Here is a 222,811-nt window from a genome sequence, read left to right as displayed (position 1 = left end):
ATGTAATCAGTTTTTTCAGGGCTGGCACTGTGGTGTAAAGGTTAAGCTGCTGCCTGAGATGCTGGCATCCTGGCTGCTCCACTTCTGATCCAGCTCCCTGCTAATGTGCCAGGGAAAGCAGCAGAAGATGGCCCACGTGCTTGGGCCCATGCACCATGTGGGAGACTGGGATAAAGCTCTTGGCTCCCAGCTTTAGCCTGGCCCAGCCCCAGTCATTGTGGCCCTTTGATGAGTGAACCAGTGGAGGGAAGAGATCTCTCTCTCTCTCTCACTCAGCCTTTCAAATCAAAAATAAATAAATCTTAAAGAATTTTTTTTCTCTATACCTTTTATTGATTAACCTGTCCTTCAGATTTTTAGCTATTTAGCAAATTTTAATGAAACGTCCATTTGGAGACTTTCTTTCCTATTTCCTTTAAAAAAAAAAGAGAGAGAGAGAGAGAGAGATAGGTCTTCGTTCTCTGATTCATTCCCCAAATGTTTCAATGGCCAGGGCTGGGCCAGGCCAAAGCCAAGAGCCTGGAACTCCATCTAGATCTTCTGCATTGGTAGCAGGGGCCCAGGCACTTGGACCATCTTCTGCTGCTCTTCCAGGTGCGTTAGCAGGAAGCTGGGTCAGAAGTAGAGCAGCTGGGGGACCAGTGTTGTGGCATGCAGGTTAAGCCACTGCCTGCAGTGCTAGCATGCCATATGGTGCCAGTTCAAATCCTGGCTGCCCCATCAAATCCAGCTCCCTGCTAATGTACCTTGGAAAGCAGTGGAGGATGGACCAGGTGCTTGGCCCCTGCACCCATGTGGGAGACCTGGAAGAAGCTCCTGGGTTCAGCCTGACCCAGCCCTGGCCACTGCAGCTATTTGGGGAGTGAACCAGCAGATAAAAGATCTTTGTCTCCCTCTTTCTAGTTCTGCCTTTCAAATAAATATCTAAAAAAAAAAGCAGCTGGGTCTCAAACTGGTACTCATATGGGATGCTGGTGTTCCGTGGCAGCTTACCCTGCTGGGTCACAATTCCGGCCCCTCTTTCCTGTTCATTGGTCAGTTTGCCTAACCAAGGGCCCATTTCACATTAGTTGGTATAACTTGATTATATGCCTTGAAGTGTGTCTGCTAGAGTAATTGTCTCCCTTTTTATTTTTCTTGAGTGTTCTTGGCCTTTTGCGTCTTTATTAAATATGAGAAATCCATTTATCGGATTTTCTTGGGAACGAAAAGGAAACAGCTTCAGGAGAGTTTTTTCTTAAATAGACACATTTAATATGTAAATTACTGAGGGGTATTGACAGCTCTGCAGTACTGAATCTCTGGTTTTGTTGCCTTTTATCAGGACAAGACAGTACTAATTTGCTGAGTTTTTGTAAGCTTAATTTTATGAAACACTTCCCCTGCTTCATCTCTTGGGGTAAATATAGTTTTTCTACTTTAATCTGGTGATATGGTTTGGATATTTGAGTGAACAACCCTTACACTCTTGGAATACAGCCAACATGTATTAAGCATTTATAAAAATATAACACTATGTGCTGCTAATGCTTTGGTTTTGTACTTTTGCATCTGCTCATGCGTGAGAATGGGCTGGTTTGCTTTTTTTTTTTTTTAAATCTTAGAGTGTCCTTGTCTGTTTTTATAGTTTTAGTAGCCTCATGGAATGAATTATGGAGTTTTCTCTGAAGATGTTAACATAAAAAATAGTAAATTTCTTGAACATTAGATCTGGTTTGTAAATCTTTTGGACCTATAGTTTTCTTTTGAGGAAAATGTTTTAAATATCAATTCAATATCTCTTTGGTTTACTTAGGACTTTTGTTTTCTTTGGTAAGTGTTTTTGTTTTTTAAAGAATTTCTTTAAGAAGCAAAGTGATAGGGAGAGAGGGATGTTTCATCTGCTAGTTAACTCCCCAAATGGCTGTAACAGTGCTGAGCCAGGAGCCAGGAACCAGAAAACTCCACCTGAGTCTTCCCCATGGGGTGTGGGAAACCAAGTATGTGGGCCGTCATGTGCTCCCTCCCAAGTGTGTTAGCAGGAAGCTGGATCTCAGAGCAGAGCAGCCGGGACTCTGACTTAGGGTGTGGGGATCCCAAGCGATAGCTTAACCGACTATGCTATCATGCCCGTCAATGGTGGGATTTATTTTTAAAAATACCATTGTTGTGTGGATTTCTCAAGTTTTATGTGTAGTATTTTCATTAATGGTCACTTATACATTTTTTTTTTTAAATTTATTTATTTGAAAGGCAGAGTTACAGAGAGGCAAAGGGAGACAGAAGTCTTCCACCTGTTGGTTTAGTCCCCAAATGGCCGCAATGGCTGGAGCTGAGCAGATCTGGAGCTAGGAGCTTCTTCCAGATCTCTCCACAAGTGTGCAGGGGCCCAAGCACTTGGGCAGTCTTTCACTGCCTTCCCAGGCCCTAGCAGGGAGCTGGACCGGAACTGGAGCCAGGACTTGAACCAGCATTGGATTTTGTGTCTTCTTTGCTTGACTGCTTTTGGGGGGTTGGTGGCAGACTAAGGGAATTTTGAAATTTTTCCAGTACCACCAGTGTCAATCTTAGAACCCTTGTCTTTCCTTTTAATGAAGGTGTTTTTATTGTATTTATTTTATTTTTATTTTCTGCTACTTTCTATTTTTCAGTGGTTGACCTCGGACATGTCAATGCTTATTTAACAATGCAAAGTTAATTAGCATGTGAGTGCCTGCCTTAGTCTTAACCTCAAAACATCTCAGTCACTTTTCATCCATTATTTCAACTGTGTCTAGCCCATATTTAAATATTAAATGTCCTCATTTTACTGTCATTCTTGGTAGTTCTGCTAGGTGTGCAATTCTAGTTAATAGTTTTTGCTCAGTATTTTGAAGTTACTGTCCCACTTTTGTGTCATGTGGTTCTTTGATCCTTGTCGGTTGCTTTCTAATTGTCTTTCCTTCAGACAGGATCTTCTTTTTTCCCAATGCTGCTTTTAGGGTATTATTTTAGTCTGCTCTGATCTGTGCTTGGACTATAATGTGACTGGATGTGGCTTCTTTGTATTTGCCCTGCTGGTATACATTGTGATTCTTAGATCTGTGATATCTACCTTTCTCTGAAAGTTCAGTCATCCATGTTTTTGAATATTAGTTCTATTTCCTTTATCCCAAGACTTTGAACTTTCTGTTGCCTAATTTTCACCTCAGCTCTGTGTAATCTGCTAGTGACCACAGGGCTTTACATTTTAGTTTCATTCAGAAATTTCATTCTTAGATGTGCTTGATCATTATCAGGGGATTCTTACTGCTTAATTCTTTTTCTTTGATTTCCTTGGGCATTTCATACATTTTAATATTCTTATCCAGTATTCCCAATATCAGTTCTTTTTGAGTCTCACTGCTGAACTTTGGTGTGGCATTTTTCCTTGCATGTTGCTGAGTTTTGTCAGCACATATAGTTGAATCTGTGAGAACCCAGAGATTCTCAACTGAGAATGTTTTACAGGGAGGGTCAAGGCTGGGAGCTAAGCTGATGGGGATTTTAGCTCCCTTCTGGTTCCTCTTGCTGTGGCCCAGGCTTAGTTTCCCAGTCCCAGTGCTGAAACTGGCATTAGTCTGGCGGCCATCCTTGGCTCTCCTGTTTCCTCACCACTTTTGTTCAGGTTCCTTTGCAGTGTTGGCCTTGGCAAGTTTACCTGCTTTCCTAAGAGCTCAGTCAAGCAGTTAAAAGCATGCTGTTTCCATTTTATCTTGGAACTAATAGAAGTGGGAGAGCTTTTCAGATTTTCTTTCATAACCCCACATGCAGAACACTGCCATTGCAGTTTTCTACTGGTTGAACAAAGTGGCATAGTTTTAATTTAATTAATACTAACATACCTTTACCATGTATCACTGGATTTCTCTGTGAAATTCAGTTTTCCCCTTTAATATTATTTATTTGTAAGCCAGAGTTAGAGACCACGAGGAATCGTCCATCCTCTGGTTCACTCTTCAAATGGCCACAATGGCCAGGGCTGGGCCAGGTTGAAGCCAGGAGCTTCAGCCAGGTATCCCACATGGGTGGCACCTCTATGAAATTTACTTATTGAATACTTAAACCTTAACAGAATGAGCTGTTTTATATATATGTATATACATACATACATATAGAAAAGCAGAGTGAGTGATAAAGAGGAGGGATCTTCCATCTGCTGGTTCACTCCCCAAGTGGTTGCAACTGCCAGGGCTGGTCTAGGCCAAAGCCAGGAGCCTGGGGCTCCATCTTAGTTTCCTGTATGAGTGGCAGGGGCCCAAGTATTTGAGCCATCTACTGCTGCTTTCCTAGGCACATTAGCAGGGAGCTGGATTGGAAGTGGAGCAGCTGGGACTTGAACTGCTGCTCTGATAAAGGATGTGGACGCCGCGGTGTGTGCAGCTTAGCTTGCTGTGCCACAATGCCGGCTCCAAGAATGGGCTTTTTTTATCTCATCTATTTATTATCATACCTTAAGTTTCTTAGGTAAATTTATTTTTTAAGTAAATTTAAAGTTAAGGGTTTATAAAAGGCAATTCCAGGGCTGGCACTGTGGCACAGCAGGTTACGCCACTGCTGCCTGCGATGCCGGCCTCCCATATGGGCACCTGTTCATGTCCTGGCTGCTCTGCTTCCCAGCCAGCTCCCTGCTAACGCACCTGGAAAGCAGAAGACGGCCCCTGCCTCAAGAATCTCCTGTCTCTTGGCTTCTGCCTGGCCCAGCCCTGACCGTTGTGGCCATTTGGGGAGTGAACCAGGAGATGAAGGCTCTGTCTCCGTCTCTGTGACTCTACCTTTCAAGTAAATAAAACAAATCTTAAAACAGGATAATTCAAAGAATGTAAGATGATTTGGAATCAATATGACTGTCACTTCCAATTTTGTTCTGGATGTCTGGAATATCTGAAAGTTTCTTTGTATCTGGAAATTTAAAAAGCTCTCTTAAAGACTTTAGTGTACTTAAAAGTTATTTTGGATACATCACTCACATAGCACACTGATGTCGTAGAAATCCCTTCATAAATATGACTCCAAAGTGCTGATGTAGATTCAGAAAATAATTGCATTCTGCTTAAACTTTACAGCCTTTCTTTTTTAAACAAATATTTCTATTTATTGTAAGAAATGTAATGGCCTTTGGCCAAAAGCAATAAAACTGTTACCCAACCATAAATTCCCGGTCCCCCCCCCCCCCATCCATTTGAAAACAGTGATCTGTTTTCCTCTGGAATCAGCGCTTAGTACTGAAGGACACAATAGCTATTTGTATTACATTCTAATACACTTCATTTCCCAGGACCTATTTTAATGTAATCCTTAATCAGTATGTTTTTAATCAGCTTTATTGAAGTACGATTTCTATGAGAGTCAGTCTCTGTAAGTATATAATTCACTGATAAGTTAAAGAGCTGTGCTGACATCATCACGATCTGTCATCCCCTGCCCGCACATTCTCTCGTGGGCCCTTTCGCAAGGCAGTTCCCTCTGTTCCTTTTCCCCCCCTTTCACCGTGGATGCTGACTGCTTTATTTGTAAATGTGCCCTTAGCACTTCACATGCATTGAATCATATATTGTCTTGCATCTGGCCTCTTTCACTTAGAATACCATTTTTGAGGTTCACCCCATCCATATTATTGGTATTGCTGACTAGTGTTCTGTTGTATGCATACACTGAATTTTGTTTTTTTCCGTTCACCAGTGGTGTCATTTGGATTGTTTCCAATTTTGAGCTATTTTGTAAAATGCCATAAATGTTCACAGACATGTCTTACTCTGGAACATGTGCTTTCAGTTACCTTGGGTCAGTTCATACAAGTAGAATTGCTGGGTTTTATGGTAACTGGATTTTAAGAAACTTCAAGACCATCCTCTGCAGTGGCTGTAACATCGTCCCACCAGCAAAGTACAAAGTTCCAGTTTCTTTTCAGTCTCTCCCACACTTGGTATTATCTTTGACTACAGCTGTTCTATGGGGTGTGAAGTGGTGTCCTTGCAAACAGCCGTTTGTTTTTTTTTTTTTCCTAAAGGAAACTGTTGTCCTCTAGTGGCCGCTTCCACACATTACTGTTAGGAAAAAGCAGTGAGAAGTCAGGCTTATGCTGCGCCTGCAGGATTTCGCATAGTGAGTTTCAGGATGTCATTACCATTATTAATAATCCTCGGTAGCTGGGCTGGTTGGCCATGGCCTTTACTTAATCCCAGGAGGGGCGGTGTACTCAAAACTTGCAGTTTTGATGTTTCATGTCACATCTAGTTTACGCACTCAGATGTTCTGGTGTAAGGGTGCACCTCATGCGCAGTGGCTAACTCATTGAGGAGGCAGTGGCGGCGGCGGCCAGAGATGGTTTTGTTGACTCAAACCCACCATATGCTTCCAAACCACAGCCAGAGTAGTAAATGATTTTTACTAGTGCAGTGAATAGAAATTCCTTCTAATGAATTGCCCTTCTGATGGAGTGTCTGGTGGCTCCTTGGTATTTTCAGGTAACACTTTGTAAATATGCCTGTGGAGAGTTGTAAAATTTTAGGACAATGGGTCTCAGCTGGCCCCAGGCTTCTATGGCTCAGCTGAATTGAGACTATGCACATAAAAACACTTGAGCTAAATAAGGAACCTAGCCTTGCATTTACTTATTTAGAGAATGTGCATTAGATAAGTAAACAGAGATCTGGCTTAAGGAAATGGGTAGCAAAATCAGCCATTAGTAGTTTAGGGTAAGAATCTATAAATCTTTGCTTTAAAGGATATTATGTAAGTGATATATTTCAGAAAGTGGAGAAAATGTATATAAGTAAATTTTCCTTAAAGCTCTTAAACTTTAGATTTCTAAATTATCTAACTGCATTTTATTGTCTTGGCATATAACTATAAAATCAGGTGTATACGTGTGTTTTATAGTCTCCGTCCTGAACACAGTGCCTGATGGATGGCTTGTCCATGGTTACTTCCTTACCATGGTCAAGTGCAGGGGAGGAGAAGAGGGGCCAAGCCAACTGTGTATTTTGCTACACAGTGATTCTATTCCATGTAAAATAAGTAGCCCAATGAGGCATAACGGTTAGGATAGGAGAAAGTTTAACTTCATGGTAAGCATTGGATATGAGGAGGGAAAATTGAAATAGTTTGGGGTTAATTGTGTGTCAGAACCTGTGAGATAGAATGAATAGTGCTTTTCAAGAATTAATGTGGGAATCTGAACTTAACAGCATCACTGCCAAAACTAGCTGGGTAAGCATTGAAATTAGTTAATAAGGACAGATTTTTATCTGTTGCATTTTTTTAAAGGTTTATTTATTTGAAAAGCAGAACAAGAGATGGAGATAGAGAGAGGTCTTCCATGCAGATGGCTGCAACGGGCCAGAGCTGGGTCAGGCTGAAACCAGGAGCTTCTTCCAGGTCTCCCATGTGGGTGCAGGGGCCCAAGGATTTGGGCCATCTTCTGCTTTCCCAGGCGCATTAGCAGAGAGCTGCCAAGACTCAAACCTGCAGAAGGCTTAACCTGTACCACAGTGCCGGCCCTTATCCACTGATTTTTGAAAATAGGTTTCAGGGCCGGCGCCGTGGCTCAATAGGCTAATCCTCCACCTAGCGGTGCCGGCACACCAGGTTCTAGTCCCAGTTGGGGCACTGGATTCTGTCCCGGTTGCCCCTCTTCCAGGCCAGCTCTCTGCTGTGGCCAATGGCCCAAGTCTTTGGGCCCTGCACCCCATGGGAGACCAGGAGAAGCACCTGGCTCCTGGCTTCAGATCAGCACAATGCACCGGCCGCGGCGGCCATTGGAGGGTGAACCAACGGCAAAGGAAGACCTTCTCTCTGTCTCTCTCTATCCACTCTGCCTGTCAAAAATTTAAAAAAAAAGAAAATAGGTTTCAGAACCAAGTCTGAATTCTTTTTCTCAGAGAAACTACCACAAGCTAAACAGGGTGTACCTCTGCTTCTCCATCTAGCTCCGAAGGCAATTTAAGTTCTTAAATTGCACAAGGCTGAGGATGGTTAGTCTGTGCCCATGGACACTGTATGCTGAGGTGGCCAAGGCATTTAGTTTCCAGGGTTACGGATTTCCACTCACATTTGCAAACTGGCGGTGGGGAGGCGGGAGGGGTCTATACTGTTGCCTGTTTCAGTTACTACTTCCTATGTAGTATTTTTTTTTAAATTGCTAAGCATACTAGCAAAGTTGAATAAAGAAGAGTATACTGCAATGCCCGCCTGGTCTGTCAGGTAAAGAAATGAGAGCTATTTGCTGGAATTTTAACCTTGGAAGCTTTTACATTGTTCATTTTAAAAAATCTATTGTATTATTTTTAAAAGACTTATTTTTATCTGAAAGTCAGAAGTACACAGAAAGGAGAGACAGAAGAGATCTTCCATCCTCTGGCTCACTCCCCAGATGGCCAGGCCAAAGCCAGGAGCTGCTTTGGGGGTCTCATGTGGGTGGCAGGGAGCCAGGCACTCGGGGGCCATTCTCTGCTGCTTTTCGCAGGTCATCAGTAAGGAGCTGCTTCAGAAGTGGAGCAGTCGGGACTCGAACTGGTGCCTGTATGGGATGCTGGAGCCACTGGCTGTGGCTTTACCCGCTATGTCACAATGCTGGCCCCTACTTTTGTATTTTGTTAGAATTTACGGGGTCAGTGCTGTGGTGTAGTAGGTTGAGTCTCCAGCATCCCATATGGGCACAGGTTCGAGTCCCGGCTGCTCCACTTCAGACCTAGCTCCTTGTTGATGGCCCAAATGCTTAGGTCCCTGCTACCCACAGAGGAGACCCTGAAGCAGCTTTGGCCTGGCCCAGGCCTGGCTGTTGCAGCCATCTGAGGAGTGAACTAGTGTATGAGAGATCTCTTTCCCCTTCCCCCCAACTCTTTTTCAAATAAATCTTTAAAAAAAAAATGTTTTAGGGGGCCGGTGCTGTGGCATAGCAGGTAAAGCTGCTGCCTGCAGTGCCAGCGTCCCATATGGATGCCAGTTCCAGTCCAGCTCTCTGCTATGGCCTGGGAAAGCAGTAGAGACCTGGAAGAAGCACCTGGCTCCTGGCTTTGGATTGGCGCAGCTCTGGCCATTGTGGCCATCTGGGGAGTGAACCAGCGGTGAACCTCTCTCTCTGCCTCTCATTTAAATATTTAAAAGAAATTTTTTTTCTAAGTTGTAGATGTGCTCGTGTCTTCAGTAAAACTGGTAAAGGGCAACGTGTAAAGCGGCGTCAGACAGGCTGTGCCAGGCACTAAAGAGGTCCCTGTCAGATCTGCAGGGCTCCTTTGTCAAGCACAGCCTATCTGATGTCTACCAAATCCACTTTTAATCGTTTCAGTCTTACCAGTATTCTTTTGGTGTAATCCCAAAATGGTGAAATGTTAACCATTTGGATACTGGCTACAGATGATGTGAAAACAGCTGATGAAACATTTCCGGAAGTTCGAGAAACCTGCATTGTACTAAAACCTCACTGATTCGCAGACGGGAATCTCGTCGGGAAAGCACAATAATGACTCATTTCACACTAGGCATGGGAACGCACACACGCCCGTTCCTTGTGCCTCCTCCAGCCGCATCTTCACAGAGCAGTGTTGTGCTGTGGGGATGTGATCACAGATGTAGTAAATGGAAGGGCAGGGGACGGGTGGCTCTGTTTCGTTTCTGCTTTATCCATTTTTTCCAGAATATAAGTCATTGACTTGACCACGTAGTAAGCTTAAGACGAGTGGAACTTCAGATGCTAAAGACCCTGAGAGGCAGAGGAGCACGTGGAGTCTCACTTGGGTTGTGCTGCGACCCCACAGCACATGGGAAAGAGACGGAGTGGGAACTGCAGTAAGAGCTTACAGGCAATACCTACTTGCAGGTGCAGGCAGAGGAGCTGACTGAGCCATGCACTGGGTTACATTCAGCCAGCATCCGCCAGGCTTCATTATCTGCAAAACTAGAAGCAGATGGCCAGTAAATTCGTCACAAAGTAGTCAACAGCATGTGTCAGGAAACACAAATTGTAGTGTAAGATTTTTATATTGTACCCACAGGTGCCAAGAACAAAACCTGGAGGGGTGCGTAAAAAGCTCCAGCAGTCATGTCTCCACAGAGACCAGTTTGAAGAGCTATGCACACCCCATTGTGAGAGCAGAGAGGCCATGGGGCCTGGTTTTAATATAAGGAAAGATGCACAGAAGGAAAGAATTTGTTACCCACCCCCTTTCTCAGCGAGGACAGCAAGGACAGGCATGCCTGGCTTCTTGCTTGTGGAAGGAGGATGGAATTAAATGTACAGACCTTCACATTGAAACCGCGGTTCCATGCCTGCCACAGAGTGCCCTTAGACCTCTCTCATGCTAGGTGCCGAGAGACTGCCTCCACCGCCCTGCCCCCAGCCTTGGGCAGTTAGCAAGGAGCAGGACTCCAGCCACTGGGCAGTGGGGCACTAAAGCGCATCATGGCACTCGGTGGCAGGCTGGTAAAACTCAGCACTGGGCGGGTCCGAACGGCTTGCATCGCAGACCAGTGCCTGTGGAGCGAGCCTCTGGGACCTTCCCTGGTGCCAGAGTCCTGTGGCCCCCGCTGATGGATCTTACATCCCAGGCAGCCTCACCATGGCCGCTAGCAGCAGCCTCAAGTCCAAAGTCCACCTCAGCAGCAGGGTTCTGGGAATGATCTAGCATTGTGGTGTTGGTAGTCACGGCACCGTCTCCAGGCCTACCCCAGCCCCAGGCAGAGGTTTGCGGGGATGGACTGCCCCTTTGATACCCAGTTCACACACACAGTGGTGGGCTTGGGACACATCTGAGCTTGAGGCATTCTCTAGTGCTGAACTGAAAATGAACCAACAGTGACTTTAGCAGATAAACCGATGTAGGCTCCCTTTAGCGCGGAAGCAGCCACACGCTCAGAGAAAATGTAATGCTTGAATTTCAGCCTTAGAAAAGAGCAGACTACCAAGACTGGAAAAAATGGCTAATCATCAAATGCACGGATGATGTCCTGTGCCCACAAGTGTCAGGGGCCAGCATTGGGCACGGCAGGTTAAGCTGGTATCCCATTTGAGTGCTGGTTCAAGTCCTGGCTGCTCCACTTTGGATCCAGCTCCCTGCAAATGTGGCTGGGAAAGCAGAAGATAGCCTGAGTCCCTGGGCCCTTGTACCCAGGAGGGAGACCTGGATAAATTCCTGGCTCCTGGCTTCAGCCTGGCCCAGCTCTAGATGTTGTGGCCATTTGGGAACTGGACCAGTGGATGCAAGAACTTTCTCTTTTTCTCCTTCTTTCTGTAACTCTGCTTTTCAAATATGTTTTAAGGCAGATACATAAAATTAGAGATAAAAGGGAGATGTTACAATTGACATTATAGAAATTCAAAGAATTATTAGATGTTCTTATGAACATCTGTCAGCTGATTTGATAATCTAGAAGACATGGACAAATTTGTAGTTCGTGGACGCATACCCCTTACCAGGATTGAATCAAGAATAGTATACCTACGCAGACCAGTGTTGAGCAGCAAGATTGAATCGGTAAGTCTCCCGTGGAAGATAAGTCTAGGACAACATGATTTCACCACAGCATTCTACCAAACATTTCTAGGAATAAACAATTCTTAAAATTATTCCAAGAAAACAGAAGAGGGAATTCTTCCAGACTCATTCTACGAGGCCAGCATTACCTTGAAATTAAACCAACAATTGGCCGGCGCCATGGCTTAACAGGCTAATTCTCTGCCTTGCGGCGCTGGCACACTGGGTTCTAGTCCCGGTTGGGGCGCCGGATTCTATCCCGGTTGCCCCTCTTCCAGGCCAGCTCTCTGCTATGGCCCGGGAAGGCAGTGGAGGATGGCCCAAGTCCTTGGGCCCTGCACCCCATGGGAGACCAGGAGAAGCTCCTGGCTTCGGATCAGCACGATGCGCCGGCTGCGGCGGCCATTGGAGGGTGAACCAACAGCAAAAAGGAAGATATTTCTCTCTGTCTCTCTCTCTCTCTCACTATCCACTCTGCCTGTCCAAAAAAAAAAATTATAAAAAAAAAATTAAACCAACAAGACATCTACAGGCCAATATCCTTATAAACATAGATGGAAAATTCCAACACAATACAAACATAATACTCAAAAGCACATGAAAGATTCACCATGATTAAGTGGGATTCATCCCGGGGATGCAAGAATGGTTCAGCATACACAAACCGTTAAGTGTCATATAGCACACAAACACACCGAAGGACAACAATGGGATTGTCTCAAAAATGCAGAAAAGGCATTTGATAAAGTCCATCCCTTCATGAGAAAACCGAACAAATTAGTTACAGAAGGATCATCCCTCAACACAGTAAACCATATACAACAACCCAGTAGTTAGCAATGAATGAAGAAAAGCTAAGGCTTCCTGACATCTGGAGTAGGATGAAGATGTCCACTTTCAACCACTTTTATTCCAGGTAATACTGGATGTCCTAGCTACAGCAACCAGGCAAGAAAAAATAAAAAGGGCATCCTGATTGAACAGGAGGAAGTCATTGGGGGTTGGTGCTGTGGCACAAGGGGTTAAGCCACTGCCTGCAGCGCTGGCATCCCATATGGGTGGTGATTTGAGTCCTGCCTGCTCCACTTCTGATTCAGCTCTCTGCTGATGGGCCTTGAAAAGTAATGGAAGGTGCCCCAAGTGCCTGGGCCCCTGCGCCCGCATGGGAGACCTGCGAGAAGCTCCAGGCTCCTGGCTTCAACGTGGCCTGGCCCAGCCCTGTCTGTTGCAGCTACTTGGGGTGTGAACCAGCAGATGGAAGATCTCTTCTCTGCCTCTCCGATAAATAAAATCTTTCTTTACAAATTGTCAGTCTATGGCTTCATATGGAAAACTTCACCAAAACACTGGTAGAACTCCTATAAATGAGTTCTGCAGGACCCAAGATGATGTGCAAAATTCAATACTGCTATAAACGCCAATAGTCAATTATCTGAAAAAGTGATCAAGAAAGCAATCCCATTTCTAAAAGATACAAAAATAAAATCCCTAGGATAAACCAAAGAGGTGAAAGATCTTTACAATGAAAACTATAAAACACTGAAGCAGGGAATTGAAGAGGAACACAAGAAAATAAAAGACATCCTGTGTTTCTGAAGTGAATTAATCAATCAAATGCTTTGTTATCCAAAGTGATTTACAGACTTGCTAGAATTTATCAACATGCCGATGGCATTTTTCATAGAACTAGAAGTTCTGAATAAACCGTGAGTAGCCAAAGCAATCCTGAGCAAAACCCGAATGCATTCCACTGCTTTTCTTACAAGATGCACTACAGGGGCCAGCACTGCGGTGCAGTGGGTAAGCCACGGTCTGCAGGGCCAGCATTTCATAAGGGTGCTGGTTCAAATCCCCGCTCCTCCACTTTCGATCCGGCTCCCTGCTGATGCACCTGGGAAAGCAGCAGAAGATGGCCTAAGTCCTTGGGTCCCTGCACCCACGTAGGTGACCTGGGAGAACTTCCTGGCTCATGACTTTGGCCTAGTCCAGCCCAGTCGTTGCAGCCATTTAGGAAGTGAACCAGTGGATGGAAGACCTCTCTGTTCCTCCTTATCTAACTATGCCTTTCAAATAAATAAATAAAAATTTTAAAAAGATATATTACAAAGCTGTAATAATTAAAACAGCATGGTGCTGGTATAAAACCAGAGAGTCAGTGGGACAGATGCCTACGTGCATCTATAGCAAACTGAACTTTGACAAAGGTGTTAAGAGCACACAATGGAAAAACACTTTTTGATAAATGGTGCCAAAAAAATTGGATATTTATATGCAAAAGAGGGGCCGGCACTGTGGTGCAGTGGGTTAACACCCTGGCCTGAAGTGCAGCATCCCATATGGGCGCCGGTTCAAGACCCATTTGCTCCATTTCTGATCCAGCTCTCTGCTATGGCCTGGGAAAGCAGTGCAAGATGGCCCAAGTCCTTGGGCTCCTGCACCCGTGTGGGAGACCTTGTGGGAGACCTGGAGGAAGCTCCTGGCTCCTGGCTCCGTATCGGGGTAGCTCCAGCTGTTGCGGCCATCTGGGGAGTGAACCAGTGGATGGAAGACCTCCCTCCCTCCCTCCCTCTCTCTGCCCCTCCTTTCTGTGTAACTCTGACTTTCAAATAAATAAATAAATCTTTAAAAGATTTAAAAGAATTAGAATAGACTCTCACTTCTCACTGTGTACATAAATCAACTCCAAGTGAATTAAGACTTAAAGCTACCAGGAGAAAACTCTTTAGGATACTGGAATGGGCAAGGACTTTTTGGATAAGACCTCAACAGCACAGGAAACAAAAGCAAAAATAGACAAGTGGGCTTTCATAAAATTACCTTCTGAGCAGCAAAAGAAAAGACAAACAATGGAGTGAAGAAACACTGTATAGAATGGAGGAAAATATTTGCAAGTCCTAAATCAGACAAGGGATTTTAAAAAAGGTGGAACTCAACTCACTGGTAAAACCGCCAATGATCCAGTTTAAAAATGGGTAAATATTAGTAAAGACATTGTGGACAGGGTGGAGGTTTCTCAAAAATCAACAACAAAAAAACTAAAAATAGAACTTCCATATGATCCGGGAAGCCCCACACTGGGGACCTCGCCTGGGGAAATGAAATCGCTCAGGGAAACACCTGCACTCCCGTCTCCCCTGCAGCGCTGTGAACAGCGGCCGAGACGTGGGAGGGACACACAGTGCACAAGGACGACGTCCAGCGTGAAGAGGGAAGCGCTCTCATGATACAGCAACATGGGCGGGACTGGAGATCGTTACATACCAAGGGAGTCAGGCCCAGAAAGACAAGGACTGCACAGGCTCTCCCATATGTGGCATCAAAAAGTGTAGTTAGATAAGTTTTGGTGCTCTTCTGCACAGTAGAGTAACTGTAATAACAACATATTGTTATTTTTCTTTGGATGCATCCTAATCATAAATAACCATCTTAAACAATGAAAGCTCATCCACTCCTGATGGGAAAGACAGCTTGAGAACACCACAACTTTTACATTTAGTTATGCTTTGGCCCAGACATTCCTTTTTTAGGAATTTATCCTACAGGATATTTTAAGACTACACACATATGTGTGTGCCAAGATCCCCTTTAATATGGCATTACTTTTTGTGTTAAATAATTATTTTATTTATTTGAAAGTCAAAGTTACACAAAGAAGGGGAGAGAGAGAGAGAGAGAGAGAGGTCTGTCATCCGGTGGTTCACTCCCCAGTTGGATGCAACAGCCGGAGCTGTGCCAATCCGAAGCCAGGAGCTTCTTCCGGATCTCCCACACAGGTGCAGGGGCCCAAGGACTTGGGCCATCTTCTACTGCTATCCCAGGCCATCGCAGAGAGCAAGATAGGAAGTGGAGCAGCCGGGACTCGAACTGGTGCCCATATGGGATGCCGGTACTGCAGGCAGCAGTGTTACCCACTATGCCACAGTGCTGGCCCCTATATGGCATTACTTTTAATAGCAGAATACTAGGGTGGGGTGGGGGGGACACTTGTGTCCATGATGGGAGAATTTTTTAAAAAATTAATTTGGAAGTCATAGTTAGAGAGAGAGAGAGAGAGAGAGAGGTCTTGCATCCGCTGGTTCACTCCCCAGATGGCCACAACAGCCAGAGCTGCACTGATCCGAAGCCAGGAGCTTCCTCCAGGTCTCCCACACGGGTGCAGGAGCCCAAGGACTTAGGCCATCTTCTACTGCTTTCCCAGGCCATAGCAGAGAGTTGGATCAGAAGTGGAGCAGCCGGAACTGAACCGGCGCCCATATGGGATGCCGGCACTGCAGGCAGTGGCTTTACCTGCTACTTCACAGCACCAGCCCCAATTATTTAAATGGTGTTATAATATCCTTATTACATAATATTTTATAACCAAAATATGACTGACGTAGAGGTGGACATACAAGTTTTAGGAGATGTACCGAATTTAATGGCTGTTAACTCTGGGTAGGACGGAATGAAGTAGCATCGCTGTTCCACTTTTTGCTTTATAGGCTTTCGCAGTCCCCCCAATTCTGTTTATAATTCAGTTTAAATGTCGGTGCCATGGCTCAATAGGCTAATCCTCTGCCTGTGGCGCTGGCACACCGGGTTCTAGTCCCGATCGCTCCTCTTCCAGTCCAGCTCTCTAGTGTGGCCCGGGAGTGCAGTGGAGGATGGTCCAGATCCTTGGGCCCTGCACCCACAAGGGAGACCAGGAGAAGCACCTGGCTCCTGGCTTTGGATCAGTGTGGTACGCCGGCTGCAGCGCACTGGCCACAGCAGCCATTGGAGGGTGAACCAACGGAAAAAGGAAGACTTCTCTCTCTCTCACTGTCCACTGTCAAAAAAAAAAAAAAAAAATTTTCAGTTTAAAAGCAATTTTTAAAAATTACCAAGGTAAGGGGTTAGCATTGTGGCACTGCTACCACCTGTGCCACTAGCATCTCATACGGCTGCTCTACTTTATTTATTTGAAAGGTGGGGTTATAGAGAGGCAGAGGCAGAGGCAGAGGCAGGGTGGCAGGGGAGGTCTTCCATCCGCTGGTTCACTCCCCAGATGGCCGCAAAGACTGGAGCTGTGCTGATCCGAAGCCAGGAGCCAGGAGCTTCTTCCAGGTCTCCCACATGAGTGCAGGGGCCCAAGGACTTGGACCATCTTCTACTGCTTTCCTAGTTGCATTAGCATGGAGCTGGATCAAAAGTGGAGCAGCCGGGACTGGAATCGGCGCCTATATGGGATGCCAGCACCGCAGGCAGTGGCTTTACCTGCTACATCACAGCTCCGGCCCCTGGCTGCTCCATTTTCAATCTAGCTCCTCGCTGATACGCCTGGGAAAAGCAGCAGCATATGGCCTAAGTGCTGGGGTCCCTGCCACTAACGTGGGAGACTTGAATGCAGCTCTTGGCTTCAGGCTGGCCCGTGCTGGCCACTGTGGCCATCTGGAGAGTGAACCAGTGGACGGAAGATATCTCTGTCTCTCCCTCTCTTTCAAAATAACTCTTTAAAGAAATAATAAATACCAAGGCAGCTCTCACAAGCCTGTGGGCTCGGGACCTTGTGTGAAACACTGCAGTGGTCACATGCTTCCTCCCTTGAGGTTCTTTTGAAGTCCTCATTTGCAATCCTGGGTACAAGTTCAACTACAAAAGGAGTGTCATCAAAGATGGAGGTCTGGGCTGGCGCTGTGGTGTAGCGGGTAAAGCCGCTGCCTGCAGTGCCAGCATCCCTTATGGGTGCCGGTTCGAGTTCCAGCTGCTCCACTTTCGGTCCCGCTCTCTCTTCCCTGGCCTGGGAAAGCAGTGGAAGATGGCCCAAGTCCTTGGGCCGCTGCACCCACATGGGAGACCCAGAAGAAGCTCCTGGTTTAGAATCAGTGCAGCTCTGGCTCTTGTGGCCAATTGGGGAGTGAACCAGTGAATGGAAGGCCTCTCTCTCGCTCTCCCCCCGACCCCCATCTCTGCCTCTTCTTCTTTCTCTGTGTAACTCTGACCTTCAAATAAGTAAATTAAAAAAAAAAAAAAAAAAAGATGGGAAAGTTGGGAGGAGAAGTCAACTAAAGGCACCTTTCTATAGGCACTTCAGGTGAGCGCCAGTTGGTTTTCCACATCTAACAGTACAGATGCCCACAGAGAGATACATACACACAAACGAGATTCTCCTTTAAGAATTTGAAAGGCAGAGTTAGCGAGAGGGAGAAACAGAGGTCTTCCATCTGCTGGTTCCCTCCCTGAGTGGCTGCAACAGCAGGAGCTTCTTCTGGGTCTCCTACGTGGATGCAGGGGCCCAAGGACTTTGACCATCTTCTGCTGCTTTTCCAGGTGCATTAGCAGAGAGCTGGACTGGAAGTGGAACAGCCAGGACTCGAACCGGCGCTGGTCAATCCTCTGGGCCACAACAACAGCACTTTTTGTTGTTGTTGTTGTTGGAATGTAGGTGTATGTTGTGGCTCAGAGAATGATTCGCAGGAATACTTAGAAGTCAACAGATGTAAAGCCCCTGGCAGTTTCATCCTCCTACACATTAAATAAGGCGGATGAGATGTTAGCCCTGGGCTCCAGTTCGACAGGGTCATGGAAAGCCCCTGTCCAGAGCAGGCACACAGCCTTTCCAAGCCAAATAGAACTGCTGCTTGGAAAGCACTTCCAGGCCCTCCCTGCAGCCTGTGAGAAGGGCAGGGACCTCTATGATCAGAGCCTTGGTGTCTCACCGAAGTGTTGCTTCCAGCGGAGTGTGGTCTACCAGGAGCCCACGGGTGCTGAGTCTCTCCTGTTCCTAGGACGAAACAGACTAGACAGTACAGCTATCTAATCAGGACGCAAGGAAAGCAGACAAGCCTTGGATTGTACTCTGGTAATGACCCACTGGCCTTTAAAGTGGTGTAAAGTAGACTTGAAGGCTCTAAGTACTACATAAATGACTTAATTAAAAGTGGCGAGGGGCGGGCGCTGGTGTCGTGGCGTAGCTGGTGAAATCATTCCTGTGATGCCGGCCTCCCATGAGGGTCCCAGTTCGGGCCCCGGCTGCTCCACTTCTGATCCAGCTCCCTGCTGATGCACCTGGGAAAGCAGCAGAAGATGGCCCAAGTGCTTGGGCCCCTGCACCTGTGTGGGAGACCCAGAAGAAGCCTGGCTTTGGCCTGGTCCAGCACTGGCTGTTGCGGCCATCTGAGGAATGAACCCACGGATGGAAGATCTCTCTTGTCCCTCCCTCCCTTTCAAATAAACAAGTCTTTAAAAAAAAAAAAAAAAAAAAGAGCAGCCTGGGTTGTGATACATTACATTCTCAATCCTGGTGAAGAACAAATACTGAGTCCAGGAATGCTGGCTCCGAAGGTGCGGGCTAACAGAAGGACTGGTAAGTGTGTAGCACAGAGAGACGGTCATTGACCTCTCAGAGTGGTGGGCACTGCCCTGTGGCAATGACAGTCGCAAACTGTATTTACTCACCGCTGAAGAATTGAGAGTAGAAACTCCAAGGTCTTTGGTAGGTAGATGTCTGCCTACTTGAAACTAAAAGCATAATAAAAGCTGAAAAGCAAAAGACAGAGAGAGGTTTGTGATGTAATAAATCGCTGGTATCTTGAACAGATAAATCAGAAGGGCAGAGCCGCCTTTTGTAACCAGAATGGATCTGCCCTTTTCACTGCTTAGCGGCTCCCTCCATCTTCATCAACAGAACCCTTCCTAGCAGGGAAGTCATCTCACCCGACCCAGGAGAAAACAAGCTTCCGCTGAGACTGGTACTTGAACACGCTCGAGTACTGGTCACAAAACCCCCGCACTGCAGTGGCAACTTCAGCTGGGAGAGGAAAATATTCATGGGATTAAGAAGAAACGCACACATCGGGAAGCCACCTCTCGCTCATCAAATGGGAGGAATTATTTTTTTACTTTCCGTGCTCCAAACACAATACTCAGGGGTGGTGAAGGAGACTCTATCCTTGATTTAACTTTTCTCTGGGCAATCTGACAATAACAAAGGCCTGTGAAACACACTCCAATTCCTCAGCTCCCAGGAGGTAACTGATTTGAACCAGGCTCATCACCAGGGGGTGAAATCCACGCACAGGGAACAAGGGAAAGCCTGCTGTTACGAAGAATTCTGGTGACCCCATCTTAAGCAAAGACTCAGATTTGACCTAGCTTCCAGTTGATGGCAAATATAGGAGAGGAGTGAATTCATGGACGCTTAAACTCAATTAAATCAATGCTTCAAAAGGAAACTGTAAAACAGTTTGATGACAACTGCAGAAATTTGAACATGTGTTGGATTGAGACAATGAGACATTTTCCTAGATGTTATAATGGGGATTGTGGCTACACTGGGAAGTGTCTGAGAGACGCACCCAGAAAACCAGCCCTACATCTGCAACTCACTACTCAGCACAGATACACACATTTATAGAAAGAAAACATGGTAAAGTGTCACTGGTGAAACAAGTGGTAGGCATATATGAAAACATTGTACTATTTGTTCTGTTTTTCTATACTTTTGTTTGCAATGTACCTTTTACCCTATAATCCACTATTGGGAATTTATAATAGTTTGAATTTGCCCAAATATTTGTTTCAGGGATAGTCATGGAAGCATTCTTTGTAGATAGCTGGATAAAATCAATTGGTACAACCATACCTGAATGTATACCACTGACATTTAAAGTGACATAAGACATGACATGGAGAGTTCTTATAGGAAAGTTTAAGGACTTGGAAGAGATTGGATGATTTTCAAATCCTGTTACCTATGAGGTGTCTTCTCTGTAGTTTCTCACTCAGAACACACACACTTTCCCCACTCTTGCAATGATGCCTTGTATGGCAGGTACTGCTGAGTGGTCAACTTCACCACAAAGCTGTTGGTTCATTAGGACCAGCACAAGTGAAAACCGACAGGACAGAACGATGGGTAAATAGTTAAGGATGATAGGGGTGGGCAGAGAGTTTCCTATCAGTGTTCAGGCAGGGATAGAGAGTTGGCAATTGGCATATTATGGTGCGGGGAGAGGAAGAAATAAAACAGCCACCAGGTTTGGCTGATAACTCTATGCCAGGGACTAAGCAAGGCATCCGCAGCACATGCGATGTGATCCTTGCCATCTTACCGAGTAGACACCATAGCAACACAGTTCGCAAGTGAGTACATGGACAGAGAGAAAACAGGGGCAAGATCAAACTGGAGAGCTTGCCTTCAAATCCCCAACCCACAGGTGAGTAGCGAGGTCCTTTCTGATGTCCTGAAATCACTGAGGTAGAGCAGCATTTCAACAACATACACAGATCATGAATAAGAACACATCATTCTGTGTGAAACACTCCTTGGAAATTTCAGATGGTGAATTTTAAGTGTTACTTGATTCAAACAAAGTGAAAGTACAGATTCAACACCAATGATTTCTCTAAACCTTTATTATTTTTTTATGCAGCTCGATCCTTTTGTGGAAAGGGAGAATTCCAAGATGAACAAGTGAATTCTTTGTTTAAACAGCATTTAATCCTCATTACAGAGAACAACAAACCAAAGATTGTGGCACATCATCTTTGGAAAGATCTTTTGCAAATTTTTCTTCTACAAAAAGCTGTAATTTTCTCACAGATCGTGTATGTCTCTTTCAAAGGACTACACAAGGCAGCTAAGTTTTATTCACAAAAGCCCCAAGTTGCAGTTTCATTGCTGAAGTAGATAAAATGCAGGGAGTCCCCCCCCATTAATTTGCCTCGCACATCTTCCTGTTGAGAGCATTACTGCTTCCCTATCCTACGTACAAAATCATTGTGTTGACGATAGCTGGCACAGTACTCCACAGTCATTAAAGAAAACTCATTAAAGATATACCAGTGACTTTCATTTAGCAACTGGACAATTTATTCCTTTTTTAAACAATTTTATTAATATGAAGATTTAACTTTCCTCTAATGTTATAAGAAAGCAAAAATATATAATATAATATAATATATAATGGTAATAAATAAAAAAAGGCAACCCTGCTCAGGTATCATCCAAAACATGATCACATTCAGAAAAAAAAAAAAAAAAAAAGGGAAAAAAGACACACCAAGATTTGGGAGACACACGTACACATACACACACGCCCCAGCACAAACAGTGTATACTTGGTATCTGAGGGAGGATGGACAGAAATTTTAACAACACACGCTGATGGCCGGAACAAAAAGCAACGTTAATACTGCCTGTGCTGAGCATCACTTCAGCATCTACTCTATGCAAAGCGAGTTCTCGGGCTTAGGTCAGCCACGGCCTGCAGTGCAGGGCAGCTTGGCCAGCCTGTCAGGGGTCTTCTCCCCTTGTTCTCCCAGGCCAGCGTCTCAACAGACATTGACGAGCTACAGGGTTTTCTTCCTGCCCTCTTGGGCTCCCTCTTAGGCAGAGAAGTATGAGCGCTTCTCTACCCATACCGGTACCTACTGATGTCTGATGTGCAATGTGGCTTCCCGGAAAACAAGGAGAAACTGACAGCCGCCTAAAGGATAGTGGTAGATGGTGTTTGTCAGCTCATCATAAATCAGAACTAAAAAACATGCTCAGTGTTCACAATTCATGAAGAGATGGGTATTCTGTTGCCAAGAAACAAACACATCTGGACTGCATACTTGAGATTCACACCACAGAAATACCACCTGCCATGTTGGAAAGATACTCTCCAACATCACTGTGTTCGGCCATCGCACCTCCCCGCAGCAAGATGAGCCAAAAAGAAAACAAAACAAGACAGACAGGGGAAAATACCTCCCATCCACTCACTTTAAATGGGACTAAAAGCAAGAGAGGCAACTGCCAGAGAAAGGAAGACAAAGCATAAGTCCTGTGTTCCGGATCCCGGCCTCCCCTACAGCTGCAATGGGAACGAACGTCCGTCCCCACACTCAAATCTGTAACTCTGTGTTCCCTCAAAGAAGTCCAAATATTCATTCAAGAATTAAATACTGCTAGTTACTGGTAAAGAGTGTGACAGATGAAGTGGCAATGTTTTTCAAAGATGTTTTGTAGTGTCTGAGAAAATCACTAAGAAAAAAGGAGCGAGAATCTGTGGTAGGAGGCAGGGAGATATTTTTAAGTACATTAAAAAAAAAAAGTCCAACCTCAAACCTTATTTCATTTACCACGAGATGCACAAATGTACTGAGAACTTCATAAAACAGAAGAGAAGGTGTAAAGGCCCACGTCATACCTACTGAAGCCATGGCAAAACACACATGGACAATTTTAAAACTGGGTTTGCTTAACAAAGGTGTGAAGAATAGACCCAATTCGATCTCTAGATGCATGTGTGTGTGTGTGTGTGTGTATACTTATATATCTGAAACAAATTTTGTTCATTGCGGAGGACAAAATGGTTTTTTTCTTTCCAAAAGTTACTTAACAAGAATAATAATAAAAATAGTAAGCTCCTGACCTTACTATGGTTAATATATAAGATACCAATTTAAGGCAAGCTTGTGCCAGAAAGGGGTAGAGTTTGTTAGCATCTAAACATCCTGAGATCTGGCGTTAAACAATACAGAACAAGGGAACGAGGTGTGGTCCAATTTGTCTAGGAGAAATATCTATACATTTTGGCTAAAAGAATCCATAAACTTTTTGCTTAAAAAAAAAAAAATCATTTGCTTGCTTTGCCCACTTGGTCTTATGATCCAGTCATCATACCAGGAGGTCAAGCTCTGCTGTGCCGATTCACTCCTGCCAGCTGCATCCTGGGCCCCCGACTGCACCAACACATGGCCTGGTCTGTAGCCTCTTCACCCAGGGTCGTGCGGTGAGCCTATAACTTAGCAGGGCTCTTACATTCACACATTCACATTTTAAAAATCTTCAGAAAGGATAGAAGAGAGTCAAGCGGCATTCTTCCATCTCCTCTTGAGGACACACACACACACACACACACTGCTGTAGTGCTAGTGGGGAGATGTACACCGTGTTTATTCCTTGAGATGTTTTGTGTTTTGTCTCACTCTGAAATGTGCACTGTTACTACTGTGACAAGATGTTCATGTGTTCCAAGGTTTCATTTTATTTTCTAATCCTTTCAAATCGTCTACCTCAGTACAAACTGTGCCTTTGGAACTTGTAAGCGTGAAGTGGAAAAATGCAAATGATTTAAAAAGTCCTTACGAATTCTATACACAAGTGTAGCAGGGGGAAAAGACCCATGAACGAAAAGGACTCATCAGCCACAACCTCTTGCAGACGCACTTTACAGGTAGCCACTGGGGAACTTGTTCTTAGGTAAAGTGTGGCAGTAAGAGTAAGAAACGTCCAATGACCAGAAGAGTACAAACTGATGCTCTATGTAAATGTTAAGAGTGTAAAGGGACAAAAATTGAATACAGAGTTCAGAAAAAGGCCACTGGAAAAGCAATTTGTTCTTTTAGAACTGGCTAAGAAATCTACTTGAAGATAGCTTCGGCGGGTGGCACTGTGGCTGCTGGAACGTGGCTCTGGCGTGATCTGCAGAGATGAGGACCTAAGGAAGCCACCTAAGCCGTCACAGCTGACAGGTGCTTGTTTCCAGGAGTGGCAGAGGTCACAGGGGAGGGGACAGCCCAGGAGGAGGAGGAGGAAAGAAAGATGTTAGAATCATCACATACACCCGATTCTGGTGCCTGTCCCCTACATGTAGAGGTGACTGCACAACGCTATAAGCACGTAACCTGCCAGGCAACTATTGTTCTTTGGACAACAGATTGTCTGTTTAAACCAATACACTGAAAAGGAACATGGCTGTGCTTTACAGCATCAGTAAATGAAATGAGCCAGTCAGGGTCACATAGCGAGGTCTTGCCTCAGCTACCACGTCAGCAAAGACAGGCCGGAGAAGAGACCGAAGGAAGAGCTCCATCCACACCAGCAGTTCACACTGTGACAGACACACACTGCCCCGTCCTCTGCATGTCCCTTTGTGCAGTCACCAAACTACCACAAACTACCAATCAAGTTCTTACATTCACCACAGGAACCTTCGGAGTCTTCAGTATAAATGCAAACGGTTCTCCCTTCTTCACAATAAATAAATACCCAAGTGTGAGACATGCTTGGTAGGAAACAACATGAAGAGAGTCAGAATGGGGTGGAGAGTTAACCAGTTACATAACACACACTCCTCAGTTTTAATACATGTGCAAATTCTACCTCTTTCTAGAAGGGATAAAAAGATTTGGCTTTCAGATAAATGCACTCAAAATAACAACCTTCAAAGTTTCAATGAAAAAGAAAACCTGTGCTTATGGGCATGAGGAAATTCTAGTTGTGTTCTTTCAGCCCATGCCATTCAGAATGAACTAGGTTTAACACACATAGTATGACAATAGCTTCTGGGAAGGCCACAGTTCCTCTTGAACATAATCAAATTGAGTTCACCAAGAACACTGGAGTGAAGGCATGTGGTGACAATTTTTTAAAAGTCCAATTAATCCCCAAATCTCCATATCCTCTCAGGGAGTTAATTTTCCTAGACAGTAAAGGGATTGGAAGGTCTGGTTTTGCTATAAATATAAAATAATTTGTAGCAGAAAAATATAGCCTCTCTAAGAAGTAGATTTCATTTTTCTTTGTTCACTAACAAAACTCTGAGTTGGTTAGACACATTAGAGTTACCACATTTACTGCAGACCACACACAGCACCTAATTCCAGCTCTATTTAAACACAAAAGCACTTCCGCCATCTGGTCGGATATCGGTGTTGATTCCCTTCTTTGCCAAGGTTGGAAATTCAGAGGAAGGCCAATGCCAACCGCCTTGCTAGCCAGCCCCTTGCACCGGAGGGAGGGGGGCAGGGCCAGGTCCTCCACAGTCTTTGTCGATCCTGTGATGGCTCCCCCTCCACAGCAGTGACCTCAGCTGACAAGCAGCACAACTGGTGGTGAACGTGCGGGACTAAAGGCCATGGGGCGGGGGGCCGCCTTCAGTTTTATAAATTAGGACAATACTTGGTATTATCAAAACCACCGTTCATTGGCAGAAAGAGGGGCAGAGTGGAGTCCTTCACAACATTATGGTTTACAGATGGCAATTAGAATGTATTAAACAAATATTTCCCCAAAAACGTTTAAAAAAAAATCATCCACAAAGCCCTTCACCAAAATTCATTGTTTAAAAAAAAATTTCCTTCTGGGAATGGACTAGTGAGGCTACTGAGATGACGGGATTTGCTTTCAGAGTTGAAACTGCTTCTCCTCGATTCACTTGCAACTTGCATCCTGCTGGTTTTTTAAAAAACACACACACACACAGAAATGTCTCCAGACCATTCCTACGCCCAATCGGCTACATTGCACGTCTGTCCTTCAGTTAGGAAAGGCAATATCATCTCTGTGGCCGACAGCCCTCCTCTCTCTGCTTCTGCAGAACCACTGTGTCCCACTAATGATCACACAGGTCTTGAGAGGTTACGTGGACAAATGTCCCGGCCATGTCACGGTGCTTTAAGTTCGGCGTCCTGATGAGCCAGATGTCCAGACTGGATGTGAGGCTTCCACTGTGCAAATAAGTTTCCGAGGCGTTGAGTCAACTTGGGCCTCCATTAAGGTGTTCTGGTTAATTGTTTGAGCCGCTGAAAACCCTGTCTTGTATAGTGCACCAAATCCACCAAACTGCTGTTGAGGGCCAAGGTGCCCACATTTGTGCTGAGCTGAGCAAAAAATTCTACAAATAAAACCAAACCAAAACTAAGTAAATAAGTTTGCACACACACAGATAAAAATGGAAACACAACAATTCCAGCTCTCAGAAACTATCCCCCCAAATTACATACTTCAACTAACAGCAAAAAACTGTAACCGCCTGCCAGGTCCTCACACGGCTCCGGGAGATTAGAAGGGCAGGACCCAGGCTGGCTTGCCCGTTGGATCCATAGTGCCCAGCACAATGGCTAGCACTTAGAAAATACTCCACATATACTTATGGCCCAATGGATGTGTGAATAAAAAATAAAAACCTGTAAAAGCCAGTGTTAGTTTGCTGAGAAAGACGAAGCTCTAAGAGGCTCTGGAGAAATTAAGTGACTGCAGCCGCCTGGCTGCCGCCTTCCTGACAACCAGGAGCAACTGCACAGTGGCCTGCGAGGCCGGCATCCACATGCGACAGCATTCACTTAGTGGTCACGGACAGGTGCCCTCCTGCACGCTCTGCCGCTCCTAAAGCTTGGAACTTCCAAGGGCCTCTTCCTCAAAATACGACTCACAAATCACTAAACTCAGTATTTGAGTGAGGTTCTTTCACATCTCAAATGTGTTGAGCCTAAGAACAGCCAGTGTCTTTCCCTATGTTGGCCTTGTCCTTAGCCAGCCTTTTGGCTCAGGCTGAAATAAGGGCACCAGGGCTGTGAAGGGGCTAGAGGCTAAAGCTGCCTCTCATTTGGCTTTGCTAAGATCCAGCCACCGAAGTCCAGCTCCATGCCAATGAGCTCAAGGAAGAACTGCAATTAGGTTATGAGGCAGAATTGAAAAAACTCAAGAGGTACACATTTCCTTTCCAAACCAATGGTGTTATTCTCTCCAGCCCCAGGCCCCTGTGACTACCACCATACAGCCCCATTTACCTTTATTCCTCCTTGCCAGGGCCTCAGCCTGTTCCCAAAGATCAAAGGCGGTGAGAATGTGGGATGTGATACTGACATAGGACGATGTCATGTTCTGGATGGTGACTGGGGTGCTGACGGTGGCAGTCATCCCACTGCTCCCCACACTGCCAGCACCTGACTGGGACCCGAGACAGCTAGCAGGAGAAGGCATTGGGGAAAGAGGGGATGGTGTGCCCGTGCTTCTGCAAAGTGGAAGAGGAGAGAGAACTGGTCAATCACCTAGACCCCCAGATCACACATTTTAGTCTCTGGAACTGACTTTAGTCCAAGTCAGAAAGGCTCAGTATACAACCCCCCAAATGCCAGTCATTGCTGAAGTCATTCCTACAAGGTCACAGAAACACCCTAATGGGTTTATCTGTACCCAAACACACTGTTGGGCCATTTGCAGGCTACTTCCTCTCTTTGGACTCCCCCCCTCTTCCCATAGCCAATTCCAACTTATCCCAGTAAGAGAGTTCTCGCCACATTGTGTTCAAGATTTCACCCATTTAGGGTTGCCTGGTGAACACTGGCTCAGGCCCTGGCACTCTTCAGGACACTGTGCATGTATGACAGCTTCCTTCCTGCCACCACTTGAATGTCTCTCTCTTCTTGCATGTATCTTCTATTCCTTTTTCTGGGTCACAACACCATGGAGGCAGAGACCAAGCCTTATTAACCCTGGTTTCATGGGCACTTAGCACATTACGGTAGGCTCTTGATTAAAACAACCAACCAAACCACTGAATCAATGAATGACCTGGGCAGGCAAGTACCATGTATCCGAGACTCAACCTCATCTGTGCTCTCAGCTCAGTATCTCAACATGCAAAATAACACGTGTCTCCACATGGACTGGATGAGAAACACAAATGAAGCCACTTAGCCATTAAAAGCAAACAAAAAAGGACAGGAGATGGAGGGATGGATCGTCAGGAGCAGCAGCGGCGGCCTCGTGATGCACCATTGGCCCCGGGCCGCATGCCCAGCGGAACACGCACCGTGAAGGACTCGGGAGGAAACACCACAGGGCAGCAATTCTTGTCTACACTGTTTACTGCCACATCCCCAGGAGCCACCACAGGGCTGGCAGGAGGAAGGTGCTCCGTGTGTGCACACAGGCTGGACAAGGGTCGAACGTGACTAATACCCTATGAGCTTCAAGCGGCCTCAGAAGCGGGAGCCGGGACAACGTTCACGGTGAGACGCCACTTCCCGGTCGGGACATTCTGTTTTTAAGAGAGGCCCTCTGGGAGTCTTGTCTTCCGAGTGTGCTAGAAACGGGGCAGTCAAAGTCTTGTGAAAGTCTTCAGACAGCAAAACCTATCTGAGCTGGGGACTTCACAAGGAGTATGAGCAAACTAAAGAAAACACTCGGCGGGCACTACAGGGAAGAAATTCCATCTTCATTTTAAACACACTTGGGCAAGGATTAGGTTTTTCAACATCCTGCATTATAACGAGTGAACAACTTCAGCTCTCAAAGTGCGGACAACAATTTTGCTACAGATAATTTACTCTGCGCATGACTGGCACGGACTCTGGAGATGGAAGGTACGCAGTTATGGAAAGCTCTTGTTTACTGAAATGCCAAGAAGACCTGTCACATGAGGGGCAAAGGACGTTGGCTCTGGAGCTGTGGACTTGGCCTCTGGCTGTTTTGTGACCTTAGGCATTATCTAAAGACCCCCAAAGCTCTCAAAGTGAACTTTTATTCTTTGCAGTTACCTCCAGGGATATGATAAAATCCAGTGAACAAAAACTTTGATTTATAGCTCTTTCTCAAAAAGATGCTAATGATTAAGTCTAAAGAGCAAATAAGCACATACATAAACGAAGCACATAATTTTTGAGAAGTCAAAGTCACATACATATACAAGGGATATTCAAAAAGTTCATGGAAAATGCATACTACAATACATGGATGATTACGGACCCAATGCATGTTGTTTGCGTCAAATAAAGTTTTTGTTTGTTTGTTTTAGAAAAAAGATTTATCTATCTGAAAAGTAAAATAAGAGAGAAAGAGATCTATCAATCTTCCATCCACTAGTTCATTTCCCAAATGCCTGTAACAGTGAGGATCTAGGCCAGGCTGAAGCCAGGAGCCAGGAACTCTATTCAGGAATCCAACATGGGTGGCAGGGAACCCTAGGAATTGGGCCTCCTTTAGCTACCTCCTAGGCCCATGAGCAGGAAGCTGGCTAGGCAGCACGGAGCACCCAGGCTTGAACCAGGCGCTCCTAGGTGGGATGTGGGCATCTCGCAGCAGCTTTAGCTGCTGTGCCACAACGCCCACCACAAATACATCTTTTATTCTCATTTTCCAAGAACTTTTTGAAGTGCCCTCACATCTATAAGTGATTGTGAAAGCAAGAAATAAGGAACTGACTCAATTTTGGAAATTATTTAAATGAGACTTGATTACCTTGCGATGCAGGGAGAAGGTGCCTGGGCAACTTTGGAGGAACCGATGCAAAAGTGTTCGCTGAGAGTACGGGAATACTTTATTGCTGTGTCTTTTTTACACCGGAACATTGCCATATTCAAAATGGACTGGCAACGCATGCTGTGAGCAAAAACAGAAGTTAAAGTCCTTATTACCCATGGTCACCTAACCTCTTACAGCCTAATAAATACACCGGATTTTCCTCATCTGCATGAGGAAGTATATCTCAAGAATCTTTACCACGCTGCTCAGACACATAAACTGGAGGAAAACAGGAATACATAGACATCGTTTCAATAACAAGAGCAAGGGACTTACTTATCCAGCCATCAGTGAATGGCAGCAGAGACTACATAATCATTAACTCTCAGCGGCACTCAGCCCTTGAGCAAACTACGAGTTTGCCTCCCAAAACTTCCACGTCATGAAAACAAATTTCAGATACTTTTGTTTCATCAAAAGACACAAAAACACTGAGACATTGTTAATTAGGTAGAGCAAAAATACGCACCACAAAACAGCAAATATTTTTTCTTGGGTTGTGGCACTTGAAAAGGATTTTAATGACATTATGGACCTACAGGAAAACATGAAAGTACATGTGGTTAGATGAAAATCCTAGGCACAGATACATCTAGCTAAGCTTGTCTCAGTTATCTACGCTGGTTTTTCCTGAAGACGTGAAGCCAGGAGAGTGAGACACAAAAAGCCAAGGCCTCGGAACAACGGCGAAGGCCTTTGGGGGAAGGCGAGGAGGGCAGCCCTCGAAGAGTGTGGAGCTGGGGCCCCCCCGAGTTCCTGCTGAAACGCACATGAATGAAGACGCGGCTTCCACTGAGCCCGCAGAGCGTCTGTGGGCAAAGCAGCCTCCCCGAGGTGGAAGGGCTGTCCTGAGCTAGCTCCTCTTCCAGGACACGATTTTAGGCAGCAGCAGCTTCGAGTGACTGAGCTGTCCTCACACTAAACAGGTCGCAGCGAGGAAGGTGAGGGGAGAGGTGCGGGAGACGCACTCACTTGAGGAGCTCTGCGGTGTCGGAGTAGACGGCATAGGCGGCCTTGCACGCCGGGCTCTCCGACTCCATGGCTATCCCACACTCAATGAAGGACAAGACCGCTTCCAGGTACTTGAAAGCTTTCCCAACCTTGTCAGTCTGCAGAAGAACACGGGCACTGTCAGGCCCCAGGCTCTCCTCCGCTCTCCCCCCATTCTTCACCACAACCTCCCTCAACGCGCTCGGTTCAACAGAGGCGAGAGACAGTGTGAGAATGAGAAACAGCCACGGCCGTCAGCTCTGTCTTACCCACACACGCCCCTTAGCAAAAACTCACTAGGAAAAGGACAATAATCCTGTATGAAGACTACTCTCTCAAAGCCTTACAGAGGGGCCGGCCTTGTGGCATAGCAGGGGAAGCCGCCACCTGTTCACCCCCCGGCTGCTCCTCTTCCGATCCAGCTCCCTACTAATGGCCTGAGAGAGCAGTGGGATATGGCCAAAATGCTTGGGCCCCTGCACCCATGAGGGAGACTTGGATGAAGGCCCCCCCCCCTTTTTTTGACAGGCAGAATTAGACAGTGAGAGAGAAAGAGACAGAGAGAAAGGTCTTCCTTTTCCATTGCTTCATTCCTCAAATGGCCGCTACAGCCGGCGCGCTGCACCAATCCGAAGCCAGGAACCAGGTGTTTCCTCCTGGTCTCCTACGCGGATGCAGGACCTAAGCACTTGGGCCATCCTCCACTGCCTTGCCCGGCCACACCAGAGAGCTGGCCTGGAAGAGGAGCAACCAGGACAGAATCCGGCGCCCCAACCAGGACTAGAACCCTGGGTGCCGGCGCCACAGGCGGAGGATTAGCCTGTTGAGCTGCGGCGCCGATCAGCCCTTTGCTCTTGACTTTGGATTGGCCAGCTCTGGCCCTTGCAGCCATTTGGGGAGTGAACCTGTGGATAGAAGACCTTTCTCTGTGTCTCCCTCTCTGTAGCTCTAACCTCTCAAATAGGTAAATAAAAATCTAAAAAAAAAAAAACACCAAAAAACAAAAACCTACCAAATAAACAAGATACCTTATGGAAGTAAAGCATTAATAATCACAACAGTCCCCCAGATAGCACCACGCATTCACATATTACATAACTTTCTTGAGAAAGAGATTGTGCTACACATCTAGAGCAGTATGTTTTCTGAGCAGCTCAGATAAGAGACCTAACAGCCACCTTTTAGTGCATTTGAGACCTCACACATTAATCTCCTTTGGTGTCTAAGTTTAGTCAAGGCTATCCCCTCGGGGCCAACAGGGATACAGTTTCCGTGAAATCAGATACTGTGGTCACCTTAAACTGGAATACACATTTCAACCCTTAATATGCTTCTCACTGAAGACAAATGACTAGTGCAATGAATGAGATCGGCTATAATGTGCAACTCACTTTTCTCTATATGTGAGAGCAACTGATGAACACAAAACACACAGCCTGTATTTTCTGCTGGTGCTGTCAATTTGCTATGTTCAAAAAGCATGAAAACAGTAAAGATGTTAAGTAGACTATAAGGAGATGGTGACAGGTCAGCCAAGAAGAGACGGTTGAGGCTGCAAGTTAATTTACAGTTCACAGGAGAGAAGCAGAGAGAATTCTTCCCTTAGGCAAGCTGACAATAATTACTGGCATGCATCTTGCTCTGTGCTTTAAGGGAATGGGGTGAATGGGGTTGCTGAATACACACCCCTAACATGGGATCTTCAAACGTTCATGGAAATGTGTATTTGAAAAGCTGTGCATGCATTTCAAATATTTTAAAATATAAAAAATAGCCCGAGAGGCCAAGAGATAGAGAGAGAGATCTCTCATTGAATGGCTCACTCCCCAAATGACCAGGAGTGGGACCTGAATCCAGAGCAGACAGCTACGAATGGAGCCAGGATTCAAACCCAAGCACTCTGATATGAGATGCAGTTGTACCAACTGCTATCTTACCTGTAGTGCTACACTCCAGCCCCTAAACAACTTAATTTAAAAAAAAAAATTTTTTTTAAGAGAACTCAAGCTCCGAAGATTAATGACAGAAAGAATAAAAATCAAATCAACATGCCCCAATTAATCAGCAGTATAGGGCACAATTGGATTGCCTCACTAATGGGAATCCAATCCTTCAAATTTGCTTATCTAAGACCATCTTTCGTAGAATTTTCAAAATAAATATTAGCCTTAAGGCAGAAACCAAAGAAACTACAATATACTATGGCAATTTGACTATCTGCACTTTCTAGAGATGTAAGTATTTTATAAAGCTACCAATGATAATAATCTTGTGACACAATCTTGTGTATATCTCCTGAAACAGTGCCAAAATAGTGGAGTTCTAATGTCTCTACTCAACAACGAACATAACCTGGAAATACATTCTTCTGTTCTTGGTAGTGTGCCATCTGAAATGCAAAATGTACCTCTTTGGAGACACTATACAATTAAGGGGACTACTATGGAAAAGGCGGGCCACAGGGTTATTACCCAAACTGGCACGTTTTAAGAGCACAGAGGGGTATATGAGGAGTCTTAATGGAAAATTATGTATTAGGAAAAAACTAAGCATGGCTTTCAAAAAAATTTACACCAAAACAAAAAACTTTGATTCCACCTTCCATTAACTTTTAAAAGCAATTTGATAATTTCTTATTAAAATGGGATGCTGCCAGCTTGAAACCAGGGCCATTCTGGTACACTGGTTTGTATAGCTTCTTTGGGCAAGGAAGAAAATACGCATATGTATAAGTTAAAAACAAAAGAAAGTTCCCTGGAGCTAATCTTACATGTTTGTGAACAATGAAGGTATCTACTGCTGAAAGTCCGATGACAAAATCTTAGATAACTGACTTACAGCGCTCAATATATACTCATTTCCAACAACTTATACAGTTCCAAAGACGATCTTGCACTGCTGGAAGGGGTGGAGTTAAGTGTGCCATTGCTTGGAGCAGTCTTAATCTGACGCAGGTCATCCAGGTACAGGGTAGCTTTCAGAAGAGGCCTAGAGTGGATTATCTTCTATACCCCTTTATAGCATCCAGCATGGCAGGCTATCAGTAAGCCTTCTGCTCGATGAAGGCGGACCTGAAGGGTCTCAGTTCACCCCTCCTAAGCCTGTCTGAAAACAGGTGCAACACTGCAGATCGCTGAAGCGTCCCAGGCCAGGATCTCCACAGAGCACCACAGGGAGTGACATTTGGGGACCGGAGAGGGGGAGCACTCCAGAACACCCGGCTAGGTTGGCATGTGGGAGAAAAAAGGGAATCAGTGCCTCTCTCCCATGGGACCAAAGTCCCACACACGGCTTTCCAGGAAGTATGGCACATTTGCAGGGGATTAGGTTTGGGGGAAGACATCCAATAAATAAAAGCCCCAGAGTTGTAGATATGCATATTAATTATGTTTACAATTAACAAGAAAATCACCACCTTCCAGAAAGTTCAAAAGCATGTTTACCAACAGTGCAATCATCAGCTTCAACTTCAAATTTCAACTAACAAAGGCCTTCAGGTTAGTCTCTCAAGTTGTGAAGAGAATTTTAGGATGCAAACAGATTTCCTTGATTGGTGAAATGTTTCAGGTTGAACACAAATTGATTCAACAGGCAGAACTCACTACCAGGTCTGATAAAATGCACTCAGATATAAAATCACCAGGTGGATTACTTCCGCGTGTTTAGATACAAAAGTTGTGACAAGACACTTGGCATAACTGCCCACGGTCAGACAATCAATGGAGCCTAAGAAAAGAACTCCACGACAGACCTCTTACTGCTTGGTCACCAAGATCCCAAATGTCCTCCTTACGCTGTAGGCCCCCACGCCCCATATTTAATCAGAGAGCATTCTACCCGAGGGGTAAAGAGCCACGACTGACCATTGTCTCTGCTTTGTCCTTCAACTTTTTGGCTTCCTTCATGTGAAAATCAGCTTGTTGTCTGAAAAAGGAAAAATGAAGGGTGGGTCTGAAATTACTAGGTGCAGGCAGATAGCAAAAGATGCCAAGGGGACCGGGGCGGGGGGCGCGGAGAGGGTCAGTGAAGACGGAAGGGCGCGGGTGGGGCGGGGAGCAGGTGATGGGAGAGAGAGGCCGGGGGAAGCACCCGCAGTGGTACCTGTTGCGCTTCACTTGAGGCCTCCCTGGTTTAGAGTTACCATTTGGCAAAGAAGGCACGGGGAAAGGATTTGCAGCATCCCCAGAAGTTCCCTGTGAAAAACCATTCCTCAGATTACACTCTGACCTATGAGATCACTGTCCTCAAAGTGCCATCCCCGTGAGGGGGCCCAACGCAGGATTTCAGAGAGGAGCGCATTAGGCGCTGCCCGGTGCAGTGCGGCCAAACGCTCGCCCAGCCAGGCCAACGGCAGCCACGCTCTCATCTTACTGTGGACTCGGACAGACATGAAGTCAAGAATGTCCCTGAGAGGAGGGGACGCTTCTCGGGCGACACCCCACCGCCAATTAACAAAAGGGGTTACTGGTTTCCACTGTGACTGCTAACCCAAGACTCCGAGATCATTAAAGCAGGCACAACACCTGACAGGTCAGTACAAAAATCTAGTCCGCCTTTTTACCGCTAAGTCCATTTAGGAAATGACCTCCATTTTTTAAGTCATATTAACTACATTTGCCCTCCCCTCCAAAAAGTAAAACTTTTAAACACAGACAAGGCAGTCCTGCCTTATTCAAAGGGGTGCACAGCTCTGCTGGGCCCTCATCAGGAACCAATCTTTTTGAGAACTCGACGAACAGACGAGCCAGGCTGCCCCGTTCCCGCTCAGCGCGCGCCCCGCTCACCTTGTGCTCCGCAGAGCTTCCACAGCCCTTCCCCGGTACTTTTCTGTGCGTGACGACGGAAGAGTCTTTATGGCTGCTCTTGGTACTACTGGCACTTTTGTGAGGGTCTGAGCCACAGCTGTCTGCTTCCTGCCTGGACCTCTTGTGTGCAGGCTTCGTTGGCTTCTGGGAGGAGGAGGAGGAGGAGGAGGAGGAGGACGAGGACACAGGTGGAGGGGGAGGCATCTCCTTCTTTGAGGGCTCTGAGGAGGGCCTGGGTATCCTGGAGCAAAGCATTGCACAAAGGTAAGTTGAGGCAGAACACAAATCACACAGCTCAGTGCTCTAGTTATAAAAGGACAAGATGGCTGCTGGCACGAAAGGTTGCAAGGTCACACAGCAGGAAAGCGTGCTCTAAGAAGGTCCCATTTCAGGACTTCTGGTGCCTCTGACAGATGTAGCCCTATTCACTAGCAAAACCAAGCTGCCTGATTTCTCAGGAAGCTCGCAGACTCTGCCAGTAGTGCTAACTGGCCCCAAGTCTGGCCTCAGCTGCCCCGCACCTTGGAGCTTTGTCTGTCCTGACAAGCAGGCAGGCTCAGCGACATCTCTGCGTCGAACACTCTGCTCTCTCTCTCTCCCCCCCTCTCATCTCTGCTGGCTTCTACACGGTAACACTATGCACTTGTTTTTGCCAGATCATCTTGGGAAGCAATTTTCCAAACAAATACCAGAGTAAATGACAGCTACCCCTCAGCTCGCAGCAGACACTGAGTGTCCTGTAAAGTCTTAACTCTGAAAGAGCAAGCACTGGACTCGGACTCCTGGAGTCCGATCTCGGCTTCAGCACTCAGAGAGAACCTGCAACCTTGGACGAGACATTTTCTTTCTCCGTGCCTCTGTTTCCAAGTCTTCAAAGAAAGCATAATGATGTGTTTATTTTTAAATTTTCCTTCAGAAAAAAGATCCCAGATGTTTAGGAACTTTTTCATAGTGAAAATGCTTATAAGATACCTAAATCTGATGCCAAATGAATTAATTCCCATAAGGTCCTCATGGATGAAAACAACATGAGGGGGCTGGCACTGTGGCGCAGCAGGTTAAAGCCCTGGCCTGAAGCCCGGCATCCCATATGGGCACCAGTTCAAGACCCGGCTGCTCCACTTCCCATCCAGCTCTCTGCTATGGCCTGGGATAGCAGTAGAAAATGGCCCAAGTCCTTGGGCCCCTGAACGCACTTTGGAGACCCGGAAGAAGCTCCTGGCTTCGGATCAGCACAATGCCAGCCATTGCAGCCAACTGGGGAGTGAACCAGTGGATGGAAGACCTCTCTCCCTCTCTTTTCTCTGTGTAACTCTGACTTTCAAGTAAAATAAATAAATATTAAAAAAAAAAACAAAACCATGAAACACACTTAGCCCGTCACCAAAATGGGCCAGAATGAATTTATTAAACTATCGACTTTACTGCAGAAGACAAACTTCCCCGTGTCAGAACCTGAGAAGATTATAGCCTTGTGGGGCTGCCCCTCACCTAGATACTCACTTTGTTTTAGAAGATTCTTTGTGGGAGGATGAGGATGAAGAGGACTGGGATTTGACTTCTTTCTCCAGTCTGATTCTCTTGTTATCATAGTCTTTTTCTGCTTCGCCCTATTATTACGGTATAATAAGCAAAGAGTGTTACAAGCGTAACTGCATAGGCAAAATAGCAAACTGAAAAGGCGAAGACAGTCCTTTTGGCTTTTGGAGATGTCCACGTACACGCAGCAACCTTCTTATCAGTACTCAGCGGGAGTGTGGGATTAGGGGTGGGACGGACAGTCCGTGTGGAGAGACTTGCCTGGGCCCAGGCCGGTGGGCGTCAAAAACAACAGCTGCCAAGAAAGCAGACGCTGTCACATCACTGATGGCTTTCCACGTGTGAGGGAATCAACAGAACACCGAGATGCTTTTCAAGTAACACGCATCACACCCGAGGTCACCCCTGCCCTGCTTCTTTCAAGAGCCATGCACTTACGCCCACCAACTTATTGCTTGTATCATGTCAAAGTGGACTGCCGAAAGCTCACTTTTCACTAGAAGTAAGCATATTCCTGGAAAGGAGGCTACAAAATCCTCTGGACATCTTACAGAAAAGCCTGCAAAGACACACCAGATAAGACGCTTCTCTGGGATTCTTCCTCCTCCCCCTCCACCCGGCCCCATATCATTTTCACATGTCTCTCAACATATACACAGATATAAAGTTTTATTTTTCAAACTACTGGATAAACAAAGGGCTATAAATATGATTTTAAAGGGAAGAAGAAGAGGAAAGCAATCTGTAGCAACAGGACTTAAGTACCTAAAAAACATCTACTTATACCAACGACAGCCCTAAATAAATGCACTTAATAATAAAAAGAACAATGAGTTCCTCATGGCCAAAGTCTTTTTCACCACATATGTCAACGTTACAAGAAATCTAACAGACCCCACGCTGGCTCCTTGCACTGGTCTGGGTTCTGGAAGGAAGAGCCCACCTTCTCTCTGGCTGGTGGCAGTGAAGGGGCAGGAGGCAGGCCTTCAATTAGCTCTCATGCACATTTAGAATGCGACTCCAGAGCTAGAAAGTGGGACGCCGCCAGTCCATCTAGGACTCACCCCTAGATCCCTAAGAAATCTAAAGTCCTCTCTTACGCTATAAAGGCGAACTCAGTCTTCAAATTCACTGACGGTGAGAGGCCTCAGTTTTTACCACGTCCTCCTCTCTGAGCTCTGCATTTCTCCAAGGAAATGGAATAAGTTAAGATGTATAGGCTTGGGGAAAGACTGGTGCAGCACTTGGGACAATTGTACCCCAAACCGGAGTGCCTGGATTTGAGCCTCTGCACCACCCTCCATTCCAGCTCTGCTAATGTGCACCCTGGAAAGACACAGATGGTTCAAGTCCTTTGGCCTGTCACCCACAGGTTGAGTACCTGCCTCCTAGCTTGGGTGCCAGACCCCAGTTGAGTATCCGGCTCCTAGCTTTGGATTGGCCCAGCCCTGCCTATTGTAGGCATTTGAAGATTGAACCAGTTGACAGGAGATCTCTCTCACTCTCTTTCTCCTTCAATTAAGATGAAAATAAATAAAAAAGAGAGAGCACTCGATGGCTCACTCTGCAAATGTTCACAACAGTTGGGGTTGGGCCAGAACCAGGAACTCAGTCTCAGTCTCCTATGTGGATGGCAGGAATCCAATTCTACATAATCACTTAGGCCAAAAGTCCAACCCCAATATTTATTCTGATTAAATGTTGAAGTGATGTTTTTCATTTGCTATTCATGTATTTATTTTTTCTATCTATCTGACAGAGAGACACAGATAGAGACAAGATCGTCCATCACTCCTCAAATGCCCACCACCAGCTTGGTCTGGGCCAGGTGGAAACCAGAACTCAATCTGGGTCCCCCATGTGGATGGCAGGGACCCAAGCACCACCTACTGCCTCCTGGGGTTTGGATTAGCAGGAGGTTGGAATGATAGGCAGAACCAGGTCTTGAAACCAGGCACTCTTAGGCCCGCCCCGTGGCTCAGCAGGCTAATCCTCTGCCTTGCGGCGCTGGCAACCGGGTTCCAGTCCCGGTTGGGGCACCGGATTCTGTCCCGGTTGCCCCTCTTCCAGGCCAGCTCTCTGCTGTGGCCAGGGAGTGCAGTGGAGGATGGCCCAACTCCGTGGGCCCTGCACCCTCATGGGAGACCAGGAGAAGCACCTGGCTCCTGCCTTTGGATCAGCACGTGCGCCGACCGCAGCACACCAGCCATGGCAGCCATTGGAGGGTGACCCAATGGCAAAGGAAGACCTTCCTCTCTGTTTCTCATTGTCCACTCTGCCTGTCAAACAAAAAAAAAAAAAAAAAAGAAAAAGAAAAAAGAAAGAAACCAGGCACTCTTAATGAAGAGATATTTTAGATACTAAGTAAAATTACTTCTGAAATTATTACTAGTAGTTTTCATCTCCCAGAAAACATTCAAAATTACAGATGTGGCTCACATTGTATTTCTATTGAACAACTCTGTTCTCCACAACTTAAGCTGATCTGCAAATTGGGCTCTGAACTTCCACTAACCCAACGCAAAGATGGAATAATTCATATATAAGTGGATAATATAAAAAATCAGTTACTCAGAAACATAACCACTCATTATAGGAAACGAGGGAAAACGTATCTTGAGGAATCTAATAAGGAGGTAACATGTGAGGTAAGTAAGCATGTTCTAAACCCACAACTAAAATACAACAGGAAATTGCACACAGCTGTTTCTCCAGGTGTACAATTGAGACGTGAAAGGTGCGGGGACATGCTGGGAGAAGCCTTCAGGGCCACTGTGACGGGCTCTGCCTGGCACACAGCCCTCTGCTCCCCAACTCATGGGTCCCACACTGGAGAGGAACGGTGAGGGAGAGAACACAAATCACATGAAAATGATGGGGTTCAACAGGAACCTTACTACTGCACGGTTATCCCCTTGCCAAGTAAGCACATAACCATGCCTGGTGTACCCCGGCACTCAAGGGCCCAGTGAACTAAGTTTTTGATAAAAGGCTGGACACCTAGCCTGGCAAACAAACTATGCTGGAAGATAGGACATCTGACTTTCAGAAAAGTCAGAGTTAGCTAAAATACCCACACGGCTGTGAGCTTGTACCTGAGGCAGTAAAACAGGCTTTCACTAGGAGGAGTTTGCCGGCAGTTTCACGACACACAGTGGGCCCCGAGGCAAAACTAAGAATACACCATCCACAAGGTCATTTTGCAAAGAAAACCACCAAGTCCACAGGCAGAATGAGAGTTAATTTTTGTTTGTGTATTTCATGTTGCTTAGGACATACTCCTTACGGCTATAAACCCAAGTGGCAGACCTTGTAAACCGCACATGCAAATAAGGTGCACAGTGAGTCAGCCCTCACAAACCGGTTATGACTGGCTTGTGCCAATCCAGCGACCTGAGAGAACAGCCAGCAACAGACAAGAAACCACCAGACCCTGCCTGCCACCCTGGCTTTAATGAGAGGGTTGGCACTTACCGGAAGAATGTGCTTTCTGCTGATACCTAACAACGTGGGAGCAGATAATGTTCTAGAAGCTAGTAGAAAGGAAGCCATCGTATTCAATCAAGCCAACAAGCCCTTGTGCCGATTACGCATCACCCTGGGAGGCAGCCCTGCGGGCTCGAGTGCAGGATTTGTTTTGCGCACTGTGCAGCTGGAACCCTGTCATCGCCTGTCTGGAACAGACACTGAGGCTTCCCCAGGGCAGGCACTTGGGCTTTGTCCGTTGGCACAGAAATTAATCTTAGCAGCTGAGGGCCCTGGAAGCAGGGCCGCACTGCAGCTTTCAGTGGAAGGTCTTAGGACAGGGCCGTAAAAGTGAAAGCCACACACTACTGGGTGACAGGAAAGACAGATCTGAATTCTAAGAACAAGACCCCTGAAAAATAAGAGGCATAGTGGTCTGAAGCCATGGGAAAACCTTATGAGAGCCATGCACTCTTTCCTCATGAGGAAAAAGATGTCCCTTTGCTTTGTGGCTTATCCCCAGGTCACCCCCATCTCAGGGAATCCGGTCTAAAGCCTGGGTTTCAGAAATTCTTTATGCATAAGGATAAGCCTCAGTGATACCTGCACCAACCACAAAACGAGGCTGCCGGCTGCTGATCTGGGCCTAACTGACTTGTTTGCTCTTCTTAACCTGTTGGGTCAGGCAGCCACGGACCATCTGCCAAATGCTGCTCCACCTACAGAGCCCAGCAAAAGGGCAGGAACAAAGACCATAAAAGGAAGAGAGGGGCCCCTTCCAGGCCTAGCTGGCCTGTAGGGAGATGCCTCCAAGGCAGCCTGAGACCCACCCCAGCACGGGTTCAACCCCAAACAGCTGCTTATAGGTAGCAGCGGAAAATGAAGGTGGCTTCTTCCACATCTGATACTTACTTTGGGCCACAGACTTTTCTAACTGAATGGAAGGTATTGTCCACAGGACCTTTGTGATAGGGGTGGGATTGCTGGGAGGGAGGACAAGGCGGGAGCGTCTGAAAGGGAAATGAAAGTAGAGGAGGACTGTGCGGGGGCAGGCTGGAGGCAAGGGAGAAACCGAGCCCGGAAGGACACAACTGCCCGTCAGAACCCAGTCTTGAACTCTGACCTTCTGCCTTGCATGCGGAACACACGGGAAAGCTCGCTGGGCTGGGAGAAGGCACGCTTGGACCTTCTGGATCTCATCTATAAAAGGCAGTGGCTGAACCACTGACAGCTAAGATTCTTTTAACATGCACAGTCTATTGTCTTCCCCAGAGAGAAACTAATGAGCTTGAGAGCATCTGAGAGTAAGACAACCAGAAAATCAGCCTTCTGGGAAATTCGGGTACATCCCTGAGCTGTGCCAGCGAAGGAGCTTCAGTAAGGAACACACACGTGGGACAGCCGGTCCAAGCATGCACCAAGAGCAGGGGCAGGGATTCCTGGAAGGCAGCACGTGTTCACGGAAAGGGAAGGCCAGTGAGTGTTTCTCCTCCTCAGTGAGGGAACACTCAGGGATCAGGATGCGGCCCGCACGTAGCCACGATGCCCTTCCCAGGGGAGCCAACAGGCCTGACGACGCTGGATCTAAGTGGCTTTAGGAAATGACAAGGGACTCACTCTCAGGCCCTAGTGTTTTGAAGGGTAATGACGGGGGCTATTGATTTGGAGAAACCATCCCTAAAGAGACAGCGGGGTCTTGGATGGAAGGAAAGACAGAAGCGAGTGCCCCCAGCAGGCAGGAGAAGCATTTTCCCACTCGAGCACAGGCAGAAGCGAGGGCACTGAAGTTTGCTCTTCAAAATGTTAAAGTGTCTTGGTCAGTATAACAAGTAATTTAGAAAAATGAGAGACTGGAATGTACGCTTTTGTTATTTATCTAAGCGGTTTTCAAGACAGACTATGCATTTATTTGAAATGTATATTATATGCAACAGTGCCTGGAAGGCCACACACCTCCCACATACAGCTTGGGGCATGCCAGGGTCATTTTAGAACACTCACAAGTGGCACCAGCCTGACTGTGTACTATATTGTGATCCTCAATGTCAACATTTCTTTCAAATTTGGAAATTTAAGAATTACATAAATAGGGGCCAGCGCGGTGGCGTGGTGGGTTAAGTTAACACCCTGGCCTGAAGTGCCAGCATCCCATATGGGCGCCGGTTCTAGTCCCAGCTGCTCCTCTTCTGATCCAGCTCTCGGCTGTGGCCTGGGAAAGCAGTGGAGGATGGCCCAAGTCCTTGGGCCCCTGTACCCACGTGGGAGACCTGGAGGAGGCTCCTGCCTCCTGGCTTCAGACTGGCGCAGCTCCGGCCTTGCAGCCAATTGGGGAGTGAACCATCGGATGGAAGACCCACCCCCCATATAACTCTGACTTTCAAATAAATAAAAATAAATTAAAAAAAAAAGAATAACATAAATAAAGTTGGAATTATAAATTCCAATCAGATCAGTACAATTTGGTGTTTTACATAAGGAGCACTATGCAAGTTTAAGACTATATACTGGGGTCAGCACTGTGGTGCAGTGGGTTAAAGCCCCAGTCTGCAGTGCTGGCATCCCATATGGGCATCAGTTCTAGTCCCAGCTGCTCCTCTTCTGATCCAGCTCTCTGATAATGGCCTGGGAAAGCAGAAGATGGCCCAAGTCCTTGGGCCCCTGCACCCACATGGGAGACTCGGAAGAAGCTCCCGGCTCCCGGCTTCGGATTGGCACAGCTCCGGCCGTTGCAGTCATTTGGGGAGTAAACCAGGGAATGGAAGACCTCTCTCTCTGACTCTACCTCTCTCTGTAACTCTGTCTTTCAAATAAATAAAATAATTCTTAAAAAAAAAAAAAAAAAAAAAAAAGACTATACACCATTGCAATTTTCACCACATGCTTTTCAGTCAAAATGACTCCAAGGCTATTTAGACCCTTTAAAAATATCTGTTAAGTTTTGTACCAGGAGAGGGACAAGACTACAAGGTCTTTAAATGAAAACACTAAGTTTCATTCATGTGAAGAATCCAGCACACTCCTGAAAGTCTTCCTGTATCCTGAGAGAATTTTGTTTACACACTCAAAATGAAGTGAAAGAAATCCTCACTACCAAACGTCGGGGAAAGCACCCAAGCTTTAAAAAGATCAGAGCTCTGCCTGCGCCACGGAGGGCCACGACCCCTGCGAGGCTGCCCACTGGAGACATCACACTTGTCGGAGGGCTGGGGCCCGGGAGCCCTGAACAAGCAACAGGGCTACTGATGAGGAAAGGCACACAGGGAAGGGCTCAGAATCAGTGCGTTCACTGTTCCCCGCCTGGAATCCAGCAGGAAGAGGAAGAACGAAAAAATAATAATAAAAGAACACGTGAGTCGCTGCTCGTGAAATTAGCATGCAGCTGACTGGTTCTCATATTCATTTGGAAGCTTCTAAGAAATGTCTTTACTGAAGGACAATTCAGTCAAGGAATTCCTGGTTGCCTGGATACATGACTGCAGCACACCTGAGGAATTGTGGACCCCACCCTGTAAAGAACGCTTCTTGCATGATCCGGCCCTGTAATGAGGTTCCACTGCAGGGCTTCCCAGCCCTGCTAGGCCTTAGGACCGCCTAGAGAATTTCAGAAATACCAAGGCGGGTGGGAAGGGCATGCCTCTATTTTGCCATCAGTGCCTAGGCTCTCCAGGTGACCATAATACAGCAGATGTTTGGAACCAAAAGCCAGAGACTCCAAGTCCATTGGTCCCATGTCCTCAGACTGTGTCCTGGGCCAGATCGCCCAGCTGCTTGCGCAGAGAGGAAACAAGCATTATTTCTCCCTGCTGTAAACACAAAGATAAATACCTGCCCTGGCAGAGCTCAGCCGAAACCTGGGGATGGCTTGTAAAGGGCCCGGTTCTTACAGACAACAGGGAGAGCTAAGAGTTTCCCTTTCTAGAGCCATAAGCAACACTTGGATAGTTGCACGGGGTGGGGAGAGGGGGAGGGCCTGGGCTCAGTAACTCTCCAGGACATCTTCCAATTTCTAAACATTTCTACTTGGTAAGTAAGCATTTCAGAAGTCAGTACTTCGCAGCAATTTCAGGAAGCTAGCCCTGGAGACCATGTCGACTGCGGCAGCTGGGAGGCGCAGGCAGTGAGCGAGTGTTCGGGTCTGTTTGACATTTCTTCGCGCACGTTAGACACAGGTTAGGTTGTCCTCACCAGGCCCATCACGGTTTTATCCATAAAGTTTTATACTCTACACAGAAACTCACTCACTCACTCACACGCCTCCTCCTACCTCACCCAGTAGCGTGTGACCCCACTCCTTGGCGCGCCTGCTGAAGAGGTGTGCATAGCACACCCTCATGTCTCCTGCAACAAGGCTCGCGCGAACACGGTCACCCTCCACTCCCTTCTCAGAGGTGGCGGACTTAGGATCGCTTTCCCTTCGTTACTCCGAGTTTAGACTTCCACAGCTGCCTAAGAAGCTTTTCATAGACTTATAAGAGTGTTAAAAATTGTATTCCTTCTCAGGCCGGCACCGTGGCTCACTAGGCTAATCCTCCGCCTTGCGGCGCTGGCACACTGGGTTCTAGTCCCGGTTGGGTCGCCGGATTCTATCCCGGTTGCCCCTCTTCCAGGCCAGCTCTCTGCTATGGCCCGGGAAGGCAGTGGAGGATGGCCCAAGTGCTTGGGCCCTGCACCCCATGGGAGACCAGAAGCACCTGGCTCCTGGCTTCAGATCAGCGAGATGCGCTGGCCGCGGCGGCCATTGGAGGGTGAACCAACGGCAAAAGGAAGATATTTCTCTCTGTCTCTCTCTCTCACTATCCACACTCTGCCTGTCCAAAAAAAAAAAAAAATTGTATTCCTTCTTGGCAGCAGAGAATTGGCCCATCTGCTCTGAATAACGGGCAGGCTGGCTTGGGAAAGCCACTGGGGAGCAACTCACTAATCCTCCATATGAAGAAGCAAATACAGATCAAGAGCTCAATGCTTCCGATAAAGGGGAGGAAGCAGAATGTCCAAACAGAGCTACATCCATGTGCTAGAAGGTTTAAATACTGCAGGACATTTTTTCTTTACTATGTCCACTCCTTCAGTGAAACTTCCAAAAATTGTAACAAATGACAGATGTCCCATGTTTTGCAATGGACCATGCCGGCCTGTATTATTTCATAACATACACTAACATACATTTTCTAGCTCTAATGAGGTGCTTCATGGCCATGAGATAAAATACAGATGCAATATTAGTACTTAAAAAGATGATACTAGAGGAGTAAAACTTGTATATAACAGTTTTTTAAGTTATTCAGATTAATACTTCAATTCATGTAAGGTCTTCATTTTTAGGGCAAAACCTAATGGGCTAATGGGTAAATACCAATGTTTCCGGCATTCACAAAACTGTACCCAGAACAGTGACAGTGTCCCTGGAGAAGCTGCCCTTCCCAATGACTGCCTCGCGGAATCCAACCTAGCAGACAGCTGAGGGACCTAGCACCTTGCTCACCTGCATCTGCAGGATGGCGAGCACCCAGGACCACACAGTCACCAGGGGAGAAGGTGCACACTCCGCCATCTCACAGAAACAAAGATTTCCAGGTTCTTCAAAGACAGCTCTGAGCCAGGCTTAAATCAAGCACCAAGCACAGACAGCGCAAAGCCCACACAGGGCCTTCGGCTCTGGGCGGGAGGCCGGGCTCCCCACACTCACCTTCCTCTTTTTGGCCAACTTGCAAGAGGGGTCAGAGCTTTTCTTCTCCGAGTCTTGCTTCCTCCCAGCGGGCAGCTGTTTGTCCTCGGGTTTCTTTTGGCGGCTGCCCTTGCCAGGCGGGTGGGGTATACGTGTAAGAAGGTCCAAGGTGATCTTCACCATCAGGCTTTGTGGGGGAGGAGGGTCCCTGAGCGGCGAGAGCAACTTGGTGTCTCTCAAAGGCACCGGGAGTTTGTCTCTGCGGCCGTCCTCCTGGACGACCACCGCCTGCCGGCAGCCACTAGTCCTGGCACCGCTGCCGCTGGGGGGCACACCTTGGCTCTGTGCCAAGGGAACAAGAGCCAAGGGTTCGGGGCTCCGGGCCTCTGCGTGTTCCTTTGTGGGTTCCCGGCCCGCAGGCGCCTTGCAGGGGGCCGGTGGCGGGGGGCTCTTGTGTTTTTTCCGCTCACCGGGGGTGGGAACAGCAGGCTTGGACTCTCGGCCAGTCCCAGAGCGTGGCCTTCCTTTCGTCTTCACTTTAGGCTTGTCCTTGGAGGCCTGCTGCACAGAGTCCAGGGCCCGTCCTGGCTCGCTTTCCACCTGCAGGCCAGCCTGCGAGTGGGCCTGGCCAGCAACTTTGGCGGGCTTTTTGGGTTGTTTGGTTCCAAGGGTTTGCCGCAGCAAAGGTTCCTGGGGTGCAGGTGACTTCTGGCAGCTTCTCTTTCCAGAGTGGGAGCCTTCGGGAGGGATCCGGGGGGCTTTGCTGGAGTTTTTGGGGGTTGGATCTTTGGGGTCAGCATGCTCCTGCCCTGTTGTGCTGCTGTCACTGCTGCCCTTGCCCTCCTGGTGTCGGCGCACAGGCTCCGAGCGCCCGAGGCCTTCAGGGAGCGCTGCTGGCTGGCTCACTTTGGTCAACCAGTTGTCCAACTGCCATTTGTTGGTTGTTGGAGGCTCTGGCTAAAAAACAAGGAAACACAGAGAAGACCAATGATGAGAAACTCTTCTTTTTTGTGAGTCATTTGGTTATACAGAATTGTCCTGGGGAGAGGAATAATTTCAATCCTAAGAATTTAGGTTCATGGGGCCCGCGCTGTGGCGCAGTGGGTTAAAGCCCTGGCCTGAAGTCCTGGCATGCCATATGGGCGCTGGTTCTAGTCCCAGCTGCTCTTCTTCCCGTTCAGCTTTCTGCTATGGCCTGGGATAGCAGTAGAAGATGGCCCAAGTCCTTGGGCCCCTGCACCCATGTGGGAGACCTGGAGGAAGCTCCTGGCTTTGGATCAGCACAGCTCCGGCCATCGTGGCCACCTGGGGAGTGAACCAGCGGAAGGAAGTCCTTTCTCTCTGTCTCTACCTCTCTCTGTAACTCTGTCTTTCAAATAAATAAAATAAATCTCAAAAAAAAAAAAAAGAAATAAAAAAAAGGTTCTGGGGCCAGTTTTGTGGCCAGGAAGTAAGCCACAGCCTGCAAGGACAGGGGCATCCCAAAAGATCATTGGTTCCAGCACCGGCTGCTCCACTACCAATCCAGCTCCCTGCTAATGGGTGTGGGAATACAGATCATGGCCCATGCGCTTGGGTCCCTGACACCACAGTGGGAGACCATGATGGAGCTCTTGGCTTTGGCTTGGTCCAGCCTTCACTTCTGGACCACCAGAGGAGTGAACCAGAGGATAGAAGATTTCTCTGTGTCACCCCCACCCCCGCATTGTTAACTCTCCTGTTCAAAGGATGAAATAAATGTTTAAAAAAATTTTTTAGGTTCTATTAACCCTCCTCCAATCACAGGTCAGATTCTGCAATAATCAACTCTTCATTTTGGGGGGGGGGGGTGTTATTTGGGAATTCTGTTGTAGTAGATATTGACTAATAGCCATAGACAACTACTGAGAATGTTGGTAGTATGAACATTTTGTTCCAATGGTACAGTATGAACATGAACCGAGTTGACATATTTTAGCCAACTGTTCTAGTAGTTGGCAAAACAGTGCTGGTAAAATGCTCTATTACAGAGAATAATAAGGGAAATGAATAACAGAAACTCTTATCAAGGACTCTGAGAAGGTGGCTAGTAAATACACTACGTTTCAGTGATTAGCAACAGATGCCATATTTTGTCTCTTATTTTGACATCCTTTTCAACTGAAAATGACTTTTTCAAGGATTTCATTTCTCTTATGTACTTAAAAATGTCACATTTGTGACATGGCTTTATCAGTGTATCATTGATAAGTAATGATTTTCAAATTTTACACCTTGATTTTTTAAAAAAAGATGTCAAGTGAGGCCACATTAGCCAAATACCAGCTCCACGTACAGTCTTTAAAAGCCAGACATTGAGTGTCTTGTTGCAGGTAACCTGGTCTGAAACTGCACCTGTGTTTCTACAACAGAAATAGACTTTCCAGAGCACATGCTGACCACAATGAGGTTACACCGATTACCAGAACAACTGATTCCACAAATAAACAGAAGTGCCTAACTCCCGCTCTTGTTATTTAAGCCATTGATGCTAAATTAACTACTGATGCATCCCATCATTCTCCCACGAGGATCTCAGATCTTAACAGAACAGAGACCTCTACATCTCCAAGATCCACCGCTGTGTCTTACTCTCAGTGCTATACGAGATACCTGAGCATTCCTGTGGGTGCACTGCCATATATATGAATTGTATCTCACAGAGAAGAATATTAGTGGCCAACAGAGTAAATGATGACTATACTTTTAAGGGCTACGTCGCTGGCTTATTGCTTATGTTCCATTCTGACAGGTGGTTTGTATGAATGACTAAAACCTATACACAATGCACTAAGAAGATTGCTGGAAGACTTCACATGGGATTTAACTGATTGTAGATAAGGAAACCACTCCATAGATGGGGACTTTTAAGAGTAAGATTACCGACCCATTTCCCAAGTAGTATAATCCAATATTTTGACTCTTCAACACATGCAACTCTAATAATACAAAAATAAGAGAACAGCATGTAAAGGCTTTCTGGTCAGGAATAAAATGATCAAGTGGGTTCTTTGGGCTTAGTGTGACTATAACACAACAGAGCTAGGAAGATCTTTAAGAAATCTTCCGGGGGCCAGCGCCGTGGCTCACTTGGCTAATCCTCCGCCTGCAGCACCGGCATCCCAAATTGGCGCCAGGTTCTAGTCCCGGTTGCTCCTCTTCCAGGCCAGCTCTCTGCTGTGGCCCGGGAGGGCAGTGGAGGATGGCCCAAGTGCTTGGGCCCCTGCACCCTCATGGGAGACCAGGAGGAAGCACCTGGCTCCTGGCTTCGGATCAGTGCAGGTCTGGCCGTAGTGGCCATTTGCAGAGTGAATCAACGGAAGGAAGACCTTTGCCTCTCTCTCTCTCTCTCTTTCACTAACTCTGCCTGTCAAAAAGAAAAAGAAAAAAGAAAAGAAATCTTCGGACAGAAAGGCGGCTGTGTAATTCCTTCTTACCCCTTCTTTTACCTTACTGTTGCTTATGACAATGTCTCTCCTTTCCAGCTTCCTACAATTGAACCAACTCTACACCCAAGCTCTCACTGAATTCCAGAACAGGAAGAGAGGGAAGAAGGAAACCACTATTATGTGCCAGGCACTTTGTCACATGTGATCCAAATCTGCATTCAATATTCTAACAGGGCAATATGATAGCTAAGGGTAGAGAAAAGATTAGCAAACAATGTACACTTGTCAAACATGATTTCCTTCAAGGACAGGAGGGTGTGGTGGACCGGTGATAGGCCACAGGACAAGGCAGTAAGATGCAGCACAGGCCAGTCGTGCTAGCAACTCAACCCCTCCCACCCTTCCGCAGGAAAGGTTAGGCTGCACCCCAACCACTGGCTTGTTCTTTAAAAGAGCACTTCTGAGTGGGCCAAAAAAGGAAGACATTCCCAGTGTAGGTAACCCCACACACAGGGCAGTATTGTGGTACTTGTAGTAGTCCCTAGAGGAATGTCCTGGTTACAGAAATAAAACGTTTACTTCTGTGGTCCTAAAAATGATCAGAAGAGAGGCCCATGGCCCAATTTCAGGGCAAAATGAAGTTGGTGAGCCCAGACAAGGGGAGAGGGTAGGGCACTCCTTTCTGTGTATCCAGTGAAATCTGCAGAGTGGTTAACATCCTGTAAGGTCAGGTATGACTCAGACCTGCTGCATGTGGGTCTAAGTAAGAATAGACTTTAAAATGAATGTTAAGTAGATAAGCACCACATAGGATTCAGGGGTCTGACCCTTCTGCCTTCCTCATTCCCTTCTATCTTCCCAGGACTGGTGGAACCCTTATCCAAAGGTGGTATGAATATTTCACTTTTTTGAAAAAATATTCTAGAATATTCACATATACATAATGAGATATTTAAAAGATAAACAGGCTGGTGCCATGGCTCAATAGGCTAATCCTCCACCTGTGGCGCCGGCACACCAGGTTCTAGTCCCGGTCGGGGTGCCAGATTCTATCCCGGTTGCCCCTCTTCCAGGCCAGCTCTCTGCTGTGGCCCGGGAGTGCAGTGGAGGATGGCCCAAGTCCTTGGGCCCTGCACCCCATGGGAGACCAGGAGAAGCACCTGGCTCCTGGCTTCGGATCAGTGCAGTGCACAGGCCGCAGCGGCCATTGTGGGGTGAACCAACGGCAAAAGGAAGACCTTTCTCTCTCACTGTTCACTCTGCCTGTCAAAAAAAAAGGGGGGGGGGTACACAAAAATCTAAACACCAAGTTCATTTTACATTCATGTTGCATATGAACCTTGCACACAGAGCCTGAGAGTAACTTTACACAATGCCTATACAGAGCCTACATTTTGACTACAACCCATCACATGAATCAGGTGTGCCATCATGCAGGTGCTCAAAAAGTTTCAGATTTTAGAACATTCTGGATTTGGGAATTAGGGATGCTCAACCTCCATTGAAAATTCAAAGTAGAAAAAAATTATAATCATTTTTGTTAATTTTTTTTAAAAAATATTATTTATTTATTTGAAAGGCAGAGTTACTGAGAGGCAGAGAGGGAGAGAGGAAGAGAGGGAGAGAAAGAAGTCATCCATCCACTGGTTCACTCCCCAAATGGCCACAACGGCCAGAGCTGAACTGATCTGAAGCCAGGAGTTACGAGCTTCTTCTGGGTCTCTCATGCAGGAGGCAGGGGCCCAAGGACTTGCACCACCTTCCACTGCTTTCCCAGGCCATAGCAGAGAGCTGGATCAAAAGAGGAGCAGCTGGGATCCAAACTGGTGCCCATATGGGATGCCGGCATTGCAGGCGGCAGTTTTACTCACTATGCCACAGGCCGGCTCCTGTTAATTGTTTTAATACATGTTTATACATATGTTTCTTTATTTCTCCAAATCTCTGAAACTGGCAAAAGTTAGTGTATTTTAGAATAAAGTATGGCTCTGAATAAGAACTTACGAGCTATGTACAATATATAGCTATGTTTTCAGTAAAACCTCATAGTTTCCTTGTTAACATGCCTGGAAAAGCAGTGGAATATTCCCAAAGTCCCTGACCCTGCCAAAGACAAGGAGGAGTTCCGGGCTCCTTGCTTTGGCCTGATCTAGTTTTGGCTGTTGTGGCCGTTTGCAGACCCCTCCTTCCCTACCTCCCTGCCTCCCCACCCCTCTGTAACTTTTTGCCTTTCAAATAAATAAATCTTAAAAAATATTTTTTAAACACAAAGCATTAAAAATAAATGAAATAAAGAGTGAGGAAGATAAAGATGGTTTCTATGGCTGATTAAGGAATTCATGTTACTCACAACTGACATAAATGCAGATACAGTCAGCAGGGGGGGCAAAGCTTAATTAGAAACAAAACAATAACAGAAAAATAGCTTCCAGGAGCCATCCTGTGGCGTAGCCAGTAAAGCTGCTGCCTGTAGTGCCGGCATCCCATATGGCACCAGCTCAAGTCCCAGTTGCTCCACTCCTGATCCAGCTCCCTGCTAATGCACCTGGGAAAGGAGCAGAAGATGGTGCAAGTCCTTGGGTCCCTGCACCTGCATGGGAGACCCAGAAGAAGCTCCTGGCTCTTGGCTTTGGTTCAGCCCAGCTCTGGCTGTTGTGGCCATTTGGGGAGTGAACCAATGGATGGAAGACCTCTCTCCCTTTCTCTCTCTACTATTTCTTCTCTGTAACTCTGCCTTTCAAATAAATAAAACTGGAAAAAAAAAAAGTGTATGAGAAGTGCATATTAGTTCTCAAAAAAAAAGAAAGAAAGAAAGAAAAAAGCTCCCAGAGTTAAATGGTTCAACGTTTCAATTTTAGAACTGCTACTTCGTTAGAGGCAAAAGAAAGCTATTAATCTTGCAGAGTTGTTTGGAAATAAGTCAAATAATTTACAACAGAGCTCTAAGAACCGACTAGGCGAACAGTACAAGCTAGTTTACTATCAAATGCCTGAACAATCAATAGCTGAGAAAACTAAGCAGATTCCTAAATAACCAAGAATAGAATAATGTTTTCCAGACTTCACTTTTCCAAAGAGGAAGAAAAGTAGTTAAACACCTAATAAAAGTATAAAATCTAAGTAAAAACAAAATATTCCTGGTAAGATGAGTCTCAGTGCATACAACCATCTCAGAGCCTAGATTTGCAACTCACTACGGCAGTACAAATATCAGCTGTTTTTAGTGAAGTGATTTTTAAAAATAAAGATGGGAGTGGCTGGCGCCGCGGCTCAATAGGCTAATCCTCCGCCTGCGGTGGCTGCACACTGGGTTCTAGTCCCGGTCAGGGTGCCGGATTCTGTCCCGGTTGCCCCTCTTCCAGTCCAGCTCTCTGCTGTGGCCCGGGAGTGCAGTGGAGGATGGCCCAAGTGCTTGGGCCCTGCACCCACATGGGAGACCAGGAGAAGCACCTGGCTCCTGGCTTCGGATCAGCGCGATGTGCTGGCCACAGCGCGCCAGCTGTGGCGGCCATTAGAGGGTGAACCAACGGCAAAAAGGAAGACCTTTCTCTCTCTCTCTCTCTCTCTCTCTCTCACTGTCCACTCTGCCTGTCAAAAAAAAAATTTTTTTTTTTTAAATAAAGATGGGAGCATTATTTTACACTGAAGAGGTTTTGATCCAGTAACTCGTAGAGCAGTACAACGTAACTACATCTAATAATTACAAACACCAAGATTAACATTTTATTGTAACTTTCAACTATTCAGTCAAAACTACCATTTCCATTTTACTGGAGTTGAATTTTACTAAATAACTGAACTGGCCTTCAGAGATCAGTGACCTATCAAGTCTAGAGATTTTTCTTACTGAATAAGTGAACATCACACAATCTGTGTGCACTGCATAGTCACCATCCTTGTCCTGCAGGCATAGAAAAAATATTTCAACTGCAATTAGCTTCATACAATGAAACAAAGAGCCCTAGGAACAGAGTGGTTTCTAAAACGCAGAAGGCACTTCAACTGCACTTAATGTGAAGCCATTTCCACTCATTCCAAAAAATACCGGCACCCTCACTGTGCCAGACGTAGATACACATCAAGCAAAAAATGACACCCATTTCATGCACTCCAGGCGCTCACGTCTCACCACGTGAATCACCAGAGCAGTCAGGTAAGACTCTGGTGGGACTGCTGTGTTCTCAACAGCAGGGGCAGAGAAAAATCTGATGCTTTTAAGGCAGAAAGCCTCGATTTCCTGGCATTCTCTTCTTCAATATGCAGAATAATTTCCTCTATGCAGGCTGCTCTCCTTCACAGAAAGGAAATGAGAATGCCTTCCCTTTTCAGTGGCACTTTTACCCCATGTAATTTTTACACGGATATCCACATTTTGAGGCTATCTGGTAACCTTGTTACTTGTTACTAACAATGTTCTGTGCTCAACAATCCAGTAAATAGAATAAATTCTGTGGACAAATTTAGGGTATGAGAGGTTCAGTGTCACGGGTTTGCTCCTATTCACAGAATCTCCTTGGCATGGGTGACAGGAAACACAGATCTCCCTGTTCCACTTGGGGCCCTGGCAAAATCACTTTGCCGTCAATTTAATGCATGGCTTTTAGTGATTCAAAAATAGAATTCCTGATGACTTATTTTGAGTTCATGCTCCTGTCCTTTGCTAAATCAAGCGCAACCCTTTTGCTTTAATTCATGCATCCTGAATTTCATCCCCCCCAAAAAACCTCATTAATATTAAAATGCTAGCCTACTGAAAACAGGATTTCTTTCTCAAAAGACAGGAAGAGAAAATGATGTGCAGACATTCTCAATGCGTTTTCTTGCAGAGAAGCAGCTATCATTTCGAACAGGAGAGAGCAGACACCGCTCCCGGACTTCCACGACCAAGGGCTTGTCAGAATTAAGCACAGAGACAGGTCTCTTTGCACAGCAGAGCTGGGCAGGAAAGCACTGCGCCGGGGCAAGAACTGCTCAGTCCCGGGGAAGTCCTGGCCACGGCACAGACTCCGGCCCAGAAGACAGAATGCTGCCACCTCGGATGGCCTCCTCCGGGGGGCACGGTACCTCTGGAGCCGGGGTTTCCCGGGGCTCATTCTCTTCGCTGTCACTGGAACTGCTCTCACTCTCCGAGTCTGAGGAGCTGTCTGAGTCACTGGTGCTCTCTGACTCGGCACTACTGGAATGTGCTGATGCCACTGGCTGTGGAAGCGACTGGGGAGCACTGCAAAGCAACCAGAAGATAAAATTAGACACCCTGCAAGGTGGACTTCTCCCCACTTTGCCATCCCCTGCTCGTTTTCTTGCTACTGGAAAGGAACGGGTCAGTATGACCTAACACAACTAAACTGGCCTATCAGCTACATGAGAGGCCTACAGTGTTTTAAAAAACAGCAATAAGGCTGGCGCCGCGGCTCACTAGGCTAATCCTCCGCCTAGTGGCGCCGGCACACCGGGTTCTAGTCCCGGTCGGGGCACCGATCCTGTCCCGGTTGCCCCTCTTCCAGGCCAGCTCTCTGCTGTGGCCCGGGAGTGCAGTGGAGGATGGCCCAAGTGCTTGGGTCCTGCACCCCATGGGAGACCAGGAGAAGCACCTGGCTCCTGCCATCGGATCAGCGCAGTGCGCCGGCCGCAGCGCGCTACCGCGGCGGCCATTGGAGGGTGAACCAACGGCAAAAGGAAGACCTTTCTCTCTGTCTCTCTCTCACTGTCCACTCTGCCTGTCAAAAAAAAAAAAAAAAAAAAAAAAAAAAACAGCGATAAAACAAAACAAAACAACACTTTTTAAAACAGTTCACCAGGTAACTACATAAAAAAGAAACGTGTGGAATGTTACCCTGAAGGACAAACCGAGTGTAATGTAAGGCAGAAGTGTAAGGTACACAGTTAAGGTAGATGCTGGGTGCTTTATGTTGCAGGTTGGTGAGCCAGGGCCTGGGGTGGCTGGGCTGTCTTTCTAAGTAGAGTTTTATTAGAACACACCTACACCCATCCTCCTCTCATATATAGTCTATGCCTGTTTTTGTAAGTTACAAAAGCTGAGTAGGGGAGCTGCAACTTAATGACCCATGAGTTTATACAGTACTTGCAACTTAGAACTTTAAGTTTGCTGACCCACACTATAGATAACCTATAGAAATTAAGTTACAAAAGGAACGCCACAAAATTACAATCTCGGACCGGCACTGTGGCATAGCAGGTAGGACAGCCTCCTGCAGTGCCAGCATCCCATATGGGTGCCAGTTCGAGTCCCAGAACTCTACTTCCGATCCAGCTCTCTCCTGGGGCCTGGGAAAGCAGTGGAGGGTGTTCCAAGTCCTTGGGCCCCTGCACCCAAGTGGGAGACCCAGAGGAGGCTCTTGGCTCCTGGCTTTGGATCAATCCTGCTCTGGCCATTGCGGCCATCTGGGAAGTGGAACAGCAGATGGAAGACTTTCTCTCTCTCTGCTTCTCTGTAACTCTACCTTTCAAATAAATAAATAAATCTTTCAAAAAATTATAATTTCCCTAGATTCTCTATATGAGAGAATTAACCACATGGTAAACAAGGATTGCTGAATATAAACGGTGATCCTTTGGAAGGTCAAATATCAGCAAAGTAGAGATAACTACTCCAAGCTGTAAGAACAAGGCAATCAAGATACTGTGGCAAAAGATGTTCCACATGAAGGATCTCTGAGATCCCAGCAGAAAGAAGTGGCCATCCAAGAAGGATGGACTTTTCTCTAAAGGGAGGAGAGAACGTCCACTTTGCTTAGGGCCTTGTCTAAATACTGAGGGAGTTTGTGGATTCAAAAGGCTTCCACAGCCTAGGCAGCTCAAGTCAAGAAACTTGTGTGGTCACTGACATCATTCATAGGAGTGTGGAGTGTTAAATTAGCAACAGGAGTCACTGGGCATTAACTCCTCATGCAGGACCTCTGTCCTCAATGACTTACAAGAGTTAACTGTAAAACTAGTCTCAGTTTTCTTGTGTGTGCAAACTGTTGAAATCTTTACTTAGTACAGAGTTGGTCTTCTGTGTACAAAGTTAAATGAAAATGAATCTTAATGAAAATGGGACTGGGAAGGGGAGACGGAGGAGGAGGAGGGTTGGAAGTGTGGTTGGGAGGGCGGGTATGGTAGGAAGAATAACTATATTCCTAAAGTTGTATTTATGAAATTTGTATTCCTTACAAAAAAAAAAAAAAAAAAAAAACAGGGAATGACTTCAGGTCAGTGAGAAAATATATGCTGCTCACACTGCTAGACATATGTGGGCTCCCAAAGCATTATTATTAAAAATCTTGCCTCAAATGGTATTAACTAAAGCAGTTTACCAACACTATAGTAACATATTTCCTAAAAGATGGCTGGCTTGTTTACAAATTAAAACAGTACCATTTTCCATCACACAAAAACAACTTGCAGGTTTAAAAGCAGCTGAAATAATTTAAAAAGTCCTGTAACTCTTAAAAAAACAAGGTACAATGAAAAACAAGTTCTAGAAATGATTCAGCTATTCAATTTTTAAAACATAGTAAATCGTGGCACAAAAGGTTAGGCCGTAGCCTTTGATGTCAGCATCCCATATGAGCTCTGGTTCAAGCCCCAGCTGCTCTGCTTCCAATCCAGGGCCCTGCTAATGCACCAAAAAAGCAGAAGACAGCCCAAGTACTTGGCCACTGCCACCTACGTGGAAGACCTGGATGGAGTTCCAGGCTCCTGGTTTCAACCTGGCCCAGCCCTTGCTATTGTGGTCACTTGGGGAGTGAACCAGCAGATGGAAGATCTCGCTCTCTCTCATCCTGCCTTTAAAATTTAAATAAAGAAATCTTAAAAAATAATAATAATAATAGCAAGCTGTGGGTGACTCAGATGGAGTTCCCGGCTTCTGGCTTTGGTCTGGCCTCAAGTTCTGGTTGTTGCAAGCTTATGGGGAATGAACCAGCAAATGGAAGATCTTTCTTTCTCTCTCTCTCTCTCTCTCTCTCTCTCTCTCTCTCTCTCTCTCTTTCGGTCACTCTGCCCTTCAAATAAATCTTTAAAACTCACAGCAAACTTGTCAACTTGTTTAAAACATAGGGCTCTTCAGTCTAACTATTCAAATACTGGTTACACAAAACTGATAATAAATTGTGCTTTAAGTTCATTTTTAAACTCTCAAAATTTTTTTAACATTCAAACTGGTAATAGATCATGATCATTGGCATAGATCATGTCATGTTTTTAGCGTTAACACCTACTCTCTAGTTAATTTAAGCTTCCAAAATATTAAACTGTACTTTCCTTTAACTGTGGTCCTCTATCTCCTTCCCCATGAAGAAACGAAGAGTGCTAAGGTTTTGTTTTTTCTCCACATCTGGTTGGCACAACAACGCAAATGTTCCGTACAACTTGAGGGAAACTGGCACACGTACCTTGGAGGTGCGGCTGAGGAAGGCGGCTTCTCTGGGGTCTAGGTGTTCACGAAAAGGAAGAAGGACCAGAAAAAGAACAACAAACATATTAGGCTAAGCAGCTCAGATATACCAGATGGGTTTTAAAGGATTCCTGGAACGATGGGATGTGCGAAGCTTACTTGTTCACTGTCGCTGTCCTCACTGTCGCTGAGCTGAAGGTCATCTTCAAGCATGCTGGAATGGGCAGGGACAGACACAGTGTAAGACTTGAAATAATTTCCAGTAACTTTTCTAACTGCGTATGAATAGCATATGTTCACAGATCAAAAGAGGGACAGGGTGGGTGACTGCATCAAGTGTTGTACTTCTGTGGCAATGCCAGTTTCACAGTATGACAAAGGAGAAGTCCAGTTCAAAGGCCCATAGCAGCTCTGAACTCAGTCCTCCCCATGGTCTGAGCACTGAAGCAGAACTATCAACTAGGCAAACGTCTGCTGCCACCCCACTAGAGTCAGAGCCCTAACCATGAGGCCAGCGTCCACACACACACACAACACAATACGCTCAAACTATTTTTTTACGTAGTTTGTAGGTGAACTGGAGTAAATGATTAACCATTAAATGAGTGAATGATAAATGAGGACTATTCATTAAGCACATAGGACAGTGCCAGGCACATAAAAAGCACTATGCAAGAAATAAATACATAGTGAGATATAGGAACTGTAACAGAACAGTCAAATTATTAACGATATTTGGACAGTATTTTTCACAGGCAAAAATGTATTCTCTTTTCTAAGAACACTAATCAATGGGAAACACAGAAATACAAGTATACTTCAAAAAATTTATAGGAAATAGAATTAAAAGCTAATTTTCATGCAAAAAAAGTGAAAACCATGCATATGAGGGGCTTTCAAAAAGTTCACAGAGGGAGGGGACCTCTGGCAGCATTTAAGATACCCACACACCATATCTGAGTGCCTGGGTTCAAGTCCTGATAGCAGGTGATGGCTCAAGTACTCGGGTACCTGCCATGCACATGGGAGGTCCAAATTGTGTTCTAGGCTCCTAGTTTGACCTGGCCAGACTCTGGCTATTGCAGGTACTTTGTGGACCGAACCAGGGGACGGGAGATCTCTCTCTCTCTCTCTCTCTCTCTCTCTCTCTCTCTCTCTATATATATATATATATATATATATATATATATATATATCTGTCTGTCTTTCAAACAAATAAAAATTAATGTTTTCTAAAAATGTGGGGTAGATGTTATAGCATAGCAGGTAAAGTCGCTCTCTGTGTCATGGCTGTTTTACTTCTAACCAAGCTCCCTGCTAACACCCTGGGAAAGCAGTGGAAGATGGCCCAGGTGTTTGGGCTCCTGCCAACTATGTGGGAGACCTAAATGAAGCTCCTGGCATTAGCTTGGCCCAAAGCTGGCTGCTGTGGCCATCTCAGGGAGTGAACCAACAGATGGACCTCTCCTTCTGTGTCTCTCCCTCTCTGTAACTCTGACTTTCAAAATAAGTAAATCTTTTCAAAAATTAAGTAAATAAAAATGCTTGTGGAAAACATGTATTATGAAAAAACTATGCATGAAGTTCAAAACATTCTGTACCAAAATAAATTTATTGAGTAAATCCACTTTCCACGAAGTTTATGAAGTACTCTTATACAAAAGATAATGTTGTCTAGACAGCATGTGTACCATTCTGGTGGGGAAAAGCTCACTTCCTCAAACTTTCTGTGCATGTTTTCTTACACATTAACACCTGCCACCCTAACTTTCTATGGAGATGCTCAAATTTCAAAAGTAGAAATCAGTAACTACACTCTCCCATGGCCCGCAGATATCTTCAGCATGATTACTTGAGGAAACACTATAAATAAAACTGGAAAAAATAGCTGCTGCAGTATTACTGATACGCTAAACCTCTTTTATTGGAAGTTAAAACCCTTCAGAATTTCTAAAAATACCTCTGCAGTAGTCTGACCAACAATGTTCACAGCAAAGTCACCACCTAGCGCTGAAGTAAGCACGCATGTTTATTTTGGGAAATCTTGGTAAAAATCACTGTATTAGCTAATGAAAATAAATGATAAAAGTTGGCTCTTTCCTAAATGACCGCCTACATGCAATGTGCTAATTCTGCCAAGGAACTACTTTTACCAACAAATGTACTGAAATCATCCTTTGATAAGTTTCTAAATAAAATGAAAGCTGTTAGCTACTGTGTAAACGCAGGCCTTGCTCTGTGTTTATTTGACAGAAACTAAATTGTATTTCATCGAGGCTTGAAATCCACCTTCAGGCATAGGACCCAGCAGTTGATAAGCGTAATGGTGCACAAGAAAGCCATTCAATGGGCTTACTGCTAAATGGTGGTGTGGCTGTGTACACGCATCTTTGGAATTACCCTAAGGTACAACACAGCCCTCACACCGCCCCCAAAGAAATCTAGCAAAGTGTGTTCAATATTAGCAACCACCGACAAAACTATAGTAAATGGCTCTGTTTTCTTAGTCACTGCATTTGTTTTTTATAAGAGTGACATGCCTTAATTTCTGGTAACATCAATGATCATGTAACCCATGTTGCAAACAGAGGATTAAAACTCCCCACTCCTTTTCACTGAGCTTCTGAATGCCTTACTTCCATGACTACACTGTTCTAATTCTAGGCTTACTTACTCTTTGGGGATAACAGGTGCCATGAAAACGCTGTCTGAGATTCTGAAAATTTCCCATTCAGAGACTTATGCTGACAAAAACAAAATATGACTACAGGTACAAAAGCTATTCAGGACCTAAAGAGAGTGACCTCTGAAGGAAGAGTCGGGAACATATCTACAATTAGCACTCAAAAAGAATCCAGTAGGGTCAAACAAAATTTACTACTTGGGATATACGGGGACTTACACAGCAGACACAGGTATTTTGTCAGTGTTTGCTGACTCAGACAAGTAACAACAGAAACTTCTAGTGACTTAACATAAACCAGCATGGTATTAGGGGAAGAAGGAGGGCTTTTCATATCTAAGTTTTTGATATACAATGTTTTATAAGAGTTACTTAAAAATAATCATCAAGTTTTGCTAGTATAGAAAATTAATCATGGATGCCATTAATTTTTTAAAATTCTACCTACAGTTGAGAAAAATGAAGTTTGATGATATGTGAAGGCTTTTGAGAGATAAGGAAACATTTTTATGAAATTAGCTGCCGAAGTACACTGCAGGTCCCCCAGAAATTGCATCCGAGGTCAAGCACACACTGTATGTGAGGAACTGGTACTAAGATGTGAAGAATGAGGAGACAAACCACAGCATACCTGGTTGAGCACCTCTGCATCCCATAACAAAGAATCAAAATCTCTTCGATCCAGTCCCGTTGGGGTCACTAAAACCTACATCAAGGGAACAGAAGGCTGGACTGTGCCTCCTCCCCCTCAACCGTGAACTTTTGTGGGGCAGGATCAAGCCATTTCCACCTTCAAAGTCTTCCTCTAGAACTTGGCAGGAACCCTACAAAGCTGGCTAAATGAACAGCACTGTCTTTGCCAAGTAACCATATCCTAGAGCTGTGTTCACTATGTGATCCAAATGCCAAAGGCACTGCCTGTACTCACAGCCCCATGTGCTGCCCATGACTATGCCCTCACTAGAGTTGGTCCTCTGTATATACAATTAAACTAAAAATAAACCATAATGAAGAAGGGGATGGGAGAGGGTGTGGAGGTTGGATGGGAGTTGGGGTGAGAGGGTGGATATGGTGGAAGGAACCACTATATTCCTATGAAAAATGCACTCATTAAATAAAAGCTTTAAAAAAAGAAGAAGAAAATGGCCACTAACATGCTTAAGATCATGAAGGAGCCTGGATTCACAATCCATTCCATGTTCAAGGAGATGCCCTTGTTCTGGCCAATGTGAGACACAGTGGTGACAAAACTTAACAGATGCAATTAAATCTAAGTTCCAGAACCCACTAAGAGAAAGACCTGGATTTAAAACAAAACAACAGCTATCCTGCTGGGGGGGAAAAAAAAAAAAACAAAAACCACAAATATACTGTTTTACCTTACGAAAATAAACCACCTTTAAATCTTACATACTTTATGTGGTCAAGTAACTGATTTCATTTCAAAACTCCAAGGTAAAACAGTTATTTCAAAGCCTATGGCCACCTTTGGCACTGTTCAAAGAAGTCAAATTGCTCAGGTAAGGCAATTATTTGAACTATGATGTAGGTTTAACCACACGCTACATTATTGGTTAGGTAAACTTTTTCCCCAAAGGTTACACAATCCTCCAACCCTTTGTCCCAATGCATTCTTTAGGCAGCTGCTGTAGCTTAGAGAGCCAAGTGCAGGTTCTGGCAGGCATATTTCAGGGAGTCAGCACAACTGTTACTGTGTGAAGACACACAGACAAGTCTTCATTTCGTTTCATATCTAAGTATTGGATTTGACCAAAGCTTCCAGTGCCAATATTCTGCAACACCTCAATTCAGAGCCCCCAAATTGTTTAAATTATTTTTTGGCTTCACATTTTCATATGATCATTTTGAGAACAAGCAAGCAAAGGCAAGACCACACTAGTTATTAATAAGCCAAAAACATAGAATTAGGTGTGTTTAAAATGATAAGAAAAGCAATGTTTTTCAGAAGCCTCTAACAAGCCTGTGGAACATAATGCCACACACTTGAAATGAATATGTGGATAGAATGGGCAAAGGAGTTCAGGGGGTGTGTGCCAAAGGAGAGCCATTCAATTAGGCTTTGATTCCTTTTTTGATACATGGCAGAAATAAGGAGTGCAAATACTACATAAGAGATGAGGGGGAGTGGGCCAGAAAGTGGCATAGCAGGTAAAGCTGTCGCCTGCAGTGCCAGCATCCCAGATGGGCGCCAGTTCAAGTCTTGGTTGCTCCACTTCTGATCTGGCTCACTGCTATGGCCTGGGAAAGCAAAAAATGGCCTAAGACTTTGGGCCCCTGCACCCATGTGGGAGACCCAGAAGAAGCTCCTGAGGGCCCTGGCCTGGCCCAGTCCTGTTTTGGGGGAGTGATTCAGTGGCTGGAACAGTCGTCTCTCCCTCTCTAACTCATACCTTTCAAATAAAAAAGGATAGAGAGAAAGAGAGAGAGAATATAGGAGCTTCCAAATCATGAAGGGGACTTGCTATACAACAAAGGAAAAAGTAAAGGGGCTGGTGCTGTGGCACAGTACATTAACCCTCCGCCAGCAGCGCTCGCATCCCATATGGGCGTAGGTTCTTGTCCTGGCTGCTCCTCTTCCAATCCAGTTCTTTGCTGTGGCCTGGGAAAGCAGAAGATGGCCCAAGTCCTTGGGCCCTGCACCCACATGGAGACCGGGAAGAAGCAGCTGGCTCCTGGCTTCGGATCGGTGCAGCTCTGGCCATTGCGGCCATTTGGGGAGTGAACCAACGGACAGAAGACCTTTCTCTCTGTTTCTCCTCACTGTCTGTAACTCTACCTCTCAAATAAATAAATAAAAATCCTTAAAAAAAAAAAAAAAGAGAGAGAGAGAGAGAGAGAGAGAGAAAGTAAAGAAGCACCTCTTAAGCAGCTATAGCACAACATAAACTCTCCAGAGCTGAGAATAGTGAAATTCAGGGACAGACTGTCTATGGGAGACATGGCTAACAGAGAGGAAACTGAGTCTCTAACCTGCCTTATTTTAGTAAAAGAGGTAACTGGCTGATAAGGTAAAAACTGTTGCTACAGATATAAAAAAGTATTAAGCTCTACAGATGAAGCAAAGACTTTTTGAGGTCAAACGAGAAAAGTTTAAGAATATACCTGAGGAACAACCCGAAGTTAAATGAATAACGTTAAAATCAATTGGTATAGCAAGATACAAACACAAAGGTGACACTTCTTGAACCAGAAACAAAATCCAGAAAACTTACTACATAAAATCATGTCTATAAATAGAGCTTGTAGATGTTCAATCAAGTCTGTAAGATCTTTCCTTCTGCATTTATTTTAAGCACTTACTATATGCCAGGCACTGCTGTAGACCCCCCCATGGAATCAAGTTTGAGCAGAAAATAAAACATTCTAGCCTGTGATGCTTATATTCTAGAGGCAGGAGACACACTCTAACATTAACTTTCTCCATCGTACCCAAGTCCATGGCAGAATAAAGGGATGAAGGAGAAACAGGGCTGAGGGTTACGCAAGTGCCATGGGGAGTAACTTGGGTTTAGAAAACAGGGAGGCGACGGCCAAGTGGCCAGAAGGGAAAGTGGACCCATGTGGGTGTGGAACGCCGGCCAGGAAAGGGTTCCAGGTGGTCTAGGCAAGGCGGGGTGGGCAGGGGTGGTGCTGAGTGCAGGAGCACGAACGTTCTCGTGGGAGCAGACCACACCTTGTTAGTTTAATATTTCAACATCCCAGGGAGGATGAAATGAACAACCTGCCCTTAGGGCTAACAGATTCTTGGTGAATTAAAACATCTTATTCAATCATTCAGTCCATGTTTAAATTAGTCTAGAGTCACTTAACTGTAGTAAATTAGCATTTATGATTTTAAAAATGGAGCTTTAATAGACCCTTAGGAGCTCCACTAAAACCAGGTTTCACATATGCAAATGAACTCCTTCAAAGTAGCTGCCTCAGAGGAGTTACAAATGGCTGAATTCAGACCTGCTGCACACTACAAGTACCTGTAAAGGTGGCAAGGAGCCCTTGCCTTCTCATCACTCAGGTTCCAGGTCAAATGTTGTCTGCTCTGAGAGACCTCTCCTGACTGCACCTCCCCCAAAACTCTGGCCCCCAGTCCTATCACTATCCCATCACCTTGTTCCATATCATAAGCAACCTGCATTTAGATCCAAAACGTGCAAGACAAAGACATAACCTTATTGACTACCGCAAGTACCTAAAATACCACGAAGCCCCCAGCACATGTTCGACAGTGAGCTATGGAAGGGACAGATGGAGGCAACTATCTGCAATAGCCCCACGCTCCTAGAGCCAAACCCAGAGTATGTCTATCATTTGGGTTAGATGCATGTTCAAGGGCGATGGTAGTTTTTCTTTGGCAGATCATAAACCGAAACTCATTTCCCTTCAAAAAGGTGCTAGCATGAACTTCCATAAAATGTGAAGATAAACATTGCCCTGCAAGAGATCTCAGTGTAGAGTAGCCTTTTCCAACAATCCCAGGCTTTCAGCCTGAGAAGTATTATTAGGAATGTTCTGTGATGCTGAAGTTGTAATGTAGATCTGCAAATAAGTGTATCTTGTTTTCAGGAGAACTGTGAAGAAGGATGGGGACAGGATCTCAATGACAAACAATTTATAAGTGTTGCATATATAAGTTATTTCTTCCACATTCTTTATCAACAGATAGTACTTCAAGTGAACACTGCATTGAAATAAATGATTCCAGGCAAAACACCTTCAAATAGTCTAAGCTAACATTTAAAAATAACATAGGAGAAAAAAACTTCCTTAGGCAAAATACGATTGACTGGCACAAGTAAATCACTGCCCTTCTCTAGCCAGGCAGCCTCGTGAAAGTGACATTGTCTTTAAACCCCACGTGGCAATCCCTGACGCACCATCGTGATGCCCAGGGAAGAAAGGGCGACCTGGAAGTCCAACCACTTCCTTAACATCATCCAACTTCTGGATGATTATCCAAAATGCTTCACTGTGGGAGCAGACAACGTGGGCTCCAAGCAGAGCAGCAGACCTACATGTCACTCTGAGGGAAGGCCGCAGTGCTGATGGGCAAGAACACCATGATGTGCGAGGCCATCCGAGGCATCTGGAAAACAACCCTGCCCTGGAGAAGCTGCTGCCTCACATCCGGGGAAATGCGGGCTTTGTGTTCACCAAGGAGGAACTCACTGAGATCAGGGCTATGCTGCTGCCCGTGCCGGTGCCATTGCCCCCGTGAGGTCACTGTGCCAGCTCAGAACACTAGTCTGGGGCCCGAGAAGACCTCCCTGTCCAGGCTACGGGCATCACCACTAAAATCTCCAGGGGCACCGTTGAAATCCTAAGTGACCTGCAGCTGATACAGACTGGGACAAAGTGGGAGCCAGTGAAACCACACAGCTGAATCCGCTGAACGTCTGGGCTGATGATCCAGCAGGCGTTCGACAACGGCAGCATCTACAACCCTGAAGTGCTGGACATCACTGAGGGAGCCCTGCACTCGTGCTTCCTGGAAGGTGTCCGCAACGTTGCCAGCGTGCGTCTGCAGACCGGTTATCCGACTGCTGCATCAGTACCCCATTCTATCATCAACGTGTACAAGCACGCTCTGGCTTTATCTGTGGAGACCGAGGACCCCTTCCCACTTGCTGAAAAGGTCAAGGCCTTCCTGGCTGATCCATCTGCCCCTGTGGCCGCGGCCAGCACTGCTGCCCCTGCACCTGCTCCCGCAGCCCCAGCCACGGTGGAGGCCAAGGAAGAGTCCGAAGAGTCGGATGAAGATGTGGGGTCTGGTCTCTTCGACGAATCACTGCAAAGCAGCCAGCTTCATTTGTGAAACAAGGAAATAAAGGCTTCTCTTTCTTAAAAAAAATCATCTCCTCAGACTTCAATCTAGACCATTTCAACCAACACTTATGTCCTGATGTGATGATTCACATTACAATAAACTGACAGAACAGTCTTCCTTAGCACTTCATCAAAATACTTAAAAACTCCTTCATTCATTTCAAAAGCAACTTTGCAGGGCCGGTGTTCTGGCACAGTGGATTAGGCCCCTGCTACTGACACAGCATCCCATATTGGAGTGCTGCTGTAGTCCTGGCTGCTCCACTTCCAATCTAGCCCCCAGCTAATGTGCCTGGGAAAGCAGAAGATGGCCCAAGTGACTGGGTCACTGCCACCCACAGGGGAGACCTGGAAGAAGCTCCTGGCTCCTGGGTTTGGCCTGGCCTAGATCCAGCTGATGCTGCCATTTGGGGAGTAAACCAATGGATGGAAGATTTCTGTCTCTCTGCCTTTCAAATAAACAAATAAATCTTAAAAACATCAAAAACAAAGAAACCTTCCTCATAATTAATAACAATTTCAAATTTACTGTTAACAACTAATTTCTACCTTTAATTGTAAGTAAGTGCTAATGATTTCAGAGGCAAAAAAATAAGCAAATACAGGAGGCAACCTTTTTGTAAGAACTTGGCAATTTCAGGGTAAGGAAGAGAGAAGCAAGTTGGCTATGATAATACAAATATGCTGCATTATAACGTCTAAAATATTAACATGTCATCCCCTTTGAGAGGCTGACAAATGCGCTGACACCAATAAACAGAAGTGGCACAGAAAGAAGTATCCACAAGTATACAAAGGGACATAACAGCTGTACAAGGAAAGGAACTGCTTTACATTTCACCCTAAAAACTCCATGGAATAGAGAATTCTAAAGCCAGAAGCCTTTAAATGAATACATCCTCCCCTAGGATTAAGGGCACGGCGCTAACCTCCTAGCTAGCTAATCAGTTACCTGGCAGAGCTTTGAAGAAGGAACTCAGATATCTGAGCACTAGCCCAGCTTAAATGACACAGATGAAAACTGCATTGGCTTCTTCCACATCTACATTCTTCCACCTCAACCAGTCTCCCAACCCAAGGCTGACGGATGAAAAAAGCTACACAGACTCCTCACAGACACACTCCCGGGCCTTTCTCTTAGCCTTTCATAATGCCACTCTACTTTCCCAAGGATTCCAAACTCCCAGCAACTCTGAGAGATACAGTATCAAGACCTAAACTGATTTTTCAATCCAAAGTACAAATGACCCGTTAATTAACAATTTGCTCTGACATTCAAGTGTATTAGAATATATTCCTGGCACTCCATGTGCCACTCAAATATCTTAGCTTTATGTGAAAGAACCCTAACACTGGCACTAGATCAAATTAGCCTGCTAACACTAAGAGCTTTGTCATACTAAATCTGAATAATGATGGCACTTCACAAATTAATTGGGACTTTCCTCTAATCTCCATTAAAAATAAGTTCATAACAGCAATTCCCTTTTTCCAGACTTCCATTTCATGTTGGCACTTCCACCAGCCGCATCCCCACACAAGTGCAAAACCCCTCCACCAGCTCCAGTGTTACCTTCTGTCCTGATACTCTTCCTTCTCCTGACCTGTTAGGCACCCACTCACCCATTCGCTAAATGTATTATCAGTGCGAATACTGTTTTCTAGATAAATGTATATATACCACATTTCGATTTCATAAAGAACATTGTATGAGACACAAGGGGGCCTCAAAAAGTGTGCAGGAACATGGGATTAAAGGACTGTGAGCATTTTCAAAGGATTGTTCTTATTAAAGAGAAGCTTTTGAATGAGAGCTCTGCGTATTAAGACCCTCCCATTCTTCCTTCTTTTTTAACATTTATTTCAAAGGCAGAGTTACAGAGAAGGAGAGCCAGAAAGAGGTAGGAGGTAGGGGTGGGGGTACCACAGGGAGAATGAGAATCTGCCTTTCAAATAAATTTTTTTCTTTTTTTGGACAGGCAGAGTGGACAGTGAGAGAGAGAGAGAGAAAGGTCTTCCTTTACTGTTGGTTCAACCCCCAATGGCCACTGCGGCTGGTGCACTGCGGCCAGCGCACCACGCAAATCCGAAGCCAGGAGCCAGGTGCTTCTCCTGGTCTCCCATGGGGTGCAGGGCCCAAGCACTTGGGCCATCCTCCACTGCACTCCCGGGCCACAGCAGAGAGCTGGCGTGGAAGAGGGGCAACCGGGACAGGATCGGTGCCCCAACCGGGACTAGAACCCAGTGTGTTGGCGCCGCAGGTGGAGGATTAGCCTAGTGAGCCGTGGCGCCAGCCTTCAAATAAATGTTAAAAAAAGTCATTCCTCTTTTCTCCCAGTCTTGGCTGGAATCAGCTTTCTGGTCTGTTGGGTGTTCCCTAATAAACCCTTTCCCTTAAAAGAGGGAGGTGCCTTTCCCTGAAGGGAGGAGAGAACTTCCACTTTGACTATGACCTTGTCTAAATATGATCAGAGTCAGCGAACTCGGAAGGCTTCCATAGCCTTGGCAACTCATGACGGGAGCCTAGGGTGGTTACTGGTGCCATAAACTAGAGTGCCAATTTGTTGGGTTAACAACAGAAAAAAAAAAAAAAAAAAAAAAAAGAAGGAGGAAAACGTGACTGAAAAATATTCTAAAGTAAGTGGATTCAGATTATTAATGATTTTTCTTCCTTCTTTAGGGAAAGAAATGTCTAATTTCAGAGAAAGAGAGGAAAGGGAAAAGAGAGAGAGAGAGAGAGAGAGAGAGAGAGAGAGAAAGATATTATAAAGCATTTTAGCACTTGAGGACAAGAAATATTAATGGAATTTTTAAATGTTCAAGCCAAGAATTACAAAATGGGACACTAGTATCAACTGAGCTCCCCTCAATAGATGATTATTCTCTTTTTGTAGGTGAGGAAAGAGTAGAATAAACAACAGGAGTCACTGTGCACTTACTCCCCATGTGGGATCTCTGTCCTTAATGTGCTGTACATTGTGATTAATGCTATCACTAGTACTCAAACAGTACTTTACACTTTGTGTTTCTGTGTGGGTGCAAACTGTTGAAATCTTTACTTAGTATATACTAAATTGATCTTCTGTATAAAGATAATTGAAAATTAATCTCGATGTGAATGGGATAGGAGAGGGAGTGAGCAATGGGAGGGTTGCTGGTGGGAGGGAAGTTATGGGGGGGGGGGAAGCCGCTATAATCCAAAAGCTGTACTTTGGAAATTTATATTTATTAAATAAAAGTTAAAAAAAAAAAAAGTCATTCCTTGGGTCCCTACAGCCACGTGGGAGACTTGGAAGAAGCTCCTGGCTCCTGGCTTCGGCCTCGCCCAGCCCCGGAGGTTGTGGCCATTTGGGAGGTGAACCAGCAGATGAAAGACCCCTCTCTCTCTGTAACTCTGCCTTTCAAATAAATAAAATAAAAATCTTTTAAAAAATAATTTAAGAGCAGTAATAAGAGAAAAGGGGAGAGGCTGACATTGTGGCATAGTAGGTAAAGCTGGACCTGCGATGCCAGCCGCCAGTTTGAGTCCCAGAAGCTGCTCCACATCCAATACATCTCCCTGCTAATGAGCCTGGGAGGGCAGCAGTGATGGCCCAAATGCTTGGGCCCCTGTACCCACGTGGGAGACTTGGATGAAGCTCCTGGCTCCTGGCTTTTGCCTGGCCCAGAACTGGCTATTGAGGCCATCTGGGGAGTGGGTGAGCAGGTGGAAGATCTTTCTCTCACTATAATAAATAAATACATGCACAAATCTTTTAAAATTATTATTATTTTCTAAAATTCACTTATTTGAGACATAAGAGTTACAGAGAGAGACACACAGAAAGGTCTTTCAGCCCCTGGTTCACTCCCCCAAATGGCCACAACATCCAGAGCTGGGCCAATCCGAAGCCAGGAGCTTCTTCCAGGTTTTCAACACAGGTACAGGGGTCCAAGCATTTGGGCAATCTTACACTGCTTTCCCAGGCCATAAGCAGAGAGCTGGATCAGAAGAGGAACAGCCAGGACATGAATCAGCACACATATGGGACGCTGGCACCACAGGTGGAGGCTTAGCCTACTAGGCCACAGTGCCAGCCCCAAACAAATCTTTGAAAGAGGGCAAAAGCAAGAGAGAGAGAAAGGTGAAAGAAAAGTAGAGGGGAAAACTGTTCTAACTTTGCATGTTTTTGCCAATAAAGAATGTGAAAAACTGAAACTCCTCAAGTATCAGTTTCACAAATAAAATACATTAGGATCACAAAAAGCCATTCATTTCCCTCTCCTTTCGCTATGGGGAAATGAAAGTGAACTGCATCAAGGAGGTGGCCTCAGCGAACAATGCCTATAACGAGGTCACACATTCAGTCATGGCAAGAAGAGAAAATGACTGCTTCAGTCCAACTACACAGTTTTTACATAAAGCACGCAATCCAAGGAACAAACAATGTACCTAAAAAGAGAAGCAAGCCAAGCGCTGGCGTTATAGCATAGCGGGTAAAGCCGCCACCTGCAATGCCAGTGTCCTATCAGGGTGCCACCTCAAGTCCAGGCTGCTCCACATCTGATTCAGCTCCCTGCTAAGACGCCTGGGAAATCAGGTGAATATCACGCACCCACGTGGGAGACCCCGTGAAGCTCCTGGCTGCAGTCTGGCCCAACCCTGGCTGCTGCAGCCATCTGGGGAGTGAACCAGTGGATGGAAGATGTCCTGCTCTGTGTAACTCTGCCTTTCAAATAAACAAAACAACACCTTTAAGGGAGGGGAAAAAAAAAAAAGAGAGAGAAGCAAGCTGGAACTTGAACTCCAGAGCCAAGTCTCTAAGAGTAGCACCAGGCAGCACGGGTGAGCAATGAGATACTCCCAGAGAGAATGGCTCCCTGACTTAGCTCCTAACCACCACTACCACACCACTTCTACTTGTAAGAGGGTAAAGAAGCAACAGTTCAATGCCATCAAGAAATGACAAATTGGGTCAAAACGCTGATTCAAAAATCTTTAATATGCTGTCTAAAATTTTCCATACCTAAAATGTATCTGGACTTAATAAAGAATAGCTGAGCAATAGGACTTTCTCCTTTTTCATAAAACTAGGCCAAAAACGCGGCATAAAATCTTAAATTGTGCACATCCCCAAAAACTCCCTTAAGAAAAGCAAAGCTATTCAAGACTGTACATTTGCACAATTAATATGAAAACAATGCCTCAAAAGCCTTTCTTTTCAGAAAACACTTTAGCAAACTCTCCTAGGATGCACAAACCCTCAACGAGAGCTCAATCCAAACACATACAAATGTGGTTCAATTCCTCCCTTTATACTGCAGCAGCATTTTTATGAGTGTCATTACTTGAAAGTAGAAAAAAAAAAAAAAAAGGCAAGCAATGGATTTACACAGGAAACTGCAATGTCATGTTATGAGTTTTTAACAAACAAAAGAATTTTACTTACGACGTCCCCTGCTGAGAAGTAGGGTGGGTTTTTGAAGATGTCTCATATTGTTCTGTAGGGGAGGGAAACATTATCAGAGCCATACAATGACACATATTATGAGGCTGGCATTCAGAAGCTCCCTTTTACCTAAACACTTAGTATACACTCTGCCACACAGAGTGCTGTACACTAGCCCTGGTGCAGTCTCACCACTGCAAGACAACACTTAGGCTCCTTTTCGTCCATGGACCAAAACCACCTTCAAAAACAGGGCTTGCAGCATGCCTGGGAGACTTTGTTGTCCTTGGTGACAGCTGATGGCAGTTCACATGGAGCACCAATGACAGGGCTGCTCACAGCTCCAATCTGGTCAGACTCCTCACATTTATGGGGGATTTGCTGTGACTCTGTCCCTGGTTGACTGTGCTCTCCCACCTACTGCTAGTCCCATCACCCAATCCTTTGTACACGCAACACATTCCCTTATTCCCTTAAAACCTAGTAAGCAGACTGCCTAGTAGATACCAGTTTGTGGAAGTCTTTCAGGCTCTGTCCTCAATGAGGTCACAGCTGACTGACGGACATGAAAGAGACCCACAAGTATCTACTGCCTTAGGCAGTGTGAGATAAGTACACAAATCAATTGCATAAACTCACTATCCTGGGGATCAGCGAAAGGTCACTCAATGAGTTGGTAACGGCCAAAGATGACACATTAGAGAAAGAACAAAACTAACTGTCACAAAGGATGAGTGAAATCTGACAGATGGCTGCAGGGAAGTGGGGAAGGCCTGCAGGAAGGAGAGAAGTGTGAAGGCGGGAGGAATTCAACCGCTGATTTGGGAAGGGTAAGGCTGGGGGAAGAACCAGTGGTGGACAGCACTGAAAGGTGGGCAGAAACCAGACCGTAGAGATCTCGGCACGCCAGCATGGGAAGCTTGACTACTTGTTGGGCTATGACACTCTCAATGATCTAAGCAGGACATGACACAGTGATTCCTCAGAAAAATTAATCCAGCGGTGCTACGTGGTGCGACCTGGACGGAGCAGGAAACGTTAACTGTGGAGGCACAGTTGAAAAATCCAGTTTGGAGGCAGCTGTATTTGTCTAGACATGTGGTCATGGTGACCAAAACAGAACTGGAAATGAGAAAGGAAATGTGGGTGCCTTTTAGGCAGGGGTGACTGCTCTTTCCCACACACATTAAGCGGAGAGCCTTGTACATTTGCAATTAATGGCTTGATCCTCATGGTGGCAGTAGCTCTTACAGATCTCTTCAAACTGCCTATCCTTCAGACTAGAAAGCAAGAACCAGGACTACAAATTACTGAGAGTAAAGTCAGTGTTTTGACCATCCACAGGCCTCCCACATGGTCACCTTGCCTGAGTTCTAAGGTCTACAAGTTCTGGATATCTATAGGCAGCCATGTTTTGCAAAGGTGGACGTAAAGAGAGAAGCACACAAGTAAAATCCCTGCACTTCCCCCTAATTTGGCTTCCAAAACTGATGTGCCAGTACCATAGGACCAGAGCTCTCTCCATCCATACCCCCACAGCTCTCTTCATTCAACACATGGCTACACTTCCTGTAATCAGATCCCAAAATCACATTCTCACAAAGCTAAACAATTCACCAGAATACCAGGTGACAAAGTGGCAGCAACACAAAAGACTGCAGGGGCCGGCACCGTGGCTTAACAGGCTAATCCTCTGCCTTGTGGCACCGGCACCCTGGGTTCTAGTCCCGGTTGGGGCGCCGGATTCTATCCCGGTTGCCCCTCTTCCAGGCCAGCTCTCTGCTATGGCCCGGGAAGGCAGTGGAGGATGGCCCAAGTCCTTGGGCCCTGCACCCGCGTGGGAGACCAGGAAAAGCTCCTGGCTTCGGATCAGCGAGATATGCCGGCCGCAGCAGCCATTGGAGGGTGAACCAACAGCAAAAAGGAAGACCTTTCTCTCTCTCTCTCACTATCCACTCTGCCTGTCAGAAAAAAAAAAAAAAGACTGCAGGGTGGGGCACTGTTGCGCCACCACTCCAGGAGATCCACCAATGTGATCAGAATAATGAGAAAATAGGCCCCAGTGCCACACAGGCCAAGGGTACGCACCATCCCAGGCCAAGAACGACCTTAACCGTTCACTTTCGGTTACATTTTGCTAAAAAGGGGGGAAATCAAATGGTTTGATAGATCAAAGGCTCTTGGTAAACCAAGAGTTCACAATCAGGCAAGACATGAGTAACCCCACAGGTGGCATATAATCTGCATGACTGGCCGCTCTGGCAGCCAGAGGAAGGAGGGGAAGCAGGAGGCAAAGGGCCACAAAGCAACTCCTCTCAGCCCACTTGGCTTCCCCTTTAGACCTGCCTCACTCAACTGGACTTCTGTCCTTGGGTTGGCCGCCAAGATGTTGGGTAAAAAGATTTCACAATCTCGCTAAAGTGCCATCAATTTCAGTTCATTTTACCTTGTTATTTACACAATACTGTAGCAATGCAGTCACGGCTATTTCTCTCTGTTGGGGCATATACAGCTAGGAGTACTCTGCATGAACTTATTCAGGATCCCTAGAGCAGGGAACAGCAAACCTTTTCTGTAGAGGTCAGATAGTAAGTATCTCACGTTTTGTGTGCTACACCTTGCAGAATAAATGAATGGGCACAGCAAAGTCCTAGGAAAATGTTATGTACAAAATCAGGCTGCATGCCAGCGCTGACTCTCGGGCTCCCGTTTTTCTCTAGCTTAGCCACCCCAGCCCTGCTCTAGAGGAAGGGTGCTCTGCTTCTTCCTTTTTGAATCTTCTTTCTTCTCAAATTCTTCAGTTCAAACCACAAAATAAAAAGGGAAAAAAATGTAAGAGAGGGAGAGGAATGAGGTAAGGAGATGGGAGGAAGAGTCACCTCTAGGGAGTTACCTGTGCCCACGCCTCGCCCACCGTGCACAGCCATGTCATCATACTTCCTCACTTTGGCAGCTAATAACTCCTGCTGAGGGCTAGCTCTGTCTATGCAAGTGGCTTATTCCTGCTGCCATATTCTGATGAACTAAGTGACTGCAAACATCCTAGTCATTTTGTAAAACTTGACATGCCTTACCTGTATGGCAAGGACACAAAGAACTTATTGATCTAAAAGGTTATTGTTATTGAACAGAAAAGCTGGATTCTATTAGCTTTATCCATTTTCCCCTGAATTGAGGATTACACAATTCATAAAAAGATGTCAGAAATGATCACAAAGCAAATATATATACAAACACTGTAAGCTGTTGTGCTGTTTCTTATAGAAATTTAACGAAAACATACAAGAATCACACAAAACACTTCGATCTAATGTTGTATATAATTCCAGAGTCACAACACTCTGAGGTAATGACAAAGCAGTTTGCTTTGCTAAAACATCATCCATATATTCTCTGCAATTCCACTTAGCAGCTTTATGTTTGCCCTCCATTCCTGTTCTTTCAACAGAGGAACCCTATATCTCCAACCCGATAGATCTCTTTTTGCCTGATGCTTTTACTCTTCATAGAAAAACTTATGCTTCACATTCTGGATATTTACTTACTTTGGTTTTGGGTTGCAGAAGCAATGTGCTGAGAATCCTAGAAATAAAAATGAAAAAAGAAATTCTAGTTACAAAAATATTAAGGTTCACAAATCTAAAAAAAAAAAATTGTAGAGCTTAAAATACTGAAAGGTAATAAATTTTATAAAATTTTCAGACATATAGAAAAACCAAGTTGCTAGTAACAGAGACCACTGACGCTACCCACCACACAGATTCTAGAATTCACACTTCCCTACGTGCTCCTTACAGCTATCTCTCCCTCTGTTCAGTCTTCACTTAACTTTTGATGCACAGGTTGCAACACCAATTTATTTCGTCTTTACATAAAGTGGTTTTTGTTGTTTCTGTTCTTGCCTAAACTTTATTTTTCCCTTGGTGTTGAACAAAAACATTTTTACAAATTTAATGCTTTAATTAGAAACCAGTAACAACGATTCACCCTGGGGCCGGCTCTGTGGCATAGTGGGTGAAGCCACTGCCTGCATTGCCGGCATCCCATATGGGTGCTGGTTCAAATCCTGGCTGCTCCACTTCCAATCCAGCTCTCTGCTATGGCCTGGGAAAGCAGTGGAAGAAGGCCCAAGTCCTTGGGCTCCTGCATCCGCATGGGAGACCTGGAAGAGGCTCCTGGCTTCAGATCAGCATAGCTCCAGCTGTTGCGGCCCACTGGGGAGTCAACCAGCAGATGGAAGACCTCTCTGCCTCTCCTCTTTCTGTGTAACCCTGACTTTCAGATAAATAAAAAATCTTTTATTAAAAAAAAGAATCACCTGGCTGGCGCCGTGGCTTAACAGGCTAATCCTCCGCCTTGCGGCGCCGGCACACCGGGTTCTAGTCCCGGTTGGGGCACCAGATTCTATACTGGTTGCCCCTCTTCCAGGCCAGCTCTCTGCTATGGCCCGGGAAGGCAGTGGAGGAGGGCCCAAGTCCCTGGGCCCTGCACCCGCATGGGAGACCAGGAGAAGCACTTGGCTCCTAGCTTCAGATCAGCGAGATGCGCCGGCTGCAGCAGGCATTGGAGGGTGAACCAACGGCAAAAAGGAAGACCTTTCTCTCTCTCTCTCACTATCCACTCTGCCTGTCAAAAAAAAAAAAAAAAAAAAAAAAAAAAAAGAATCACCCTAAAATACACAATAGCTTTTATCAGAACACAGGTTAAAATATCTAACTTGTGGCAAATTTGGGGTTTTATGAAGAACACATTTTCTGAAAGTAGCAACATGGAAAGAAGTATCTATAAACACATGTGTGATGTGTACCTACATATATATGTATTTTTATATACAAAGCCATGTGCATGCATACCAGCCTGGAAAGAGCACAGATTTGAATGGGTTATTTCTATATTTTGAAGGTTACAAGAAAGTACAAATCAAAATTAGGGAAAATGACAGTGTTCAAATACACTGTTGATCAAAAAATATAAGGGACAAGAGTCAGCAGCTCCTTTGCTTGTTAAAAACCCAGCACTAATTAGTTGGTCATATTAAACTCTATGAACACTTAGGAAGCATGAGACATGAGATGTGTGTGTTTATCAGGCTCAATCTACTCCACCTAGTTCTTTGTACTTATGTTATCCATCTCTAAAGTAAGAATTCTCGGGGCCGGTCCTGTGGCGTAGCGAGTAAAGCCACCACTTGCAGTGCCAGCATCCCATATGAGCACAGGTTCAAGCCCTGGCTGCTCCACTTCCAATCCAGCTCTCTGCCATGAACTGGGAAAGCAGCAGAAGATGGCCCAAGTCCTTGGGGCCCTGTACCCACATGGGACACCTGGAAGAAGCTCCTGGCACTGGATCGGCCCAGCTCCACTACTGCGGCCATTTGGGAGTGAACCAGCAGGTAGGAGTCGCTCTCTCTCTCTCTCTCTCTCTGCCTCTCTATAACTCTTTCAGATAAATAAATCTTGAAAAAAAGCAAAAAATAAAGTAAGAACTCTCCAATGAAAGAATGTACTGGAAAGCCTTAAATGCTTTTATAAGCTATGAAGCACCGGAAAAATCTAAATGGTCCTACTCACATAAGTTGGAGAATAAAATGTTTCAAAGCATTGGTAGAAGCTAAATAAATTGTAATTTTAATCTAATCTCCAAAGACTTGAACAAGTAACACTTCATCCACCTGGCTCACAGCAATACCTCAGACTGTTCACTAACACGTGGGTGCAGTGCCTGCTACACTTTGAAGGAATTACCTTTGTGGGGAAAGGAAATTTGGATGGCTCAGCTGTACTAGGCGTATGTATTGCTGTCAAAGGAGGAGGCCATGAATGGGTCATTTCCTGGAAAGAGATTTGGAAACGGAAGAAAAAGCAAATTATAAAAAGAACATTCATTGCTACTTAAGTTAACTTTTTACACTTAATGTTAAATTGGATTGATGGAAAATGAGAAATGTATCTGTTTAAGAGGCTGTTTCATTGACTTTTTTTTTTTTTTTTTTTAATAAGACTCTGGCTTTAATGGGCTCTGTTCAAAAGCTGATGGTCTCCGATGTACAGAACTGGAAAGTATCAGGCTGAAGAAAGCAAGAGCAGTGTGTGAGTGGATTTCACATTGTAACGTTACAGAGCACATAAACTGTAGTCGGGATTGCCAGAGCTTATGTAACCACGAAGACTATAAACGACAAGTTGTGCTGGAAAAGCAATCTCGACTCAATGAATTCTTTCTCTCTCAGCTTCTTTATTGCATTTCCTGGAATTATTTAAGTTCAAAGGAAGAAGAACTTTCCTGTTTGACTTGAACAAACAAGTAATTCAGGTCACTTGTTGCACTTGGAAGAGTTTTAATGGATTTGACCCTTCTCCGATACACATTAGCAGTTGTGGAAAAGGGCCTTGAAGAACGGCCTTTCTGCGAATCAAGAGAAGTTTAATATTTACTATTTTCTTGGTTGAGGGCAGGATTTCTAAAACTTACAAATTAATAGACTCCTACTTATGTTAACCCTAGTTCTTTTCTCCCAAGTGCATTCATGAATTTTATTTTGGTTTGCAGAATACTTGTAGACAATGGATTGTCAGAGGGAAGGAGGGACAGTTGGGAAGTTTCATTATGCTCTTAAAACTATGTGAAATACACAAAATCCGTTCCCTTTATATAAATAAAAAAATTTTTAATGGCATTATGGCAGATAATAATCATTAATACATGCATGGACACCCATTTTTTAAAAGGGTTAAAATGGCATGGAAATTATTAGTTCCAGCCTGCCATAGTATTTTACAGATGAGAAAATTGAGGTCCCAAATGCCTGGGTCAAGGCCCTTAGGAAGCCAAAGGTTGATCAGAGCACAGGTTAGAAGCCTCTTTGCCCTCTTGGTCTAAGAAAAAAGTTGTTTCCCACATGTGTCAGACCTGGCTGGTCAACTGGTATAATGATTAACAGCAACTTTCTCCTAGTGAGCAGGTGCCCCCAAAGCATGTGGTATCGCCTCAACTGCACAACACACTGTGCAAGGTGCTAGCTAGCCTATCCACAGAAATGCCATCAGTCCTCGCAACAACTGGAGATGGGGCTCCAATAAGTATTATCATTTCTGACCTTGGTGCACTTGCCGTCCCTTACCGTCCCCACTGCTACTCTGTGGGTTAAAGTCCCAGCATAGGCAAGACTGATCTTGTACATTAACAAGCAACCTAACTGATGCTGGCTTTCTTGAGCAATTTTCACTTAAAAGTAAAATTAGGGGCAGACATTTGATTCAGTGATTGAGACTCCTACATCCCATATTAGAGAGGCTGGCTTGAGCCCTGGATCCTCTGCTTCTGATCCAGTTTCCTGCTGGTGCATGGCCAAGGTGGCAGCCAACAAATGGCTTGAGTGCTTGGGTCTCTGATGCTCATGGGAGACCTGGATTGAGTTTTGGGCACCTGGCTACAACCTGGCACAGCTGTGGGTGTTGCAGGAATTTGGGAAGTGAACTAGTAGATTCAAGATTTCTCTCTCTGCTAAAACTGTAAAACTAACTAAAGTAATTAATTCATTCAGTTTAATTTTTTTTTAAGATTTATTTTATTCATTTGAAGGGCAGAATGACAGAAAGAAACAGAGACACACAGAAAGGCATCTTCCATCTGCTAGTTCACTCCCCAGAAGGCCATAATGGTTAGGGCTGAGCCAGGCCAAAGCCACCATTCTGGAACTCCATCCCAGTCTCCCATGTGGGTGGCAAGAGCCCAGGTACTTCTACTCCTTCCCAGGTGCATTAGCAGGGAGCTGGATTGGGAGTGGAGCAGCTGGGACTTGATGCTAGGTCCCAAGCGGCAGCTGAACCTGCTGTATCCCAATGGCTGGCCACAAATAATGAATTCTTCAAAAAGTGAAATCATTTCCTTATCCACTGACAAGCCACTTGCTTTGTTTAGGACACAACAGGAATTATGTACTAAAACATACAAGAAAGAGTTAATAGCCCTGGAGTCAGACACACTGATTGGAATGTTAACAATGACCTTAAGTAGCAGTGTCAGCTTAAGTACACTGGCTGAATTCTGAGCCTCAATTCTCACTAAGAAGTAGACTAAGGGGCAGGCAGTTAAGATGCCCAAGTCCCATATCAAAGAGCCTTGGTTCTGTTCCTGGCACTGGCTCCTGACTTCAGCGTCAGCTAATGTGCACAATGGGAAGCAGCAGATGATGGCCCAAGTGGCTGTGTCCCTACCACCCATGTAGGAGACCTGGATTGAGTTCCCTGTTCCTGCACTGGCCTAGCCAAATAGAGTTCCAGACATCACGGCCATGTGGGAAGCAAACAAGCGAATGGGAGACCCCTTTCTTGATCTGTCTGCATTTTTTTCTGTCTCTCTGAAACCCAAAAAAAAATTTTTTTTTAAAAAAGAAGAGATTAAGACCACTTATTTTTCAAGGTTATCAAATAGGTAGTTTATGTAAAGTATTTGGATGCTTGGTTCACAGAAGGCAATTTAATACAAGCACTACAACTTTTTATTAAAATGTTAAAACAATTTCAAAACTTCACCAAAGAGAGCTCCTTGCTGTTGGACAATCCTTTAAGGTATGGAACCGTTAGAATGCAACAACATAAAAACATGTAACAATCAACTGAGAAAGCACTGGAAAGCGTCATCATCTACATTTTCCAATAATTTCTTTAGAATCTCACTGGTGTCTGTGGACTTTTAGCCACTAATCATTCCCAAACAACATCCATTGTATTCTCAATGCTTAAGGCTGTCCCAGCTATTAAATTAGGCAGTTAGAAAGCGCATAAAGTCTTTCAGTCCCTAAGTGGTTCACTAGTGGTCTAAAAGAATTTATATACTTCCCTAAATGCCTCATTTGCCAGAGAGACCTAGGCTTTAGGAGAATTGCAGCCATTGCTACACAGAAAATGCTGCTCACACAGAGTCCTGAGGCTGTAGTTTTGCTTCCTATCTTAACACTCACTTTTCAGATGGATGGAAGCAAAGCACCAGACATCTTCCTCAGCACTGCCATTCCAGGTCCCACTGTGGCTGTCTCCTCCCTTCCCTGTGCTCACAATAGCAAGTTTTTCTAAAACACCAATTTAATCCCACCTTGAGGCACTGTCACCAACACTGCCCCTGCCTACTCTGCTCAGTGTGCTGTTCCATTATTCACAGCTCCATATCAATACTCAAAGATTATAATAGGTATTCATTGTTCCCACTATAACCTTTGTGACACCAAGGACTCCATGTTCTTCACTATAGCATCCCAGGGCCTGGAACGAATCTGGAGGCTTACTAGATATTTGTTGGATAAATGAATGAGCAAAGCAGGGTGCTTCTACTCACTGTACTCACGTCACTGGAATGCTGCACAGAAGTGATGTCTCCTAGCATTGTGTTAGTTCCTCAAGAAGCTGTCAAGGTTACACCAGGACAAGCAGAAAATCTGAACTATTTCCATAAGCCCCCTGAGGCACACTGTCTTCTCTGGACCCTCATGCATGACCATTTCCTGGCTGCTAATAGTGTCTCTCTGCTATCTTCTAACCCCATCAGCCTATAGGAGTTATAAGCCACCACTTCCCCTTCCTTGAAACACTTTCATCCTAAATATTGCCCCCAAGAGAATCAATATCTTCTATGATCATTTTTTGCTCTGCTGTCTCTATCACCCATCAGAGAGAGTCTTGTTCGGATTCCTGGCAATCTTACTAAATTGCTGGAGAAAGATAAGACTGGGACTCACAAGGCAGGAGGAAGTTTCAGGACGAGCACCAGACAGGGAAAACTGGAATGGGCCCTAAAGATCATCTACAGCCCTGGGCCTTTACTTAAAATGAGAAAACCAAAGCCCAAGGCTAACATACGCCCTAGCAGTGGTCACAAACTGAGAAGAAAAGGGATAAACATTAAGTCTCAACTATATAAAGGTCCATGGGCTCTTCAGTCCCAAACATCCTTCTATTTGCTTTCCCAGTGTGTGACTTCCATGTGAAAGCACTTTTTTTTTTTTTTTTGCTTACTTATTCTCAAGCATTTCTAAGCAAGTAAAAATTCATTTAAGAGATGTTAAGTGAGGAGAGCAAGAAGAGATGAGTTGAGTTTATTAAATTAAAAAATGTTCATCTGGGGCAGGCATTTAGCATAGCTGTTAAGATGCTGGTTAAGATGCCCGTGTCCCCCATCGGAGTAAGTTGCTCAGAAAATTTCTCATTTTTGGCAGTTCAAGCCATGCTTCCTTAGAGGTCACTTTCTCAGAAAATCCTAACTATAAAAAAATTCCACATGTGAGAAGGTAACCAACACAGTAGCCACAATAATCCATTCCTGGTCTCAGCATCACCATCAATTAATACGTTACAACGAAAAGGAAAAAAAAGAGTCCTTGTATTTTCTGAGGGGAAAAATAAACAGAAGAGATTCCAATTAATAGGCACATGTGTCATCTCCCCTACTACTTTCAAGAAAAAATAAAAACAAATCAGAAACACACTAGGGCCGCTGTTGCGGCATAGCGAATAAAGCTGCCACCTGCAACAATGACATCCCACATGGGCGCCAGTTTGTGTCCTGGCTGCTCCACTTATAATCCAGCTCCTGGTACAGCCCTGGCCATTGCTGCCATCTAGGGAGTGAACCAGCAAATGGAAGCATTTACACATTTACTCTTCCCTCCCTTTCCCCTCTCCCCAGCTGGCTGCCAACTCTTAAAATAAACAAATATTTTAAAAAATAAATGGCACAGTAAATATCATTAAACTTTGCATGGAAGCAAATTAAAACCAAAGAGGAAGAATATCAAATAAATACACAAAATCCTCCATTATTGCAATTACTGTATATGTGTCTTAAAATGAAGTTCTTGATTTCTTGGAAATAAAAGCCAAAATGGGAAACATGAAAAATTGTATAATTCTTTTCTGATAAAAAAGAAAGCTAGCTGAAGAGGAGAATTTACACATTTTTCCCCTCTGGATGAATTCTAGAACAAATTTGTCATTCTTGTTCTAGAAACACTGAACAAATGGGTAATATATTCAATGATATAGTTGAAGGAACGCAAATGTTCACGGCACAGTCTCAACATACAAAAACAAAAAATAACCTCTAAGGTATGTCTAGATGTCCTCCTACTTCCTACTCTTTTCATCCCTTTAAAAGCTTCATGGTTTCATTGGAGAAGAGGCCATCCATAGAAGGCAACATCTACAAAAACACCACCATGAATCAACCACGTATGTTTTAACCACTGGTGCTTCCCACGCAACATCAATAGAGGGGGTTTCCTCTCTGGGAAGTAGGCAACTCTCTTGGGGCTTCTGTACAGCCAGAAACACCTGGGGTGCCATAAAATTCTGGTCCAAATGCCTGGCAGCTTGTAGACTCCGCTGCAATCAATACATTCTGTTAGGAAATCGAATAACGCTTCGAGAGTCCCTTTGTTATTGTTTTGCTTTATTTTGCTCCTGGAGGTGTATGTGTGTGGGTGGGCAGTGGGATAGAGGTGATTATCTAAAGGGGTTTGGAAATGGCAAAACAAGTGTAAATGGATATATGGCTGCCTCACTAAACACTTCTTCAAATGAGAAACAGTAACAATGAACTCACCTTCAGAATCTCTTCAACACAATGGGCTTCATTGGAGTAGGTCTGCTAAGAGTGAAAAGAAGGAAAAGATTAGTTAAAAAATGCAAGGCAAAAGTCGGTAGATGCTGGAACTAACACAGCAACATTCTCATAGGTAGTCTCACCTTAGGGTCTGCCTTTACCAGCTAAGTGTAAGGAACTTTCCATTCTAGATAAAATAAGAGCAAAGGGATCAGACGGACAATCCTGGAAGGAAATAGCAGTGCTGCCAACAACAGCAGACTGTGACCTTCAGATCAAAAGTTTCCAAAGAAGACGTGTATGCACAAGAAAATTAGGTGTGGGTGTTTGGCACAGTGGTTAAGAAGCCACATAGAAGGCCTGCACCCCAGATTGGAGTGCCTAGATTACATTCCCACCTCTGCATACCACTCCAGCTTCCTGCTAATGAACATCCTGGGAGACAGCAACGAAGACTCATGACTTGGGTCCCTGCCACCCACGTAGAAGACAAGGACTGAGTTCCCAGCCCTTGTCTTCACCTGACACAGCTCCAGCTAGTGCAGGCTACTTGGGGAGTGACTCAGCAGATGGGAGCTCTCTCTTGCATTCTTTTCTAAAAAGATTTATTTGTCTATTTATCTGAAAAGGCAGAATTACAGAGAGGGAGGGAGAGACAGAGAAATAGAGCTCTTCCATCCACTGGTGTATTCCCCAAATGACTGCAATGGCCAGGTCTCCCAAGTAGGTGGCAGGGGCCCAAGTTTTGGGAGGTCCATCTTCTGCTGCTTTCCCAGGCTATTAGCAGGGAGCTGGATCAGAAGTGGAGCAGGTAGGTGAGACATGAACTGGTGCCCATATGGAATGCCAGCGTCATAGGTGGCAGCTTAACTCCCAACACTACAATGCTGGCCCCATCTCTCTGTCACTTTCTATCTTTCAAATAAATAAAAATTTAAGAAAATTGGTAAATCTAAGGAAATAAGATGTAGCAACAATGGAGGCAAGAAGAGATTAAGACAGGTGTTACAGTCAGCTACCTCATCACCAACGAGCCAAGTACAATGAACACTGAAGCAATGATCATCAACACAGACTGGGCCTAGAAAATGTCAGTTCACAGTTTACGTATTTTTAAGCTCAAACAATCAGAAAAGTTAAATCTAACACAATACCGAACTATATCCAGACTTCATGGTTTTCAATGGAAAAGCAACTTTTGCTTTGTGCCAGTGCATGAGCCAGGAGCCCTGGGCATAGCATAGCAAGCACTGTTCAACACATAGCCTTCTGTTGTTGCCATAGCTATGCACAAGTACTCCTCTTTCATTCAGTTGCATACATACAGTATCCACCTCAAAGCTAGAGAATAGATGAAAAGAGAGTCTTTCTCATGTTCTCCTGCTAACTGCAAAGCATAATTTAATATAGTATTGCCTACTAATTCACAACCTGGGGTTTATCAACCACCTTGTCTCTCATTCCAGTTTACTCTCAGGAAGAAGGATAGCAACGACCATACAACATTCACACTGTCCTATAATTGAATATAAAGGATATGGCAAAATTCAAATGCAATTTGATCTTCCTAGATCAATTTTTAAAATATGTAAATGCCCTGGAAATGATTTCATTGAAATGTTTGCAGTTTGTTATCAATGAACTGGGGCCACAATTTTTGGTCCAAAAATCCAAAGACAACCAAAGAGAAACAATGGTATCCTTTATATCTGCCCACTGGACTCAAAACTCACAAATTATGCATATAAAAAAATTGACCTGCTTTTTATTTTTCCAAACTGTTAAAGGATGCCTAAAAACCAGATCAAAAATTAGCAATATACTTTAACACAAATGTCAGACACAGAAATGAATGCCATTTTCACTTGAGAGTCAAATTTAATTTATGTCCTATGGTTTCTAATTCTTAAACACATCATTAGAAAAAATTACAATTAGAAGTTGAAAGTGAATCAAAACTGGACAAATGGTCCTCTTGTCCTGTCAGTTGTTGGAATAAAAGTAAGAATCCAGTCAAAACATATGGCAATGAATAAAAACACTAAAGCACATTAAACTGAGGCAAAAAGATCTGCTCATTGTTCCCAACAGAATGAGGTCAGAAAGCTGTGCCTTCTAGACACTTTCTGATCTTCATAACTACTCAAGCAATCAACACCTCAGCAAGATGTTTCTTGTCACCAAAAGATTAATTGCTTTAAAACAGTTTTATTACATGGGGTGATCCAAGACTGACTAAAAAAATTTTGGGGGGGCTTATTATAGATTAGTAAATACTAAACAGACATATTTAACCAATTTCAATAAGGTCTTAGTTGGTTAATTCACTGTGATATTCCTATAAGGTCCATTATGGAAGTGGGGTTGTTTCAAAGGGGGACAGGGATTCCATTCCAAATACATGAAGATATATTGGAAATGATCAGATGTCCAACAAGGGAAGTCTGGCTAAATATCTTAACAATGCATCCCTGTAACAATGTGTTATTTAGACTAAATAGGTACTTGGAAAAAAATCTGTGGGAAAATGTGATTAAAAGGTTTGGGTACAAAAAATTTTTAATCGCAAGCATAGCTACCTCATAAATATTTCTCATAACAGTTTTGAAGATCCTTAAGATGGATATGTGCCAAATTAAACTTTTCATTCCATTTTTCACATTGTGTTTACATGAAGAGGTTCAAGATACTTTTTAAACCTGTCTTTAGAAATAATTTCATACCTAGACACACACAAAAACTGTAAAAACAGTAAAAGAAATGTTCATAAACCTTGCACCCAAATTTCTCAAATGTTAACATTTCCCATATTTGCTTTTATTGTTCCTTTTCTACCCACCTACACAACACATACACTTCTAAATCTCAGAGAATCGGTTAGAAAGAGTTAATTCCTCTTTACTCCTAAGTGCCACTGTATGTACCAAGCCATAATTTTGTAGCTACATTTTCAAAATAGGAGGCTGTAAGATAGTATGAGCCCATTTTATGTTGCATCTCCCTGAGGTCCCTGTCTCTACTCTTCTCACTAGACAGGTTAGACAGCCTTGACGTCTCTACAGATAAAGATCTGTAAGGACAAGCTGACTTGTTTAATAAAGTACAACTTGGCACCTCCAACTCTGTCCCTGGAAGGAGACTTTCCAAAAGGGGAGTAGTAGCTAAAGAAACCATCCCGGGCTAATCATTTCCTTTAAACTCTATTCCCCATAAGTACCCACAGAGTACAGCTACTGCTACTGAGCACAGCCAGGCTCCTTCTAGAATAAACAGTCCTGGCCAGGCCTCTCTGAAGCACAGCTGAGGTAAGCAAGACCTCCAGAGACCAGCACTCCCCTACTGCCTAGATGTAGCCCTCTCACATACCTGGTTTTCTATACGCAGACTGACATCCCAGTAGAGACTTTACTTGCCCACTGGGATATGGCCTCAACACGGGAACCAGATCTACTCAATTAAAACAAATGACAGCAGCTACTTATTGAATGCATTTCACAGTTGACATTGCATTAAACGTTTGACATACTAATGTTTCCTCAACTTGACTTCATTGACTGCAAAATCAATCATTAGCTTGGGGTTGAGGTGGAAGCTACACTAAATGTATCTATCAACTATAAGATGCATCACTATTAAAAGAAACATAGAAATGGCACTCTAAGGGAATTCTGCAATTCTCACATTAAGGTGGATAGGTATCTTCCCTATTGGTAACACGAGATGGGATCCTAGAGAAATTTAAGTACTATGTCCAAGGTCACAATAAAGGTTACCAGTAGCTGAGCCATATTTGGAACACTGTCATACTGACATTCAAGAAACTTCAAAACTCATTCCAGGACAAATATATTAACATTTTAGGGGGGGGAATGCAATGCACTTCAGTTGCCCTACGTACCACCAAAATCATTTTGTAAAGAACAATATTTCCATTTTGTTTTTACAGAGAAACATTTTGGGATTCATATTTAAATGCCTTTTTCTACCACAAGGACTTCAGACCAGAAAAGGCAGCAATGCTGGCCGCAGCCCGATTTCTCACTTGCCTTGGAATGCCATTGTGTAATCATAAGGAAATGCACTGATACCAAAATAAAATGTTAGGAGATGTCTTCTAGGCATGACACAGTTTGTTTTAATAAGCTGAAAAGAACTGGATACCCCTCCCCCCATCAGAGACTGGATGGCTCTTGAAATACTGTTTTCAGTCTCTGGTGCTCTGATGCACAAAGCATCACAGGATTGTTATAAGAAAAAGATAATGCATATTGGAATTAAGGCCATAAAATGCATGCATTTATAAGAAGACAAATTATTTTTTAAAGATTTATTTATCTATTTATTTGAAAGAGTTACACAGAGAGGGGAGAGGCAGAGAGAGGTCTTCCATCCACTGGTTCACTCCCCAATTGGCTGCAACAGCCAGAGCTGCGCCGATCCTAAGCCAGGAGCCTCCGGGTCCCCCGCATGGGTCCAGGGGCCCAAGGACCTGAGCCATCCTCTACTGCTCTCCCAGGCCACAGAAGAGAGCTGGATTGGAAGTGGAGCAGCTGGGTATCAAACCAGCACCCACATGGGATGCCGGCACCGCAGGCAGCAGCTTTACCTGCTATGTCACAGCGCCAGCCCCAGCCTAATTATTTCTAAAAGGCCGATTAGGGGAGGAGATCAAAAAGTCTTCCTTACCAAGGTTTTGACATAAAATAAAATAAATTGTACTATGCAACTGCATGGTAAATTTCCTAAAGAGCTAAGCCTGTTCCAAGAATAGGCTCACTATGCCTGGATGTGCCTGCTTGGGCTGAAAAGGGTATAAAGGTGCGAGCAGCACCACTTGTTCAGAAGCACTGTGGCCTTTGGGCAACTAACTACATGTCTACCTCCACATCCAGAATTTTTGGATAAGAGTTTGTAAAAGCCCTGAATAGATTATATCCAAATCAAAACAAGAACAACAAAATAAGTTAGCAATTGCTGATGTGAAAGGAAGAACATGTTAGAAAGGAATTAGGCACCCTTAAGAATTTTCTTAAATATGAAGTAATAGTGTTATTATGTAAGATGATAAGCCAACTCTGTTAATTTTGCCCTGAAAAAAATCATCAATCACACTTCTCATGTTTTCCCAGATAGTTTCAATTGTTTTGGATGGCTTCTGAAAAGTGTAAGCTCCAACATATGACAAAGAATTACTCACATGTTTCATGAAAGTCTTTTTTTAAAGTCAAGCTTCCTGCCAGACATGAAGGCTAACTTAATTAATATTATGCTAATTGCATAAATCTTTATAGTTCTGCAAATAAAATTTTCAGGGAAAGGAAGAAACAGACTGATAAAACAAGATTTAAACTGACCAGGAATCTACATGTCAACAACAGGTATCTTCCAGCAAAAAAATTTGTTGTGGGGGCAGGTGTTTGGCCTAACAGTTAATTGAGAAGTTGGTGTCTGTCATCAGAGTACCTAGGTTCAACATCTGATTTTGCTCCTGACAGAAGCTTCTTCCCACTAATGTCAACCCCAGGAGACAGAAATGAGGCCTCAAGTAATTGGGTCCTGCCAGTGACATGGGAGACCTGGCCCGAGTTCCTGGCTCCTACCTGTCCATAGCTCCAGCTGTTGAAGATCTCCCTCTCATCCCTCACTACCCTCCCTTACTTCTTCAATAAATTAATTTTAAAAATGTTTTAGGGGCCAGTGCTGTGGTACAGCGGGTTAAAGCCCTGGCCTGCAGCACCAGCATCCCATATGGGTACCAATTTGAGCCCTAGCTGCTCCACTTCCAATCCAGCTCTCAGCTATGGCCTGGGAAAGCAGTAGAAGATGGCCCAAGTCCTTGTGTCCCTGTACCCATGTAGGAGACCCAGAAGAAGCTCCTCACTCTTGGCTTTGGATTAGCTCAGCTCTGGCTGTCGTGGCCATTTGGGGAGTGGACTAGCAGATGGAAGACTTTCTCTCTCTCTCTCTCTCTGGCTCTACCTCTATCAGTAACTTTGTCTTTCAAATAAATAAATTTTTAAAAAATGTTTCAAAAAATTTATTAGGAAAGACTAAGCAATTGAACTTAGTGGAGGAGAATCTAAAAAAAAGAGTTGGTATAGTATCACAGGGACAATGCAAAAACTGGCTACCTTTTTCTGTACATCTTCCCTCATCTCTAGCCATGGTCAGCTCTGATTTACAATCCTTAGTTTTCTCATCTATCGCCTCCAGGCTGGCTTACCTCAAGGCCTTAACATAATTCTAGACTAATATAGATGTGCAAGTGTGGTGTAGGGATGCAAATTTTTCAAATAACAGTTTTTGGGTGAGGGCGTGAGTATTTCGGGCAACATGTTTGGGTGGCGTTAAGGAAGAGTATGTGTCTCTGGGAGACAGAAGACCAAGAAATATTCCAGGAAAAACAGTGGAAAAGAACGTGGGAAGCCTGGAAGATGTGCCAGCACCCAATGCCTCTCACAAGTCAGAGTTTAATAGTTCTCATTTACGGGAGATATGTACCTTCATTTCCCTATTTTTATAATAAAGTTCGCCTTTAGGTAAACTGCCTTTTTATAGGCAGACAATATTACCTCCTTATTTGCCTTTCAGGCTAGAGATGAGGTGGAAACAAGCCCTCAAACATGAATGAATCTTACAAAACCTTAAGAAGGATTCTGAAATATCAGTTCTCTAAAGATCAATAGAATAATTAGAAAATTCATTGTTCTTTCCCAGTCATTTTGATTATATCATTAATTAGTGTCATAAATACAATTTATTTTATAAAGCATATAAGAATTTTATAGCACCCAATTTATACTAACTGAAGTACCTCAGACAGTCTGGAAATTCTGTTTTAAGTTCTGTTAAAAGAAAGTATACGTTAGTTATGAAACCTAGGATTCTAATAATTGAGACTGAGTTTAAATAATTGAAAATGAAAACTGTAGATGTTCTTCCTGTATATATAAATACTCAGTTTGTACAAACAGGCAAATAAATAATAAAACTGTTGCTTCATTCATTTTACTACTAAATATACTGAGATAATATATGATATGACTTTGTAATGTTTAGTATGTTTGCAAGGCTTCTGTCACATCAAAGTACTTAGTAAAGAAATACTATTTAGTGTTGATGCACTATATGCAGAAATGCTTTCAGGATATATTATTTATGATAGTATGTCAAGGAGCTTTCTCGGGGCAATTGTTAAGAAGATGGGATATATCTGGGATGGGCTTAAGATCATTTAAAAACAAAGTAAGTGGCTGAAAAACAAACACTGAAAACGTAGTGCTTGACAGCAAGTCAGTCTGCTGCAGTGAACCTCAGTTACTCACCAACTACCTAACTGCTGACTGTGAGCCATTATCATTCACGTGTATTAAGGGAAATCAGAAATTCTCAATGGCCTAAGACTCCAAAAACACTATGCCTTTGAGGAAAGATCACATGAGACCCCATAAAGCTCATTGTGGGCGCAGCAGCTATGAACGATTTAGTAAAAATGGCTAAAAAGGCATTGCTTTTTTAAAAATACGCCATAAAAAAGGAGTCTAGACACTGGTTCCACTGCAGTGATAATAAACTGACAAGTTCTTTCAAACTGTTTGATCCACTTCTTTTTCCACAACCAATTCTAGTTATTTAAACAATTTTCAGAGTATTTTTGGAGGAACTGAATTTTTCTCTTCTGAGAGGGAACATCAATTTGCAAAGCACCGTAGCCTTTCAACTAGAATACTGTCACTGTGGGGAAGGTGTGAGACTGCAGTGTGCCGACAGCACCAGCCTCTCAAAAATCATATTAACAAATGATTGTGAAACTAAAACACCACTTCTAAATTACCTTGTCAACCACGACAGGATTTACAGACCTGCAGTACTGCTCCCTCTTTAAGCACAGGCATCTATCAAATTCCAGTGGCACACATGCTCAAGAACCATGGCTAATTCTGTTTATTGGGGTGCCTGGACTTTTACTTATTTATTTTTTTAGCTGAGCATAGCTAAGATTGCAGAGGAATTAGGAAAAAAAAAATTTCCACCAGTTTGTGGATGAGGTTGAAAGACACTGAAATCATAGGAATAAGGTAAACCATTTAATCCATGCTTAGTCTGAAAGGCATAAAGATTTTATCCTGGGCTTATGCCAGCAGTAATCTCAACAGCCTCCTCTGGGCTAGGTGTTAGCTGATTGTCTCCTGGCATCGATTATTTTTAAAAACAAAAACCAGAATCTGGCAGGAGGAAGGGAGGCCGGGGAGAGGAAAAAATTACTGAAGTCGTGGTAGGCTAGAGGCATCTACACTCTGAGGAAACAACCCCGGGGATTTCAGATACTAACAAACACAAAAGAGAGAAGGCAAACAAAGGTGACCTTGCCCTTACATCCTTATTCTCAACAAGCAAATCCTTTTTTTTCCCCTTTCACTCTAATACTGGGAAACAAACACCTGGCATAATTGTTAGCATCCAGAAGTAAACCACTCAGGGAATGTAGGGTTCATTTACACTCAGAAGCGTTGATAACTTCACAGTGTTAATACTATCAAGGATACTAAAATTTAAGAGACTATTTTGCTTTTCTATAACCTATCAAAACCCAGATTCTGTTACAATTTGGGGGGGGGGGTTAGCAATCCTACTGAATCTTAGGTAGACTTAGCTCTTCCTGCACTATGTCTGTATATAAATTTGGCCTGATAATACAGACACATTGCATTAGACTTCAGCAAAATTCATTTGATGAGCAGACTTCACAGAGGGCCGGCTTGTAGTGCAGTGACTTAAGCTGCTGCCTGCAATGCAAGCATCTCATATGGGAGCACCAGTCCTGGCTGCTCCACTTCAGATCCAGCTCCCTGCTAATGGCCTGGGAAAGTAGTGGAAGATGGCCCAAGTCCTTGGGTCCCTGCACTCATTCAGGAGAGCTTAACAGAGTTCCGGGCTTCTGGCTTTGACATGGACTAGTCCCAGCCGTGGTGGCAATTCTGGAGAGGGAACCAACAGATGGAAGATATCTCTCTCATTCACTCTATCCATTAAATAAATTTTAAAAATGTTTTAAGGCACAATGCAACTCAACTACATTCATCATAACACTCAATTTTCTTGCATGTATGGTTTTTCCTGCTTCCTTGTTTTCCTTCTATACTTTTCTAGAAGTACCAGAGATAGCAGGAAATAGGCTCCCCTACACCAAGGGTAATGACAAAAGCAAAGCCTTTGAAAACTGTCCTGAAAAAACAGGAGGGTCAGACTAGCAGAAGTAAATTCTATCTCAGTTGTTCGATAATCCGATAATCCAACTGTGGCTCTCTTGACTATTGTATACACTTGACACACAGCCCACGGGGGGGGGGGGGGGGGGAGGCTCCTAGAGTCCACAGTACTCCTTCCTTAACTTCACAATCATGTTGTCAGCTTCGGGGATAGGTAGGGAACATGTGTCATTAAAAAAAATTTTTAAGGTCTCTTCAACTTGATATATACAAGTTATACAGCATATATATACATATATATATACATATATATACAAGATATACAGCAATATCATTCATTAAAAAATGAGCAATAGTACTTAGAGTCATAATAAGGCTTCCTACCGTATAGGGCACTGGCATGAACAATGAACTAAATGAACCTGAAAAGATTTAGATTGGCTTCTGAGCAGATGACTCTAATCTATTATCTCTTAGGTAAACCTAGAAGAGGCATCTCAATGTCAAATGATAGTTTCCTTAGCAATAATCTCCTAAAAGTTCGTTGCAGAGTGAAATATAGCAGTGTTTTCTAGAATCAAACTAGGTTCCTATCTTTGGGAAAAAAATTACTTGCAGGAGACTTAATCTCTGCTGAAAATACTCTCTGTTGCCTACTAGATCTATTGGTAAAAGGTCCTCTCATTTCCTGACATAACTCCTAGGAAAAGAAGCCAAAAAGCTATAACCTACAGGCAAATCAATTAAGGAAGTGCCTGTACTAATAACAGCTTGGAGGTGGTCCTTCTCATTTCTCTTTGCCAATTTATCAGCTCTCTTGTGGTTGACACAACTGGGCTCACCACAGCTGAAGCTCAAAGTAAGCAAACTGTATCTTGAGAGGGAAAAATGGAAACACTGTTATCTTTTCAGCACATACATTTACACTCTAGACAGATACAATCTATGTGATCACAAGCTATGCTGAATAAATTAACGAGAACCATAAAGCTGGATGCGCACTGACATTTCTCCATTACAATCTGCCTGCACTGAAGGAAGGTTATTTTGAACTTTTCCTAGGTAAGTGAGAATCAGTACTATTTATACGTTAAAACTTGGGTAGCAACCCAATCTTTTCAATGTGATAAATTATCAAAGTCTGCTGAATGACACACAGCAAAACAAAATGATAGTAAGTATAAGTGCGCAGGTACATGCCATACACACCTATCCATGCATATTCGCAAGTGCAAACACACACACACACACACACAGGCTTTTAAAATGCCAATATCTTCAATTTGCAGCTTCAACACAGGAAAGTAAATGAAGCCACCCAACAATTTCTAAGTGATCCAGAAATTTATGACCAGAGTTTGAAAGTTGAAAGAACAGGTTGAGTTGCAAGCATGGTTTTATTTATCATTTATGTTGTTTATGTCTTCAAAATGTATTGCCAAAAATACATCATGACTTTTTATAGATACAAAATGGTAACACTATAATTTCTCTGTTACTCCCATTATTTCATGAGGGAGGGAGAATTCATGATCCAAACCAACCATATAAATCTCAAGAGGCATTCCAAGTCTCTAGTGGTAACCACGAAAAAGCCACACCACACTGTTACCTATCAAGTATATAAAAAGGGAGGGGAAAGAGAAGGTGTGAGTATCTGTGGCTGCAAAGCTTATTCACCTTGTTTATGAGGTCAAGTGCACAGCAGCACTAAACCACAGAGATTACTCTGATACCTATCCTCCTTGATGCTAGACCCTGAGGGAGAGGGGGGAAAAAACGAGAGAGGAGAGGAGAGGAGAGGCAGATGCACAAATGTCCTGCTGAGGTTAGACCTTGCACTCTCTGGCCGTGTCTTGCTTCCCTTCCCTCCATCTTCCCCTCCTGACCTCAGGCTGAGTACTTACTGCGGGTGGCTGTGCACTGTGGGGCACTTACCTCCGTGAACATGGCTTACTGCCTTCCCACATGGCAAAAAAGCTTTCCTGTGCTCGCACATCCCCTTGCCAGCCTTCATCGGTGCCACTAGGTCACTGTCTTTCGTGCTGGTGGCTGCAAGGGCGGCCTTGACAGGAAAGAACTTTGCATCTCTTCCCTTGTACGGAGCCATAAGCAGCGAGTGCTCCCAGGCACAACTCCCCTGGCTCTGCTCCTAAAAAGGCTCTCTCAAGTACACCGTTGCTTAGCAATGTTTGCCTTCCCCCTGTATATTTCAAATTGGCAACATCTGTCCCCTTGGCAGTTTTGACTTGTGCAAAGCACTGGGGGCAGGGTTTAATAACATATAGCACTTTAAAAACGGGCAACCCCTCCACTCTTCCCACCTCCCAACAAATCCAGGGGTGCGAAGACCTTAAAGTGACTTGATCTTTGCTTTCAAGGCAAGTAGAAAAATCTATGGGATTTAAGGCCACTAACAGCACATAAGAAAATGTTTGTCACCAATAGCAACTCCTGTTAAACCCTACCTGGTAAGTAGTGTTTCTGCACAATTACACCTCAGGATTGGTTTGAAATAAAAATCCCATTTAGTTAGCAATGTTTTTCAGAATGAATTCCATCACATTGTTTTTTATATACATATATATAAATTATCTTTAATTATCACTAATGATATGTATACATCATTAGTATGATATATATGCCTCAGGAACAAACACATAAATGCACATACAACAGAGGCAAAAGAATTTAGAAAGTCTAGAGAAAAAAACAGTTAAGTAATTCTAGCATGGTTTTTGAAACAAATGATCCTGAGTTTCCTAAACTGGTTTATATAATGTATCTCCTAACATGTCATCTTGGTATTATCCTGAGGTTGCTTGTTAACACTTAAGTAGCTATTAACACTATAATTTTACACATAGGAAACAGAATGAAACTTTTTACCGGCAGTATTCTAGCTTGCATATCATGTTACTTTTTATCTACACAATGACCGAAACATAAAAATCAGAGTAATAAAGAACATAAAAGTCCGCTACGAACTGGACCATGCTCTATGTGTTCAAATTCTGGCACAGAAACTTTTTTTGTTCCTTCAAACAAATCAGGCTTTAATTTTCTTTTTAGTGTAAGCCAAACCAATTTTGACATATTGGAAACATATGTTTTCAAAGAAAGTCTACAGGAACTAAGTTAAAGCTACAAAGGGTAGGCTGACCTTTTTCTTCCCATCAAGTCTCTACCTGAACACTTAAAGAAGCAGAAAAGACCGGATGATATTTATTGCCACTAAAAATATATTCAGCAGGTCCTTGAGAATGTGTATGTAACAAAATCCCTGAAAGTCCATAACATGCATGAATTTGCAATCTTGCGCAGCTATAAATGTAAATTCACACCACAGAACCCACTTCTCATTTGACTCCACCACTCACTATGGACAGATGCAAACAGTAATTCTTATGAAATTGTTTTGTTGGTATAAGGGAGAAATGTGGGCAGATTTTGCAAATTGAGTTTGAATCTATGGCTGTATCAGGAACAACTAGTAAGTTCAATGCATAGAAACAGCTTAAGTTCAGTGCCTGTACACACAGTACATTTTCAATACAATATACATGATTTGTATCATTATACTATCTTACCATGCCACAAAAGCCTCTACTACATGTTCCCACTTCCCAATACTATCCTCCTGTGGCTAATTTAAACAGCCCCAGCCTCTTGAGCTAGGAACAGCCATCACCTATCTAACCCCTGTGTCTGCAACATGTCTGTAACAAATTCTGAATGAATGAATATGCAGCACACAAAATTTGTAGAATCTGGGATCTGGGCTCTGGGAAGAAGAGGGGTTAAAAGGAGCCAGGGCAGGAGCCGTGGCGCTGTCCACTAGGAAAGTGCTGATAAGCCTTGAGGAATGGGTTGAATGCTTTCAAGACACCCCTTAAGTCATTTTACTCACAAGGAGAACAAAGAAAGCAAGCTTCCTCTGTGAAGAGTGCCAGTGCTGGGAGGAAAAAGTAGGGACTAGCCATGTCAGTACTGCACTGTTCTCAGACTGTTCCTTTATAGTCTAACGGGCAATGAAGAACACTAGAAAGCCAAAGCACCATGGTTTACTGAATCAATGACTGGGGCACTGAAAGCTTCTCCACTCTGGGACTTTTGACATGAGAGCTGTTCTTTAGGATGAATAGCATGGTTCACCCAACAGTGCCGATCAATAAACAAAAAATTGTTACTTCTGCAGGTAGAGGCAATAAAACACAGGATATAATGCCCTCAAAATCAGCTGTATCTTTACTACTTATCCTACCTTATTCTGATGCCCTTAGGGAAACATATAATTGTCTTCACCTCTGAAAATGCTTAAATAAACTGCAGCCCCAAATCCTTTGGAATCCTATATACCTAACAGCCTTCAGGATAATCTGTTGGAATATTCAGAAATCAATGTAAAACCACTTTTATAATAAAAATCTTCTAAAAAATATCCTTCACTCTGGGGCCAGCACCGTAGCACAGTGGGTAAAGCCACTGCTGCAGTGCCAGCATCCCATATGAGCAATGGTTCTAGTCCCGGCTGCTCCACTTCCGATCCAGCCCTCTGCTCTAGCCTGGGAAAGCAATAGAAGATGGCCCAAATCCTGAAGCCCCTGCACCTGGCTCCTGACTTCGGCTTGGGACAGCTCTGGCCATTGCAGACATCTGGGGAGTGAACCAGGAAATGGAAGACCTCTCTCTGCCTCTCTGTAACTCCGCCTTTCAAATAAATAGATAAATCTTAAAAAAAAAAAAAAACTCATTTGAGAAAATTGTCTACAGTATGGAACAGTAGCAGCAGCTATTAATATTAAAAACAAATAAACTAAAACCAAAAGCACTCATTTCTTGGGGAGGGACTGCACAAAAGAAAGGGAGATGAAAATAATAAGGTGGGGTTAATGTTTTTGGCCTTAATGGTTAAACTTTCACCAGTTAAGACACCTATCTCTCACGTGGCAGGGCTGGGGTTCAATGCTCAACTCCTGGCTTCAACTTCCTACTGGTGCAAACCCTGGAAGCAGCAGTAATGGCTCAAGTACTTGGGTTCTGGCCACCTGCACAGGAAACTCGGATTGGGTTCCAGGCTCCACATTGTGGGTATTTGGGCAATCAGTGAAAGAAAGCACACGCCTCTCAAGCAAACACATAATAATCTTTTTAAAGAGGAGGCAAAATTTAATTCTGAGCTGTTAAGGTTCTCTAAGCATGAAGATGCCCTCCATAAGTAAAGCAAGAAAATGTTTTTAGTCACCTCTGAACCTCAAGCTTAGTTTTCTTTTACAATATTGTCCTATCTCTACCTGGATTCTATATACTTTTTCCTCTTATGACCCTCAAGGATAGTCCTAAAGAGTTCTGCTCAAACCTAAGTAATTTCCAGACTACTTTGATAATGATACTCCTGTAATATTTTCTTTATATCAGCTTATGAACAACTCACTTATTTACATGACTCCATTCTTTTTTTTTTTTTTTTTTTTTTTTCTGACAGGCAGAGTGGATAGTGAGAGAGAAAGACAGAGAGAAAGGTCTTCCTTTTTTGCCATTGGTTCACCCTCCAATGGCCGCTGCGGCCGGCGCATTGTGCCGATCCGATGGCAGGAGCCAGGTGCTTCTCCTGGTCTCCCATGCGGGTGCAGGGCCCAAACACTTGGGCCATCCTCCACTGCCTTCCTGGGCCATAGCAGAGAGCTGGCCTAAAAGAGGGGCAACTGGGATAGAATCCGGCACCCCAACCAGGACTAGAACCCGGTGTGCCGGCGCCGCAAGGCGGAGGATTAGCCTGTTAAGCCACGGCACCGGCCTACATGATTCCATTCTAACTAATGATATTTGTTAAGCCCTAGATATATTATGCTGATTTCCAAACTCAAATTAAGATATTTAAAGACTGGATCCCTCAAGTAAAATAAAGAAGTTCATGTACTCATTAGTACCACACAAACCCAAGGCTGAACAGGCATCCTGGGACATTCATTGATTTTTTATATTAAAGCCATGTATGGCCGGCGCCGTGGCTTAACAGGCTAATCCTCCGCCTTGCGGCGCCAGCACACTGGGTTCTAGTCCCGGTGGGGACACCGGGTTCTAGTCCCAGTTGGGGCGCCAGATTCTATCCCGGTTGCCCCTCTTCCAGGCCAGCTCTCTGCTATGGCCCGGGAAGGCAGTGGAGGATGGCCCAAGTGCTTGGGCCCTGCACACACATGGGAGACCAGGAGAAGCACCTGGCTCCTGGCTTCGGATCAGCGAGAAGCGCTGGCCGCAGCGGCCATTGGAAGGTGAACCAACGGCAAAAAGGAAGAAGACCTTTCTCTCTGTCTCTCTCTCTCACTATCCACTCTGCCTGTCAAAAAGAAAAAAAGAAAAAAGAAAAAAAAGCCATGTAACCACTGTACCTAGGAAAGTCAATTTACCCTATTAGCCTACACATACATTACCTACTATCTATACTGGATGCCAGAAATCTACAAAACTATATTTAAAAAATGCCTATATTAGGCCGGCGCTGCGGCTCACTAGGCTAGTCCTCCGCCTTGCGGCACCGGCACACCGGGTTCTAGTCCCGGTTGGGGCGCTGGATTCTGTCCCGGTTGCCCCTCTTCCAGGCCAGCTCTCTGCTGTGGCCAGGGAGTGCAGTGGAGGATGGCCCAAGTGCTTGGTTCCTGCACCCCATGGGAGATCAGGAGAAGCACCTGGCTCCTGCCAACGGATCAGCGCGGTGCGCCGGCTGCAGCGCGCCTGCCACGGCGGCCATTGGAGGGTGAACCAACGGCAAAGGGAAGACATTTCTCTCTGTCTCTCTCTCACTGTCCACTCTGCCTGTCAAAAAAAATAAATAAATAAATAAATTTTTTAAAAAATGCCTATATTAAACATACTTTCAATGAATTTGTGACCCAGGTTACAGAATTAATACTTTAAATCTGCAGGTCAGAAAAACTTTTTTCATGTGTGTTGTCATGTCCTAATATGATTGAAAGCCCTTCAATGCTAGAACTAGCCACATAAAATTCTCAAAACCATGAATGCAATCCCTGAAAATACAGCAGGTACACAATACTTTATCAATGGTATAAAGCATTTATTTAAGTGTCTTATTGAAAAAGCATATTTGAAAACTTGACTAAAATTAAATCTATGACACAGAATTTCATTACTTTACCAAAATAATTGAGACACAACACCAAACCAACCCCCAAAAACATTAGATACTACTTAGGATTCCGGCGATTTCCAAGCATCTATGTAAATTCAATAAAAACAATTTGAAGTTGGATAATTTACAATTTTCCCACAGTGTGTTTTTCCTTTAAAGGCATGTGACTGTATGACAGGAAAACACATCCCACTTAATTTACACAACAACACTGTAGCTCAAGCAGTGCTGCACCATTTAAATGTGAAGGATCTCTCTGACTCACCTTTCAAGTAAATAAGTTAAAAAAATTTTAACTCCCATCTAAACATTTTTGTAAAAGGTGAAGGAAAATGAACCTATATATGCTGACTCCACAGATCAATCCATTATAAATATTTCTTATTTACGTTTTGTTAAAGCCCTAACACTGAAAGTTATTAAAATTTCCAATTTCAGATTCTAAGGCAAAGAAGTCAATATTCTACTCTTACACATTTACACAATGTTAAAATAATTCTGATAATACTGATGCACATTCAGTAGCTATCAAAATACTTACTATACAGCAGACACTGACGTAAAGGTTTCACATACATTTTCTTCAATCACTTTATGAATATGATTCTATTGTTTCTATTTTAGAAATCAAAACAGATTTCAACAGATTAATTTGCCTGTACAAAGGTACTTCAAAAAGTTCAAAGAAACATGAAATTAAAAGATTCTTTTGATTTTTTTTTGATGCAAAAGAATTCTGGAATGCATGCATTTTTTTTTTTTAACACTATGCACTTCCCATGTACTTCTGAGGACTCCTTGTACATATCCTTTCAAAATTCATATGTTGGAACTTAAACTCCAAGGTGATGATATTCAGATGTGGGGCCACTGGGAAGTGATCAGGCCATGAGTGATCTGCACTCAAGGATTAGTATACTTCACGGGGCTTGTCAAGTCTGTCCTTTGCCCTGTCCATTTCTGCTGCCATGTGAGCACACAGAGCTCAGCCTCTTTGGCCCTTTCATCATCTAAGGAATCAGCCAGAGGCTCCATGTTGGAAACACAGAGCAGCCCTCACCAGACACCAAATCTGCCAGCACCTTGATTTTGGAATTTTCAAGATCTCTAGACCTTTGAGACATAAATTTCTATTATTTAAAATTAGCCAGTACAGCTTGAACAAAGATAACCACCCACTTCTTCATTACACATGCAAGAAAAAGAATTCTACTTGGTGATAAGTAGGATAAGACACCATGTTACATACTTTTGCTTTAAAAATCTAAAGAGGAAACAGTTAAACAGGCTAACATTTTTTAGTATTTAGCATTTTTCCTCTAATTAAAATATAAATAACTGCCTGAATCATATATATATAAATGCTTATAGAGAAACAACTCAGTATTTGGATACAGGGTCAAAAGAAGCAAAGTAGGTTGGCTTCACATAATTTCTTTCAAAATTTGAAGATTAATCATATTTTACTTTAATTAGATAACATTAAGGATATTTCATCGTCAACCTTTATGAAAATGTCTGTTCAATGTGCGTTCTCATTCCTTGAGTCTCCCCACGGTGAGAGACAATTACATGAAACACTAATTCACAGTTGAGACCACTAGCATTTACAGGGATCAAGCAGGAAAAAGGGGCCATCTAACTGCTCCTCTGCAAGACTGTTAACGCTTCCATTTATTAATGAGAGAAGGAAAACAAAACAGATTTCAATGTCAAGTCTACAAAGGGGTCACCAAACAAGTCGATGGAAAATGCAGTTTCTGTCTTTTCCCTAGTGCTCTCTCCCCTTCCCCCATCTTAGTCATTCTGTATTTTAAGCAAATATTTTAAAAAATTCTTTTGCACAAAAATAATCTTCATTCCCTTCCCCCTGCATTTTGTGAAGTTCCCTAGTACAAACTAAGTACACTGTTCAAGATGCTGCCCCTCTGTAGGACAACTCTACAAGGCTGATGTTAAAGCTTCCTTCTCTCACAAGTGGGGGGATGGGAAAACAAGACTGGGATATGTACTCATTTTTAAAAGAAGCTCTCTGTATGCTAAACACAGCAGCAGCTTTCTATAACACGTACATTACAGATAGCTTCAGTCCTCTCAGATTCCCGATATGCTCTCTGCCTTGGTAACGGTAGGGTGGTGTCAGGGGTTGGAGGGGAGACACAGTGTATGAGGTGACCTTGTCACTTTACGGCCAAGGTCTGCTCTGCTGCACAAGTTCCTGCCACGGCTTGCTTCAGCAGACTGGCATACACAGCCTGACGGATCACTGGAAACATGAACCAAGTAAGCAACACAGTGCAGTTATTTTACATGACTTGTGTGGAACAAATCTATGAACATACGTAATACACACAAAAAATATGTAGTGCATAATAAAAGTCAATTACATTCACAACAATACACCAGTGTTTTCTCTTGTCCTAGGAACTAGTTCACTGAAATCTTAGAGGAGAGATAAAGGACACTGGGCTCTGTTTTGACTTTTACTGCAAGATCGTTAATCTTATGAGAAAATTAAGCTCAGTCTGCTAGTCAGGCATTTTCAGGGTCAATAATTCTTAAGTTACTAGCATACCAGTTAACGATACCTCTGTAGTCCAAAATAGTAAATGCCCTACACAGCTTGATGGGCTCATTCCCAAAAAATTCATTCGATGGCAAAATATTTAAGAATGCTTTTTTCAGATTAACAGAAATTTTAATATAGGCATCACTTACATATAAAAAACACAAGAGGAAACCGGTGTCTTATTCAATACAAAGAAATGCACCTTTATGCACAACAGACACATAAAAATCATTACTTTCCAACTTTTATGGAACATAATATCATCTGATTAATCTACAAACTCAATACTGAAAAGTCTAGCAATTATGAAGCTGGAACTCAACTAAGAATTCCTTGTGAATGGATTAAGCTGCTTATTTTTCAAAATCCACATGTAGGAATGCCTAAAATGAATTAAGAAATACTTTGGCTCAAAACAGTAAAACAATTTCCTTAAAAACATGTTTAATATACAGTTGTTTCACAGCTAAGTGTCCTACACAGAAAATTCAGTCCTGTATCTTATTTTTCTCCCTTGGACTCAAACATTGAGATTATCTTTCAGACTCTAGATCAAAAGTGAAATAGGAACACAGGCTCAATCTTAGCACAGCATGACACAATTCCCCCTGTGCCTCATCTCTACTTGTGCTAAGCACAAAGGACCAACAGGCAAATGAGACACAAGTGGTTTCTATCCTCAAAACATTTATCACTTGAAGACAGACACCGACTGAGATCAGGGAGAAGTGTGAAGATGACAGGCCACAGCTGCAGGAGCATCAAGTGAGCTAGAAAGAGTTTATAGGGGGAGAGGGTAGTAGGATAGCAAACTGAGTTATGTAGGTTTGTATCCTAAAGGTTCTTAAAGGATAATGACTTGAACACATTTGCAATTAATAAATTCACTCTCATGTGAGAATAGCACAGCGCATAGTCTGTAGAAGCAGGAAGACGGGGCAGAAAGAAGTTGTAACAGTTCAAGAAAGATTCTAAACATTGGAACTAAAGATTGGGCAGTGAGGGACAGGGAAAAAGGGAAGCCTTCTGCACATATTTACTGAAGGCAAGGCCATGGAGAAAGCTAGAGAGCTCTTAATGCTTTAAATAAAAGTGCTATGCATATTCCCATTATTCCACAGAAACCATGTTTTGTAGCAGACAGCACTGGGACTTGGAGCTAGGTGCTTATCTCTGCCACTTACTAGTTTAACCATTAAACTTCTGGGAGACTCAGTTCCATGGCATGTGCAATGGGAATTCATGCCAACTGCCCAACCCAATTCACAAGGTTGCTATGACAATTACAAGTGAAACAAATCAACAAATGCACTGAAGATTATAGGGGGAGGGCATTAAAGTATTAAAAAATGCTTTCAGTTTTATAAACTGAAACACTGAGGGCAGGCACTGCCACCATGGGATGGCTGCTGTTGGAGAGTGAGCTTGCCTACCTCCCAAGCCAAGGCAAAGTGGGAAGGGCCTTGGACAACCAATTCTTAGCATCTTGATAACCCCTGGGAAAATGCTATTTTTCCATGCCTATGCTTTTCATTGCTAATGTTTAGTACTTCTTAAAACCTACTAAGTTATTTTTTATATGGGATACATTGTGGCATTTCAATACACGCATATAATGCATAATGATCAGATGAGGGTAACTGGCCTCACATGTTGACACACATCTTGCTTTGTGTTGGGAGCCTACAACATAACACTGTAACTGGGAATTTCTGGTCCCCTTCACTGGGTCCTGTCTACATTTCTACCAAATATACCAAACAGGTTAGTAATATACTCACTAGGTAAAGTATACTCACTAGTGAAGAACTTCAAAAACTGGCCCCAACATGCCAGACAGATTACATCTCCACTGCTCTGAACCCAACCTCCTGGAGCTGCAGGTCCAGATATCCCTACTGGACTTTTCAATAGATCTTACTCCCAATGCCTTCCTCTCCCGAAACCTACAGCCTGGAATAAGGTACACCATGATCCAAAGTGCTTCAAAAGTCAACTCTACACCAATGTTCAGCTTCCTCTTTTCAAAGACAACAGAACGTAGGTGCAATAGCTAAGATTTACTTGGGTCTGGATTCCAGTTGGACCACTTAAGTCCCCAGGAAGCCTGCACAAATTAATCTTTCTGTGCCTTTGTTAGTCTCTTGGTAAACTAGAAGACAATGGTGCCCACTGCAAGATCACTCTGAAGACTCATGAGTTAGCATGCACAAAGCATTTAGAAGAGCTTCCATGATAAAGTGAACAAGGGAAGAGTGCCAGCATTATATTAATAGTTCCAAATTATCTTTTCCATACTGATGATACTTTGCATTTCATGCTATGTCATAAGAAAGTGACAGCGTATGTCTTTTTCTGTTTAGTGTTTAAATTGTTGATTGAAAAGCAGAAATGTAGAATGGAAAAGGGGTATCTTTCTATGACTAAATTGGTCCTGAATGGTTTTTTTAAGAATATTTTTTAAAATGTCCAGACTATTTTAAAGTAGGGAAAACAACTTCTTACACAGTTCACATGTTCTGTAGCATCTAATAATTTTAAAATATAATAGCAAACAATTTGATTTGGGATATTTTAAAAATTGAGCCAGAAGGTAAAGGAAGCTCTATAAAGCTAAAGGTTGTAAGAACGACTTCAATATAAATAACATAGAATCCTTTCCTAATCCATGCAGTTTGAGTCTAAGCTCCAAATTCTTCTCCAATATGAATTATAAGAATCCTATTATTTGTAAAATGGAATAAAAAAAAAAAACCTAAGATGATTCATCTAAAGGAAAGATCTAGAAATAGGACCTCTAATTACTTAAATACTGAGGCCCCTGGATTAAAACATTAAACTGCAAAGCCCTTCAGCCAAAGGGATTAAGGAGTTTAGAGTGGACCTGACAAATTACCACGGGGTTAGGGAGAAAAAAATGCAGACATAAAGTAGGCCAAGCTTAAATAGAAAATGAAGTGCAAGAGAAAACTAACAGTAGGTGTGGACTCTGAGCCTCTGTGCAGGAAAAATCATCAATCTAGATATTTCAATAATTAAAGAATCAAGATCCATGTAAAAATAGCTACCTATAAAATCCCTGGAAAATGTGAGCATGCAGCAATGTTAACCTTGGAAATTAATAACTTTCAAATAGGTTTTGGCAACTGGAAATTCAAGGCCAAAAAATAAACTTGTTATGATAACATGAACCAGTATCTTCTCATAGGAGGAATTCTATTTAAATATCTCCTGAGTATTGGTCACCCCAGCAAAACAGCAAAAATCAAAACCACTAGCTCAGTCATCAACAGGACTCCCCTTGGAACATCTGGTTTTCTGTCCCTAAAGACTATCAGTTGACTCGAAATAAAACACAATTTAAAGAAGAGCTTAAAATGATTCAGGGTGGCTCTGTGAGAGCCTGGGAGAGTGCAAGGTCTGGGAAGACTCAAAAAGAGTTCAATGTCTACATCTTGGCAAAGTCACAACTTGAGAGACCCCAGGGGGGATCCAATAACCATCCACAAACATCTCAAGTGTGAAAACAACAAGCAGGAACAGGAATCTCTTATCCTGGTACCAAATGTACTTCTGGCACTTCAAGAAGGAATAGAAAAGAACACGTACACGAAAACAATTCCAACTAATACCACTCACAAAAATACTGAACTTTCAATTTTGTTTTCCTCTTAGGCTACTATCAACAATTCTATTCTTTGCACTAACTCCTTTCTCGCGATTTTAGAGCTTTCAAAAAATATTTTGCTTATATTATCTAAAATGTTTCCTTCAGAGTTTAAAGTAGTCCTTCAGAAGAATGCTAGGTTCCAGAAATCAAAGGTGGTAGTAGTTTCTGGTGAAACTGAAAATCTTTTTACCTGAATTTCCATTTGATAATTACTGGCTGGTGGGGGGGAGGGAGGAAGGGGAGAGAAGGAGAGGGTAAGAGAAACACAACTCACACTACACAGGAAAAACAAAGTAGCCTGCAGGGCTGACCCAGCCTTTGAGTAGGCTGTGGCTTCTGTCCTAAAATTTCTGCCAGTCACTGGCTACTATTTTTAGACTTCTATATTTAGCTATTTTCAGGTCTCAGAGTTAGCCACTCTCTAAGCAGATACAGGTTTACATTTCATTCTTTCCTGCACAAGCTTTGGCAAGCAGCAGCATCATGGAATTCTGTATACAGCCAGCCTTCTCTCACTCTGCGATCCAGTTTCTTAAGGCATATAGTTAGGTTATGTAGGTCTGCCCAAATTAACTGAGCTCAAGCTTATGGAATCAAATCTAAATTTGCTATCCATGTTGAGTACGCCTTACCCGAAAAGCTTAGAACCAGCAGTATTTTGGAATTTGGAATATTTTCACATACATAATGAGATATCTTAGGGATGGGACCTAAGCCTAAACATGAATTCATTTGTATCACATACTCCTTATACACATAGCTTGAAGGTAATTTTAAAGCATTATTAAAGAGGTAGATAAGTCAGGGGCCAGCGCTGTGGTGCAGTGGGTTAAAGCCCTGGCCTGAATCGCCAGTATCCCATATGGGCGCCGATTCTAGTCCCAGCTGCTCCACTTCTGATCCAGCTCTCTGCCATGGCCTGGGAAAGCAGTGGAAGATGGCCCAAGTCCTTGGGCCTCTGCACCTGCATGGGAGACCTGGAGGAAGCTCCTGGCTCCTGGCTTCGGATCGGCGCAGCTCTGGCTGCAGTGGCCATCTGGGGAGTGAACCATTGGACGGAAGACCTCGCTCTCTCTCTGCCTCTCCTCTGTGTAACTCTGACTTTCAAATAGATAAATCTTTAAAAAAAAAATTCTATTAAAAAAAAAAAAAAAGAGGTAGATAAGTCAAGGCTGCTGGTTCACTCTCCAGATGTCCACAACACTTGACTGCGAACAAAGCCAATTCAATGTTAGCCTCCTACCTAGGTACCAGGGGTCCAATTACTTGAGCCATCACCACTGCCTCCCAGGGTACACATTAGCAGAGACAGGCATCGAATCCATGCACTCCAATTTGGGATGCAAAGACTCTAATTGGCTTAACTGCTAGGCTAAATGCCTGGCTCCTGGAAGTATTTTTTACATGGTAGGTTTAGCGCACATACACTTTGATTGCAAACCATCAAAGTCAGGTATGGAATTTCCCACTTGTGGTATGTCTGTGTTCAAATGTTTAGGATTTTGGATTTTTTATTAGGGATGCTCAATCTGTAGTAGAGTTACTGTAATAAAAATATTTTTAGAGGGGATGGCACTATGGTGCAGGAGGTTAATCCACTACCTGAGATGCCTGCACCCTATACAATACATCCTACACCAACACGAGACCTGGTTGCTACACTTTTGTTCCAGCTCCCTGCTAATGCACCTGGGAAAACAGTGGAAGATGGTTCAAGTGCTTAGGACCCTGCCATTCACACACAGCAGAGACCTGCAGGTAGTTCCAGGTTCCTGGCTTCAGTCTGGCCATTGTGGCGAGTTGGAGAGCAAACCAGTAGAAGGAAACATGCTCTCCCTCTCTATAACTCTGCCTTTCAAAAAAAGAACTAATATTCTAAAAAATAAAAACAAAACATTTTTAGAAACAGAAAAATCTGAAAACTTATGGAAAACTGTATCAGAATATTCTACTTCACTTATAAGCTTAAAACTGCTGTTGGGGCATGTGGCAGGCATCTGGCCTAGCAATTAGGGTGCCAGCTGGGATGCCCACATCCCATGTAGGAATGTCTGGACTGGATTCCAAGCACTGCTCCCGATTTGCTTTGCTAAATGACTGGAGTTCCTTCCACCCATGTGGGAGACCTGGATTTCTTTCCTGGATCCCAGCTTTACCCTGGCCCAATCCAAGCCACTGCTGGCATTTGAGGAATGGGTAAGTGGATGGCAGTGTGTACTCTCCACCTCTCAAGATAAAACCAAAACAAAACTTTGTTTATATATATAATCAGAGGCAGAAGAGAAAACATGAGACAGACGAAAAGAGAATAGTCTTGGGTGCAATTCTTCCAAGGCTACTCAGCACTAAACCCCAACCACTCAGCAATATCTTTTTGCTTGAGACCCACATGAGTCCCTGGGAAGAAGGTCCCCGTGGTAGCAGATCTTCCAGAACAGTTAAGATTTATTTTCTTATTTATGTGAAAAGGAGAAGGTGAGAGTAAGAGGGAGGGAGGAAGGTATTACATTCTCTGGTTCACTCCCCAAATGGCCTCAAAAGCCAGGGCAGGGCCAGGCCAAACCCAGGACCCCCCAAGAACCAGGAACTCCATCCTGGTCTTCCAAATGGGTGGCAGACACTCAAGTACTTGAATAATTCTTTGCTTGCTTTTTAAAAAATATATATATTTATATTTATTTATTTATTTATTTACATATTTGAAAGGCAGAGGGGGAGAGAGGGAGGGAGGGAGAAGGAGAGAAGGAGAGAGGGGGAGGGGGGAGAGGGAGAGAGGGAGGGGAGGGGGAGGGGGAGAGGGAGAGAGGGAGAGAGGGAGAGAGGGAGAGAGGGAGAGAAAGTCTTCCATTCACTGGTTCACTCCTCAGATAGCAGAAACAGCCAGAGCTGTGTTGATTCAAAGCCAAGAGCCAGGAGCCTCTTCCCAGGTCTTGAGCCAACTTTTTTTTCTTTTTTTTTGACAGGCAGAGTTAGTGAGAGAGACAGAGAGAAAGGTCTTCCTTCCGTTGGTTCACCCCGCAAATGGGTGCACTGTGCTGATCCGAAGCCAGGAGCCAGGTGCTTCCTCCTGGTCTCCCATGCGGGTGCAGGGCCCAAGCACTTGGGCCATCCTCCACTGCCTTCCTGGGCCACAGCAGAGAGCTGGACTGGAAGAGGAGCAACCAGGATTAGTACCCAGCGCCCCAACTGGGACTAGAACCCGGGGTACCGGCACCGCAGGCAGAGGATTAGCCAAGTGAGCCGCGGTGCTGGCCTACATGGGCCATCTTGTACTGCCTTCCCAGGCCATAGCAGAGAGCTGGACTGGAAGTGGAGTAGCTGGGACTTGAATCTGTGCCCATATGGGATGCCAGCACTTCAGGCAGTGGCTTTACCCGCTATGCCACAATGCCGGCTCTGCTTGCCTTTTCCAAGAACATTAGCAAAGAGTTAGATAGCAGAGTAGCTGAGACTGATACCAGTGCTCCCAAAGGGGATGCAGGAGTCCCAAGCAGCAGGTTAGCCTGCTGCACCACAATACCCACTCCTGGAGCAGTTTCCATTTCCAGGTTATGGAACAAACTTCATGAGAATCTGACAGAGATTCCTTGACCCATTTTAGGTTAGGGACTGGGAATTTTTATTTTTTTAACAACCTGAATTTTTAACAGGATTCCCCAGGTGATTCTGATGTGTGGCCAAGTTTCAGAATGAGTAGAAAGTTTCCTTTGATCACGGTTCTGGCCCATAATCCAGGAGGACTTCTTGTTGACGGTCTCTGTACTCACCTTCAGATCTCACTCAAAGGCAATCTTCCTCAGATAATCTTTCCTTGAGCTCCTTAGTTCAAAGTCTCAACTGCCTTTTACTGATTTTATAATAGTTTCCCTTTCAGCACTTGTCAAAATTCGCAGACACTGATCTGAGTGGTTATTTGAATAATATCCATTTCTAACTGAGGACCACAAACATCTGGTTTCACAGGCTATTGTAACCCCAAGCTTGGTGCACAGCAGGCGCTCAAGACGCTTTGATTAAAGGTTGCTGGACTGAGACAGTGAGCTGTGAGTTACGCACATTCTGAGCAGTGCGTCGGCAGCGTAGGTGCCATCAGCACACCTGAAAGCAAACTGTCTAAAGGTTGCCATTTTGTAATAGGGAAGTCCCTCTTTTTGAGGTTGATGGTAACAAGGGAGCTAAATATGGAAGGAGGAAAGCAAGCCTGCACATGTGAATGCTAAGTGAGTCAGTATCACACAGTTTTCCACTGTGGACTACTCTGCACTACCGTTAGGCTGGCAGTTATTCAAAGTGGAGTGCTCCACTTCAGTGCTGCCATGAATCCAAGTAGTCCCAGAATGAACTCAGAGCCGCAGGCCACACTTGGGCCTTGGAAATTAGAAGGAAGCATTTGGTAACAACACGTCCCAACATGATGCCAGGAGAGATCACAAGGAAAAGATCCATTTCTTTTGGGAACTCAGTCACAACAGGACTAAAGCCAGGTTTCTCTGTAAGGGGAAAGAAGTGACACTATACAAAACTTCACAGATGCACCTGTCTGGTCCCAAAGCGTTAAATACATACTAAACACAAACAAATCTCAAATTTATTATCTCCAATCTTGATGCCTCCCAAAATGACCAGCCACTTCTACTGCCAGTCTGTCCTCTCCCCGTGCATATGTAACAGCACCTCACCATGTCATGGGATCCATCCCAGACTGTGTGCTTTCCAGTGTAGCTCCATCTCAGTAGCTGGTATCATCCCATCATCCTTACCTTTAAATTTATTAAAAACAAAACAAAACACATACCCTGTCTGCCTGCCTTGATGCTCTCCTGTTCCTCAGCTCAGGTGACTCCTATCTTCAATCAATCACAAAGCCTTATCAACTCTCCAGTATGTATATCCAGAATTTGTTGCTCAGTATTTATCTCCTAACTGATCTCTCTGCTTCCATCCCTAACCCTCCAATTCATTCTCCACCCAGGTGCCTAGACTATTTGTTTACAAAGTAGAAAGCAGATGTCAGTTCCGGGGGGGGGGGGGGGGGGGAGGATCCAGTGTTCTCCATTTGCACTCTCATAACATCCAAATGTTTTACCATAGCCTGCAAGGTCATGGGCTTACTGCTGTCATGTCTCCCATCTCATCGCACATCCTCCCACTTTGCTTACTCAGTTTACAGACATACTTTTTTCCTTAAGATTCATTAATTTATTAGAAAGGCAGAGTTAAAGAGACAGAGACTGTCCATCCACTGATTTACTCCCCAAATGGTTGCAACAGCTGGAGCTGGGCTGACCTGAAGCCAGGAGTTTCTTCCAGGTCTCCCACGTGGGTGCAGGGGCCCAAGCACTCGGGCCATCTGCTGCTCCTTTCTCAGGCATATCAGCACAGAGCTGGGTCACAGTGGAGCAGCTGGGACTCAAATTGGTACCTATGGAATGCTGGAGTTGCAATAGGTAGCTTAACCCAGTACACCACCGGTCCGGTCCCAGCCGTACTTTGTTCTCAACAAGGCCACTCCTCTCCCAAAGCCAGACCTGGGCACTTCTCGTTTCCTCTGCCTGAAACGAAATGCTCTTCCAGCTCTGTGTGGCTGACTCACATTCTCCCTGGATATCTCAGTGCAAGTCACTTGCTCAGAGGGTCTTTTGCTGAACACCCTATTTTAAAGCAGCCTCCTTGGTTCTTCTCATTCTCACCACTTTCCTGACTTCCTGCAGCACTCTCATCAAAACTTACACTCTGCGTTTATTATATTATTAATATTAATAATATTACATTATCAATTATAAATGGTGTGTTGAGGCAGGGATCTGTCTCCTTGAGCTCAGCTATTTCACTAGAACCCAGCATAGTGCATAGCGGGAATTTAATGTCAATCTGTTGAAGAGTGAAAATCAGGAAGGAGACATTTTTAAAAAGTCAAAAACATACACATAGAAAATGAAACTGACTATAGATTCCAAAGCTCTGTTAGAGGTTCAGTTTGGTGATAAGGTCCAATTCTCTGGGTCAAGAATACATACATTAATCGACATGACCATTGCTGCCACCATGTAAGTCAAAAAACAAAGACCAGAAAATTGGGAGGTAAAGCTCAAGTTCTGATACTAACTTTTACCTAAAAGAAGTTACTTTAGCCTCTTATATTTTACTTGCAAAATGAAAGGGCTCTGGTGGCCGGCACGGCTCACTAGGCTAATCCTCCACCTGCAGTGCTGGCACCCCGGGTTCTAGTCCCAGTCGGGGCGCTGAATTCTATCCCGGTTGCCCCTCTCCCAGGCCAGCTCTCTGCTATGGCCCAGGAAGGCAGTGGAGGATGGCCCAAGTGCTTGGGCCCTGCACCCGCGTGGGAGATCAGGAGGAAGCACCTAGCTTCTGGCTTCTGGCTTCGGATCGGCGCAGCGCGCTGGCCGTGGAACCATTTGGGGGATAAACCAACAGAAAAAGGAAGACCTTTCTCTCTCTCTCTCTCTCTAACTCTGCCTGTCAAAAAAAAAAGGGGGGGGGTTGCTTTATAATTTTGATTGTCTACATTCAGAATACAATTTGGTATACCCATTTCTGCCATTCCACCAAAAGGCCTACTGTTGTTATCTCTAGGCAAAACAGATGAATAAAATGGAATCTCAACTTTCTAATTGGCAGGTCTACCTCTGATGTGGCAACCTTATGGCTGGAATATCTATGTAAGGTCACCATGGCCTGGCCCTACCCTCAATTGGTCATTCCATGCTGCTATCCATCTTCTATTTGACAAAAACAAAAAACCCGAGACAAACCAAGTGCACATTATTTTTGTGATATAGGTCTCTATATTGTCAAGATATTGACCTTAAGGATCTTATGAAGGACTATTTTATTTTTTGTTATTCTTAAAAATTAAATGTTTTTCTACCACCAGTTAAACTTCATATTATATTAGCAAATATTTCTCTGAAAAATTTCTCTTAGAGTCTGATAATTCAAAATCTTAGCTCTGCCACATTATACTAAAATTGAATAGGTTGTATTTTCCATATTTATACCTTTTAAAAATATTTTTTTATTTGAGAGACAGAAAGAGGTCTTCCTTCCACTGGTTCACACCCCCAAATGGCCCCAATGGCCGGAGATAGGCCAAGAGGAAGCCAGGAGCTTTTTCAGGGCCTCCTGCATGGGTGCAGGGGCCCAAGCACTTGGGCCATATTCTACTGCTTTCTGAGGCACATTAGCAGGGAGCTGTACTGGAAGCGGAGCAGCCAGGACTCAAAGTGGCACCTATAGGGGTCGCCCACATTGCAGGCAGAGGCTTAACCTACTATGCCATGGTGCCTGTTCCCAAAAAACATTTGGGAAGTGAATTGGTGGCTGGAAGATTGATTGATTAATCTCAATTGATCTCCCTCCCCCTCCCTCACTGACTTCAAAGAAATAGATATAAATCTTCCACCCCTTCAAAGAAACCTTTTATTTAAGGAGCACAAATTTCGTAAGTACAACTTTAGGAATACAGTGATTCTTCCAACCGCACCTGCCCTCCTACCCACACTCCCACCTCACCTCTTCCTCCCTCTTCCATCCCCAGTCACATTCTCCATTAAGATTCATTTTCAGTTAATTTGATACACAGAAGACTAACTCTATACTAAGTAAAGATTACAACAATTTGCGCGCGCGCACACACACACACACAAACTGAGAACAAGGTTTACAGTTAATTCTCATAATTCAACGCATTGAGGACAGAGGTCCTGCTTGGGAAGTAAGTGCACAGTGACTCCTGTTGTTAATTAAACAATTAACACTCTTATGTATGATGTCACTTATCATTCGAGGCTCTTGACTTGAGCTGCCAAGGCTAGGGAAGCCTTTTGAATCTACAATCACCATCAGTATTTAGACAAAGCCATAAGGAAAGTGGAAGTTCTCTACTCCCTTCAGAGAAAAGTACATCTGAAGGACTATTTTAACTGTAAGAAGTCTTACCTCCAAAAAGAATGTAATTTTTTAAGAATAACAATTAAAATATAAAAACAAGTATTATGCATGAGATTGACAGTGGTATGACAAATTCACATTCATGCAACCTGAGAATGAAGGAATTCCAAAAAGACAGGAGACTATCAGGATTCATTTTCAAAACTACTATTGCATGGAAAAGTGAGGAAGGCACAGGGAGGCAATGAAGCAAACCATGAAACCCAACTATCACCACATGGTAGACAGGAAGAAGAAATCTCCTCTAACTTGCCTAGGACCAATTAAGCAAATAAAGGAAAACCACTAACTACCTCCATCCCCTTCACAGCTCCACCAACAGCCAACTTCCTCTTCTGCCCCAACGGCAAAAATAACCAAGGATACTGCTAATATTCTAGTTCTACAAACCTCACTTGCTCAGGGGATAATTCCTTACCTTTTTTGGTTCCTCATCTCTATGCTTTCATTGGATACACCCAAAATAATAAAACTGGAAGTTTCCAATTGAACTGACATTTAAAAAAAAATGTTTTTAACTTCCATCCAGTTGGATGTGTGAACAGAAAATGCTACATCTGTGAAATGTGAGCTCTTCATTAAAGAAACTACCTCAAATCCCAAACTTGACAAAGAGCACCAATATCCCTGCTTCCCAGAGGTACTGCCCCATCACTACGAGCTCGTGGCTAACGTGGCACCCAGAGCTCTCCATCTGCCTGGGCCTTGCAGCACCATGGGGCTTCCTGGCAATTGGCACCACAGTTGCACAAGGACTCTGGCAGAGACCAGAGGGAAGCATCATATGAAAAGGAATGCTGACTGCAAACTGAGGCCACAGATGAAAGTGGACATCTACTCAACTGATGACAGCACATGCATTTGTGCCAAGAAAACACCACTCTCCAATCACCAAATTTACAGAGGATTTCATTAATTTCAAATGTCTACTCCACTGAAAAAGACTCGAGGGCCATTTAACCAAGTCTGGGGCTGGGGAGACCCTTCTAAAATGGAATTGAAAGATATTTATACTGGTGCAAAAACCATTTGAAATCCATGCACAGCTTTGTTTTTTTGTTTTTGTTTTTTGACAGGCAGAGTGGACAGTGAGAGAGAGAGACAGAGAGAAAAGTCTTCCTTTTGCCATTGGTTCACCCTCTCCAATGGCCGTCGTGGCCGGCGCATTGTGCTGATCTGAAGGCAGGAGCCAGGTGCTTCTCCTGGTCTCCCATGTGGGTGCAGGGCCCAAGCACTTGGGCCATCCTCCACTGCACTCCCAGGCCATAGCAGAGAGCTGGCCTGGAAGAGGGGCAACCGGGACAGAATCCAGCCCCCTGACTGGGACTAGAACCCGGTGTGCCGGCGCCACAGGCGGAGGATTAGCCTAGTGAGCCGCGGCGCCAGCCATGCACAGTTCTTTACAACATATGCATTTTCCATGAACTCTTTGAAAATCCTGTGTATGTGTATGTCTGATAAACTAAGTCTTACTTAGGGCTTTAAACCTGGGAGAAACCTCCATTCAACTTATCTCCCTCTCACCCCTTAGAAAGAAGTAAATCAATCATGTTCTTCTCCCTGAAGCATCTATGGGAAACCTACTGGCTGAATTTCCTGGCGTTCATAGTCTGAGGGCTGACATTAGAAACTTTTTCAAGCATCTTATACTAGATATTTATACTCAGTTGTTTTTTTTGTTTTTGTTTTTTTTTTTTGTTTGTTTGTTTGTTTGTTTTTTTGACAGGCAGAGTGGATAGTGAGAGAGAGAGACAGAGAGAAAGGTCTTCCTTTTTGCCGTTGGTTCACCCCCCAATGGCCGCTGCGGCCAGCACATCGTGCTGATCCGAAGCCAGGAGCCAGGTGCTTCTCCTGGTCTCCCATGCAGGTGCAGGGCCCGAACACTTGGGCCATCCTCCACTGCCTTCCCGGGCCATAGCAGAGAGCTGGCCTGGAAGAGGGGCAACCTGGATAGAATCCGGCACCCGACCGGGACTAGAACCCGGTGTGCCGGCGCCGCAAGGCAGAGGATTAGCCTGTTAAGCCACGGCGCCGGCCTTCAGTTGTTTTCTAATTGTTTCCTGAGTATGCTGCAGTCTCTCATGGGATAAGACCCAGTACTGGTTTGGCATCCTCAGCCCCTGCACTTAAAGATATGGCTGAGTACTTAATAGCCAATGTAAAGACATGCTAATTTGTCCTAAAATTGTTTTACAATAATTTTTAAGCTGTTCAGTGTTTTTAAGAATAAAAAATTATCCCCATATTGGTCTTTTTACATCATGACCTATAATACCTCATTTGATTAGGAAAAATGCAAAAATAAAAAAAACTAAGTTCTTTGCTGTCTGAATTATAAAGTCAGCTGATTAACCATTATGAGGAAGTATTTTGTTTTACTCTTTATTCTGCCATCACATAACCCTAACCCACCCTCCAGGAAAGCATAAATGGTTCAATAAAAGTCCCCTTGTGCTGAATTTTCAAACAGGAATCAGAGGTACAGTCTGGCCACCCTGGTCATTTCTACCATTCGCTTTATTCCCACTTTCTCAGCCCCCACGCAAGTCACATTCTGAAGACAGAAGTCAGTCATAGTTCAAGAGAAAGTGTGGACAGTACCTATGGCTTCGAAACCCAAAGGTGACTCCTACTGCAAAGGAGCAGAATTTATCCTGGAAGCCGGTCGTCTTTCCATCTAAGAACCTCAAAAATCCTTTTCTTTTCTTTAAACCTTATGGAATTTTACTTTCTGCCATTACAAGAGACTGATCTCTAGTACACAATTATCTCTGAATGAATGTCTAAAATGTAAAATTTGTTTTTAAAATATAAAAAAACTGGAATCATATAAAGTAGTAGAAGATGGTCCAAGTCTGCAACTGTGTGGGAGACCCAGAAGAAGCTCCTGGCTCCGGATCAGCACAGCTCTGGCCATTGCTGCCATTTGAGGAGTGAACCAGCGATGGAAGATCTTTCTTTTTCTCTCTCTGCCTCTGCCTCTGCAACTCTGCCTTTCAAATAAATAAATAAAAAAGAATATAAAAAGAAAAAAAGAGTAGAGAAAAAAATATAGCTTAAGAATTGACGAAAAAAGAAGAAAACCCACAACCTATTTTCCTACAGTCTCTGAATCTTACTACAGGTAAATCATGGTTCAATTAAAAAGGTATTTTAAATCTTCCTGCAAAATTGCATTTCAGTATCATCGAAATCACACTCTGACCTAGGTTTTGCCTGGGTTAACAAGGTCCTACAGCCAAAAAGGAACCTCTGTACCAGAAGTCATGGACTTGCCTTTCCATGGCCGCTGTTAAGAAACTTGCATTTCTAGATGGATCTCAAACTGCATTTGCCCAGATGAGAAATCCACTCACCTCAACTGACTGAGAAGGCATCTTCAGCTTGGTGAGTTTTACTTTGGCAGGCACTTTTAAGTCCGTTTTTTCAAAGGTCTGCTGTCGGTAGTCCTCCGGCAGTGGTTTCAGTTCAGGAGACTCACTGGGGGCCTGGTCTTGACCATCCATGGGCCGGACATAAGCCGTAGGCTTCTGTTGCATGGCAATGGTTTTTGAGGGGAGGGAGGAGGGTGGAAATGTCTGAGAAGGTGGCTGGGGAGGGGCTATCCCAAGGCTGGCCACTGCCACCAAGCTGTCCTGAGGGGTCTCTTTTTCATGGACTTTCACTGCTGGGTCCTTGGGAGATTTGGCCAGGCAGTAGCCTTTGCTGTTGTTACTGCTATGAACCTTGTTGCTTCCTTGTGTCCTGGGAAGACTCTGCTGGTTGGAATGTAGAGGTGACAAAGGGGGGACTGGAGATGGCAAAGAGATTAAGGGAGAAAGCTCCTTCCCTGCAGCCGAGGCCATCATCAAAGCACAACGTTCTCCATCAGTCCTGCGGTCCCCTTTTTTGTGATGACTGGAGCTGTACCCTTCCTGACCAGGGCGATCCTGGGTCAGGTGCTGACTGTCCAGTGAGCCGTAACTTCTGGCATGGACACTTGTCATTGGTTCCATTCTTGGCTGTGCCATCTTTGGATTGTGGTTAATGTTACCAACAGGAAGTGGTCCAGAGGCGGGAGTGTGAATGGGCTGGTGGGGGACGGCAGTTTGGAAGGAGTTAGATGGAATGCTGCTCCCCTTGTCAGGAAAGAAAGGATATCTTGGCCTTTCCAACCTGTTCCCAGAAGTGTCCAAGGGCTGGGATTGGGGCTTGCTACTATGGAACTCCTGCATTTCTTCATAGTTTCCTAACATGTTCTGTATACGACTGGAGAGCTCATCACCTTTTGCTGTCTGGAAATAAAAGAAAGGATGGCAGAATTAGACACTGGGGGAAAAAAAAAAACCTAAGGAGAGCAATCATTTAACAAACTACATTACAGAAACCATTAAAGAAGAACCCCTTCAATTTTAGCTCTCAAGAATATTGTCGTGGACACAAATTACTGATGAGAGGAGACAAACATTGTGAAAGAAAACCACAAACTGGTAATTCTAACAACGTTCATGAATCTTCATCCTTTGTCTTCAACAATAATCTGTAGAGTAAGTTATTTTCATAGTTGTGACCCCTGTTCCAACAAGTTACAATGAATGGTTTCATCACACGCAGAGTTCAATTCTGCGATAAATCAGACTTGCACCTTCTAGTCTATAGTAAATACCTTGTAAGGCTCCCCAAAAAGAGGAATCTTTTCCGGAAGTGGCTCTTTCTCTTGGTGAGCTTCCTGATTGCGCCTCTCCTTCTCTCTAATTCGAAGCAGGTTTCTGTCTTCATTGTACAAGCTGTTTCAGATGCCACAAGAGAACAAAAATGATAAACTTTATCAGAATCCACATTCTGCGGCATATGGACACGTATGTGGGGAGATAAGGATGGGTCTAGACATAAGTGATTTCAAGGGATGGAACAAAAGGCAGCAGAAATCCCTGAACCCCTCCTGGACTGAGGCTGTGTTCCATGAGCTGTGACCTCCCAATCCCAGTTCCTGTGCTGGGAACTCCTTCAATCCGAGCTACAGCTTCCTTCCATCACTGCTCAGAACTCACTCCCAGCGGAACAGTCTTTTATAGGCACTGGTGGAACCGAGACAAGGTTAATGACATTTTTTCCTTCAACTTGCAAAATATGGGGTAGAGGTAGAAGTTTTTCATCCGGAAGAGGCAGGATGTGAACTTTAAAGAGACTGTTTTCCTGGATCAGTATCGTACATTTTCAAAGATTAAAATCAAAAGGCTTATTTTATAATTAAAAGATTACCAGGCACCCAAAACAGCACTTACTTTATTCTCAGCCTACTGTACTGGGAGTGTCTTGGAATGTAAACCCAAAAAGAGGATTCTTTTATTTGTGATTTCACATGTCAGGGATGGGGAAATTCAGTTTTAGATGCTAGCTCTACCTATTGAGACTGTCTTCCATTCTGATTGCCATGGTAAATCCGCATAGCATTTTAACGTAAATCACCAGAGCCAGCACCAAGGGGGTTAAAATGCATTCACTGAGAAACAAGCCACAGAAATGCAGGCTGAAAGAACAACAATTACAGCCATACTTAAACCAAAAGTGAGTTGACTTCACTATCAGCAACACAGGCCATACCTGACCCTCACAGGCGATGTGCAACAGACAAGGAAAATGCTCCCAGGGAAATACCGACTGGACTTTACCAATGCCATCTGAACAAAGAGGAACCAATCCCTTGGTCTAGCAAAGACGGCATGAACCTTCACAAATCCCAGACCTGGTGTGAGACACCCTCCCCAATCCCCCTTCCTGGCTCTCCCCTCTCTCGAGACTTCTCATTTCCTCTGAGAAGAGTCTACAAGGGTCCCTGCCTTCCCCCATCGCTTATCCCTGTAATTCAGAAACCTGACCAGAAGGCCCTAGTCCTTACATTCACAACCCTTATTTTAAAATAACAAGCATTTTGTAGCATTTTACTACTGCAGAATAAACTCAGATTCCTTGCTTTACATTGAACTTCCCCCAATATGGAGTACAGATCTCAGCTGGAAATGATGGCTCTGGCCCTCTCTGCAAGCATGCCATGTGCGTTTTACACAGTCTTGCTAGTCTCCTCAAGCACACCCTAGGAAGGGCAGGCCTCTTGCTCCAACCCCTACCACTTAGACTACAGGATCAGAATCTGTTCACAGATGGCGGATAAGGCAGTATCAGACTGAAAGAGTACACCTGTACCAACGAAATCAAAAATTTATTCCAGTGAACACAGCAAAGAGGAGAAACTAAACCAGAAACTGGCTGATGGTGCCTTCTCTGACACAGTCTGACTCTCCACCCAGCGTCTTTCTGTTGGTGGCAGCATAACAGGTTCGATGGCCACTCAAGAATTCCTTTAAGTTCTTTCATGATTTTGGACATTCCTCTTCTTGGTGCAAAAAAAAAATAAATAAATAAATAAATAAAAAATAAAAACTGTCAAGTAAGAGGGTTCATCTTCCAACTTGTTTCACAGCCACTCTGAAATGGTTTCCAGGGAGGAGTGGGCACGTAGCTATCCTCTGAGAAATCTAAACTCCAACTCTTCTCTGCCCAGAAACTACCTGGCACGAGTACGTCGTTGGGGGGAGAGGGCGGGGTGGAGGCTGCCAGAGGCTGTTGCTTAGCTGGGGTTCCCGGCTTTGCAATGCAGACACTAAAGCTTCCCTGCTGGTGTGCGCTCCCAGCTCTGGCTCTACTTTACACAGAATTCTGCCCAGTTGTGAATTGCTACCTTGCCTCAGAACAGGGAACCCCAAAAGGCAAGTTTCTCAGTACAGGATTGAAAAAGGAGGGTTTAACTCAGTAACAAGCTGCCCGACGGCCTCCCTTAAACTCCCCAAAAACTCCACAACTAATTACCCTGCAGTTCACACTGGTTTACTATTACTAAAACATTACTGAATCAGTGAGCTCAGCACTGGGTCTCAGCATCAGATCAATACTGCCACGCTACTAACCAGAAGAGGCCAATTAGGCTATTCTTTCACAAAATTCTCAGCTCTAGCTTATTACTCTGCCATTCTAAAATCAAGGTACTTCCCAGACAAAGAAAATCCTATTAGGATTTTGGTTAATTAAGGTTTTGCTCCATTAGTTTCAGAAAAATTAAGACAAAGATCTTATTAGCAGGCATAAGCAATACTATCCAAGTTTAAGACAAACCTTGAATGTTTATTATTCATCATCACCTTTTCAACAACAGGTAAGTCATGAGCTGGGTACAGACACCATGAAGCTCACTGGGGTAGTTTTTGTGAGAGAAACTCTCACACTGGCTGTGGGGCAACTCTCTTTTGGGTGTCCAACACCACAGCTCCTAGGGGGTCAGAGGAAGGTGAAAGTGACAGGAAGTTCCCAGAAGTGTGCAGGGTAGGCTTTGAACTCTTGTACTAGATTGCCTCCTTTCTTCTTGCAAAGGACAGGGTTTTGCCAGTGCACTTGGTTGCTTTCAGGTTGACTTGGTCTGTACTTACTGCACCTTTGAGATGGCTTAGAGAATAAAAGTTCCCAGACAAAATTTTTTTAGAAATATTTTTTCTTTATCCCTTTTGAATGCAGCAGAAATGTACATTAAAAAATAAAAATACAATTCATATCATGAGTCAGTTTTTGTTCAGACTACACATGCCACCGTTTTCAAACCAAGATGCAAGGGGGAAGGGGCTGTGGGGGAAGAACTCCTAAGCGAGGGGATTTTAGGAAATGGCAAATGTCCTCTCTGATTCACAAACTCTGTAATTATCTTGGAGTAATTACAAGTTAACTAACACTTTAATTAAAGGTGGGCCTTCTTTTTTGTGTTAAGGAAAAAAAACGCACTTTCGCTCTCATACACACGTAAGAAAACTCCATCCCAACATAAGGGAGGTCAGATGTTCTCACTGGTCCACACGGAATTTACTCCCCTGGAGTGAGGTGTGCGTTATTAAATGTGGAAAATGTGCATTATGGAAAAAGCTATGCAAAGATTTCATTTTTTTACACCAAAACAAACACATCTTTTAATTTCATTATTCCACAAGCTTTGTGAAGTTCCCTTCTGCAAGTGCTCCAAAGCTCATCCCTCCCCACTAGGGAAGAGGTTCCCCAACTTGAATCTCTGAACTACCTACGTCCAGGTCAGCATATTCGGGGGTAGGAGGGGTGGGACGGCTGAGAGATGCATGTTGGACAAGTATCTAGGAGGTTCTGGGGGCTTACCAAAAAACAACAATAAGACTCAGAAGCTGAATTGCTGTTCAATGGTAGCTGTGAAAATCCAAATGCCTGCCAATACAGCTTATGTTTTCAGCCCTGTGTTCAACAAGGAGACGATGACAAAGACGACACACTAAAGTGCGCTGACACTTTTTTATACAGTCACTCATAATTCCTTAGTCTCAAAAAGGTACATGTCGGCACTTCAGGTATTATATCCTTGCCGTGAGAGCAATCTCCGAACCACAATATGTGTTTGGTTAAATTTATCAATGCAGGTCTGTCCTTTAAGATCTTGACAGAAGGCCCTTTTGAGAAAGGGATGGTGGACAGCATGAAATTGCTCTTCAATGAATAAAAATCACACTACAATTTCTATTTTAGAGTCTTTCTACAATTTACACATTTGAGGTCAGTGGCCCCATAATAATACCAAAAGCCATCTCTTATGTGCTAAGGCATCTTTCACTTTAATCTCTTTCAGGGACAGGAACCAAAGTACCCATAATACACACAACATCAGGTTCCACTCTCATGAACTTCTGGGGACTGACCTAGGCCGTGTTCCTGGATGCTGCTGGCTCTCTGCTTAGCCCAGGACTCACTCCCGGTGGGTGGGTGGGTGGGGAATGGGGAACAAAAACATCAAGTCCCTGGTGGTGCAGGCAGCTCAGCCTACAAAAACAAGTCCACATGTTGAACTGTCTCCTCCAAGGGTGGGTATAAAGTCTGACCACCCCGCAGAACATCCAAAAATCTTTTCTGATGGGGAATAACTTACAGTAGCTATGCTCTTGCTTTCAAATACTACCGTGTGACACCTTCCAGGCTCAACACACTACATCAAACCACCACATGGTTTTTCGTTTGTTGCTGTTTTTCGATTAAGTGAACAACCAGAAAGACCAAAGGAAGAAACCACAGGCTTCAGTTTCCTGGTGAAAGAGTACTCACATGTGAAAACTCGCCACATAGCACATAAACACACAGCCAACAGAGACAGCCTGAGTGGCACGTGTTTCAGTGGACAGAATTCCCTACTGCAGCTCCACACAGAAGCCTGAGGGAAGCTTTGGAACTCCACCCTGTGTGAGGATGAAGATGGGCCTACCTTCTGAGAGCTGGTAGAATCCCCTGGAATTCTGAGCTGCTTGCTCTGCATGTGAACACAGTGGTGGTGTTTGGGCACATTTACTCTGCTGCTTCCAATGTTTCTTCTTGGAGGTATGGAATGTGTTACGGATGTGTTAAAGCATTGTGTTAAAACACACACACACACATCTATAAAGATTAGTGACAGTGATTCCTTTTTCTCTCTCCCTAGCACTGAAAAGGTAAACAGCAAATGTGGAAGGGCAAAAGACAACAGCAGACAGGTCCAAGCTGGGCTAGAGATGTGGGGAAGCTCTCAGGCTCGGGGATCATCTAGCCTAAGCACCTACTTCAAGGCTGCAGCCCACTGGCCCCGTTAAACTAGGTTAGTCATGCAGGGGCCCTGAATGCCATTTAGCGTTTCCATGGCAACTCCTTGCCCACAGGGCTGGCTGTGTGCAGCTGACTGCCCGTTTATCACCCTTGACTGGTCACTTCACTGAATGTCACCGACTCTCTAGGACTCACATGTAAAATGTACTTTTCCTTTGGAGTACACACTGCCATTTCTCCTGTGTGTCTATCAGCACCAGCACACAAGAGATATCTGGTCAGGAGGAAAGGGAAAATCCTGGACACATTTACTCTGTGGGGGATGGGGGGGGTGGGGGTCTCCTCACTGTTTTGTTTTTTAAAGATTTATTTATTTATTTGAAAGATAGAGTTATATAGAGAGAAGAAGAGACAAAGAAGAGATCTTTTATCCACTGGTTCACTCCCCAAATAGCTGCAACAGGCCAAAGCCTGGAGCTTCTTCAGGGTCTCCCACATGGGTGTAGGGGCCCAGGGAATTGAGCCATCTTCTAATGCCTTCCCAGGTGCTTAGTAGGGAGCTGGATTGGAAGTGGAACAGCCAAGATTCCAATCAGCATCCCTATGGGATGCTGGCATTACCACCTGCAGCACAGCACCAATTCTTTCTCTCTGTTTTAGAAGAACTATATTATTATGATTTGGAAGCACAGAAGGTAGAGCTATACATAACATTCACAAAAGCTGAGCAGCTTGGGCTTAGAGATGGTATTGTGTATCACTTAAAAGAGGCAGAGGCAAATGGACAGGATACCTGGGGTTCTTCGTAGCTACAGGAGTGACTTTTTTTTTTTTTTATTAAACTTTTATTTAATGAATATAAATTTCCAAAGTATAGCTTATGGGTTACAATGGCTTCCCCCCTCCCATAACTTCCCTCCCGCCCGCAACCCTCCCCCCTCCCGCTCCCTCTCCCCTTCCATTCATGTAAAGATTCATTTTCAATTCTCTTTGTATACAGAAGATCAATTTAGTATATATTAGGTAAAGATTTCAACATTTTGCCCATATAGCAACATCAAGTGAAAAAACTACCATTGGATTACTAATTATAGCATTAATTAGCAATGTACAGCACATTAAAGACAGAGATCCTACATAATTTTTTTTTTCAAAATAATTAATTTTCTATGCCATTTCCATTTTAACACCAGGTTGTTTTGTTTTTTTTTTTCATTTCCAATTCTATTTATATACAGAAGATCACTTCAGTATATAATTAGCAAAGACCTCATCAGTCTGCGCCCACACAGAAACGCAAAGTATAAAAATACTCTTTCAGTACCAGTCCTAGCATCACTTGGCTTTAGACGACACATTAGGGACAGATCCCGCATGGGGTGTAAGTACACAGTGACTCCTGTTGCTGACTTAACAATTTGACACTCCTGTTCATGGCGTCAGTAATCTCCCTGGGCTCTAGTCATGAGTTGCCAGGGCTATGGAAGCCTTTAGATTTCGCTGACTTTGATATTGTTCCGATAGGGTCATAGTCAAAGTGGAGGTTCTCTCCTCCCTTCGGAGAAGGGTACCTCCTTCTTTGAAGGCCCCGTTCTTTCCACTGGGATCTCATTCACAGAGATCATTCATTTAGGTCTTTTTTTTTTTTTTCCATGATATCTTGGCTTTCCATGCCTGCTATACTCTCATGGGCTCTTCAGCCAGATCTGAATGCCTTGAGGGCTGATTCTGAGGCCGGAGTGCTGTCTAGGATGGCAGGAGTGACTTTTTTAGTTTGGAAGCCAGTCCACAATCCGGTCCTTTGGTTCCACATCCCCCTATGCCTACCATGTAACATCCAGAAAAAGTTTTTTCACACATTGGTTCTACCAAAAAAATAATAATAATAATTTGCTTTTAAACTGTATTAGTCCCAAGTACAGCATGTAGCTCCCTATTGGAAGGCAGAATAAATGTTGTTTCAGAGAATGGAAATTTATTCCCAGTAAATTGTGAAAAATGCCACAGACTTTCTCCTAGTAAAAATCAGTCAGGGCCGGCGCCGTGACTTAACAGGCTAATCCTCCACCTTGCAGTTGGGGCGCCGAATTCTATCCCAGTTGCCCCTCTTCCAGGCCAGCTCTTTGCTATGGCCTGGGAAGGCAGTGGAGGATGGCCCAAGTGCTTGGGCCCTGCACCCACATGGGAGACCAGGAGGAAGCACCTGGCTCCTGGCTTCAGATCAGCACGATGTGCCGGCCACAGCAGCCTTTGGAGGGTGAACCAACGGCAAAAAGGAAGACCTCTCTCTCCGTCTCTCTCTCTCTCTCTCTCTCTCTCTCACTATCCACTATGCCTGTCAAAAAAAAAAATCAGTCAACTAAATCTTCCAAGGCTCCTTTCTCAACATCTCCCTCTCTACATCTTTTAACCTAATGGGCACAATAAACATAAAATCAAGGACTCAATCCTAAAACACATGATCTTCTAATCCAATTTTCTATTAAAACTATCAGCAAGTAGAGTGACAAAACAGCAGTATGTCCCTAGTTTTCCTGGAGGGGCCCCCAGGGGATCCACTCGATGGACTAGGCTCTCTGCTACTCACTTGTGCTTGCCAAAGGCTCAGCCTTATTTTACTTTATTGTAATACTTTAAAAACTAGCTACACATAGCACCATTTCATAAAATTACATCAACCTTGATAATACTGCCCACATAACTTCTAGCAAACTCTCCTCTGAAATGGTAATACACAACAGTAAAATTCATTCTTGTTACCCATCATATATTCTCTCTAGGAGTTACCAATAAGATACTTGACATATCTTGAAAGTGTACTGCAGCCAGTGCTGCGGCTCACTAGGCCTGCGGCGCCGGCACCCCAGGGTTCTAGTCCTGGTTGCTCCTCTTCCAGTCCAGCTCTCTGCTGTGGCCCGGGAGGGCAGTGGAGGATGTATGTGGACACTGTGCCCAGCCCCGTGCTGAACACACACCTCTGACTGAAATGATTATATTCCAGCATCACTTGATTCCAAGGGATCCAGCCTGGCGCCAGATTCTACCAGTCTATTTACCATTTGATGACCAAATGTGATTCACCCACACCCAAAACTGATTTTGCCAGATTACTTTACCCATCAAATGACTCAAACCTAGAAGCAAGCTGACATCACCTTCTCCAACAGCTGGGAAAGTAGACTCAGCTAACTGTGTGTTTACTGGTTAATGTTTCAGGCTTTATTCAGTAGTTTATCACACTTATTAGTCATAAAATTTGACATGCACTGCATCACACAAATGCACAAGAAAATGTTTTAACATCTACAGCATATACATATTTAATTTTAAATCCAGAGACCCAGAAAAATTTTGAAGCACTACCTCTAGGACAACAAGAAACTCACAAAGAGAAAACCCTCCATGCTAATATAAATGTATAATGAAGGAAGAATACAAGAAAACACAAGATTCAGCGAAATGATTTTAAAACCTACAGAGGTAACTGGCTCTTTCCACTACTGCAAGCCCTTCATAGGCCTCTCCCAGCACTCAGAAGTAAACTCCAGAAGGTTGGCCTACAAGGCCCAAGGGAAGTATGCTGGTTTTAACTGCCACCTCCCAGATGCCTCATCCTCCCCCAGCCCACCCCTCAAATCCTAGCAACATTGCCTGCCTTCTCTCACCTGGAACAGGTCGAGCTATCCATTGCTAGTCCCAGTCTGGATGCTCTGTGCCTGGAGCCAAGGACAAAGGGTGCCCTCTGGCCATGACTACCTGAGATTAAAGATCAGTCTCGGCCTGGGACTGTCTATATGTCCTGGCAGCAGGTGCTCTTCAGCATTCCTCACACAGCATTCTTCTCTGTCCCTATCTCAAGTTAGCTTTTCTGCTCATTACCTGTTTAATCATCGTCTGGCTTCCCCACCCCCATCCGCAGGAAAAACCAAAGCCGCTGAAGGTCAGGCTCAATGCCCCTCACTATTTACCCAGCACTGACCCATTAGGCTCTACCAAGGCTGGCTGAATGCATGGAATTTTGCATGTAGATTCTGAGTTGCCTGTGATTGTTTTTAAACACACACACACACACACACTTTCTGAAGTTCAGCATTTTCAAACGATAATACATCATTTTTAAGCTACACAGTTATGAACTGCACTAAGTAACTAATGAATACATCAACAGAATTTCAAGTACCACATAGAAAGCAAGAGAAAAACAAATCATTCCCAGATTCATCTGGTGTCTCCTAAGACTGCTGTAATGTCCCACGGGGGCTTAAAAACAAAGAAAAAAAAAAAAAAAAAGCAACCCTTCTCTGAAGAAATTATGCAGGAGCAAGGTTTTGTTTTTAAGAAAAACAAAAAGCTGGCTTCAGGTCCATACAAGAAATTTTTGTGCCAGCTGAAGCACTAAAGTCAAGGGGGTGCGTCCTACAGAAAAACAGCTTGGGAACAGCACAGGACTGATCATTCCAAAAGGAAGAGTCCCTCCCAGCGACCTAACTTCTAACACACACATTCCAGAGAGCCAAATGCATCACGTACAATAAGGAGAACCGTTTGAAACTGGGCCAGTGCACCACGCACAGCTTCAGCCAAAACAAATGCTCAGCATTTAGACTAGCTAACCAACAGCAAAAGCAACAGGAAAAGGCTTACCCTTGGAAAATGAAAGGAAAAGCAATGTCTGTGTATTGATAAGAAGGGTGAGGGAACAATGGGATAAGAAGGAAACTGGTAAGCTGCCATTTATTTCTCTAAAGAATAAAATTGGACCATTCATTCTTTAAATGAGTTCACACAGACCCATCAACATGATGTTCAACTACTGAATAAGCCAAAAGCCTTGCAGGGTCGCTGCTCTCTCCACTTAATGGGCAATTCTACATCACGGGAGAGTCTAACACTAAATTCTAGGCTCCTCCAGTCACCAGTCAACACACAAGTCCTCGGAGCAGTAACAAAACCACCACTGACTATATTTTCAACCGAGTGAAACAGGTTGCTGGGGGTATACTCATACAGACAAACTTTCTAGGAGTTTTTACCAGGCTCCTAGCAAACAGAGATATAACATAAAACAGATATCTAACTTTATTTGCATAGTACACAAAGCAGAAGACAAAGATGGAAGAATAAATTGTCTACATAAATGTCTTTAAAGAATCATCAGCATTTCTTTTCTTTACATCCTGACTTATATTTATCTTCCCTTTGGTTATTTAATTACACACGCCACACTTGTTTCCACAGAGAGAAAGCTTAATGTCATAAAAACCAGAGGCAGTTTCTATTCCATTTCATTCCACAGACATTTCAAGTAGGAAGAACAGGGCGATTATTATAAGAGAAGAAAGCTGCAAACATGTATTGGTATTTTACACGGCAACAAGCAACAATTACATGTTTCTAAATATTCTCATTTTCATCATAACCCCAGCTTACCTCCTACTCCCTGCTATAATTGGCATCTCCTTAAAGCTAAACAGTAACTCATTGTTTCTCTGGAGAAGTCTCCATTTGACCTCTGCTAAGCGGTGTTTTGAGTCTTACAAAGCTTGTCAGGATTCTCTGGGCTGGATTTTAGCCCAGCCATCAACATTTATATGCAGAATATATCATCTTTTCCTCATCACTACCAACAGGCAATTCAATTAACTGCATAAAACAAATAGTATTTTTGAAACAATAATGTATCCCTCCACCACCATCTTCAAAATTAGGAAATTATAATCAGAGTTCAATTAATTACAAGAGGTACATGTAAAGATTTTTTTTAAGAATTTATGTCTCTGAGGATGCTTTAAAATTTCATTTTTATTCTGTGAAAATCCACGGCAAGTAAATCTATTGTAAGCAAGTAGGCATTCAAAATTACCAAATACATAGGCATATTTTACAAGACTTTCATTACAAAATAATTTCTTCAAACTAAATTGCAGTTTAAATATGTCACTTAATTTACTTAACAGCACAAATACATTTGTCTATGGCTTTCAGTAGTCTAACTCAAAAGTTTTAAGCTTCACAAAATGGGGAAAGAAAATCCAATTATTTCCAGTAAATATTGATTCCTTTTGTGCTAGACCTAGGGATAAGAGAATACAGATTCTATAATCTAGAGAGGAAACAAAACAAAACAGAAAACACTAAGCGTGATTGTAGAGGTTGGTTACAAGTGCTCAAGTACTAAAGAGAAAAACAGGAACTCTAAATGGAGAAGCCTGGGGCGATTTAATTACATGTGTGACATCTGAGCTGAGTCTTGAGGGCTGAGCAGAAGTTTCCATGTCCCCTCTAGAGAAAGCACTTGAGCTAAGCAAGAGTGATCATTCACCATGGGGTGTTTACACCCTCTCACCCACCCCCATTCAAATTTCTTACAGATGGGTGCAAAGCAAGCTCTGGTAATTTGTAGGGATGACAGCTTCTTGCAGACACATGCTCCACTGGGATGGAGGACAGCTCAAGGATCTTAAGAGAAGAAAAATCCCCCCAACCCACTACAAAAGCCTATGGCTTACCCCAGCCTAAAACTATGATCTCAAACTGCTGTACAGGATAAGCCTCTGCTTGGGAGGCCCACATCTCACAGTAGAATGCAGGTCCATGTCCCAGATACTTTGCTTTCCAGCCAGGTTCCTGCTATTGCTCCTGGGAGGCAGCAGATGATGGCCCAAGTACCTGGGTCCCTGCCATGCACATGGTAAACCAGAATACAGTTCTTGGCTCCAGGCTTTAGCCTGGCCCAGCCCAGCTGTTATAGGCATTTGAGGAGTAGACCAGCAGATGGAAGACTGATCTCTTTCTCTCTACCGTGTTCTCTGCCCTTTCAAATAAATAAATCTCTTAAAAAAATTTTTTTAATTATTGTGCATATTGAAAAGTGCCAATTCTAGGAAATGGGAGAGTGTGAGTCGCAGAGTTTGAAAGGCAAATAGACCTAACTGAGGCCTCCGATGATCACCCAAAACTGATCACTACTCCCTAGCTATTTTGTTCTCACTTTCCTAAAGAGGCCCTATCTCAGCAGTGGGAGCCAGGGACCAGTGGGATATCTCTTACCCAGGCTTGCTACACAAAGTATGGTCTGACTTCCTAAGTCAAGTGACTTTACCCTGTTTTCTTGATCTCCATGTACTGTTCTGTTTGCTGAGGCAGAATTCACAATTCCACAGATCTGAAGTGGGGGCTCAGTGGTAGATTATTTATTTGAGAGGCGGAGGGTGAGAAGAGACAGAGGGAGAAAAAGATCTTTAATCAGCTGACTCACTCCCAAAATGCCTGAAAAGGTCGATGGGATTGACCTGAAGCTGGGGACTGGGAATTCAACCCAAGTGTCTGACGGGGTGCAAGTTACCAATAACTTGAGTCATTACCACTGCCTTCCCAAGGTCTGCATTAGCAGGACTGGAATCAGGAGCAGACATTGAATCCAAGCTTTCAAAATTTGTGGGATGCGACCAGCTCAAATTGTAAGCCAAACAGCCTCCCTCAGGAGTATTTTAAATGAACATTTAAATGAATATTTCCACCCCCAAACTGCACCTAAATTTTCTGACTTGATCAGGACAGAAGTTTGTGACTTGTAAGTAAAATTAGTTAAAGGAGAATGATACTACCTGTGGCAAAGGGGTGAAAAAATTTTAAAAATTCATATTTGACTTTAATACTGATCAGCACTTAAGTTTCAAAACATGCATTAAACAAAGTTAGAAAGAAATAAAAAAGGTGGGCTAGACCAGGGCTTGGAAAACTATGACCCACAGGCCAAAATGTGTGTGTGTGTGTGTATTTAAATAAAAATGTACTGAAATGCAGCCCTGCCAATTTGCTTACATTTTGTTTATGACTGCTTTGGTCCTACCACAGGAGAGCTGAATAATTGCAACACAGACTGCATGGGCTGCAAGGCAGAAAAAAATAAATAAAAAAGAGAAAGGGGGGGTGGGTTTTTGGTCATATGGAGGAGTGGAAGCTGCTTTGAAGATGATTTCTTTTGGAATCCTCCAGCAACACCAGTTTCTCCCCATCCACTTTCCTGACTTAAGACAAAGCTGTCCTTTCTTATCTCTAATTACCTCTATTAACGGCACACCTCCTTACCCCAAAAGATAAGCACAGTGTGATGGCAAGAGTGCCAAGCTGGTGGCCACTCACTCATCTCCAACATTTCACCTGGCCTGATGACCCCAGCCTCCAAGATGTGGGGAAGGGTGTGGCAGACGGAGTGAGTGAGATATGCAAAGTATAAAACTGTCCTTGTCGCTGGTTCTGGCTGCACCTTACATGGAACAATGCACTTCACACTAAAATTCTTTACAATTTTAGAATGAAATAAATGGAAGAGGCAGGATGTGGCATAACAGAAAAAAGCATTAGAAGCAGCTAGCTCTGGGATTAAGAACTCCCAAGCTACAACAAGTCCATCCAATTTCCTGAGCTATCCAGACTAGCACATGGGTGGGGTCTTCAGAAAATATGCAGAATTTAGCCAGTCACTACTATTAAAATTCAGAACTCACTGTTCCTCAAATGTTCTGATTTTTTTAGTCTGATGAGAGACCGCACCGCATATCTGAATGCTGCTATTTAAAGACGAGGACATCTATCAGCTTGATGGTTAAAGGAGGAAACAGGCTGCCAGCCTTCAAATGGAGGTTAACCTCCACACGTTCTTGTTTTCTTTTTTAACTTGAGACACAGAGAGAGAGAAAGCACTCGCCATCTGAAGGGCCAGCCCTCAAATGTCCACAACTGCCAGGGCCAGACTGTGTTAGAAGAGGGAGCCAGAATGCAAACTAACACTGCCACATGGGTAGCAGGGACTGCACCATCACCGCTGCTTCCCAGGGTCTGCACTGGCTGGAAGCTGGAGTCAGGAATCCCAGCCAGGAACGGCATCCAGGGACTCCCAACTGGGACCTGGGCGTCTTAACCAGTGCCTACTCCAACACGCTTACTGCATTTCCTTCAGATTTAAAACCCATTATCAAAGGCTGCTGACCCCGCTTCTCTTCTGCTAGCCCAGCCTCAGACTCTCAAACGTCCCCTTACAATACAGTAACTGAGACTGGGCTGGAATATTCAATTTAGATTTCACCAAAAACTGGAGGGTAACACTGGAAACAGGTAACATGCAACAAACCACAACTTGTGCAGCACTTGGCACAGGATAGGGGCCCTGGTTATCAACAGATGTGTTACCAGATTGCCTGGGAAGATATTCAGTAGCCCCAGATTTCTCTCATCCTGGCCCAGAGCGGCGTCTTTGAGAGTCCTGAACCCTGCAGGGTTACTAACGTCAACCAAGGCCACCTCCTTGAGGGGAGACCGTAGCTTCAACAGCAGAAGCCTGGAAGACAGCAATCCAATTACTCTGGCTTTTCTCCAGTGCACTCTTGAAGTGGCAGGGGGTAGTTTCACTGCATTCCATCGTGTGCATTTCACTGTGACTTAATTATGAGGAGGTCTGAAAGAATGGACAGGGGCCTCTACTCCACCACAAATGTCTTCTCATGATGGCGGTGCTAATTAAAAAAAAAGCATCATGGCACAGCAGGTTAGGCTGTGGCTTGCAATGCAGGCATTCTTATGAGCACAGGTCTGAGCCTTAGCTACTCCTTCCCATCCAGCTCCCCAGTAACATGCCTGGGAGAGCAGGGGATGATGGCTCAAATTCTGCTACCTATGTGGAAAAAAATGTTATAATCTGGGAATAAGACTTTTCCTTCTTAAATTCATTCAACTTTTCTCAATGTTAGAAAATGTTCCAGGGCCAGCACTGTGGCACAGGGGGTTAAGCCACCATCTGCAGGGCTGGCATCCCATATGTGAACTGGTTCAAGCCCTGGTTCCTCCACTTCTGTTCCAGCTCCCTGCTAATTTGCATGGGAGAACAGTGGAAGATGTTCCAAGTCCTGGGGCCCCTGCACTAGCGTGGGAGAGCCAGATGTAGCTCCTGGCTTTGGCCTGGCCCAGTCCTGGCTCTTGCAGCAGTTTGGGGAGTGAACCAGAGGATGGAAGATCTTGATGGCTTTCTCTCTAACTCCAACTTTCAAATAAATAAATCAATCTCCAAAGAAAAGAAAAAGTTTGGAATATGTCCAGAAAATAACCACCAGAATTAACTATTTAGTCAGAGCTCCACTGCAGGATCTCCAAGTCTGCCAATCTAGGCGCCCCTATGTTTCCATCAGACTCTGCTGCAGGATGTAGAGGGACTCTTGGTTACACTGAGTTCTTTGGAAGTATAAGTTAATCTACCGAATAGCATGGCTGATCCTTGGAAGGAAAGGAAGTAATAAGAAGGCCTGAACTCATGAGACACACAGAGCCAGAACTTGTCGCCACAGCTGCAATAGCCTGGTGTGTATTGCACTAGTATCTTTGCAGGACCAGCAAGCTCAGAGCCCTAACCTAGCACCTCCTCAAATGTGCTGTGGCTTCTGCTTTTTGCTGTGCTGGTAAAGGGCAAGTAATCACACACTCGCAGGAGGTGTCTCACATTCCGCCGGAGTGCTTTCCCAGCAAACTCCTTAGGCACTGTGAACATTTAATTCACCTTCCCAGTTTTCCTCCCCGACTCTTTGTTCTCTGAAAAATCAATCCTTTTCCCTACTTGGAAATTAAGTTGTTTGTGAGATTTCAAAAAATTAACCCTCTCTAGTTCTTGTCCTATGTAATATTTTCATGCACTTATTTGGTACCTATAAAGGAACCACTAGAATCCCATTTCTTTCTTCATATTTCAATGTGCTTTCCCTGCCAAATCCTTCTCCACAAAATGATCAAGCCAGAAAACTTTAGGCTTTAAAGAGGGATGGACTCCACACTTCCATTATACCTAGTCTGAGTTACATCTGATACCTAAAACACAAAAGGTCCTGATTTTCAACAAGCATTTTATAATACAAGTCAATCCGTGTGGGCTTCAGGGTGACCCTCACAGACCCATCTTTCCTCCTGCACGGCTTCTCCCTTGAGCCCACGCAGACTCCGGCTGCTGCCTTTGTCTTCACGGAAGACTTGCTGAGGCATGTGACCTAGAGCTCTGCCTTGGTCTTCAGCGCCAGCCCTGCTCCCCTACCTTGTTCTCCCCTGTCATGGACTTGGTGGACCTGTGGGAGGCAAGAGGAGGCGGAGCATCACAGCATAGGACGGAAGCCGCTGGTGGTTACCAGCAGAGAGCTGCTTCAGAACACGGCCTCTGGGCTCTGGCGTGGCCTGGCTGTGGTCCTCTGGGCAAATCACTTATACCAGCCGTTAATAAGGGGTAAGGATAATAAGAGTGCCCACTCCATAAGGTTAGGACCAAGTGAGATGATGGCCGCTGAAGAGCAGAGCACACTCCAGTGGGTAAGAAAGGAGTTACACAAAGGCACACACCCCTGCCTTGAGAAGAAAACCGTGCCCACGACCGATCCCACTCAGGTTTCACACATCCCGAATTAGCAACTGCAGCTCCATTAATTCCCTTCAACCTCCAGGCAAGACACGGACACCCCCCATCTCTGCTGCTTAAATGAATCCTTTCCTGACCACCACACACAAGGGCTTCTTGCATTTCTGAACAGCTGTCAGAAGCCTGACCACGCCTTCCTTTTCTGTAGAGCTGTAACCCACAGGGCACCCAGCAGTGGCCTAAACGAAGGCAGAATCAGTAACACCTGCACCTGCACAACAGAGGGTCTGGTGATGATGCACGGATGCTCTCTGAAGCACAAGTGTCTCCACGCACATGAAGGAGGGGAAGCCTGCAGAGCAAGCAAGCATTCTCAACCACAGCACTGATGACATCTGGGGCCAGATAACTCTTTTGTGGTGGGGCTGTGCTGTGCATTGTAGGATGTTGGCAGCAGCCTCTCTTTTACTTCCCAGTTGTGACAGCATAAAATGTCTCAAAATATAGCCAAATATCCTCAAGGCAGAGGGTGGAGATAAAATTTCTTCCCTATTGAGACCCACCACTGTAGAGAATGATAACTATTCCCAAAGTCACTATGCTACTTTTCTACCAGGACAGTGACCCCCATTACAGTGCAAAAAGGACAGAATGGACATGGGAAATCTCTCCCACGAGCCACATTTGTGACAGGCATTTCTGTGAGTCATTAACAGGGAAAAACCAACAGAGCAAGTCAAAGACTCTCTAAGCCTTAGTTTCCTCTTCTCTAAAATGGAGGCGATAATCACATTTAAAGGTTTGGGGCCAATGATACAAACTAACGTCACCTATGCAAACACAGTGCTAAGCCTGTGGCCGAGCATGCAAGAAAGATTCAATAGCTCAGAGCTGTTGTTGATAAATATGCACAGCTGACTTCTAAGTGCTAGGCAAGGGCACAGACTTGGGTGCCCCTTGTCCCATTCTTCCTGTGCTGCCCGCAAGAACTTAGAAAGTAGGGACAACTCCACAGCAAACACAACACAGGGGGCCCTAGAGCAGACAACATGTGAAAAAGAGAAGCAAAGATGCTGTAAAACATGGAGTCTCACAGCAGAGGCAAAGGTTACAGACATCATAGGCAGAAAAGGGAGGAGGAGGAGAATGGTGTCTGTTTCATTCTAAAATCCACTGCTTCTGTAGAAGCACGATCCCCAAGGAAGATGAGGACGAGGAACTTTACATGTTTTACACAAAAAGGTCCTACACACACACACATCACCCTTCACAAATATTACTGGAGTTCCCGAGTTACACGCAGCCTACAAACTACAAACGGATGCATCACCCCACTCCAAGTTCCCCGGGCAGCTACCAAGACTTGGGGAAAGACATTTAACAATGGCCAGCATCAGGAATCACTAATGTCACATTTCTTCATCCAAAAGGCATTTCACACATGCCTCATTACACCGATGTTACCTTCCTTTCCTATTCCAGTCACAGCTGAGTTCAAAATCACGCAAACCCCGTTTCCCACAAATTCCCTTCTCTCTGTCTTTGCTTTGCTGCACCAGTAAACCATGCAGCACTAGCTCTGGTGAAACACAGAGAGCAGGAAGACCACGTTAACATCAAAGTCTGCAGGAAATTAGTATAGGCTGTGCATCAGCTGCTTGCCATGGGTCAAGTCAATGAATCACCATGAGCCTCAGTTTCCCAACCTGTATAATCTGTCTTGTAGACGAAACACAATTCAGTCCACACATGCAAAGCTCCAAGCATGGTGCTTAATAAAAGACTGTTATTATAATCTTCCAAAATTATGTAAAAAAAAAAAAAAACCTCAAAGTATGCAACTTCACAAACAGAAACACTTCTCCCTCAAAGAGTCTATTTTTCCCACATTCTCCTCCAAATTTAATTTAAAAGATCCCTGATGCCACCTGCCCTGGCCTACAAACTGGTAAACAACTACACACTAACATTAAGTGTAGAATGAACCTTCTTGCAGAAGCATGATTCGTGGGCTTTGTTTCATCAACTGTACCATGTTCCATTTTGTTTCAAACGTTGGACATTCTGGCACAAGTTAAGAAACATTCTGCTCCAGCCCAGGGCCTAACCTTCATCACATGACTTTCACTGCTGCTTCTGCAAAATATTTTCTGTGCCCTAGCCACTTTTTTTTTTTTTTTTTTTGGGTGGGGGGAGAAGAAAAGCAGTTAGCAGTGCATTAGAAACCATCCACATTTTTTTTCTTTTTACATTTCCAACAGCTATAGAATTCACTGATCTATGACCAACTAACCTATGAAAATATAGTTTAAAAAATCTTTTAGTTAAAATAAAAGCACAATTAAAAATGCTGTAAGTCTACACGTATGATCCTAACTTATTCCATTAAGGCAGTGTTTGGGCTTCACACTAGCATATACATATATGCACGTATGTGTGTATATATATTTTACATATATCTGCCTGTGTGACTAGAACATGTTGGGATTTTGTAGACTAGATTAGTTCAACAATGAACCCTATTAATAAATATGAACAAGTGAACCTCATGAACATGGTGTCCAGTGTAGCTCCCAGCACCAGCTTCACAAGGCAACATTAACAACCATTAACCCTAAGTGCCAGCATACAGACACCTCTGAACTACCTGAGCTTCCAACACAATGTGTAACATAACATTTTGTTTTAGTCATGATGAGCAGTGCTATTTTTGTCTATTAAAAATGTATTTTTAGCATGGCTCTCCTAAGAATAGCCGATCTGAAAGACTTATCTGTTCCTCTTCAAAGTTAAGACAAAATGACAGTCCCTCAAGTCGCAACAGCCTGAAAGGATCTCAATCTTTTCTATACAAGTTGACTAACCCACTTATCAAGCACACATAAAGAATGATTCATCTATGTGAAAGGACTGAATGTGCAAAGCAAAAGCTAAAAGTAAACCAAAAAATGTCTGACTGAATAAGCTGGTGAGATTAAGAAGTTTTTCTTCCATTTTAATTACAATTCACTTTATTACTGCTTTTGTTTTACTGTACAACCAAAGAGTTTAAAGAACCTAGATGACATCTATTACTGTCAAGGCAGAATGATGGATTAAAAGTCTGCCAGACAGCGAGACACTGTCTTCAGAACACTGTGACTGAGAAAATCCTCTTCTGCCAAAGCCCAGGTGTAAATCACTCAGAGAAAGACAATTTCACTTTTAGAGAGCTGTAACAATAATGCATTCACTTATGACAAGAGCTAATGACAATTTTCACTTCTTTCTAGAGAAACAGGCAAACAGGATTTCCGAAACGTCTCCAAGACAAATGAGTGGCGTCTGGCTAGTGATTCAAGAATCCCTGGCAATGTAATTTAGCCTTTTCCATTCCACTATAGTGTACAAAGAACATGATAATCCCTTTTAAAAATTTAATATTCTGGAAAACAGGATGAGGTTTTACAAATTTGTTAGCAAGTTAACATAGTAAAAGGTCTCTCTTTTTTTTTTTTTTTTTTTTACAAAACTCAAGTTCATCTGGAAAAATATGCATTAGAAAATATCCATGAGTATTCTGAAAGTTTGTTACAGAAGAATAAAGATCAGCTCAACCAGGTAATTAAATGCCTTATTAAGGTACAGAGTATTTGATGACAGTTCTTGAATACAGAGAACAGAATGGCTAGTTGAGGAGAGAGGGGGTGTCAATTAGAAGTGTTCTAGAAATCTCACTCCTTAAACCAAAATAAAATCATACGGATAAAAGATTTTAAAGACATATTTCTGTAAAAAACAAAATACCTTATACTCACGCATTATGCTAAAACTAACATGTGGGGTAGGCATTTGGTCAGCAGTTAGGCCACCAGCTAAATATCTATATCCCAGTATCGGAGGGCCAAAGTTTGAGTCCAGGCTCTGGTTCCAGATACCAGCTCAATTATTATGCATACCCTGAGAGACAGCAAATGATGACTCAAGTACTTTGTCCTCTGAACCCCATGTGTGAGACAAGAACTAAGTTCCATTCTCCTGGTCTCATGTGGTATGCATTTGGGAAAATAAATCAGCAGATGAAAGGCCTTTCACTCTCTTTCTCTCTCTCCTGCTCTCCTGCTCTCCCCCACTCTGCCTTACAAAATAAAATGAAAAATTAAAAAAACAATTGAGTCGTCTATTCATTAAAAGTACAGCACCAACATTTGCAAAGCAAAAAAAAAAAAAAAAACCTAATTAATTAATATGCTAAAAACAGAACCCATTGAGACTTTCATCTCATCCACAGCAACTCAAATGGACAAAAATAAGCACAAAGACAGGTCTAAACCCATATTGAAATACCTTCTTTTCATCTATTCATAAAGCATTTATAAATATAGTCATATATTATACCAAAAAAGGTTTACAACTAAATTCATTTACCCAAAAATAACTGTGAAACAGAGGTTCAAAGGAGAGGTGACAATAATGAGTGCAGGATCTAGAAGAATCCTGACATAAGCAAACAGAGCTGTATCACTCACAGATATGCAGGGCTGGCAGTTCCTGCAGAACTTTGTTATGATTGCACTTTCTTAAAGAAGCCTCAGAATCCCTTAAGAAAAAGGTAGGTACTTTAGCCATCTGCTCCTTCCTGAAATATCCAAGGTAGAAGGGTCTCTTTTTTCTATTTCTAAATACACAAGTATTCAAAGAACACTTGTACTGTGTTTTATATTTAATTATCCCAAGAGAAGCTCATTCCTAAACTTAGCTTATATACGTGATCTGTTTTAGGCAGAAATGGGGGGTTGTCCTTCACCCTAATTCCATAACGGTCCTTTGCAAGTACAAAAGGTTGTTTTGTAAATTAACCTTTATCTTTAATAGCTTAACTAAACGTCCTTCTTACTGCCTATATCGTCACTTCCTTAAGCCTATATTAACTGAGCTGGGACCTCTCTCGTTCTACCACATCCCTGATGGCTCACAAACTATGGAAGTGTCCCTGCAAATTTCTTTTCAACACTTGGTTTCTATGTTTATGTTCAGGGACAAATGAAGGCTAACTTTTGGAATCTAGAGTCTCTGTTTCTAAAATTCAAGCTATATTGCTAGGAAGCTCATTTGGCCTTCATTAAAAACAGAAAAGAAACTCCTACAAGATGGGCATTTCCTGACATCACATTCAGTCTGTTTAAATACAATCCTCCCCAACACCGCCATGTATGTCCAGGCACTTTCAGAAAGGACAATAAAGCTATTAGCTATTTACTTTTTTTTTTTTTTTAAGAGATGAAGGTTGGGGCCAGCATTATGGCATGGCAGATTAGGCTGCTGCCTGCAGAGCTGGCATCCCAAATGATTGGACCCCTGCACCCGTGAGGCCCAGATGAAACTCCTAGCTTCAGCCTGTCCAGCCTTGACCATTGTGGCCAGTTGGGGAGTGAACGAGCAGACAGAAGACGTTTCCCTCTACATATACCTCCCTCCCTCTATAACTGTGCCTTTCAAATAAATCTTTAAAAAGGAAGGAAGAAAGGAAGGGAGAGAGGGAGGGAAGGAGGGAGGGAGGGAAAAGAAAAAGAATAGAAATGAGGGTTTTAGGGAAATTTTTATTTATTTACTTTCTTAGGCTATATTTATTTATTTGAAAGTCAGAATTACATGGTGGGGGGAGGAGAGAGGGAGAAAGAGTCAGTTGACCTATTTTCCATCTGCTGGTTCACTCCTAGATAGCCACAATGGTCAAGGCTAGCCAGGCTGAAGCCAGGAGGCAGGAACTTCTTCCAGGTCTCCAACAAGGATGTTAGGGGCCCAGGTACTTAGGCCATCTTCCGCTGCTTTTCCCAAGCCAATAACAGAAAGCTGGACTGGAAATGGAGCAGCTAGGACAAGAACAGAGCCCATATGGGATGCCAGTGTCCCAGGCTGCAACATTACCTGCTAAGCCAAGGCTGGCCCAGACATAAAAATCCTAATGTGTAATTTTGTCTTTTCTCCACCTCAGCTCCCCTTCCTCAGAGGTCCTCCTGGCTGGTACCAAGTCTAATTTCCCAGTACCTCAATATTCCCTGCTACAGTAGCCAGTTTTTCTTGTCACAGTACTTACCCCAGTTTGCATTTGTTTTATTTGTCTGTTTGCTCATTTTTGTTAGTCTTTCTGACCAGAATATGAGTGGGGAAAGATTGTGTCTCTCTTAACTAGCTTTGAGTCCTGCACATTCCACACAGCGGTTGGCTCTTAGTGCCACCTGAGACCTACAATAAGGATAACTAATATTAAAGTACTATTAATGCACTCAAATTGGCCTCATTGCTAAAGCTGTTAATACTAATATAATCTTAGAAGCAGGTACATTAATATCCAAAAGCAGTAAACTCCAACAAACTGCCAAAGCACACAGAAGTACCCAAAGTCAAACAACACTGGAAGAAACACATAAAGACAGAAATGAACAGGACATCCTCTACTAGGGCCTCACAATTTTTAAATCCCTTTTTACAGAACAGTTAAGAAGAACTCTAAAGATGATTTGCTTTCACCACCATCAAACAAGAACTGAAAGGATACTTTCAGGGGCCGGAGCTGTGGTCCAGGTTAATCCTGTCTGTGGTGTCAGCAACCCATGTGGGCACCGGTTCTAGTCCTGGCTGCTCCTCTTTTCATCCAGCTCTCTGCTGTGGCCTGGAAAAGCAGTAGAGGATGGTCCAAGCATTTGGGCCCCTGCACAAACATGGGAGACCCGGAAGAAGGTCCTGGCGCATGGCTTCAGATAGGTCCAGCTCTGGCTGTTGCAGCCATTTGAGGAGTGAACCAGTGGATGGGAGACCTTTCTCTCTGTCTCTCCCTCTCATCTGTTAACTTTACCTCTCAAATAAAAAAATTTTTTTAAAAAAAGAGATACTTTCAGAGCATTAGATGAAATACTTTTGTTTGTGAAGCAGATCTATCTTTTCTTATAGGTCTCCTGGCAAGACCCAAATTTTAATGATAATTTCCAGAAGCTTCACTTAGATAATATATCTTTACTTGTAAGCCTCTAATGAATGAGAACAGCTCGTTTTTGAAATAAGAATTTCTACGGGCACTTTGTGATTGTAAAAATGAAGGGCTAACATTTTAAAAAATTTACATTTATGCTATTTTAGAGGCTTATGAGTTGTGAGTTAGGAGTGTTCTTTACTATTTTGACAACAACTAGCATGGATTGGTAAATTTTATTTTGTTTGCAACATTCCTTGACCTGAGTTTCTGCATCAGAAATTCCAACCTGGATGGGTTATGGCTAGCAGTTAAGAAATACACATTCCATATAGAGAGTGACTGGGTTCATGACTGCCTCTGGCTCCTGACTCCGGCATGTACAAATGCTGACCCAAAGGAGCCAGTAATGAAGACTGCAGTAATTGGCCCAGCCACCCACTTGGGAGACTTGGATTGAGTTTCTGGCTCCCAGCTTGGGCACTGGTGGGCATTTGGAAAGTGAACCTGTAAATGGGACCACTAGTGTATGGTTGCTCTCTCCATTCTCTCTGTCTCTCTCAAACAAACAAAAAAGTCCAGGCAGGGTGGGAACTTTGTCAAGCAGTGAAGATGCCACTTGGTTCGCATACACCTCACATTGGAACACCTGGTTCCACTTCTGATTCCCATTTCCTACCAGAGCATGCTCTGGGAGGTAGCAGATGTTGCATTAAGTACCTGGGTCCCTACCATCCATTTGGGAGACTGCAATTAGGTTTCAGCTTCCTGGCTTTACCCTGGCTCATCCCTGGCTGTTTTGGGCATTTGGGTGAACCATCTTTATCTCTCTGCCTTTCAAATAAAATGAAAATTAAAAAATTAAAGCCAATCAACCCAAGACTAACTATTAAGGATTTTCAACAATGAATTGTATTTTCATATCACAAATTTAAAATATACTATCTTCTAATAATGAAATGCAAAATTGATCAGACCTCAAAACCACTACCTTCATATTCTAAGAGGCAGTGAAAATAGCAGACAAGAAACTATCAGTTCAAATGTGGACCACGGTGGGCATACAGTTTGGGAAACAGTTTGACTACTCATAACCCTCAACTCCCAGAAAAACAAACAAACAAACAAACTGGAAGTAACTTGTCCACCACATCCTTACAATGGAACACCACTCATCAATTAAAAGGACACAACCATTGACCAGACAAGAACAATAAAAAATTACTCAAGTGAAGAAATTCAGATTCAAGAAACCACATTCCATCTATGATTCCACATATGTGAAATGCCCAGAAAAGGTAAGTTTACAGAGACAGAAAGTAGATTCATGACTGTATGGGGCTGGGAACAGAGATTGACTGTAAATGGGCACAAGGGATCTCATGGGATGGGATAAAATGTTCTGAACCTGATTTATGATGATAGTTGTACCCCTTAGTCAAATAAAATTCGCTGAGTTGTACTCTAAATAAGTGAATTTTACATTGTAATATTCCTCAATAATACTTGCTTTACAAAAAAAAAAGCTTGAACTGAGAAACACCTGTAGAATAAACTGTAAGGTGGGAAATAAAAGCTCAGGGTAATAGCGGCTGAACCTTGATCAAATCTACTCCTTTCCTGTCTTTCCAGGAAAGTCATTTACCAAGCTTTTACATCACTCTTTAACACATACTTGTGTGTGTGTGTGTGTGTGTTGTTGTTGTTGTTGTTTGCTGGCTTGCTTAAATTTGAAAGGCAGAGAGACAAAGAAAGATCTTCCATTCCCTAGTTCACATCACAAATGCCTGCAACAGCCAGGCCTGGGGCCAAGAACTCGATGCAGATCTCCCAAATGGGTGGTAGGACCCACGTATTTGGGCCATCACCTGCTGTCTCCCGGGGTGCACACTAGCAGGAAGCTGGAATCCAAAATGCAGCAGAGACCTGAACCCATTACTTGATATGGGATTCAGGTATCCTAACCAAAGGCTTAACCTGCCTCACCACAAAGCCCTCCTCAGAACCTGAACCTCATCTTTACATTAAAGCATTACACTGTTTTATTTTAATATTCTAATGATAGTCAATGTTACAGCCTAACGTTTTCCAGGTGGCACAAAGTTTGTGTCTACATAGTGTTTATATAAAAATGGAGTTTGTGGGGCTGGTGTTGTGGCAAAGTGGGTAAGGCTGCTGTCTGCAGTGCCAGCATCCCATTCGGGCAACGATTCGAGTCCTGGATGCTCCACTTCTAATCCAGCTCTCTGCTATGGCTTGGGAAAGCAGAAGAAGATGGCCCAAATGCTTGGGCCCTGCACCCATGTATGCAACATGGAAGAAGCTCCAGGCTCCTGGCTTTGGATCAGCTTAGCTCCGGCCTTGGCGGCCATCTGGAGAGTGAACCAGATGAAGGACCACACCCCCCCTCCCCTTTCTCTGCCTCTACCTCTACCTCTCTGTAACTCTGCCTTTCAAATAAATAAATAAATCTTTTTTTAAAATGGAGTTTGTATGGTCTAACTCTAGAGACTTAAAGGAGGAGGAGAGACAATAGGAAATAACAGGAAAACTTAATCCCTAGAAGTGCAATCACATTAAAATGTAAAACATAAAGTGACAGAGCTTTAGCTAACTTTGTACTAACATATCGTTTTAAACCAATTTTTAAAAACTTTTAAAACTCAGCATATATTAATAGTGAGATATTTTGTTTAAGGGAAAAACTTTTCAAAGTATCTTAACATTGAATTCGAATTTTATAAGTATTTTGGTAGCTGAAAACTACTAACTAGGCCACATTACCACATTACTTAGAAATGTCTAAGGTAAACACTCTGTTGACTGAGATACAAAAATAAGCAATGTCTACCAATCTGGATATTAACAGGTTTGCTAGCTTTGAATAAAACTATTACAAGGAGCTAATGTTATATCTCTTTCCATAAATTCCCCTCGAGTAAATCAGATACACCTGTATTTTTAAAGCAAGGAGAATGGGGGAGTAGAAACAATTTAACAAGTTATCCAGACACGCATTACAGGGAAAGTCACATGGTAACCTCAGGTATGGCTTGACCACAAAAACATATGTACCAAATCAAAATTTAATTACACTGAACGACACAGTTTGAGTTGTGCTTCATATTTTTTTGACTGCTTTGCTTTTGACAGGACAGTTTCCTGAAGGAAAGTTCCAAGAATTGAAAAGTTACAACACCCACATACCAGAGAGTGTTTCCTGAATTTTGTTACAGGAAGTGACATCTGCTATAATTTTAACATTTACTTCCTAGCAGGAATCACATTTAAAATTTCTTGTTGAACATTATTTGTTCAGAAGCAGTTCACCTAGGCAATGCCTGTTTTAAAAAAAAATTTTTTTTTTTCAGATTCACCAAGCTTTGAACAAAAGAAACCAATTCATTGCTGTAACCCTTTCCTAGGAATGAAAACCACTGACAGGAGATAAAATGGCATGTACATGGTGGAGAGTGGTACTACAGGGTTTGGGGAGGGAGCCCACAGGACACAGGAAAGACTCCACTTTATTGCCAGGTCTTTGAGAAGAGCAATTCTTGGAAATGAGGTACACGATCACTTCTTGGTACCTTTATTTTTGAATTACAGGTACATCCAGGCATTTCAACTGATAGTTTTTAACAGAAGAACAACTTTATGGAGGTAGATATCTAGGAGCCTCCGGTTGTCTCAACAGGAGTACGGGAAGTGTGTGTATATACATGTATGAGTGTATATATTAGATCAAAACACTGCAGGGTTGACTTGCCCACACACCCTTTTCCGCAGAAGGTACGTGGGTCCTGGCTTCAAGTCAGAAAGGTTCCACCCAGCCTACACCCAGACCTGTCCAATGAGAATCTTGAGAGGTAGAGAGATACGTTAACAAGTACCCACGGCTATTCTTGAACCTAGTATGATCACATAATTACTAAAATACTAGTTTACTTTCATTTGTGTAACTGCCAGTCTAGCAGGAAACAACACTGAAAATAAAGGTAAGATCCTGTGGGTATAATAGAGGCAGGTAATTAACTATAAGAGTCACAGCCTACCTAGAGGTCTCCAAGCATTCATCTCAGGAGCCTTTATGGCAGAAAGCAATTCTTGATCCATTTAGTCTTCCTGTGGGTTGAAAATACAATGCCTAGGGGCCAGAGTTGTGACGCAGTGAGCTAAGCTGCTGCCTGCAACACCTGCTTATGGGAGCACTGGTTTGAGTCCTGGCTGCTCTGCTTCCCATCCAACTCCCTGTTAATGCACTTAGGATGGTAGTGGAAGAGGCCCAAATTCTTGGTCTCCTGCCATCCACATGGGAGACCCGGATGCAATTCCAGACTCCTGGCTTCAGCCTGGACTGGCTGTGGCTGTTTCAGTCACTTGGGGAACAGTCCCGCAGATGAAAGGTATCTTTCTGTAACTCTGACCTTAAGTAAATAATTTTTTTTAAAAAAAGAAAATACCCAGTTTCACAATTTATGTGTCAACATAAGACAATGCCACCATCAGAATTTCCTTATAATCCATTCAACCTGACACCAAATGACTAACTTAAGAATTTAATAAGAGTTTAATATGGCCAAATTGAAAAACAAAGTCAACAGGGGTGGGCACTGGACCCAGCAGTTAAGACATCACTTAGAATGCCTGCATCCCATATTGGAGTGCCCAGGGTTGCAGTCTTGAGTAGGCTCCCAATTCCAGCTTCCTGCTAATGCACACCTCGAAAGGCAGCAGGTCATGGGTCAAGTAACTGGGTCTCTGCCACCCACGTAGGAGACTTGGATTAAGTATTGGACTTCTGGTTTCAGCTTGGCTTAGCCCTGTGTGTTTTGGGCATTTGAGGAGGGGAGGAATAGAAGATAGGAGATTTTGAATACTCTTTCAAATAAAATAAAAACAAACAAAACCAAACCCAAAAGAACCAATTAACCAAAGCCAGAAAATAAGAGATCCTCAGTGCAGCAAGGCTGCTGCTTCTGTGACCCATCAACTGAAGTGTTAACTCACTATGGACAGACAGGAAAAGGGAGGAGTTTGCACAGAGAAAGAATTCCCAACACTGATCACTGCCTGCGGGACACATAAAGTCAGCACCTGACTGCTCTGCAAGTTAATCTTTACTTTTGGTTCCCCAGGGCATTAACCCCCAAGGCTATATCTTATTTTTCTCCTGAGGTTTCACTCTAAATGTCATGTAGTATATTTGAGGACCATACTGTGCATTCTACCTTTTGTATTTTGGGCAAATAGAATTAACAACACAAAGAATTTAAAATACCATTTCAGTTACCCTCCAAATTTTTCTCACTTGAGTATGCATGTAAAAGGGGTAGAAAATGATAGGTAATCATTTAACCTGGGAATAAGTTATGAGTATCAGCAGAGTATAACTGAGCCAGAACAGAAGTAACAGCCAAGCCCACAACATGCTTATATTTCTACAAGAAATGCATCCCAGAGGCTCTGTCTTATAGATGCAAACTACATTTCCACTCTATCTCTAATACAGAATTAAAATGTTTATTTGTCCAAATTGGAAAAGAAATGGAAGAGCTTCCTAACAGAGAGCTACACTAACATAATTAGAAGGAACCTAGTCCTATGTTACACCTCAAAGGAGTAGTGAAGGTAATCCACTTTACAATTCCTGTTTAATAGTCATTATGTAATAGGAACATAGATCTGGATGCTCAAAATAAGTAAATGAACAGGACCAAGATGACAGATTTCTCTACCATCCAGGATTAGATGGTATTTTTCATTCTTGAATATATAAATTATCTTTTCAAAAGAATATAAGTCTAGCTATTGACTGTTCTCATGGCATGGTATAGAATCTCTGGCGATAACTTGTATGAATTTTGCCAAACCATAAACCAGATGACTCAAAGAAAAATGACTCATTGCTCCTTCATTCTTTATCATGGAAGACGCTCCAGACTGTGAGTCAGGAGGCTCAGCTGGGCTCTCAGGAAGAACAAGAAAGAAATCACTTAGGAGACCTGTTTGTGTTTCTCTTCTGTCAAGGACACTGTTTACATGGGTGTCATAAGGGAAAAAATTAGGACATTCAGTGGTCAAAATACTGCATTAAATTATTTCCCTCTCCCAATCTCTTCCTTGAGCTGCAAGTTACAAAATACTGCAGCTTTCTTCTTTCATATTGGCTCGTATTTAAGCTGCACTGCTTAGAATTCAAGAATTTTTCTTCCAAGGTCATCAGTAGCTCATAAATCAGAAGTGGGGGCACAGAGTTGGGCCAAGTTGGTTCTGTATCAGTTTAAGAGCACTCTTTTTTATAATGGAAAACTTTCCCTCCTCAGAGATCCACCAAAATCCAGTTCCATATTAATCTTGGGAACAATCTGACTTTGCTTCTTTACTGATTTTTTTAAAACCTCATTAACATTATAACATTAATCAAACTGCAAAGTAAAAACTGTAGGAGAGTGAACCATGGCTAACGTCCTTTTGCAGTTTGTCTATAATTGCTTTTTTGGGGGTTGGATGAGGTGGGGTGGGGGAGAAGGGTTTGCTGCCACCAGTTGTAACTCTACCGAAAAGCAAGTTCAACCTCCCTCAGTCCCACCAACACCCCGCCCCCACCAGGGCCAGGCTGGGCCAAGTCTTCTCAGGTAGCACAAGATGCTTTTAAAAACTGGTTAATCCCTGATGGTAGCTGAAGGTATGCATGTATTCCTTTACAGGACACTGGGGACTGCTTCAGTGAGGGGGCTGGCAGACCGGGACCCAAACAAAGCCCTCCTTTCTTTTTATTCTATCCATCAGCATCACTCTTCAGTATAAAGCAAGCTCATCTGAATAGGAAAAAACAGCTTACTTCTCAAAAAGAAGGAATGCCCATTTTTTTTAAAGGAATAGATCATAATCAATGTGACAAAAATTTTTAACATTTATTTAAAACGCAGAGTTACAGTGAAGGGGAAACAAAGAGCAGCAGGGACTAGAACTGCTGGGTCATCATCAGTAACCATTTCACATGAAAGGAAACAAGTTTGTTACAATTCCCACAAGGAAGCAGATTCAATGTATTGACTATGCTTGGGGTTCCAAAAAAAGCACACACTCAGAGCCTAGGCATGGTACACTGCTGCTGCAACTGATGTTGCCTTTTCAAGTGACTGTATCTTCTCAAAAAACCAATACTGTTTTCAAAATACTGACCCCTTTAAAAGACAATTCACACTGTGAAATCAACTACAAAAACAAAACTGACTTCCTACTTTGAAACTCTGAAATCAGGTACAGGAACAAATAACTCCAACTTACAAAATCTCACAAGAAATACTTAGCTAATCCCTCTGTCATTCAAACTGCTTCTAGTTTATGTGGAAGATACTTAAGAAGAGGGAGAAACAATTATCTAGCCTTATGGAGCTGATTATAGAGAATAGCACAGACTACACTTGCCTACTCACATGAAAAATTACTCATATATCATTCATCAATACATAATCAAGAATGACATTACATCATAGCAATGCCAAGTAATGAGAGAAAAGTGCTTTTGGTTGGTCTTGGAATTTCTATAGTCTGCACAATTCAGTTTCATGTAAGTTCCCTTCCACCTCTGCTACTAAAAAAAAAAAAATCAAATTAACAATGCATAAGAATCTGCTGTGATCAAGCACTGAGCTATGAATTTGTAAGCCCAATGAGTCCAACAATCTAAATTGTCTAAATAATGTGTGTGGCAAATGGCCAAGATGTTAAAACACAAGTAAGTTCCCGTTTCTCTAAGCATTACTCAGAGCAAATTGGCCCAATTTTGGGGTGTTCCTGAAATCCAAAAGTATCTTGAATCTTCTCCACACAAAGCCTATGTTCCGAAGGAGCATGAACACATCCTTGCATAACTGGACGGAGTGGACATTTACAACATGAGAAATACTCCCAACATGCCGGCTAAGAAGCAGACACAACGCTAGCCTGTTGGCTTTGTTCCTGGTTCAGGCCACGTCCGAAGGACTGGTGCAGGAATAGAGGATCAGGAATATGTGCAGCTCCTGCCCGCCCCCTCCCCCCTTAAATCTACAAAAGTTGGGCAGTGTACATTGCTATTTTAACTGCTGGCAAGTTGGACCACCACAGTGATAACTCAGATTAGTTCATCTTGGTGCAAAGCAATTGCAGCAGAAATGGCTGTGCAGCTCCCTTTGAACTCCTCAGCTCAGCATTAAAGAGGCCGCGTGTATGCAAGAAAGCGCTGCAAAACAGCTCTGAGGCAGCCTTGCTCCACCTGTGTGACCTCTGGCAAGAAGCAGCCTGCCTGGGCCTCAGTTTCCTACCCTACCAAGTGCAAATAATAAAATGCTTGTGTGAGTGACGGACAAAAGTTAAAGAGGTAATCCAATGACACCTGCTTAACATTGTGCCTGGCATACAGCAGTGTCCAATTAATTAGCCGTTATCTCACTATATTTTTATCATTAGTCTGAGGGCGCCGGCATTGGAATCGTTCACACCTGGGTTCAAATCGCAGCACTGGATCTGCATTACTAACCCATCAGAGGGCGATCACATAATTTTTTAGTTCAAGTTATCTTAATCTAAGGTTCTGGCCATAGAACCTTATGGCGATTCGATGGATAATGTTTTAAATACACAATGTTTTCAAATGTTGTCAGAATATTTTAAAATACTTTATGTAAAATACAGAAAATACAAAGGAAAAATTAGATATTTATAATATTTAAAAGACAATCTGATGCTACAAAAAATTGATGCTACAGTGCTATTTTTTCTTTATCACCCAATTAAAATAAGATACAGCAGCGCCTTTATTTCAGAGGTGCTGGGTGTTAGAGGTAGTTTAAGAGATCTGCAAGAACTGTAACAAGATGATGAAAACCTGTGGTTTCTGTTTCTGACAACATTACACGTCCTGGTCCTAGAGTTTTTGTCTCCATTCCTACTAAAACAAACACTAAATGTCAGAAGCCGGCAAAAAGAAAGCTGCTGTTCGCTAGTTCCTCACCCAGGTTTTCCTACTACTTATCCCGGGGTTAAGAGCCCCTTACTTAGAGCAGGGAAAAGGACGCACAGCATAATCCACCGGGTTGAGAGGATTACATAGAAAAGCCAGGTAGCACACAGGAGCGTCTCCGTCGAGTAGCTCTTCCTAGAAAGTTCTATTTCTTAAGGAAATGCTTCACGGTCTCACCCAACCCAAGCTAGTCTCCGCGTCTTTCGATCCATTACTCGGCTAGGACATCCCTAATCACTTTCCTCCATCAGATCAGCAGCTCCTAGAATCCGATTCTTTTACATCCGTGAGGCCAAAACTGCTATCCGGCAGAACTGACAGCTTCAAAACCAGGAGTCTCTGCCTCCGGAGCTTCGCCGGGCACCACCCGCAGTGCTCACTCCGGCGAAACCGCCCTGGTCGGCGGGCACCAAGCACGGCCGCTCCGGCCCGGACCCCGGGGCTCAGGCTGCCGCAGCTGCAGCTCCGTTCGCTCGGCCTCGCCGACTCCGCGCATTCCCGGCCCTCGCCGACTCAGCACGCGCCGCTTTCCGTGCAAGCGTGCACCGCAGCACCAATCTCTCCCCAGCCTTCCTCCCTCACTCACCAGGCTCATGCTCGCTCGCCCACCCGCAGGCGAGAACGACGTCTTCACACGAATTGCATTTCGCGAAAATGCCGCTCGAGTCAGCGGCTAGAGAGCCCCCCGTGGAAATGCAAGCAAAGGCGGACGGGCGAAGTCGACTTCACCTCCCGGGAGGGAACGGTTAACTTTTGGAAGAGGGAGCCCGCCTCCGCGGTGCAGACCCTGCGTGGTGCGTGCTCCGGTTTGCCGTCTGACACTCGGTCACGAGCCACGGCTCCGGGAACGCAGACAGCGCAGCGACAAAGCTGCTTCCTGCCCTCCCCCGCAACCTTCGATGCCCCCCCCCCCCGCCCCGCCGCCACCAACCCGCTCACCAAGTTTCCCTCGGCGCCTGCCTTACCTGGACTGCGCTGCCATCATTCACTTGGCAGAGCCCACGGTCCTCTGCCCATGAGCGCCTTCACCCCGCGGGCCGTGCAGCCAGCGCCGCGCTCACCATTGGCCGGGGCCGGGCGGGGCCGGGAGGAGCCGGGCGGGGCCGGGCGGGGCCCCGGGCGCGACTCCCCGAGGCTCCGGGACTACCTGCTCCCGAGCCCCGGGCGTCCTCCGCTCGGCCTCGGGCTCCGACCGTATTGGCTCCCGCTAATCCTGATGGACATCCGGGCACTGGGGCCTCCGCAAGCGGACTCCACTCCAGAGGAGCCCGGGGAACGCCGGAGTCAGGATTTGCGGCGGGTAGGGACCCTCAGGGCGATTTCCGAAAAGCGAAGGCACAAGGGCCCCACGCTCAACCCCAGCGGACACACGATGCCCGTGGAGCCCGAGCCCGACTCCGGCGGACGACGAGAGAACCAGGAAATCGCCTCTCGGCTCCCTCCAACTTGCCCGAGGTCGCCGCAATACCCCCTGTCCAGAAAGTTCTGATGGTACGGCCCGCCTCCTTAAAAGGGCAGGGCACTCGGCCCGCAGAGCCGGGGGCGAGGAGAGGGCCGGGCCGGGGCCCCGAACCCGAGCGCCGACGCTGCCCCGCGCGTCCCCGGCCGCGCCCCGCCTGCGGGCTCCTGGCTGACACGCCCTGGCCAGGTTTTAACAGTGTACACACACACCCCCCGCCGGAACAAACCGTACCCGGCCGCTCGGCACGCCAGCCCCGAGGTGACTATTTGTGGACCGGCGGTGCGCCGAGGGGCCGAGGGCGACAGAACCGCATAAGTAAACAGCAAACGGCGTTCGCTGCTTCGGATCCTTCCAAGGCTTGCTATCAGGAGATGGGCAACCAACCCGTTATTTCTTTTGCTCGGCTTTTAGTTTAGACTTCACTACAGTGAGGCTACCAGTTACAAAACGCCCTCCACGCCTTTTTCTTAATCACGAGGATTACAAAGGAAACAGTAACTCCTTGTGGTCTTGAAGTAATTAAAGGGATAGACCAAAAAAAAAAAAAAAAAAAAAAAAACACCGGAGGGTGCAAACCAACAATGTAAGCCCTGTGGGAAGTACAAACGGAACGGCATCCCAGTCGGGGGACCAGGGGAAGCCTTTACGCCGAGCCTGCAGAGGAACGGGAGGTGCGGGGAGGCAGCAGGAGCGGGAATCTCCGTAGAAGAATGCTAACAAGAAGGCCAGAGCACTGCCCCATGACGCTGCCCATCTCACAAGAGGACAGCCCACCCCGTGTGACTTCGAAGTCACGGGCTACAGAAACGCTGACTTCTGGCACTGCAGCGACGATGCTGTGAGGGTGGCCCCGTGCACTTCCAGCAGGGGTTCTCAAAAGGTGGCTTCGGGATTCCTGGGAGTCCCCAAGACCTTCTCAGAGGTCCCAGCTATTTTTAGCTTGACACGAAGACACGATTTGTCTTTTCACTGTGCTGACATTAGCACTTCTGGTGCAAAAGCAAGTGTGGGGAAACTGCTGGCGCCTCAGCATACTCACAGCCGTGGCAGCAAATGAAAGCAGTCGCCACCGCCACACGTTAGCAGCTTAAAAGCCAAAAAGCCAGCTTCCTTTGCAATGTGTGCTTAACGGAGCAGGGAGTCAGAATTACAACTTTCATGAAATCTTGCGCCTGGAGCCCGGGGCTTCTAGATACTTGCTAGAAACGGGCAGTCCACAGGAAGCACTGTGCTGTGCCAAAGTACAAGGCTGTCTAGAAGAAAACACTGGTGTGACTGAGCAGCAGGCTGAGCTGGACAGTTTTGGCTTTTTTTTTTTCCAGGGACAACCATTTTTACTTGAAAGAACAACTCACAAACTGCCTTATTCTGCCTTGTATATTTGGCAGTCATTTTCTCCAACACGAAGAAAGGGAGAGTGCTTCTTCAAGAAAACCACCAACACTATTTGCTGCCAATGAAATATTTGAGCTTTCAAGCATTCTGTGAACCTGACAACTGCCCAATGAGCCAAGCCTCCCCTGACGAGATCAAACTGAAGATGATGGGTGTGATAGTAGATGGATCTGTTCAATTTCCTTACCAAGTTTCCAAATGACCAATGTATGACGGTACAAAATTGTGAATGGGTACAATATACAATTAAAAGCGCAAGTTGGGCCAATGGATTTTAATGTATCGAATTTTAAAAATAATAAAATTCATTTCAGATTCCACAATGCAAGTAACCTTTACAAAACTACAACTCGTGGAGTTTGGGTGTAAAGAAGCACTAAAATACTCTTACCTGAGCAGGTGTTTGGCCTAATGGTCGGGACACCCCCACCCACATCAGAATGCCTCGTTTTAACACCATGTCTGACTCCTAACTCTAGCTTCCTAGTAATGTAGACTTTGAGATGTAGGGGTAAAGTCTTAAGTGACTGATATTTTAAATACACTCAGCTTTCCAAGCCATAAATTCTTCACCTATGGATTCAACCAAACTCAGAAAATATTGAGAAAAAAAGTTGCATCTGTACTGAACAGTTTTTCTAGACACTGTTCTCTAAACAATGTGGTATAACAACTATTTACAAGCATTTTCTTTGAATTACTATTGGATATCCTCTAAGATATGATATAAAGGATGCCTGTGGTGGCCAGTGCTGTGGCTTAGTGGGTAAAGCTGGTGTTGTGGCATAGCAGGTAAAGCTGCCAACTACAGTGCTGGCATCCTGTATGGGTGCCAGTTCAAGTCCTGGCTGCTCTACTTCTGATCCAGCTCCCTGTAATGACTTTGGAAAGCAGCAGAAGATGGTCCACATCTATAGGTTCCTGCACTCACATGGGAGACCAGAAAGAATCTCCTAGTTCCTGATCTGGGACCAGCCCAGCTCTGGCCGTTGTGGCCATTTGGGGAGTGAACCAACAGATGGAAGATCTCTCTCTCTCTCTCTCTCTCTCTCCCCCTGACCTTTGTAACTCTGCCTTTCAAATAAATACATCTTTAAAAAAAAAAAACAAAAAAGGCCATTGATGTTATATACAAATCTGAGACAGAGAGAGAGGTCTTCCAACCACTGGTTCATTCCTCAAATGTCTAGAGCAAATGGGGTGAGCCAGGCAGAAGCCAGGAGCTACCATGTGGGTGGCAGGGGCCCAGGGACTTGAGCCATCTTCTGCTACTTTCCCAGGTGCATCCGCAGGGTGCTAGAACACAAGTGGAGTGAGTGGTCAGGACTCAAACCAGCACCCCTATGGAATGCAGGCACTGCAGGCAGTGACTTAACCCACTGCACCACAGCACGAGACCCTCACCATATTTTTATGTTAAGGTCTCTCTCTCTCTCTTCTTTCTCTCTCTCTCCCTCCCTCCCTCCCTCTCTCTCTCCCTCTCTCCCTCCCCCCCTCAACTCTCCACACTCATGTCTGTTATTCAAAGTAATATTATTCCATTATAGATATTCCCATATAACCTCTTAGCACTTAGTTCTGGCAAAATGTGGACAGATCACTGGGAGCAGGTATTAAAACCAGATTCTAAAAGTACTTAGAATCTGCATAGGAAGGTCCCAGGGAAATGCCTTTCAACTAATTCTCTGGGTAACACTGTGATCTACTTATATCGGAGAGACACTTATCTAGATCATGCATATTTAGAAAATAATATCAAAAGCTTTTTGATTCCGTATTGGTTTGTAATCCTTCAATCATTTTAAAGAATATAATTGGCTAGCACTTATTTTCTTTCATGTACCAGACAATAAAATACCATTGATATACATATTCTTCTGCTACAGTGCAATGAGAGAAAGTATAAATTCAGGAGCCAGAGTCCTAGCACAGTGAGTTAAGCCACCATTCATGACAAGGCATCCTAGATGAGTACTGCTTGTAGTTCCATATGCGCCACTTCAGCTCCAACTCCCTGTTAATGTGCCTGGGAAAGCATCAGAAGATGGCCCAAGTACTTAGACGCCTGCCATCCACAAGTGAGACCTGGATGGAGTTTCAGGCTCCTGGCTTCCATCTGGCCCAGCCCCAACTATCCTGGTCATTTGGGGACTGAATGAGTGGGTGGAAGATCTCTGTCCTCTCCCTTCCTCTCTGTAACTGCTTTTCAAAAAAATAAGTACAATCTTGAACTATCAATTTGTTGTGTCCATACTCTCAAAAAAAAAAAAAAAAAAGTATAAATGCAAGCAAGTCTACTCCCAAGAATATATATATATATTTTTTTTTTGGTATTTTCCCCATCTTTCCTGCTCTTTTTTATCTGTAACATCTGGGATCTTTTATACTGTAAACATTGGTATCACATATAAAAGTAAACTGAAAAAGATTTTGTAATACAAGAGCACTTTAAAAAGTTTGTGGGGCAAATGAGTTTAGCTATTCATTTTCAAATATAGAATTTTTGAAACCCATACATGTTTTCATAATATGCATTTACACAAAATTATGATGTACTCTCATAGCATTTGCTATAAAATTTCCATTGCCTTGGGTTAAAAATGTAACATATGTGATATTAAAAATCAGATTTCCCTCTGTGAACTGTGTTAATTTTTCTGACATTATTTAAATATGAGGAAATAAAAAAATACAGTAAATACTTACCCAAAGAGAGACATGGCAGAAACACCAGATTAGAATTACACCTGAGATTCCCTAGGCTCTCAAACTGGATTGTAATGTTAATTAGGAGGGGTAATTTGAAACAGAAGTGGGGCTACACTAGATTAGTAACAGATCTAAAAATACTTTGGGGAAGTACGAGAGAAATTATTCTCGAGTTGGACACTGACTATGGATGAAGAAGTATTGCTTGTGTTCTTTTCCAAGTATGTCTGGAAACACCCTAGTAACTGATGCACAGTTTTGTTCAGCAGTGACACTGGAGAAAAAAAGGCTTATCTTCCTATTTTAGGAGCACACCATTCTTAGGGTACAGGCCCACACATACAACATGTCATGTGTTCAAGACTCTCGAAGCTTGCCCTGGTAGTACCTAGGACTCTGTAGCCACCAGGTCACCACCCTGGCTGAGTCTACCCAACCCAACGTACTTTACAAATAAGGAGTGGAATCACACTGCCCACTGAAAAATGTAGAGCTGTCTTGGTAATTGCCCACCCTGGTGAAGAATTTCTCAGAGCTCCTGCATGCCAGCAACCCATCATCTATATAACAATAACAGGTCTCCTGGTGCAGGGAGACTATGCCAATCAGTTCTACAATTCTTACATTCATTAATCCTACATTGGCCAAGTGTGCTAAAACCAAAAAAAGCAATTTGGCAAACAGTGACTTTACAAAGTGAGTGGGGCAGATTATTTTACTATCTAAAGTGGGTTCTTGAATCACAGGAGTGCCTTTTTATTACCACTTTAATGACCTTTATAAATGATACTTGCACACATGTAAGAGCAAGTTATATGTAACACACCTTAAATATAACCACAAATGTTCACCAGATCATGCTTATCCAAGAGGAAAAACAGAATAATTTCTCATCTGCTCATTTGGCAAAGTATAGACAGATCTAATACATTGTTTAGTTTCAAAATTTACTGTAACTTAAAAGGTAGGCAGCAAAATCTAACATATCATTATTTAAATCTGTTTGCTTTTTGAGAACCCAAGGAGAACTCAATGGATGCACTTGTACCACAATACCTGTCATTCAAGGATGCTACTGTATATGCTATTTTTGGTCTAAAAGTTACACAGAAAGTCACATCTCCAGAACTGCTAGTTCATTTCAATGGAATGTTGCTTAATGAAGATACTCCAAAGCTCACTTTGCCAAAAGAAGGGGTACTCAGGATTGCCACTGGAAAGTCTCAAATCACCAGAAGCACACCATTTCCACTACACTCCCAGGCACATCAGCAGGGAGCTAGATAGGAAGTGGAGCAGCCAGCACTCATGTAGAATGCTGGCACTGCAGGCAGAAGCTTAACCTACTATGCCAGAGTGCCAGCCCCTGTTTACTTATTTAATCATTTATTTATATCAGAATGGTCTCATAGGTATTTATTTTTAATTTCTGGTTGCAACCCAATACCACATGATTAATTTCATTGCCAAATTGTTCCAGCCTTTGCCAGGCTGGCTTCTTGTCTTTGACAAGCTCCATCCTTCTGCATTTGTGCACACCTCCAATTTACTTAACCCTAGACCTAGAACCAGCCATTCCTCCCAACACAATTTTCCTCTCCTTAAAAGCTCCCATACAACCCCCTCCTGCCAACATAGCCAAACTTCCTAGACCAGCGAAAGTTTGACTCCTTTATGATATCAGTGGCTCTCTTCCTTGCAAATTTCTCTGTAGACTTTTGTAGACACTAATCTATTTTTGTGGACAACTCAACTCCCTTTACAATTTTCTTCTTCTCACATATCCAGGATCCGGAAAAAAAAAAACAAAAACACTGAAATTCTCGTTTGTCTCTGAAACAATCTACATGCTGTCTTGTTCAATATCATCACTGAATCTGTGTAATTCCACCCTACACCTCTTTCCACAACTCCAGGCAGGCAGAGTTAGACAGTGAGAGAGAGAGAGAAAGGTCTTCCTTCCGTTGGTTCACCCTCCAATGGCCGCTGCGGCCGGCGCATCTCGCTGATCCGAAGCCAGGAGCCAGGTGCTTCTCCTGGTCTCCCATGCGGGTGCAGGGCCCAAGCACTTGGGCCATCTTCCACTGCCTTCCCGGGCCACAGCAGAGAGCGGGACTGGAAGAGGAGCAACTGGGACAGAATCTGGCACCCTGACCAGGACTAGAACCTGGTGTGCCGGCGCCGCAAGGCGGAGGATTAGCCTGTTGAGCCACGGCGCTGGCCTACATCTATTTTATTTTAAACCTTTATATTGTGAAATTTTTCTCTTGGCAATAAGGTTTTTCATATATATATATATATATATATATATATATATATATATATAGTGAAACATGATTTAGAAAGCAGTAGAGAAATATCTAATTGCCAGAGCCACTTCTGTTTTTTCCATTTCCCAAGAAATCTGTGCAGTGTTGGTGGCCATTACGTGTGCAGGATGAGCCAGGGATGACTGATCTTTAGTTTGGATGATTGGTACCCAATGCATCAGTGAGGGACCTAGTGGAAGGACTGGACTGGAGTTGAGTGCTGATCACAAAGTTCTGACTGTTGAGCCTGCAGTACTTAGGGATCATTGGCCAGCCTTGGCCTGTTTCTCAAGCCAACTGTCTCTTTCCAACTCTCATCTGTTTCGTTTGCCTTTTTGTTTAAAATGGTATTTCAGGGTGTTACTCTCCAGTGGTTCTACAGCTGGGGGTGAGCCAAGCCAGGAGCTAAGAATTCCATCCAGGTCTTCCACAAGGGTGACAAGGCCACTGGGCCATCATCTGCTGCCTTCCCAGGCACATTAGCAGGGACCTGGGTCATAAGTTTAGAAGCTGGGTCCCAAACCAGCACTGCTGTTGCAAGTGGCAGTTTAACCCCATATGCCACAATGTCAGCCCCATCACTTGCCTTTTAAAGGTATCACTACTATACACTACTTACATGTTCTTGCTGTGCACACTCAGACTGGATGTTTTGCTATTCAAACACTTCGGGAGACCAATCATGTTTTAAGGATGTTTATTGCTGACTGTTGCAGTTAAAGAAAAAACACCTAAGATATAGAACCCCTCTTGAAGCACTCTGAATTCTGCATTCTGCTTTTATCCCCAAGGATGGGGCTGCCTGGTAATTACTTCCCCGGGTCTTGCTAGTCACTGCCCTAGTGAGAGAGACATTGTCTCCAAGCCCTGCGCAAACCCCAGGAGTAGCCTATGCTGGGTGTGATAGGTGTCTCTCAGCACCTCTTGTAATTGCATCTAGACCGGTATGAGTCATCCATTAAGGTCAACTTCCCAAGTCCTGTTTGTATCCAGGAAAGTGTTTTTGGGCAGCTGGAAAGACTAGTCTTGGAGTTCTTGGCCGGCACCGCGGCTCAACAGGCCAATCCTCCACCTGCGGTGCCGGCACCCCGGGTTCTAGTCCCGGTTGGGGTGCCAGATTCTGTCCCAGTTGCTCCTCTTCCAGTCCCGCTCTCTGCTGTGGCCTGGGAGTGCAGTGGAGGATGGCCCAAGTGCTTGGGCCCTGCACCCCGTGGGAGACCAGGAGAAGCACCTGTCTCCTGCCTTCGGATCAGTGCGGTGCGCCGGCCGCATTGCGCCAGCCGCGGCGGCCATTGGAGGGTGAACCAACGGCAAAGGAAGACCTTTCTCTCTGTCTCTCTCTTTCTCACTCTCCACTCTGCCTGTCCAAAAAAAAAAAAAAAAAGACCTATCACAAGCAGATTGTTGGGTAAAAACAGTCTGTTGTTATCTGCCTTGTCACGGAAATGTTTTCATTATTGCTGCAGTTGAGTTTATTTTGTAAAAAAAGATTTATTGACTTATGTATTTATTTGAGAGGCAGAGTTACAGACAGAAGAGAGGGAGAGGTCTTCTATCCACTGGTTTACTCCCCAAATGGCTGCAGTGTTCCCGAGCTGACTGATCCAAAGCCAGGACCTTCTTCTGGGTATCCATGGGTACAGGGGCCCAAGCAACTGGGCCTTGTTCCTCTGCTTTCCCAGCCCATTAGCAGGGACCTGGATCAGAAATGCAGCAGCCGGGACTCGAACCGGCTCCTATATGAGACGCTGGCACAGCAGGTAGAGGCTTACCCTACTACCACACAGCACTGGCCCCTGAATTTAAGTTCTATCCATTGGCTATTTGTCTTCTCTTGTCCCCTCCCTTGTGTTTTTGTGTCTCTGTTGCTCCTTTCCAGTACTCTTTGGTAAATTTCAAGTCCCAACGCACACCTGCAGAACCAGAAACTCTGTTGGTAGAGTCTGGAAATGAGTTTTACTTAACTATCCAGGTGATTCTGCCATATCCCAAAGCTTAGAAACCAGCGATTGAGGTGTCTGCATTCTTATCTCACTAAATTCTATTTAGAGTCAGCATTATACCACTTCCTGGCTGAGGCTGCTAATTCCTTTTGAAATCAAAAACAGCTATAAAGTCTTCCAATATTTCTAGACCCCCTACCACTCTCTTAGTTCAGAATCTTCTTCATACATCATCATGCTTTTTTCAACAGCTTACTGAGGATTGTTTCTCTTGCCAACCCTTTCTCCCCACTAAGTCTTCAACATTACTGCCAGAATATGGAATGTATAACTCCTAAAATATGCATCAGATGTTACTTCCTTAACAAAAAAAAAAAAGAAAATGATGTATTCCCTGCTGCCTACAGGATAGACAGAAAACTTACAGGATCACCCAACACCCTTCCTTCCAAAACTGGCCCAAATGCAGCAACCTTATCATCCCCTAGCCTTGCTCCAGCCCCTCCCTGCCACATTACAGGCACCGCCCTGCAGCCCAATAGTTCCCTCCTGCTGCTGACTTTGGAAGAGAATATTTTCCTTTTGTTGAATGCCCTTTCCCCTCCTCTCTGGCTCAGGACACCACACACCATTATTCAAATCCCAATAAATGCAGCTCTTCTCAGAAGTCTTTCGCTGATAGGGTAACCTTCACTCTTTACCTACCACAAGCTCCTAGCTTTCATGCGTATCAAGTCATGAGGCTGGATGGGATTAAGGGAATGTTTGCTTGTTTGAGCAGAAAGGCAGCCAAAAGATAATGCAGCCAAAAGATAATTACTGCAACAGAGAACTGTGAAGAACTCTGCTACAGTTGAAGCTGGCAAGATTTCCTCTTACACCAAGGCCACCAATGAGAGCTGTCCCCAAACCTGTACTATCTGAGGGGTTCTCTCCTTATGCAATCAAATGGACTCTTACCTGAGTCCACAATTCAAGCAAGGAAGATAGTTGCGCTATTTAACATTTCAAAAAGTCCAAAGGAAACCACATATTTGCTCATGGAAAGTGTGTGAAGGACTCTGCTTTGGGCCTTTCTGGAGCTTATGCCAACTCACAGTGCTAACACCAGTTAGCACATGCTGATCAGGAAGTCTAACTGGCAGTGTTCGATTCGTCTAAAAGTAAGAAAACAAATGCTTGTTTAATGTGGTTTGTTTAGAAGAGGAACTGTTTCAAAACATGGGCCCTGAAAGAGAAGGGGAAAACAAAACAATAATAATTTAAGACACACACAGGGACTCCCCCAGGCCCTCCCTTAAACTGAGCTGGGGGTGAGCCTCCCCAAAGCCTGGGCTACACAGGAGAATCACCTGGGTAGATAAGATCCTGACACTCTCAGGCCACACCCTAGGCCACTGGGGTATGTATGTATTTTTTAAATGTCTTCAGGTGACTTAGTGCACAGCCAAGTTTGAAACCTCTGCTTCAGAACCCTGCTGTCACATTGAGGGCTGCAGAGCAGCTGCTGCCCTGCACACCGGCTGTGTGTTAGAAATGCACTTAGATGTGCCATCCCAGAGTTCCTGAATCAGAGTGGACATGTAACAAAATTCCTCGGTGGCTCATGGGCCCACTACAGTCTGAGAAGCACCGAATTACAAAATTGCATGGCATTCCGGAATTCCACAAACTCTCAAAGACAAGGGACCAATATTACTCCCCATATTTAGTCTAGAGCATCGACCTCTAAACAACAACTTGCTGCAGTCATCTAGGAGTGAGGAACTTTTCCAATTTTCGATTCACTTTCTTAAATACACATAAGGAAAGAGGAAGAATTTAAGAACAGGAAGATCTGGGAACTTTTTGCATGTGTATGTCTCCAGTAAAGGTCTAAATGAAATCAACACGTATCCACACATATTATATCTAAGACCCTAAGCAACTCAGTAGAAGAGATTGGTTTTTTTTAAGAATCTCTTGTCTTCTAACACTTACCAGCTCAGAGAAAGGGCTACTGCATTTTTAAATTGTAAATGTCTTGAAAATATAATGGATCTAGGGGCTGCATAGTGCTACAGCAGGTAAAGCTGCATCCTAAGACAACAGCATCCCACAAGGGTGTCAGTTCAAGTCCCGACTGCTTCACTTCCCATCCAGCTCCCTGCTCCTGCCCTGGGAAAGCAGGAGAGGATGGACCAAGTGCCTGGGCCCCTGCCACCCAAGTAGGAGAACCAGATGAAGCTCCTGGCTCCTGGCTTCAGCCTGACCCAGCCTTGGCCATTGTGGCCATCTGGGAAGTGAACCAGCAGATGGACGATCTCTCTGTCTCACACCCTAACTCTCTCAAATTAAATAAATAAATCTTTTTTAAAAAGTTGAGTAATAACCAGTTAAACATTTTGATGGTCAAGATCTATAAGCTACTGAGCTATTTAAATCCTTTCTAAGCATTATGTTTAAGGAGTCACTTAAGGAAAGTACAGACATTATGACAATTTTTTTAGCATTATTTATTTGATAGGTAGAGTGAGAGATGGCGTGACACAGACATCTTCCATTCTCTGGTCCATTCCCCAAATGGCCACAAGAGTTGGGGCAGTACCAGGCTCAAACCAGAAGCCCAGAACACCATCAAGGTTTCTAACATGGGTCGTAGGGGTCCAAGTACTTGGGCCATCCTCTGCTGCTTTCCCAGGCATACCAGCAGGGAGATGGACCACAAGTGGATCAGCCAGCACTTGAAGCAGTGCCCAGAGGGGACACAAGTTTTACAGGTGTCAGTTTAACCCAAGGTTCCACAGTGCTGACTCTGGCAATATTGTTTTTGAAGTTCACAATATTTCCTATGTTCTCAGAACAGAGGGGACTTCCCTTGCTAATCTAATTAGAATTTGGTTAAGCAAGAACTGGCAGCTGGAAGCAGAGTTCCCAGTTGCCAGACATAGGCACCATCACCTCTCAAAGCTGCTTAGCCTCAGGCCTTCAAATGCCTAACAACTTAATAGGCCCCTTCACTTTCACTTGGAAATTCACACAAAGATGACTTTCTCCCACACATTATATGTTGGCTAAGTATACATGCTTCAGACATTTAGTAACAGTCAGATACCAAAGCTCTAGCACAATGACTGATAAGGTTTTGGGAATAATTTTGTTAGTAAAATGAATTTACTGAGCACCCACAATATGCCTGAGCCCATTGTAAGTGCTTCACCCATATTAAATTAATTCCCGCCACAAGCATGAAGCCAAGAACAGTACTACCATCCTTGCATTACAGATAAGGGAAATGAGGCCCTGAGAAGTTGGATAATTTTCTCAAAGTCATGCAGCTGGTTAGTGGTGAGACTGAGATAGGATCCTGGCACTCTGGCTCCAGAGTCCATAATCTTAATCACTCAGCTATGCAGCCTGTCTGGAGAAGCTACTGTTATACTCTCACAAAAACAGTTAAGGAATCCTGACTTTACAAGTCTTTTGGAAAATCATTTTTCCAGATACCTAGTTATGTTTTACCATCGCACTTGCAAATTTGACATTACTTTTGAGCTTAGGTAGAAGGCTTCTGCCAAAGGCAAGTAGTGATGAATTGTCATAGTTGGTTGGCTTGACTTTCTCTAGGGATACTTGAGGTTTGAAATAGTCAATACCTAGAATCAGAGCAGCTATCATATTCCAGTGAGTAAAGATAAAGATGCTGGGGCTAGCGTCATGGCGTGACAGGTTCAGCCACCACCAGTGATGCCAGCAACCCATACAGGCACTGGGTTGAGTCCTGGCTGCTCCAATTCCCACCTAGCTCCTTGCTAATGCACCTAGGAAGACAGCAAAGAAGGCCCAAGTGCTTGTGCCTTGCCACCCACCTGGAAACAGAAATGGAGTTCCCAGCTCCTACTTCATCCTGACCCAATCCTGACCATTGCGACCACTTGGGGAGTGAATCAGTGGATACAAGTTCTCTCTCCCTCAGCCTTTTAAATAAATAAACCTTGATTTTAAAAAATCATGGAAAACAGAATTGAAAGAATTTTTAAGGTGGAAAAAACTTCCAAAATCCATGCACAGCTTTTTTCAGAATACGCATTTTCCATGAACTCTTTGAAAACCCATCTCTGTAGGTTACTTTTTTGTAGCCATCTCAAATAAGTGGATCACAACTGAAGGACCAAGATAAAATAGTAGAGAGACCAAAAAAAATTTTTTTTAATCCCAACAGTTTTCTCAACACTCATGTATTTATTTTTAGAGGTCAATCAAGTTCCTGGGAAATACATGATTTGGACAGCCTCACACTGCCTACATACAATACTTAAGCCGTAGGCTTTCTTTATAAAAGTTTGATGACAGCAATAACAAGTTACCCAGAACACTGTTGGCAATAGATTCCTTTCTATTTCTCACTCATTACTGGTGGTTAGCAGTGTTGCTCATGGGCAGTGCTCTCTGCGGGCAGTCTGAACTGTTCTTGGGGGACCCTCAGGGTTCAGGAAGTTATGTTCCTCTCTGTCCTGTGGCTCTCCAAATGAATCCCATTGCCCTAGTCTTCCCTTGTATCTTGCTGATGTCAATCAGCTGACCAAAGCTCTTTGGCTATGGCTAAATAGGTACCTGTGGTTTCTCAGAGAATCTCGCTCTGTTGTCTCCCTCAAGTTATGCAGAAAGGAGGGACTGAGTCATTATTACTCCATGGTGGTTACTGCCTCTGGTTGCCACATGGGTACTAATCAGTTATCACCTCTTGAAGAATGAGAATGTCCACACAGAGAGCTGGCTCTCTGCCAAGTCTGGCTCATCCCAGTCCATAAATTCTTGGTTGTCAAGACCCTGGCTGACCCCTGAATCAAGGCCCAGAATTATTGTGTTCAGATCCTGAACAGAAAGGGCAAATGGCCAGGAAAAGAGTACAGAGCAGCTTCCTAGGGTCAGTGAAGTCCCCAGCCTGAGCCCTGAAGATTCTGCCCCTAGAGACAGGAGTTTAAAATGAAGGCTTATCCACAAGCAACACCATTGCCTGCACAATATAATACTCTAAGATTCTGAGAAAAACAAAAAACAAGAAGCAGTGGCTATTACATAACTGACAGAGCAGACAGCAGGCAGCAAACATATTTAATCCTCTTAGGTAAGAAATTAAAGAGCCTTGCTTTTCCAGTTTTGTTTTGTTTTGTTTTGTTTTGTTTTGTTTTGTTTTTTTTTGGACAGGCAGAGTTAGACAGTGAGAGAGACAGACAGAGAGAAAGGTCTTCCCTTCATTGGCCCCAAATGGCCACCAGGGCAGGTGCGCTGCGCCGATCCGAAGCCAGGAGCCAGGTGCTTCCTCCTGGTCTCTCATGCGGGTGCAGGGGCCCAAGCACTTGGGCCATCCTCCACCGCACTCCCAGGCCACAGCAGAGAGCTGGACTGGTAGAGGAGCAACCGGCGCCCCAACCGGGACTAGAACCCAGAGTACTGGCACTGCAGGCAGAGTATTAGCCTAGTGAGCCACGCGGCACCAGCCGTTTTCCAGTTTTAAAGACTTAAAATGAAGGTGTTTTTTTTTTTTAAGTCACTACCAAACTACAGAATTAATTCAGTATTAATAAAATGTCTTCTGATAACAAGTGCCCCAATAGTCTACAAATGTAATTGGCATTTTCATATCCAAACATGATCTTTGTATGACAGGGTTCATGTCTCTTGGGCTTAGCTTTAACTTATATTCTTTTTTTCCTTGAGATTTGTTGAACATGGTTCATTTTTTTCCATAGACTTCTTGCTATATGGGTTTGGCTGATAGCACCCAGGAAGTTTACTTGAACATGTGGCTCAGCCTAGCAAATTTTCTATATACTTACTTGATGAGATTCCTGTATGGAAAGACCATTTTCATATGTAGTTTATCTACAGCCCAGTGAATCATGCCAGGATGCACCACAGTTATCTCTTTTCTTAGAAAAATTTTCATATTAAATAATGGGATTCAGGTGTCATCAGCTGCTCTACCATGCCACCATAAATTTTCTCACTAGCTTTTTACCTAACGATACTACAGGTTAGATACCCCCAAAAATGTTTGTGACCATAAGTGAGATTTTAGAACATTTACATATATACAATGAGATGTCTTGGGACAGGAATCAAGTCTAAAACCAGAATCTTTTTGTTTGCTATACACCTTGTACACGTAGCCTGAATGTAATTTATGCCATATATTTTAGTGCACCATTGTTTTGACTGTGACTTGTCACATGAGTCATTTTCCGCTTGCGGAATCACGTTGGTGCTGTGTTTCAGATCTTGGAGCATTTCAGATTTTTGGATTAGGCATGCACTACATGTGTAGCAGCTGCAGACAATTACTGCATGTCCAAATAGACAATACAACATTATAATATTCCAATGCTATCACTCTTTATTACCTAATTTTTCTTTAAATAGCTTTTCCTTGTCAACCATTTGGTTACCTTAAGTTATAGTTTGTTCTGAAAATCAGCAAAAATGCTTGACTCTTTCCCTTATTTTTCACTTTTAAAAAATTAATAGTTGGTTCCCTGCCATTTACCAAAAGCATCGTTGAGTCTGTTGTGGTTTTACTATGATTTTAAATCCATGGCTCTAAACACATTTAATGTCATTTAATCCACTGTAGTTACTATATTTTTATGCTCCCACTAATTGACCTCTGGCTTGGGGGAAACCTTACCTTCAAAGTTTTTCTGTCCTTTTGGTCTTTCAGAGCTCCTGTGTTTTTGGTGATGAGAAATTTTTAAGTTCATCTCATGTATTTCCAGACCCAGAACCAGCCACTACTCCAAGAATTGTGGTCACTTTAGTGCAAACTGATACCTAAAATATACGCAGCAGCATCTAGGTGTGTAGCCAGCTACTGGGTTGGCCACTTTCTAGGCAAATAATACAGTATAGTACTAGTCTCCACTAATAAGTTCAGTTTACAAAGTGGACATCTTTTCTATCACCTTCACAAAGAACTGTACTCCTTTGTTAATATAGGGTTAACATTGCTCTTTCAATGTGATGAAATATCTCTGACAGTTTCTCTCATGTGAAATGTTTTTGAGGCACCACTTCACCTGGGATACCTTTATCCTCTTTCTACAACCCCTTGTAGTCATGTGGATCAACAAGTTCACTTTCACTAAATCCTTCCTGCTCCACATTCTCAAAGTCAGTTTTTTTTTTTCTTGTGACTTCATTAGTGTTGTTAGAATTTCATTTCCAGTGTTCATCTTTTTCCTACACTTTCCTCTCTGTGTTGGCCCATTTTTATGTAAAAGGTCATATTGGGTTATCGATGACAAAGAGGCAACACAAGCCCATGTTTTGCATGAATTGAACTCAGGGACCAATCACCAATAGGCTCTCAGAGAGACTGCATGATTGCCCACTGTTCATAATGTGTACCTGGTATTTATATAGTGATTTGTGCTGTCAACTGGTAGCATCAAGTTCATATTTTATGGAATTTGTCACATTGAGAATACTGTACTAACTGAAATTTGAGCCACTGTGTTAGGAGGTTGGTATGATTTAACACAGGATAACAGAAATGTATGCATAGCCTAATAGTACAGTCCCACCTACAATTCCTCTTGGGAAAGATAACCCCCCAACTTGAAACATGCTTGAGTTCATTTGTTCACTGTGAGTTGGAACTTTTAAGGAATTCCTCCCCTCGGTTTTCATCTTATAATGATGGATCATGTTTAATAGTTACCAAATCTGACACACACGGGGGACATTCAGGAAAGTCTAGTTTGGGTTCATTCTTCTATTAATTACTTTTTCTTTTAAAATATATATATGACAGTATTTTTTTTTAATGTTGGAAAATGAAATTAAAAGATGTGTTTATTTGGGTGCAAAATTTGTTTTTAAAATTTAAGTCTGGTCTTTTCATATTCTCCTTACTAAACTGAAGGTAGTAGCAGAGTCATATGCACTGTTCTGGATCTTATTGTTTAAAATGAGATCGTATAATCTCAGAAATGAGAAAGTGGATTGCCTTTTATAGGTATGCAACACTCCACTGTGTTGAAATCCCAGACTAGCCTTCTCTAAAATTTATTTTCATTTCATTTTAAAGGCAGGACATTGTGGGGGATGGAGGGAAAGCTCTCTTTCATCCAAAATGCCTGCAACAGTAGGGACTAGCCCAGGCAGATGCCAGGACCGGGATCTCCAACCAGGTTTCTTACATGGGTGACAGGAACCCAAGCACTTGAGCCATCATCTGCTGCCTCCCAGGGTGCACATCAGCAGGAAAATCTGAAGTAGAGGAGCTGGGACTTGAACCAGGCATTCGGACACATATGGGACGTGGAGGTCCCAAGTGGTGTCTTAACCACTATGCCAAACGCCTGCTCCCAGACTTTAAAAAAAAAAACTCTACTCTGTATTGATGTTTGGATTATTTCTACTCTTTTGTTATTACAAATAACCTGTAATGAATAGACTTGCGGGTAGCTTTTCCATATTTCTGCCAATGTATCCAGGAAATAGCTTCCTAGAAGTCAGTCTCCTCATTACAGGGTAAGTGCAAAATGAGCTTCCTATGCATTGCCAATTCCTCGCATGAGGTTGTACCACTTTGTTGATACTAGCTATATCCAAGAGAACAGGACTTCTCCCCCTGCAGTCTTATCAACGAAACATGTTGTCGGACTTCTGATTTTTGTCACTCTGACAGACAAGATATGATAGCTAGGTGAAGTTTTTATTTGCACTTCTCTTAGTATGCATAACTGAGTATCTTTTCATATTAAAGGGCATTTTTTCAATTTATTTTTTAAGGAATACAAATTTTATAAGTACAACTTCAGGAATACAGTTATTCTTCCCACCATACCTGCCCTCCCACCCCTCCTCCTCCTCCTCTGAAATGGCATTTTAACATTGTGTAACTGTTCTGACAGGCTTGATATTTTAGAATCAGTTTTCAAATACAACTTCGCAACCGTAAAAAGAACTATTAAACGTACTCCTTTGAAATCCAAGTAATTAAAAAACTCCTGCCCCTACGTAAACTTCATTCCTCAGAGTTCATCTAATTGACATGAACCTGGGGGCGAGGGGTTGGTGTACCAGGCCCGGCTCCTGTGTACTAACACTGGCACAGGAAGCATAGACGAGTGCAGGACAAGGTGTTCAGCGGTCCTAGAGTGTGAAGACCCCTGGAGTTGACAGGACCCAAGTCAAGCTCTGGGTGGTGAATACTTCAAAAGGGCTCTGGGCTTTAGAGATGGTCTGAGGCAAGAAAGAGGTATAAATGGGCACAGCAGAGCAAGCCTCCTACCTTTTCTCTCTTAAAAAAAAAAAGTTAATAAAATAAGGGGCGGTGGGTTGATACGGAGTAGGCTACAGGTGCCAGTGAATTACCGTGAGAAAAGCAGAGACAGATCAACCAAAAGCTTGAGAACATAGCTGTAATAAAAGTTTGTGACCAGGTACCTCAAGTCAAACATAATATCAAACATGAACCATGAAGTCAATCCAAGAGAAAGAGGCAAGAATCCAAGAAGGCGTTTTGGCTAAGGACAGGTGTATATCCCTATCCAACAAAGGTGCAATCATTTCTACTCAGGATTAAAAACTGAGAAACAATCAGGCTTGTTACAAAACATTATACTGTGCAATTCACTAAACAGATTCAGTAAATGTAATAACAAGAAATAAGCCACCACCAATGAGATATCATTTTTTTTAAGTTATGAGGTTCTTTGATCAAAGTCATTACACATCTCAACAAAAACCAAAATACAACTAAAACCACTTCATAGCTTATTTCTCATTAAATCTATCAGCAACCACTAACAGTTGCCCTTCCACCTACAATTCAGATTACCTGCGTCAATACAGCCAGGGCAGAGTATACACCTGACTCACCTTTCTCTTCCCCACAGCTCCATGTACAGTAGGCATTCAATAAATACTTGCTGCATGAAAGAATGAAAACACCCTCCTGTAGCAACAAGCCCAAACATTTCCATGGAAAGACTTTTCTTCTGAATTCTAACTTGGGGCAACTCCCTGGCAAACCTTTCAAACAGACTCAACCAACATGTATGGGGTGCCCAGGACAGGCTGGTATCAGGCACTGTCCTTGCCGCTGGCGAGTAAAGGTGACTCACACAGGACACTGAATAGCCAGAGAGGCTCCTCTGGGAGGATAAAGGACAAACTATGAAACACAATGAGGAAATGCCACAGTGGAGATAAACAGCTGTGGGAACCCAGTGAAGAGCAAGTAATGACGCAGGGGTAGGAAAAAGCGAGGTCGGAGAATTTGCAGAAAAGTTGTTCTAGCCCCATTCCGCCTTCACCTGCGCATTCCCACTACCTCTAAACAGATGATTGAAAAGCAGAAGGATCAAATTAGTCTACCCCAAAGAAGCCTCCGTGAGTTTGCAATAACTCAGTTGCTGATTTCCATGCAAGAAAAGACCCACAAGCCCCCAACACCTGCATTTATTGGGCCCTTGCTGTATGCCAGACATTGTTTCAAGGACTTTGTAAGTATTAACTTATTTATGTCTTTACAACAACCTGGTCATAGCATCTCACTGTTTGTGGTGAGGAAATTGAGGCACACCAAGGCTTTTTTTTTTTTTTTTTAAACTTTGTCCTAGATATCAGGCATGGGCTTGCCAGAAGCTGAGATATTTGCCCAGTTTTGGCATCAGAGTTCTCTTCTGAATCACTTACCTCTGGGCCTCATTTCCTGCCATTGGGCTCCCAGCAGCAGGAAACACCAACAATGCCAAATGCCATTAAATTCAGGGAAACCTTCGCCTCCGAGCTCCTGCAAGCTCCTGCACGGAAAGCCCTTCAGCTACCCCTGCAAGCCCTCTTACTGCAAGGCAACAAAAGCCTTGCTTGTGTGCCCTTCCAGCACAGAGGGCCCCTCCGTGGTCATACCCCTCCAGCATTGAATCTAACACACTGCACCATAACTCTGTTCACATTTCTCTCAGTGGTCGCCTATACTTGTCCTGTGATCATTAAGTCTCATTATACTTTACTGTAATTACTCGTGAAAAAAAAAATTTTTTTAATGTCACATTTACTCCCCAGTGGCCAGCATGGTGGCACAATGGGTTAAGTTGCTGGCTGTGCCATCCACATCCCATACCCAAGTGCCAGTTCAAATCCTGGATGTGCAACTTCTGATCCAGCACTCTGCTATTGTGCCTGGGAAAGCAATAAAGGATTAACTAGTCACCAAGGTTCTTTTCTGAATTTAATGTATGTGACCAAATAACCATAGTCCTCATCAGAAAGTTCTTTAAAAAACAAACAAAAACCCACTATTTTCATTTTATTTGAAAGGCAGAGACAATGATCTTTCCTCTACTAATTCACTCCCAACAGTGCCTGCAACAGCCTGGGTTGAACCAGGCCAAAGCCAGGAGCCCAGAACTCCCATGGATCCCACCAGAGTAGCAGCAGAGACCCAAGTTCTTCAGCCATCACCTGGGGCCTTTATACCAGAAGGAAGCTAGAATCAGCAGACATGTGACTCAAACCCAGGACTCTGATATGGGCTTTCGGTGTCCCAAGCTGTAGCTTCACCAGATACCTGCCCCAGACAGCTCTGCTGCATGGCCCTGCACAGCCTTCTACAATCCTGTGACACATTATTTACCCTTCTACTACAGCACTCATCACACAGATTCATAATTTATCTGTGTGCCTCTCTGGTTAAACAGATCATAGACTCCATCTTGATTAGGTTTGATACTTTAGATTTCAGAGCATTAACTGGCATAGATGTTCAGTAAGTATTTGCCAGGCGGTGAGCATGTAGCTCAAAGGTTAGGTTGCTGCTTTGAAGGGTTGGAGTCCTGGCTACTTCACTTCAACCCAGCTATCTCAAATACTTGGCCCCCTCCTGGCCATAAGGAAGACCCAGCCAGGGAAGATCCTGGCTTCTGTCTTTGGCTTGGCCAAAGACATGAAAAAAAAGCCATGATTGTTGCAGGAATTTGGGGAAGTGAACCAGAAGATTAAAGAATTGTCTCTGTCTGTCTCTATCACTGTATGCCTTTCAAAACAATGAAAGAAAATTTTTAAAAGTATCTGCTAGGGCTGGCATTGTGGTGTAGTGGGTTAAGCCGATGCCTGTTATACCAGTATACCAAACAGGTGCTGGTTGAGTTCTGGATGCTCCACGTCTAATCCAGCTCACTGGCTAATGTGCCTGGGAAAACAGCAGAAGAGGGACGAAGGACTTGGGCCCTTGCACACACTTGGGAGATCCAAATGGAGCTCCTGGCTCCTGGCTTTAGCCTGGCCCAGCCCTGGCTGCTGCAGTCACTTGGGGGAAGGAGATAGCAGATGGACGATCTGTCTCTCTCTCTCTCCTCTCTAATTCTGCCTTTCAAATAAACTTGTAAAAAGTATTTGTTAAATAAATGAATGAGTAAAAATATTAACTCTCAAGATGGAGAGACCTCAAAAAAAATCTTCTCAGTCACCATTCTGATTCTAGGAAATAAATCTGGGCAAATGTTCCTTACCCCTTTTACTAAAACCATCTACTTCCCAAAATAACAATAAAAAAAGATACACTGCTATACAGTCCCAATACATCAAAAACATTTAGACACACTATAATTTACATACTTTCTTTTTTCCCTACAATAAAGGGTGTAGTAATTTAAGGGGCAACTAATTACAGATTGATTGAGCCAGAAGTGGAAGGCCCAATGTGAAATTCAGCACAAACTTTCGAGCAATTCTGCAGGTCATTTCTATAGTGCGCCACCCGAAGCCCTGGTCTCACCCTGCTCCCCTGCCAGGGACTGCAGCAACCAGCTGTGATGGGCATGGGGCCCAGCCCAACTGGTCTCCCCACCTCCAGCCTCCGCCAGAGCTAATCCACTCAGCAGTTTGCTGCCAAATTCATCTGCCCACAATACAGCCTGTGATCAACAGGCCCCAAATGAAATCATCCTTGTCCTCCACCCTTTAACGCCTCTGTGCAACAGGGCACTCCTTCCAGTTGATTGCAACACCAAGGTCAGGAGCCTCAGGTGTCCCTGGTCCCTCCCACACCAACTTGTGTAAGTCCCAGAGCTTTGGGCCATTTCCTCTCCCTCTCTTCTACTGCCTTCACCCTCTCCTCCACTAGTCCCTCATATTATCAGGACCAAAGGAAATATAGGGGAGATACTAATGTAAGTTTTAATTTGCAGGTAGCCAAATCAGCAAGGTAAAAAGAAACCAGCACAATACATGGTTAGTTATAACCCAGATATCCCAACCATATCTTAATTTTAACTTGTAAACAACTAAAAGTTATTACAGGAAAATTATATATAGTTCCCAGACCACATCTTCAAAATGTGTGTGTGTTGTACCCCCAGGACACCTCATCTGAGCAGCCACATTTCAAGTGCCCAATTCCCACTGGTGGTCAGTGATAGCCATGCTAGGCAGGGCAGGCTTAGAACTAGGAGAGGGCCTATGCCTTTTCCTCCCCTCTCTCTCACTGTACCCTCTGCCTGCTCTTCTCTTGAGAACACTTTAATCCTAGCTTTACTCTGATAGACTGTTCTTGTAATAGAAGGAAAGGTAACAGACCCATTGCCTCCCACACCTCTGCTCAGCTCTCTCTAAAGCATGAAATGTCCCTCTCTCCAAACTTAATACCCAGTTCCTGTACAACCCGGCACAGCAAGCCTTTTCCATACTCCTCTGTACTTTCCTAACATCTTGAAACTCTGTAACAACCATTGGGTTTTTGCCTGTTGTGCCCCACAGATTCTTAAGGACATGGAATTGGCTCTCGAAGAATGCAGCACAGTGCTTTGCACCCAGCAGGCCCTTCATCAGCCTCTGATGAAGCGCGCTCTACATCACCAGCCGTATAATAGACAAATGTACCCTGAACAGGAGGGCATACCAGAGGAGCAGCTGGTTCCAAGGCAAGCAAAACTACTGCTTAATTAATACCTACCAGCAGCAACACAAGAACTGAGAGCGTGGGAAACACTCCCTCCCTGTCATGCAAACAGTGACACTCACTCACACCCTGCTCAGAATCTCCGAAACTAACGCAGACCTTAAGCGTCATCTTCACACTAGAAGAGGACGAAGACCTGGACCCCTGGGCAATCCATACAGCTCCACAGTTATTTCTAATAACTGCAGTGAGATCTATTAAAAGCAACCTGTTATAACGACGTGCTAGAAAACAGAGATTCCCTGTTGACGTGCCTTTCTCAGGATAAGAGAACACTGAAGTATGACCCAGGGAAACTCACAGCCTGGTCCCTACCCTGTGATGTTTTATGCTCCTGTACATAACACTTGTCGGTCTCCATTTATGAAATGAGAGGAAAGACAATGTCCGTCTCTACAGGAGTACTTTCCCTTATGCTGTCTTTCCCACGCCCAACAACGCATACCCTCCGCAAAGCTTTCCAAGCAACCCATTCCAAGGACATTTAGATTGTGCTACTCCTCTGGTGGAAACCTCCAATGGCGTGTGTCACCAACAACTGTCCTATGGCCTGCAAGGCCGTCCACATTCTGGCCTCCTGCAACCCTGGACCCATCACTCTGTTCCAGCCTCACTGGCTACCTCACTTTTTTCTCAAACAGGTGAAGCACATACTGCCTCAGGGCCTTTGCATGTATTTCCTCTGCCTGCTAGGTTCCCTCCAGCCCCAACTCAGGCTCTGCTTCATCACCACCCTATGCAGTGGATATAACATTGCATACCCCTCCCTTACATACAAGACACTCTTTGCCCTGCCTCAGAATCCAGATGGGACACATCTTTACTCTTTATTTACCCAGTGCAGGAGGACATAAGCCAGCAAAGCAGCATCTGGTTTGCTTTGTTGGTTGTTGTAACCTCACTGCATAGAACAATGCCTGGAATACCAAAGGCACTCAGATATTTATTGACTAAATGAGTGGATGAGCCACACTTTCTCTTTCTTAAGGAAGTAACAGAAGAGGATTCAACCATTCACTTTTTCAGACATTTTAGGAAGTGTTTTCTCTTGGGCCCCCTGTGCCATGTCTCATGCTAATGCAGACTCTAGGAGGCAGCAGATGAAGTCTTAAATTCTGTGTTGTGGTTTTTTTTGTTTTTTTGTTTTTTTTTTTTTAAGATTTGATTTTTTAAAAATTTATTTGAAAGGTATAGTTAGAGAGAGAGGAAGAGTCAGAGAGAGATCTTCCTTCTGCTGGTTCACTTCCTAAATGGCCACAATAGCCGGGGGTGGGCAAGGCTGAAGCTAGGAGCTTCATCCAAATCTCCCACATGGGTGCAGGGGCCCAAGCACTCGGGCCATCTTCTGCTGCTTTCCCAGGCCACAGCAGAGAGCAGGATCGGGACTGGAACTGGCAGCCATATGGGATGCTGCCATCCCCAGGCAGCAGCTTAACCTGTTGTACCACAGCACAGGCCGCAAGGCTTAAGTTTTTTAAGAGGAGGAAATTGGACATGCAGGAAACTTCCTAGTATAATGAAGTTTTTCCTATTGAGGAACAGAAAAAAGGAATGAGAACAGAATAGAAAGATAATGTGAGGGGCAGAGAGAAAGAAAATAAGGAAGGAAAGGAAAAGGAGTGACTTCCTATTGATTCTCATTCTCCCGCTCTCCCATGTGTTATGCAAGGGACATGCATAAGGGGTCCCCCTGCAAGACCCTCCCACCTCCGACTTTATTTCCTGAGCTGCCTTCGTGATTTATACAGCAGCTTCTCCCCCTCCTCCCTCCGCAGCAGTGACCCCAGAACAGGATGTTGCTCATAAATCTTCTCCCTCCACTCACCTACTACCTACTGACCAGCTTATTTTTACAACAGTTGCTATTTCCCAGACTCTCTTAGTGTAGCCACATATGTAGGGTCAGAGGGTTGTCTTCCTGAGATCTCTACCTATCATAAGCACCAGGCACAAGAAAATGCTATACTTCTGTCATCTTGGATACAGAGAATTCTACAAAGGGCTATGAAGGAATGCCATTATCTTATAAGACACCCGAAATTCACAGTGACAAAGATCAGGCAAATTATTAGGAAGACATCACCATTCCTGGATGGCAGAGGCCAAGCCTCATTCATTTTTAATTGATTAATTAATTTTTAAAGATTTTATTTATTTACTTGAAAGAGTTACAGAGAGGCAGAGAGGCAGAGAGAGAGAGAGAGAGAGAGAGCGAGCGAGCAAGGTTTTCCACTCGCTGGTTCACTCCCCAGATGGTGTGGCCAGAGCTGAGCTAAGCCAAAGCCAGGAGCTTCTTTCAGGTCTCCCATGTGGGTGCAGGGGCCCAAGGACTTGGGCCATATTCTATTGCTTTCCTAGGCCATAGCAGAGAGTCAGATCAGAAGTGGAGCAGCCAGGACTTGAACCAGTACCCATATGGGATGCCTGCACTGCAGGCGGCAGTTTTATCTGCTACCCCACAGCGCTGGCTCCTAATTTATTTATTGACTGTCTATGATATCCAGATAGAATGCCAGCACTTGAGACACAAAAAATAGCAGAATCTTTTGAGGATTAGAAACACAAAAGCAAGTTAGGGAAATAAGTTTCATAATAAAAGTTGTATTTTTTAAGCAGCAGGTGACTGCCTTGAGGTGACTCTGAAGCACTCCTTCCTGGGCTCTCTTCCATGACCCCCAAGACAAAGGTCTCCTGCACCCTGACCCCCTCCCTGAGCTTTTCCAGCTGCTCAGCTGCCACTAGGTTGCTGCGTGGTTTACTCCTTTGGGCTTTCTCGTCTCTCACTCTCCTTAGCAAATTCCATGCCCAGCTCTGGTTTCATACTGAATTAATGTATATCTCACACCCAGAACTTTCCCTAATAAATTCCAGGCTTACAGGATCAATCGTGCCCTGGACATCTCCACTTGTCAGGATTTTCATAGGCATCTCAAATCTCGGTACTGAAAGAATTTCCAGTGACAAATCCAAATAATTAAGATTTGCTCTTCACTGGTCTCTTCTCAGACCCATCAATAAATCCTGCTTTTCTCATGTGTGTAAAATGATCTACATCCCATGCAGTTCTCTCCTACTCTCCATAGGCTATTTAATATGCCGCTGACCGCTCTGCTTCCACTTAGGTCCCACTACACTCCATTCTCTGCTTGACAAGTGACCATTTAAAATCATATTGGGGTGGCCATTGCAGCACAGTGGGTTAGGCCACCACTTGGACAGCCATATCCCATATCAGAGCAACTGGTTGGAGTCTCAGCTCCTGTTTCCTGCTAAAGCATCCTGGGAGGCAGCAAATGATGACCCATGTACTTGCGCCTCTCCCACCCACACGGGAGACTGAATCCTCAGCTCCTGGCTTTGGCCTGGCCAAGCCCTCCTGCCTATGAACTGGACATGACAGTAAATGAAATAAGACAAGCTCAGAAAGAAACACTTAATGATACTCATTTGTAGAAGCTAAAAAAGTTATCTCATGGAAGAAAAAGGCAAAATAGTAGTCACTAGAACCTAGTACATGGACAGGAAAGGGGGAACAGAGAGGTTAGATAAACCAAAATACAGTTAGATATCAGGAATTATTTGTAGCGTTCTTTGCTACAGGAAGTATAGTATATCACAATGGTAAATAATTAAATAAAAATCAAAGAGTATACATACAGGAAACACAAATGCTCAAGGAGATATAAGTACTTATTACCTAGATTTACCCATTATACACACATATCAAATTATTATACTATACATATTCCATTAAATACAAGAGGGTGCAAAGAGTTTGTGAAGGACTAGACATTTGGCACAGTGGTTAAGACACCAACCAGAGATCCTGCGTTCGAGCCAGAGCTCCAATTCCAATTCTAGCCTCCCGCAAATGTACAACTTAGGAGGCAGTAAGTGACAGCCAAGTAACTGGGTCCCTTCCACCTACACGTGAGACCCAAATTGAGTTCCAAGCTCCTGGCTTCAGCCTGACTCAGCCCTGGCGGTTGCACGTATCAGTGGAGTGAACCACAAATGGAAAAATCTTTCTTTCTTTTTCTCTCTCCTCTCAGCCTTTCAAATAAGTAAAAATAGAAAATTTAAGGGGGGAAACAAAGACATGCTTCCTCTCATTTCCAAAAACAAAACAAAACATTTATGGAAAAAAAAAAAAAACAAATAAAAGATAATGTGATTTTCTGTGAGCCTGTGAAACAGTCTCATAATACAAATATTATGTGTTAATTAAAATTAAAATTTATTATTGAATTTCATTTTATTTGAAAGGCAGATAGGCACAGAGACAGAGAAATAATTTTCCATCTGCTTGTTCACTCCCCAAGTATTTGCAAAAGCCAGAACTGGGCCAAACTGGTCAGGAGCCTAGAACTCAATACAAGTCTCCCATGTGGCTGTAGGTACCCAAGAACTTGAGCCATAACTTGTCTTCCAGACTGTGCATTGGCAGGAAGCTAGAATCTGAAACAGATCTGTGACTCAAACCCAGGGATTCTGATACAGAATACAAGTGTCCCAGGCAGTCTTAACTGCTGTGCCAAATGCCTGCCCATGAAATGCTTAAAAGCTCAATAGCCTAATGAGTTATCAGTATTTCCCTTCTACAGAGGCAGTTAGCCTGGCAGTAAAGAAGCACATGTCACATATCAAAGTACCTGGATTCAATTCTTAGCTCTTTCCTGACCCCAGCTTCTTGCTAATACGAGACCCTGGGATGTAGTGATGATGGCTCATATAATTGAGTCCCTCTTTTTATTTTGATTATTTATTTGACAAGTGCAGAGGCAGAGGCAAAGTTCCCATCTGCTGGTTCTCTCCCCAAATGCATGTAATAGCCAGGGATGGGGTAGGCCAAAGCCAGGAGCCTGAACTCAATCCAGGTCTCCCACATAGGTGGCAAAGACTCAACTACCTGAGCCATCACTGCCGTCTCTCAGGATCTGCTTTAATAGGAAGCTGAAATCAGACTCCAAAGCCAGGCATCAAACCCAAGTGATATAGGGTGTGGGCCGGGCATGATAACTGCAAAGCTAAATGCCAGCTCCAAGTAACTGGGGTTCCCACAACCCAAAGAGAAGACCTGGATTGCCTTCCCAGCTCCCAGCTTCGCCCCTGGCCCTGGACCAGCCTTTGTGGACATCTGGAGAGTGAACCAGTCCATAAATACTTTCTCTATCTGCCTCTTTTTCTGTGTCTCTCAAGTAGATAAAAAATGTAAAAATATCTATTTCCTTTTATGTGCTCCATCGTGCAGCAATTATCCTCAAAGCACAGATATTTTTCCTGGTTTTCTGGTCATAATGCTTTCCTACAGGTTTTGAATGCCAAATGAGGGGGAAAAATTCCACCCATGGGCTATCCTCTTTACTGCATTGCTGCTGGATTGGTAAGAGAAAAGTTTTAGCAAGTGCATGTAGAAACTGAACACTAACTCAAGCCAAACACAGACAAAAATGGTTCAGTGAAATGACACTGACAAATTAGCCTGAAAAGTGAAATACAGGTAGTGTTTAGGCACCACTGGCTAGAAGGCCTGCCTATTCTTTAAAGCAATTTGTTTGTAAAAGGTCAATGAAGACAAATAGGTAGCACTAAGTCACTGTTTATACAATTCTAAAGACTTTATATACAAGCTTGAAAATGTAGTTTAACAGTTGGGTCAACAACAAGTAATTGTCTCAACAGTTACAGGCCTTCCCCAAAACACCAAGTTAATCCATTAGTAATAGAGTAAGAACTTTGGGTTGTTTTCTCCAGAAAGGTCAAATAAATACCCATGATAAGCCTCCTCCACTTCAATCCTCCTCTCCCTCACTGCAGGAGCAGCAACTCCAACAGCAGCAAGCTCAGTCCTCATGAAGTGCCAACTATGTACAGAACAGAAAATCTAAAGGTTTAAATAGGGCTCCGGTGCAAAAGAAGTTTACAATATGGACAGCTGTATGACAGAGGAAATAGAGGGACTTCAAAAAGTTCACAGAAAAATGGAAGTCAGTTTATTTTTGTGCAGAAATGTTTGAGATTCATGCATATTTTTCATAATATGAAATTTCAATGAACTTCTTGAAGATCTTTCGTAAGTGCTGTAGGTTATATCAGCCTGGGTTGATTCAGGCAGGAGAGAGAAACCACACAGTAATGTGAGGAAAAGGTTAATACTACAAATGATTAGAGACAGATGTTTGGTGCAGAGGGACCTGGAGGCCACCGTCAAGTCAGCATGAGGCATGGAGGCACAGGGTTATCTGCACTGAGAGTCCCCACGTGAGGTGGTCACAAGACCTAGGCAGGGCTGCAGGGTCACCACGGGATTGGATAATTTGGGGCATGTGGCTGGGCAGAGTACCACTGGGGATGTATGTACATGTGTATAGGCATGCATGAATGTATGCATCTGGTGCACACACTTGCACTAATGATACCATACAGCAGTAGTAAGAAAAAGCAGCGACCAGAACTAAGAAGAGACTCTAACTCTAGCACCCTCCACTAACAAAGTATAGCCCTGTGCTTTACTCTCCCAAAGCATTATCTGAGGTGGGAATTAGAAACAGAGGTTCTAAAATGAAATCTGGCAGGGCCAGCATTATGATAGTGGGGAAAGCCACCTCCTGTAACGCTGGCATCCCACATGGGCACCACATCGAGTCCTGGCTACCCCATTTCTGATCCAGCTTCCTGCTATTGCACCTTAGAAAGCAGTGGAAGGCCAGTACCGTGGCTCACTAGGCTAATCCTCTGCCTGCAGCGCCAGCACCCAGGGTTCTAGCCCCGGTCGGGGTGCCAGATTCTGTCCCGGTTGCTCCTCTTCTAGTCCAGCTCTCTGCTGTGGCCCGGGAAGGCAGTGGAGGATGGCCCAGGTCCTTGGGCCCTGCACCCGCATGGGAGACCAGGAGAAGCACCTGGCTCCTGGCTTCGGATGGGTACAGCGCACCAGCCATAGCGGCCACTTGGGGGGTGAATCAATGGAAAAAGGAAGACCTTTCTCTCTGTCTCTCTCTCACTGTCTAACTCTGCCTGTCAAAAAAACAAAAAAGAAAGAAAGAAAAAGAAAAAGAAAGCAGTGGAAGATGGCCCAAGTGGTTGGGCCCCTAAACCCACAAGGGAGACTTAGAAGAAGCTCCTGGCTCCTGGCTTCAGCCTGGCACAGCCTTCGTCATTGAGGCCACTTGGGGAGTGAACCAGTGGATGAAAGATCTCTCATTTCTCTTTTTCCCTCTGCTTTTCAAATAAATACAACAAACTTAAAAAAATAAAATAAAATATGGCTCAGAGGGAAATACAAGGTTATGAGTGCACAAAAAGAGTAAGGAAGTTTTTTGGTAACCAGTTTTAAAAGAGGTGCTATTTCAGCTGAACCTTGAAGGAAAAGATTTCTATAGGTTGGGGCACTGGGAGAAGGAGAGAAAACTCATTCCAGGTTAAGAGAACACATTTTTTAATGGACCCTGTGATCCTGGGCAAACCACTTAACCCCTTTAAGCCTCAAGATGGAATCATCTACCTGACTTACCTTTTAAGATCCCTGTGAGGTTCAAATGCAATGCCGGTAGTGAAAGATGGCCCAAGTCCTTGGACTCCTACACTCATGTGGGAGACTCAGATGGAAGCCTGGCTTCAGCCTGCCCCAGCCCTGGCAGTTGCAGTCATATGGGGAGTGAACCAAAGGATGGAAGATCTCTCCTTCTCTCAAACTTTGACTTGCAAATAAATAAATAAATCTTTTGAGAAATTAGTTCACAGAATCACCTACCGTTTTATTTTTTTAATTGAATTTATGTTCATTTATCTGAAATGCAAAATGACATACACACAGAGATCTTTTCATCTGCTGATTAACCTTCCAAATGCCTGCAATAGCAGGGACTCAGCTAGGTTGAAGCCAGGATTCAGGAACTCCATCTGTGGCAGGGAGCCAGGTACTTAGCCAACATCTGCTGTTTTCCAGAATGCACGTTTAGAAAGAAGCTGGGTCCGAAGCGGAGATGGAAGTGAGACCAGGCACTCTGATCCGGAATATGGGTGTCCGAAGCAGAAGCTTAACCTGCTATGCCACAACACACACATCCCAGTCACTTGCCACGTTGAAGTACCTAAACTGTTAATAACATTAAATTCCACAACAATAACAAAAACCAGTCTTGGGGCAGGAGTTAGGGAGTGAACTAGCATTTGGAAAATCTCTCGTCTGCACCTCCCTCATCACTCCTGCCTTTCAAAACAATAATTATTAAAAAAAAAAAAAGTCTCAATCACTTGAGCTGACAGTTGGCAGAGGCACGTGACCGAGCAATTCACAGACACTGCCAGATGCTGGATGCTTCAGAGCCAGGTCTCCATGCACAGGAAGACCCTTCTCCTGTGCTGCCCAGTACAGCCCAAACTTGCACATTTCTCAGGAGTTAAAAAGATAACCCAAAAGTTCAAATTCTCCAGACCTCTAACACTAATCAATGGCAAGTCAACAGAAAGGGAACAAATTAATATTAAACACTAACTCCATGGTGCACACTCCGCTAGGTTTACAAAAAAAAAAAAAAAATGCATGTAATCATTATTATTATTTTACAGATGAGGGGACTAGCATTTGGAGATGTTAATAAGTTGTCCAGTATTTACACATCCAGGGGTGCTAGAATTCAAATTCGGGTCCAATTGTGAAGCAAACTCTGCTTGCCTCTCCAGGTGAAAATTCAGTTGTGCCAGTGAGACTGTCTGAAGCACTCTACTCACCAGAGTCACTTCTGCAGGCAAGGACAAGGAGAGAAAAAAGTAACAACCACATCAAGGACTGTTCCAGACATCCTCCCATCTGCACACACTCCCCCTCTGGCACCGGCCTTTACAAGCTAGTGAGGAACACATACTTTCAAATTCATTGTTTAGACAAGTACGATACTTGTATATTTGCCACTCTTGTCTCTGAAATACTCCCTCTTACTTCAAAGTCAGCCCTTCCATTCTTAAAGGAAGGATGATTTCATATCTCAGTCATCAAGTGCTCACTGGGGGAAAAGTCGGTCTCTGCCGGATGTTGAAAGATAATCTAAAATGAGAACTGCTCCAACTCCTAACCGTTGAGAGGTTGATTTGCTAACAGGGCCCCCACCTGACATCTGTGTAATGCCTTGCAGACCACAAAGTGCTCTCCAAGACAGCACACAAGGAGCTCTCCACAAGTGCCAAAACAACTGTAACAGAGCCAACATGGCCAGCTGCAGATGGGCACCACCTTCAACCCTTAATTCCTAAATTAAACTTTCTTGGGGCTGGTGCTATGACACAGTGGGTAAAGCTGCTGCCTGCAGTGCCTGCCAGCATCCCACATGGGCACCAGTTCAAGTCCTGGCTGCTCCAGTTCTGTTCCAGCTCTCTGCTATGACCTGAGAAAGCAGTAGAAGTTGGCCCAAGTCCTTGGGCTCCTGTACACATGTGGGAGACCTGGGAGAAGCTCCAGGACCCTGGCTTCAGATCAGCCCAGCTCTGGCCATTGCAGCTATCTGGGGAGTGAACCAGAGGATGGAAGATTGCTGTCTGTCTCTCTGCCTCTCTGTAACTCTGCCCTTCAAATAAATAAATAAATCTCTTTTTTTAAAAATTGAACTTTTTCCTGCCATGTGGTTTATTGGTCACCCTCCACCCCACCACCCCATGGCCCATTCCTTGCCCCAGGAAGTGCAATCAGCTTTGTGCTCTCTCTCTAGAAGATACTGATTCTCTGACTATTGTAGCTATGTTGAAACCTTCTGGCAGGACTCATGTCAGAAAGACCAGCCAACCACAAATGACCTCTGGCTCAGGCCTCAGAGTTAAGGACCTGGGGTTTGATAAAAAAAAAAAAAAAAAAAATTAACTATCTGTCCCATGCCTTCATGCACCTTTGTTTTCCTTTCCATCTGTAAAATGTCAGCTTATCGGGAGTAGTGAGACTGCCAAGAAAGCAGGCCTCCCAAGCAACCATGCACCAAGGTTGCCCACTAAGCTCCAGAAATTCCAGTAGCTTATTACTGAGGCGTCTGAACTCATAAAAGCTGTGTTAACCTCATCAGTATTTGCCACAGTCTCACCATTCCAATACCAAAAGGGAATTGGAGGCCTGGAATATTCTCTTAATTACAGTACAAAACACTTCAGTCAGGATAGCTTCTCCCTGAGCACCAGCCAGGGACTTGCAGCTCCTCGCCAGCTGTGACCTCTGCTCCCACCTCAATCTTAAAACTTCTGTGGGAGACAGACTCAGATGGTGATTACCAAACATCGGGAAAGTCAGTAAACACATTAGAATTCTTGGGTGCCCAGCACCTTGCTCCCTCCACTCAGGTTACAAAGGGCAGTCTTTGACCTCCAGTTGTTTAAAATCTGGTTGGGCTCGGACCAGCTGCAACAGGGGAGCCAAGTGAAAAACCAGCAAGAGATAAGCTTGAGTACACAAGAGAGAGGAGTTTACTCAAGGTGGACCTTCAACTGCAGGGTAGGATTTAGACAGCAGTATCCAAGTCTCAATTCCACAAAATACTACATGATCCTTAACTATGTTGTTTTCATCACCATACTAGAATACTATAGTTTTGGTGTAAAACTTTTGACGAGATGCAAAGCTTTATAACTACACACATTTTTTTAAAAAAGTTTCCTAAGCTAACAATTCTCTTTGGATTTCTTTTAAAAAGTGCTAAGGATTAGCCTTAAAACTGACCTCTTGGCCAGTGCCGCAGCTCACTTGGCTAATCCACTAGTCCCAGTTGGGGCGCTGGATTCTGTCCCCCGGTTGCTCCTCTTCCAGTCCAGCTCTCTGCTGTGGCCCAGGAAGGCAGTGGAGGATGGCCCAGGTGCTTGGGCCCTGCACCCGCATGGGAGACCAGGAGGAAGCACCTGGCTCCTGGCTTCAGATTGGCGCAGCGCGCCAGCCTCAGTGGCCAACGGAAGGAAGTGCAAACCAAGGGAAGGAAGACCTTTCTCTCTGTCTCTAACTCTGCCTGTCCAAAAAAAAAAAAAAAACAAAAAACAAAAAACAAAAAACTGACCTCTTAGGGTGGGTGTTTGCCACATTGCTTGGGATACCTTCATCTCATATTGGAATCCTGGCTACTCTACTTCCAATCCAGTTTCCTTTAAAAACAAAAAAAAACTTTATTTATTTATTTATTTGAAAGGCAGAGTTACAGAGAGGCAGAGGCAAAGGGAGAAAGTGTGTGTGCAATTGGGGGGGGGAGGGGGAGGGGGAGGGAGAAGGAGAGGGAGTCTCCCATCCACTGGTTCACTCTGCAGATGGCCACCAACAGCCAAGTCATGCCAATCTGAAGCCAGGAGCTAGGAGCTTTCTCCGGGTCTCCCACTCGGGTGCAAGGACCCAAGGACTTGCATCATCCTCCACTGCTTTCCCAGGCCACAGCAGAGAGCTGGATCAGAAGAGGAGCAGCTGGCAGTCAAACCGTTGCACATACGGGATGCCGGCACTGCAGGCGGCAGCTTTACTCACTATGCCACAGCACAGGTTCCTCCAGCTTCCTTCTAGTAAACACCCTGGGAGGCAACAAGTACTTGGGTGCCTGCCACCCACATGGGAGACCCAGATAGGGTTATCAGCTGCTAAAGTCAACCTGGTCCAACCCTGGCTATTGCTGGCTTTTGGGAAGTGAACCAGCAGACGGAAGACTGATAGCTCTCTCTCCCTCCACCCTTTCAAATAAATAAATAAAATGTTTAAAATTGATCTCTCTGTACATTGCACAGAGGAACAGGTGTTTTTCTCCTGACATTGGGTAGGCAAAGGAGTAGAAGGGCCTAAGCCCTCAGGCTGCCCTGAGTAAGAGAGCAACATTTCTGCCTTGTTACACTCTTTTGATAACTCAAATGCAACTAAAGGGGAGACATTTGGCACAGTGTTTAAGACTAGGCTTGGGATGCCTACAGAGTGCCTGGGCTTGACTCCTCTGGCTCCAAGCCCTACTCCAGCTCCCTGCTAATGCGCATCCTGGGTTCCTGCCACCCACATGTGAGACCAGGATTGAGCTCCTGGCTCTTGGCTTCAGGCTGGACTAGACCGAGCTATTGCAGGCTTCCCCCCAAAAGTGAACCAGCAGGTAGATCTCTCTCTGCCTATTTCTGTCTTTAAAAAAATAATAAAAATTTAGCTAAACCCACTTCATTGCACTTCAATTTTCACAGCAGTGGGGTCACTCTGACATAGTAGCTTTTTCTTCAGTATTTGAGAACTGGAGCAAATCCTGGTTAACAGTAGCTGCTCCCTTGTAATCTTAACAAAGATCTTCTCCAGTGTGAGCAGTCAAGATTCAAACGTACAGCAGCCCCACGCTCACCACTAGGAAACCCTGTTTTCTTTTAATTAAAAAAAATGTAGAGGTCATCCCTCAGCTTTGTTTACAAGTAATGAATCCAGCAGCCCCCATTTATCACCCCTGGAGATCCTTTTACACTTTGATGTGAAAAGAATCAGGGCCCATTGTGATTTCAACTACTCCAACAGCAGCCCTTTTATTTGCAAATGAAGCCACGCCTCCCAGTAAGAAACAGCTGTCGGGAAAAAAAATTCATTGCCTTTTCTTCCAATCATTTATCGGAGACAGCAGAAGTTGGCTGTAAGACGTCGGTCAAGAAAACTTTCCCAGCACACCCCTAAAAAGCATTCCTTCCCTTGGCTAGTCCTTTCTGCCCGGGCTATCCCTTTCCCAAATGTCACCATGCAGAAAAGGTAACCTCTTCTTTGAAACCATCCCATGTGTAAAGACTTTCTCCCAAGCGACCTAACACTGGTGATTTTTAGGTCTTCCTACCTTAGGGCAGCTCTGCTGTTTCCTCCAGAGCCAGCAATGCGCCAGCACCCTGACTTGGCCATAACACACAATGAGGTCAAAAGGAACCCTCCCTCCTCCCCCTTCCCACTATCTCACATGAAAAAGAACTGAATGTTACAGAGGAGTTTAAAAGGGAAAGAGGACTTCAACATTTCTTGAAGTATCTAAGGAGCCCCGGGTGGTAGTCAAAAGGAGGAAGGTATACAGCACAACTAGGAAGATTTTTTTAAATAAGAGTTTTAAATTGACATACATCTTTTAAAAATGCACAGCTCACATAATGACTTTCCACAAAATGATGGGCCTTCATAAACAGCAGGCAGATCAAGACAGAATAACACCAGCACTCCTGGGTAATATTAAGCTAATTTAAGCAAAAACATTTACATTGACTCTAACCAAGCTTCTGCTTTGACTTCCTCAGGAACCCGAGGAATGGAACCACAGGGCTTTTCAACCTCAACACAACTGACATTTGGAAGCAGAAAACCCTGTTAGAGAGGGATGTCCTAGTCACTGTGGATGTTTAGCAGCGTCCCTGGCCTCTACCCACTAGACTGTGATGATCAGAAATCTCTCCAGCCACTGCCAAACGCCGCCCAGGCTGGGAGAAGGAAAATAGTCCCCAGCTGAGAACCACTGGTATGTAGGAACAAGTTAAACACACTAGTGACAAATCCACACAGTGTACATTCCAGTGCGCTTTCTCATCCTGCCAATGCCCTTGCCCCACAAATAAGTAGGGCAAATGCTTGAGATTTAAGCCTCAGAACACAAAACTTAATGCAAAGGGTGAATTTTGGTCTGCTTCAATCGGGATGGAAACACTTTTATAAGACGCTTTCAAACAATCTGGGAACTTTGGATATGGGTTAGGTTGCAGATGAATCCAAACCCTAATTTTTTTTTAAAGATTTATTTATGGGGCTGGTGCTGTGGTGCAGTGGGTTAACACCGTGGCCTGAAGCGCCGGCGCCGGTTCGAGACCTGGCTGCTCCACTTCCAATCCAGCTCTATGCTATGGCCTGGGAAAGCAGCAGAAGATGGCCCAAGTCCTTGGGCCCCAGCACCCAAGTGGGAGACCCAGAAAAAGCTCCTGGCTCCTGGCTTCACATCAGCACTGTTCCAGTTGTTGCAGCCAACTGGGGAGTGAACCATTGGATGTAAGACCTCTCTCTCTCTGCCTCATCTCTCTCCGTGTAACTCTGACTTTCAAATAAGTAGATAAATATTTTAAAAATATTTATTTACTAGAAAGAAGTACAGAGAGTCAGAGGCAGAGGGAGAGACTGGACTTCCATCCATTCGTTCACTCCCCAAATGGCTGATCTGAAGCTAGGAGCCAGGAGCTTCTTCCAGGTCTCCCACATGGGTACATGGGTCCAAGCACTTGGACTATCTTCTACTGCTTTCCCAGGCCATAGTAGAGAGCTGGATCAGAACCAGAACAGCCAGGACTTGAATCGGCACCTATATGGGATGCCAGCACTGCTGGCAGTGGCTTTACCTGTTATGCCACAGTGCCAGCCCCTGAACTCTAATTTTATTAGGTCTGAGGTTAGATAGGAAAATATTCATTTTCTTAAAAAATGCCCATAAAGTATCCATAGAAGAGTGAAAAAATAACTGTGGGATTTGCTTCAAAATAATTCTGCAAAGAAAAAGGACAGTTTTTTTTTAAGTGTATTACATCTTGAAATATATTATGTCTGAGAAAAGGGAATTTAAAAATTAATTAAACATTTTCTATTAATGTCTGAATATTTCCATGGTAAAATTTTCTTTTACAGTGAAGAGGAGGAGAAAGAGAGAATTGTTCTCAGGTCTATAATAAATTAGGTTATTATGGCCAATCAGTGCCAAGATTAATTCTTTATTGCTGCTGCAATGCATAAAATGAGTATTTTTCTTTCTTACCATTAGACACTCTCTTCCTACTATAAAATGAGATCTTGGGAAGCAGAGCATTTGGTCAAGTGATTAAGACACCCATGTTCCTACCTCGGGATAGCTGGGTTCACTTTCTGGCTCCAACTTCTGACTCCAGGTTCCTACATGAGCAGACATGGGGAGGCAGAGGTGACAGATCGAGTTCCAGTCACCAGCACAGGAATACCTGGATTGCATTTCAGCTCTGGAGTCCAGCTAGTCCTGCATGTTGTGGGCTTCTGGGGAGTGAACTAGGGGAAGCTGTTTCTTTCCAACCCACTCCCACCCCCCAAATAATTAAAAAAAAAAAGGGGGGGGGGAGGCGGCTGGTGCTGCGGCTCACTCGGCTAATTCTTTGCCTGCGGCGGCACTGGTACTCTGAGTCCTAGTCCTGTTTGGGGCACCAGTTCTGTCCTGGTTGCTCCTCTTCCAGTCCAACTCTCTGCTGTGGCCCGGGAAGGCAGTGGAGGATGGCCCAAGTGCTTGGGCCCTGCACCCGCATGGGAGACCAGGAGGAAGCACCTGGCTCCTGGCTTCAGATTGGTGCAGCGCGCCGGCCATGGTGGCCATTTGGGGAGTGAACCAACGGAAGGAAGCCCTTTCCCTCTGTCTCTAACTGCCTGTAAAAAAAAAAAATCTTGAAATATTTCATGCTTTTAATACTTTTAGTAAGACTTGTTCACTTTACTCTATCTACTAACATCTCAATTAAGTAAATGTATACTATCCACCATCTACCTGTGCTTTCAAATCTTCAAGGTAACAGAAACAGAGTCACTCCACAATGTAGGTTAGGAAGAATGTATCACATCAGGACTTATTGGTCAAAAGCAGAAATAAAGCTGCTTAGTGCTCTGTGCACTTAACATTACAGAGCATAGAAAACTGGTCAAAATCAAGCTAGTTACTCCAGCGTGTCCCATCATCTGATTCACATATTCAGAGATGAATTTCTCTAGGCCTCTGTTTCCTCACTAAAGTGAGACTGCTAAACTGTCGACCTTCCAGGGTGGTTGTAAAGTTCAAAAAACAAGACACTGATTCTAAAATTATATCCCCCATACTTCTAAAAACCAGGAAACACTAGAACTGAAATCTTCCTTTTCCTAATCCTGGTTAAAAACCCATAGGAAGTCAACTGACTGCTCTAGCTTCAAAAGAAAATGACAGCTCCAATCAAAGCCCTCCAAAAATAAAAACTTAGTTTCCCTTCATGGGTGATGTAACTCAATGGAATTCTGATTAATATCCATCTTAACTATTACCTGGACCAAGATATCACCTAATACAATGAAATGCCATCTGCCTGGACTAGAAACCAGTATACTAAAGGTACTGAATAACTATTAATTCATTCTTCTCCAACTCTCAGCATCAGCAGAGTTCAGGGCTGGAGGCAAAGAGAAAAACCACACCGAAATGAACTGGAAACAGACCCGCTTGAGTTTGGAATGTTATTAAGGGGCAGGTGTTATAGCCATGAGGAATATGCCTACATATCCACTATCAGAGTGCCTGGTTCAAGTCTTAGCTCCTCTGGACTTCCCATTCAGCTTCCAGTTAAAATGCCTAGGAAGTAGCAGATGATGACCCAAGTACTTGGTTTCCTGCCACCCACATGGGAGACCCAGATGGAGTTCCTGGTTCCTGGTTTTGGCAAGCTCTGTTGTAGCTGTTATGAGCATTTGAGGAGCCAGCAGACAGATGATCTCTCTGTCACTCTTTCAAATAAACAAATCTTTGAGGGAAAAAAAGAATATTCTATACATGACCATAAGTAGATATATGCCTTACAGGCAAGTAATCCTTCTCCTGAACAACTACCAAGAAGAAATAAAAGCATACATATAACACAATTCAAAACAGTAAAATGTACATAACCTAAATGTCCATCAACTGGTAAATGCTAATGATGGTCTATCCACACAGGGGAATACTTGGCAATAAACATGAATGAACCACAAACACATGCAAACATAAATGAACCTTGACTATCTTATGCTAAATGAATTAAACCTGTCATAAAAACCCACATATTACGTAATTGCATTTATAAGAAATGTCCAAAATTGACAAAAGCATTAAGGAGATTGTTAACTGGAGGTGAGGATGAAAGTAGGATGAACTATACACAGTTTCATCTATTAGAAAGTGACTGAAATGTTCTAAAATTGATTGCAGTGTTGGTGGCTCAAATCAGTAAATTTTCTAAAAATCATTGAATTGCAAACATAAGAAATTAAGTAAATTGTACAAAAAGTTACTATTTTTTTTTTTTTTGACAGGCAGAGTTAGACAGTGAGAGAGACACAGAGAGACCAGCGCCGTCATGTGATGCTTGTGTCGCTAGTGGCAGCTTTACCCAGTGGGCCACAATGCTAACCCCACATCTCAGTTTTAAAGGTCTGTTCCTCTACATTTTCCTTCCAGTTTAAATGCTATTCCTGGATTATCTCAGGGAGGAATCTGAACTGCCTCCAAATATCCTAGAACCTTGCATGAGAATGAAGAAAGCTACTCCCCCTGAAACTCAGCATTCTACATCATCATCTGGCTGGTAAAATTAGTAATTTACTAAGGACTTAATGATGTTCCATGTACTAGGATAAGCATTTTATAGGCAATATTCTCTTTACTAAAACTATTTTAAGTGGCCTCTAGAGCTAATTGATTTGTCCAAATAGCCAGGGTCAAAGAAACAGATCAACACAAGCTGCCTCCTGTGTCCCCTACTCAACCATGCTCTACCATGACAAGCCATCACAGGTCAACCGGACTTCACGGGAAAATTACTCAACATTTCTACAGTTCATCTTTTCTGCCCAAACCTAACTATCCCTCAGGTCTAAGATAAGTCTAAAAGTAAACTCGCCTACTAAACCTAACAAATTGGGTGAGTCATCTTCAGTTACACAGGGCTACCACACACCAGTTAGCAACCCTTTTCCCAACCAAAGGATAACAAGGTGTTCTGTGTGAGAAACATTATTGTGCTTGTAAATCAGGCCTGAAACTACTTCAGTTGGAAAATACAGGAAACTTTATTTCCCCGTTTCACAATTCCAGGTGTGGATTATTTACAATGCCCAAGCCAATCACTATTTCAGGAAAACATGGCCCAGAGCCATTAATCTCCCCAGTAAGCATCTGGAAGTTTGGCCCGTGATTTACTAAGGGAGAGGAAACTCTTTCCATATAATAGGTGCTAATCTGCTCAACACCTTGTGGCTTCCTCACTAATTGAGGACTCTTCTCAATTAAGAGACTGAAACATTCTTTCAGACTGTTCTGTGGAGGAATGCTTCCAAGGCTGCGATGTAACAATGTGATTCAGGGTTCACAAGGTAAAATACCCCAAACCTTTCCCTTTGTGGAAAGAAAAATCTGCAGACCTCCTAAAACATTTACACAAAGTACTCAGTCTGGATGGCAGAAGACAATAAAATTAAGTCCCACCAAACCGGGAGTAGAGCCTGAATTAAAAAATTTCTTTCATGAGCCAGAACTGTGGCATAGAGGATAAAGCCACCACCTGCGGTACAGGCATCCAAATTGGCGCCAGTTCAAGTCTGGGCTGCTCCACTTCTGACACAGCTCTCTGCTATTGATCTGGAAAAGCAGTAGAAGATGGCCCAAGTGCTTTCTCTCAGAACACCGCCCACGGGCAGCAGGGACATCTTTGAAGTGCCTTAAGCAGGGACGAGGCCTGGCAGGTGGGCAGCCGCCAAGGGGAGGGGAGGGAGCCAGGGGCCAGCCGAGAGGACAGGTCCTCAGGAACTGCAGACTAAAGGCTTGAAGCCCAGGGACCCTGCACCCACATGGGAGACCTGGAAGAAGCTCCTGGCTCCTGGCTTTGGATTGGCCTGGCTCCAGCCATTACGGCCATTTGGGAAGTGAACAAGCAGGTGGAAGAACTCTCTCTCTGCCGCCGCCTCCCCCTCCCATAACTGGCTCTCAAATAAGTAAATCTTTTTTTTTTTTTTTTTTTTTTTGGACAGAGTTAGACAGTGAGAGAGAGAGAGAAAGGTCTTCCTTTTTCCATTGGTTCACCCCTCAAGTGGCCACTACGGCCGGTGCGTTGCGGCCAGCGCACTGCGCTGATCCAAAGCCAGGAGCCAGGTGCCAGGTGCTTCCCCCTGGTCTCCCATGTGGGTGCAGGGCCCAAGCACTTGGGCCATCCTCCACTGCACTCCCAGGCCACAGCAGAGAGCTGGACTGGAAGAGGAGCAACTGGGACAGAATCCGACGCCCCAACCAGGACTAGAACCCGGTGTGCCAGCGCCGCAGGTGGAGGATTAGCCTAGTGAGCCACGGCGCCGACCTAGATCTTTTAAAAAATATTTTTCATTTCCATGTTTTATCTTAATGTATTTCCCCTAGTCACAATGTATCCCAGCTTTACTCCATGGCTTCAATGATCTGGGCCCAATTTCACAATCATGTAATTTGGCATACCCTTTATAAGTTAATTTTAGTTTTAGGACTTCAATAAAATGAGAGATTTCAAGCAATTAATACAGAACACAAAAAGGATCACATTAAGTGAAATGACAAAAAGACATGTTTTCTCTTTCAAAAAAGAACTCCAGGGGAAAAACACCACACACTATTCAAAGATGAAGCAATTTATAGTGGGGTAAAAATCTGAACTATTTACTGAGCTAAAGATAAAAGTTCATTTGTCCTTATCAACATGAACCTCCTCTTTCAAGTGGTACTTGGATTGACATTGAACCCACAGAACACAATTTTGCTTCTTGATCAAAATATGTAAATAACACTTAATTTTTCAATTATTTATCATCAATTTAAAGGTAAACTTTGTAGAAATAATTATAAAATATGGTATCAATCTAGACAATTTGAAACTAAAAGCAGAATTCAAAGTTAGAGGATAGAAGAGGGTGAGCAGTGGAAGAAAGAGTAATAATAATCACATTATGATAGGACCATGGCAAGTTGATTTATTTAGGATTTTCCTGAGTGTACCACTGATACTAAGTATTAAAACTGAAAGGAGAAACTCAGGGAGGTGAGAAGATGGAAAAACAAATGCCACAAATAAAACCAGCTCTAATTGCTACAATACTAATACAAAGGACAGTTAACCCAGCCCCACTTAATAATTAGCAACAACAGAAAACATATGTGGTAAAATGCATGCTTTCTTTTAAATCTTTGCACTGATAACACCTTGAACTAGTATAATTTATTCTCCTGCAAGAAATCACACTGGATGCAAAAATCAATTACCACAAAATTTTAAAAAATCAGACTTCCACTACAACTTAAAAATTTCTTCATCTCCCCAAATTTTCAACAATCTAATATCTAGATTCTTTTGTAGAAAGACTCAGTTTTAACATTCCACAGAAGTCAACCCTCATAACTGATGAATTCAAAGGGACCGCCAACGATTTTTCTAGAAAATGATTAATGACTGCAGATACACATGGAAATATAATCAGACATGAATAGCTATGATAATACTAAAAACAAAAGGCAGTGGTAAATAATCTGTCTGAACATGAAGACATGCAACACACAGTGAAACAGTATGTCACTTGCGCCTGAAGACACAATCAACAGAACAAAAGAGAGTTCAACAATAGACCCAAGGATGTGCTGGAATTTAGACACAGCATTCAAATCAGTGGTGAAAAGATAGATGACTTCATAAATTATATTGAAACAATTGTCTAGACTTCAGCTTTAAAAAAAAATGTTCCCTGACACTCCTATATTTTAATTTTCTCACTAATATGAAGATTCACAACATATACCTTAATTACATATGGACCTAACTACTTAAAAAGTCAAATATGTAAAGTGAATTGCAAGTTGAGAGAGCCTAGCAGCTACTAAATGTGTGAATCTGGCTGTGCAGGAACTGGAAAACATCAGCCCAAGCTTTTTCCAGTCCATTTTTTGTTTCTTTTCTTTTTTTTTAAAATCTCTGTGGAGCAAAAGCACAAAACAGATGTCTGCAGGAGAAAATCAAGTGGGAGTCCTGGTTGACCTGTGGGCCAAGGGGACTCGACACTGTGGCACACCTGAAAAGCATACCACAGGGGCAGTTCTACATTACAAGGTTCACATTATTCTATATAAAAATAGCCATGATGATTCAAGTCCATCTGAACATTGCTAGACCACAATGCAAGCCCAGTGTCACTAACCTTAAACATTTCAAGAGCTTGTTATATAACAAATGTTGGCAGATAATCTCTTTCAGAAAGCTGTGAGGGGGCCAACCAAAGCCCATATGTTGACCAGACCTGTCCCGTGGGCCACCAGCTTACATGTTCTGATTTAAATGCAAAAAATGAAATCATAAAAGTGCTAGCAAAAAACACATGCCATCATTTTTACAATTTTGGAGCAGGAAAGACCTTTATGAGCACAATCAAAAACCAGAATCCATAAAGGACAAGACATTTAACTACATAAAAATTTAAAACTTATGTGTATTACGAACAAACCTAAAGACAAATGATGACAGCCCCCTTCTTCCTGCCCCAGGAGTCCAGTGTGGATAGCTGCGGCCTGGGGCATATGTCTTCCCCCCGTGGTGGGGGAGGAGAGGGCCCCAAGAGGACCACCTGGAATTGAAGAATTTCCTAAATGAACCAGAAAGGGGGAGGAAGCAGGAAAGCCTCCAGGACAGTCTCTCCAGGAACCACCATTTATTCTGTTACTTAATAAATACTAGCTGAGTTTTAATCAACATGCCTTATATTTTAGTAGGATTCTAAATAGCTGAGAGTTTAAATAAAAATTGATCAGTAACATCAATTCTTGCTGGCTGTCAAATGAGTTAATCTTTAGAACTGATTTGGGAATGCTAATACACTCCCTTCTATCAACACTGGCCACTTGGTATACTCAAGAAGGCACTGAAGAGTGTATGCAGAGTCCAGGAGAGAGACGTGAAGATAGTAAAAGACGACAGAATTCCCTCCATCCAGGCTCTCATAATGGTGTGGACTTACCATACTTGTTTCAACATAGGCTGAATACAGGCATATTTCTGCAAAATTACTGCAATATGGACTGGCATCTTAAATGCAGAATTAGGATGCTCATCTCATCTGGTACCCACATTTTAAAGAAATGAGTTAAGAGATTCAGCGATTGCTAGGTTTAAATAAACCATATAGCCAGTCTAACAGGTTTGACTTAAGAGAAAACTGAAAGTTTCCAACATTTTCCTGCACCAGAGAGTTCTTAAATCGCAAAAAAATCAGAAGGACCAACCTTATTTTTTTTTAGAAGTTGATTCTAAAATGGAACATCGGGTCCCAGAAACATGGACCTCATGCTTACCTGCCGCCACTGCTGTTAACTCTATCCGTGAACGCCATTGCTGCAATCAGTGGGGAGTGGCAGGTCTGTTCATCTGGAAAAGGAACAGCAGCCTGTGAATATTGGCCAGAAGCAAACTCTCAGGTACACATGACCTGCGAGGAACCTTACTTGGAGACAAAGTTCTCATTTGAATTAGAGAATGGCTCCTCACCAGCTCCCAACCTGAACAAGCTAGTATACATCAAAGGTATAGGAACTCTTAATTTTGAGGCTCCCACTCAGGCACCTCAGCAAGAAAAATGCATGCAATTTATTATTAGGAAAGGAAATCTCAACTTCTTTATATCTTATTTTGTCAAGCATGTGTTCAGCTTTTACAAATTACATTTCATGTAAACATTATAATAAACTTGCAAGGTAGATAAAAGATATGAATATCCAAATTTCAGATAAGACTCAGATTTAAGTAACTTGCCAGAGGTCACAAGTTGTGTCGGCAATAGTCAGTTAATAGGAAAAGACTGTCCAGTGTGCAAGAGAAAGGAAATCAACAGGTAATCTTTGATGCAGGATTTAACCAAAGTGGGCCCCAGTAACAGCCAATATTAGCTTTTACTTCTACTCATAAAAGGTATTTAATCCTTTAAACAAAATTTCTCTTGAAACAGAAAAGCACTTGTGGGGAAATTTATTCAATCTGGGCAGCAGCCTTGGAACCACCTTGCATATGTCTAAAAACAAGCTCTCCATGGTTAACGCTATCAACAGCTGTTTCCTTTTCCCGCCCTTGTATGTATCTGTAAACTGTACTATCCTAACTTGCTTTAAATAGCATCTATTTTTTTTTTTTTTTGCAAACATCCTTAAGGCAAAGGTATGTTACTAAATATCTTAGTACAGATATAACAAACCATTTGATACAAATGGAAACACTACATTAAATGTGTCATTGTTGTAACTTGCCTGCTCTGATGAAGAGGCTAAATGTTACAATGTGAGCTAAAGCTGGAACACTAAATATAGTCCTTCATGGCTCTATCGCTGGCTCCTGATAAGGTCTTTTATCTCCCTGTCCATGAAATTTAAATTGTTGACTACAATGTTTCCACCCTAGTAGATATGATCACTATCTGTTCTCTCAAAAGATTGCAACATGGTGTTGCAAATATTCTGGTTAAACTCACACTAGCAGAGCTTAAGTTTTCCAGGGTCAAACATGTTTTGGAGTCACTGCTCCTACCAGTCATAGTGGGTCTAGGTTAAGTTTCCCAAATTCTCCAACTCAATCCCCACTTATCTCTCTCCCCTCCCCCACCACTTTCTCTTTGTCCTTTCTTCTCTCCCTGTTTTCCCCAAATCCTTTTAGCTTACTCTCTCTCCCTGCCCTTGCTGGTTGCTCTCACTTCCTTGCACACAGTTAAGTGATCAATGTTGTGTGTTTTATTGGTACCTTTTTTCATTGCACTTCTGTAAAGGCACCTGGAGAGTGAGCGAAAAGCCACGCCTGCAGTCTCAAATAAGGTGTTCAACCTGCCTGCAACTCAACAGCCATCAACGCCCGACCCCTGTAGAGACTGAGAGTGGAGAGAATGGCAGTTAGGAAGAGGAAAGGTTGGGCTGTTGCTGGCCACCAATCTTGAGAGGGCTCTTGCGTTCATGTATCTGTTCATTTACTCAATGAACCAACAAATACTTCCTTATCATCTGCTCTAAGGTACTGAAAAAAAAAAAAAACGAGTGAAAAAAACACTCTTGGCTGGCACAGTGGCTTAACAGGCTAATCTTCCGCCTTGCGGCGCCGGCACACCGGGTTCTAGTCCCAGTTGGGGCGCCGGATTCTATCCCGGTTGCCCCTCTTCCAGGCCAGCTCTCTGCTATGGCCCGGAAAGGCAGTGGAGGATGGCCCAAGTGCTTGGGCCCTGCACCCACATGGGAGACCAGGAGAAGCACCTGGCTCCTGCCTTCGGATCAGCGAGATGCACTGGCTGCAGCGGCCATTAGAGGGTGAACCAACGGCAAAGGAAGACCTTTCTCTCTGTCTCTCTCTCTCACTATCCACTCTGCCTGTAAAAACAAAACAAAACAAAACAAAAAACAAAAAAAACTCTTGCCACCACTGAGCTTTTACATACTACAAGAGATAAAAGACAAAGATGCATTAACCAGGGGCCAGCACTGTGACATAGCAGGTAAAGCCACCACCTGCAGTGCCAGCATCCCATATGGGTGCTGGTTTGAATTCCAGCTGCTCCACTTACGATCCAGCTCTCTGATATGGCCTGGAAAAGCAGTAGAAGATGGCCCAAGTGCTTGGGCCCCTGCACCCATGTGGGAGACCCGTAAGAAGCTCCTGGCTCCTGGCTTCAGATCGGCACAGCTCCAGCCCTTGTGGCCATCTGGGGAGTGAATCAGCTGATGGAAGACCTCCTTCTCTGTCTCTACCTCTCTGTAACTCTTTCAAATAAATAAATCTTTAAAAAAAAAAAAGATGCATTAACCAAAAATATATAGATGTTGGACATTCAATAGTGCTATAGAGAAATCAGTAGTACAGAATGCTAGAGAAGAAACAGGTTAGGGTGTTGTAATTTTACATGGGGGTCAGAGAATATTAACACTTGTACAAGGACTCAAAGGAACTGAGCAAGGAATATGCTGGGCAGATCCGTAATGAAAAAATAATCCTAGAGATTGGTGGGAAGACATGGGAATGAGTGAACCCTGGGATCTGGCCACTCAGGAGTGCCTCAGCTTCCTGGATGAGTGAGTGGGGCACAAAGTGAAGGAAGCATAGCACCTGAGAGATCCGGGCCCAGGGTGCAGTCAGGGTCCTGTCTGCACAAAATCCCTAACTTGGCCAGCGCCGTGGCTTAACAGGCTAATCCTCCGCCTTGCGGCGCCCGCACACTGGGTTCTAGTCCCGGTCAAGGTGCCGGATTCTGTCCCAGTTGCCCCTCTTCCAGGCCAACTCTCTGCTGTGGCCTGGGAAGGCAGTGGAGGATGGCCCAAGTCCTTGGGCCCTACACCCCATGGGAGACCAGGAGAAGCACCTGGCTCCTGGCTTCGGATCAGCAAGATGCACCGGCTGCAGCGGCCATTGGAGAGTGAACCAACGGCAAAAAGGAAGACCTTTCTCTCTCTCTCTCTCTCTCACTATCCACTCTGCCTGTCAAAACAAACAAACAAAAAAAAATCCCTAACTTTTCGGGGAAGCAAAATGCTCCCCACAGGAGGGAGGCAAGGGCTCCTAGGTAAGGCAAGGGGGACTACATCATCAGATTAACTGGTGTGTTGGTTATGTTTCAAAGGAAACACCAGAGGGAGCAAGGGAATGCCATTATGTTCTTAGAATTGTACCTACAAAACACACTGAATCTGTTAAAAGTGAATTGAAATTTTAAAAATTCTTACAAAAGAAAAACAACAGACTCAGCCTGCAAAAGGCTGTTTAGAGCACTGACGTATGACCTGCGCAACTGCTGGAGCAGCCACGCAACTCAGACTCAAGGTCTAGCTGGGTTAGAATGCTGGCCTATTGCAGGCAGGAAGCCATTGTTCTAAATCACCACTAAGAAAGGAATTTAGTGTATGCTTCAGTTTAGCAACCCTCCTCCAAGAAATCATTCTCAAAAATACAGTCACATTTGTAAAGAGAGGTTTTGCAATAAATACTATTTATCATAGTAAGAAAACTGGCAACAACTTTGTATATACCGCCACAGAAATGGCTACATCAATTATGGCCTATGATAATGAGATGCAATTTAACATCAAAAAGAATCAGATAGATTTATCCAAACAACATCGAATACAGTATACTACAACATGAGCTAATTAGTTTAAAAAGGAAATGCTTTGTTTTTAAGGTAATGCATAACACACACAGAGTGTGGAATAACATACATCACGAAAGGCCTAACAGTAGCTTTTCCAGAATGAGAAGTGATTTGGATGAAGAGTCCAGGGTAGGAGATACAAAGGGACATGTTCATTTTTATTCTGTATGCTATGGATCTTTTGTAATAAAATTGCATGGGATCTAGTTAACTTTTAAATTTAAAATACTGGGACCAGCATTGTGGCACAGCAGGTTACGCTGCCACCTGTGATGCTGGCATCCCACATCAGAGGGCCTGTGTGAGTCCTGGCTGCTCTACTTTCAATCCAACTTCCTGCTAATGCACTGGGAAGACAGCAAAAGATGGCTGCTGGCCTGAGTACTTGGGCCCTTCCCACCCACATGAAAGGCCCAAATGGAGTCCCTGGCTCCTGGCTTTGGCCTGGCCTAGACTTGGCCATTGTGGCCAGTTGGGAAGTAAATCAGCAGATGAGAGATCTTTTACTGTCTCTCCCTCTGTCACTCTGCCTTTTAAATAAGTTTTTTGAATTAAAAATATTTCTTTAAATACAGAGATAAAAGGGAGGAGGAAAATGTATTGGCTTGCAGAATAGTGAAATCAGAAGATCTTTCTGAAGCTTTAATATATTTTATATTAATTTCACCAATTTATACATAAAAAATAGAATAATGGGAAAGGATAGTTAAAAAAAAAATTCCCCACTGGAGTGGGTATTGTGGTGTAGCAGGTTAAGCCCATACCCCATACAGGCATCCTAGTTTGAATCCTGGCACCTCCACTTCCAATCCAGCTCCTTGCTATTGCATCCTAGGAGCAGCAGATGGATGACTCAATTACTTAGGCCCCTGCCCAGATGGAGTTCCTGGGTCCTGGCCTCAGCCTGGCGTATTCGACTATTGTGGGGCATTTGGGGTTTAGCACAGTAGTTAAGATGTAGCTTGAGACATCCACATCCCACACCAGAGTGACTAGTTTGATTCCTGACTCTGCTTCCAATTCCAGCTTCCAACTAATTTGCACCCTGGGAAGCAGCAGGTGCCACTTTCATGGGAGACCCAGATTGAGTGCCAGGCTCCTGGGGAGTGAACCAGCAGATGGAAATATTACTCTTTCCCTCTCTCCCCTTTTCAAATAAACAAAATTAATTAGAAAAACAAATTAGAAAAATAATTTTTTTGAAAAGTAGGAATGATATCAACTAGTCCCTCATTACAAACAAAGCAATATTATATTGCAGAAAGAGGGTATGCTCAGGTGAGGGGTATGTTCACCCTGGGAAAAGTAAGCTCTATCAGCCTCAGTATCTGCATTTGTAAAGTGAGACAACAGCCCCCATATTAGAGTTACTGAGAAGAAATGGTGTCATTTGGCTAAAGTCCCTAGCATCCAATAGATAGCAGCTCTCATTATTTAAGTCAACAAAATCCACACTCAATTTTACTTAAGTGGTGCAGACTGTTTCATCTGGGAATGCACCAGGTCTACTTATGCATGCATATAAAGGGTCCTCAAAGAGTTCATGGAGAGTACATGGGGGGGGGGGGATCATGCATGGATTTCAAAAGTTTGCACCAAAATAAATTTATCTTCTTATTGCATTTTCTATGAATAGTTCCTGACTTTTTCCCTATTTTTTTTAAGATTCACTTTATTTATTTGAAAGGCAAAGTCAGAGAGAGAGAGAGACAGAGAGAGAGAGAGAATCTTCCATCCACTGGTTCAATCCCCAAATGGCAAAACAGCTGGGGCTGGGGCTGGGCCAGGCTACAGCCAGGAGCTTCTTCCAGGTCTCCCACATGGGTGCAGGGGCCCATAAACTTGGGCCTTTCCGTTGCTTTCCCAGGGGCATTATCAGAGAGCTGGATGGGAAGTGAAGCAGCTGACACTCGAACCAGTGCTCATATGGGATACTAGCACTGCAGGTGTTGGTTTAACCACTATGCCACAGCACTGGCCCCAAATCCCTGATATTTTCAAATATTCTGTTTTGGGTGATTAAGCGCTTCCAGAACCCAGCACCTTCTGCAGAACCTTCTCGCAGGAGCTTTTAGAACATGACATGGTGGCAAAGGCCTGCCTTGCAACCAGTGGAAGACTTCAAGGATATTACTATTCTTTTTGAAGGCCTCAACTTTCTCATGAGTTGTATAGGGCTTCCCAGAATTGTAGGATTACAACATTTATGAACAACATTTACAAAATGGAAAAATTCTAGCATAATGTTGGGCTCACAGAAAGAACTCTACAAATGGTTGTAGTGGTTATTCTAGTTAATTTTTTGGCCGGCCAAATCACATGCTTGGGAGACTCCATGCTAAAGGGAAGCTTTCGGCCGGACAGAGCTCAGTAGGTCTCAGAGTCCCGTGACCATAACCTAGTTTCCAAAGAAGAATGAGTAAATTACTCTTGTCCAGAGGCCAGAGGCCTCTTGGACTGGTCAGTTCCTGGTCCTGCCTACTTCCCCTTAACCCACATGCATCTTCCAGGAGTAACAGTCTTCCGGCAATGAGCAATGTGTCAGGCATGAGTCACGGGTCACACACACTGAGTCTGCTTCTCCGAACTGTATCCCAGCAGATCACAGCCTCCCCGGACCCCGGTCTGATTCATCCAGTTATGGTTCCTCAAGGTCTCCGGTCTCCAATATCTCACCATGTGGACCTCAGGAGCTTAGAAATTCACAATGGAACAAATGCAAGTTCCCTATCTCGTTTCCATGTCAAAGCCTTGTTCAGTGGGATTCAGTGAAGTACACACCTCTCTTGTTGCATTGGTTCTCTCTTCCTTCTCATTACTCAGTTCTCAGCTCAATGATGCTTTCTCAGGCAGGACTTCCCTGGTTCCTGAAGCTAATGTAACGCTGCTGTGCCTTCAACCACATTCTCCATCCAACCTACTCTCTATTCCATTTCACTCATTTATGGGTTTGGAATGTGTTAGCTTCAAGTACAACTGTTTAAATCAATAGATGTTTATGTTTCTCCTACAGCAAGTCTAGATGGAGGTGGCTACTGGTAGAGTTCTAGCTATTCAATGAGGACATCAGGAACGTTGGCTTTTTCTGCTCTGCCATATTTAGCAATGGTGCCTTCATGCCTGTCATCTTACAGGACAGAAAAGTTGTTGCTATAGCCAGACATCTCACTCACATTCAAGGCAGGAAGAAAAGGAGACGAAGAAGGCACGACTGTGCCAGACAAAATTTGTCTCCTTCTGTCGGGAAAGGAAAATCCTTTCTATAAAATGCTACCAAAAACAAAGAACTAGAACTAGGTCACCTGGTCTCTTCAATGGAGACAGGTAAATCAGAATACAAATTGTCATCACTGGCTGAGAATAAACATGATTACCAGAGGCTGTGCAAATGTAGTTCCATACAAAACTAAGATACTCTTGGCAACAAGAGTAACAAGCAGGAATGGGCTGGAGCAGGAAAATTAGAGTTGGTGACACTTTAATTTTTTCCATAGTCCTTACCATAACCCAAAAATAACTAATGCAAAATAAATAACATTTATTTATCTTCCCTCAATGGAATGCAATGTCCGTATCTGGCTTTTACACCCCTAGAGCTTCTCAAATAATTGGCTATTAATTTCCCAAAGTGAGCAGGGCCTGACAGGCACTGGAATAGGCTGAGCATAGTCCAGGGTACAGTGGTGACAAATTATCCACCAAATCCCGATGGCTTCAAAGAACAAGGGCTTGCTTTTTGCTCATTCTTCACACCGATTGCATGCTGGTGTGCTGGAGCATGGAGAAAAGTGGGGTGGTTAGTTTTACACTGAGAAGCTCAAGGTGTTGAGAGACTAACAGCCATGTAAATGCTTCAGGAGTACAGTGACATGTTACTCCACCTGGACAGAATCAGCTGCACGATTCTGCTTAACCAAAAGACTGAGAAACATAGGAGAGCACACAGATATTGGTAGGAAATGTCTCATTCCCCATGGGCAGGCAAAATTCTATGCAATATCAGCTTTTTAGAATTTGGGGCCATTAAAGTAGTTTCTTGGAACAAACTCAAAGTTTGCAATTTATGTAAAGTAGTTATTTCATCTTGTAAGGCATTACTTACCATTAAAAAATGAGAGAGAATACAATCTCTCCTTTCAGCAGTAACACTGGCAGACATTTATGAAGTATTAGTTATATTCTGTTCCATGTACTTGCCAAATCTTGGTACCTTTAATCTATTCAACTTTCCAATGAGAGATACTACTATATTGCTTGCCCCCATTGTGTAAGGCCAAAAAAGAAAACAAAAACAGAATAATAAAAGTGCTGGAAGATACTTCACCCATGGATCTGAGGCATTTTTGCAGGTCTTAGAAGCAGAGGAACTAACTGCCTGTGATCCCAATTATCTTCCAGGATGTTTGCTCAGTGGGTGATCTTGGAACAGGGGTGTCTCCTGGAGAAAAGGCCAGCATTTCTGCTACTCATTACAATCAAGACAATGTCTCCTTCTGGAGTCAAGGGCAAACATGCTTACTGCCAATTATAAAAGGTTAGGATTCTGGGGCCGGTGCTGTGGTGTAGTGGGTAAAGCTGCCACCTGCGGTGCCAGCATCCCATATGGGCATCAGTTCACATCTGGCTGCTCCATTCTGATCCAGCTCTGTGCTATGGCCTGGGAAGGCAGTACAAGATAGTCCAAGTTCTTGGACCCCTGCACCCGAATGGGAGACCCAGAAGAAGCTCCCAGCTTCGGATCGGTGCAGCTCTGGCCATTGAGGCCATTTGGGGAATGAACCAGCGGATGGAAGACCTCTCTCTCTGCCTCTACCTCTCTGTAACTCTGCCTTTCAAATAAATAAATTAAAAAAAAAAAGTTAGGATTCTCTAAACTTAGGATTCTTTTCCTGGAATGCAACTCACTGAGTTTGAAGGTGTCAACTGGCTCACTCCACACCACTCTGGAAATTGAGGCTTAGGACACCAGTGTGAAAATGCTGATATGCCTGCTGCAGCCATTGTGACAAGATAAAGTCATTCCTTTCTCACCCAAAAGTACATGAAACTGTGACAGATAACTCTATCAGCTTTAAAGTAGGGTAAAATCTTGCTTTCACAGTTCTTGACAAGAAGTTCAGAAATTTTGCCTAAGGTCTGACAGGTAGTAGGTGGCATATTCAACAAGATTCAAACCCACACTGTCCGGCTCTGAAACGCTGCTTTTAAACTCTGCTAGGCTGCAGTGGTGCTCAAAGTGTGGTTCCAAAAATAGCAGCATCGATAGCACCTGCAAACATGTTACACATGCAAATTCTGGGCACTACCGCAGACCTACTGAATCAGAAACTCTTGGGGCAGAGGGCATATGTGTGTTTTAGGAAGCCTGCCTTCCAGGGGATTCTGGTGTACCCTGTGAGTCTGAGAACCATGACTGTACCGAAGGAAATAGGATGAGTATGCTCTCAAAAGTCTATAAACTGAACTTTTGTGAGATAACTAATAGTTTAATAGTTTTAATAAAAATCAGCTTGCAAGGTCTTTCATTAATTTTTAGGAAGGTAACAATCTCTAGTGCAAATAAACACCATGTGTGTATTAGGCAGGCCTGCATCGTATCCTCCTTTGGAGGCTCACATATACATCCAGAATGCAAAAGCAAATACTTTCCTCTTTCCATAATGATCAGAAAGAACTACTTAGCCAAAGAGAAACACTATTTATATTTTAAAGTCGAGCTGTAATTCTTGAAAAACAGGAAACCACATATCAACATAGCCAACACAGTGTACCATAGCAGAAAGGGCACCAGGCCTTGAGTCAGAGTCAAGTCACTCACCTTCAGCTCAATTTCCTGATTTTAAAATGGAAAATGAGCTCCAACTTCAGGGTTGCAATTAGGCTTAAATGATATGGCCTGAGGAAGCCACTGGTAAACAGCGGAGTGTTTGGCGACTGCAAGCTCCACCTCTCTCCCAATCACGATGTTATCACAATTTCTCCAAAGCACTGTCTGGCATACAGAGGATTCTCAATACATATGAGGTATCAGGAATGAATATAAAGTATTATATTGATGATGTCATTGCTTCCTTCAGCCTCTGCTTGTCACAAAAATCTCAGATTCTTTAAGGGAAAAGTCACACTAACAAGAAATCCTTAGTCATGTGTAAAGTGGGCCAGATAATTTAAGAAAATCAGCTGATTCTCTTCCCCTGGAGAATACTATTGAAGGTGTTCTCTCCTAAGGCACAAGAAAGAAACTCTTACTGACAACCCCAACTGGCCTTGGAGCTTCACGGTGTCAAGTCCACAACAAATCTGAGGTGCACATACAAACAGCTAATAAGGAACAAAAGATGTGTAGCTACAAAGAACCGCATATTTAGAATTTTAATAAACAGATTACAGTGTTTATCTGTTTAGTAAGCTATTTTAGTAAGATCTAAGATTCAAGGTAGTAAAATGAAACGAGTTCCTACTAACTGTAAAAAAAAAAAAAAAGCCTATTAAGAACAGACTTTTGGTGCAGCAAAGACTCCCATTTGGGATGTCAGAATCCCATAATGGAGTGCCGGGATTCAAGTCTCAGCTCTGCTTCTAATCCCAGTTTCCTAAAAATGTGTACTCTGGGAGGCAGCAGGTGATGGTCCAAGTACCTGGGTCCCTGCCGTCCACATGGGAGTCTCAGGAGTTCTAGACTCCCAGCTTTGGCCTGGCCCAGTTATTACAGTCGCAGGCATTTGGGAAGTAAACCATCAGATAGAAGAGCTCTCTTGTTCCTTCCTTTTTTCCTTTCTCTTTACCTTTCAAATATAAATTTTAAAAATTTGAAAAGAAAGTTATAACAGAATTGGTGTTGTGGTATAATGGATTAAAGTTGTTGCCTGCAACACTGGCATCCCATATGGAGCCTGTGAATGAGTCCCTGCTGCTCCACTTCTGATCCAGTTCCCTGCTAATGTGCCTGGGAAAACAGCAGATGGCCCAAGTACTTGAGCACCCATCACCCCTGTGGGAGATGGGGATGAAGCTCCTGGCTTCAGCCTTGCCAAGCCATGACCATTGCAGCCATCTCTCTGTTACTCTGCATTTCAAATAAAAAATATTTAAATATTAAAAAAAGCCATTGCCAATGAAATGTGATTTGAGAACAGAAACCATGGCTGAATATATAATTCAATGAGAAAAACAAAGGCATTTGCAAAATTTTGTATATTTACAATAAATGTAGTTCCCGTTACTCCTCTGCAACACACTTTTTCAATCTTCTGAAATATTATTGAATCATCTAGGGCCTTCAAACAGGGGAATTCTGGGCTTCTAGCTTCAACAGATGTGGTGGAATGAAAAGGCCACGCCAAGATGGCCGCTGGCAAGCGAATCCACAGCAACAGATATTTAAGTTAGCAAATGAATTCAAATTCAAGGACAGCTTTCACAGTAGGGCCTCAATAGTAAAAAAAAAAAATTCTAGCTATGTTGTCTTCCTTTAAAAAAGATAGCCACAAGGTGTGCTGTCCCTTTGTGTGTGTCTTATAATGATCCAAATATTTATATATATAAATTTGCTTCACCTTTTAAAATGTGAAAGCATAAAGCCACTTCAAGATCTGGGATTTTATCATTTAACCAACTTCATATGAGATTATGCAACTGTCTGATGAAAGATTAGAAATTACAGGAGTTAAGCCTGAAACTCCTTCTACTTGATTTTCAAAAAATAATGAAAACAAGTTTGCTGTTTTTAGCTTATTTTTTTCACCTATCTTTTCAAGAGTCAAGCAACATGCAACATGTAACTTCAAATGAGCAATTACATGGCTAAACTGGACCTGCAGAGGTGCCTTTTAATGATGCAACTCATGACTATTTTAATTGAATAGTCTCTTCCAAATTTAATCCAAAATCCAATTAAGCAAGCATCTTAGTTCATGAAAGAGTAACTTTTAGTTCAACCAGCCATTTGCAAAATTCAGTTAAAACAGATAGGAAAAAGGAGAGACAGTCAGTTCTGATAGTCTTCCTACCCCATAGTGGAACAGTGACTTCTGGTGGCAAAAATAATACATGCATCTTGGAGGAAAAAGCGATGTTTAAGTTAACCTGGACTTTATTTTACCATAAATTCTCAGTCTCTTGGTGACCTCTGCATTCTAAGTGAACACTCTGTGAGTCTTCAAAACTGTATTTTTCTTAGGTAGAAGAGTTGAGCAAATGACAAACACCAAAAACGCCAGAAATTCATTGCTACAGTGCATGAGTAAGACATTAACCCTAATACGTAACAGTTCCTTTTCTTCTTGCAGGTTGAAAGCAAAGAATTCATATCAACAAAACTGCAAGTACTCCCCCCCCACACACACACAGCCTCATCATCCCTGGAAATTTTACTTGAAAAATGAAAACAGTCCCCCGTACCCAAACTCACTCGTCGTCCCAAGTGTCCCCCACCCCTCTATCTCAGAGAGGCCCTCAAATCCCTGCCTGAGCTCTTCTTCTCCTTGAAAATGGCTGAACCCCAGCTTTCTGCTAACGCAGACTCTGGGAAGCAGTGATGATGGCTCAATCAACTGGGTTCCTGCCACCTATGTGGGAGACCTGGCTTCGGTTCCTGCTTCCTGGCATTGCAGGCATTTGGGGAGTGAACCAACAGACGGGATTTCCCTTGATCTCTTCTCCCTATTCCACCTCCCAACCCCCATTTCTAAACGATAGCCGGATTCAAGTGAAAACTACTTAGCTATTATTCTCTGCTTTCTCTCCTACTGCCTGGAGTGATTACCCCCTCAGTTCTCTGCTTTCCTTTTCTGTATATTTATCTTCGAACACTGGCAAAGAGACAACACCTTTAAAAGAAAGCGGGCGAACCATCCAGAATTTTCTCCTGAGAATCTATTTCCAGAACATCCACTCAAGGAATCCTTTCCACTACAGATGAAAGGCAAGCTGAGGAAATACATTAGACAGAGGAAGTAAACATTGACACGGGGCCGTGCCTAGGTATTCTTATGCCTCAGACCAGCAGACTCGCGAGTCCAAAGGTCTCGCTCCTGTTCATGCCTTCTATCCCCAGCCAGTCGGACACCACGCAGGTCTGAAAGGTTTCCCGCCCCCCCCGCCTACCTTCACCGTGCACCACGGAGCTCTCAAATAACCCTGCAGCCGTCGCGGCCGCCTCCGCCTGCTCCTGCGCCTCCATTGCTGAGCTGTGCGCACCCTGCCACCGTCCCTGGGACACTGGGTCTTCGCCCGCACTGAAGGTTTTAAATGTGTGCCCGATTCCTCTCAGTGGTAGAGCACGTCCCTCCAACATGCACCGACAGGATTAAAATAACCCCACCCTGTCCTTAAATCAGACTAGATCCCATCAAGGGATGCAAGGTCCTTCCCGCCCCACCCCCCACCCCCGATCCAAGCAGGTCGTGGGACTCGCTCACAACTCCACCTCCAAAGCCAGGGGGTCTTCCCGGGATGGTGCGGCAGAACGACGCGGGGGTGGCGGCGGCGAAATTCACATGACCGAGGCTCTCAAAGAGCCCTGGCATCTTCCTTAGCTACCTGCCCTGAAGGTAAACCAGGAGCCACGCACGCCTCCCGAGTCCTCTCCCCCTCCAGGTCGCCGATCCGCGCCCGCACCGTCGGGAAGCCTGGAACCGGACCCCCGACGAGAAACAGCGTGGGAAAGAGAAACCGAACAGCCCCGGAGCCCCCCAGCTCTATCCCGGCCCTGGAGCCTGCCTTCCGCCGACGCACGCCTCTTTCCCACCGAGCGCGACGCGAGCGGGGCCACGGATCTGCACCGGCGCACGGCGCAGGGGCCGGAGAGAGGAGAGGGAACCCCGCTTTGAGCCCTCCAGAAACTTCTGGGACTCTCCGGTTACGCAACTTGAGGACCAGGTTCCAACAAGGGACCTCGCTCGGCCATCCGCGGGGCGCGCGGCGGAGGTTTGCCCGGGGGCCGGCCCCGCGCCTAGGCGCCCCAGGCGCTCGCTACCTGCCGCGGACTGGCAAGTGCGGGCGGAGGGAGCTCCGCGCCCGCCGGGCCCGTCCTCCCGGGAGGTTCCCACAGGAAAAGCGGGAACGCCAGGGGCTTGAGTCAGCGTGCGGGAAGTCGGCGGCCAGGGGCACCGCCTGGCCTTCCGAGAAAAGCAGCCCGGCTACGGCGCAGGGCCCCGGCGGACCCCGATGCCGGCGTGGGGGGTGCGCAAGGCGCCGCTTACCTTCCAGACTGTCCGGTGCCCGGCGGTGCGCCGTCGTCAGCTCCGCCCTCCCCTGACCTCAGGCGGCTGGGAAGGGGCAAGAGTGCGGCCGGGCCGCGCAGGGGAGCGCGCGACTGCCCGGGGGTCCAGCGGCGGCTCGCGCGGGGCTCGGCTCCAGAGCCGCTGAGGCTAGAGCGCCGCTCCGGCCGCTACGCGCGCGGGCGGCGGCCGAGTGCGCAGGGGCCGCGCTCGCTCGCTCGCTCGCAGGCTCGGCGCGCCAGCCGCCCCGGAACGCCGGGAGCCGGGCCACGCCCCCGCGGGAGGCCCCGCCCCGGCCCGCGCCCGTGCCGCGGTGCCCGCTGCGCCCCGCCCGGCCCTCCAGCTGGCGCCGCCCCGCAGGCCCGGAGCGTCGCGGGGCCGCGCGGGGGGACCCTGCCGCAGGCTGCAGAGCGGGGCTCCAGGACGCTTCGCCTGTGCCGCCGGGTTAAGCTCGGGGTCAAGTTCCCGACTCTAAGTGTCGAGCAGCCCCTTTTTAATTTAATTTAATTTAATTTTTTTGGCGGTCCCGTGCCCTTTAAAGGCGCTAATAACTAGCATCTGGGGACTCCTCGTGCCGTGTATGAGGGGCTTTCGCACGCAGCCCGGCTTCGTCCTCACCACAGTCTTAGCACAGAGAGAAATCGTTCCCCGTTGCCTAATGGACGGAACCCGAGGGCTGAGAAGTAACCGCTGCGCTCGGTGTCCCGAGCCGCTGGGGCCTCGGGGCTCCCGCGCTCCGCCGGCCCCACCCCGGGGACGCCCGCCGGCCCGCAGACCCGGGAGAGCCGGCCTCGCTCGCTGCGCGGTTCCCGCCGCCGTGAGCGCCCCCACCGCCGGCCGCCTCCCCAGCGCAGGAGCGGGAGGCGACCCCTCAACAGACAAAAATGGGTGCCAAGTCTTTGGATGGCGAACGTCACCTCACTGAAACGCAATGTGTAAAGTCCATGCGTAGCGTGTGTGAAAATGAGTCCCTCCGCGGCCACCTCCGTGTTCTTTCCTTTTTGAAATTAAAAAAAAAAATTTTTTTTTCACTGCCTACAAAACGGCAGAGCTACCCGATAGGCATTGGTGTGCGTTCCCAAGTGAAGCCCTGGGTGGCTTGATTTAATTTCCCATGGATTGTTTTCCAAAACTCGCTACTCCCCATGCCCCCACGGTGAGATTGCTTTAATTTACTTTAACAGCTGCAGTAATTGTGGGGTCCCTGATGAAATCTGCTGGTGTTTCCTCTTGAAAACCTAGGAGGTTGTTCCTCGGCAGGGTAGAATAGCAGTCACCCCCAACGGGCGGGTCTCTGGGCAGTTCTTAAACTTCCAAAGAGACTGACACCTATTTTAATCAACAACAAAAGTAATGCATTGTATTGTAAAATACATGTATATGCACACCAGGGGTCCTCAGAGAACTCCATGGGAAATGCACGCTAGCTTAGATTCCATTTTTCTACGAAATTTTCTATAGGTACCCTCCGATAAGCAGGGTGCTATTTTATTCCGAGGGTTTACACCGCTTCATTCCGAAGCTCTTTTCCTTGTTTCTGCTCTTCTGGTGGCATCTTCTACCTCTTACAGTGCGTTCGAGTTGTAATCTGCTCAGTTAATGATGATCACCATAGAAGTTTGGTCATTTTATTTTCCTGTATTAAGGGTAGAGGGATATAGTTTTCCAGGTTTTGTTGATGATGCAGTTGAGTTTGGAGGATGGTTCCTTCCATTTATATGAATATTCTTAAGCCACCACAGGGACAAAGGCAAAGCTGTTTTCATGAGACTCCCGTGGTGCACAGAAACAAGGGAGCCAGAGCCGTAGCTGCATGACTTCTCTGCATTTATTTCCTGAATGGTGACATTTAAAACGCTTTAAATAAAAATTAATTTTCTCTTAAAAAATAAAAAAGCAAGATGGCCATCCCAGTGAGTTTTTTTGTTTGTTTGTTTGTTTCCTTTTTTCCTCAAGATCATTTTATAGAAGTGGTTAACAAGCAGGCTAGTTTTAAAAATGGTCACACTGTGACCTTTGTGGCCCAGTGGGTTAAGCTGCCACTTGAGATGCTTGCATCCCATAGAGTAGTGCATGTTCAAATCCTGGCTGCTCTGCTTCCAACCCAGCTCCCTGCTGATGTACCTTAGAAGGCAGCAGAAGATGGCCCCTGTGCCCCTATGGGAAACCAGGATGGAGTTCCTGATTTCTGACGTTGACCTGGCCCAGATCTGGCTGTTGCAACCATTTGGGGAGTGAACCAGTGGGTGGAAGAGATCTCTCTCTTTCTGTCACTCTTTCAAATACAGGAATAAAACTTTAAAAGTGATTATACTGTATCTAAATGATTGAGTGTATTACATGAACCAAAGGAATTTTCTCCTATAGCTACACATATTTAGTTAACTTGACTACATTTTCCTCAACGTTCTTCATTACAGGAATTCCGCAGTCACTTTTTAGCATGCTCAAAGAAATCCTGGCACTTTCTTAATCTTAACCACCTCATCACATACACTTCTGATTATGTTTCTGCTAAGGGCGATATTTTTTAAAGAGAACTGGGGGGGAAAATCTTCTTTTGATACAAGGATGATAGTTTTTAACAGCTCCTTCATGCAAGGGCTCCTGGGGTGTTATCTGACAATTTTCAGCCATTTTTTTCTTAAAAATTGGAAAACAAACAAGTGAAGCCCCTGGGATTTATAGAAGCTCATCAGCTGTGTTCTCAGAGCACCTGAACACCTGAACAGTCCAGGGGGATGAGAACATGACATTGAAATAGAGACAGTCTGGGAACGTGCCTGGCATCTCAGCCTGGCCACCTGTTTGCTTGGCCTACCTGAAGTACTCAAACTCTGCAGTCAGCAAGATCCAAGTAATTTAAATTACCTTGGGGCCAGCTCCGTGGCGTAGTGGGTTAATAATCCTCCACCTGCAGTGCCAGCATCCCATGTGGGTGCTGGTTCTAGTCCCAGCTGCTCCTCTTCCAGTCCAGCTCTCTGCTATGGCCTGGGAAAGCAGTAGAAGATGGCCCAAGTCCTTGGACCCCTGCACCCACATGGGAGACCTGGAAAAAGCTCCTGGCTTCTGGCTTCAGATTGGCGCAGCTCCAGCAGTCATGGCCATTTGGGGTGTGAAACAAAGGAAGGAAGACCTTTCTCTCTCTCTCTCTCTCTCTCTCTGTCTCTCTCACTGTCTGTAACTCTACCTCTCAAATAAATAGATAAATAAATCTTTAAAAAATGTTTAAATTGCCTACTCCAAAATGACTGGTGTACCAGGAGACTTCAAGAAAGTTCATGATTTGAGACCAGCGTTGTGCCATAACAAGTTAAGCTGCTGCCTCTGACATTGGCAACCCTTATGGGCACCAGTTTGAGTCCCAGTTGCTCCACTTCCAATCCAGCTCCCTGCTAATACGTCTGGGAAAGCCAAGGATGATGGCCCAAGTGCTTGGACCCCTGCACCTACATGGGAGACCTGGATTAGATCTTGGCTCTCAGCTCTTGGCCTTGGCCTGGCCCAGCCCCAGCCCCAGCTGTTGTAGCCATTTGGAGAGTGAACCAGTGGATGGGAGATCTCTCTCTCTTTCTCTCTCTCTCCCTCTCCTTCTCCCTCTCCCTCTCTCCCTCTCTCACTGGAACTCTGCCTTTCAAATAAATCTTTAAAACAAAAAGTTCATGGAATGATGAAATTAAAATGTTTCAAATAAAATTAAAATAGAATTTCTTGAAAGATTAGTTTCATTTGATGCAAAAGAATTTTTGAAACCCACACATAAGTGTTTTCCATGAAATTTTGAACACTCCCTGAATGCATAGCTTTCAAAATTTTTGCACCAAAATTAACTGATCTTCTCATTTAGTTGTCCATGAATTTTTGAAGTACCCTCATATCTCAAAGGGCATTAATTTCTTTCCCCAAAGTGCAAATAAATCCTATCCAAATTAATAACTGAGCATAAGGCTGGCACTGCGGCTCACTAGGCTAATCCTCTGCCTTGCGGCGCCGGCACACCAGGTTCTAGTCCAGGTTGGGGTGCCGGATTCTGTCCCGGTTGCCCCTCTTCCAGGCCAGCTCTCTGCTATGGCCCGGGAGTGCAGTGGAGGATGGCCCAAGTCCTTGGGCCCTGCACCCACATGGGAGACCAGGAGAAGCACCTGGCTCCTGGCTTCGGATCAGCGCGGTGCGTCGGCCGTGGCAGCCAGCCGTTGGAGGGTGAACCAACGGCAAAAAGGAAGACCTTTCTCTCTGTCTCTCTCTCTCACTGTCCATTCTGCCTGTCAAAATAAATAAATAAATAAATAACTGAGCATATACTTCTGACTAAAAGAAAAAAAGGCCTGACTTGAGGGATGGCTGTATAGATGAGAAGAAGGAGACCTGAGGCACTGAGGACATTGGGGGATGAGAAGCTGAGCCTGAGCCAAGGAAAATGAGCTGGAGGAGGAGCCTACATGTTGTGGGTACGACTTGCCTTGATTGCGCTGCATTCTGTTGTTTAAACTTTATTTATTCATTGCTATTTGAAAGACAGTGACAGAGAAGGAGATCTTCCATCCATTGGTTGGCTCCCAAAAAGCCTGCAGTAGCAGAGCTGGGCCAGGCTATCCAGGTCACCCATGTGGATGGCAGGGACCCAAGCATTTGAGCTATCACCAGCTGCCTCCCAGGATGCACATTAGCAAGAAGCTGGATTGGAATCTGAGCAGTGATTCAAACCCAAGCACTCTGATCTGGGAGGCAGACATCCCAAGTGGTTTTTTTTTTTTTTTTTAAGATTTATTTATTTATTCAAAAGTCAGAGTTTACAGGGAGGGAGAGCCAGAGAGAGAGAGAGAGAGAGAGAGAGATCTTCCATCTGCTGGTTTACTCCCCAGATGGCCACAATGGCAAGGGCTGGGCCAAGTCAAAGCCAGGAGCCAGGAGCTGCTTCCAGGTCTCCCACATGGATGGCAAGGGCCCAAACACTTGGACCATCCTCTGCTGCTTTTCTCACGCCATTAGCAGGGAGCTGGATCAAAGTGGAGTAGCAGGGACATGAACCAGCGCCCATGTGGTATGGTGACATCGTAGGTGGTGGCTTTACCTGCTGTGCTACATTATTGGCCCCCCAAGTGGCATTTTAACTGTTGTGCCAAACGCCGGCCCCTGTGCTGCATTTGAGAAAGATAACTGCGGCTGCCATATAAAAGGGCACTGCAGACAGTCAGGGTTCAGTCATAATCCCTCAGGCCATGGAAGAAAACATGCAGAAAACTAGGCAGAGATGGTGGGAAGATAGAGGAATTCCTCATTATGTGTCTCTACCTGGGAGGCAGATATGCAAATGTGAACCTGCAGTAAGAAATACCGGGTGCACAATTATTATAATTAAAGTAACTGTATTTTGTCAGGAACGCTTTGCAGAAAATATGCCTTCCAGTGACCTGGCGGGGTTTCCTATTGTGTGCAAGTTTACCCTCATCGCTACACACAGCTCCGCGGTCCCAGCCCCATCTCCTCTCTCTACTCAGTCCTCCCCAGTGCCACCTGATGGACCCCCTTATGTGTATCTCTGGTCCTGAGAGGTATGTGGCAATTGCAGGGAGAGTTAAGTACTAACTCTCAGCCATTCCAGACTATTTGTTAGCTCGGTCTTTTTGACTTCACTTGTATTACACATTTTTGATGTTTGTTTTTAAATTATTTTTATTAGACATTTCGTTCTCATGAACAGCTACCCTTGGTATTCTTTTACTTCTATGCCTTGTCTTATATGATTTCTTTTTCCTTTAGCTAGAATGTTCTATATCCCCCTTTTGAAAAAAAAAAAAAAACTCCTTTAAGGCGTATTTATTTGCTTATTCACAATAAACCTAGGCAAGGGACATCCAAAGTGCACAGGATATAAAGTAGAACAAAAGTGGCTGGTGCTATGGTGTAGCAGGTAAAGCTGCCACCTACAGTGCCAGCATCCCATAGGGGCACCAGTTTGAGTACCAGCTGCTCCACTTCCCATTCAGCTCTCTGCTATGGGAAAGTAGTAGAAGATGGCCCAGGTCCTTTGGTCCCTGCACCCGAGTGGGAGACCCAGAAAGAGCTCCTGGCTCCCAGCTTCTGATGAGCCCAGCTCCAGCTGTTGTGGCCATTTGGGGAGTAAACCAGTGGATGCAAGATCTTTCTCATTCTCTTGTTCTCTCACTCTCTGCCTCTCTGCAACTCTGCCTTCCAAATAAATAAATAAATAAATCTTAAAAAACAAAAACAAAAACAAAAACAACTCAATAGCCACCACCACCCAACGTGTCCTGGTTGCTGGCCACCTGACTGCAGGACCTCTAGCAGCATGCATGGCTTGGGGAAAGGGGTGTAGGGATGGGGCATTGTGGTGCCCCCCAAGATGCAGCACAGGCTCTGATCTGACTTTTTAGACCCTGAGACCCCACAAGCCTGCTGAAGGTCAAGGAGGTCGAGGTGTTGCCAGTGACGCTCTTGGGATCCATCAGACAGGCAGGTGCAGGAGGCCAGGCCTGCCTCCAGTTGTGAAAAGAGAAGCAGTTAGCTCCTGAAACATAAATGAACTTTGAACCTAGAATGTTATGTTTAGAATTCTAAATAACATGCCAGTTAAAGTTAACCTGCCAATAAAATATAAAGGCATAGTAAGATGATATTAAGCCTCGGGCATACAAGTTTGCTGAAAATTTCTCATACAAGGATCCATACTGAAATATTTTTGAGGAAGTACTCAAATGAGAAAAGAAACAAAATTTCAAGTGTCCTTTGAGATTTCAGATCCAAGGGCACCGATTATCTTTTTTTTTTTTTTTTTAAATTTATTTGACAGGTAGAGTTATGGACAGTGAGAGAGAGAGAGAGAGAGAGAGAGAGAGAGAAAGGTCTTCCTTCCTTTGGTTCACCCCCCAAATGGCTGCTACAGCCTGCACTGCACTGGTCCGAAGCCAGGTGCTTCTCCCTGGTACCCATGCGGGTGCAGGGGCCCAAGCACTTGGGCCACAGCAGAGAGCTGGACTGGAAGAGGAGCAACTGGGACTAGAACCCAGCGCCCATATGGGATGCTGGTGCCACAGGCGGAGGATTAACCAAATGAGCCATGGTGCTAGCCTACCAATTATCTAAGTAAAGTTCATCTTAGCCTTAAAAAAAAATAAAAAGTAAATTGGGGCCAGTGCTGTAGTGCAGCAGGTTAACACCCTGGCCTGAAGCACCAGCATCCCATTTGGGTGCCAGTTCTAGTCCCAGCTGCTCCACTTCCGATCCAGCTCTCTGCCATGGCCTGGGAAAGCAGTAGAGGATGGCCCAAGTCCTTAGGCCCCTGCACCCACGTGGGAGACCACAAGAAGCTCCTGGCTCCTGGCTTCAGATTGGCACAGCTCCAGCAGTCACAGTCATTTGGGGAGTGAACCAGCAGATGGAAGACCTCTCTCTCTGTCTCTACCTCTCTCTGTAACTCTGTCTTTCAAAGAAATGAAATAAATCTTTTTAAAAAAAAAAAAAACTAGGATCAAAAAAAGAGAAAATGAAAATATATTGACTATAATTCAGATAAAATCCGAGAAAAGATTTTTTCATACCTTTGTTTTGGTAAATTTATTTATTGATTTCAAAGGCAGAATGACACACACATAGAGAGCGATGATCCATTTGCTGGTTCACTCCTTAAGTGCCCACAATAGTCAGGGTTGTGGCCGGCTAAACCCAGAAGCCTGGAACTTCATGCAGGTTTCCCACATGGGTGGCAGGGGCCCAAGCACTTGGGCAATAACCTGCTTCCCTCCTAGGCACATTAGCAGGAAGCTGGATTGGAAGCAGAAACGAGATTTGATCCTAGTTACTCTGAGAAGAGATGTGGGTGTCGTAAGTGGAGGTTTAACCCGCTGAACCATCACACCTGCCACCCCTAGAAAACACTAAAATATAATGGACGCTGAGGGAGGAATCAGAAAAGAGAAGGCAGCATGCTAATATCTCTATTGTGTTAGGAATATGATGGGTTTGACAGGTTTAGGAAATGGGGAGAAAATAAGTAAGTTTATGGTTGTATCAGTCAGTAGACAGCATGCCAATAATTTATCAGGGAAAATGTCACAGAAAGGTTACAAAGAGATACATCGTGGAGAGCTATTAAGAGAAGCCAAAGATAACGGTAACGAAGTTACCTACTCACAACAAATAAAGGCAGCGCTACGGCCTCTGAGCTTGGGAAGAACAAACTTGGAAGAGACCTCGTCCCAGAGGACCCCCCTTGGAGAGGGTGAGGCTGCAGCCCATAGACGGCAGAGGAATGCCCTGGAGTGCTGCAACGCAGAGGCAGAGGGCAACCTCAGGCTGGGAATGGCGAGCCGGACGTCAGCCACCAAGGGTGTGGGTGGAAGGCTGCTCCCCAGGAGCTGCTCTCGCTGGAACACGCGGATGCGGGAGGGGAAGCTCTTCCTAGCAATGTCCCTCGGGCGCCCTCTGCTGGGAAGGTCTAACATTGCACCAGCGGGCAAATGAGGGCCCTTCACAGGATCCAGGTAACAGAGGAGTAACAAAGACAAAGAAGGTGTGGAGCACTACACCGATAACTGACACAGGCCAGTTTTTCACCACTCGGTGCTATATTGTCAATACCCATCCGTGTTCTGTGAGTATGGTTACTGAATATTTTGCCTCAAATATGTTTTCTGATTTTTTTCTTTCATTATTTTTGGTCCATTTTATAGCACGATAAGTTGTAGAAAGCTAACAATAATTAAAACTATTTTATCTCCTGAGGCCAGTGCTATGGCGCAGCAGGTTAAGTCTCCTCCTGCAACTCTGGAATCCTGGCATCCTACGTAGGTGCTGGTTCAAGTCCTGGCTGCTCCTCTTCCGATCCAGCTCCCTGCTAATGGCAGCAGAAGATGGCGTAAGGGCTTGGGCCCCTGCACCAGTGTGGAAGACCTGGAAGAAGCTCCTGGCTCCTGGCTTTGGCCTGGCCCAGCTTGGGCCATTGTGGCCATTTGGGGAGTGAACCAGAGGCTGGAAGATCTCTCTCCTCTGTGCCTTTCCCTCTATCTTCTGTAACTCTGCCTTTCAAATAAATAAACCATTTTTAATGATTTATTTTATCCCAGAACAATGGAAATTAGTTGTGGCCAGTGGAGTACAATTGATTATTACCCTGCAGGTTTTTTTTTTTTTTTTTGTAAATTCATTTTCTCATTCCTTATTGTCTAGATGAGAGATTGTTTAAATTCTCCTTTTAAAAGTTCTTATTTATTTTCTTTCATTTTGTTTGAAAGACAGAGAGAGAGAGAGAGAGAGATTGACAAATGAGACAAACAGAGATCTCTCTGCTGGTTCACTCCCCAGATGCCTGCAACAGCCAGGTCTGGGCCAGGCTGAAGCTAGGAGTCTGGGACTGAGTATGGGTCGCCCTGTTGGCGGGAGGAGTCCAAGTACTTGAAGCATCAGCTGCTGCCTTCCAGGGTGCACAACAGCAGGAAGCCGGGTCAGAAGCAGAGTAGCTAGAACCTGGACCAGACACTCCAGGATAGGATGTGGGAGTCCCCAGTCACAGCTTAACTGCTGCCCCCAGTGTCTACCCCTGGATTCTCTTTCGATCAAGATCTGACGTCTTACTCCCTTATTAATTAGAGGTAAATAAAATCTCTGAAGTATGTTCATTTTATATTTGTGTGAGAGCTCTGATTTTTCCTGTTGAGGCAGTTATTCCTGGGGTGGGGCCTTTGGCACAGCTGACATCACTCGCTGTGCCTGCGACCATACCGGAGCGCCCACTCCGAGTTCCAGCTCTTCCACTTGTGATCCAGCTTCCTGCTGATGTGCACCTGGGGAGGCAGCAGGAGATGCCTCAAGTACTTGGGTCCCTACCACCCACATGGGAGACCTGCATGGAGTTCTGAGCTCCTGGCTTCAGCCTGGCCCGATCCAGGCTGTTGGCAGGCATGTGGGGAGTGAACCAGCAGATCTCCCCCTCCTCTGTCTCTCTTTATCTTCCTGCCTTTTAAATGAAATGAAAGCAAATAAATAAATGAAAAGTTAAATAAGGGCTTTCAAATATTGATAAATTAAGAAATAAGCCTTAAATAAGCCAGTCACAAAAAGACAAATATTGTATGATTCCACTTATATGAAGTACCTAAAGCTGACCAGTTCCTGAAGACAGAATGTAGAATGATGATTGACAGGCCCAAGGAGACAGGGCATTATTGCTTCTACAGAATTTCAGTTTGGGAAGATGGAAAAGTTCTAGCAATGGTACAATAATATGCATGTACTTCAGACCAATGAATTGGAGAATTAATCGTTAAAATGGCAAATTTTATGTTATGTATGTTTATCATAAAATTAAAAAGTTGTGCTTTTAAAAAATTTTTTTTTTTTTAAATTTTTTGACAGGCAGAGTGGATAGTGAGAGAGAGAGACAGAGAGAAAGGTCTTCCTTTTGCCATTGGTTCACCCTCCAATGGCCACTGCGGCCGGCTCATCGCGCTGATCTGAAGCCAGGAGCCAGGTGCTTCTCCTGGTCTCCCATGGGGTGTAGGGCCCAAGGACTTGGGCCATCCTCCACTGCCTTCCCGGGCCGTAGCAGAGAGCTGGCCTGGAAGAGGGGCAACCGGGATAGAATCTGGCGCCCCAACCGGGACTAGAACCCGGTGTGCTGCTGCCGCAAGGTGGAAGATTAGCCTGTTAAGCCACAGCGCCGGCCCAAAAAGTTGTGCTTTAACACCTACCATATTAATTGCCAGTCAAATTTAGATTCAGTCTTGCTGAATATTGTGGCCCAGATTTAAATGGCAAAGTGAAGCTCCAACAAGTTATATATGTGATAATGGAGAGAAGAAAGAAAATGGCTAACATTTATAAATATATAGTTTTTTGAAAGTTTTATTTATTTATTTATTTGAAGGTCAGAATTACATAGAGAGAGAAGGAGAGGCAGAGAGAGAGAGAGGTCTTCCATTTGCTGCTTCACTCCCCAACTGACCGCAATAGCTGGAGCTGTGCCAATCCAAAGCCAGGAGCCAGGAGCTTCTTCTGGGTCTCCCACATGGTGCAGGGGCCCAAGGACTTGGGCCATTTTCTACTGCTTTCCCAGACCATAGCAGAGCACTGGATCGGAAGTGGAGCAGCTGGGACTTGAATTGGTGCCCACTGCAGGCGGCAGCTTTACCTGCTACTCCACAGTGCCAGCCCCAGTAGAATGGTTTCCAGTTGCATCCTAATTTCCTGGCACTATTCGTAAGTGCTAGGCTAAACACCTGACCCCCAGTATAGGTCTGTGAATAGCATTAGGAGGGCAGATAAAGCTCAGAGATGAAGGTAGGCTTGCCTGTGGGAGACCCATCAATTCTAGGAAGACAGAGATCGGAGCTGCTCACTGCGAGAGCGCAGGGCCTACTCAAGGACCAAGCCTTGGGTTCAGAGAAGTTAGCTCCCAGCTCTGGACTGCAATATATTGGCAATAGCTTCCTTAACATTTCTGAGCCTCAGCTCCTCCTTTGTAAAACAGGACATTATAGGGATAAAAAGACCAAGTCTGTAAAGTGTGTGGCGTGTTACGGGCACCCAGACTCCTGACTGGGACCAGAGGAAGCGTGCCACCACAGTGAAGCTCCATCAGCGAAGGAAATGCAACCAAAACTCTCGATGAAAACTTCCCAAAATCTTCAGCTCCGCTCAGCAGGTCTGGGGCTTGGTGGAGTTCCAGGGGCTTTCCAGGCTCACATGGAATTAGTCTGTAGCACTTTTATGATAATTACGCCTACTAATAAAATGGGAGCGGAGAGATGGCACCTGTATGTTGGATATTCCCAGGAGTGGGGGTGGAGTGAGATGAATTACGCCCATCTGACTTTATTGTGTGAGATTAATGAGCTGGGAAAATCTCTGTGCCGAGGCGCTGGCACTGGGATCTCACTGATGCGCACACCAACCTTCCAAGGCTCCGGGACCAGGGTTCACCCCCATCTGATCATGATCCTTCCTCCTCCAACTGCTCTTCCCACACCCCTCTGCCCCGAGGCGCTGGCACTGGGATCTCACTGATGCACACACCAACCTTCCAAGGCTCCGGGACCAGGGTTCACCCCCATCTGATCATGATCCTTCCTCCT

General features: G+C 44.2%; 1 protein-coding gene and 1 pseudogene across 8 annotated transcripts; one reads left to right on the top strand and one right to left on the bottom strand.

The window, feature by feature from the left end:
- Positions 1–20,828: 20,828 nt before the first annotated feature.
- On the bottom strand, positions 20,829–210,809 carry AFF1 (ALF transcription elongation factor 1). Of its 8 annotated transcripts, none has more exons than XM_062198546.1 (21): positions 210,705–210,809; positions 196,685–196,757; positions 118,540–118,660; positions 117,251–118,168; positions 83,326–83,370; positions 77,475–77,561; positions 75,276–75,312; positions 71,731–71,782; positions 57,937–57,991; positions 57,776–57,813; positions 54,444–54,600; positions 45,994–46,929; positions 36,807–36,913; positions 35,283–35,544; positions 34,600–34,691; positions 34,362–34,422; positions 30,481–30,617; positions 29,978–30,043; positions 29,446–29,586; positions 26,994–27,217; positions 20,829–26,098 (listed from the first exon to the last, which is right to left on the bottom strand). In XM_062198546.1, the coding sequence occupies exons 2-21, from the start codon at positions 196,720–196,722 to the stop codon at positions 25,977–25,979; spliced, it is 3,696 nt and encodes a 1,231-aa protein (XP_062054530.1). In that variant the 5' UTR covers positions 196,723–196,757; positions 210,705–210,809; the 3' UTR covers positions 20,829–25,976. The 8 variants fall into 8 exon arrangements, with proteins under 8 accessions (XP_062054530.1, XP_062054529.1, XP_062054528.1 ...); XM_062198545.1 differs by lacking the exon at positions 210,705–210,809 and adding an exon at positions 198,117–198,167 and having other exon boundaries at positions 83,326–83,367; XM_062198544.1 differs by lacking the exon at positions 210,705–210,809 and adding an exon at positions 198,117–198,166.
- On the top strand, positions 65,316–66,290 carry LOC133765790 (large ribosomal subunit protein uL10-like; annotated as a pseudogene).
- Positions 210,810–222,811: the final 12,002 nt, after the last annotated feature.

Source organism: Lepus europaeus, chromosome 8 (genome assembly GCF_033115175.1).
Source record: "Lepus europaeus isolate LE1 chromosome 8, mLepTim1.pri, whole genome shotgun sequence".
Classification (NCBI taxonomy): Eukaryota; Metazoa; Chordata; class Mammalia; order Lagomorpha; family Leporidae; genus Lepus; species Lepus europaeus.
The sequence above is the reverse complement of the archived record's forward strand: the minus strand, read 5'-3'. Positions and strand labels throughout refer to the sequence as shown.

Excerpts from the sequence above, each read along its gene's own strand:
- AFF1 (XM_062198544.1), bottom strand. Across the intron at positions 57,814-57,936 it reads AGGACAGCGACAGTGAACAA|ACCCCAGAGAAGCCGCCTTC; the intron begins GTAAGCTTCGCA and ends GTGAACACCTAG. Across the intron at positions 26,099-26,993 it reads CCTGGCAAGGAGGAATAAAG|AATTTTTTGCTCAGCTCAGC; the intron begins GTAAATGGGGCT and ends TTTTATTTGTAG.